The sequence below is a fragment of the Hyaena hyaena genome, unplaced genomic scaffold, assembly GCF_003009895.1.
Source record: "Hyaena hyaena isolate Hyena2069 unplaced genomic scaffold, ASM300989v1 scaffold_296, whole genome shotgun sequence".
NCBI lineage: Eukaryota > Metazoa > Chordata > Mammalia > Carnivora > Hyaenidae > Hyaena > Hyaena hyaena.
In genome coordinates this window covers 379,597-649,603 of record NW_024080931.1, presented here as the reverse complement: position 1 = coordinate 649,603, position 270,007 = coordinate 379,597, and the positions used below count along the sequence as shown (strand labels likewise).

General features: G+C 58.0%; 4 protein-coding genes across 12 annotated transcripts in view; 2 read left to right on the top strand and 2 right to left on the bottom strand.

Moving 5' to 3' along the window:
• Positions 1-3,006: 3,006 nt before the first annotated feature.
• Positions 3,007-15,258, bottom strand: ARRDC5 (arrestin domain containing 5). Its single transcript, XM_039247565.1, has 3 exons — positions 14,623-15,258; positions 12,947-13,152; positions 3,007-3,575 (listed from the first exon to the last, which is right to left on the bottom strand). The coding sequence occupies exons 1-3, from the start codon at positions 14,873-14,875 to the stop codon at positions 3,048-3,050; spliced, it is 987 nt and encodes a 328-aa protein (XP_039103496.1). The 5' UTR covers positions 14,876-15,258; the 3' UTR covers positions 3,007-3,047.
• Positions 15,225-50,725, top strand: UHRF1 (ubiquitin like with PHD and ring finger domains 1). Of its 3 annotated transcripts, none has more exons than XM_039247561.1 (17): positions 15,225-15,269; positions 18,835-19,001; positions 28,940-29,203; positions 29,947-30,107; positions 32,422-32,637; positions 37,671-37,771; positions 37,886-38,072; positions 38,566-38,689; positions 38,778-38,885; positions 39,157-39,261; positions 40,072-40,178; positions 43,695-43,857; positions 43,933-44,070; positions 45,578-45,728; positions 45,805-45,959; positions 47,988-48,092; positions 49,258-50,725. In XM_039247561.1, the coding sequence occupies exons 1-17, from the start codon at positions 15,242-15,244 to the stop codon at positions 49,402-49,404; spliced, it is 2,427 nt and encodes an 808-aa protein (XP_039103492.1). In that variant the 5' UTR covers positions 15,225-15,241; the 3' UTR covers positions 49,405-50,725. The 3 variants fall into 3 exon arrangements, with proteins under 3 accessions (XP_039103492.1, XP_039103494.1, XP_039103493.1); XM_039247563.1 differs by lacking the exon at positions 15,225-15,269 and adding an exon at positions 17,023-17,546; XM_039247562.1 differs by lacking the exon at positions 15,225-15,269 and adding an exon at positions 17,023-18,183.
• Positions 50,726-56,323: 5,598 nt separating this feature from the next.
• Positions 56,324-181,888, top strand: KDM4B (lysine demethylase 4B). 3 transcript variants are annotated; one of them, XM_039247594.1, is made up of 24 exons: positions 56,324-56,405; positions 92,155-92,251; positions 102,865-103,030; positions 107,180-107,355; positions 107,660-107,774; positions 110,229-110,422; positions 129,775-129,824; positions 133,810-133,913; positions 138,101-138,238; positions 152,305-152,501; positions 159,627-159,728; positions 160,093-160,295; positions 165,699-166,144; positions 166,369-166,489; positions 168,308-168,486; positions 170,170-170,392; positions 171,688-171,764; positions 172,031-172,086; positions 172,275-172,383; positions 177,329-177,514; positions 177,595-177,759; positions 178,087-178,206; positions 178,732-178,824; positions 179,782-181,888. In XM_039247594.1, the coding sequence occupies exons 3-24, from the start codon at positions 102,890-102,892 to the stop codon at positions 179,956-179,958; spliced, it is 3,372 nt and encodes a 1,123-aa protein (XP_039103525.1). In that variant the 5' UTR covers positions 56,324-56,405; positions 92,155-92,251; positions 102,865-102,889; the 3' UTR covers positions 179,959-181,888. The 3 variants fall into 3 exon arrangements, with proteins under 3 accessions (XP_039103525.1, XP_039103527.1, XP_039103526.1); XM_039247596.1 differs by lacking the exon at positions 159,627-159,728; XM_039247595.1 differs by lacking the exons at positions 165,699-166,144; positions 166,369-166,489; positions 168,308-168,486; ... (7 more) ...; positions 178,732-178,824; positions 179,782-181,888 and adding an exon at positions 163,419-163,597.
• A 41,512-nt stretch (positions 181,889-223,400) lies between these two features.
• The window catches only part of PTPRS (protein tyrosine phosphatase receptor type S), a 66,029-nt gene continuing 19,422 nt past the window's right edge, over positions 223,401-270,007 (bottom strand). The window contains exons 6-38 of one of the 5 annotated variants that reach the window (XM_039247556.1): positions 269,710-269,898; positions 267,986-267,994; positions 266,313-266,330; positions 263,859-263,969; positions 252,739-253,008; positions 250,889-251,470; positions 250,083-250,216; positions 249,705-249,849; positions 244,542-244,847; positions 243,196-243,389; positions 243,022-243,048; positions 240,164-240,281; positions 238,027-238,632; positions 237,477-237,574; positions 236,583-236,836; positions 235,884-235,977; positions 235,577-235,792; positions 234,964-235,121; positions 234,465-234,476; positions 234,165-234,277; positions 232,509-232,556; positions 231,381-231,478; positions 231,177-231,300; positions 230,490-230,665; positions 230,299-230,418; positions 228,857-229,011; positions 228,469-228,754; positions 228,126-228,304; positions 227,351-227,477; positions 227,136-227,261; positions 225,411-225,565; positions 225,089-225,224; positions 223,401-224,688 (exon numbers count right to left, since the gene is read on the bottom strand). In XM_039247556.1, coding sequence (XP_039103487.1) covers positions 224,620-224,688; positions 225,089-225,224; positions 225,411-225,565; positions 227,136-227,261; positions 227,351-227,477; positions 228,126-228,304; positions 228,469-228,754; positions 228,857-229,011; positions 230,299-230,418; positions 230,490-230,665; positions 231,177-231,300; positions 231,381-231,478; positions 232,509-232,556; positions 234,165-234,277; positions 234,465-234,476; positions 234,964-235,121; positions 235,577-235,792; positions 235,884-235,977; positions 236,583-236,836; positions 237,477-237,574; positions 238,027-238,632; positions 240,164-240,281; positions 243,022-243,048; positions 243,196-243,389; positions 244,542-244,847; positions 249,705-249,849; positions 250,083-250,216; positions 250,889-251,470; positions 252,739-253,008; positions 263,859-263,969; positions 266,313-266,330; positions 267,986-267,994; positions 269,710-269,898 — 5,453 coding nt within the window. In that variant the 3' untranslated portion in view covers positions 223,401-224,619. The remainder of the gene's footprint in view (positions 224,689-225,088; positions 225,225-225,410; positions 225,566-227,135; positions 227,262-227,350; positions 227,478-228,125; positions 228,305-228,468; positions 228,755-228,856; positions 229,012-230,298; positions 230,419-230,489; positions 230,666-231,176; positions 231,301-231,380; positions 231,479-232,508; positions 232,557-234,164; positions 234,278-234,464; positions 234,477-234,963; positions 235,122-235,576; positions 235,793-235,883; positions 235,978-236,582; positions 236,837-237,476; positions 237,575-238,026; positions 238,633-240,163; positions 240,282-243,021; positions 243,049-243,195; positions 243,390-244,541; positions 244,848-249,704; positions 249,850-250,082; positions 250,217-250,888; positions 251,471-252,738; positions 253,009-263,858; positions 263,970-266,312; positions 266,331-267,985; positions 267,995-269,709; positions 269,899-270,007) is intronic. The other 4 variants (XM_039247557.1, XM_039247559.1, XM_039247558.1 and 1 more) reach the window with 4 other exon arrangements.

Sequence of the window (270,007 nt, the reverse complement as noted above, 5' to 3'; positions counted from 1 at the left end):
GACTGTGCTGACAGCGTGGAGCCTGCCTCTGATTCTCTGTCCCCCCCTCTCTCCACCTCCCCCGCTTGTGCTCTCTCTCTCAAAAAATAAACATTAAAAGAAAAATAAGATTAGAGGCTCTCACCTGAGGGTGATTCTGCGCACCCAAGGGATACTTGGCAGTGTCTGGAGACATTTCTGTTATCACAGCTTGGGGCTGCTGGCATCTAGTGGGTAAACCCAGGAGATGCCGTTCGACACCCCACAAGGCACTGGAGTGTCCCCCGTAAGAACAACTGTGTGGCTCCGAATGTCAGTGTGCAGAGGTGGAGAAATCCTAGGGGAGACCAGTGGCTGCAATAAGCAAATTTCAATTCCAGTGGATGTTGTTTATTCAATAAAGTTTTATTCCTTCTGTTTGGAACAGTCAAGCTCAGATCTCAGTTTCCTGGGCTGCTCCCCTGCAAACACGCCTCTCCAAGCAGCTGGCAAAGGCGGGGACAGAGAGAGAACTCCTATGGCAGGGTTTTCAAGGATCTGGGGCCTGAAGGGACTTAACCGGATCGGCCACATGGCCATTGGCCATGATCATCTTACCTCCCATTGGCCAGGTCAATCATGTGGCCACACCTAACTGCAAGGGATACTGGGAAATGTAGTCCAGCCATGTGCCCGGGAGGAAGTAGGAAAGCATGATGCAAAATGAGCCAGTCCTTGGCCTGGTGTTGTTATTGTCCTCATGATTTCTGATGTTATTTGGACTTATTGTCTGCAGAAATGACCCCTGAAGGTGGTCCATATTTCAGGACCTTAGGAGGGTGAGAGGCACTGCCTGGTATGTCTGGAAGGCTTCCTGAAAGAGGAGGTATGGATGATGCGGCTTTGAAGAAAGCAGAAGGCAAACATCTGAGAAGCGGGAGAATAAGAACGGCATGGCCTCAGGGAAGTCACTCCTTCATTCCTTTTTTTTTTTAAATTTTTTAATGTTTTATTTATTTCTGAGAGAGAGAGAGACAGCATGAGGAGGGGAGGGCCAGAGAGAGAGAGGGAGACACAGAATCCAAAACAGGCTCCAGGCTCTGAGCTGTCAGCACAGAGCCCGACGCGGGGCTCGAACCCATGAACCGTGAGATCATGACCTGAGCCAAAATGGGACACTTAACCAACTGAGCCACCCAGGCGCCCTATTCACTCCTTCATTCCTGACCACACAGAGCCTTGGGGCCAGGGTGGGTGTCATGGGGACCCAACGGACCGAGGTGGCCTGGTTTGTGTCGAGAGTCTTCTAGCTGCTTGAGGAATCAGATTGCCAAATAAAATACAGGACGCCCAGCTAAACTGGAATATCAGATAAACAACACATGATTACTTTTTAAAGCCTAAGTATATCCCAAGTATGTTGTGGGATATACTTATGCTAAAATATGATCGTCTTTCTGGAATTCAGATTTAACAAGGCATCCTGGATGTTTATTCGCAGGGAGGCCAGAATGAAGGGGGCAAGGTCAGGTGTGGGTGGGTGACGCTCATGGGTGTGACATGGGCAGACGTGCAGGCCCTGTGTCTGGAGTACTTGGACTTCTACCCTGAGCGAGGCAGGGTAGCCCTGGGGCTGTGAGTGTGGGGGGACATGCCCGACGTGGGTAAGGGGCCCACAGACCCAACCCTGGGACTGGCAGCCACCCTCCCCCCCCATGGATTCCCCAGCCTAGGGTCTTTCCCTTCAGCAGTGCTGACATTTGGGGCCAGATCATTCTCTTTTTTAACGTTTTATTTAAATTTCCCTTAGTTAACAAACAGTGTAATGTGAGATTCAGGAGCACAAGATGGTGATTCCACACTTGGACACGTCACCCGGTGCTCGTCACGACAGGCACCCCTTTGTCCCCGTCACCTGTTTCACCCATCCCCCCCCACTTCCCCGGGTGACCAGCAGTGTGTTCTCTGTAGTTAAGGGTCTGTTGGGGCCATATCTTCTTGATTGTGGGGCCACCCCATCCACTGCAGGATGTTGAGCGCCATCCCTGACCCCCACCCCCTCAGTGCCAGGAGCGCTGGCAGTCCTGACAGCCATGAACGTGCCCAGACATCGCCCAGTGTCCCCTGCGGGCAGGGTCGCTCTGGGTGAGACTCCCCGGGTTCGGGGACTCCGTTGGCCCCTAGGAGACTCTGTGCCCCATACTCATCTGACCTTCTGAGGTCCTGGGATCGGGTGCATATTTACACACACGCATCAAGGGGCGCCTGGGCGGCTCAGTCGCTAAGTGTCCAACACTTGGTTTCAGCTCAGGTCGTGATCCGTGGTCGTGGGTTCCAGCCCCGCACTGGGCTCTGTGCTGACAGCACGGAGCCTGCTTGAGACTCTGTCTCCCCCTCTCTCTGCCCCTCCCCCTGCGCTGTCTCTCTCTCTCTCTCAAAAAGAATAAACAAACAAACATTTAAATACATCAAGTGGGAGGGAGAGAGGCAGTAACTCCCAAACCCTGGACGGCCACCCTGGGTTGCACGGCCTGGCCCATCGGGGTTTGTTCTGGTGTCTAGTGTGAGCTTGGGATCAAACTCAGTTTTCTGCCCAAACAACAAATACTAGGTCTCTCCCCCTTGGCACTGTGGACCGCTGGGGCCGGGCCATTCTCTGGGGCGAGGCCATCTGGGCATTGCAGGCCAGCGAACAGGTCCCTGGCCCCCACTCCCCCGTGCTCGGAGCACCCCCGGTCCCCTCCATGGGGACAGCCGGTCCCGCCGGACTCTGCCGCTGCATCCAGAGGCCCGAACCGCCCTGGAGGGGGAGCCCGGGCCCAGGCTCTGTAAGAGCCGTGCACGGAAATGGGTCTGGAGCGCTAGCGGGGCGGGGTGACTCGGAGGTCCTGTCTCCCCCCCCCACCCCACCCCCTGCAGCCTTCTCCTGGCCCGGGGGGGGGGGGGGAGAAAGCGATACCTAAGCAGCTGCGGTGCGAGAAGAAGGTTCCGGCTCGTGCCGCCCACACCCTGAAGCCCACGTGTCCGAGACAAAGAACAGGCTCCTCGTGGCGTCCAATAAAGCTTTTAATACCTAGAAGTCTGGGCACTCAAGGCTGGCAGTCCTGGCTGGCGGGTAGCGCTGCCCCCTCCCGCGGCTGGCAGCTGGCGGCGTCCACCAGGGCACTGGCGACGGTGATGGGGACCTTGGCCTTCACACAGGTCAGGGACCAGGGCAGGTGGACGGTGCCGACCAGCTCGTAGCGGGTGCTCATGAGCTCGCCGTTCCCCGTGCGGCTGCTCACGGACAGCACGAGCGGGAGCTTGAGGGTGCTCACGATGGTGGTGGTGTCGAAGGGCGTGATCTGGGTGTTGGCCTCCTGGCGGAGCAGCTCGCTGCTTTCCACCCGCCACCGCTGCTCCGCCTTGGGCGTGAAGCCCTCGTACCGCACATGGGTGTACAGGGCGAAGACGACCATCCTGAGGCACTTGCTGGTCCGGTTGTTGATCTGCGTGGTGAGGACGATCTTCTCCCCCGGCGCGAAGGTGTTCTTTTCCATCCGGATTTGGAGGGAGATGGTGCCCTGGCGGCAGCAGTTGTAGGAGACCTTCTTCTCGGCCTCCACGGACAGAGGGTTCTGGAAGGGGGGGATGGGCAGCTGTGAGGGGTCACGGCCACAGGGTGCACTCGCCTGCCTACCATTCCTCCTGCACACCTCCTGCAAGCCTGGAGCCGTGGCACTCCTAAGTAGGAGACTCCGATACAGGATCTGGAGCCTTGGGATTCGGCCGCCCAAAGCCCGGCATCCTCTCCCCGCTTACTTTCCTCAGTACCCCCTGCTTTTCTGAGCATCAGTTTCCTCATCTGTAAAAGAAGCCTTTGAAATCAACAAGACCCTGGCTTTACCTCTACCTCCATTGCTTACTTGCTGTGTGACCCTGGGGAAGTGGCTTGACTTCTCTGGGCCCTGGATTTCTTTCTTTCTTTTTAATGTTTGTTTATTTTTGAGAGACAGAGACAGAGCGTGAGCAGGGGAGGAGCACAGAGAGAGGGAGACACAGAATCTGAAGCAGAGGCTCCAGGCTCGGAGCTGTCAGCGCAGAGCCCGACACAGGGCTCAAACTCACAAACTGTGATTTTGTGACCTGAGCCGAAGTCAGATGCTTAAATGACTGAGCCACCCAGGCGCCCCTGGTCATCGGATTTCTAGAAGACAGGAAATGTCTTGCAGTCTAAGCCAGAGACCCAGGGTTTACCCAGGTAGTTCAGACTTCAGGAGAAGATGTTACGGGCTCTGAATCACGAGAAGGAAAACGGCGAGTTGAAATGCTGTAACGTGTTTAAATAAGTGCCTCAAAACGCAGACATTCTATCTACCGGTCAGCTCCTGGGCTGCAAATGAAGTCACACATACATTCTATTTAATGAGTGGCTTGGGTGATAGTCTACTTTTTTTTTTTTAATGTTTTATTTATTTCTAGGAAAGAGAGAGAGAGACAGCGTGAGCAGGGGAGGGTCAGAGAGAGAGGGAGTCACAGACTGAAACAGGCTCCAGGCTCCGAGCTGGCAGTCAGCACAGAGCCCGACGCGGGGCTCGAACCCACGAACCGTGAGATCATGACCTAAGCGAAAGTCGGACGCTTAACCGACTAAGCCACCCAGGTGCCCCGATAGTCTACTTTTTATTTGTGGATAATATTTTAAAGGATTCAGTGTGCTGTGGGGTGGGCTTAGAATAACTGCTCTCCACTTCCGCTGGCTTCCGGTATCTTCTTGCAGAGGAACTTGATACTTTTACGTGTGTGTGTGTTCCCTTCCAGCACACCAAAAAGAGGGAGAAAAAATAGTGTAAAAAATACTTCCCGGGACGCCTGGGTGGCTCTGTCGGTTAAGCGTCCGACTTCGGCTCAGGTCAGGATCTCGCGGTTTGTGGGTGCGGGCCCCGCGTCGGGCTCTGTGCTGACAGCTCAGAGCCTGGAGCCTGTTTCGGACTCTCTGTCTCCCTCTCTCTCTGCCCCTCCCCATCTTACGCTGTCTCTCTCTCAATCAGAAATAAATAAAACATTAAAAAATTAAAAAAATATATATTTCCCAACGCCCCCTCCACTCCCCATCAGTCACATCAGGTTGGTCACTGGGAGTTGGTCTGATGGTAGCATTTTCACCAGGGGGACTGGGGGGAGTTGGGAAACATCAGGCACCAAGGCTGCCCCGGCCCAGAGCCGGCGGCCAGCTGTCTCCTCACACCACCTCCGCATCCTCACAGCCCGCTCCATCGGCATTTACAGATTCTCCTGATGTGTCCCAGCTCTCGGCTCATTTAAGGAATAAAATATCAGGGGGCGCTTGGGGGCCTGTCAGTTGAGCACCTGACTCTTGATCTTGGCTCAGGTCACGATCTCACGGTTCGTGGGTTCGAGCCCCGTGTTGGGCTCTGCGCTGAGCATGGGGCCTGCTTGGGATTCTGTCTTTCTCTCTCTCCCTCTTCCCCTCTCTCCTGCTTGAGTATGCACTCTTCGTCTCTCAAAATAAGTTAATAAACTTAAAAAAAATAACAAAACATTAAAAATATATCAGCGTTACACAATCACGTGAATGTATTCAATACTAATGGTTAAGTGGCAATTTTTATGTATATTTGGCCACAATTTAAAATAAAACATAGGGGCGGCTGGGTGGCTCAGTTGGTTAAGTGTCTGACTCTTGATTTTGGCTCCGGTCATGATCTCGTGGTTTCCTGAGTTTGGGGGCCGTGTATCGGGCTCCACACCGACAGTGCGTAGCCTGCTTGGGATTCTCTCTCTCTGCCCCTCTCTCGTTGTGCGCTCTCTCTCTCTCTCAAGATGAATAAATAAGCCTAAATAAATAAAATAAAAAATAAAACCGAGATCTAGTTGAGGCCCCCACGAACCCCTCCCTAATGCCATCGCCCACCCCTGGTTCCCTTCATCCTGAAATGGGGGTTTATCATATCTGCAGATTAAAAAAAACAAACTCTTAAACATTATTAGGGAATACAACTCAGACAAGGAGACCCCACGAAGCAAATATATTCCTGTGAGTTATAAAGTCAACTCACTTGTAACCCCCATCCAAGAAGAAAGGATTTGCTAGTTTTCCCCGAAAGTCCCTCACACTTGCCCAGGCCCCGACCCTGTCTGCAAAGGCCGATACCCAGAATTTTACAGCAAATTTTGTTGTACCTACACGTTTGTGCTCTTATTACATACCCGGAGGGACCTACATTGTCTCAAGAAAATGTTTCTAAAGAATAGCCTAACAGGGCTCCTGCGTGGCTCAGTCGGTTAAGCGTCTGGGTCTAGGTTTTGGCTCAGGTCATGATCTCATGGTTTGTGAGTTCAAGCCCCACATCGGGCTCTGTGCTGTCAGCACAGAACCTGCTTGGGATTCTCTGCCTCCCTTTCTCTTGCTTGCTCGCTCTCTTTCTTTCTCTCTCTGTCAAATATAAATAAACATAAAAAAATGTAAAGAATAATAGAACAAGCACAAATATATCTTCTAACCAGCGGAAGAAAGGAAACGTTACTGATTTGACTGAAATTGGGTGGGTTCTAGATGCTTTGTCCCTTTTCTCTCCTCTGTTTATTTCCAGATTGGTGTTTGTCATTCTCATGTGAATTATTTTTATCTTAATTTAAAAAAATTTTTTTAATGTTTATTTTTGAGAGACAGAGCATGAGTAGGGGAGGGGCAGACAGAGGGAGACACAGAACCGGAAGCAGGCTCCAGGCTCTGAGCTGGCAGCACAGAGCCCGACGCGGGGCTCGAACCCACGAACCTTGAGATCCTGACCTGAGCTGCAGTCAGACACTCAACCGACTGAGCCCCCCAGGCGCCCCTACTTTACTTATTTTTTTAAGCAGGCTTCATACCCAGCACGGGGCTTGAACTCACGACCCTGAAATCAAGACCTGAGCTGAAATCAAGAGTCAGTAGCTCAACCAACTGAGCCGCCCAGGCGCCCCTCATGTCAACTTTTCTATTATTTAGAAGTGCATCTGCCGGTGGGAGAAGTAAACAATCCTTACATATTTTAATGCTTTAAATAAATCAAGCTGTCCGTGTTTTCCAGCCACTGGCTTGTCCAGCAGAGCACCCTGCACTTGAAGTGCGTTTGTGTCCACACACCTGTCGTTCGGGTTTGTTATCACCGGGCTGCTGAGTGTGTTGCAAAATAGTTTATGATTTCACGTAGCCCCCTCCAGAGGCTGGATCGTTACATCCTTTCTATGTGTTCGAGGCCACAAAAGTGTCAGAAGAAACAGTCCAAAGACGTTTGGTCCTGGACTCACACGGGAGGGTTGCTCTCCTCCACGAGCTGGCAAACTTTTTCGGTAAAGGAATCGATGACAAATATTTTAGGCTCTGTGGGCCACATATGGTATGTGTCACATATTTCTTCTTTTGTTTTTTAAACCACGACTCAGGGTTAGAACATAGGTTTTGGGGGGGGGGTGCTTGCTGGCTCTGTCGGAAGAGCGTGTCACTCTTTAAAAAAAGATTTTAATATTGTGGCCGAGAACACGATCTGTGCTTGCATCTACGTCTAGATCTGCAAATGAGAAATACTGTCATGAACTAAGGCTTTTCCATAACCCACGCCTGCTGGGACTTCCTGTTTTACTCTCTTCTACTTATTGTCTTCATTTAAAAATGTTCGTTGCAGGGGTGCCTGGGGGACTCAGTCGGTTGAGCGTCCGACTTGGGCTCAGGTCATGATCTTGTGGTTCATGGGTTCGAGCCCCGTGTCGGGCTCTGTGCTGACAGCTCAGAGCCTGGAGCCCGCTTTGGATTCTGTGTCTCTCTCTGTGCCTTCCCTGCTCATGCTCTGTCTCTCTCTGTCCCTCAAAAATAAATAAACGTTAAAAAAAAAAAAGAGTCCAGAAATTGCATTCAATTCCTCAATTCTTAATTTTTTTTAAATGTTTTTATTTATTTATAGAAGAGAGAGAGAGACAGCGTGAGCAGGGGAGGGTCAGAGAGAGAGGGAGTTACAGACTGAAACAGGCTCCAGGCTCTGAGCTGGCAGTCAGCACAGAGCCCGACGCGGGGCTCGAACCCACGAACCGCGAGATCATGACCTAAGTGAAAGTCGGACGCTTAACCGACTAAGCCACCCAGGCGCCCCTCAATTCCTCAATTCTTTAAAAAAATTAATTGCAACCCATCGACCAGATTTTCTTCATTTCCTATTCTTATTTTATTCTCTGTTCTGTTTTCTTATTCTATTTAAAACACACACACACACAATGTTTGCAACCCACGAAATTGACTTTTTTCTGATACTTTCCCCTTTGGCCTTATGTATTCTTTCATTTTATACAAATGAACTCGCATCCCCTTAAATTGATTTTCCAGCCTCGGGACCTGAGGTTTGAAAAACGCCGGTCCAGGTAGGACGCCTTTCTCTTTGGAGACCTAGGGCTGACCCCTGACCCCAGGTGACCTCACCTCTACCTTCAGCCTCTGACCCCCTGCCTCCCCCTCCCTCTCCTCCGGGCTATTTGCAGCCAGTTTTATTCTAAATCCCTCCAGTCTTATTCGAAAATTCCTCGCATGCGTTAGAACCCTGCGGGCCCGGTGGCAAGGAACCCGCTGCCCTAACTCAAGCCTGTAATTCTGGCCTGTAGCTGAGCGAGGGGCCAAGAAATACCAATGGTGGCTCAGTGGAGACTCCCACTCGAGGTCAGGCAGGGCGGCCGAAGCGTTCTGATTTCCAGTACTGTCGGAGGTACACCTCCAACATGGGATTTCCTGCATCTGGCGGTGTCTCAGAGCCCGGAATTCTTTAGGCATAGGTGAACCTCTGGTGGGGGGAGGGGGGGTTCATCCAACCAGTATTTATTCGCATCAGTTTGGTGCCAAATTCAAGGAAAACCCATAGCAGTTAAGACCAGCCTAGTCCCAGGGCGTCTGGCTGTCTGTCAGAGGAGCGCACAACTCTTGATCTCGGGATTATGGGTAGGAGCCTCAGGTTGGCTGTAGAGATTACTTAAAAAAAACCAAAAAAACCCAACAACTTAAAAAATATGGGGCACCTGGGTGGCTTAGTCGGTTAAGCGTCCGACTTTCTCTTAGGTCTTGATCTCGCGGTTCGTGGGTTCGAGCCCCGCGTCGGGCTCTGTGCTGACTGCCAGCTCGGAGCCTGGAGCCTGCTTCAGTCTGTGACTCCCTCTCTCTCTGACCCTCCTCTGCTCACGCTGTCTCTCTCTCTCTCCTAGAAATAAATAAAACATTAAAAAATAATAATAAAATAAAAAATAAATAAGACCGGCCCCGGCCCAGTCCCTGCCCTGCTGGGCACACTGAAAATGACCAGGTCATTTCTGATGAGGCTGCGGCGGGATGCAACATGGCGGGGGCAGGAGGGAAGGAGAGTTGGGGGGGGCGGGTCTCCCTCAGAGCCAGTGGTTAGGAAATGTCTCTGCGACAAGTTCCTTTTCCAAACGGTACTGACTCCTGGAGGAGGCAACAGGGCCTGTCTTTGAAGCTTCTCGAAGGTGCGAAGAGGGGAGAGGAGGTGAAGAGATCGGAGCCCTTGTGCTTGGCTAAAGGGAACGAGAAAATGTTGCAGCTGCTGCAGAAAAACAGGCTGGCGGTTCCTCCAGGGTTAAACAGACAGATCGTCTGACCCAGCAAGGCCCCTGCGGGGGGTGGGGTGGGGGTGGGGGTCTAGCCATGCAGACCTTTGCAGGCCCTGGAGACAACCCAAGTAGCCATCGCGCAGGAACGGATACACAGAATCTGGTCCATCCGTGCCCTGGACTATGATTCAGCCATAAAAAGGATACATCCGGACGGAGTTTGCACAAAGCGAGTGCCTGGGAGATACCAGAGTCGGTATCATATGATTCTGTTTTCATGCAACGTCCAGAACAGGCAAATCCATGGAGAGAGGAAGCGGATTCCGGGTGTCGGGGGTTGGGGGAGGGGGGGAGTTTGAGGGATGCAAGATTTCATCCTGGGGTGAATAGGATGTGCTAAAGTCGACAGAGGGGACGGCCACCTGGCTTTGAGAACACACTAAAAGCCATTGAACTGTGCGCTTGAAGTGGAAATGTCATAAAGTATGTGGAGTATATCTCTATAAAGCTGTTTATTTTTAAAAAGAGTGGAAGGGGGAAAACGTCTGCCCCCCCTCCCTCCCCAGCCCCCCTCCCAGGGGGGCAGGGGCTGTTTTGTCAGTTTCTCTGGTCTCCTTCCGGAGTTGTTAGTTACACCTGCAAGGAAGTATCTTTCTGGCTTCCACCACCACCAGCCTGCCGGGCGCTGGCTGTGCTCCGTGTTCTGAACTTTGCTGCGCTCTCTCCACCCAGTGACTTAGACGTCCTTATTCTTGGTTTCTCTTTAACTTCTCAGTAGAGTAATACCCTTGATGGCGCACTGCCACTTTCATTCTCTCAGCAATGAACATTCAGGCTGATTTCCTTTTTTTTTTTTTTTTTTGCCACCAAAAAACATTGCTGTAGGAGGTCTTGTCAGGCGTGAAAGAATATCAGTGGGAGACATTTCTAGAAGGGAAGTGGCTGGGGCAAAGGGCATGCTCACTTTCATTTGGATATATGCAGCTAAAGTGGCCTCTGTTGGGGTTGTGACAGTTGGTCAGGCTTCTGAGCAGAGATCTGAAGGAGGAGGAGGAGGGAGAGGAAAATGATACCATAGTGTTCCAGGCGGAAGGCACCCATGCAAAGGCCCTGGGGTAGGCCCAGGCCTAGAGTGTTGGTGGAACAGCCAGGAGGCCCATTTGGCTGGAGCAGAGAGAGCAAAGGGGAGGGAAGGCAGAGGGGAGGGCAGCTAGGGGATGGGGCAGGTCATGCAGGGCCTTCCGGGCAGCGGAGACGTCGGCCTTTACTCTGAATGAGATGGGACACGGCAAGGACTGTGGGCAGAGGAAGGTCATCACCTGACTTCTCTGGGTGCCCTGAGGACAGACTGGTTGGGGTCAAGAATCTGCCTCTACCCGGTTGAGCCCCATCCTTGCCCACTGCACCAGAGCGGTAACCTCTGCCCCTCATCTCCCAACTCCTGCCCTCACCCCTGCCCCCTATTTTCTGTCCTCCCCAAAGCAGCTAAAGGGAATGAAATGCTGACCTTCTGCCCACCAGGGCTCTCCCCTCCATCAGAGTAGAAGTGCAAGTACTTCCGAGGCAACCTTGTTTCCTCACTGCCCTTACCCTCTCCCTCCCTCCCCCTCATTCACGCTGCGTCAGCCCTGAGGCTCCCTTTCACTGTCCCTCCAACAAGCAAGGCACAGCCCTGCCCCAGGGCCTTTGCACGGCCGCTCCCTCTGCCTGGAACCCGCTACCCCAGATGTCCCCATGGCTTTTCCCCTCTCCTCTTTCAATTCTCTGCTCAAATGTCACGTCCTCAAAAAGGCCTCCCTTGACCAGTCTGGTAAAGAGAGTACTGAGTTGTCAAAAAACCCCACAAAAACAGTATTTTCATATCCTCAAAATGTACATGTAATAATGCTGCTATGATCTTGATTGTAGATCTTCCCACTTACTGGGCACTTCCTGGGTGTGTAGACTTTGAGCCGAGCACTTGGCGGCACCCATAGGCACCCATCGAGGGAAGTTTTTCCTTCTCATTATACAGATCAGGACAGTCCAGTCAAAGCTCTGGGAAGTAGTGGTGTGTGTGTGTGTGTGTGTGTGTGTGTGTGTGTGTGTGTGTGTGTGAATATTTATTTTTGAGAGAGAGAGAGAAGGAAAGAGAGCGAGCGAGTAGGGGAGGAGCAGAGAGGGAGAGAGAATCCCAAGCAGGCTCTGCTCTGTCAGCGCAGAGCCCCACGCGGGGCCTGAACTCACAAACACGGGAGACCATGACCTGCGCTGAAATCAAGAGTCAGGTGCTCAAATGACAGACAGACCCACCCGGGCGCCGCTGGGGGTGGTGTTAACTGCCCAAGGCCACGCGGCTGATGGGATATCTGTCAGCGAGATCGCAGGCTGGTCTGACCCAGCACCAACACTTCGCCCCAGCCCCTCCCTTGTGCCCCTGCATTCTGCAGGGAAGGGCAGAGAAGGGCCGTAGCCGCTCAGAGTAACACAGGGAGCAGGTGGGCAAGCGCGCCCTGAGCTCAGGCCTGATCATCCCGGGGCGGGTCCGCCCCTCCAAGCATCTACCCTTCCTGGGAGCCTCCAGAACCATGCAGATGAGCCTTGTCACACACACAATAATGCTGGAGATGGCACCCGTGACGAGATTCTTGGGGCTGTTCTCCAACCTGTGCCAGGCACCTTGGCAAATTCAGGATTCACATGAAACCGGAAGTTGGGGCGGGGGCTTTGGGATCTTTACCTGGATGTTGAAAGCTACAAGGCCAGCCACCTGAGCCCCCAATACTCTGATAACGGAGTCCCCAAGGGCAGTCACTTGGCCTAACGTCACCCCACACACCTTGACGTCTACCTCTGCACCAGGCCCTCCAGGAACCATCTAGAAAACCTCCTCTGCTTACCAAGACCAACATCGCATGGCCTTTCCCTTTCTGGGCCAGAGGCCACCCCCTTTCATGCCTCTTTGGGTGGCCACCATCTCTGTGTCTGATGGCTCCAAGACCCTGCAGAGTCACCGACTGTAGGCTTTTCTTTCACCCATGGGTCTTAGGGGCCTCTGCTTAGTTGTGACTTACTGCAAGGCCAAGGATGTCGGGGACCAGTCGCTCTCTGCAGGGGGCATCCAGGGCACCGTGGGGTATTGAACAGCAGCCCCCGCCCTACCCACTCGATACCAGCAGCTCCCCCGCCCCCCAGTGTGACAGCCACAAATGTCCCTAGACACCGGAACTGTCCTGGGTGAGAGTCACGGCCTTGGTTCCTGCCCTGGTTTCTGATTCACCTTTTGTGAACTCGGCCTGGGGAACCACCAGTGCCTCCCCCTCGTCCCTGCTGGGGGGCCACCTCTGTCCCCCGCCTTCCACCCCCGCCTGCCTCCAGCGAGCTGTGAGGATGAGTCCTGGCCCCGCTCCTCTCCCATCACTACCTGCAGCAGGTTTTCTTTGCAGAAATCTGAAGTCCCTTGAATCAACAAGTACATTCTCTTCTTTGCTAGAATGTGCTCCCGACCCACGCACGAGGCTTGCATGAAGTAGGAGACGTGGCCGATTTTGCTGGCGAAGGTGGAAGGAAGCCTGGGAGGTAAGTTGAAATGGAAGTCAAAGGTGTGGCTGCCTGCACTTAACCAATTATCTGAAAGCAAAACACACCAACACCATCAGAAGGTTCTAGAAACTTCTCTCCCTCCTCCCCCCCTTTAAATGTATTGTTTGGGCAAGGGCTTTGTGCTGGGCCTGGCCCACACATCCCTGAGCTAGGCTGAGCTCAGTGCGTTTAGGGATCTGCATGGTCCACAAGTCTTAGGCCTTGGCCTCGGCTGGGCTGGAGAAGGATGGCCAGGGTGGGTGATGCGGCTGGGGTGGCCACCCCGAGCTACCTACAGGGGTGTGCTCACCACTACTCTGGATCTGCGAAGTTGGAGGTCCAGCCCTCCGACACACAGTCATTCAATAAACGCATCTTAAGCCCCTACTGTGTGCCCCAGAGGCTGTTTTAGGTGGTATTTACAGCAGTGAGCAGGCTAGCAAATCTCCCTGCCCTCAGGGGGCTTGGCTCTCGGTGCACAGTATACAGTAGGTGCTCAACATTTGTTAGGGGCAACTCAGGACCAGGCAGAAACTCACACAGCCCCCATGTCTGCAACTTCCCCATTTTATTCTTTTTTTACCCCCATTAACCCAAAAGCCTCTGGACCGTGTTTACCTTATTCGCTGTTGCACCCCCAGTACCTGGTACGACGCTGTGCATAGATGTAACACTTATGATGCCCCTCCTGTATGCCCCATACTATTCTAAGCCCTTTGTATACCATTAAGTCACTAAGCCCTCAAAACAATCTTATGAGGCCAGACTTCCTGGTTCCCATTTTCCAGTTGGGTTAGCTGGGACACAGAGACGCCACACGGCTGCTGGCCAGTAAGGCCTGGCATGTGGCTCTTCCTCCCCTAGATCATTCTATTTTTTTTTTTTTTACTTTAAAAAATGTTTTAATATTTTTTGAGAGCGAGGCAGAGTATGAGCAGGGGAGGGGCAGAAAGAGAGGGAGACACAGAATCCAAAGCAGCTCCAGGCTCTGAGCTGTCAGCACAGAGCTGGACGCGTAAGGACGTGTAGCTCCGGGCAACTCAGCCTCCCCGATGTCCGTCCAGGCTTTGGATCTGAACCTCGTGGAGTCGGGGACCCGTTATTCTTTCCCTAGTGTGTCTTCCCCGCCCCTATCTCTTCCCCTGTGACCATGGGACTCCTTATCTTTGTCTCCTTGGATTTCAATGCGAGACAGAGATTTATCTGTAAAATTACAAGAAAGACATCTTACTGGCCTCCCAGAGTGGTCACTGGGCTCAGGATAGCATTTTCCAGGGCAACTACTTTGAAAGTTCCTTTCGAACATCTGGGTTCCGCTCAGCTCTTCATGTCTTGTTATTTTCGTGTTGTGAGTGTCTGGTGGTCATTGTCATACACAGCCTCTCCCTCCTGGGGAGGCACCAGGCCGCTGCCCCTTTCTGGTATCCCTGGGGGTTTGTGGGTCAACTACCAGATGTGTTCACCTTCCAGACCCAGATTCTTGTTACGGCCAGAGTTGGCTGCCGGCTTTGTCCTTACCCTCTATTGAGAATGTCTTTGTCTTGTGCACGTAGTCAGCCTTGTTGTTGCAAATAACATCTCTGCTGTAATCACGGGAAGCCCCGATCTCTTCGTTCCACTCCACGTAACCCCTGCCCACGAGCTCTACCTTCACCATGGGGTCCACCAGGGTGCTGTTCAGCGTTAGAACCACCTGGCCTTCTATGCTGGAGCCGGCCAGGTAGACTGCATCCTTGGGCAACACTAATTCGATCGACTTCACCACAGACATGGGGGGTTGGGGTGGTGGAGAAACATCCTCCCCCTACCCCCATGACACTGAGATTCCCGGGTCCTTTGCCGCAGTGAGGTCACCTGTCTGTGACATCAGCTAGCCAGGGTTCTGGGAAGGAGTCTCTAGCGGCCAGGAGCGGAGATGAGGCTGTTGTTTGGGGCTGTGACAGCCTGGGAATTCCAGAGTCCTCATGGTGACCTGATCACTTGTTCCTCGGAAATAACAAGCGAATAAGCGACAGCAGCCACAGACCCTAAGATTCCTGCCACACAGGACACACCTGTCATCAGGAGGTTAGAGGCTCCGGTGGGAAGAGTTCTCCCAACACTCTGGTAAGGCAGGCATCGTGGGCTCTACTTAGAGATGGAGAGGAATGAAGAAGAGCCCCAAGGTATTTTCTGCTCTCAGATGGCCCCCAAATGTGGTAGTTGCACTTCTCAGGGCTCGTTCGCTGGTTAGGCTCATACACTATCGTCGTCACTTTAATGGCTATTTATACAAGTCCATGTTAGAAAAAAATCATAGATACGGCCAGGGCATGAAATCTGGTGTGTCTTGATCAAAGGTGCTTGGAGTGTTGTGTGCTCCAGCTGAACGTGAACACCCATCTGCTCACACATCTGACATTTCCCTACACCCGTGTCCCCCCCATCAGATGGGAAAGCCCCTCCAGGGTGGGAGAACTCTGTCTCTGCAAGCTTTGTGCCCACCAATGTCAGCTCGGCTCCTGCCTGGTTCAGACAAGAGGGGTGTTGATAAAAGTTTGCAGAGTGACTTAATGACCTTCAAGAATATACGATTTTGCAAAAAGGAGACTGAGGCCTTCTGCCCCCTAACTGTTTTCTTGGTGCCCGATCTGCAGATGGGCTGATGCCTAGGTGGGAGGGCCCCTGGAGCACAAGAGGAAATATCCATTCTGCGGACTCTCACGGGCCTCATTCACGGTCATTGTTGCGTCTTGCTTTCTTTTACGTGACGTCTTCAGTAGACATGGCCGCCTTGCCTCCCTAAGTGGTTTGTAAGCTTCTGCTGGAGGTGCCTGGCTAAAAGCGAGGTGTTCCAGGATTCTGGCGGAGAGTCTGCCCCTTCCCTTTTCCAGCTGCTACAGACTTCCCATGTTGCTCTCCCTCCCCCGTCACTTCTCCGACTTGGCCCTTCCGCCACTCTCTTTCACTTATCAGGACCCTTGTGATGATTTTGGGCCAGCCTGCATAATCTAGGACAATCTCCCTCACCCAAAGATCTTTCATTTCATTTAATCTGCACAGTTCCTTTTGCCATGGAAGGTACCGTATTCACAGGCTCCGGAGAGTAGGATATGGATATCTTTGCGGGGGGCGGGGGGGGGGGGGACATTAGTCTGTCGGCCACCTGGAGAAACAGCAGCAGAAGGGACTCTGCTCACAGCCTTCCCGTGCTGCTCAAGAGACGAAGACCAAAGTCCTCTCGGTGGCCCTGGAGCTCTAGATGACACCTCTCTGACCTCATCCCCTCTGCCCAGCCACACTGGCCTCTTGGCTGCCCCCGCCATATCTAAGCCTTTTTCCGCCTCGGAGCTTGGCTGTCCCTCCTCAACCCATCTGTCCTTGGTTTCTATCTCAGATCCCGGCTCAAATGTCATCTGTTCAGAGAGGCCCACCTCTGGGTCTCAACCGGAATGTCCTCTCTGCCCACCCCCACATGCGTCTCCAGCTACTTACTGCCCCATGTTCGCTGCAAGTAGTTTCTGAAATGGTCTGCTTTATTTATTTATTTGTTGCCTGTCTCTCGGGGCAAGAATTTACCCTTTTGGAGATCACCAACGGGGACGGCCTTGCCCACTGTCGGGCCCCCCAGCTCTGAACACCGTGTCTGGGCGCTTTGTAGGTGCCCAGCATGGGTCACTGTGTGCCCGCCAAGACTGGCCAGAGCAGGCAGGGCGGAGGGGGCAGGGCAGTCCTGCCCGCCTGGACAGCTGGAGAAGGCGGGAAAACGAGGCGGGAAAACCCAGCAAACAAGCCCTGCGGGTGGGTAGGGTGGGGAGCTCTAGCAGGTCCTGACGCCAGGAAATAGAGCTTGGGGCGATCGGGCTGGCCACCGGGACGCGGGCGGTCTCGAGAGGGGCCCCCACATTCTATTGCAGTGTTTAAACCTTGATTCCGGCCTTCCTTGCCCTACTGTCAGTGCGTGCCCGTGCCCGGGGAGAGGGGCTGTGGGAAAGGAATTAAAAGGTCAGGGGATCTCTGCCCGGGGTCTCTCCGTAGGGCCCCTGAGGGACACGCACAGTTAGGGGGGCCCAGCTCCCGCCACTGGGCCGGGTTGCACACTGGGCGCGCCCAGCAGAGCGCGCAGGGCTGGGCGGGGCCGTGGCCGGCTGGGCGGAGTGGGGCTGGATAGAGGAGGGGGCGCCCCCCACCCCCTTTCTCGCTTCCCGCCACTGCAGCGGCCAATCACCAGGCAGGCGCCCGCCCCTGGCGCGGCCTCCCGCGGCCCCGCAACTCCCAAACGCCGAGTTTTCGCGGGAAAAAAAATCAGAGCGGCTGGCAACGCGGCGGGCAGGGGTGGCCGTCCAGGCGCTCCGGGTTACAGGCGGGTCGGCGCGGGGTCCGGGGCCACATACGCGTCTCCATCGCCATCCTCAGCCGGGCCAGGCGCGCAAGCAGGAGAGCGGAGCGGGGCGCCCGGAGAGGTGAGGCTTCGGGCGGATCGGGGTGCTATCCCGGGCCGGGGGCAAGGGCCCGGTGCACCGGGCGCGGAGACTTTGGAAAACTTTCCCGAGCGGCCCGGGGACGCGCGGCGAGCGCGGGCGCACGCATGCCCCGCGGCGTGGCTGTTCCGCACGCCGTCTCGGGCTCTGCCCCGGCCCCGCCGGCCCTCGGGAACCGTCCTTAGCAGCCCGGGCGCCGGCCGGGGAGAGGGGAACATCCCCAGAGCCCCGCGGGGGTCGCGCCCGCTGGGTGGGGGAGGGCCTGGTGAGCCGCAGGGGAGGATGTCAGGCTCCGCGCCTGCGCGCGGGGCGCCCCGCGATTCAATTGTCGCGCCCGAGCCCGATTTCGCGCGCCCTTAGTTCCCCGGGCGCGCCTGGGCCAATGGGGAGCGAGCGGGGCGGGGCAGCCGGGCGCGGCGGAGCCAATAAGAGAGGCGGCTCAAGTGAAGGGGGGCGGGACTTGGCGCGCGGGGCCCCTCGGCCGGTCCCGGCGGTGGGGGTGGGCGTGGGCTAGTTGGCGTGGCCCGAGCGGACGGGCGGGAGAATAAGAGGGGCCCGGAGTCCGTGGGTCGCGGTGCCGGGGACGCGAGACTGCCCGCGAGGCCGCGGTGGGGCCGAGGTGAGTCGCGCGGCGCGCGCGGGGGCGGCCGGGACGGGGCGGCCGGTTGCCATGGCCACCGCGGGGCCGGGCGCGGCGCGCGCGCACGGGGGTGGCGGGGGGGCCGCCGGGGTCGGGGGCTCGGGGGTCTGGGCGTGGGGGTCCTTCCCTTTGGGTCACACTTAGTTGAGTTGCTGGGACTTCCGAAGTTCCAACCCGCGCCGGACTTTTGGGTTTTCCCCTTAGCGTCAGTATTAATTCAGGGAATGAATGAATGAATGAATGAATGAATGAAGAAAGAAATTAATGAACGAACCTGGTCCCTCATCATTTGGCCGTGTCCTCCTTCCTCCTCTGGACACTATTGTCTTCCCTCTGTGAACGCGGAGTGGGTCGGAGTGCGTGGTCCGAGACGCCGATTGCCTTCCCCTAATTTCCTCTCGCTCCTCGCCCCTCCGCCCTTGCTGGTCATTAATGCATTAATTCCTTCACTTCCTCTGCCGGCCCCTGGCCAGCTGTGGCTAGTCCGGGGACTCGCGCGCCGGGAGGGCGTTCGAGGAGTTTCCTCGTGTCCTCAGGGTGGACAAAAGCCCGAGGTGACCTGAGAACGGCCCGGGCTGCTGGGGGCGGCAGCAGCAGAACTGACCTAGGGTCCCGCTCTCTCCCGCTCAGCACCAGCAGACACCATGTGGATCCAGGTTCGCACCATGGACGGCAAGGTGGCCCACACCGTGGACTCGCTGTCCAGGCTGACCAAGGTGGAGGAGCTGAGGAGGAAGATCCGGGAGCTGTTCCACGTGGAGCCCGGCCTGCAGAGGCTTTTCTACAGGGGCAAGCAGGTAAACCCGCCCCGCCGGCTGCCGCCTGCCCAGCACCTTTGTTCTTGGCTGGTCCAGGCGCCGTACACACTCTCTCCCCGCCCCTCGTCCGGTCCCGCTTCACGTCTCCACAGAAACCTCAGATGCCTGAGCCAGGAACAAAGGCTCCACTGGGCAGATCGACACACCGGGGCAGGAAGCTGGCACTCCGGTCCGTAGCACTGGGGCTTTAACTCTGCCTTCCCTGCTTTTTTGAAGCTCCCCTCCCAGTAATTCCTAGAGAAAAGAAGTTGGAGGTGGCCGGTGGAGGACGGATCAATTTCGAGGGACGAGCCTCGAGTCGTGGCTCAGACAGTAGGACTGAAGGGAGCAGGGTTTTCTTTGCAACCCGTGCTGCTGGCCCCACGGCCTGCACCATGTAGAGTCTGACCCCACAGAGCGGGTTTTCGGGAAATTTGGATCCGCTGGTTCAGAGTCCGGAGATAGGCTTGCTCGCCAGGAATTTCCGCCGCTCTGGGCCTGCCCCGCGGAGTGAGGTCGTGCTCTCCTCGGGTCTGCGGGCCCGGTTTTCCATCCCCTTTCTTCTCGCTCTCTCCCCGGGCCCCTGGTGGCGTTTAAAATGGCCACCCTTGCCTTCCCAGCTGCCCACACTTGGGACGCTTTCTCCAGGGGCAGCAGCCGGGGGGGGGGGGCAGGGGGGGTTTCCGTTCTTGTCGCGGTCTTGGGGGCGGTGGCGCAGTCTGTGAGTGGGGTTTCCCTGGGCGTGGGATAACCTAGCACGACAGAGTGTCCGTCCCATCTAGAGGGGCCTTCCGAGAGCTGGGTGCACGGTAGGGACAGCGGTGTAGCGACTGTACCGGATTAAAAAAAGTCTTCAGTTGGGTTGCGCGTGCCTGACTTTGTTGTTGCATTTGAACTGGGTTCTGCCGCCATCTGGTGTCTCGACTGAGAAATCAGCGCCGCGCCTGGCCCGAGGTTTTTGGGGGCTGGGAGGATCCAGGGTGCTTCGTGCGAAGTGAGACCTGATGATTAATTTCTTGGGCCTGTGGTGCCCTTGGGAGACCTTTCACCTCCTTCCTGTGACAGATAGGATGACTCGAACGTCTGGAGAATTGGAATTAACCGCCCTGCTTGGGTAGGGGAAGCCGGTCTGCGAACTCGGGATGTGACTGTTCAGTCGCCTTGCGCCTTCGCAAAAGGCAGGGCTGTGAGTAAGTTCTGCCGAGGCGCCAGCTTCCGCCGCCTCCGACGATTCATTTCCGTGGCATCCAGGCCGACTTTGATTAGCCATGCAGTCTCTTTGTTGAGCGGAGTTTCTGAGAAGCTCCCAAACAGGTCCCGGGGTAATTCAGAGGTGGGCCGGATCCAATCCTCTCAGGTTTGAAAAGCTGTGAGCTTCTCCCAGGTGCTGCCCGTTAACAGCCGATACGTTTCAAGCCTGCAGAAAAGTTGCGAGAGCCGTGAACACCTAAGCACCCAACCCCTAGGCCTTCCCACGGACGCCTTGTTTCCCCATTCGCGTCTGTGTTTGCGTCTCCGAATTCACGTTACTGAACCTTTCTCTGCCCCCCTTCCTTCTGTCCCCCAAGCCACTGTATCTTTTGGAATGCATTTCAAAGTAAGTTGCAGACACTAGTTCACGCTGCCTCTAAACACTTGAGCACGCCTGTCATTAACTAGAGTTCAAGATCGGTTTGTGTGTGGTTGGTTTTTCCTTTTTTTTTTTTTTAGGTAGCATTTGTTTATAGTGAGATAGGTGCACCTAAAGCAGACCCTTTGGAGTTCTGACAAACGTCTACGCCCACATAATCAACCCCCCATTTCCCTCCATTCGTAAGGTGAGATCCGATCCGTACGGAAGTCCTCACAACTCCTAAGTTGTGAAGCCTGATGCTAACGGGAGCAGCTGCGGGAGTTAGACACGTACGTTGTACCTTTAATCTTCAGGACGTCAGCGATGAGAGACGGGCCCCACACGGCAGCTTTGTGAGGGAACGTGTCGTCACTTCTGGCTTCCGGATAAGGAAGCCGGGCCTGGAGCGTGATGCAACTTCCCCAAGGATGCAGGGTGAGGCCCTGGCCCGGCTGCCGGCTGCCGGGAGGGGCTGAGGGCGGAGGACAGGGACAGAGGCTTATAACAGCACCTCTGTGAGTTAAGTCTTCAAACAGACCAGGCAAACAGGCGATAGAAAGCTGTGCAGTTTTCACTGGGGCCAAGAGCGCTGTTTTTACAGACTGTTCTAGAGTCCTCGCAGTCCTTCCTTTTTTTTTTTCTTTTTTTCTTTTTTTTTGCTCCTCCCTTTTAAAGAAACATGCAGTAGTCCCCGGTCTGGTCTGCAGTGAGGTTGATTGAGACGATAAAGCAGAAGCTAGCTGAGTCTCCAGGATATGGGAGGGTTTCGTGGCCGGCTTGTTTAGGCTGAATAGGTTGGCGGTTATGTCGCTTGATTGGCGGAAATGCAAGAAGGCGGAATGGGGGCAGGGACCCGTGCGGCAGGCCCAGCCTGGGCACGGGTGAGAAGCATCTGGCGCCTTTTTTTTTTTTTTTTTTGGCTGCCCATAAAAATAACAATGGCTGTCACTCGTGGTGACTTGAGTTCAGGTGCAGCCCTCTCTTCTTTACATAACCTTCCCAAGTTCCCTGCCCAGGTGGCTGCCGCTCTCCCTGCCAGCTCGCGGCCTGGTAAGAGTGCAGGGCGGTCATGGCCAGGCCCGGCCGGTTCGCGGTAAAGGTGCAGTGAATCAGACAGCTCTGGGTTTCTCCCTCGGCCTTGCTGATCCTGGGGGCCGGCTCCAGTCGCTGCCACTTGAGAAGTCCTAATTTAGTAGATAATTTACTTTAGGAAAACAGCTGAATGGGCCTCACTGGCCTCAAAAGGCGTGTTAAGGACAGTCTGAAGGATCGGTCCAGATGGTACCCTAGGAACGGCCTTGAGAGGGCCACTTGTGTCCTAGCATCCTCAAATTGGCTTTTCCTGAACGTTGTCCTGGATGTCCTGAAGGGCAGGACTCTGTGCGAGAGAGGGTCCCCTTTCTTCCCCCACAAGGGGGGAGGGGGGAGCTCTCAGCTGGAGGGCATTCCCTCTAAGCCAGGTCAGGAAACCCCTTATGTAAATATTTGTCTCCCTGAGGCCTGCCCTCTGAGCAGTGGACGCAGCCACAGATAGGATGCAAATGAAGGGGCGTGGCTCAGGACGAGCCCAATAAAACTTTATTTACAAAAAACAGGTGCAGGCCAGACTGTCACACCGGCTGTAGCCTGCCAGTTACACCCCATCCCGCTTCCACCCGGAGTCTGGGGTTCCTGTTAGGAACCGCACTGACATGGAATGTACTAGAACAGGTCCCCTAGGGCCCCGTGTTGCTGAGATTCTCGCCCGGGCAGGGGTGGGCAGGCTGTGGTCTCAGAGCCCCTTCAACGTTGCCTCCAGAGGCCTCGACCCCACAGAGCTACTGCTGATGAGCAGGGGTCGTGCGTAGCTTTGAGGTGCTGCTCTGCTCTGCCTTCCCTGCCCTGTGACCCGGGGAGGCCTGTTCCCCCTGCCGCATCTGGGCTCCAGCTTCACGCGTTTGCTTCTCTCCCGTCTCTGTCCTTGTGTCCTCCGTGTGTCCTCCGTGTCGGGTTGCTGCAGGGGGGGGAGGGGCCGGGGCTGCGCCCCCAGGAAGGACTGCGGAACCGCTAGTTTCCTGCTTCCTACCCCCTCCCAGCTTGCCCGCGGGCCCCGTCAGTGCTCCCTCTCCTCCTCCAGCTGCGGGCCCCCCCTTGCCACGAGGCTCAAGGCCCTTGTTAAGCCCCTCCTGGCGACCATCCCCTCCACCTCTTGCTGAAACCGCTGCTTTGAGCGGACTGGAGGGTCACTGGTCGTCAGGCCCTGGGGCGTGTGTTTCCTGCCCTTGTGCCTCTGGGCAGCACCCTGCACCCTGAAAAGTACACCTTGAAATGGTCACGAGGGGGCAGAGGGTGGGCAGCAGTGGTAGGCGTGGCCACTTTTTAATCCATTTCCAACAGGAGCCAACTGCTTAGAAGTCAAATCGAGTACATGTTTGTTTTGCTTTTACGCGGCAAGTGTGGCTGAAAACTCCACACGTCCAGAGAGCATCCTTGACTTGGATTAAAAAAGACAGCGACGCCTGGGTGGCTCTGCTGGGTGTCTGACTCTTCATGTTGGCTCAGGTCACACTCTCATGGTCTCGGGATTGAGTCCCGAGTTGGGCATGCAGAGCCTGCTTGAGATTCTCTCTCTCCCCCTCATCCTCTCTCTCCTGCTTGCTTTTGTTCTCTCTCCCTCTAAAAAAGGGACAGACAGACAGACATAAATACTGTGGGCAGTTTTGCCTTTAGACCTGAACTGTGGTACACGCCGTTATCTGCCCCAAACCACGCGTACATGTTCTAGTATAGGTAGTTCGGGAGATTTTTCAGTGCAAAGTTTGGTTCTACGAGATGTTAACTTCAAGTTTAATTTTAACGTTAGGACCGTTAACATGAGGTGCAGATCACCTGCCGTTCAGTTTTTGTACTTTTTATTCATGCCATTAGTCACTATTGGAATTTTAGGATCCTTTTTTTTAAGGTTTTATTTTTATTTATTTCTTAATGTCTATTTATTTTTGGGACAGAGACAGTGTGTGAGCAGGGGAGGAGGAGAGGGAGAGGGAGAGGGAGACACAGAATCTGAAGCAAGCTCCAGGCTCTGATCTGTCCGCACAGAGCCCAATGTGGGGCTAGAACTCCTGAACCGTGAGATCATGACCTGAGCCCAAGTCGGACGCTTAACTGACTGAGCCACCCAGGTGCCCCAGGATTTTATTTTATTTTATTTTATTTTATTTTATTTTATTTTATTTTTAATGTTTTATTTTTTATTTCTAGGAGAGAGAGAGAGAGAGACAGCATGAGCAGGGGAGGGCCAGAGAGAGAGGGAGTCACAGACTGAAACAGGCTCCAGGCTCTGAGCCGGCAGCCAGCACAGAGCCCGACGCGGGGCTCGAACCCACGAACCGCGAGATCGTGACCCAAGCGAAAGTCGGACGCTCAACCGACTAAGCCACCCAGGCGCCCCCCCAGGATTTTATTTTTAAGTAATGTCTACATCCGGTGCGGGGCTCAAACTCACAACCTTGAGATCAAGAGTCGCGTGCTTCACCCACTGAGCTGGTCAGAGGCTCTGGAATTTTAGGATCTTGAAAATGAATCCAAACGTGGAATGTTCCAGCCCCAGGTCTGGGCCCAGCCTTGCTGCCTCATGGTTCTTGAACAGAACATTTGTGCATGGCTCTGGGCAGGCAGGGTGGAGGGAGAGGGGCACACGACACCTACAGATGGTTGTGTAAGCTTCCTGCTGGCTGTGAGGGAGGCCCTGCTGGAACCTTCCAGAAGTGGCCTCAGGAAGCAGCCAGGCCAGCTTGTGAATTATGCGCTCGCAGTGCCCCCTCTGCGCAGCCTGATGCCCCCTCTCCCTCCCCCATTTCTGCCTCTGTCGGAGTCCTTGCCCCTGCTTGGAGCCTGGCTTCTCGATTGTGGACCCGAGGGGCCTGGGGCCGCTCGCCCTGGTTTCAGCTTCTCTGCCCCTGGCTCTGCGGCGTCCAGGTGCCTCGATTTTAGGGTTTATTTCCGGTCCTCTGAATCATCTTTGTTTCCCTTGATGAGCGTGGGAGCGCGTCTGTTGCTGCGTTTCCCCGTCGTGCAACCCGATAGCGCACCTTCGTGTGATAAAGCCACGTTTCTCCTGCAGATCGTGCTGCCGGGAACGTGCCATGAGGTCACTGTACGAGCCTCTCAGGCACATGTCATGGTCCCTCTAGCTCAGTGGTTCCCCTGGGGGGTGATTCTGCTCTTCTGGGGACATCTGGGGCTGTCAAAACTGGGAGGGCTCCTGGCTTTGAGTGGGTGTGGGTCAGGGATGCTGTTCAGCCCCCATGGTGCCCAGGATGCCCCTGGAGAGCGATGTCCGCCATGCCAAGGGGCATCTGCATCACCAAGGGGCTGGGCCCCAGAGCACAGGTGTCTGTTCCTCCTTTATAAGGCCTTTTGGGCTGCCTCCAACTGGTTTCCTTGTCCCCGTCACACCGGGGACACTTGTTTCTCTCCATCTTTTTACTTTGGTTTTTTTAAAATTTATTTTTATTTTTATTTATTTCTAGGAGAGAGAGAGAGAAAGACAGCATGAGCAGGGGAGGGTCAGAGAGAGAGAGGGAGATACAGACTCTGAAACAGGCTCCAGGCTCTGAGCTGGCAGTCAGCACAGAGCCCGATGCAGGGCTCGAACCCACGAACCGCGAGATCATGACCTAAGCGAAAGTCGGATGCCCAACCGACTAAGCCACCCAGGCGCCCCACTTTGATTTTCTTAAATGTTAATTTTTGGAGAGAGAAAATGACAGCGTGAGTGCCGGGGAGGGGCAGGAAGAGGGAGACAGAGGATCAGAAGCAGGCTCTGTGCAGATGCAGACATGCGGCTCGAACTCCTGAACCATGAGATCATGACTTGAGCCAAAGTCGGATGCTTTAAAAAAAATTTTTTTTTTAAATGTTTTTTACTTATTTCTGAGAGAGAGAGAGAGAGAGAGGGAGTGTGAGCAGGGGAGGGTCAGAGACAGAGGGAGACACAGAATCCAAAACAGTCTCCAGGCTCTGAGATAGCTGTCAGCACAGAGCCCGACATGAGGCTCAAACCCACAAACCATGGATGGGATCATGACCTGAGCCGAAGTTGGACACTTAACCGACTGAGCCACCCAGTCACCCCTGGACGCTTAAATTGAGCCTCCGCGATGCCCGTCTATCTTTTTAAATTAATGAACTTACTAGTTGTGAACTCCTATTTATTTAGTTTTGTTGTTTTTTTGAGAGATTGCCAGTTGGGGAGGGGCAGAGAGAGGGAGGGAGAGAATCCTGAGCAGTGTAGAGCCCAGCGCGAGGCTCCATCTCACGGTGGCCAGGTCATGTGCTGAATCTTCAGTTCTCTGCAGTATTAGGAGGGTTCAGAGGTTTCCCGTACACCCTGCCTCCCCCAACGCTGGCCCCCAGCTGTCACATCCCAGTTAGGGCGGCTCGTCTGTTACTTCAGTGCAGTTGACATTAGGTTTCCTTCCGGACATGCGTTCTGTGGGTTTGGACAAATGTCCCCACCACTGTGGATCAGAGGAGCCTCACTGCCCTGAGACTAAACTCCTCGGTGCCACGCCTGCTCAGTCCCTCCTCACCCAGCCCCTGCTGTCTCCATAGTTTTGCCTTTTCCGGAATGTCCCAGAGCTGGAATCACACAGTATGCACGTTTCTTGGACTCCTTTTTTCTCTTAAAAAAACAAAAAACAGAACAGCTTTACTAAGATGTAATTCACATACCACACAGCTCACCCGCTAAACTGCACAGCTCGGTGTTTTTTACTATATGCACAGGTTAGTGCATCCACCACTACAGTCCAGTGTAGAATATTCCATGACCCCAAACGGAAGCCCCATCCATGGGGTGCCGGGGTGGCTCACTCAGTTAAGGCTCGGACTTCGACCCAGGTCATGATTTCGCAGTTTGTGAGCCCGAGCCCTGTGTCGGGCTCTGTGCTGACAGCTCAGAGCCTGGAGCTGCTTGGGATTCTGGGTCTCCCCATCTGCGCCCCTGTGCTGCTTGTGCTCTCTCTTTCAAAAATAAATAACCTCAAAAAAAAAAAAAAGCCCCCCACCCTGCTAGTTGTTACTCCCTGCCCCCACCCTTCTCCCAGCCACCGGCCCCCATGAGCCCCTTTGCGTCTGTGGAGGAGCCTGTGCTGGACGTGTCACGCACGTGGACTCACACACGCGTGGCCTCTCGTGCCCGGTTCCCTCCCTGAGCGTCGTGTGTTCGGGGTCCGTCCGCGGGGCGGCGGGTGGGGGCTCCTCGCTCCTGCTTGTGGCCGAGGGACGTGCGCGCACCTGAGGTGCCTGTGCAGTGGACGCACCTGAGGGACCTGCGCGTGCGCGGTGGACGCACCTGAGGGACAGGAGCGTGTGTGACGGATACGTGGTGTGTATCCATTCTCCCCGTTGGTGGCCGTGGGGTTGTTTCCACCCTTGGGCTGCCGTGAGCCCTGGGGCTGTGCACATGCGTGCGTAGGTTGACTCTTCCTTCCCGTCCGTGTTCCTGGTGACCACTGTCCTGTGCTGGCCCTGTGATGGAGGGCAGACATCATGCCCCCCCGCCTTGGCCTCCCCGCAGTACTCTGGAGGCTCTACCTTCACGCCCGGTGAACAGGCTGAGGGACAGGGCTGCTGAAGCCCCTGGGCCGTCCTCAGATGCGTTTTTTTTTGGGGGGGGGGAGGTGATATTTCGTTAGCATCTTTGGGCTGTGGGTCTGTCACAGATGGTTTTGGACCCTGGGTCTTGAGTGTAACACGACCGTTGGCGGCAATCGGACCTTTGAACCACTAACTTCCGGTGAATTGGAAGGAAGGAAAGTTGGTTATTTGTGTATCTGTTGCCTTTTGTCTTCATTGTCTTTAGGACCCTGCCTCTGAACCGGGGAGTTCTGCCCTCAGGGGACTCAGGGGACCGTGGGCGGTGTCGTGGGCGGTGTCTAGGGACGTCTGTGGTTGACCAGGAGTGTGTGTGGTCAGGACTGCTGTTCCCCTGCGGTGCCCGGGACGCCCTGTGTGTCCGCATTGCAGACACCTGCCTTAGGGCGTCTGGAGAGGACGGGGTGGGGGGTGCGGGGCACTGAGGGTCATTGTTGGGGGCTGGCCGAGTGCCCCGGGACAGTTTGTAGTAAAAGATAACTCCATGGCCTTTTGAGCCACCAGGAGGCGGCTAGGAAGATAAACTTCACAGGCCCCTTGCCAGGACACGCCCGGGGTGGCCAACTTGGGTTTGCTGGTGGTGGAATTAGGAGAAAGCAGCTGGCGGAGGGGGCGGAGCCAGAGCCTTCAGAGAACCTGGTGAAGGTTGGGTGTGTGTCTCCTTGGGTTCATCTAGGACACGGCCTCCTCCTCGGCCCCGGTGACACTGGGGCTGGGTCCTTTCCTGTTGTGGGGGCTTCGCAGGCATTGCCCTGGTCGTGACAACCAAAGCGATCCCAGGTCTTGTCAAGTGTCATCCTGAGTGAGACCCGCTTGGTTAGCGGGTTCCATTGATCCCCGGGAGTCTCCTGTGTTCTGTAATGTTACGACTGGCTTAGGCGCTCGGGCGGTGCACACGTTTAAATATGCTCACTGAGTGGAGGGAGAGAGGGGGTGGCCGCCCTGGTCTGGAGCGTTGGACCCTGTGGGGGTTTACTCTGCTGTCAGGTGTGAGCAGGGACTGGACTCCATTTCCCCCCTTGAATAACTAGTGCACAGTTTCTCTGCCTTGACACGGTAGCCTGCTGAGCCAGGAGACCTCACCCAGTGTTCCCTGGAGGGCAGAATTCCCCTCAGTTTAGAACCAGTGATTAGGTAGTGCGTTTTTATTGTAATACAAGTTACGAAAGACAGAATGTTAAGAAAACTGCCCTGGGGCGCCTGGGTGGCTCAGTTGGTTAAGTGTCAACTCTTGATTTCAGCTCAGGTCACGATCTCCTGGTTCATGAGTTTGAGCCTCCAGTCGGGCTCTGTGTTGACAGCTCAGAGCCTGCTTGGGATTCTCTTTCTCTCCTGCTCTTTCTCTGTCTCTCACAGCAAAAAAAAAACATTCAGAAAAAAGAAACAAAACCGCCCCTGGCGAAACAAAACCCTCCCCTGCACAGGAGGGTTATGCAGCGTGTTCACAGAACATTCACTCTATCACGCAGGGAATATCCTTCGAGAAGGCGTGAGGGCCCCGAAGGAAGGGGTGACCACGTGCACCCCTGGGAGCTGAGGTCTTCCTGTCCCGTAATCTTCTCTAGATCCTGTCCTCTGCGGGGGCACATGTGGCACTTTGCTGTGGCGGAGTCCTGCCCAGGACCGAGGGTGAGGCGAGCGCTGAGTGACCGGCAGGCTGGTGACCCTTGCCTTGGTGTCTCTGCAGATGGAAGACGGCCACACCCTCTTTGACTATGACGTCCGCCTGAACGACACCATCCAGCTCCTGGTCCGCCAGAGCCTGGTGCTGCCCCCCAGCGGCAGCAAGGAGAAGGACTCCGAGCTGTCAGACACGGACTCGGGCTGCTGCCTGGGCCAGAGCGAGTCAGACAAGTCCTCCAACAGTGGTGAGGCGGCCTCGGAGGCGGACGGGAAGGCGGGCTTAGCGGATGAAGACGTGTGGGATGAGACGGAGTTGGGCCTGTACAAGGTGAGTCTCGCACAGAACGTTTGGGGCTGAGTGTGGGCCCTGCCTGGCCAGTCCCTTCGCCTTCGGGCCCCCAGTAGCCTGCCCCACGCCCCTGTGTCGTCCCTGGCTTCCCAGTAGCCCGACTGCGATCTCGGGGTGAGGGGGGCGGGCTGCACTCATTCCCTTGGCTGGGCCCCCTGGTCCTGCGGGGAAGATCGCCCGTGGGTGGGTTCCTGGAGCATCCCTGTAGGAACAGAACATTCCAGCATTCCCTTGTGATCCTTGCCAGCGAGTCTTGTGTCTGGGTTTGGCGGGGGGCTTCTGTGCCCTTCCCAGGGGCCGTAAAACCTCTGAATTCGCTGCCGCCCTGGAGATCAGGTAGCATTACATGAAGATGTGGGTTCCCAGTTTGTCTTGAAGGACCCTCCCCGGGCTGCAGAGCAGAGTGATTCTGTCCCCAGGGGACACTTGGTCACATTTGGGGGCGTCTGTGGCTGTCACCACTGTGGGTGCTCCTGGCGTGGGTGGGTGGGGGCCAAGGCTGCTGCTCCGTCCCCATCAGCACCCGGACGCCCCCACCCGGGGGGACGACCAGGCCCTGATGTCAGCAGGACCGTGGCCAGGAAAGCCCGTCCTGGGCGCTCGCGTTTGCATCTGGGTCCTGTGGCGTCGGGTGCCCGAGGACTCCAGCAGTCTGTGGTCGGTGTCCCTGATCGGACGTTCCTTCTCTGGGCTACACGAGAGTGTTTTGTCGCCCCCGGCAGGTCAATGAGTACGTGGACGCCCGGGACACCAACATGGGGGCGTGGTTCGAGGCGCAGGTCGTCCGGGTGACCAGGAAGGCGCCTTCTCAGGACGAGCCCTGCAGCTCCACGTCCAGCGCGGCGCTGGAAGAAGATGTCATTTATCACGTCAAATACGATGAGTGAGTGTCCCTAGGGGCAGCGAGGCCGGGGTGTTGGCTCCTTGTGTGGGGCCTGGAGTTTGGCACTGCCTCGGGGATGATGGTGGGGACGCGGGGACCTCCGTCTGCTCGCTATCAAACTGCACAGGAGGCCACCCCTCGAGGACCCACCAGGCTGGGCCCCCTCGGTCATCTAGTTGGAACTGAGCCCCACCCACCCCCACTTCCTGTTCTGTGTCCCACGTGTCCCCACCGCACAGAGCCTCTGAGTCTCTCGTCCCTCCCTTGGCGGAGCACACACCTAGTTCTTAGCGCTTCCTGCGCGCGGCCCGGTGGCCCGGTCTGTGCACGGAGAGGGCCTTGATGTGTTGAGTGGCCATCACCAGACTGTGCGGGCTGGGCGGCTAGAGCCCCACAGTTCTAGAGGCTGCAAGTCCAAGATCATGGTGCCGTCAGGCTCTTCTGGCGTGTGGACGGCCACCTTCCCACCATCCTCACGTGGCCGCCTTGTCCTCTGTGGGGCCGAGAGAGCAGCCCTTGTGGCTCCTCCTCCTCGAAGGACGCCAGGCCCCTCGAACCAGAGCCCCCCTCGATGACCCTGCTCAGCTCGCTAAAGGCCCCCCCCCACGTGCAGTCCCATTAGGGGTCAGGGCTTCGGCATGGGGACTTTGGGCGACATAGATCCGTCCATGACAGAGGACACGCGCGCCTCCCCACAGAGAGCTTATGTTCTGGGGTGGGGGCCGGGGGGCAGGGCCTCGTCTGGTTCCTGCCAGTTTGTGGCACATCCTAAACTTGGCTTTTCAGAAATTCTAGGAATAGTCGGATGAGGGAGTCCATCCCCACAGGCCCCAGCCTCTCGGGTGGGGTTAGCGGTGAACGGCGGCCTTTGGGCCAAGTCTGCAGCCCGGCCCGGCCTGGATTGTAAAGACAGCTTCCGGGGCGCCTGGGGGGCTCAGTTGGTTAAGCGTCCGACTTTGGCTCAGGTCATGATCGCAGGGTCCATGGGTTCGAGCCCTGTGTTGGCCTCTGTGCTGACAGCTCGGAGCCTGGAGCCTGCTTCAGATTCTGTGTCTCCTTCTCTCTCTGCCCCTCCCCTGCTCACGCTGCCTTTCTCTGTCTCTCAGAAATAAATAAAAAAGGAAAAAAAAAGCTTCCCCCGCACATCGGCGATGCCTGTTTGTTCCTGTACCACCTGTGGCTGTTTTCCTGGTCACGGGCGTTGAGTAGTTAGAAACCTGCCAGCTTCCAACGCTGAGAACGTTCACTGTCTGACCCTTGGGGGGAGAGTTCGGCAGCCCTTGCTCTCAAAGATTTACTGGAGAAAATGGGGCGCTAGGCACTGCGGGCAGGTGTAGATTTAGGGGTTCCCTTCAGCTGAGGCGCAGCCTTGTTGGTAGAACGATTCTCTCAGCCCAATTACTTTATGCTGAGCCTGCTAGAATATTCCTGCATATCTGGAATCATGAATCCTTTTTTTTTTTTCATGTTTTTTCTAATGTTTTATTTATTTCTGAGAGAGAGACGGCATGAGCAAGGGAGGGGCAGAGAGAGAGGGAGACACAATCCAAACCAGGCTCCACGCCCTGAGCTGTCTGATGGTGGGGCTCAAAACTACAAACAGTGAGATCATGACCTGACCTGAAGTTGGACGCTTAACCGACTGAGCCACCCAGGCACCCCTGGGAAGTTTATTTCATTTCCTTGGGAAATACCCCCCCAGTTTTATATTTATTTACCTTTTTATTTTTTTTAATGTTTTATTTAATTCTGAGAGAGAGAGAGAGAGAGAGACTGCATGAGTGGGGTGGGGCAGAGAAAGAGGGAGACACAGAATCTGAAACAAGCTCCAGGCTCTGAGGTGTCAGCACAGAGCCAGACGCGGGGCTCAAACTCCTGAACCATGAGATCATGACCGGAGCTGAAGTCAGACGCTTAACTGACTGAGCCACCCAGCCACTGCGTGTCATATTTCCATTTCTTAATAAGGACACCAGTCATTGCATTTAGGGTCCCCCCCCCCCCAGCATGACCTCCTCTTGACATGTTCAGAGACCCTGTTTCCAAGCGAGGTCCCCTTCCCAGGTGTCAGCAATTAGGGCTCCCCACGTGTTGTCCTGGGGACACACAGCTGAACCCACAGCACCTTCCATAATAGGGGCGGGTCTCTTATGGCTGTGGATTTTCCATACCAGTAACTGAGGGGACTTCACGGGCCCCGTGATCAAGGTGACCCAAACCCATGCTGGCACGGCCGTTTCTGCGTTGGCCTCTGTCTCCTGTCGGGCACGCAGTCGGGTGTCCCCGTGGATCTAAGGGCGGCGTTTCCTCCCAGCTACCCGGAGAACGGTGTGGTCCGCATGAGCTCCCGTGACGTCCGGGCCCGCGCCCGAACCATCCTCAAGTGGCATGAGCTAGAGGTCGGCCAGGTGGTCATGCTCAACTACAACCCCGACAATCCCAAGGAGCGTGGCTTCTGGTACGACGCGGAGATCCTGCGCAAGCGCGAGACGCGGACGGCGCGGGAGCTGTACGCCAACGTCAGGCTCGGGTGAGTGCCGCGCGGGGCCCCAGGACTGTGCGGCCAGAGCTGCCTTGGTGAGTCCCCACCTGGGGGGCCGTCTCCAAACCCCGGGCCCCGATGGTGGGGATTTCAAGGTACCTTTCTCTCTTTTTTGTGCGGTCTTGAATTTGGTCAATAGGTAATCATCTCAAGTGGGTCAGAACCTGAGAAGGACTGAAGGAATGTTCTCCCCTCATCCACTCCTTTCTGGAGACGTCTCTCCTCTGTTGCCTTCGGTGCATCGCAGCATAAACACGCATGACTGCAAAGCACACGGAGGGCGTACCCCCCACCTCCTGGCTCAGCAAACTGCAGTCCATAGACCAGATCCGGCCCCCGGCCTGTTTTGGCCAATAAAGTTTTATTGGTGGACAGTCATATCCATCTCTTTAGCGGTTATCTGTGACTGCTTTGGTGTCACAAGGGCAGAGTTGACTAGTTGGGAAAGAGACCGTGTGGGCTGTAAAACCCAAAATAGTTTCTGTCTGGCCCTGTGCAGGAAGTGTTTGCCAAGCCCTATTCTACCTTGCCTCTGTGGGCGTGTGTGTGCATGCGCGAAAATATATGTAACAGAAAATTTACTATCTGAACCATATTTAGACACACAGCTCAGCAGCATCAAACATACTCATGCTGTTGTGCAGCCATCCCCACCATCTGTCTCTAGAACTTTCCATTTTCCCAAACTGAGACTGTCCCCATGAAACGCTGCCCACTCCCTGCCCCACCCCTGGCTTCCCCCATCTACTTTTTTTTTTTTTTTTTTTTTTAAATATTTTTATATACTTCTAGGAGAGAGAGAGAGAGAGAGAGACAGCGTGAGCAGGGGAGGGTCAGAGAGAGAGGGAGTCACAGACTCTGAAACAGGCTCCAGGCTCTGAGCTGGCAGTCAGCACAGAGCCCGACGCGGGGCTCGAACCCACGAACCGCGAGATCATGACCTAAGCGAAAGTCGGACGCCCAACCGACTAAGCCACCCAGGTGCCCCTCCCCCATCTACTTTCTGTCTCTGTGGATAGGTTGCTTCTAGGGACCTCCTGTGAGTGGAGTCATGCAGGACGTGTCCTTTGGGGTCTGGCTTCTGTCACTGCGTGCGGTGTCTTCTGGGTCCATCCATGTTGTAGTCAGGATGTCCTTGTGGTTGTATAATATTCCATCATATGTATCGTGTATACATATACAAGTACTTGGGTAGCAGCAGCCTAAGGACAGGTACAGCTAGTGCCAAGGTCCTGGGGCAGAGGCATACCTGGTGCATTTGTGGTCTGGGCAGGAAGCAAGTATGGTGGAGTGGAGGGAAAGGAGGTGGGAGGAATCAAGACTCTGGGAGCCTCCAAGCAGTGCAGAGAGGTCTGGAGTTGCTATTCATTCGCTGTTGCGGGCAGTCATGGGCATATTAAAGCATAGGAGCCACACGATTAGACCTAGGATTAAGAATCCTAGGGGCGCCCAGGGGGCTCAGTCAGTTAAGCATCTGACTTTGGCTCAGGTTTTGATTTCACAATTTGTGAGTTCGAGTCCTGCATCAGGCTCTGTGCTGACAGCTCAGAGGCTGGAGCCTGCTTCGGATTGTGTCTGCCCCCCTCTCTATCTCTGACCCTCCCCTGCTTGCGCTGTCTCTCTCTCTCTCTCTCTCTCAAAGATAAATAAAACATAAAAAAATCTTTTTTAGAAGTATTGAGTTTCATTCCCAAGTGTGTGGAGACTTTGGAGCTATCCTTCTGTTTCTGATTTCTAACTGGACTTTATTATGGTCAGAGGACATTCTGTGTATGATTTTACTTCCAAATCTGTTGAGGTTGTTTTGTGGCCCCTGCTAGGGTCTAACTGGGTGAACATTCGGTGGTGCCTTGGGCCGAAGACAAAAGCGTACAGTGTTGGGCGCAGCGTCCCGCTTGAGGCCGTTGGAGCCTGTGCTGCTCCCTGCTCGTCTCTGCAGACTGTCTGTCTGTCTGGGTCCGGTGCTCCGGGGAGCCCGAGGGCCGCCCTCGCTGTGGCGTGTCTGCCCCCCCTGTGCAGTCAGAGGCTCTTGCCTGGTCACACAGCCCTTGGGCAGTGGTGTCCTCCTGGCCAGAGGTGTTTCCCTTGTGCTTTAAGTTCCGTCTGAGGCTCCCTGGCTCCGCGGAGCCGATGACGCAGCTGCTCGGCTTTTCCAAGTTAAGGTTTCCGTGCTTTGTCCTCTTCCTTTGACTTTCAGCCGACGTCATTGAACTTGAAGTGAGGTTCTCCCAAACGGGACACAGTGTGGCTTGTTTTTTAATCAACTTTGCCGTCGTGCCTCTTAATTGTCAGGTTGAGCCCGGTCTGAGTCCCGGTGATCACCGGTGCGCTGCGGCTTTGTGTCCTGTCTCCTCCGTTCCCGGGGCCACGGACGTGTCTCAGGATCCCGTGCGGCCCTGCGTGTGCTCTTATGAGTGTGCCGTGAATGGTCCCCCATGTTTCCCCTGGATTTTACCGCGAACGTGTGACGTATGGGGGGGTCACTTGGCCACTTGGGGCAAAGCGTAGAAAGCTGTCTTCACGTCTGTCCCTGCATCGTCCCCGAGAAGCAGATGGTGTCAGGATCTGCATTTCAGTCCTCCCCCCCCCCCCCCCCCCCCCCCCCCCCGTGACTGAGACGGCGTCGGAGGACAGGCCGCGTACGCGCCCACAGTTCCGCTCGCTCTTGCTGTTCTCTCTCCTCTGCTCCTGAGACGCCTTCCTGTGGGACTTCCTGCCCGTGCGAAGAGCCGCCTTCCCTGCCCTGTCAGGGCGCGTCTGCCAGCAGCGGGGTCTCCCCTTTCTTTCAGGTGGCCGTGCTGCCGCCCCCGCTCCCAAGGTGGCGCCGAGCGTCTAGCCCTCTCATCCATCGTGTCCTGTGGTTTATTTCCTTAAGTGACTCTTTCTGAGAGACTTGGGTGCAGCGGTATCAGCACAACGTGAAGATGAATCGTAATTCTTTTAAGTTTTTAATTTATTCATTTTAAGTAGTCTCTGTGCTACCTAATGCGGGGCTCGAGCCCACGACCCCGAGCTCGAGAGTCGCAGTCGCCCCGCTGGGGCCAGCCAGGCGCCCTGGGCCTGATTTCTTAGTCACCTGTTCAGTCATTGGCCTGTTTTCCCCTCGCAGCCGCCCGTTAGGCCGGGATCGATGGCGTGACGCGTGCAGGGGAGGCTGCTGCGTGGCGTCCGAGCCGCTGTTACTTTGCCGCCTCCGGGCCTTTCCTCTCCCTCCCGCTTCCCTCCCAGGCCCTCTGATGAGGAAGCAGCCGTGCTGGTCCCGCGGCTGGGGTTTTGCCTGCCGCACGGCACCGCGCCGCCTCCTACGCGCCCTCCCCCCGGGCGTCCTGTGAAGTGGCCGGGCGATCTGGGCTGTGGCTGTGGCCGCTTGTGCTGTCGAGCACTGAGACGTGGCTGGCACGTGCAGAGACGTGCGGGAGTGTGACATGCTGGGCGGCAGGACTTTGCTGGAGAGAACGTGCAGTAGCTCTCGCTACCAGGGCTCTAACGGTCTCGGGGGTTGAAATAACATTCGGTGCCTGTTGAGTTAGTCAAATGCATTCCCATCAATTCCATCCACTTACTATTTTTTTAATGTTTATTTTTGAGAGAGAGCGTGAGAGTGCATGAGTGGGGGAGGGACAGAAGGGGAGACACAGAATCTGAAGTGGCTCCAGGCTCTGAGCTGTCAGCACAGAGCCCGATGTGGGGCTTGAACTCACAAACTGTGAGATCATGACCTGAGCCGAAGTTGGATGCTCAACTGAGCCACAGAGGTGCCACTGGTCCTTTTTTTTTTTTTTTTTTAAAGCTTATTTATTATTTTGAGAGGAAGAGTGCAAGTGGGGGAGGGGCAGAGACAGAGGGAGAGAGAGAATCCCAAGCAGGCTCTTCAGTGTCAGCACAGAGCCCGATGTGGGGCTTGAACTCACAAACCAGTCTCCTGACCTGAGCCAGTCATGTGCTTAACCGACTGAGCCTCCCCAGGCGTCTCTGGTTCCATCTGTTTGTACTTTTTCAGAATGGTTCTCAGGAAACAGAGTTTCCCAGGTGGCCCGTGTTTGTGACCACATTCAGTTGCCATTGGATGTTTTTGATGTAGTTGTTAGATGGATTCCTGGGGGTCATTTTTTTTTTTTATGTCTCTTTATATTTTGAGCTTGGAGCCTGATGCAGGGCTCCATCTCATGACCTGAGCTGAAATCAAGAGTCAGATGCTTAGGGTCACGTGGATGGCTCAGTCGGTTTTGAATATGACTTCGGTTCAGGTCGTCATCTCGTGGCTTTGAGCTGTGTGTCGGACTCTGGTGACAGCTCGGAGCCTGGAGCTGCTTCGGATTCTGTGTCTGTCTCTCTCTTTGCCCCTCCCCTGCTTGTGCTCTGACTCTCTCAAACGTTAAAAAAAAAAAAAAAAAAAAAGTGTTGGAGGCTTAACTGACTGAGCCACCCGGTGCCCCTCACTGGGGTCACTTGAAGCTGTCGGAGTTCTTTTTTTTTTTTTTTTAATGTTTTATTTATTTCTAGGAGAGAGAGAGAGAGAGACAGCGTGAGGAGGGGAGGGTCAGAGAGAGAGGGAGTCACAGACTGAAACAGGCTCCAGGCTCCGAGCTGGCAGTCAGCACAGAGCCCGACGCGGGGCTCGAACCCACGATCCGCGAGATCATGACCCAAGAGAAAGTTGGACGCTTAACCGGCAAAGCCACCCAGGCGCCCCGAAGCTCTTGGAGTTCTTGTAGTTTGAGGCCTGGACACTGATGAGACTTGACCCGTGGGTGTTGTGTGTGGGGCCTAGTTGGATGGGCCTTCTGGCTGCAAGGTTAGGCGCTGTTCTCTCTGATGCAGCTGGTAACGAACCCCTGGTGTGTGGGTCGTTTTTGTCTGGTCTGATTCAGTAGGACTTGAACGGGGAGGAGGGGGCGGCCAGGGAGAATTGGAGTCAGAGGTGTTCATACGCTCGGAGAATGTGTTAGGTGGCGGGGTCCCCCCAAAGCCCCCCAGGCGGGTTGGCCCGCTGGAAGGTTCTAACGGCTTCTGCCTCACAGGGACGATTCCATCAATGACTGTCGGATCATCTTCGTGGACGAGGTGTTCAAGATCGAGCGCCCGGGCGAGGGGAGCCCCGTGGTGGAAAACCCGATGAGAAGTGAGTTCGGATCCTGCCCGTCCGGGTGCTCCCCGTCAGGTGTGGGGCGGGGGGGTGGCGGCGCCCGGCCCAGCTCCAGCCCTGGCGCTGAGCCCGCGCCGCCCCCCTGCGCAGGGAAGAGCGGGCCCTCCTGCAGGCACTGCAGGGACGACGAGAGCAAGGCCTGCCGCGTGTGCGCCTGCCACCTGTGCGGGGGCAAGCAGGACCCCGACAAGCAGCTCTTGTGCGACGAGTGCGACATGGCCTTCCACACCTACTGCCTGCGGCCGCCCCTCAGCAGCGTCCCCAAAGAGGACGAGTGGTGAGTGGGGGGGGGGGGGCCGGGGGGCTGGGCGGGTTCCGGGCCACACGCGTGTCCGTGTGGACAGGAGGGCGGTGACGGGCTTGGCTCGGTGCTGGGGAGCCTGACCTGTCACGGAGGTATAGCTGCAGGCCGCGTGGCTCTTGTCCCCACACGCGGCCCTCGTCAAGGTGGGGAAACCGAGTCTGCGGCAGCGAGCAGGTGCCGTCGCATTTCCCCGGTGTGTCCCGGGTCGCAGCTGGATTTACTCGCCTGGTGCGGAGGCTGCTCAGATTCCCGAGGAGAGGGACCGTGCAGCAGTGCGCCCTGTGGCGAGGGGGGTGTTCTCGTGCTGCGACGCCCAGTGGGGTCACTGGCCACACATGAGCTCGACTTCTCGTTTCGTGTTCAGGAAGTTAAGTTTAAATGGCATCCCCGCCCCCCCCGCCCGGTGCAGGACGGCAGGGAGTCGGGGGGCCGGCGTGGGCAGGGGGTGACGTCCCTGCCGTCACAGGTACTGCCCTGAGTGTCGCAACGACGCCAGCGAGGTGGTGCTGGCGGGGGAGAAGCTGAAAGAGAGCAAGAAGAAGGCGAAGATGGCGTCGGCCACGTCCTCCTCACAGCGGGACTGGGGCAAGGTGAGGCGGCCCCGTGCCCCGCACCCCTGCCGCCCTCCCCGCTCCACGGGCGCTCACACCGCTCTCCCCTCTGCTTCTGGACGCGCAGGGCATGGCATGCGTGGGCCGCACCAAGGAGTGCACCATCGTCCCGTCCAACCACTACGGCCCCATCCCGGGCATCCCCGTGGGCACCATGTGGAGGTTCCGAGTCCAGGTACCCCCACCTCCCAGGCTCTGGGGCTCGGCCGACGGGTTCTGTGCCCTCACAGGCCGCTGGGCGAGGGCCACCCCGAGGGCAGGTGCCAGGGCTGGGCTTCAGGCCAGACGCGGGGGGTGGGGGACAGGCTCTCACAGGGGTGAGGACGCCTTGGGCAGAAGAGCCCCGCCGCCGGCTTTGAGAGTGGGAGGGAGCGAGGGGTGCGGGTCAGGCGTCTCCACGGCAGCCAGGCCCAGAGATGCCGTTCATGTGTTGCTGGTGTTTGCAGGTCAGTGAGTCGGGGGTCCACCGGCCTCACGTGGCGGGCATCCACGGCCGGAGCAACGACGGGGCTTACTCGCTGGTCCTGGCGGGCGGATACGAGGACGACGTGGTGAGTGGGGGGGCGTGTTCCAGTTTCTTAAAAAAAAGTGCAGGAAGTGCACGTAAACTTGCCGTCGTCACCGTCTTCAGGTGCATGGCTCCGTGGCACCAAGCACGCTCTGTGCAGCCGCCCCCCCATCTGTCTCCAGAACCTTCCATGTCCCCAAACTGAGATTCTGTCCCCATGAGGCGCAGACTCCCCGACTCCCACCGTCTACTCTCTGTCTCTGTGGACGGGACGCCTCTGGGGACCCCCTGTGCTGGGGTCACACAGGACGTGTCCTGTGTCTGGTTCCTGTCACAGTGCACAGTGTCCTTTGGGTCCATCCACAGGGTGGCAGGTGGCAGGACGTCCCCCCTTCCCGAGGCCCGGTCACATCCGGCGTGCAGATGGACACACTGAATCCTTCGTCCGTCAGGGACGCTTGGGTTGTTTCCAGGTTCAGCTATTGTGAATCCTGCTGCTCTGAACGTGGCTGTGCTGACATCTCGAGACCCTGTTTTCAGTTCTCGGCGGGGGTGGACCCGGAAGTGGGCCTGCCCGGTTTTCTCTCGGGTGTAGACCTGATGAGGGACTGCCACATTGTGCGGTCATTTTGTTTATAAATTTTTGAGGAAGCTTCGTGCTATTTTCCACGTGGCTGCGCCAGTTTGCGTCCTTACTGGTTCCCCCCCGGCGTCCCGGTTTCTCCATGTCCTTGTCTGCGTGTGTCATTTTCTGTGTCCTTGGCCGCGGACATCCTGACAGGTGTGTGTGGGCTCGTTTTCGGTGGAGTCTCCTCCCCTGTGTGTGGAGGGCTCAGGCTGTCCTCTGTTTCAGGACCACGGGAATTCTTTCACGTACACGGGCAGTGGTGGTCGAGATCTTTCCGGCAACAAGCGGACCGCAGAACAGTCTTGTGACCAGAAGCTCACAAACACGAACAGGTTTGTGGAAGCGGCTTTTGTTTCTCTGCCAGCGTGCTTCTGCCTCATCCTCTGGCGGCTGCACGGGGCGGGGTTTGGTTCTGTTTTGGGGTGTCCTGGCGAGGAGGTTAGAGTCCCAGTAAGAGTGTGCCGGAGGGGCACCTGAGTGGCTCACTGGGTTAAGCCACCTTCAACCCAGGTCATGATCTCACAGTTCCGAGTTCAAGCCCCGCATTGGTCAGGCTCTCTGCTGTCAGTAACGAGCCTGCTTCGGATCCGGTCTCCCTTTCTCTCTATCTCCCTCTCCCCTCCCCTACAAGAGTGTGGTAGACTGTAGGGATGGCAAACACCGGCTTGTCCTTTCTGTTTGCTGAAGTCCTTCAGATGCGTTAAAGCGAAGTTTTTCCATCGAAGGCCACGTACTAGGTCTCTTTGGCTTTTTGAGCCCCACAGTCTCTGTTGTAACCATGCGATGCTACTCTCGTGGCACGAAAGCAGCCACAGGGCCCATGTAAGTGAATACGCATGCATGTATTTCAGTAAAACTTTATTTGCAAAACCAAGTAGCGGGCCAGAGATCGCTGACTCCAGACTGAAGGTTGGGGACTGACTTTGTCAGCACAAAAACATCATGAAACTGAAGAAAAAGAGATGTGATGGCCTATATGTTATAAATTGTATCAATAACACCCATACGGTAGAATGGAAAGGCAGAGGACTGTTTGGGGGAGAGGTCTGCTACACACGTGATACGTGATGGTTGTGTTTTAAGACATAAAGAGCTGTTTCAAACCAATGAGAAAAGCTACTAGGGACAGGCAAATGACCTAAATCATTCGCAAGAGAAAGGCAGATCCCTCATGACCATGAAAATGTACTCAGTGTTGTAATCAAAGAAATACAAATTGAAGCAATGGTAAGATCCTGTTAGTTTTCCTTGTAAAATTGGCCAAAACCTCTAAAACGTTGAGAAATGTCAAGACCTAGATGAGTATTCCACTGTTGGTAGAAATACAAATGGGGGGGGGGGCTGGGTGACTCGGTCCGTTTAAGCAGCTGACTTTGGCTTAGGTCTTGGTCTTGTGGTTCATGAGTTCGAGCCTCATATTGGGTACACTCGATTTGGGATTTTCTCTCCCTCTCCCTCTCTCCCCCACTTTTCCTCCCTCTTTCACTGCCCCTTGTGGGATTCTCTCTCTCTCTGTCTGCGCCTCACTCACTTGTACTCTGTCTCTCTCTCAAAAAAGAAAAATACAAATGGGTGCCGTCGTCCCAGAAAGTTCTTTACATATGGAGAGCCTTGAAAATGTTCTTTTTTGAGGTGCCTGGGGGCCTCAGTTGGTTTAGTGTCCGACTTGGGCTCAGGTCATGATCTCACGGTTTGTGGAGTCGAGTCTCGTCTCAGGCTCTGTGCTGACAGCTCAGAGCCTGGAGCCTGTTTCAGATTCTGTGTCTCCCCCTCTCTCTGCCCCTCCCCCGCTCATGCTCTTTCTCAAAAATAAAACCAAAAAACAAAAACCGTTCTCCTTTAAAAGGAAAAATGTTCTTGGGGCGCCTGGGTGGCTTAGTCTGTTAAGCGTCGACTTTCGCTTAGGTCATGATCTTGCGGTTCGTGGGTTCGAGCCCCGCGTCGGGCTCTGTGCTGACTGCCAGCTCAGAGCCTGGAGCCTGTTTCAGTCTGTGACTCCCTCTCTCTCTGACCCGCCCCTGCTCGCGCGGTCTCTCTCCCTCTCTCTCTCTCCTAGAAATAATAAATTAAAAAAAAAAATTTAAAAAAAAGTTCTTTCCCAGGACTCTAATTCTACTTTGAAAATGTGTTTGTAAGACACAAGAGCATGAAAATTTTACACATAGTGACCCACGTATGTTTTCAAGATTTTATTTTTAAAGTTTATTTTTATTTATCTTGAGAGAGAGAGAGCGCGAGTGAGCGTGTGTCAGTGGGGATGGGGAACAGAGAGGGGGAGACCATTCCAAGCAGGCTCGCCAGTGTCGGCACAGAGCCTGATGTGGGGCTTGAATTCACGATTGAATTCATGCAAGATCATGACCTAAGCTGAAATCAAGAGTCAACTTTTTTTTTAACGTTTTATTTATTTCTGAGAGAGAGAGAGAGCGCGTGAGCACGGGAGGGTCAGAGAGAGAGGGAGACACGGAATCTGAAGCAGCTTTAGGCTTCAAGCTGTCAGCACAGAGCCCGACGCGGGGCTCAGACCCACGAACCACGAGATGACCTGAGTGGAAGTCAGACGCTTAACTGACCGAGCCACCCTGGCTCCCCTATACGTAGTGACATTTATCAGACCAGTATCTAAAACTGCAAAATCGGGGGCGCCTGGGGGGCTCAGTCGGTTTAGCATCTGACTTCAGCTAAGTCATGATCTTGAGGTTCGTGTGTTCGAGTCCTGCGTCGGGCTCTGCGCTGGTGACGTGGAACCTGCTTGGGATTCTCCTTGTTCCTCCTCTGCTTGTGGGCATACACTTTCTCTCTCCTCTCTCTCTCTCTCTAATAAAGGAACCTCAGTAAATAGACAAAATTGCGGGATAAATAACTAAATTCCGAGAAGGGGGAGTGTGCTTTGCAAGCGGCTGCTTGTGTGGTGGAGCATCTGGGTGTGGGTGGGGCTGAGGCCCTTGCTCGGGAGAGGCGCCCACCGTGCCACCCGCCCTGAGCTCGCAGGCAGGGTGAGCGCTGGACACCCTTCTCTGCAGTTGTCCCGTGGGAAGCGCGTCTGTGCTGAGCCTGACCCCCGGTCAGCTTGTCCTGGGACTCCGTGCACCTTGCTGCATCGGCCCCACGGGCCCCGCCTGGGTTCGCACATCTCCCCGCGGTGCCTTCATGTCCTGCGGCTCCTGCCGTGAAACCCCGCGAACGGGGGTTTATTAAACAACAGGGATTTGTTCTTGTGTCTTTCTCGAGGCCAAACCCTGAAATCCAGGGGTCGGCAGGGCCGCGCTTCCTGTGAAGCCGGTGGGGGTTGTTCCCCCCCCCCCACCGGCGTCTTCCGGCTGCTGGTGGCCGCCGGTGGTCTCTTGTGTCCCGTGGCTCGCGGGTGTGACCCTCCAGCCTTTGCCTCCTTCACGTGGCCTTCTCCTCCGGGTGCTGTGCCTCCGTTACCCTTTCCTTTCCTTTTTAAAATAATTTTCTTAAAGCTTTCAAAATTTATTTTGAGAGAGACAGCAAGTGGGGGAGGGGCAGAGAGACCCGAGAGAGACAGAATCCCGAGTAGGCTCTGCACTGTCTGCCCAGAACCCGACCTGGGGTTCGAACTCCTGAACTGTGAGATCACGTGTGTGACCTGAGCCGAAACCAGGAGTCGGATACTCAACTGACTGAGCTCCCTAGGCGCCCCCCATTACCTTTTTTTCATGAGGACATTTTGGGCCACACTAGTCCACTCTGATCTGTGACCTTGACGCGTCTGCAGCACCCTCTTTCCAGAGGTCAGTCACAGGTCCTAGGGGGGAGAGAGTGAGCCTCTTTTTTGGGGGGACCCCACACGACCTGTCCCTCACGGGGCCGCGCTCTCCCCGCAGGGCGCTGGCCCTGAACTGCAGCGCCCCCATCAACGACCGCAAAGGGGCCGAGGCCAAGGACTGGCGGTCGGGGAAGCCTGTGCGGGTCGTGCGGAACGTTAAGGGCCGGAAGCACAGCAAATACGCCCCCGCCGAGGGCAACCGGTACGACGGCATCTACAAGGTGAGTGACCCTGTCCGGCCCCGTGCGGCCCCGTGCGGCCCCAGACGTGGCTGACCTTGACTGCGCTTCCCGCAGGTTGTGAGGTACTGGCCAGAGAAGGGGAAGTCCGGCTTCCTGGTGTGGCGCTACCTGCTGCGGAGGGATGACGCCGAGCCCGGGCCCTGGACGAAGGAGGGCAAGGACCGCATCAAGAAGCTGGGGCTGACCATGCAGGTGCGTCTTGCCGCCCCTACCCGTCGGCTGCCGCGTGGCTGCCTCAGCAAGCACTGTCCCGCGTGGGGCCTTGTCTCCTGGCCGGCCGCTGGGGAGGGGGCAGGGCCCGCCTCGGGGAGCTTGGGTGGCGCGGGCCCGGCCGGCTGGGCCTGCCTTCTCGGCCGGCAGCTCTCCCCGCTTTCTGCGATGATCTTAGATGACCTCTGGGCACCTGGCTGCACCTTGCGGACTCTTCGGTGGGTTTTGGGGGCGGGCAGGCTGTGTGTTCACGGTTGGAGGGCGGAGACCCACGCTTCCTCCTCAGAGCCGTGTGCGTGGAAGCTGGTCTCTTCCTTTTCACCGGGCTCCATGCGGCCTCCAAGCAAACCCACGCCGCGGCTGTGATGTAGGGGAGGAGGGCTCCCTCGGAGCACCCGCTCGCCTCCGCCTAGCAGCCCGGGCTCCCACCTCCGAGGGCTCACCCGGGGCGGGGCTCACCCGGGGCGGGGCGCGCCTCGGCTGCACGGTAGGGAAGGCCACGTGGGGCTATTTAAGGAACCCTAATTGCTCCTGAGATCAGAGAGCATCTCCCCTGGAGGGCGGTCAGCATAGAGTCGACTTTAGAACATGTTTGTACCTCGGAGAATTTCAGAGACTTAGAACCGGGGAGATGAACAGCCGGGGACGGAGCCCCCGCTCCCGGAGTGTTGGTGACTTAGTGTTCGCGTTGCTAAGGAAGCGCGACGGCCTCCCGCCAGAGCGCCGGGGAGTCCCATGGGCCTGGCAGTGTCGCGGGCATGGGCCTCTCACCCGGTAGTGCCTGTGGGACCGCAGGGGAGCCCCAGGCTGCTCTGAATGCGGTTGGCGAGTAAGGGCCTCAGGGCCATTTGGTTGTAAATGAAGTTCTCCGGGGGCCCAGTCGCGCCCGCCTGTTGCTCTCTGGGCTCAAGCTGCAGATCCCGCGGCCTGGCGCCTCACAGGAAGCGTTTGCCCCCCTCTCAGGGAAACCGTAAGGTCCCTGGGGGGCTCGGGTGGCTGATCGTCCGGCTTCTGCTCAGGTCTTCATCCCACGGGTCGTGGGTCAGCCTTGCGTCAGGACCTGTGCTGAGCCTGCTTCGGATCCTTTCTTGCTCTGTCCCTCCCCCGCTCGCTCGCTCGCTCGCTCGCTCGCTCACTCGCTCACATGCTCGGTCTCTCTCAGAAAGAAACCTTTAACAACAGTAGCGAGGGTGCTAAGTAGACGCTCTCACTTGCTGGATCTGCTGCGAGGCGCCCTCCGTGCCTCCCCCTGCTCCGCAGCTGCGCCCCCGTCAGGCGCACCTTGCGTCCGCAGCACTTTCATTCCTCGGGAGGTTTATTTGCCTGCGGCTCCCGGAGGCCGAGCCGCGGGGAGGAGTCTTGGAGGCCAGAGTGGGGCCCGGGGACGGGATGTCGACGGGGCGAGGTGGCCGAAGGGGCGCTGGCGGACGCAGCCGCCCCGGGCCCCCGGACTCTGCGCGTCTCACCGCCCCGCTTGGCCGCCTTGCAGTACCCGGAAGGCTACCTGGAGGCGCGGGCCAGGAGGGAGAAGGAGAAGGAGAACAGCAAGCGGGAGGCCGAGGCCGAGCACGGTGCTGACGAGGACGGGGACCTCACACCCCCCAGGAAGGGCAAGGGCAAGCGCAAGTGCAAGTCCGGAGGTGGGTGTCTCTGCGGGCGGCAGCCGCGTGCCCGCTCGGCCCTGTCCCCCTCACCCGCTCGGCCCTGTCCCCTCAGGCGGGAAGACGGGGGCTGGGTCCCCGCGAGGGACCCCTAAGAAAAGCAAGGTGGAGCCCTACAGCCTCACGGCCCAGCAGAGCAGCCTCATCAAGGAGGACGAGAGCAACGCTAAGCTGTGGAGCGAGATCCTGAAGTCGCTCAAAGACGGCCCGGTGAGTGGCCCCGCCCCCATCCCTGCTGATGTGGCGGATGGAGAGGGTTCCCCGTCGTCCCTGCGTTCGGGGCACGGCTCAGCGGCACCAAGCACGCTCCTCGCTGTGCAGCCGCCGCCGTGACCATCCATCTCCAGAACTTTCCACCTCTGCAGACAGAGACCGGGTCCCCACGAAACACGGACTCCCCGCCCTCGCCCCACCCCCGGCTCCCATCATCCACTCTCCGTCTCTGTGGACGGGACGCCTCTAGGGACCCCCTGTGAGTGGGGTCACGCGGGACGTGTCCTCTGTGTCCGGCTTCTGTCGCCGCGCAGTGTCCTCCAGATCTGTCCACGTGGTGGCAGGACGTCGTCCTTCCTGAGGTGGAGGTGGGGGGGCCGCCCCGGGTTGTCCGCTGCCCTGCACGTGGACGTGGCGGTGCCTCCGCTTCGGTGGCCCTGGCCGCCCCCAGCTTTCCTGCCTGGGGCGCCATCCTGCGCGCTGGACCGCTGCTCACGAGGGCGCCCTGCGCTCGGCCCGCTCAGCGGCCTCTGAAGCAGGCCTGCCTTTGCATCGTCCTGAGTGTGGTGAGTGGCACGGACTCGTCGCCGCCAGGGAGCCGCTCGGTGGCCTCGGACCACTGCCCACGCCTCACTCTGGAGCCTGGCAGGTACCGTCCGAGCCTGCCTGTGGACTCGGAGGTCCTTTTTTTTTTTTTTTTGAGTTTATTTATTTAAAAAAAAATTTTTTTTTAATGTTTTATTACTGAGAGAGAGAGACCGTGTGAGCAGGGGAGGGGCAGAGAGAGAGGGAGACACAGAATCCGAAGCAGCTCCAGGCTCTGAGGTGCCAGCACAGAGCCCGACACGGCTCGAATCCTTGAACTGTGAGATCATGACCTGAGCCTAAGTAAGACGCTTAACTGACTGAGCCACCCAGGCGCCACTAAAAAATTTTTTTCATAGTGTATCCATTTTTGAGACAGAGAGACAGAGTATGAGTGGGGGAGGGGGAGAGAGAGAGGGAGACACAGAATCAGAAGAGGATTCTAGGCTCCGAGCTTCAGCCCAGAGCCCGATGCGGGGCTCAAACCCACGAACCATGAGATCATGACCTGAGATGAAGTCGGACACTTAACCCACTGAGCCACCCAGGTGCCCCGAATTTGTTTGAGAGTGAGTGAGTGGGGGCAGAGAGCAAGGGAAGGAGAGCATCCCCAGCAGGCTCGACGGGTGGGTTCAAGTTAGATGCATAACCGGCTGAGCTGCCCAGGCTCTCTGGGTCCCAGCCATCCTGCCTTGAGGCCTTTGCCCTCATGGTTCCCTCAGCTTCAAGGACCTTCCCCACAGTGCTTGTGCACGGAACCCCTGGGGCAGCCGGGAACACGACCGCACAGCTGGAAGTCCAAACGACACGAATCTGTACAGCCAGGTGTGGGCCGGGCTGGCTCTTCTGGGGCCCAGGGCGGACCCATTTCCCAGGCCTCCCAGCATCTGGGGCGCCGCGTCTTTGGCTCCAGCACCCGGTCTCGGCCTCCGCCTCCCTCTCTCAGGGACCCTTGTGATGACATTGGGCCACCTGGATCACTCAGGATGGTGTCCAGTCTCCGGGTCCGTAACCCCATCTGCAAACGCCATCAGCCTCACGAGGTGACACGCACAAGTCCTAGGATTCACATGTGGCGCCCTGCGGGCCGTGACTCAGCTGGCCATGCGCCCTCCAAGTCCCCTTCCCCGTGGAGCCTTCCGGGCCGGCCCCTCCCCGGCTCTGCTGGGGCGTTCCTGCGCCTGCCTGGCCCATCTGGGTCCCCCCGCCCCTGGCCTCCGAGCTCTGTCGACGGAGGAGATGCATCCCCGCAGGGCCGCTGTCAAGCCCGCTCCGGACCCGCAGCTGGTGTGGCCTGGGCACAGCCCACCTCTCCGGGCCTCGGCTTCCTCGCGTGACGTGGGCGACCGCTGCCGCCGCCCCACGTGGGTACGCCTGTGGGGAGCTGCCGCTCTGGCACGGGCAGCAGTGGGGTCGGCTCACACGCTCTCCTTCCTCCAGTTTCAGAAGTTTCTTAGCAAAGTGGAGGAGACGTTCCAGTGCATTTGCTGCCAGGAGCTGGTGTTTCGTCCCATCACGACCGTGTGCCAGCATAACGTGTGCAAGGTGAGCGGGGCGGCTGTGGGCAGGGCGGGGGGGGTTACCGGTACCAGAGGGATGGTGTGCCCCCCTCCCCCTGCCGCCCCCTGCCGCACCCCCTGTCCCACCCCCAGCTCCCACCGTCTTCTCTCTCTCTCTGTGGACGGGCTGCCTCTAGGGACCCCCTGTGGGGTCACACAGGGCGTGTCCTCTATGTCTGGCTTCTGTGAATGATACAGGGGTCCATGACCAGATTTTTGAATGTGGAGCTGAATCTCGGTCATATTGAGCAGAAAGAACTGCCTTTCGCCCCTGGAGTCCAGGCCGTAGACTTTAGTGGACAGGATTCAGGAGTCTCACAACTCAGAAGAGGCCACGGCCTGCACGCGGCAGATGTGCCGTGGCACCAGCAGGCTGCCTCCGGTTGACGCGGCGCCCGGCTGTTTCTGAGGGCGGGTGGCTCTCCCCACTCGGCTTTCTGCTCCGGGGGCTGCTCTGCTGAGAATTGAGTTTGAAGCCGGAAGTCTGGCTGTGAGCCAGCGAGCCTGCCTTTCCCCCTGTCTTGCCCTCGGCTCCGGTTTGTGGGACATGCACTGTGTGCGGTGGTCCTGTGCTTGGTGCTGGTGGGGAGTGTCTAGTCTGTGTCACACGAGGACATTAGTAGATGATTCCTGGAGAGGGAAGGTGCCATGTGAAGACAGGTAGGGTGAGGGGCACCTGGGTGGCTCGGTTGAGCGTCTGGCTTTGGCTCAGCTCGTGATTTCCTGGTTGGTGAGTTTGAGCCCAGCATCCGGCTCCGTGCAGACGCTGCAGAGCCCGCTTCAGATTCTGTGTCCCCCTCTCTCTCTGCTCCCTCCTCCCCCTAAAAAAGGGTGGGGCCGCTTATGATACGCAAGGGTCATCCGGGAAGGGTCCTCCGAGGAGGTGACTTGAGCTGAGGCATGAGTGACGGGAGAGCCAGAGGGCAGGCCTGATTGGCAGCGCGACCTAAGTGCCAGGGCCTGGAGGCCAGGGTGAGCTCCGGGTCTTTGAGGGGCCCCAGGGCGGTCAGGCTGGAGGTAGAAAGTGAGACGCATGGTCAGGAGAGGCCTCTGGACGCTGTGAGAAGTAGGTAATTGATGCTCACTCTGTCGTCAGGGACGCGGGTGGCTGCCTGGGACAGTGCTGCTCACCCCCTCCCTCTGTCTTGCAGGACTGCCTGGACAGGTCCTTCAGGGCGCAGGTGTTCAGCTGCCCGGCCTGCCGCTATGACCTTGGCCGCAGCTACGCCATGCAGGTGAACCAGCCGCTGCAGGCCGTCCTCAACCAGCTCTTCCCCGGCTACGGCAGCGGCCGGTGATGCTCCGACGCTTCTCGCCAGTAGTTTTTTTTTCAAAGAAACGTGTCCCAGGGGTCTTTGTCCCCTCTGTTTTTAGTGGGCTTAACTTAAACAGGTAGTTTTTCCTCCACTCCCTAAAAAGCCTTGTCTTCCCGGTTTTATTTTTTTTTAACCTATGTGTTTTCCGGAGTTTGTATTACGGCTCGAAGAAAGAAGGAAAGAAAGTTGGACTTCTCAGTGTTGTATTTTGGTTTTAAAAAAATACAAAGCCTGCAGTTTATCAGCAAAAAAACAAACAAAAAAAGTTTTTCTTTCCGAAGATGGAATTCAAAACGCCTTGGCGTGAAGGCTGCTTGTGTTCCCGGCGCCAGGTTCCCAGAAGTTCCCGCCGCCGCCGAGCAAGAAGGCGCCCAGGCGCCCAGAACAATCTTTTTCAAGGTGCCTGAGTTTGGCCTCCGACGTTGAAAGCGAGTGCATCTCCCTGACCGCGGTGCCTGCTGGTGGCCCGGGTGTGGCCGGCCCTGCCGTCACCCACGGGGAAGGTGGCGAGAAGACGAAAAGTCCCCTCCGGCCCCAAAGCCACCCCCTAAGTTCGCTTTCTCACGGCAGCCCCGCGCGCTGAGCTTCCTCTCCCGGGGGTAAGCGGGCAGAAGCCGCTCGAAGCCGCCGCCTCTGGACCCTTCTGCGCAAGGCTGGGCGAGCGGCCGAGTGCGGCGTTTCGCGTGGCGCACCGCGGAAGCGAACGTTCGAAGCCATGTTCAAGTGCCTTTGGGTCTTGTCTTTTGTTGTAAACGTGGGCCCCCCTCGTAGCACTGACTTGTTGAGAATATGCCACCAGGTCCTGAAACTGTGGTTACCCTGCTCTTCCCGACACCGGCCGAGTGTGCGGGGCCAGTTTCACCCTTGTCCATCCTTCCCGCTGAATTTTCAACTCCCCGATTGAGAATTCTAAGAGGGAATTTTTTTTAAGTACTTTTTTCTGAATGAAATTTTTTTTGTAGTTATTGTATATGTACCAAGAAAGCTATAACTTAGGATTTGGTTGTGTTTCATGGTTTTGTTTTTTTTTTTTTCTTTTTTGTATTTTTTTGGGGAATGATTTGTTAATTTTTCTAACTTTACCAAAGTTTGCAGCTTTTACCTCAATAGAACAGGAATATTTTAAATCCCATATCTGCAGACAAACTGGAGTGGTATTGTTTTAAAAAGTCTTTCTTTTTTCCTTTTATTAGGTTGTTACTGTATTAGGAAGAAACAACAAAATCCTGTGTAGGCTTTTTCTAAGCAGTTCAATATTCTTTGTCCAAATTTTAGGTTCTCGGAATAAATGCCTTTTACAGATGTACGGGGTCGTGTCTTCTGTCGGCGAGGGGTTTTGCCATCTTCCTGCAGGGACGTCTTTGGGTCCCGGCATTTCATGTTCTCGTCTCGAGGCTCCGGGACACAGGCCTGGGAGGTGGTATCCTCTGTCCCCGGAGGAGAGGACACGCTTGATGCCAAGGCGTGTGACGTGGTTGGGCCCGGGATTTCACGGGGCCGCCAAGCCGAGGGGCCCAGTCCCGCCTTCCGGCTTGGCACCAGGGCTCGCTCCCCGCTCCCCGAGGTGAGTGGTTCTGTCCCCTTTTACACAGGAGGAAATGGACAGCCACCCTGTCCGTTAGGCGCGTGGCCTGAAGTCCCACGATCCTAGTGCGGTCTCTGCAGGCCTGGGGACATCTGGGTGCCAGGGGGCTACTGACGACCTGACAGCTCTCTGTCTCCAGTGGAAGTCAAGGTCAAGGACGGGGTGGATTCAATAGTTGACTTGCAGGGAAGGGCGCAGCTGAATTCTGCAGGGGGGGCCAGTTCCCATCGGCCTCCTCCCTGTCCCTTCTGTTGACGCAGGGAGAAGCGGGCAGATCTGACTTGCTCGCCGGGAAAATGTTCTGCCCCTTTTGGTCCTTGAAGTATGTCAGGTGTGCCCTTGAAATTGTGCCGGGTGGGGGTGGGGCAGAGAGTTGAAGGGGCAGGGCTGCCTCGTGGGGCGAGGAGAATGTTCTCAGTTTGCTGAGACTGCACCCCTCTGTGGATGCACCCAAGTCCTTTGAGTTGTACACTTCTTGAATGGGTCCTTTCCGTGGTGTATGAATCCACATCAGATGTCAAGTGTGAACATGCAGAGGAAATGGCACAGCCGGCCCCCGGCTGGCCCCACCCAGGGGCAGAGCACACGGAGGTGGGTTCACAGAGATTTGTGGCTTTCTGTGGACGCTTCTCTCATTTTAAAAGTTAAGGACAACATCTCTTAAAAAAACCACAAACCCCAGAAAAGTATGTCTGTGGAACCGCCGTGCAGAAGTGACCCCACGTGAGGCGCGTCCTCTCCTGGTTTCGTTTCTGCTGTTATGTAACCACCAGACTCCAATACACCTCCCGTCACCCTCACGTTCCCCTGTTGAGAGTGTACAGGTAACTCGTTTTTAGTGTGTTCGGAGTTGTGCGACCATTTCCTCTAGTTCCAGAACATTCTTCACCCTAAAAAAGAACCCCGTCCCCCACCCCTGGCATGAGCCCCACGAACCCCTTCCCATCCGTGGAGGAGCCTGTGCTGGATGTGTCACGCATGTGGACTCACACCCCGCGTGGCCTCGTGTCTGGTTCCCTCCCTGAGCACCGTGTGTTCTTGTCTTCACATGGGAACACATTCTGTCTCCTTTTTTTTTTTTTTTTTGTCTCCTTTTAAGGCTGAATAATATTCCACTATGTGGATTAGCCATCTTTTTGTTAAAAAAGAATTTTTTTTAAATGTTTTATTTCTGGGGCGCCTGGGTGGCTTAGTCGGTTAAGCGTCCGACTTTCGCTTAGGTCATGATCTCACGGTTCGTGGGTTCGAGCCCCGCGTCGGGCTCTGTGCTGACTGCCAGCTCAGAGCCTGGAGCCTGTTTCAGTCTGTGACTCCCTCTCTCTCTGACCCTCCCCTGCTCACACTGTCTCTCTCTCTCTCTTAAAAATAAAACATTAAAAAATGTTTTTAAATTAAAAAAAATGTTTTATTTCTTTCTGAGAGAAAGAGAGGCAGCGTGAGCAGAGGAAGGGCAGAGAGAGAGGGAGACACAGAATCTGAAACAGGCTCCAGGCTCTGAGCTATATGCACAGAGCTTGACACAGGGCTCAAACCCACGAACCATGATGTCATGACCTGAGCCAAAGTTGGACGCTTTACCAACTGAGCCCCCAGGTGCCCCTAGCCATCTTTTTAAATACACCTGCTTGACTTTATTGTGATTTTTTTTTCAAGTTATTTATTTATTTTGGGAGAAAGTTTATGTGCAAGTGGGAGGAGGGGCAGAGAGAATCTCAAGCAGGCTCTGCATGCTGTCAGTGCAAAGCCCGACTTGGGGCTCGAACCCATGAGTCATGAGATCATGGCCTAAGCTGAGATCAAGAGTCAGACGCTTAACTGATTGCCCCCACCTGGTCGACTTTTTTTTAATTTATTTTAATTTATTTTTATTTTTATTTCTAGGAGAGAGAGAGAGAGACAGCGTGAGCAGGGGAGGGTCAGAGAGAGAGGGAGACACAGACTCTGAAACAGGCTCCAGGCTCTGAGCCGGCAGTCAGCACAGAGCCCGACGCAGGGCTCGAACCCACGAACCGTGATATCATGATCCAAGCGAAAGTCAGACGCTTAACCGACTAAGCCACCCAGGCGCCCCTGGTCGACTTTTTTTTTTTAATAATTTTTTTCAGCTTATTTATTTTGAGAGAAAGAGAATCCCAAGCAGGCTCCAAGAGCCCGATGTGGGGCTCAAACCCATCAACCATGACCTGAGCTCAAGAAACCAAGAGTCTGATGCTTAACGTACTGAGCCACCCACATGCCCCTTGTTGGGTTTTTAACGTAAAGCTGGTACCTTCTTTTCTTCCACTCCAGGTTATAAAATCGGCTCATGATCCCTTTGGAACATTTGGAAACAATATATGGCAAAAAAAAAAAAAAAAAAAAAGTCTAAAGACCTAACCTGGCTCCCTGGGGGTTCACACATTCAGGTTTTATTTGTGCACCTCTGTGTCTCAGCACTTCTTGCTACTGAGGTATGAGATCATGTGGCTTGGCCAAGGATACAGCAAGGCGGGGCGTGCACATTTATGTATGATCTGAAGGCAGCGAGGACAGGGTTGCACATGCTCCCTTGTGCCGGCTTTCTGCTCACTTCCGTTCATTTATCGAGTTACCACTTTGTCTAGCACCTTAGTAAACAAACAGATGTGAGCGGTGGTCTGGTGTGTGCATATTTGCGCGTGTGTTCAAAAATGTGAAATCTACACGTACGTCTAGTGTCATGCATGCTTGGAGTGAAATGGTACATTAGGATTCCTCCTCTGAATGTACTTCGAAAAAGGAGTTGTTGGGGTGCCTGGGTGGCTCAGTCAGTTAAGCGTCCGACTTCGACTCACCGTTTTTGGGTTCGAGCCCCGCATCGGGCTCTGTGCTGACAGATCGGAACCTAGAGCCTGCTTCGGATTCTGTGTCTCCCTCTCTCTCTCTGCTCCTCCCCTGCTCATGCTCTGTTTCTCTCTCTTTCAAAAATAAACAGTAAAAAATTAAAAAAGTAGAAAGTCTAAAATCAAGGTGCTGGCCTGGCTGTGTAAAAAAAAAAAAAAAAAAAGCCTGGGTGGCTCCGTCTGACTCTTGGTTTTGGCTCAAGTCATGATCTTACGGTTCACGGGTTTGGGCCCCACGTGGTGCTCTGCGCTGCGGAGTCTGCTTGGGATTCTGTCTCTGTCTCTCAGGCTGAGGCTGGTGCAGAGCCCTGCCCCTGGCTTGTTCAAGAAGAGACGCCAGTGTGGCTCCCGGTACCAGCCTTTCAGGGGATGCACACCTGTCGGCAGAGACTTGGAGAAAACCCAGGTGATTTATCCCCATGTGAATTTGTCCATTTGAAAACTCTTGAGTGTTGCCTTCCCACTTTGCATAGGACATTTTTTAATTAAATGGCAACAATTATGCTTTTCTCCTGACATTTCATTATGCAAACCTTCAAACAGAAAAGTGGGATTGTATGGGGAGCCCTAGAATATTCCTCCCGTCTGGATTCTACAATTGTTCAGATGTTGACGTAATAGATGGCATAGAAAAAAGCCTCCCTACACAAAATAAGGAAGTTGACAACCTATTTAGGTCCTCTAATTTAAAATAAAATTTCAGAATCTGTGAAATCTGAACACCTGGAGTTTACTGGCTTAGAGGATAAACTTGGAAGAAGCGGAACAAAAGATCCGTGGGGGGCGGGAACCCCTCCATTATTGCACCTTGGATACACTTGTCACCACGATTAAATGCCCGTTTGTTTTTCCCACTGGAAAGGGAGTTCCTTGGGGCAGTTACTACTTCCCATCTTGAATGTTAAATTTTAACTACATGAGGAATGTAGGAGTATAGTCCCGTGAGAATTGAAAGCCTCCCGGAAGAGATTCACATCCTCACTGACGACTCTTTTCTGCCAGTGTGGATCTGTCCCTATCCAAAGATGTCCTTTTCTCCTTTTCAGGGCCACCTTTCTGTGTGCCTTGACCCAGATGCGTGATCTTAGAGAAACCACACGACCCTGGTCTCTGGGTTTGTGTCCGTAACATGGGTTTCTGGATACAGAATTCTGGACCATTCTGCAGCTTGCAAACCAATGTGTGTAGGAGATGGATCCAGGGCAGGGCGTGTGGACCACCTCCTGGTAAACTGCTACACAGTTCAAAGTCCCGCAGCGGCCGCAGCTCCGCCTTGGAAGTGGCTGCACCCCGGGCTGCAGCATGTAACCCCTGAAGGCATTGCGTGAAGTACCTGACCTCCCGGGGTCCAGCTTGGATAACATTTACAATGTTACCGGAAAGCCCTGCTGCTGACCTGCCCCCCACTACTGTCTACTACTCAAGTAGTAACAGCAAGGACAGTGGTAAGCCCACCCAGGAGAAGCCACTCGCTCAAACCCTCTGCGTGTCTGGCCCCACTCGATTCTTGCAACATCCCTGGGGGACGGGCAGGCAGTGGATGGAGCGGTTAGCATCCCTATCCACTTCACGGGGGAAACCGAGGCCCGGCGAGGTCCCTGTGAGGCGTGGGGGCCCGACTGAACTTCGAGAACCTTGATGTTAGGGACTGTCTTGTGTTAGGGAACTCGGGGGGAGCGCACCTAACTACCCCGAGGGCCTTGCAGGTCTGCAAAGGTTTGTTGATTGTGATGGAAAACAATTTGGCTTTTGGAGGCCAGAGGAGGGGTGCTTGCTGCCGGACTTTACATTTCAACAGTTCTTCTGCTTAAATGGATTGCACTGGAGCTGTTTCCCAGCTCCGGATTTAAAGGAGTGGGGAACTTCTGTGTCCAAGTTCCGGCCATGAGTCTCGAACCCCTTCCCCATACTTCCCCGGCCTGGTGCTGATGTTGTGCTGGGTCTCACGTACTCAGTTGCTGCCTGATAACCGGGGCGGGGCCCGGGCCCTGATTGGCATTCGCCTCAGCCAGTCCGCGCCTCGGGCTCACCCCGCAAGCCAATGCTCACTTGCCCCGGTGCGGTCGTTGGGCGGTCCCCGAGGCGTCCTTGTCAATCCGAGGCCCAGCCACCGTCGGGTTGGTGGCGGCTGCCTCGACTGGCGTGCGCCGTTGCCTATGAAAACGGAGCCGGTCAGCGGGCACGTGGGTGGGCGCTGCGTGTCCCGGCCGGCAAGCCAATGGGGAGGCGAGACCAGAGCCTGCGCCCGCCCAATCGAGGCGCGCGGGGGGCGGGTCGTGCGATGTTGATGGGCCCGGCGGAGGGGAGGGGCGGAGCTGTCAGCGCCAGCCAATGGGCGCGCGGGCGTGGGCTCGGGGACCAATGGCAGCCAGGGCGGAGCTGGCGCGCGGCCTCATAAGCCCCGCCCGGGGCGCTCGCGGAGGGCTCGGCTGCCAGCGACCGAGCGGGGCCCGGCCCGAGCGGGGCCTGGGGGTGCGACGCCGAGGGCGGGGGAGCGCGCGCCGCTGCTCCGGACCGGGCCGCGCGCGCCGCCTCAGGTGAGCCCGCGGGGAGGCGGCCGCCGCGTCCGAGCTCGGGCCCCGCCGCCGCCGCCGCCGCCGCCCCCGCGCCGCGCCCCGGGCTGCGGGCGGGCGCCCGGGACTCGAGGCCCAGGCCTCGGGCGCGGCCTGCTCGAGCCGCGGCCGCCGCGCTTTGTCCCGGCCCGCGAGGCGGTTGGGGGCGTTAACCGCCCGGCCCGTGGCGGGGGGGTGGGCGCCCGGCGGGGCCTCGGGCGGGGGCGGCTGCGGCCGGACAATGGCGGGCCCGGGGGCGGGGAGGCGGGGGCGTCCGGGCCGGGGCCGGGGGCGCGCGGGGGCTGGGCCGGGGCGTCCCTGCCGGCCCTGCACAAAAGATGACAGCGTGGGTGGCCCGGCCCGGCCCTGCCCGGCTGGGCCCCTCTTTATTATTCGCAACAATCCTGATAATTAAACAAAATGAGGAGAGAGGCACAGACGGAGAGCTCGCGAGCGCCGGCGATCCCAGGCCCCGGCCAGCGCCCGCCTGCGCGTCCGCCGCTCTGCGCGCCCCGCTGGGGCCGCCGGGGCGCTGCCCGGTGGCGGCCCCCGCGGAGGCCGCCGCTGCCCCCCGCCCCCGCCCCGGGGCAGCCCGCCGCGCCGTCGCGGCTTCCACGCTTGCCCCCGAAGAGAAGCGTGCAGTCGGGATTTTTTAAATTAAAAACCGTATCCACTTGGTATGCACCTCGCAGCTTGCGGACGCGTCCCCCTCAGGGCCTCCCCCTCCGAGCCGCGTCGCCACCCCGAAGACCCCCCCCCCTTCTCTGTAGAAATAGATTGTGGAGTCGCTCCCGCGGCGACCCCGTCGGGCCGTCCCATCTCGTCCCTTCCCGGTGGGAGCTGGGGCACGGATGCATTCTGAAAGGGACCTGCCCCGGGAATGTGCGAGGGCCTGGGTGTGTGCCCGGTGGGCGCGGTGACACCCGGTGCGTTGGTAGTTCGTGTCCACCTGGGCGCGGTGGAAGGCTTTACACGGGATTGTGGCACCCCCCCACTCCCACCCCCCGGGGGTGCGGGAGGCCTGGACCGGGCTTTGGTGTGTCCCAGCTGTTTGGTTGCGGGAGGACGCTTTTGTGTTCCTAATTCGGGCGCACCTGGGGAACTGTTTGCCGAGTTAGGAAACTAGGGAGAAGGTGGCCGTGTTCCATGGAATGCAGTGAGGCTGTAACATGTGCGGAGTGTGTTCTTTTCCGTGTGTTTCTGTCAATGGCATTTATTCAGCCAGTGCCCTTGGGTCCCATTGGGTGCTGGCTCTGTCTTGGGGTCCCAGGATGCTGGGCTGCATTTAAGGCTGGGGGCCCTGCCTCAACAGCGTTTACGGGGCTGTCTCCAGGCTGGAGAAAGCCGTGAAAACGGGTTCATTAGATCACTCTCTGGGCTTTTATCGCCGCCATCCGAGAGGTAATGACTCCCCTAATTCTCAAATAATAGCTTCCGTATGAGGCTCAGGAGGGTCTGTCAACTTGCTGGGCAGCCTTTTCTCGCCACCTCTGGGAGAGCCGACGGCCTCTCTCCTCTCTGCAGTTTGTTTTCTGGAACCTCAAGGACAGAGTGGGAACGTCTCGCACTCAACTTGTGATCATCTGAGTCGAGGGTTTCGGAAACTCGCTGGCCCTCTTTCCGTGTTTCTGATTGGATGCTTGGCCACCCCCCGGCGTTCCTCCGCTTGTGCTGGGGGCCCCGCTAGGCGGCCGGCCCTGCTCTGGGGGACGTCACCGCCCAGGTGTCGCGGCGGCTGCATGCGGGCGCTGTGTCCGTCCCCGCCCGTGCGCTGTGTGTGTAGTTGTTGGCTTGAAATAGATCTACGTGGGGGTCTCTGTACAGTTGGTTTCCTCGCGTTTTCTGATCTTTCCTCTTTGTGGGTGGGCTGCTAAGGAGACGTTGAGTACTGGAGTTGAAAGGTGCTGCTGATGGGTCACTTAGGACCCGCCCGCCTTTGTTGTAGTTTCCCTGGGTCCCCGGGGCCGTCCAGCAGGGAGCTCTCTGGACTCTGGGGTGGTCAGCACCCGTCCCCACCCCCACCACGCCCCTTTCCCCGACCCTGTCCACTCTGTCCTTCTGCATCTCGTTTCGAGCCTTCTCTGCTGGTTTCTCGCCCCTGCCCTCCAGCGCCCCGCCCCCTGCCCGCCAGCGCCCCGCCCCCTGCCCCGGAGGGGCCCTGCCATCTGTTCTGGGGTCTATCTGACACCGGGGACAGCGGGCAGGTTATGGAGAATTCCTAACTTCAGGGGGTCTTGGTGTTAGTGGGAGAAGGGACAGGTGGGTGTCCTGGGGGGTGCAGCCCGCCATCCGGGGGGCCTGGGGCAGGGAGCAGGCAGGACCAGGGGATGTGTGGTGTTGGGCTGAGAGGCTCTGGCTCATGACCCTTTCTGGGTGGCTTTCTTCCTGGGATCTGGAAGTGTGCGTGGGTCAGAGCCATGTGACCTGTCACTTGCTCGAGAACAAAGTAGGGGGGGAGGGGTGGAGAGCAAATGAACTTCTGGCAGAGGGCACGACCGGAGGGCCCCTCAAACCCTCTTGGTCAGCACCGTGCCTCTCCCGCAGCCCCCTGGGTCCTGGTTCTGCTCCAGAGACTTGCCCCAGGGCTGCTCGTGGGGGTGGGGCCTCAGTGCCCGGCTCCTGCCTGCCTGGCCCTGGGCCTCTGCTTCTGGTCAAGGATGCTGGGCAGCAGAGGAGAGTGACAGACCCGAACTCCCTCTGACCTGCTGTTGTTGGCAGTCTCTGGACTCCTGTCCCCACTGAGGCTTCCAAGTCTGAGCGACCTGCGTTCACATCCCTCCTCTGGAGCAAGTCACTTCCCTTCTGTGGGCCTTGCATTTCTCATCTGTAAAATGGGTACAGTGAGAGCCCCTCCTAGGTCATTGTGGGGGTCAGAGGGGATGAGGAGCACTGAATGCTTTGTGTGGCGCCAGGAGCCCTGAGCTGGACGCGCTCGCGGGGGCTCCCTCTCCCTGTCTGCCTTTGATCGGGTTGTTCTCCATGGATCTGTCCTGGGCACTGTAGGGGGCTGAGCAGCATCCCTGGCTCCACCCATTTGATGCAAGGAGCTGCCCCCAGTGTGACAACCACAGATGTCCCCTGGGGTACACAGTCACCCTGAGCGAGAGCCTGTCACTTAACCTTGAACCCTGCACAAGCCTGATACTTGGTTATGACCCTGATCTGCCTCAAGTTCCGGTTTCCTTTGTCCCCTCCTCTCTTCCGTCCTTGAGTAGGGAGGGGCTTGTGTTTGCAAAGGGTGCTTGGCCATCCTCAGCCTGGCCTTCCGGGTCCTTCCCAGCCTGTGACTTTCACTCCAGGAGAGGTGCCCACCCACAGACTCCCCCATGCCACCCTACAGGCAGGGTGCAGGGGTCTTCCAGGGACCCTCACCAGCGCCCCTGGGCGCCCCGCCCAGGCTTCCACCTCTCCTGCCCCCCACCCAGCCCCCCACTGTGCCCTTCCCTGGCATTCTGCTTAACAGTTCTCTCTGAGTTGACTTGAAGGTGACTCACTTCATTAATCTCGCCTCCTCCTGAACAGAAATGTCCCCAAAGTTGTGGGTCTGTTAATATGCTAGTTCAGATATACACTGAAATGGATTTCACGATGATGTTAGAAAGGTTTGTGTCACGTCATTAGTAAGGCGTGGGTGCCCTGGCAAATTGGTTTTGTTGTTGGCTGAATTGGTTTTTGAGGGTCTTGTTGGTTAGAGATGTATCCCTGCTGGACTGTCAGTTTTCACTGCTGCTCCTTCAGGGAGCTTCTGGAAGCTTTAAGAATGGTCTTCCTCTCCTCAGAACCCCCCGGTAGCTTCCTGTTGTTCCTGGAAAAGCTTTGAGACCCTTTCCCGTGGCCTCCCTGCTCTGTCCTCTGTGGTCTGTCTGTTCTCCCTGCCCTCCCCCTTCTCATCCCCCTCCTGTGCCTGCTTCCTCAGTTGTAACCAGCTTCCCTCCTGCTCTTCCCTGTCCTGCTTCAGGGCCTTTGCACTTGCTGTTCCCACACTGTTCTAGCCAGCTGGCTCCTTGTCATTCAGGTCTCTGCTCAGAGGCCATCCCTGACCACATGGCCAAAACTCACCCTTCCGACCACCCTCTCTCCCCATCCTGCCTTTTCATCTTTGCATTTAGCGCTACTGTAAATACGTATTAATCTATTGATATATTTATTGTCTCATTCAGGAGGGCAGAAGCTCCTGTGAAGGGTTGGAGAGTAGACAGTTTTTGCTTTACAGGCTAGTCTCTGTCCCAGCTACTCCTGTCTGCCACTGTAGCACGGAAATATGGAAATAATTTTTTTAATGTGTATTTATTTTTGAGAGAGAAAGTGACAGAGACAGAGCATGGGGTGGGGGGAGGAGCAGAGGGAGAGGGAGACACAGAATCCGAAGCAGCTCCAGGCTCTGAGCTGTCAGCACAGAGCCCACGCGGGGCCCAAACTCACCAACCGTGAGATCATGACCTGAGCCGAAGTCGGACGCTCAACCAGTTGACTGAGCCACCCAGGTGCCCCCAAAAGCATGGAAATAAATGAGTGTGCCCGTTTTCCAATAAAACTTTACTCATGACCACAGAATTGTGAATTTCATATACTCTTCTCACGCGATGAACTATTTTTCTTCTTTTGATTTTTTTTTTCCCCTCACCTAATCGTTCAGAAGTGTCAAAACCATTGTTAGCTCGGAGGCTGTATAGAAACAGGCTGCGAGCTGGGTTTGAGCCGTGGGCCGTGGCCTGGGAGCCCCTGCGCCAGGGTGTGAGGTCGGCACTTAGACGTGACCTCTGTTTCAGCCGCCGCGTGTCTCCCTGGCCCATGGTGGGTGCTCGGTTAATGCGCCTTTGTCGAATGAATGAATTTCCATCTTTCTTACATCAAAGCATTCAGAGTTGGACTCTATATTAAAAAAAGGGTCTTGGATTCTTTCAAGGGAAACCAGCGCTGCAGGACATACAGAAAATGTCGCGATCCCATCCACCAAAACAACCCTAGTGAAGGAAGGGAAAAAAGTAGCCGTGAACAGGGGCAAATACTTTGCTATTTGCGATGCCCAACCTCCTCGTGCTCCCCCCTTTTGGACTGTACCCCAGAAAATTGGGCAGAAATAGTCTCAACAGATTGGGAAGGAGTCTTCTTGGCCTGACGAGTGTGCTTGGGGCTGGCAGAGGCCGAGGCTTTAAAAGGAAGATGTGTGAGGCGCCTGGGTGACGCGGTTAAGTGTCTGACTTCGGCTCAGGTCATGATCTCGTGGTTTGTGGGTTCGAGCCCCGCATCGGGCTCTGTGCTGACAGCTAACTCAGAGCCTGGAGCCTGCTTCGGATTCTGTGTCTCCCTCTCTCTCTGCCTCTCCCCTGCTCACGCAGTCTCTGTCTCTCAAAAATGAATAAATGTTACAAGAAAAAAAAAAAAAGGAAGACACATTTCCCAATTGCTTTGTTTTGTAAGCATCCGGCCCGTCGTCCTCTTTACCCACGGCAGCACCCGCGTGGGAAGGGACGGCGGTGTCCTGGGCAGTGGTTTTGTGTTTTTGTTTTTATTTTTATTAAAACATTTTTTCATGTTTGTTTTTGAGAGAGAGGCAGAGCATGAGTGGAGGAGGGGCAGAGAGAGAGGGAGACAGAGAACTTGAAGCAGCTCCAGGCTCCGAGCTGTCCGCCCCTCTGTGGTGTTTGAACTCACGAACCATGAGTTCTTGACCTGAGTCGAAGTCGAACGCTTAACCGACTGAGCCACCTAGGTGCCCTATGTTTTTGTTTTTTTAAGTTTTTATTTATTTTTGAGAGACAGAGCACGAGTGGGGGGAGAGGCAGAGAGGGGGACAGAGGATCCGGAGCAGGCTCCATGCTGACAGCAGACAGCCCGACGCGGGGCTCGAACTGTGCGATCATGACCTCCGACAGAGTTAGCTGGGTGACCGACTGAGCCCCCCAGGCGCCCTGGGAGGTGGTTCTTATCGTCGCCCAGCTGCAGGGTCTCCACGGGGACACGCTTGAGGAGAGGCTTTCGTGGGTGTGAACACTGAGCCTTGCGGGGCTAGTGGACAACGAGGTGGCCGCCAGACGGCATGTGTCGGTGCAGGACTGTGCGTGGCTGTGGTTTTTCCTGCCTTTCCCCTCGGCCGTGGTGGCTGGGCCCGCAGAGTGGCTGTCGTGTGGTTCTGGACCCGAGGGCGTCTTCAGTGTCTCCGATTTGGGACCTTCCCCGACTGTTCCGACTCGTCTCGTCGGGAGGCTGCGCCGTCCAGCTGCAGTCCTGCCTTCTGTGCTTGATGGAGATAAACAGTCCGGGGAGGGTTCCTCAGAGCTTCTTGGCTTTCCCCAGGTGCTTGTCCTTCTTTTTCTTTTCTTTCTTTGCCTCTCCGTCGCTCCCTTCTTTGATTCCATCCCCTCTTTTCTTGCCCTGCCTCCGTGGTTCCCGTGAATGCGAGGGCACCGATGGGCAGGATGCATGAAGGTGGCTGTGCCTTTTAGCAGCAGTCGGGCGCAGAGCCGTCCCGCGGCCCCGGGCTGTGAGTCTAGGGGGTGGAGGCCCCACGTGTGTTTGCTCAGTGGACAGAGCGAGCAGCCAGAAAGCCCCCCACCCCCGTGGGTCCCCAGGTACAGATCAGAACAAGAACTAGCCGGGGACTTGGCTCCGGTTGCCGACATGTGATCACAGTTCCGTGTCTCAGTTGAGCCAGCACAGCGAGCGGCGAAGAGGGGGTCTCTAGGTGGGGGGGTCCAGACTTGCGCCCCAGTTGATGGCACCTTCTGGAGAGATCGCTCTGGGCTCTGGGGAGAGGGAAGGTGGAGGGAAGCGAATCGGGTTTGGAGGAGCTGGTGGGGTTTTGCGCAGGAGGGGCGGGGGCTGCAGCCACCAGCGGGCGCAGTGACGGCCTGACGACAGCGGTGGGCCCGGACCCCTGGCCCCTGAGCGGGGTGCAGATGGGCTGCACGCCCCAGGGTTTGGGGGCCTCCCAGATGGTGGCCTGGGACCCGGCTGGTGTGGCCTCCATGTGGGTCCCCCGAGCGAGTGGGGGGACCCTGGCCGGGCAGCCTGACAGGAAGGTTCCGTCATTTCGCCGCTGGCCCCTTCAAATCCCCACGGCCCCCGCCCGCCACCGTTTCTGCTAAAATCTCACCCGTCACATTGGCCCTCGGTGCCGTGGGCTTCCTCGCCCAGGCTGGTGGCTGCAGGGACCTGATTACCTTGGTCACGAGCTCACAGGATGCTCGTGTCTCCCGTGCGTGTGAGTAAAGCCCCTGGAATTTAAACTCTCGGTTCGCTGCGTTATTCCAGCTCCTCCTCCAAGGCTAGCTCAGCTGACCCCCTTCTGGAAAAGGGGGCGTCCTGTCCTTGCTCCTTTCCTGGGGGCCAGCGTGTGGGAGCCACGGCGCCAGCGTGGCCCAGCACCCCGCCCCCCTCCCAGGGCAGTGTCGTTCGTTGAGACGCGGGCCACTCCGCGCAGGGAGCAGCCCCGCGGGGCCCCGCGGGCGGGAGGACTAGTGCTGGGCGGGCGCGCGGCCGGGGCTTGCTGGCCCCGAAGAGAAGAGAGCTGCGGGTGCAGCCGGCCCCCCGCGGGGCGAAGCTGCAGAAGCGAGCGCCACGGAAGGCTTCTCACCCGCGGCTCCCGGCCTGCTGACCACATGGCTCGCGTTCACGGTCCTGGCCAGGCCGTGGGAGCCCTGGCTGCGCCCGGGGGCGTCTGGCGGCGTCCGTTGAGCGCGACAGTACTGTCAGCCCTGCTTGTCCTCGGCCGGCTGCTCGTGGCGGCCGGCTGAGCAGCGGCTCCTGCCCGTGGGGGTCGTGGCCCACGGTGGAGGGCAGAGGGGCCGGGGGGCTGGGGGAGCCGAGCTGCCAAGATGACAGGGAAACCAGGCCAGGGAAGCTCAGGCCAGGGGCAGCGTATGCCGGCCTGGGTGGCGGCCAGGGAGATGACAGAGTCACCACGTGAGCCGAGCCTTGTCTTCACGGGCAGTGCTGGCAGGCAGGGGAAGAGCGGCGTGGGGACCGTGGCCTGGGGGACCTGAAGGGGGTAGAGCCCTGGGAGGGGAGGCAGTGAAACCTGTCTCTCAGGTGTCTTTTTTTTTTTTTTTTAATTTTCTTAGTGTTTATTTGTGAGAGAGAGAGAGAGAGCAAGCGCAAGCATGGGGAAGGGTCAGAGAGAGGGGGAGACACAGAATCTGAAACAGGCTCCAGGCTCTGAGCTGTCAGCATAGAGCCCGACGCGGGGCTCGAACCCACGAGCTGTGAGATCTGACCTGAGCCGAAGTCAGACACTAACCGACCGAGCCCCCCAGGTCCTAACTCTTGTGTCTTTGCCCAGAAGTCCAAGGGGCTAAGAGACGGGGGTGGGGGCATCAGCTCTGCCCTCAAGGATCTTAGAGTCTTAAGACCAAAGCCATTCAGGTCACCAGGGAGGGCCCAGGACAGCCGCCCAGCGACTGGCTCTGGTGTGATGACCAGACCCCAAATTTTCTAGAGCAGCCCCTCCTAAAGTACTCCTGCCTTGTTGTGTGTTTTTTAAAATATGTAATAAATACACATATGTGAATTTTAAGTAAACTCTGCCCAACGTGGGGCTCGAACTCAGGACCCCAAGACCTAAGAGTTGCATGTTGTACCTGTTGAGCCAGCCAGGTGCCCCTTAAATATATTTTTACGGAGCTATTCACATACCATTAACATTTCCCCTTTTCAGTGGACAGTTCGTTGGCTTTTAGAACATTTATAGAGCCGTGTGTCCGTCACAACCATCAAATTCCAGAACGTTCTCATCAGCTCTAAAGGAAACTGTGCCTGTTACATAGTCACTCTCCCCACCTCCCAGCCCCCTGGGCAGCCACTAACCCCCTCCTGTCTGGATGCTCCCCTTCTGAACATTTTTCATAAATGGAATCACACAAAACGTGGCCTTTTGCGTCTGGTTCTCTCACTGAGCATCTATGTGGGGAAGCCTGGCCTGTGGGTTTGGGGATAGGTTTTGAAGATGAGAGAGTTCTAGTACATCAGGCGTGATAACCCGGTGCATCGGGAGGAGGTGCTCAGGCAGTTCGCGCGCACGGTTCCGGACCACAGTGTTCAGTGCTGAGTCCTCACCTGTCTGCCTTCCTCCTCCAGCCCAGGCTGGCCCAGGGGGTCCCCTGTGGGACCTTCTGGCGCAGAGCAGGGCCTCCCCAGGTCTGCGTGGAGCCGCGGGGCCCTGGCCCCACCACCCCGGCTTCTCCATATCCCATGTTCCGTAGGACCACCTCCTGGTCGGTGGGACTGGGACCTCCCTGCCTGGCGTCCACCATGGCCTGAGTCAGAACGGGGTGTTCTGATTCCTGCTGGCCTGTGTGGCCCTGCATAGTCCAGTGCCTGAGTGGGCCTGCTCCAAAGCTTCGTTTGTTTATTCTTTAAATGTTTATTTATTTATTTCTGAGAGACAGAGACAGAGCACAAGCTGGGGAGGGGCAGAGAGAGCGGGAGACAGAATCGGAAGCAGGCTCCAGGCTCTGAGCTGTCAGCACAGAGCCTGATGTGGGGCTCGGACCCACAACCTGCGAGATCATGATGTGAGCCCAAGTTGGACGCTTTACCGACTGAGCCCCCAGGCGCCCCCCGGCCAGTGGCTTTTCAAAGGGAGCTGCCTCCTGGGGCCGCTTCCCTTTCCTGGGCTGCCTGACCCCAGCCTTCCGGGCCAGTGAGTGTCTCTTAGACGGCAGTGACTGGGTTCGCGGTGTCCCCATAGCCCTCCCAGCGCCCCGGGGAGCCCACCAGCTCTGGAGTTGCAAGTAGGCCACGGCTCCTGCCCCATGTGGTGAGTGGCGCCCTCTCGCCGCCGGGGGATTCAGGACACAGCTGGGCTCTCCAGGGGGCGAGGCCCAGGAGGGCTGAGCCCCGCCTCCCCCTGCACGCTAGGCCGGCGCCCTCCCTGTGGGCACAGGACACGTGGCCGTGTGTGGGTGACTCCGTCCCTCTGGCGGAGGATATGGATGAGCCGGGGTGTCCCCAGTGCAGCGCACGTGGGAAGACACCCCACGGGTCCACGCGAATGTCTGGTGACACAGTTGGTCCCCTGCCTCGTGCTGTACACAGAAACTAACAAAATTAATGTGATTAATGTATTTTCATTGATCTTATCGTCCCCCAAATGTTAACGTTTCAACGTGTAATCGCAATCCAAACAGTCCCCGAGTTATTTTACGCTCCTTTGGTTTCTGTGTTGTTGGGACTGAGTCTCCCACGTGCTTTGTGTATTTCACACTCAGGCCGGTTCCTGGGGAGACCCCAGTCCCTGGGTGAGCCGAGCCAGCCGTGGGGGTGCCTGGCGCGTAGCGGAGACTGACCCCTTCCGCCCTCCTCCCGTTCCTGCCCACCTTCCCCGGCCATCAGAATTTCTGGAGCTTTCTGCCTCTAGCTGGAGAGACCAGACAGATCCAACACAGACCGGCTCTGGCCACTGAGTGGGGAGAGGGGAGGGCATTGGTCTTCTGCGGGCAGGGTGCCGCCAAGGGAGAGCCCTTGGGGGCGGGGGTTGCGGTCCCGGGGAGGTCCTGCGCCTTTCATGGAGGTAGGAATCAAGCCAGCATTTGGAGGAGGAGGCGGAGGAGGACGTCAGGACAGCCTGCCTCCGGAGGGCGGGGGCTGACCCCTGGAGGGCCCTGTTCTGGGGTGCTCGGGGGAAGTAGAAGAAGCTGAGGTCCCCAGCCTGCAGTGCTGGCCCTCACTCTGGGGTGTCGGGCTCTGGGGTCCCCATCCCGCCCGTGCACCTTGTGATGCTGTCCCTCATCTTTGACGGGAGTGTAGAGCCTCGTTCTAGCTGGGAAGGCTGACGAAGCCCGGATGAGTCCTGGAGCCTGAGCCCGGGGCAGTGCCTTTGTGGCAGGGATGCTGGCCGCGCCAGGGGGGCTGTGAACTTAGAGCTCAAGACGTTTCTGGGAAGGAGCTGCGGGAACTTGGGAATGCTTCTTGGGCCGTGGGAAAACCCGTGACACAGACTCGCTTACAAGTAGAGCTTGGAAATAGCATCCCCGAGCTGCAGCCGGTCTTAAACGGCCTGAGGTCTCCAGGCAGGATGGTGGAGGGGGGAGGATGGCTGGGGGCTTGTTCCCCACGCACCTGACCTCTACCTGTTTTAGGTCTGTGTCTTTCTCTCCAAAGTGGGGATGACCATGAAAGTCTCCGCCTCCAGGGAGCTGAGATGAACAGAGTCCATACATGAGAATCCGTTAAGGAAATAGTTCCCACCGGGGGCAACTGGCTCCCAGGGGACACTGGGTGGCACCTGGTGACATCCGTAGTCATCGTGAGTGGGGGTGCTTTTGGCATCCGGGATTCTGCTCGGTGTCCCATGGTGCCGAGGACGGCCCCAGACGTCCTGATTTCAGGCACACCCGGCACAGGGAGAGCCTGCAGGCGATCACAATGACAGATGTTGCCCAGGCTTCCGCTTCCGCCTTTCCTTGCTGTGAATCAAGGTGTTGAACAGCAGTTTCTTTTTTTAAATGTTTGTTTATTTTCGAGAGAGAGACAGAGGCAGATTGTGAGTGGGGGAGGGGCAGAGATAGGGGGAGACACAGAATCTGAAACAGGCTCCAGGCTCTGAGCTGTCAGCACAGAGCCCGACACAGGGCTTGAACCCACGAACCCTGAGATCATGACCTGAGCTGAAGTCGAACGCCTAACCGACTGAGCCACCCAGGTGCCCCTGGTACAGGGGTATCTAAAACCACTTTCCATTCCAGAATAGCCTGTGGTTTTTACACCTCTGTTCTGTATTTGTGCTGGGAAGGAAGTTAAGAAACAATCGAGGTTATTAGAAGGCACCTTGAAAATCAGTTTGTTCTTTCTCCCTCTGGAGCCTCTCTGTTTGAATGGGGCAGGTGGGAGGGCTTGGCCGGGGAGTCACAGACCAGGAAGCATGGGTGCTCTTCCCCGGGGAGGCTGGGCCCGAGGCAGCCAGGCCAGAACTCGGAGTCCTGTGGCCTTGTCCGCATGCCCTGTTGGGTTTTCTCCTCCAGTGAACTTGGGGTTTTATGAACTTGGAGCCGCTCAGGCCCGCAGGAGGGAGGCGGGGGGAGGCTCGGGGTGAGCCGGTGGGTTTTGCAGATGGGCTCTGAGTGTGAAAAGTTCTTGGCTAGATTTTTGTGGCCCTCGGCTGTCCTGGCCAGGCACCGGCGTCCTTGGTGCGGCCGCTGTGACACCGGGTACCAGGAGCTGCTGCCTCAGGGTTCCAAGCACCTGCTCCTAGAAGCCCCAGCTCTCCCTGTATTAATTAACTTGGCCTTTAGCCAAAAGAAGGTCTGGAAGCTTTGGGGTCAGCCGAGTCACAATGGCTGTTCCCCTAACAAGCCTCCTGGAGGGGCTCTTTATTTCCACCGCAGTGGACCCTCGCCGTATAAAAATCGGCCGCGCCAGTGACACAAAACCAAAACGGGAAAGGGCCTCTGTAGTTCCTGTGAGCGTGTGATGTGTGCGTTCAGTCAGCATGGACGTGGCCAGGGTCCCTCTGTGTGCTCCTGGGGTCCGGCGGTCGGCTTGGGGATTATAGGACGTTCTCCTCACCCTGAGGGCTGATGGAGTAGCTGGGGAGGCGGGGATCCTTGGTGGGGACCGGCCACGTGGCCCTGCGACCCACAGGCAGGGGCCCTGTCACACAGGCCGGTTGCTGGGAGGCCCGGAGCTCAGCGTGGTCAGGATGTGGGCCTAGGGCCTGGTCCCCAGCACCGGGGAGACGTGAGGTTGGAGGGTGCGCTCAGGGCATGGGGCTGCCCCAGGCCCTTGGTGCTGCTCGGGTGACCTGGGCCTGACAGAGCCCCGTACTCCCCTCGCCGGTGACGGCATCCACTCCGCCCCCCCCAGGCCAGATCTGTTTCTGAGAACTCAGACTGGGACTGCGGTAAACGGGGGGGCCCTGCCAGGGGTTCTCCAGAAACTGCCAGAACTCTCCGTTCTTTGCCTCCATGGGTCTGCATTCAGGATTCCCACCCTGGACGTGGAATAGCCCCCCAACATAGAAGACAGGCTCCCCGGCTGTGACTGGTCCCCCGAGGTGCACGCCGCCTTGCTGGCTGTCTGGTGAGGCTGGCCCGGGGCAGTGGTGACCGTGGGACCTGAGGAGGGGGAGGCTGGGCAGGGCTCTGGAGCTGCCCCCACGTAGTCCGGGCGGTCGGGAAGACCTCTCCAGGGGAGTTTTGGGGGGGATCGGCATCTTGTCCTCACAACTGGGTTTGAGTCTAGAGCCAGCAGCGAGAATGGGACCCCAGCTCCCAGACCTGCTCTGCCGCTGACCAGGGGTGAACAGCACAGCCTCTCTGGGCCGCGGCAGCCACACGTGCTCTCCTCCCGAGGTGACATCCATTAACAGGTGCTCGGGGGCGCCTGAGGGGCTCAGTCCGTTAAGCGTCCAACTCTTGGTTTCGGCTCAGGTCATGATCTCGCGGTCGTGGGTTCGAGGCCCGCATCGGGCTGTGTGCTGCTGGCGCAGGGCCTGCTTGCTATTCTCCTTCTGCCCTCTCCCTCTCTCTCCCCAGCTTGCTTTCTCGCTCTCAAAAATAAATAAATAATCATTAAAAAAAAAAAAAGTACTCAGCACAGGGACTCCTACCCCTGGCCCCCAAATATGAGCTGCGGTGTTTACGACCAGCAGACTCTAGCAGCCCCCACTTTGTAGAAGGAAGCAGAGGCTCAGCCTCTGGGAGCCGTCTCCAAGACATCTCCAAGCTTACCGTGCCAGGCGAGGGGCTGGGCAGCCAGGAGGGAACAAACGGCCCCTGCGTGCCAAAGTGAGGGAGCGATGTGACTGGGAAATACAGGCATGGAAAGGAATCCTCTCCCAGGAGGTGACACTTGGGCAGAGATCTGAATGACTGGAAGGTGCCAGCCCTGGGGACATCTGGAACAAGAAGTCCCAAGTGGAAGAACAAATAGTATGTGCAAAGGTCCTGAGGCGGAAATGAGCTTGGCATGTTTGAGGACTGGAAGGCATCCCGTGTAGCTGGGACATGATGAGCTGGCGGGACAGCAGTAAGCCCTGGGGTTCGCGGAGGCCCGAACGAGAGTCCTGTCACTTAGGCTGCAGCGAACCAGACGCCGTTCCAGGCAGCGAGAGGCCTGGGGAGGTGATGATGAAATCAGAGATCGGTGTGTTTTCAGAGACCCCTTTGGTGGCAGTCGGGGGTACAAGCTGGTGTGGGAGGGGGGCGGATCTCCAGCCGTCATCCAGGCCAGTCATGACAGTGGCTCAGAAGAAGGTGGTCTGGGCTGGCGGCATGGAGGACTGGTCTTGCGGGATGGTGTGTGTGGGAAAGAGGAACCAGGTTGACTCCCAGGTTGGAACAGCTCCGTTTCAAACCCGGCCTCCACCATCCCTCCCAGCTGTGTGACCTTGGGCATGTCACTCAACCTCTCTGGGCCTCCTCGTCCTTCTTGGTGAGAGGTGACGTAAGGGTAACTACCTGAGAGGATTGTTGTGGTTGGAAGTTGGTACATGGAGCTATTGGCCGGGGTCTCCACAGGGGGCCTGTCTCTGTTTGGATGCTGGGCCCCATGTGCACGGCTCTGGGGACACTTCTCGCTTCTCCCTGGACGGCCGGGCAAGGCGGGGCCATGTGATCTCGCCCTGTTGGTTGTATCAGCCAGGCTTCCTTTCCTTTCCTGTTCTCTTTTTCTTTGTTTTGGTTTATGTATTTGTTCGGAACGCGGAGGGGCAGAGAGAGAGAGGGAGAGAGGATCCCAAGCAGGCTCCATGCTGTCAGTGCAGGGCCCGATGCTAGGCCTGAACTCACAAACCGTGAGATCATGACCTCCAAAACCAAGAGCCGGATGCTTGACTTACCGAGCCCCCCAGGTGCCCCTGTTGACCCCCCTTTCAATTTTCTTTTAGAAAGAGTGGGGACCTTGGTGTAAGAGCAAGGACATGGGGCCTTCGAAACGGAGAAACGTCCTGCAGAAGGCACGTCTCCTAAGGCTTTGCAAAAATTCCCTCATCTCGAGCCGGTCAGGTTTCCGCTCTGGAATGAGGGTTTGTGGGCGGGGGGGCCAGTCCCCGCGGGACGCGTTGCCTTGGCTGGAGGAGAAATTCTATGGGAAGCGAGATGCTGGCGCCGGGCAGGCCTCATTTTAGAGACTGTGCGTCGCAGGCAGGTCTCAGATGCTGTTTGCACTGCTGTCATCATTCCAGGTGGCGCTTGGACTGTCCCCTGTCTCGTTAGGGTCTGTGTTGTGAAAGCACTCGGGCAGCCCTGGTCGCCTCTTGGGCTGTTGTTTCAAGGAGCACAGGAGACCAGAGGGCCTGCAGTCTTGATGGAAACGTTTGAGGGGGGGTCAGTCCGGGGGGAGAAGGTCCCCGTTGGTGGCCATTCTTGTGTTGCTTTCACTTATTCATTTCTTTAATGCTGTTTATTATGGAGAATTTGAGCGCATGCAGAGGTAGACGGAATAGGATGCAGAACCTGTATGTTCCTATCACCCAGCCCCAAAGATCAGTCCGTGTGACCGTCTACCTTTCTGTCCCCACATCCATGGTGACATGTCCCCTGTGTTATTTTTTTAAACTTATTTTTCAAGAATTGCAGACTTCCAAGAAGTTGCAAAAATAGTACAAAGAGGTCCCGTGTGCGCCTCCCCCGCCTCCCCCCCCCCCCCGTGGTGACATTTTACATAACCAGAGTCCATTGTCAAGACTAGGAAATTGACATTGGCACAATACGTTGGCGGCCTTACTGGGACTCCAGCAGTTGTGTCATGTGCTCACCTACTGGTGTGTCTTTGTGACGTCGTCTGCATAGGTTTCTGTAACCCCACTTCGCACTCAAGATTCACAGCTATTGCATCAACACAAATGAGCTTCCATGTACTTCCCCCTCGGGGTGACCCCCACACTCCTGCCCCCAGGTCCCTGCAACCATTGATCTGGTCTCTATAATCTACTTATTTTGAGGATGTACCTTTGGGGACTGGCTTCGTTCACTTCTAGTCCATCCATCCAAATTATTGCCCGTATCAGTCGCTCGTTGGTTTTTATTGCTCAGTAGCGTTGCATGCCCACATCATATTATAATCCTCTGTATTTCTATAAGGTGTATAGTAGGTAGTAGTAGTGTCTCATCTTTCATTCCTGATTTTAGCAATCTAAATCTTTCCTATCTTTTTTTCCTTGATCGGTCTACCTAGAGGTTTATTGGTTTCATTGATCTTTTCATGGAACCAACTTTTGCTTCAGTTGATTTTCTCTTGTTCTGTTAATTTCTGCTCTAGTCTTTATTATTTTCTTCTTACTGATTGCTTTGGATTTAGTTTGGTCTTTCTTCAGTGTCTTCAGGTAGAAGTTTAGATTATTGATTTGTGAGCTTTCTTCTTTTAATATAGACAGCTGTGAATTTCCCTCTAAGTACTGCTTCACTGCATCCTGTAAGTTTTGGTTTATTGTGACTTCATTTTCATTCACCTCAAAGTGTTTTCTAGTTTTGCTTGTGATTTCTTCTCTTACCCATTGGTTATTTAATAGTATGTTTTTTAGGGGCACCTAGGTGGTTCCGTCGATTAAGCATCGGACTTTGGCTCAGGTTGTAATCTTCAAGTCCATGAATTTGAGCTCTGTGTTGGGATCTGCGCTGACAGCTCAGAGACTGCTTAGGATTCTGTCTCCCTCTCTCTGCCCCTCCCCCATTTGTTCTCTCTCTCTCTCTCTCTCTCTCTCTCTCTCTCACTCACTCAAATAAATAAACTTAGGATGCCTGGGTGGCTCAGTCAAATATCCTACTTTGGCCCAGGTCATGATCTCACGGTTCGTGGGCTTGAGCCCCGGGCCCGGCTCTGTGCTGATAGCTCAGAGTCTGGAGCCTGCTTTGGATTCTGTGCCTCCCTTTCTCTGCCCCTCCCCTGCTCACAGTCTGTGTGTGTGTGTGTCTCTCTCTCTCAAAAATAAACATTAAAAAAATTTCTTTAAATAAATAGACTTAAAAGAGTATGTTTTTAAATTTCCACGTATTTGTCAATCCCCAAATTTCCTTCTGTTACTGATTTCTAATTTTTATTGTGGTCAGAGAACCTACTTTGTATGATTTGAAATTCTTGTTAATTTAATGAGGCTTGTTTTATAGCCTAACATATGGTCTGTCCTGGAGAATGATTCCTATGTACTGAGAAGAAAGTCTGTTTACTGCTCTTAGGTGGGGTTCTCTCCACGTCTGTTGGTTTGGAGTGTTACTCAAGGCTTCTCTTTCTTTGTTGTTTCTGCCGGGTTGTTTCATTCATTGTTGATAGTGGGGTATTGCTGTCTCCCACTGTTATTAATTGAATTGTCTATTTCTCCCCTTTTCTTCCATTAGTTTTCGCTTCATGTATTTTGGGACTTGTTAATAGGTGCATATAAGTTTGTAATTGTTACATCATTCTAAAATGTCCGTCTTTAACATTTTTGTCTTTTAAAGGCTATTTTGGGTGTTATTAGTGTAACCACTCCAGTTTTCTTATAGTTGCTATTTTATGTTCCATCCTTTTATTTGCAACCTACTTATATCTTTGAATCTAAAGAGCGTCTTTGATAGCATATAATTGGGTCTGGTTTTGTTTTTGTTTTTTTTCCAGTTTGACAATCTCTCTCTCTCTCTTAAGTTTTAAATTAAACCCCAGTTAGTTAACATGCAGTGTAATAATTAGTTTTAGGCTCAGAATTTAGTGATTCAACACTTCTGTATAGCACCCGGTGCTCATCACAATATTGCATTTCTTAATCCCCATCACCTCTTGAGCCCATCCCCCCTCCCCCCTCCCTTCTGTTGACCAGCAGTTCGTTCTCTATAGTTAAAAGTCTGTGTCTTGGTTTGCCTCTCTCTTTTTTTCCCCCTTTGCTCCTTAGTTGTGTTTCTTAATTCCACATAGGAGTGAAATGGGATGGTATTTGGCTTTCTCTGACTGACTTATTTCACTTAGCAAAAATCCACTCTCGCTCCAATGCTGTTGCAATGGCAAGATTTCATTATTTTTTATGACTGAATAATATTCCAGTGTACACCACCTCTGTATCCATTCATCAGTGGATAGATACTTGGGCTGTTTCCATAGTTCGGCTAGTGTAGCTAATGTTGCTATCAACATTGGGGTGCATGTGCCCCTTTGAATTAGCATTTTTGTATTCTTTGGATAAGTACCTAGTAGTTCAGTTGCTGGGTTGTAAGCAACTTTTTTAACTTTTTGAGGAACCTCTACACTGTTTTCCAGAGTGGTTGTGCCAGTTTGCGTTCCCACCAACAGTGCAAGGGAGTTCTCCTCTCTCCACATCCTCACCAGTACCTGTTGTTTCTTAGAGAGAGAGGGAGAGAGAGAGAGAGAGAGAGAGAGAGTTAAATGTTTATTTTTGAGAGAGAGAGGAGAGAGAGAGACAGAGTGCAAGAGAGGGGCAGAGAGAGAGAGGGAGGCACAGAATCCGAAGCAGGCTCCAGGCGCTGAGCTGTCAGCACAGAGGCTGATGTGGGGCTTGAACCCACAAACTGCGAGATTGTGACCTGAGCCGAAGTTGGAGGCTTAACTGACTGAGCTTCCCGGGCACCCCTCTTGTGTTTTTTATTTTAACCATTCTTCTGAGAGGTTTGAGGCGATACCTCATTGTAATTTCGATTTGCATTCCCCTGATGATGAGTGACGTTGAGCAATTTTTCAATTGTCCGTTAGCCATCTGGATGTCTTTCTTTGGCACAATGTCTGTTCCTGTCTTCTGCCCATTTTTTGGTTTGATTTCATTTTTGGGTGTTGAGTTTGATAAGTTCTTTATAGATTTTGGATACTAACCCTTTTTTAGAAGGTATTGGCAAATACCTTCTCCCATTCCTTCGGTTGCCTTTTAGTTCTGCTGATTGTTTCCTTAGCTGTGAGGAAAGTTTTTTTTTAATCTTGATGAGGCCCCAGTAGTTCATTTTTGCTTTTGTTTCCCTTGCCTCCGGAGACGTGTTGAGTAAGAAGTTGCTGCGGCCAAGGTCTAACAGGTTGTTGTCTATCTTCTCCATGGTTTTCTGTCTCACATTTAGGTCTTGTATCCATTTTGAATTTATTTTTGTGTCTGGTGTAAGGAATGGGTCCGGTTTCCTTTTTCTGCAGTTTGCTGTCCAGTTTTCACAGCACCATTTGTTGAAGAGACTTTTTCCATCAGATATTCTTTTCTGCTTTGTTGGAGATTAGTTTGACCATATGGTTGTGGGTCCATTTCTGGGTGTTCTATTCCATTGATCTCTGTTCTGTGTCTGTTTTCATGCCAGTACCATGCTGTTTTGATCACTGCCGCTTTGTACTATAACTTGACGTTCAGAATTGTGATGCCTTCAGCTTTGCTTTTCTTTTTCAAGATTGCTTTGGCTATTTGGAGCCTTTTGTGGTTCCATACAAATTTTAGGATTGTTTGTTCTAGCTATGTGAAGAACGCTGATGGTATTTTGATGAGGACTGCATAATGTGTAGATTGCTTTGGGCAGTATAGACATATCACCAGTATGTGTGCTTCCTATCCATGAGCATGGAATGTCTTTCCATTTTCTTTCATCTGTGCCTTATAGTTCTCAGGGTACAGAACTTTTACTTGTTTCGTTAGGTTTATTCCTACATTTCCTATGGTTCTGGTACAATTGTAAATGAAATTGATTCCTTAACTCTTGCTCCTGCTGCTTCGTCATTGGTGTATAGAAATGCATCAGATTTCTGTACGTTGATTTTGTATCCTGCGACCTTGCTGAATTCATGGATCAGTTCTAGCAGGTTTTTGGTGGAGTCTTTCAGGTTCCTGTAAAGTACCATGTTATCTGCAAATAGTGAAAGATTGACTTCTTTCTTGTTGATCTGGGTGCCTCTTATTTCTTTTTGTTGTCTGATCGCGGAGGCTAGGGCTTCCAGTGCTATGTTGAATAACAGTAATGAGAGTGGACATCCCTGCCTCATTCCTGACTGTATGACAGTCTCTGTTTTTTGGTTGCAACTGTCTAATACATCCACATTCATTCATCTATCTTTTTTAAAAACAATTTTTTTTTAAGTTTATTTATTTTGACACAGAGAGAGAAAGCATGAGCAGGGAAGGGACAGAAAGAGAGGGAGAGAGAGAGAATCCCAAGCAGGCTCCTTGCTATCAGCACAGAGCCTGACGTCGGGGTCAATCTCAAGAACCGTGACATGACCTGAGCCCAAATTGTCAGATGCTTAACTGAGCCACACAGGCATCCCCTCTATCTATTTTCAAAGTAGGCTCCCTGCCCAACATGGGACTTGAATTCACAACCCTGAAATTAAGAGTCCCACACTCTACTGACTGAGCCAGCCAGGCACCCCTAATCCATCCATGTTTCATGTCATTATTGAGGTAGTTGGATCTATGTCTGTTACTTTCCTTTTGTTTACTGTCTCGTCTTCAGTTCCTCTCCTTTACTGCCTTTTTTTTTTGCATGGAGTGAATATTTTCTAGTGTGGTATTTTAATGTCTTTAATGATTTTTCTCACTTTATTTAAAAAAAATTTTTTTTAATGTTTTATTTATTTCTAGGAGAGAGAGAGAGATAGCGTGAGCAGGGGAGGGTCAGAGAGAGAGGGAGTCACAGACTGAAACAGGCTCCATGCTCTGAGCTGGCAGTCAGCACAGAGCCCGACGCGGGGCTCGAACCCACGAACCGCGAGATCATGACCTAAGTGAAAGTCGGACGCTTAACCGACTAAGCCACCCAGGTGCCCCTCACTTTATTTTTTGAAGTATATTCCAGCGGTTGCTGTAGTTCTTCTCATGTATATCCGATCAGAATTTCCAGTGGGATTTGGAGCAAATCTATGCTGATTCCGTTTGCAACGAGCTTCCTTAGGATTAAGCTCCCTTGGTCAGTGAAAGAGCTTGGGGTTTTCAGGGGCGCTCGTGGGTCTGTCTGCCTGCTTGCGTCCGTTGTTGGCGCACTCCTCCTCAGCCTCGGTGAGGCGAGCGTGGCAAAGCCCTCGCAAAGCTGCCACACCGGAAAATATCTGCGAGGACCTGCCATCCCCGGCCTGGGCTTGGGAGGCGCCGACTCCATGTCACCACCCTCTCTGTGGTTTTGGCCTCTTCTCCCTCGCCCAGTCTAAGCTGACTGGTTTGTGGCTCTGATCCTGTCACAGGATTCCAAATCTGGGTCAGCGTGTCACGCCCACTTGCAGGCAGGCAGGTCTTTGGTTTAAGGTGTGCCTGGTAGTGAGCCCCGTGGCCGTGACCTGGTTGTGGCTGGACCCTTGTCGTGAGAGCCTCGGGGGGCAGCCTGTGTGGCAGGGACCCAGAGCAGACCACGTGGGTGGTCAGGGTGTTCCGATACATTCAGGTAAAGCTCCCAAACAGCAGGAAGTGGTGGTGGAGCTCTGGAGAGCTCTGATGTGTTCATTTTCCAGGGTGCTGTTTTTTTTTTTTAATGGCAGCTTTAGTGAGGAGGACTCTCAGGCCATTCGTTCACCTTCTCAGTGTGTAATTCAGAGGTGCCTGTCTGGCTCAGTCAGTTAAGTGGCTGACTAGGGCTCAGGTCACGATTTCTTCATTCATGAGTTCAAGCCCCGCGTTGGGCTCTGTGCTGACAGCTCGGAGCCTGGAGCTGCTTCGGATTCTGTGTCTCCCTCTCTCTCTCTGCCCCTCCCCCGCTCATGCTCAGTCTCTCTCTCCCCCCCGCCCCCGGAAAAATAAATGAACATTAAAATTTTAAAAAAAAGTGTACAATTCAGTGGTCATTAGTATGTTTACAGGGCGGTGCGATGATCACCACTGTGTAATTTCAGAATTTTTTTGTCATCCCAAAAGGAAACCCCATACCGTTTACGTGATCATCCCCGTGCCCCTCCCCCAGTCCCTGGCAACCCCTCATCTGCTTCCTCTGTGGAGGAGCCTGTGCTGGACGCGTCACGCACGTGGACTCACACCCCGTGTGGCCTCCCGTGTCTGGTTCCCTCCCTGAGCGTCGTGTGTTTAGGCTCCATCCGCGGGGCGGCGGGGGTGGGCGCCTCGTTCCTGCTCGTGGCCGAGGGACGTGCGCGTGCGCGGTGGACACGGTCCTCTGTGGATGTGCGCGTGCGCGGCGGACGCATCTGAGGGACGGGCGCGTGCGCGGCGGACGCCTGTGTTTCTCCATCCGTCTGTTGTCGGGCGTCTGGGTTGTTTCCACGGTTTGACCATTACGAGTAATGCCTGTAATGCATAGTATGAACACGCACGTACACGTGGTTGTGTGCACGCTGCTGCTTTCGTTTCTCTTGGGTAGGTACCCGGGGGCGGAATTGCTGATCCCATGCAAACTCCATGTTTGACCCTTGAAGACACTGCCAGATTGTTTTCCAAAGTGGTTTACAGTCCTACCAGCAGTGTGTGAAGGCTCCAGTTTGGCTAGGTGTTTTATGCTATTTTTATTATTTTTTAAAAATGTTTGTTTATGGGGAGCCTGGGTGGCTCAGTCGGTTAAGCCTCCGACTCTTGGTTTTGCCTCAGGACATGATCTCACAGTTTGTGGGTTCGGCCCGCGTCCGGCTTTACGCTGATGTTGCAGAGCCTGCTTGGGATTCTCTCTCTCCCTTCTTTCAACTACCCCCCCCCACGCTCTTTTTCAAAAAAAATAAACTTATAAAAAATTAAAAATAAATAAAAATTTACTTTTGAGAGAGAATGGGCGTGTGCAAGCAGGGGATGGGCAGAGAGAGAAGACAGAGGGTCTGAAGTGGGCTCTGCCCTGGCAGCACAGAGCCTGACGCGGGGCTTGAACTCCCAAGTCGTGAGATCATGGGCTGAGCCAAAGTCGGACACTTACCAGACGGAGCCCCCCAGGCACCCCAGGCTTGGTGTTTTAAGTGTGAATTAGGTGGAGTGGGTACTGTAATGCTTTCACTGATGGCTTTCTCCCAGGACGCGTCACCGCTTTCCAGGGACATTGGTTCTTGTCTCCCTGGATGGCCCAGCCCGTTGGGCTGCTTGGAGGGGCAGGGGCCTCTGGGTCCCAGGCACAGCTCTCCAGGTGGGCTCTGAGAACCCTTTGTTTTTCTAAAGGTCGGTGTAGGTATTCCCACTAAAGGCAGAAGGCTGTGTGTATTAGGAATTTCCCCAGATCCTACCACCCAGAGATAACTGTCCTTGATCTTGGCCCAGGCTCCCCTGGTCACTGCTGTGTGTGTGGTAGAGGTCCTTCTGTGTCATTGACCGTGTGCGCCTTCATTTTCATTGGGGCGCGTATGCTTTACTCCTGGGATTGTGAGTATTTTGTTCTCTTTAGGCATTGCAACAGTGAACATCCTCGCTGCTGACAGGAGCCCCTGTGAGCACAGATGCTTAGAGCGTGGACGCCTTTTTTTTTTTTTTTTTTTTAATTTTTAAATGCACAGAGCCCGATGCAGGGCTCGAACCCACGAACCATGAGATCATGACCTGAGCTGAAGTCGGACGCTTAACTGACTGAGCCACCCAGGCGCCCCACGTGGATGCCTTTTATATCTTCAAGTGGGTTGCTCACTTGTCCCTGGGAAGGTGGTCTAGGTTGACGCTCCCACGGTGGCTCGAGGCTCTCGTCATATGGGTGACAGCCCTTCAGTGTGACAGCCACAGATGTCCCCAGATGTCATGGGGGGGGCACAGGATTGCCTCCAGTTGAGAAAAGTGTTTTATAATAATAACCTCTCCTCTATTAGGGCTGTTACCACCTTTTGTATCACACTTTTTTTTTCTCAGCTTCCCATTTATCCTTCAGCTTTATTTTTGATGTGTTGGTACATAGAATGTCTTCAAGTTTATTGCCAGAATTCTTTTCCTTTAAAGTTCGTGGTCTTGTGACCTCCTTGGAGAGGTCTTCCCCCTCCCCCCCACCCCCCCTAAGATTATAAAAACACTGGCCAGCGTCTCCCTCCTTGGACTCCTGCGGAGTTCATGAAGACCTGCGGTCTAGACATTATGGGGCAGGACAGTGTGGGGACTTCCGTGTGTCGCCCCGCTGGCCCGCACGGCTCCCCTTTTGCTAGCTGTGTGGTCTCAAACCAGTCAGTCCACTATCCCGTGCCTCAGTTTCCGCATCCGTGAAATGGGCTGTGACGGCAGTGCCTGCTTCCCAGGGTCGCGGCTGATCAGACATGCCAGGCGTTTAGAGCCTCCCTGCGTGAGGGTTAGGTGTGCCCTCTTCGTCAGCCCCCCCCTCCCCCCCTCGTGCTGTTTGTCCCTAATCCCAACAGGGGCTCGAGGGAAGGCCGGGAGCAGACTCCAGAAGGGGAGGGTGGGGTTCAGGGAGGCCAGTGAACCCAGCCCAGGTTTGTGAGGGAGGAGCCGGGCCTCTCTGGGTACATAACCCGTGTCCCTGCGTATGGCCCAGCCCTGGCCTCTCCCGGTGCCCGTGCACGATCACAGGGCGCAATCACAGAGACACAGGAAGATGATTTTGTTAACGATTCTGTTTTAAGTGGTGAACGAGGGAGCGCCCAAGACCTGCGCACACAAATAAAGGCCGGACTGGGGTTCTCGTCCCCGGCAGGCCTCCCCGGCTGTGCAGGGAGCTTCCTCGGGGGTCCCCGCTGAGGCTGGCATCCACCCCTCTCCCTGCGTGGCTCCAGCCCCTCACCCGTGGCTGTGGGCCAGGGGGACAGGTGGCCTTTGCCCGTGCTGCTTCCCGGACGCTGTGGAGCTCAGTGGAGACATAGGTGGGCTGGCAGACCCTGTATTTGTCCCTGATGCTCCAAGCAGGTGCTGGCAGCCGCTTCCACGGCTCTCCCGGCCTCTAGGCTGCCTGTCCAAGCACTCCCACCTGCTTTTAGTTTTCCAGTCCGAGGGCTTCCTCTTTAATTGTTGCAGTAAAAGTCTTTAGAGGCAGAATTTCAGATGCCCAGCAAAGTTGCAAGAATAACACAAAGAATTCCTGAATGCATTTCACCCAGTTCCCTGAGAATGTTTTGTTCGTCTGCTCTATTCCTTCTCTCTCTCTCTCTCCCCCCCTCTGTCTCTCTCACTCTGCACTTCTCCTGAACTGTGTCAGAGAGATGCCCCTTTACCTGTAAATGCTTCCGTGATTAGTTCTTCCAGACAAGACAATCTGTCTTGCAGACAAACTGTCAGGATCAGGAAATTAATTCTCAGAATTACGAAGAGAGAATCCGGGACCACACACCGTATTCAGTTGTCAGACTGCTTTTGTTTCCTTTAACCTGGAACAGTTCCTGAGTGTGTTTGGAGTTCATGACTTTGACCTTTGGGAGAGGACAGGCTGGTTCTTCTGTAGGATGTCCCTCAACGTGGGCTTGTCTGATGCTTCCTCTCGGTTACATACTTTTGGCAGGAATATCCCAGTAGTGACCTTCTGTCCTCCTTAGTGCATTGTATCCGGAGGCCCCTGGGGCCAGTTTGCTCCGTGTCTGGTGATACTCACCTCCGTCACTTGGTTAAGAAGGCTCTAGAGCTAGCCTAGAGTTCCTGCTTCCCAATTTGCAGTCCGCAAATTCCGTGTGGGGAGATAGTGTCTGAGGCCACGTGGACACCGTGTTACGCGCCCGGCACCCACTGTTGGTTTTAGCGGCCGATGTTGATTCTGGCCAGAGGATGATTGCCTGATTCTGTCATCCCTTTTGGCATTTGTTAATTGGTTTTCCACTGTAAGGACCAGCTGTCTCTTCTTCCCCACTAGTTTATATCCATGTGGACTCGTGGACTCTTACCTGAATCAATGGGTTATGATCCAGCGCTACCATTATGTTTCTGGTTGCTCCAGAGGCCCCAAATGTATCTGGAGTTAGAGACCCAGCAAGGTGGCTCGTGGTGTCCTTTTGCATGACCTTACCATTCCGTGTGTGCCTCCCAATTTTGGGGATACAGTGGGGGTCCCAGGCCCATCCTGTACTCTTCCCTGCCCCTGCTCTGGGGTCGCCCACTTCTCCAGGGAGCCTTGTTCTTCTCGTGGACAAGGCCGGTTAGAAACCAAGATCTGGGTGTTCAGTGTGCTCATTGCCCATGGGGTGCCTTCGTGTCTGGGCCCCCCCATTGCCCAAAGCTGGAAATAATGACACAGGTGTGTATATTAGCATTCCTGTGTTACGTATGTATGTATCACACACACATACATGGACATGTCTGCTTCTGGCATACACATATGTCCTCGCTGGTGCCTGGGAGTTCGCGTTGATATTTCCAGTCCCAGTGCCCCCCCCACAGGCTCTTTGCTGTCTTCCGCCTTCTAACTCCCTCTCTGTCACCAAGAACCCGGCCTCATCATCAACAGTTAAAAGAAGCCTGCAGAGCAGAAGTTAATCATTTGTTGTATCTTTTATCTCCAAGGCATATGTTTTCAAAATTGTGGTTTTAAAAAAATGTTTGTTGGGGCGCCTGGGTGGCTTAGTCGGTTAAGCGTCCGACTTTCACTTAGGTCATGATCTCGCGGTTCGTGGGTTCGAGCCCCGCGTCGGGCTCTGTGCTGACTGCCAGCTCAGAGCCTGGAGCCTGTTTCAGAGTCTGTGACTCCCTCTCTCTCTGACCCTCCCCTGCTCACGCTGTCTCGCTCTCCTAGAAATAAATAAAACATTTTAAAAAATTAAAAAAAAATGTTAACTTTGAGAGGGAGAGGGAGAGCACGAGCGGGGGGAGGGTCAGAGAGAGAGGGAGAGAGAGAAAATCCCAAGCAGGCTGTGCACTGTCAGCACAGAGCCTGACACGGGGCTCGATCCCACAAACCTTGAGATCACGACCCGTGCTGAAATCAATAGCCAGATGCTTAACTGACCGAGCCACCCAGGCGCTCCCAAAATTGTGTGTAAAAGTGGCCTGTGTTCGTTCTTCCTTTTTTCTTTAATGTGGTCATATCCTTTACCTGAAATATTTGTTTTTGTATTTGTTGTAGATTTCCTCCCCGCCCCAACTCTTGTTGATATCATTCCTTCGTTCATCCGATAGGTGGGACATTAGCACCCTTCCACGTCAGAACTGTGCAGAAAGGTGTCCCGAGAGGAATGTCCTCACCCCTCCTTGCAGGGAATGACCTCAGTAGTCTTTGGCTTATCCTTTCACTGGTGCTCAAGAGAGCAGACCTGTATGTTGTCACCTGTCCCCACCTCTTTCACACTAAGTGTGGCATAGTGAACTTGAACGTCACTCTTCGCTGAAGGGTGTATCCTAGAAACCTCTTCACCTGGCTGTGGAGATGTCCTCTTCTGCACAGCTGCGTGGGGTCTGCTGTGGGACGCATATGGTTACTTCCACCTCTCCCGCATGTGGGCATTTCGGTTGTTTCCAGTATCTTACAGCTGTAAACGGCACGGTAGCAGAGGCCCTTGCATCCAGGGATTTTTGTATTCGTGGAAGAGTATCTTCAGCGTGGATTTCCAGCAGCGAGATTGCTGGGTCAGAAGTGAAGTGTGCGTGGGTTTCGTCAGCTTCTGCCCGGTTCCCTCCCCGGGGGTGGTATGGGTTTACTCCCATCGTCCCCGTGGGACGACAGGTCGGTCTGGTCCCCACAGGCTTACCAGCAGGGTGTGCTGTGTGGTTTTAATCAGTGTTTCTGGAATGAGGAATATTTAATATGTCAAAGACTATTTTTATATTTTTCCTGTGAACTGCCTGTTCATGCTTTTACCCCTTTAAAAAAAAAAAATGTAACGTTTGTTTATTTTTGAGAGAGAGAAAGAGACATAGTGTGAGTGGCGGAGGGATGGAGAGAGAGACTCAGAATCCAAAGCAGGCTCCAGGCTCTGAGCTGTCAGCACAGAACCTGACACGGGGCTCAAACTCATGAACCATGAGATCATGACCTGAGCTGCAGTCGGACTCTCAACCGACTGAGCCACCAAAGCGCCCTGCCCTTTGTGGTGTTTTTAAAAATATTTGCTCTGAGTTTCACCAGTTGCATTTTGACTTTTTATTTTATTATTTTAAATTCTTTTTAATGTTCGTTTATTTTAGAGAGAGAGACAGACAGAGTGTGAGCAAGGGAGTGGCAGAGAGAGAGGGAGACACAGACTCAAAAAAGGCTCCGGGCTCTGAGCCGTCAGCACAGAGCCCAACGTGGGGCTTCAGCTCACGAACGTGAGATCATGACCTGAGCCGACTTTGGACGCTCAGCTGACTGAGCCGCCCTGGTGCCCTGCATTTTGATGTTTTAATGATGTTTTTGTTTGTTTGTTTTTATTTGCCCTGAAGAAGTATGTGTATTTTGAAATAAGTTTTGATGTAGTCGAGTTAATGGATCTTTCTTTTTCTATTGAATCTGGATCTGGGCCCCTGATGGGGAAGCCTTTTCTCTGCTGAGTGGGAGGCGAGCCCCCATGTTTTCCTCCAGCCTCGTACGGTCACACGCTTCCCACGCACACATGGAGACCCCTCATCGGTTTGGACGCACACCCGTGCTCGTCCGCGGCGTGAAGTACGGGCCTGACTGTGTTTTCCTAAAGGGCTGCCCCGTTGACCCAGCACCGTTGCTGGAAGCCCATCCTTACCCAGTGCTTTGAGATGCTGCTCTCATCTCCCTCCCTCCCTCCCTGACCTGTGGCCCCTGGCCACCGGGGGAGGTCACCTTCAAGAAAGACACGTATGCGCCCACTCCTTCCTTCCCAGCATGTGAAATGTGTGCCGTGGGTCCCGCAGAACAGGGCAGATCACCTCCAGGCATCTCACAGCTTGTCGCTCCCGGCCGGAAGCTTCCCCGGTCCTGGCGCTCCCTCTGAAGTCTGTATTTAGCACCCCCCCAACCCCGCCAGGTGCTAATGTTTGGCTGCCTTTCGTGCTCCAGACCCTGCAGAGGACGGCCCTGTAGAGGAGTCTGGGTGGCGGGGAGGCGTGTGTCCCGAACATAAAAGCAGCTGGCTGGTCGGAGGTGGGTGTTTTCTAGAAAAGCCGTGTTGCCCCATTGCCCTTTGGGGGCCTCCTGCAGGGCCGCTCGGAGCATGAACTGGGGAGGGCGCCTCGCCACCCCGTGCATCCTCGGATGTGCCTGCTCTCCCTGAGGGAGCCTTTGCTTTTCCTTTTTTAAAGTTTATTTTGAGAGAGAGAGAGCGAGAGAGAGAACGCACGGGTGTGCGCATGGGAGAGGGGCAGAAAGTGGGAGAGAAGCCTCGAGCCTGACTTGGGGCTTGAATCCCGGACACTGAGATCATGACATGAGCCAAAATCATGAGTCAGATGCCTTTTTTTCTTTCTAAGTAAATACTGTTTTTTAAAAATGTTTATTTTTGAGAGAGAGAGAGAGAGAGAGCACAAGCAGGAAGGGGCAGAGAGAGGTGGGGACAGAGGATCTGAAGCAGGCTCAGCGTTGACAGCAGAAAGCCTAATGTGGGGCTCGAACCCACAAACCATGAGATTATGACCGGAGCTGAAGCTGACGCTCAAAACCGACTGAGCCACCAGGCGCCCCAGGCTGAGTGAGCCCATAGCTACTGCTGTTTGTGGCGAGTTTGGCATGTGCCAGAGCTCCTCTAATCGCCCTTGTCGGTTCCCTTTACTGCACAAGTAGGGCATTGACATGGTGAGCCCACTTCACAGATGAGGAAACTGAGGCCCTGTTAGGAACTTGCCCTGGGTCACGTGGCTGAGCTGGACCCAGGCCTCTGGAGCCTGCGCTTGTCCCCACGACCCCACAGTGCTCTCCAGGGAGAAAATTTGAGAAAACCTGACACTGTGAAGAGTGTCATCATTGCAGCGATTAAGGCTCTTCCATCCCAGGGCCGGGCCCCAGCTGCCCTGTTGCCACGTTCTCGGGGGTTTGGGCCTCCTTTTCCCTCCCCTGCTCCTCTCACGTGCCAGTGGGCACCTTCTCACGCCGGTGGGCCAGTTGTTTATCTTCTTTGGGGAAATGTCCATTCGGATCCTTCATCTCTTTGCAGATTAGGTTGTCTTTCTGTTGTCAAACCTTAAGCGTTCTTTATAGATTCCTGGGACAAGTCCCTTTTGAGATACAGGGTCTGCAGATGGTCTTCACCCATTCTGCGCTCGTCTTTACTTTCCTTGATGACGTCCTTTGAAGCACAAAGTCTCCTTTATCTTTTGTTGCTTGTGCTGTTGGTGTGGCATCTAGAAGCCATTGCCTAATCTGCAGCCACAAAGACTAATTCCGGTGTTGTCTTCTGTGAGCTGTAGAGAGTTAGCTCTTATGTTTAGATCTATGATCCATTTGGAGCTGAGTTTTGCACGTGGTGTGAGGTAGGGCTTCACCTTCATTCTTCCCCATGGGGATCCAGTCGTCTTAGTCCAGTTGTTGAAAAGACTGTTCTTTCCCCATCGAGTGGTCTTGGCAGCCTCCTTGAACACCAGCGGGCTTTCCACGTGTGGACTTCTTTCTGGGGGCTGCTGAGTGGCTCGGTTGGTTGAGCGTCAGACTCTTGACTCCCAGCGGCTCAGGTCGTGATCTCGCGGTTTGTGAGATCGAGCCCCCATCGGGCTTCATGCTGACCGCCCAGAGCCTGCTTTGGATCCTCTGTCCCGGCCCTCCCCGCCCCTCCCCTGCTCATGCGAGAGCTCTCTCTCTCTTTCTGAAAATAAACAATTAAAAACAAGTGTGGATTCATTTCTGGACGGTCCGCTCTCTTGTGTCGATGTCTGTGCCTGTCACTGTGCTGGTGCTGCGCTGCCTCGTTAGCTGTAAGTTTTGTCCTCCCCACTTGTATCTGCTGGGGGGTGGGCATTAAGGAAAATAATGGGGTTCTTACATTTCCGTATAGTCAGACCAGACCCCTCTTAGTCAGGATCCAGATGGCCCGGGGTGCCCACCACGTCCCCAACTGAGCCGTTGCGACTTCCACAGCTGGGTTCCAGGGTCCCCGAGGACATGGGGGCGTTGGTGAGGCGCTGTCAGCAAGAGGCTCTCCGGCCGGTATGGAAAGATTGGCGACATGGGTCACTCCTCTGTATCTTTCAAACACGAAGGGTCTGAAACTTGTGTTCAGCAGGCTGGGTCTTCAGCGGGTCCTGAAACCAGACTGCCGTGTGGTATCAGCTTGCTTTTTCTTTGCTTATCGGTATGGACCTTTTTTATAGCCGCTCTCCTCCTGCAGCTAAAACCTGCTGTGCAGCGAGCTTCAGAGGACAGAGGGGAAGATTGGCTTGCTTGCTTGCTTTCCTTCTTTCTTTTTTTTTTTTTTGAGTTTTTATTTTGAAATAATTTTAGCCCGATTGAAATGTTACAAAGGCAGTACGGAGAGTTCTCCAGGTACATTTCCGCCACCAGCATGGAACACAACTGCAGAATTACCCAAATGAAGCAGGCAGCACAGAGGAATAGTACGTACCGAACTGCAGCCTTCACCTGGATCCCCCAGCTGCCACATGCATGTCCCCTGTCTGCCCCAGAGCCCTCTCCGGGACCCTGCACTGCATTCAGCCATTGCCCTCCGTCTCCTCTGGGCTGGGACTCTTGGTCGTTCCGGATGTTGTGACCTCGGTGCTTTTGCAGAGCGCTGGCCGGGGACCTCACTGTACATTCCTCAACTTGCCTTCGTGCCCAGTGTTTTCCGGGCTTCGGACGCAGGTCACGCAGCTCGGGGATGGGCTGAGTTCCCTGGGCAGCCTGCTGCTGCATCTCCTTGCCGGTGACGTCAGCCTCCATCCTGTGGCCACGGCCGTGCTGCCCCGGAGTCTGCGCCAGAAAGTTGCTGTTTGTCCCTTCGGGACTTTGCGATTGTGCAAACACCTTGTTTCCCCTCAAACTGGTGCCTGTCCTTTGCAGCACCTGCGTGTGGCCCTTCCCTGCTGGGGGCGGCGGCTTGTACTATGACTCTCATGCGCTGACCTTGTATGAGTCTTATTGCTTCTCCATCTGTGAACTGGAATTCTTTTGTGGAAGAGGGCAGTCCCTTCCTCCTCACTTACGGTATGTTTTAAATTTTGCGCCAGTGAGGACTGGGGGGGTCGTTATTCCATCCTGTGCATTATAGTTCAGCACTGGAACTAGTTTGTTGCCCCAGTTGCCCTTGGCTTTGGCCATTGGGCTGCTCCTTGTCTGGGGTCCTGTGTCCTTCCTTCATGACCACACCCCCTGGGGAGGGCTGCCTTCCTGCCCGGTGCTCCGCTCACCTTGTGTATTTCCGGCTGCAGCCCTGCAAGGGAACACTTCTCCACGTTGGAGAAGGAGATTCAGAAACGGTGAGCTGGGTGCGTGCAGTGCCAGGGGCTGACGGGGCCTCTCCTGTCATAGACAGAGCTCGGAGATGTGAATCCCATCCCATGCGTGCCTGCGTGCGTGTCTGTGTTTATTTCCGTGTCCATCTGTGTGGATATATATGTTTTTCAGAAACATAGGAGTTCGTGCTGATCTGATGATAGTGTGCTCAGGCCGGTGGACCCTCTTGACGCTTTGGGGGACCTCCCTGCTTTATGAGGGGCACGTATAGCCCCTTTTGAGGGCCACCTGGGGCTTGTGGCCGAGGACGAGCAGGCAGAGTTGGGCGTTCAGCTCTCCTGGTCAGGTAGCCAGCTGAGTGAGCAGGTGAGGGCTCCCTCCCCGTCTGGCCTAGAGGCTGCCCAGCCAGCCCTCTGCCCCTCGAAGCCCGGGCCCAGCTCCAGGGCACGAGTAGGCAGTGTGGCGTGGGCCAGCCCTCCGAACCTTCCCCGAGGGTCAGCCCCGGAGCAGCTGATGGCTGGTAGGACCAGGGGACGTAGGGGCACCTTCCCCACCCTGGGGAAGCCAAGCCCGGGGGGGGGGGTTCCCCAGAGATGCCACCAGGTGGTGGCAGTTCCTAACCCCTGAGCCTTTAGGTGCCACTGGCTTTTCCCATTTCCTGCTTTTGCTGCCTCTGGGCCCCCCCTGCCTGCCCTTTGAGGAGGGGGTAGCTGCGTAAACCACTCCGCCTGCTGCTTTAGTGTCTGCGCCCGTGGTCGGCGGGTCAGAGTAACAAGCTCTTCCGACGGTCAGACTGTGCCTTTTAGGGATGTCGCGTCTGACGTCTCAGGTCGCTACTGCGGGCTCCTACCTTGTTGCAACCGGACTCCCCTCCTGGGTTCTATTCTTAGTGCCCCAGATTCCCCGGGACCCACAGGGAGGTCAGTGGCTGGGCTGGGCCAGCCTGGGCAGCGGGGAGCATCAAACCCAGCCTGCTTGGCAGGGGCCTTTCTGATTTGTTTCCCTTTTAAAAAATTACTTAGACTTTATTACTGTTTTTTAAAGCATTTCACATTTACAGAGAGACTGGGAGTGTTCCCCCCCACCCCACCCCCATTTCCCCACTGGGACCTCCCGTTAGGCTGGAACATTTGTAGCAGTTAATGAACCAATGTTGATACATTCTCAGTAAGCAGAGTCCACACTTGTTCAGCTCCAGGCCCCTTGACAGTTTCGAGGAGGCCAGACAGGGCTTTTCTAGAAGGCCCTTCCTTGGGTGCGTTGGGTGCTTTTCTCATCGTGAGACTGGGGTGATGGTTTTGGGGAGGAAGACCCCAGGGTGAGGTGCCCTCCTCCTGACAGCACCCCAGGGGTGCGGGCTGCCACCGTGGCCTGTCACCGCGGATGTTGGTCCTGGTCCCCTGGCTGAGGTGGGCTGTCCGGTGTCTCCACCGTAAGCTCACGCCCCTCCCGGGTTCCATGCTGTCCTTTCTGGGAGGCTGTCACTGGGCCTACCCACACTTCAGGGCCCTGAGGCCAGGCCCTGGCACGCTGGGACCTCCAGGGTGGCTGCTGGCCGGCTGTGGGAGGCCCGCGGCCCCTGATGGAGCAGTGGAGGTGGGTGGTCCCGGCCCCTTGTCCACTGCGGACACGGGTCAGGGTGGGTGGCGGCTGCTCTTTGGGCCGCAGGCCTGACCCCAGCCTCCCAGCTCAGGGATTGGCGCTCTTGTCCCCGTGGGGCACAGGGACAGTAGGATCCGTGGTGTCGGTGACCTGGCAGCGGTGGGTCTGCCAAGTTGAGAGCCAGAGGCCCTGGGTGGTCCCCCTGCCTGTCAGCCCACGTGCTGCTGGGGGTGGCCCATGCCCAGCATGGGAACAGCCTGTGCAGGGACAGTTACAAGCGCCGGGGGAGACATGTGATCCCCTCGATGCAGGAGCAAAAGCCAGAGGCCGGCAGCTCGCGGCTCGGTCACTGGAAGCGAAGAGATCTCTCAACGCCCCGGAGAGCTGGGAAATGCACACGGAAGCTGCCGCATGAGTCTCCTGTGCCGCCGTCACGGACCGCCGCTTAGTGACTGAAAACCACTCTGATGACCTCAGCTCTGGAGGCCGGGACCCCAGCACGGGTCTCTCCAGGCTGCCGTCGAGGTGTAGGCGGGACTGGCTCCTTCCAGAGGCTCAGGCGGGAGTCCCGTCTTTGCCTGTGCAGCTTCGAGAGGCGCCCCCTTCCACCTTCCCTCTGTGACAGCGTGACCTCTGCCTTTGTGGTCACCTTCTCTGACCCGTCCTGTGATGACACGGGACGATCCAGCATCATCGTCTCATAAAGGTCCTTAACCCATGGAGTCCCCTCTGCTGTGGCCTCAGGTTGTGGTGATGAGGGCGTGGACATCGGGAGGCTGTCGCTCTGCCGGCCACCGCTCCAGGGCGGGGTTCCAGAACGGTCGGACCCTTAGACCTGAGCCTTTGCCGCAGGCAGGTCTGCAGGCAGGGCTGTGGAGCGGGGAAGGCGTCAGCCACGCAGGCTGGAGAGGCCTCCGCCCAAAGAAGATGGGCACAGCCCGAGCTCCGGCAGTCCCACAGCTTGACCTTGTCTTTCAACCTGTGGGCCTGACCTGTGAAAAGACGGTGTGGTCTGTTTCATGGGGTCGTGCCCAGGAGTTTTAAAAACCACACAAAAATCAGAGAAACCACCAGTGTGCGTTGCATGTCGTGAGGGTGTTGGTGAAGCTTGTGCCCTTTGAAGAAAGTGGGCGGGACTGCAGTGAACGTAGTCCCGCTCCCCAGGGCCCAGCTGCCCTCGCGCAGGGGGCCAGGCCGGAGGGGACACTCAGGTCCTGGATGGACACATGCAGGCACAGAGGCAGGGGTGGGGGTGGGGGAGTCCAGTAGATCTTGTGCAGTCAGGAGCTCGGGTGTCTGGAGAGGTGGGCGTGGGCTGGGGGGAGCGTCCAGGGATGGTGACAGCCTGCATTGTCCAAGGTCCTGGGGCTACATGGAAGGTTGGAAGTCTTGTCCTGCGTCCATGCAACACGTGTAGGGGTGTCTCCCTGCACAGCGGTGCACTCGCTGCCTACGACCCTGCCCTCCGTGGGGTCTTGGCTCTGAACAGCCGCTGCTGTGCTCTCTGCCTGCTGAGGGTGTCATTCGTGTCACTGAAAAGACGTGTTGACCCCATGACTTTCCTCCCTGGAGGGGTGCCTTTCTGGCCATTGGGCTTTGGAGGATGCAGAACTTCTTATAAACCCTAAGGTTTCCAGAACCTTCTTTGGTTTAATTTGATTGTTTCATAGAGCCTCTCACTTCCCCAGCTACTGATTTTTAGGGGCTGAGCCTAAGACGGGCAGCCGTTGGGAGACTCTGGTGGGGAAAGTGCTGGTAGCTATGATTTAGTCTTCTTGCAAATTGGCAAGGATTCGGAAGTGTCTGAACAGGGGCGCCTGGGTGGCTCAGTCGGTTAAGCGTCTGACTTCAGCTCAGGTCATGATCTCATGGTTTGTGGGTTCAAGTCCCGCGTCGGGCTCTGTGCTGACAGCTCGGAGCCTGGAGCTGCTTCAGATTCTGTGTCTCCCTCTCTCTCTGACCCTCCCCTGCTCACACTGTCTCTTTCTCTCTCTCTCAAAAATAAATAAAACATTAAAAACTTTTTTTAAAAAGAAATGTCTGAACAAAGGGGCGTAGCCTTGGACCACGCACAGCTGTTGGGAGTAGAATCTGGAATTGAGATTTAAGCGATGCCACCCATTTAGTGAATCACGCTTTTATTTTGTGCATCATAGGAGCCATCAGCGTTGCCGGGACCTGACAGAACCCCCTGCCAGCTACTGGGCACCTGTCCTTGTGGCCTCTGCTATCCAGAACGACCGGGACTTTGAAGTAAGTGCTCGGGCTCCTGGGCCCAGGTGGCCCCAGGAGAGCAGGCACCGAAGGCCACCCCTCAAGCCTACACGCTGGGGGGAGAAGGCAGCTGCTGTTTGGTCCTGAGTCCAGGAGAGACCAGGGCCCACGAGCCTTCGCACAGAGGAGTCCAGAAGCTTCATGTTGGTTCTGGTGGCTGTTTCTTCTCTAGTCTGGGTGCCCGGGTTTGCGCTCTCGCCCTTGATCCGAGTGCCATGGTGCATTTCGAGGGACACGGGGTCACCCAGGGTGAGGTGCCCCGCTGGCATCATGTGGGTCAGGGGGGACACCTCCCCTGGGCTCCTCGAGGGGCACGTTCGCCCCAAGCCATGGCCTACCGGAAATGGTGACCAGTCACACCGGAGAAGCGGTGGGGGATCTCTGAAAATGGAGAATTATTTTAGAATACCTTCTTCTTCTTTTTTTTTTAAGTTCATTTATTTTTCAGAGAGAGGGAGAGAGGAGCAGGGGGTAGGTGAGAGAGAGAGGGCGGGGGGGGAGTCCCAAGCAGGCTCTGTGCCATCAGCATAGAGCCCAACATGGGGCTCAAACTCAACTGCAAGGCTGTGCCCTGAGCTGAACTAGAGTTGGGTGTCTGAGCCACCCAGGTGCCCCTTAAAATACCATTTTTAGAAAAAATGTTTATTTTGAGAGACAGTGCACACTTACCTGCTTGTGCGAGGTGGGGGGGGGGCAGAGACAGAGGGGGAGAGAGAGTATCCCTAGCAGACTCTGTACATGGGGCTCGATCACGTGAACCGTGAGATCATGAGCTGCGTCAAAATCAAAAGTCAGATGCCTAATGATGGAGCCACCAGGTGCCCCTTTAAAATACCTTTTGGGCTATTTTATACCTGCGTGGCTCTGTCACGTAAACGTCTGACTTCAGCTCAGGTCATGATCTTGCGGTTCGTGAGTTCAGGCCCCATGTCAAGCACTGTGCTCACAGCTCAGAGCCTGGAGCTGCTTCAGATTCCGTGTCTCCCTCTCTCTCTGACCATCCTATGCTTGTGCTCACGCTCTCTCAAAAATAAACATTAAAAAATAATACGATAAAATACCTTTAAAAGAACCACATTGCCCAGCTGCCCTGAGTGTTTACTCCACGCCTTCTGCTTCCTCCTGTACTTTTGTAATTAACTGGCAACAGAGGGTTTTAAAGAGGTGGCCTCAGATGGCGGGCCATGGCGATAGCTCATAAGAAGAGATCGAATAACCCAGTCACCTCCCGGCTCACATCTACAGAGTGGGGGTGACCAGCTGGGGGGTGGTGACCGGCGGTGGGGGAGGACAGCCCCGTGTGCTCCCCGGCCATCCCACGTTGGCTGTTCCTGGTGCCCCAAGAAAAGCTACCTCATGTTCAGTGTTGATCTCCAAGGCCACGTGGTTAATTGGGCCGAGCATGGGCTAGAACATGGCCTTTTGTGCTCTGTCACGATTCAGGATGAGTAGTGGAACTCAGGTGCCCCTGTAGGAGAGGTGAAGAAAAGGTTTGGTTTCTTAAAGGGTAGATGTCAGGCATCTGGGTGTGGGGTCAGCTAACTGGGCTGTGGACCTGTCTGGCCCGTGGCCTGTTTTTGTGAGTAAAGTTTTATTGGCACACAGCGTGCAGGGACATACAGCCTCAGTCCGCTTCCTCCTGACAGAGACCGTGTGACCTGCTGAGGTGAGAATGTTTGCTGTGTGATCCTGTACAGAAAAGGCATGTCGCCCTTGGTCTAGGTTAGTTGGTTGCTTGCTGGGGGCTGGACGGACCAGGCCCTGCTGGACAGGTTTGGAAACGGTCTGCTCCATGTCTCGGAAGGCATTGCTTTTACCCTTAAAGCTTGTGTTTTGTTGGAGGACGCCAGCTCTCTAAGACGTGGCCTTCTCTCTGTACCCAGCTCAGTGTGACAGGTTCTGTGTGCGTAGCTTGCCCCGTGCGGTTAGGTTAACCATTAGTGGTCCCTCATGCAGTCGTCCTGACCTGCCGTCTCCTTTCATCAGCCCATTTTATAGCTGACAAAACTGAGAGCCACGACTAAGAAGGTTCTCTGGTAGAGGGGGAGGCATGAACGAGACTCGTGGCTCCTTCTTCCAAAAGGTCTGGGGCGTTGAGGGGGATTAGAGTCCTTGAGACAAAGCAGACCTGTGGTCTGGCTGTCCCCAGCAGGCTGCCTTGGACTCTAAAAATCCATCCTTGGGGAGACAGAATTTACATACCACAATACTCACCCTTTAGAAGCGTACAATACACTGATTTTTATTTCAATTCTTTAATTTTATTATAGATTTTTAAATATTTATTTTTGAGAGAGAACACAAGCGGGAGAGCGGCAGAGAGAGGGGGAGGCTCAGAATCCAAGCTGTCAGCACAGAGCCAGTCGCTGGGCTTGAACCCATGAGACGTGAGATCATGACCTGTGTGCAAGTCGGACACTTAAGCGACTGAGCCGTCCAGGAGCCCCAATCCAGGGATTTTTAGTCTACCTGGAGAGCCATGCAACCATCTGATTCTAGGACATTTTATTTCCTCAGAAAGAAACCCATCCTGTACTATAAACCTGTACAGTAAGCAGTCACTTCCCCTCCCCCAGCCCCGGCCCCCACAACCCCCTTCCTGCCCGTGGAGGAGCCTGTTCTGGACGTGTCACGCACGTGGACTCACACATGTGTGGCCTCCCGTGTCTGGTTCCCTCCCTGAGTGTCGTGTGTTCTGGGTCCATTCGCGGGGCGGCGGGGGTGGGCGCCTCGTTCCTGCTCGCGGCCGAGGGACGTGCGCGTGCGCGGTGGACACACCTCGGGCGTGCGTGTGCGCGGTGGACATATAATGTGTTCAGGGTCCGTCGGCGGGGCAGCAGGTATGGGCGCCGCGCTCCTCGCGGCTGAGGGATGTGCATGTGCGCGGTGGTCGCACCTGAGGGACGTGCGCCTGCACGGTGGACTTGTTCATCTGCGGCCATGCGTGTGCACGGTGGACACGTCGTGTGTTCAGGGTCCGTCTACAGGATGGGCGCCTCGCCCCTGCTCACAGTTGATCCCATTCCCTGTGTGGCGGACACACCATGTGTAGCCGCTCATCAGTCGGTGGGCGTTTTGGTTCTTTCCACTTTGGGTGTATTATGAAACGATGCTGCTGTGAATGTTCACGTACAGGTTTCTGTGTGGACATAGGTTTTGTTTTTCTTGGGTGGACACGGGGCCTGGAGTTGCTGGGTCACGTGGTCCCAGCCCTTGCTTCACCTTTTGAGTTACGGCCAGACTGCATTCCACAGTGGCCGGGCCACTTCCCATCCCCCCGGCGTGGGCGAGGGCTTCTCTCTGGACAGTCCCTGCCCTTCCCGCATCAGCTAGCGCCAACGTGAACTTGCGGGCCAGGGTTGTTGGCGGGGAGGAGGGGGTGTCACATCCAGAAACCACTTCCACTTGCGTGGCCCCCACCTCTGGCTGTCCCCATGGATTCCTGCAGCTTAGGGCTCTTCCTGCCCTGTGGCCATGGCCACTGTCCACGTCTGTTTAGGTTCAGGGGAGAACAGGGCTTGCCGACCTCGGTTGATAGCCCAGCCCGTTTCCAATGTTCTAGAAACTGTGCTTCTGTCCTGGTGAACGTAGGCAGATGTGTTGGGCTCCTGGAGCTGTGCCGCGCGGCAGCAGCGTCCAGGTTGGAAGGACGCGGGGATGTTTCTTCTTTCTTTGCATGATGGGCTTTTCACAAGGCGCCTGACGTGGCCTGAATAGTGCTTCCCCGTGCCCACCGCCTACTCGTGGGAGCCTGGTGGGGGCGCCCCCACGTGGTGAGAGGGACTTTGCAGATGGGATCACCTGAAGGCCCCCCGAGGTGGGAGACGTCACTGGATTATCTGGGGCCCCGGTGTCAACACAAGGGTCTTTGTAAGATGGAGGCAGGGGAGCCGGAGGCAGAGATGTGGGCGACCCTGCACCATTGGCTGTGAGGGTGGAGGACAGGCCAGCAGCTTGTGGGGGCTGGGGGCTGGGGATGCGTTGCCTCTGGAGGCCAGGAAAGGCGGGGACTCCAGAACGAGAGAAAACGCAGCGCATGAAGTGCAATCAGCCCATAAAGTGCCATCGGGGACAGACTTTGGGCCTCCAGGACAATCAGATAATAAATTTACAGTGTTTTAAGCCGTTGCGTTTGTGATCATTTGTTACAGCAGCCATAGAAATGAATGCAGGCACAGGGTTATGGGTGGTTCTTCCTTTGGGCCTTGTGGCCTTTGTATGTGTTCCGGGGAAACGTGAGGCTAATTGTCCCTTTGCACCTCTTACTAGGCCGGCCGACCTCCTGTTGTCCTGCCTCTGGGAGACACCCTGCCTGCTCTGTCCCCTTCTGTTTCTGTGGCCATTTCCAGCCAGAGCATGAACTGCTCCCCGACCCGTTTGCCGTCACCCCCCATGGGGAGCTGTGCTTTGCAGGCAGGAGCCATGTCAAGGGGGGGCCACTGGCTGGGGGTCACTGGGGGTTTCGCCCAACGGCCAGACCTGGCACAGGGCGTGGCAGGAGCAGGTGGAGGTGAGGGGCTGGGGGAGAGAGGCCCCCTTGGGGCAGGGGATGGGCCGCACCGAGAAGGACTGGGTTCCCCAGGGAACTTTCAGACATCATGTTCATGGAGTCCCGGCTACTTCCCAAGACAAGAATAGTCAAGTATTTCTCAAGGTTAGATTTCCTAGCGGTTAATCTTCACTCAGAGGACTGACTTCCGGGCATGATAAATATCAGAACCTCATGGGGCGCCTGGGTGGCTCAGTTGGTTGAGCATCAGACTTTGGCTAGGGCCATGATCTCACAGTTTGTAGGTTTGAGCCCCACGACGGGCTCTGTGCTCACAGCTCAGAGCCTGGAGCCTGCTTTGGATTCTGTGTCTCCCTGTCTCTCTGTTCCTTCCCTGCTCATGCTCTCTCTGTCTCAAAAATAAACAAATGTTAAAAAAACTAGAAAAAAAATCGGAACCTCAAAGATGCAGATCTTCCCCATTCAGATTCTGGAAAACGTCTGCCATTGGGCTTCATCATCCATTAGGGTCAGTGTCTGAGCCCTTCAGTCAGAAGACCTCAGGCTGGCTCCTGGGCAGGGGCAATCATCTCCCCTCTGATTCTGGGTGACAGACAGGCAGGCAGACAGACAGAGTGTGCACTGGCTGAGGGACTGTCACCTGGCTGTGGGAGGCCCACCCCTCATGTGTTTCTCACCCATTCTGGGGGGGGGGGGCTCCTGGGGCTCAGTGCACCCCCTGTCAGGATCTGGGGGGCTTCTGCCCTGGGGTTGGATTCCAGACGTGGGGACAGCCTTCTGCTCCTGACCAGGTGCCTGATGGAGTTGGGGGGCAGGTGGGAGTACCGGGCAGTGTAGGGCCTGGGGTGGTGAAGGACTCTGCGGGGTTGGCCAGGGTCTCCCCCCACAGCTCATGAGTCCCTGCGCTTAAAGACCCCTAGGTGGGCTGCCAAACCTTCCTTTGGCCCAGGTGACCGTGACCCAGAGAATGCCCCACCCAAGCAGGCGGCCTGGGCAGCCCAGCCGGAACATCCCCCCTCTTGGTACACATCCCTGGGCTTGTTCCTCTTCCGGGTGTGGGAGGAGCTACCTCTGACCCCGCCCCAGACAGCCCCTCACTGCCCTGTGTGCTGTGATTGTTGGTCTCTGGCCCCCGGCCCCCGGGGAGGGCATCAGGCCAAGGCATGTGGGATCCTAGCAAATGACTTTAACAGCATTAATAACGTGACTGAGATGTAATTTACATACTTGTAATCCACCCACGGGAGCGCGTGTCTCCGCGATTGTCGCTGCACTCGGGTACCTGCCCTGGTGCGGAGCAAGGATAGAGTGCTTCCCCTCCTGTTGGAGGTCTGGCGGGTCGCAGCCAGGGAAGCCTCCAGAAGTCTCACGGCCGCCCTTCCTGTTAGAGGATAAACCAGTGGACAGCCCAGCCGGCTGAGCTCCAAGGTGTCGCCCCGTCTCTGCACAGGGGGTGGGGCCTGGCTCGGGTCTGGCTGGCGCCTCCTGCCCGCTGTGGCCGCAGGTCGGGCTGTGCCTGGATGGGCGGAGGTGACCGGGCTCCGGGGGCCTGTGTGTGAGGTAGCCTGTGTGTGAGGTAGGCGTGGCTCCCGCAGCCGAGGTGGGGGTGGGGGTCACAGGCATGAAAATCCGGACGAGCTTCTCTGGCTGCCGGAGCGGAAGGCCGTGAACCTGAGGACTTTCTTCTCTCCCTTCCTAGGAAGCCGCGGGTCGGAGTGAGTCTCACAGGCTAAGATCAGGGCCTTGGCAGGCGGCTCCTTCTGGAGACGTCAGGGCAGAGTGATTTTCTTTTCTTTTAAATTTATTTTAATTAGTTTATTTTTAAGGGAACTATTCTTTTTTCTTTAAATGAATATAACTTGTCAAATTGGTTTCTGTACAACACCCAGCGCTCATCCCAACAAGTGCCTTCCTCGGTGCCCATCCCCCACTTTTCCCTCCCCCCACACAACCCCCCCTCCCTCAGTTTGTTCTTTGTATTTAAGAGTCTCTTATGGTTTGCCTCCCTCCTTCTTTGTTTGCAACTATTTTTTTCCCCTTCCCTTCCCCCATGGTCTTCTGTTCAGTTTCTCAAGATCCACGATGAGTGAAAACATATGATATCTGTCCTTCTCTGCCTGACTTATTTTACTCAGCATAATACCTTCCAGTTCCATCCATATCGCTGCAAATGGCCAAATTCCATTCTTTCCCATTGCCAAGTAGTACTCCATCGTATATACAAACCACATCTCCTTGATCCATTCATCAGTTGATGGACATTTAGGCTCTTTCCGTAATTTGGCTATTGTTGACAGTGCTGCTATAAACTTTAATTTTTTTAAGTTTATTTATTTTTGAGAGAGAGAGAGCAAGCAGGGGAGAGGCAGAGACAGAATCGGAAGCAGGCTCCAGGCTCTGAGCTGTTAGCACAGAGCCTGATGCGGGGCTTGAACTCATGAACTGTGAGATCATGACCTGAGCCGAAGCCAGATGCTTAACCTGCTGAGTCCCCGAGGTGTGCCGAGAGGACTGCGTGCGTGCTCTCCCTGGCGCCGGCCCTTCTCGGTTCCGTGCCTTGTTCCAGCATCATCCCAGGTCAGGCTCCTTCATTCGTCTTATGTACAAAGTCCCTTTTGTGGGGCAAGGGGACACAATCCTGGGTCCCAGGGACGAGGACGTGGACGCCTGGGGGACATTCTGCTGCCCACCACACTCTTACCCAAGCCTCTCCCACCTGCTCCCCTCACCTCGTCTTGCTGGCGGGGCTGGTGGCCTTCCCTGCGCTTGCCTCCTCCTCCCTCACCCTTGCCTCTGCGCTTGCAAGGGACGTGCTGTTAGTGGTGGATGCGTTGTGTGTGCTGTTTCATCAGTCGATGGGCACTTGTGTTGTTTGGCTATTGTGACTAACCCTGCTATGAACACGGATATACACGTTTTTGTGCGGACACGTGTTTCCGTGTCCCTTGGGCGTATTTCTACGAGCAGAATTGCTGGGTCACCTGGTAAATTCTACGTGTAGCTTTTTGAGGACCTGCCGGACTTTTCCACGGTGGCCGCCCCATTTTGTGTCGCCACCAGCCACGTGTCAGGGTTCGGATTTCTCCACATTCTCACCGATATGTGTTATTGTCCGTCCTCTTTCTGATGGCCTCCCTGCTGACCAGGGGCTCCATGGGATTGTCAGCTATGTGTGCATTTTCATCGAAGAAACGTCTGTTTGAATCCTTTGCCCATTTTCTTACTGTCCGTGTCTTTTTATTATTAAATTGCTAGAGGGCCCGCTTTTCGGCATGGCACTGACTTGTAAAGAACGTACCGCTCTTTCTGGACTGTTCTGTAAGCTTCCTCAGGGTGGCCCTCTCCCCCCACCGTGTTTCCAGTAAACCAAAGGTTGGCCCAGGGCTGCTGTTTGGTGAAATTCCTTTTTCATTTCTTAAGTACGCACACGTAGCGTCTTTATTTGCCTTCTTTTGAAGAGCGTGTCAAGGGTATGGAGTGTGGAGATTATAGACCATTTTAATTTTCTTCTTTATATTTACCTACTCAAAACCTTCATTTCTAAAGGCACAAACAAGACAGAAAAAGAATCACACATAATCCACCGCTGAGCTGAATCGAGATGATGGCAGTGGTTGGGGCAAAGCGTGTCTGGCGGGCACGCCTGTGCGGGAAACCCACCTGCTGGCTTGTCGTCTGCTTTTCCCACCTCCTCGGTGGAGGCTCCTCTCTGCGTCGTGATTTCTGATGTGTGAGGGCACTCGTGTGGGCAGGGCCCGAGGCCGCCCCCCCTCCATCCAGGACAGGCTGGTCCCCTGGCGAGAAGGTGGACACCCGGCCTGGTGTCCCCTCCCACTGACGGAGTGGCTGGCGGTGGGGCCACAGTCCTTTGGAGGTGACACAGCTTGTGCTGAGGCGCTCCGAGGAGCCTGTGCGCCCCCCCTGCCCCCCCCGGGGCCACATGTGAGCCAGGCTGGGAGGAGGAGCCACCAGCCTGCCAGCAGTGGGAGCTGTTGGGTGTGGGGACCCAGGCCCTGCCACCTACCTGCACGTGGCCTGGGCACGTGATTTCCTCTGTGGCCTCGGCGAACGGTGAAAAACGAGTTTAGTGTGTGGAGCGGACAAATCCCCCACATCAGTCACAGACACCAGGGTGCTAATGTGCCTGCTGCTACCCAGCCTGGGCGCTTGGGCCCCGGGGCCACGGCCAGGGTGCTCATTCATAGCAGCTGGGTGGCCGGTGGGATCCTGGGGGCCCCCTGCGCTGTTCAGGGGGCATAGAGGGTCCTAGGGGCGGCAGGGCAGGGGGTGGGGAGCAGGGTGGGGGAGCGGAGGGTGGCAGACAGGTCGGGGCGGCCTGTGGGCCGAGGCAGATGAATGTCCTCGCGGCATCAGAGCTGGCGTCTCGTCTTGCCTGAGGTCCTTGCGCAGCTCCGTCCCTCCGATGGATCCTTCCCCACAAGAGGGTGCAGTCAGGGTCTTCCTCCAGGGCCATGAGCTCCCGCAGGACGGACAGACCCTGTCCTACTATTCCATTCCGCGGCAGGGGCCCTAAGTGTGCCCCGCATGGTGGCCTCTGGGCTGGCGGGGCGAGGGCAGGGGGTTGGGGGGGGGCTCGAGTCCCAGGCCTTGGCTGCGGGCGCAGGGGTGGGGTGGCGTGTTCGCAGTCCTGGGGTCAAGTCAGGGCTCTGGGGAGGCGGTCTCCTGGGCGGGCAGCCCCCTGTGGCCCGAGCCCTACAGCTGCTCTGGAGGGAGGCTGGTGACAACCCTCTCCCTTTATACAGCTGTGTTTTTCATGCTGGTTCCCTGTGACCCCACCCAGAGCTGCTGTCACATATTGTCACGGGCGTCTGTGGCCGCCCCTCAGGGAAGAGCTTTGGACCTTGCTGTGCACATGGGGCAGAGGGTCCTGTTGGGGTCCCAGCCCCGTGACCCACTCCCACGTGACAGGACCCTCAGGGGCCCAGAAGGGGTGAACCTGCCCAGCCGGTTCTGCCGGCTGCAGCAGAGATTCCTGGGCTAGTGCTGCCCTCTAGTGCCCGCCAAGGGGAGTGCCTCTGGGGAGGCCACCTCCCGTCAGGGTGACACGGAGCCCCCTTCCCGGACTGGTGGGCTTCTTGCCCTTCTTTGTCATCGCCCCCCCCTTCCCTGGGGGTTCAGGGGAGGCTGGGTCTGGCTACTTGTCTTCCAGGTTCTCAGGTCCATATGCACTTGGGTTCTGACCTTTTTCAAAGCTTGGAGGGAGGCTGGTCTTTCTCCCTCAACTTTGGAGAATTTTATCTGACAAGAGGGACCCTTCCCCAGAGTCTGTCACTGACCCCTCCCTGCTTGTGATGGGCCACTGACCGCCTCGCTGGGTCCCCTTAACTCCTGGAACAAGAGGGGCCCACTCCAGCCTGTGGCTTCCTCACTGGGAAGAGCCTAGTTCCCACCCTCCTTTCAGATGCCTGTAGCAAACTCCCCTCCTTCCAGAAACTTCCAGGCTGGGTTTTGCAACCGAGGGTAACTTGGAGCTTCTCTCACCTGGGGCAGCGGCCATTCTGGCCAGGATTCCCACCTTGGATGACCGGTTCATTCGTGGCCCCACTGATAGCCACCAGGCCAGTGCTGGACTGTTCCGTGCACTACTCACAGTGGAGCCCGCCCCTGGTAGAGATTCTCCTGCTTGCTCCCAGGTGCACACCATGAAAGACACGCCCACACAGTTCACACCATGAAAGACACCCCCCGCACACAGTCTCACCCACCTTCGAGGGCCGCCGGCCACGTGGGTATCAGCTCTGAAGTAGCTGCGTCGATATGAAGCTGATGCCGGTGATTAAAAAGTCCCTGATTAGGGAAGCTTTGCTTTCTCGGGGCCCTTGGTTTGAAATTCGTGCTCTGGCTGCCGGTATTGCGTTGGCTTTGAGAACTAGGGCGCCTCTGTTTTTAATTAGTTGAAGTCATTTTGATTTTTGGTGCCAGTGCGGAGGGATGAGTTCGTTCCCAGGCTCCTCTGGGCCGTGGCTTAGCTGTGCGGGCCCTGCCTTTGTCTTCCCGGGGCCGTGGTATTTTTAGCACGTTCGGAACGACTCGCTCACGCTCTCTTGTCCTTTCCTCGCAGGTCTGACCGTCTTTCAGCTGCAGCCATGGGGTCTGAGGACCACGGGGCCCAGAACCCGAGCTGTAAGATCATGACGTTCCGCCCCACCATGGAAGAATTCAAGGACTTCAATAAATATGTGGCCTACATCGAGTCCCAGGGAGCCCACCGGGCGGGCCTGGCCAAGGTGGGTGACGCCCTGCGCCTGGCGTGGCTTCTCACCAGCTTCGGCCCCGTGGGTGCCCTGGGGCCCAGGGCCCGGCGTGACCGTGTCCGGGGCGGCCGGCACCCGCTCGTGTGTAGCCGACCCCATTTTCAACAGACCTTCTGGAGCCCTTCCTGTGGCCCGGAGTCAGGACGGAGTTCCGCAGCCCTTGTCCCCGTGGGACCGGATGGTGGGGACCAGCCCCAGGGGCTGCGGCACACGGCCACGGGCGGGCAGCGAGAGCCGGGAAGGCTTGTGGGGAGACACGCGCCGGGGCACCGTGTCTCTTTCCACGACAGGCTGTGTGCGCGCATGCGTGAGAGCGACACGCGAGGATGTCCGTGTTGCTTCTTACTATAAAGACCGCAGTTTGGTTGTGTCCGGAGGAGGCTGTGCACCAGGCACAGCTCAGCCGCTAATTTGGAAGATTCGCAACTGGTCTTGAGTTCTGGCTGCTGCCTGCGTGACCGCCTCTCAGCTGACATGCCTGCCTCTCGGTCCTTGAAACCAAGAGGTCCGTCCACCTTCACTGCAAAGAGCCAGACAGGAAGTGTTTTCAGCTTTGTGGGCGGGGCGTCCCACCACCCCGCTGTCGCCTTGGCAACCTATACGCCAGTGGGCGTGGCCCTGTGCCAATAAAACTTTACTTGGGGACACCCAGGTGTGAAGGCCGTGGGATTTTCACCTGTCCCGAAATATTTTTCTTTTGCTATTTTTTCCATTTAAAAGTGAAAAATCGCAATAACGACAAAAAACCCCCAACCTTCTCGACTCTGGGCTGTGCCAAGGGCAGAAATAGGCCCAGGGTGTGGTTTGCTGGCCGCAGCGAGGAGAGGGCTGCCTCCCCTTCCTGCCCCCACCTGGTGTTGGGTGGCTTTGGTCCGAGTGTCAGTCCCTCTGTGGTGAGGGCCACGCCTTTGGTCCCAGCCTAAGGACACGCGGAGAGCATTGTGCCCGCTGCGTCTCCTTCCCGCCGCCTGCTTGACTTTGTTCATGGTGCACGAGGCAGCATGGGCACCGCGTTTCATCCACGTCGGGGACCCGAATCCTCACCGTCCTCTGTTACTTCCGCTTCTCCTTTTAACTTCCTTCAGCTGGAAACGCTGGGCTCTGGGCGCTTACAGGTTGGGGGGGCTTTCTGCCCAGCTGGCCACCCTCGGGACAGTTTCCTGCCTGCCCTGCCCTGGGGGCCCCGGGTGGTGGGCGTGGGCCTCCCTCGTCTTGTCCCCCGTCCTCGGCCTGCGTGTGCTTCCCTGGGACGCCGGCCCTTCTGTTTCTGGTTCAAGGTGACCCTCATGCTGGGAGGTGTGGCGAGTTGCCGTGAGGCCCCGGAGGCTGTTGTCCCTGCTCGTTCCTTCTGGCTCAGTGACTCGGGCTCTACTTTCCCGACCGGCCCTGGGCCTGACCGTTTCCCGAGCTTTCTTCCCGAGCTTTCTTCCTGAGCTTGCTGTGGTGTCCACGGGCTCCTTGTCCACGATGTGGATGGACCGTGTCCACACCTCTGCCTTCCTTTGCTCTAGACTTTGCAGCCTCTGTGTCTTCCCTCTGCACCCCGGCAGCCCTGCTTTAAGCTCTCCTACTAGTGCCTCCCCTCCGCGCCTCGGCACCCCTGCTTTAAGCTCCTACCAGTGTGATGGAAGGAACCCGTTCGGACCAGATGTGTTGTGGGGCAGGTGGTTCTAGGCCTGTTTTCCCTCTGCCTTCTGTTTCTCTGCTCCTTCTCAGCTTTTTTTTTTTTTAATGTTTTATTTATTTCTAGGAGAGAGAGAGACAGCGTGAGCAGGGGAGGGTCAGAGAGAGAGGGAGATACAGAATCTGAAACAGGCTCCAGGCTCTGAGCTGGCAGTCAGCACGGAGCCCGACGCGGGGCTCGAACCCACGAACCGCGAGATCATGACCTAAGCGAAAGTCGGACGCTTAGCCGACTAAGCCACCCAGGCGCCCCCTTTTCAGCTTCTTAAGTGAGATTTTGTTTGCTGCTCTCTCTGACTGGTCACCTACACGCACAGGGAGGTGAGGGCGGTGTGGGGCAGACCTGGGCACGTGCCGAGAGACCTTGGCCATGGCACAGTCGCACCCACCGCACGTGCACACTCGCCCCGTCCCCTGCCTGCCAGCAACCGCGTGCTGGGGCTTTGAGTCTTTTGGGCTCCTCCCTGCCACTCCATGAGGATGGGTGGAAACCGGGAAGTGTTTTAATGTTTATTTATTTTATTTTTGAGATAGAGACAGTGCTAGGGGTGGAGGGGCAGAGAGAGAGAGTGAAAGAGAGGATCCCAAGAAGGCTCCACGTTGCCAGCACAGAGCCCGATGCGGGGCTTGATCCCATGAACCGTGAGATCATGACCTGAGCTGAAGTCAGGAGTTGGACACTTAAGCGGTGGCCCGGTTGGCTGCTGGCCTCTTTGGAGAAGAACCTGGTGTCCTGCCGCCGGAGGGCGCTCTGCAGGTGCCACTGTCCCCTCACCCTGGTCTCACAGAGATTTGAGGGTGTCCAGCCTCAGGCCGGAGGGCCCGCTCCGTCAGGTGCCTTTCCCAGAACCCGCTTCCTGTGTGTCCAGGCCCGTGAGGCTTGTACGTGTGACCAGAGCATCCCTCTCTGGGCTTCCCAGGTCTTCCCCGGCAGTCAGAATTTGGGAGTGATTTACGGACCTGAGTGGGTGGACTTCCGGGTCCACCTGGCGAACACAGTCTGGACCAGATGCAGAGCCCTGTTCCCGCAGGAGAAAGTCCAGGCCTCCTTGTCAAGAGGGGACGTGACCCACATGGTTCATGAGCCACTCGGGCTCATGGCCTCGTCCCCGGACCTGCTCCTCCGGACCACAGGCTCTTTGTCTGCATTTGTGGCGTCTCCAGCCTCCCGCGTGTTAGTTATTAGTCACCGCCTGACTCTGTTGGTTTCTCACTTGAAATCTAAGAAAACCATTGACAGGCAGGCTGAGCCCGGGCACCCCGGGCACTTAGTGCAGCCCTGGCCACACAGTAGGGGGACGGGACGTCCCCGGCAAAAGCCTAGATTGAGCAGCCGTGTCCCCACTCAAGGAAAACCAGGGTGGCCAGCCTTGGCATGGCTGACCTTGAGGTGGGTCATTCCTCTGGGGGCGTCCTGGGCACCGCGGGGGCCTGAGCAGTACCCCGCATCCTCACCAGGAGATCGTGACAGCCACAGGTGTCCCCAGACATCGCCTGGTACCATGTGGGGGCAGGGTCGCCCCGGGTGGGACCCACTGACCTCCTTTAACAACTGCTGTTACTTACTTGTGGTCCGTCAGTAAATCCAGGAGTGCTCACAGGGGAGGTGCACCGTTCTGCTGTTAATAGGTGACCAGGGAATAAGTGTGTCCGTTGCCAAGCAAAGCATTTTCTAGCACCGATGTGCATGGGGGAGGCTGCAGGGATGGTGCATGAGCCGCAGTGCCTTCCAGAAGCTGTCTGCAAGCCTGGGCATCGGTGTGCTGTTCCTCCCTTCCTGGCCCTCAGCTGGGTGAGGTTCTGGCCTCCCCAGAGCTCTTGGCTGGTGCCCTGAACGCAGGTTGGTTTAGTTCCTTTCCCCAAAGCTGTTGGGTGGCCCACTGGGCGTCCCGGAAGATTTGTTGTTTGCAAACACCTGCCCAGAATGAGGCGAGACCTGCCTGTGCTATCCCCAGGGACCTTCATGGAAGTGCACCTGGCACCCAGGAGGGGACGCAGGAGGGGACCCAGGAAGGGACCCAGGAGGGGTCCGGAGAGGGACAAGGAGGCCTTGGCCCAGAGCTGCAGTCCGCGCCTTTCCTCAGAGGCCACTCTCCAAGGTCTTGTTCCCCCAGATTCGGGATTCGTGGCATTATCACCCTCTTGCCATTGGCGCCTCACCAGCTCTTCCGCGTCTTTGCACGTGGGACTTGTCGCCTTTCTCCAGGCTCCTTATCTCTTCCAGTGTCCTGGCCCTGGGGTCCTGTGCTGCGGGGGCGGGAGGCCAGAGCAGCTGGGGGGGGGGGGTGTTAGGGTTAGAGTACACAGAAGGTTCCAGGTGCCCCTGCTGTGTGTGGCCTGGACATGCCCCCAGGGAGCTGCTGCTGGTGTCCTAGGGGAGGGCCCTGTGTCCGGGGCCAAGTCCGGAGGCGCTGCTGACTTCTCCTCTTTGTCTCGCAGATCATCCCCCCGAAGGAGTGGAAGCCGAGGCAGACGTACGACGACATCGACGACGTGGTCATCCCGGCCCCCATCCAGCAGGTGGTGACGGGCCAGTCGGGCCTCTTCACGCAGTACAACATCCAGAAGAAGGCCATGACGGTCGGGGAGTACCGCCGCCTGGCCAACAGCGAGAAGTACGCACTGGGACCCGGACGGGCGGGTGGGGTCCTCGCCCCCTGCACTCTCCACTCCCAAGCACCCTGTCCCTCAAGGGCAGGGCGTGCTGCCTTCTCCTGCCTCAGCCCCCCCACAGCACAGGCCTCTTGTAATTGCAGAGGGGAGGGAGGAGAGGACCCTCAGAGCCGCTGCCACCGGCAGGTGGCTGATGGGGCGGGACAGCCCCTCCCCCATGCACTCAGCCTCCTCTCCCCCACCCCCCACCCCTGCCCTGTGTTCTCACGCCCCACGGCCACCTTGAGGGTGCTGCTTGTCCCGCAGGTACTGCACCCCGCGGCACCAGGACTTTGACGACCTAGAGCGCAAGTACTGGAAGAACCTCACCTTCGTGTCTCCCATCTACGGGGCTGACATCAGTGGCTCCCTGTACGATGACGTGAGTGCCGGCCCCCCCCCCAGAGGCTCTGGGGGGGTGGGGCACCCCGTTTCCTGGCGAACAGGGGAGGGAAAGGCGCTGGCAGGGGACTTTATCTTGAATCGTGGGTGCGAAGACGCCGCGGCAGGCTTGGGAGGGGGGAAGGGATCTGGGTGCTCCCTGTGTGCAGAACCTTCCTCCAGAACCAGCCCCTCCTGCCCGATGGGATGCCCTGTCCTTGCAGTGGGGTCTAAGCGGCCCTGTCACTCCGGGGCCGTCCAGAAAGGACACTGAACATCTCCCTTCCACCAGGCGCCTCCTAACCCCCAGTTCTTCTAGTGCTTTTCCTCTTGACTTCCTAGTGCTCCATCATCCAGGAAACCTGGAGATGTTCTAGCCCCTGCGTGGGTGGGGAGGGCCCTGGGGGCACCTGGGACAAAGGGAGGGGAGGCTCTCCTGGCCATGGCCTGTCCAGGGCTGTAGACCAGACCCTGGGGGAGCCGTGGTACAGAGGCCCCCAGAAGAGCTGCTTAGCGCAACGGGTTTGCGCAGGACCCACCCTTTTCCAGGGGACAGTTTATTAGTATTCACGGGACCTCCAGGAGCCCTGGGATGGCTCCACTGGGCTGATGCCCAGGCTCTGGAGCCCACCTGTCCCCGGGACCTGCCCTGCCACGGGGCTCTGCCCGCCGTGTCTGCCCCGCCCCAGATCGCCTCTCCAAAGGTCCCTTCTTCCCACACGCTTCATCTGCTCAGTGGTGCTCCCTGTGAGGGCAGCTGGGGGCTGGCGGCGCCTCCTGAGTCCTGGGCTTGGGTCCCAGCTGGCGCGGGTGGGAAGAAAGCCCCCTCCTGAGAAGGGTCAGGACCTTCCCGAACCCGTTAGGACAGGGGGTGACCTAGAGTCCCCAAAGGCGTTGGGAAGATGTGAGTGTCGCATGGGTCCCGGCAGTGTGCCCACCTTGGGGAGCCTGTCTGACCTGTGGCCCGCTGGCCTTCCAGCCCGGGGGGGCCTGCCCCTCCAAGCTGGGCGCCAGGGCTGCATAGGCTCCAACTGAGCTCACCCCCAGGAACCCAAGGGAGCTGCCCTCGTCTCGGGAGGTCAGGGACCGAGCTTGCTCCTTGCCATGGTCCCCCCTTCTTGGACCTCGATGTCCCACATCTAGTGGCTGGTCCTGTGGCCAGCGCGTCCTGGATGAGGAGATTGGGCCTCTCCCTGGGATACTGAGCTCATCCGCTTGGCCTTGACCCCAAAGCAATGGCAAGCTCGTGAGGCCACGTGGCCAGGCCTGAGGGCAAAGCTGGGTGCACCTGTGGGGGTGGGAGGGCAGCAGTGCAGGGTCCCAGAGGCCCTGTGGGCACACGCGCGTTAGAAAAAATGATTAGTTTTTACATTTATATCCAAGTTAGTTAGCATCTAGTGCCGTAGGTTTCAGGAGTAGGCCCGGTGATTCATCCCCCTACGTGTAGCACCCAGTGCTCCCGACAGGTGTCCCCAGTACCCCTCACCCATCTAGCCTCCCCCACAGCCCCTCCAGCAACCCTCAGTTCTCTGTATTTAAGAGTCTCTTATGTTTTGTTTTCCTCCCTGTTTTTTTATTATTTTTGCTTCTCTTCCCTTCCGTTCATCTGTTTCGTATCTTAAAGTCCACATGCGTGAAGTCATGGGATATGTTTTTTCCTGACTGGCTAATTTCACATAGTCACAAATGACAAGATTTCAATCTTTTTTATTGCCAAGTAGTACTCCTTTGTGTATATACCCATCTTCTTTACCCATTCATCCGTCGATGGACACGGCCTCTTTCCCTACCTTGGCTCTTGTTGATAGCGCTGCTGTAAACTTTGGGGTGCATGTGCCCCTTCAAACCAGTGCACCTGTATCCCTTGGGTAAATTCCTAGCAGTGCTATTGCTGGGTACTAGGGGAGTTCTAGTGTTCATTTTTTGAGGAACCTCCACACTGTTTTCCAGAGCGGCTGCACCAGTTTGCAGCCCAACCAATAGTGCAAAAACATTCCCCTTTTCTCCGCATCCTTGCCAACACCTACTGTTGCCTGTGTTGTTAATTTTAGCCATTCCGACAGGTGTGAGGTGGTCTTGCACTATGGTTTTGATTTGTGTTTCCCTGATGATGAGTGACATTGAGCATTTTTTCCTGTGTCTGTTCACAATTTGGGTGTCTGCTGTGGAAAAACGTCTGTTCCCAGCATGGCTTTTGCCTCCCGTGATTAACACCCAGCTCGGTGTGGACTCTGGAGAAAGTCCTGCCTGACCACCGGGGCCCCCAGTGGCCTTCAGACACTGGTGTGGGGGAGGCTCCAAGCTGGGCAAGTTTAGGGTTGACTGCTGGCTCTTGGGCCGTCTAGGGGGCTGCGCTGTAGCCTCCCTGGGCTCCCGCTGGTGGCCGGGGGCGGCCACGGCCCAGGGGAGGGGGGGCGCCGAGTGCATGCTCACCCGCGTGCTGGCCGCCCTGCAGGACGTGGCCCAGTGGAACATCGGGAGCCTGCGGACCATCCTGGACATGGTGGAGCGCGAGTGCGGCACCATCATCGAGGGTGTCAACACCCCCTACCTGTACTTCGGCATGTGGAAGACCACCTTCGCCTGGCACACGGAGGACATGGACCTGTACAGCATCAACTACCTGCACTTCGGGGAGCCCAAGTCCTGGTGAGCGGCCGCGGGGAGGGGCCACAGGGAGGGGCCACGCATCGGCTCTCCCAGGGGCACACGGCTGTGTGGGTGCCTTTGGGGTGGCCCCCCGGGGACATGGCTGGGCCTGTGGCTGGGCAGGCAGAGGCTGAAGGGTATCTGGCCCAGTTGGCTTGAGGGGCAGTCTCGGTTGGTGACAAGGGGATGCGCGTCCCCAGAAACGAGCTTCCTGCCCCCCCCGCCCCCCCCACCTGTGGGGGCGGCATCCATGATGTGTCTGCTGTGTGAGGCTCTTCTGGGGCCATGGACCTGGCAGGGTGGCTGTGAGCACTGAGCCCCCCCGCCCCCGCCCTGCGGCTCCAGGCCCCCTGCTGTCAGGGGTGTGGTTCCCCCCAGTGGCTTGCAGGGCTGGGCGGTCGCATGCACCCACAGCCCACCCTGTGAGCCACGGGCCCTGCAGGCTGGGCTGAACGTCCAGCGATCGGTGTCCCGGAGTCTCCCAGAGTCTCTTCTGCCGGCAGCAGGACAGCCAGAGCTGCCCTCTGTGCAAGGCTGTCTTTGTTCACTGTTGCTTCCGGCAGAGGCTTCGGAGCTGGGGCTTTACCTCTTCCTGCCCCTTCCCAGCTGTCTGAGAAGGTTCTGTTGTTCCCTTACAGTCATCAGCACAGCTTAGAGGGCACTGGGGGCAGGGCGGGGAGAGCAGGAGCCCCAGGAGCAGATCACGGCTCAGGAGCTCAGCCAAGTGTTTGTGTGTGGAGACCGCAGGGGCGGGTGGAGGGGTGCATAGCCTGGCTGGGGACCCTGGCCAAGGCGCCCTTTCCTGTGGTGTCCCAGCTGACAGCTGAGCCCTGAGCAGCTGAGCCTGCGCCCACAGGCATCGGGGGGAGGTCACCCCCGTTCCTTTAAGTCGACGGGACAGCCTGGAGCCCTTGGCCAGGCGGTGGAGCAGGCGCCCCGAGCAGAAGGCTCAGCGGGGGGGGGGGGGGGGGGGGGGGTTCCCATTCCAGGTGGCCGCTGCGTGGCCGCCCTCCCTGTCCTGACTTACGATGCAGACAGGGATCCAGCTCTGCTATCGGGCCGCGGGCTCCTGTTACGATGGGGGGGGGGGAGGGGAGGACGCGTCAGGGATGGATGTGCCCTGGGTTTGGTGTCAGGTTCCTGGGGCGGCTGTAACAGATGAGTACCAAGAACTTCACGCGACACATGTGCATTCTCTGACGCTTTTGGAGGTCAGGAGTCTGACCTCAGGTCCCATCGGGCTGCACTTAGGCACCCAGGCCTGGATGGGCTGGTTCCCTCCCCCAGGCTCCAGGGAGTCCCGCCGGACTCTTGCCTTGTCCGGCGTCAGTGGGCTGGCCCGCGGCCCCTCCTCCATCCTCACCACCAGCAGCGCGGGGTCCCTGCCTCCGACCCTCTGTCCCCCTCGTGTGACGACCTTATGGGGACGCTGGACCCCCGGACACCCAGGGTCACCCCCTCCCTCGGGGGCCTTGGCTCAGTCCCATCTGTCAAGTCCCTGTTCTGGTGAGGCACCATGCTCATGGTTCTGGTGATTTAAGATGTGGACATCTTTGGGGGCCCCGTCCTGCCGTCCACGGGCCCTCTGACCCATGCTGTGCGCTGCATCGTGTTACCTCGGGTATTTGCTGGGATCCTGTTATAATTCCACGGGCTCCTTGCTTTCAGTCCATTCGTCTCTGTGGCATTCTGTGGCTTTGCATCAGCTCCTGCTCGTTGCAGCCTCTATTCCGGAAGAGCCTGGAGAGGAGACGGATGGGGGGTGCTGTCCATTTCACAAAGGCCTGAATTTCACAGCCCGTGTGGCTCTGAGTGCGTTGGTGGAGGCATTTCCTGGTGGGCAGTTTCATCCCTGGGCCGCCCAGGGGGGTCCTGGGGAGGCTCAGTTACCTCATCTCCTCCCCTCCACCCCCGCCATGGAGGCCCCAGTCTAGGCCCATGGAGAGGGGCTAGGCTCTGCCCCCACGACTGCTTGTGGGGTGAGGTGCATGCACCCGTTCCTTCCCTGGGGCTCTGCCTGCTGCTCTGGGCAGCTGATGTGCTCCCTGGGGGCCATAGCAGGCTGAGCGCTCTCCAGACTCCACGTGCAGACCCCGGGCTGGGGCTGTGCGCACGTGTGCGTGTGTATGTTTGCATGTGAGTGTGAGGACATGTGAATCGTGTTTGTGAGTGCGCATATGCGTACATGACAGTATACATGTGTACCTGTGCTTACGTATTTGTGTGTGAAGGTATATGAGTGTGTGTCTGTGAGCATGGGTGTGTGTGTGCATGAGTTCCACGTGTGAGCGTGTACATAAGTGTGCAGCCGTGCGTCTGCGTTGTATGAGTCTGAGCGCCGCAGCCCCAGCTCACTGGCACCGATGGTTCCAGTTTGGGGATCTCAGTCCTGGCCCCGTGTGGCACCCCAAAGCGCCACTAGATGGCGCTCTCACCCTTCTGCACTGGCTGCCCCTCTTGGAGCCCATGGAAATTTCCCAGCTTCTTTCCTCCTTTTTTGGGGCTCCTGGCCCAGCAGCGATCCCCCAGAGGCTCCCTGGGAGCAGCGGCAGGAGGAGAGCGAACCCTGCGGGGTGGGCATCGGGAGTGCTCCGCCCCCTACAGACGTCTGGGCCTGGGATCTATGCCTAAAGGGATCGGACAGGGAGAAAAGCCACCTTTTCCTTAAAAGCCAGAACAAAACCAATAAAAGGAGCTACACGTGGGTCCTGGCATGAGCTGGTGGCCCTGCCTGAGGCTAGGGTGGCCTTGCCTGACTGGGGGGCGAAGCATGCAGTGGGCAGCAAGGGTCACAGGGAGGTTGGTTTGGGAAGTGCCTGTGGAGCCCAGGGAGATGGCGGGGGCTTCACGAGCTGTCGGTGGGTGGGCACTGGACTTGGGGGTAGCAGCCCCTGGCCGATGGGCGGCCAACATGCAGGACTGACTGACACCCGGCTCTTCACACTCGCTCCCCATCTCTAGTGGCTTGGGGTTCCCCAGGCCACAGCCCAGCACATCATCCTCTGCTGACCCCCCTCTGTTTCTACCCCTCTGCCATGACCCAGTCCCGAGAGCCCTGGGCAGCAGTCAGCAAGGCTGGCATTGGGCACAGCAGGAGTTCATCTCAGGGAAAGAATGTTCTGGAAGGCAGCTTGACCTTGGTCTTGGTTTCTGGTGCTGAAGGGGATTAGGATTGCACATGGAGGTCCCTCACACTGAGTATAGCCGGTGGATGTGCTCAAGGTGCAGCCGTGTATGATCTGGCTCCCGGGGCTTCGTGCCCCCGCCCTCTGCCAAGTTTCCTGCTTCCCCAGCCAGGGCAGCTCAGCTCAGCAACCGTGGTGGGCACCCTCCCCGCCCTCTCGCCGTCTCCCTGGGACTGGGTGGGGGCCCTGGATGTCGGCAGGGCACCCCCACACTTGTACTAGCTACATCTGACACTGGTGCACCTCCCCACCAGGTGTGGACCCCGTGAGGGCAGGGCCCTCCGTCTCCTCTGGGTGCCCAGCCCCCACCCAGAGCCCAGCACAGAGAGGGGTCTCAGTGCCTCTCCGGGGATCTCGGTGCTGGGGCCATGGTGGCCCCTTTCCGTCTCCGTGGGAGCTGGTCCTCCAGGCGAGATCCCTCTCGGCCTCCCCAGACACCGGCCCGTGGGGTCGGCGCAGTGCCTCTGGCCCCTGGGCTGGTGGTCACGCTGCTCGGTGGCCCCCAGGAGGGCAGTGCCCCTGCTCGGAGCCCGGGGATGCTGCCCCTGGCGTGTGAGCACCTGTCTCCCTGATTGAGCATGTGTGCGCACGTCAGCAGCAGCTTAATTGCAACCATTTCCGAGTATTTCAGTTTTTTTTTTTTTTTTTTTAAGTGTCGACTTACTCAGGTTTACGGTGTCTCATGAAGCCTTTCTGGGTCTGCTGCTACTTCAGTGGTGTGACTTGTGTGTCACTGTCGCACCAACAGCCTGCTGCCGATAAAAGTACGGAACTGCCTTAAAGGGCCAGCATTAGGTGGTGCTGTCAGGCCGCAAGGCTAAGAATATCTGAAGCGTTTGAGCACCTCAAAATCCCTTTCGAGATGGGGATTTAAAATAGACCCGGCGCTCGCAAGCCACCTCCTGCCTGGTGGCCCTGGGGCCTGCTCAGTCAGCGGTGAGGCCAGGAAGGGTGGGCATGGGCGTGCAGGGCAGTGCCCAGGGGGCTCGGTGTCCAGAGAGCGGGACCACCATCCCAGCCGGATGCCTGCCCTCGTGGCAGTGTAGCTGGAGGCAATGCCCTGGGGCCACTGCAGCAGACTCCCCCCCCCCCCCCCCCCCCCCCCCCCCCCGCCATTCAGAGCGATCTGGTCCCTGTGGGTCCTGAGCCTTGTGAGCTTGCAAGCAGGGAGCTGTGAGGTCCGTGGGTGACATGCCTGCCCAGCCCAGGGTCTGTCGCTCAGATGCAGGACTGCACACGGCACAGCGATTCTTAACTGTGTGGCCTCCCACTGCTCCCCTGCCCTCGCTCGCTCTCCTGTGGGGCAGGGGGCGGGAAGGGGCGGGGAGGGAGAGCAGGCGGCGGAGGGTATGACTCCCAGAGGTGTACTCGGGCCCCTGGGCTGGGACAGCCAGCGCTCCCCCCCAGTGTCTGGTCCCTGACCTTGGCCTCTGGGCCCTGAGCCGTGGTTCTGGAGCCACCCACACAGTCCCTCCCACCCTCCTGCTCCTCTTGGCTGGGGTTCTGTCTCTCGGGTCGTCCCCGTGCGCCATGGCGGGGGGAGGGGGGCACGTGTCCTCTGAGCCGCACACGGGCCCACATTCACCGTGTCTGCACACGTGCGGTGCACACACGCACATTCCCTCGTGCACACGTGTGCACACCCACACAGACTCCACGGGGGGGAGGGCCTCTCGGATCGTGCTCCCACAAAGGGCACAGCCCTGGGTGCAGTGAGTGGACCCTGCCAAGTAGAGTCAGCAGGGGTGAGGGCAGGGGTGGGGGTGGTACGAGAACTCACTTTTTCTCTGACCTTTAAGAAGCCTGAGTGAGCAGGGCCCCCGGGCGCACTGAGAATTTTTCCTTTTGAGCAGCTGCACCTAGTTTTCCTCTGGTGTTTTCCCCCAGGGGAGGGGCTGGGCAGCCTGCCTTTTGCTGCCAGGAAGCTTGACTCCCAGTGGGCGCAGCCGTGTCTGCCTGCACGCGTGTGCACGTGTGTGCGTTTGAGGTCATGTGCTCCCCGCACGAGGGGTACAAGGGGGAGGGGGATTGTCGGTGCAGGTGCCGGTCAGCTTCTGTAGTCCCTGCTCTCCGGCTGCAGCTTGGGAGAGAGGGTAGACGGGCGGTGAGCAGGGCCCCAGTGGGCAGGCCTGTGGCCCGGGAAGGTGGAGCAAGGCCTCTGGCTGTGGGCCCGCCTGGCCCCTCAGAGCCTCCCTGCAGGTCCCCGCAGGGCAGCATCAGCCCACCTCCCAGCTGCTCCTCCCGCCGGCATCTGTTACTCCCCCCCCACGAGCCTCCCTGCCTCCCTCGCGGCCGTCCCCAGGCCTGGCTGCAGGTGGCGCTGCTGGACCACAGTGCCTGGCCAGTGCTCGCTCTCTCTGCCTGGTCCCCAGGGAGGGGCCGGAAGTGGGGTTGGGGGGGATGATAGGGGGTGGGCAGCAGCCTTGGTGGTCAGGGGTGGGGAGCAGTGGTGCCTGGAGGTTAGAGACTTCGTCACTTCTGAGAGCCTGGTTCGGCGGGGACCCGGGTTCCCTGTTCCCTGACAGACGCAGGCACAGCCCCTCATTCCGCAGCAGGAGTCACGCCTCTCAGCCGCCTGGCAGGGAGGGCGCGGTGCTAGTGTGGACGGAAGTTGGTAGGAGCCTGACAGCTTCATAGATTGGTTTTAATGACCCTGCTTCCTGACACTGCATCCTGTCACCTGGACAAGATGCAGAAGTGAAATAGATGCTCTCCACCCTCACTCCCTCACCCTGGGCCAAACCCCCCACTTGGGCATGTGGGAACAGAGCCTCCAGGCAGCTCATCGTGACCCCTGTGTGACCCAGCAGGATCCCGGAAGGAAGGCAGCTCCTTCTACACCGAGTTAGCTCGCTGGGGAAGTGCCAGGCTCCTCTGTCCCCAGCCCCAGGCCCTGTGTGTGTGAAAGTGACAGAAACAGCAACAGAAGTGGGTTGAGAGCAGCAGGCTCCCCCAGGACAGATCTAGCAGGAGGCATCAGACCTGTTGATGAGAAGGTAATGGACGAGGTGGCGGGCGGGCTCCTATGCGTGAGTCCTCGTGCAGGGGTGTGGGGTGACTGCCCCCCACAGCTTGCTTACACCTGTTTGCAGGATGGCCTGGGCCTTACCCCCAACAGGCCCCTGGGGAAGTTTCCTGATGGGGCCCCTTCTGCCAGAACATGGCTGCCGTCCAAAGTGGCCAAACGAGGCCCCAAGAGCGCTGAGCGGGACCAGCTGAGGCCCTGCTTCCCGGCCCGTTGGTTCAGGGTCAGAGCCTCCGCTGCCCGTGGCTGGGCTTTGCTGTGGCGCTCGGCTTCCCCGTGCCTGGGGCAGGCAGAGAGAGCCTTCCAGAATCTCCTGTTTTGACGGTGACCATGGCCACAACAACAGCACCGATCGCCCTTTGTTCCGTGTATGGCTGACCGGTGGGCCCTCTGTGTCCTTCCACAGCCCTGCGTCCCAGGGACCCTCGAGTGGGCAGGTGTGTGTGCCTGTGCCCAGAAGGCCTGGAACCCACACTCCAGGAGGTCACTAAAGCCACCCCACTTACAGCCATGGGGGCCTCAGGCCCTGGCTCAGCGGCAGGATAAGTGGCTTCCCACTGTGGCCGGGGCCGGGAGGGCCCGAGCACGGGGAAGCTTGTGGGAATGGTGGCGTGTTAGGCCCTCCCACGTCCCCTCCCTGTTTTTAGAGACCCCTTGGCCCGATCCTTTATCAGAACCATGCTTTCGTCCTCATTGGGCGGGCAGGGAACCCGGAGCCCAGAGCTGATCTGTCATCAGAAAACTCGCTCCTGACACTGCAGACACCTTCACGTCTCAAACCGGGGCCTCAGGTGGCATCAGACTGTGACCAGGATTTTGCCTCGTTAACCACGGCGGGTCTGACTGGCAGTTCTGGAGAACTTTGCACGGCGTGATGCGGCGCGTTGCAAATTCCAGATCTTTCCGTTTGTCCCACCTATTCCCTCCAGCCTCACACGCCCTCCAGCCTAACGGCCCGGCAGCTCCTGACAGCGCGTCACATGAGCGCGGGTGCCGCGTGCCACACGGGTGGATCAGAGGGTGCGGGGGGCCTGGCGCGTTGTGGGGCGCTCTCCCAGGGGCTGCACCCGGCCTGCGGTGGGATCTGTGCCCATGGGGTGGCTCCTGGCAGCTCGCGTGCCAGCGGGGACGGGCACAGTTGGCGTCTGCTCAGGGAAAGCAAAGTGATTTTCACGTGGCGCGAGGCGGAGGAGGGTCAGCCTTCTGCTGAGGGAAAATCTCACCATATGCTCCCCTCCAGGAGCCAGGGGGACCAGGTGGGGGTTCTGCGGACAGCCTGCCACGAGCCCCTGGACAGCGGGCAGCGGGTGGGGGCGGCGGGGGCGCTGAGTCGGAGCTCACTCCCCAGGCAGACGCTCCACTGCCGGGCCCCTCCTCATGTTCCTGTTCCTTAGAAAAAGTCTTTGGTTTTTTAGAACTGGTTCAGCTTTATAGAGGCGCAGAGGAGACAGGCCCAGCGCCCCCCGCCCCCACCATTTCCCCAGGGGGACCCCCTGTTAGGCCGGAGCATTGGTCACAGTTCACGGACTGGGCTTGACACATTCTTCGGAAGTAAAGCCCACACTTGCGTCCCACGTGTCCCAGGCTCCCGCGTGACGTAGGGTCGGCCGTCTCCTTGGGCTCCTCTGGGCTGCGACGGTTTCGCGGACTTGTTTTTGAGGCCCCATGACAGTTTTGAGGACGCCCAGACAGGGCTTTTCTAGAAGGCCCTTCCTTGGGTGCGTTGGGTGCTTTTCTCATCGTGAGACTGGGGTGATGGGTTTGAAGAGGAAGACCCCAGGGTGAGGTGCCCTCCTCCTGACCGCACCCCAGGGGTGCGGGCTGCCACCGTGGCCTGTCACCGCGGATGTTGGTCCTGGCCCCCTGGCTGAGGTGGGCTGTCTGGTGTCTCCACCGTAAGCTCACGCCCCTCCCGGGTTCCGTGCTGTCCCAGTTAAAGGGCACTCTTGAAAGAAAGCGAGAAAGGAAGGAAGAGAGGAGGAAGGGAAGGAAAGGAATTTCCAGTATCAGAGGGAAGGGAAGAGTGAACGGAGCAGCCCCGTGCCCCATGCCCGCAGTGGTGGCCGCAAGCATCCTGCCCCCCCACCAGGGTTTCATCTCTCACTTCCCCCCTTCCCTCTCGTGAAAGGGGCTTTGGTTTCCTGTTGCTGCTCGGGTGGGCTCATGGCCTGCACTGACTTGCTCCGGGTTCTGTAGGTCAGAGCTGAGGCGTGGGCCAGCTGGGTCCTCGGTTCAGGGTCCCAGAGACTGGAGTCAAGGTGTCTCCAGGCTCTGGCGGTGGGGGGGGGGGGGCGGGGGCTCCACGTCCAGTCTCATTTAGGTCATTGGTAGAGTCAGATCCTCGCATTGGTGGGAGTGGGGTCCCACGTTCCTGCCGGCGGCCATCCAGAGGTCACTCAGGGCGCGCCATGTGTCCCCCGCCATCCCCATCTTCAAGGCTAGCATGGGACCCTCTCCCACAGGCACCCTTCAGGTCCCCGCGCCTTGTGAGGGCTCACCTGCTTAGGTCAGGCCCACCCAGGGTAATATCCCTATTTTAGGGTTTCCCGATGTGGGACCTTAATTAGAAGAGCAAAAACCTGGCACACTGGCACCAAGAGAGCAGCCAGGTAGATGCGAGCCGGAGCCGGGGCCGAGTGTCTTGGGCACGCGAGAGCCGTGTCTGCGGTAAAGAATTTGCTGTGGGATAGAAGGCAGTACAGGAGGGTATGCAAGATGTGGACGTGCCCCAAAGGTACACATTTACGTACCGTGTACTGACGACTGCGCGCTCTGCCCCGTGTGACCCCGACGGCATTGGGAAAGGAACCCACCTGCCCACCCGCCGCGGCCCCCCCCTTCGCAGCCCCCTCCCCACCCGTGCCGACTACTCCCCTCCGCGATGTCCTCCTCCCTACCTGCCGGGTCCTTCCCCTACACGTGTCTGTGGCCCCGGGCTGTGCGGCTGAGTACTGGCTGGATGTGAACTCCATACAGATGGACTGACTTGTACCTGGCGTTTGTGGTCAGAGTTTGTGAGGAAGACAGAAGATGCACGTGTTACAGGAAGCGGCAATTCATTCATTCTTATGGCTGGAGGGTTTTCTGCTGGGGGACTCTGCCTCCCAGTGTCCATGGAAGGGAAAGGGGGGGATAAGCAGTGGCTTCGCCACCACATGGGTGCTGATCACGAGTGGTTTTCAGGCTCATGTCCTCACGACGTGCCCACACAAACCATGCCACACAGGCGGTGTGGCCCCACCCCCCCAGAGCAGGGCCAGGCGGCGCGGTGGCCAGAAGCCCGCAGGACTGAGGGCTGAGGTCTGCAGGGAGAGACGGAGCCCAGCAGCCTGTGGAGGGAGCCCAGCTGGGGGGGGGGTGCAGAGGGCTGGCAGGTGAGGGACTCCCTCCATGCAGCCAAATCCCAGCAAGGTCCCTCTGGCCCAGAGGATGCAGCAGCTTTGGATGGAGGGGCTTCAGGCCAAAGGGTCAGCCCCCCGCGCCCCCCCCCCCCCACTGGGCGGCACCATCCTCTGCCTGCCACTAGAGGACACAGGCATCGCTGGCCTGTCACTCGCCCCCCTGGCTTGGTCTGGTGGGAGCAGATGGCCCTTCACTCACTTTGCAGTCCTTTGTTCGAGGCTGGTGCCGAGCATCGGCGGTGCTGCGGGAGGAGGATTTGTGCAGCGGGGCGGCCTGAGCTGTGCTCCCAGGCCGCGTGCCAGCTGTGCCCCCGCCATGCCCAGCACTCCTGGAGACTCTTGGTTCTTCTGTTCCAGACATCGCCGCAGGGCATGCGTCCCCACCCCCACCCTGAGAGCCTCCCACCTGCGGTGTTGGGTCCAGGAGCCTTTGACTCACCATTGGCGCCTGTGGCCGTGGGCGGGGACCCTTCCCCCCACCCCTTGCAGGGCCCACCGGCCTGGCCTGGAGACCTTTCCAGAGGAGCCATCAGAGGTTCGGGGTCTGGTTTCCAGGGCAAGTTTCTCCCGGGCTGGCGAGCTTGCTGTGGGCAGGTTTCAGCTCCTCTGAAGGGAGATTCCTGCAGATCTGTGAGCAGAGAGTCTTTGTCGACTTCGCTCAGAAATCTGCCTACGAATGTGCTCCCCCTTCACGGCGCAGCCGCAAGAGGTGGGGATCTCGGGGCCCCTATGTCCCGTCCTGCGGTCCCAGGGGCCCCACTGTCCCCAGGTGTGTATGATGGCGAATGCACGACGCCCAGGGCGTCGGAAACCATGTTAACAGACCCGCCTCCCCCCGTTGACACGTCCTGGGTCCCCAGCCACCCTCCCAGGCCCGACCCCACTTTTTGTCATGTCCTGGGCTCATGCGGGGACGGAGCCAGGGCAGCTGCTGTCAGCTGCAGACAACAAGGAGCTGCCGTCTCTCCGAGCTCTCGTTCCCGCACAGACCTGTCCTTCTTCCTTTGCTCCAAGCCACCGTGTGTGTGTGTGTGTGTGTGTGTGTGTGTGTGTGTTTGAACACCAGCGCGTTGGGGGTGCCCCCCCGGACATGCCTCCAGCTGGGGGAGTTGGGCCGTGGGTGTGGGTGTGACAAGGGGGAGACTGGGGTGCTCCGTGGCAGCCCCACATCCCACATATCCATCTCCCTTCTGGGCCGCGACCAGACGCGCCGTCCTCTGTGCCTGCCGTGAAGAGTGTCCCGAGGAGGGTCCCCCCACCGCCTTCAGACATGGACAATGAGACGCACATGCCTGAACATTTTCAGTCCCGTCACGCAACAGAAATACTTCCCGGGTCGACAGCAAACTGGGTTGGGATCCAACGCCTCCTAGCCAGCAGTTAACGGCAGGCTCCACACCACTGGCCTCATAACGTCTGGTCCTTAATTAATGTGGCCTGTCCTTGTGTGAGACGCCTGGAGCCCCAGTGCCCCTGGCCGCTGAGGGGTGGGCTGGGAGCAGCCTTTGTCTCCCACCAGTGGGCTGTTCCTCTCACGGGAGATGCCCCTCTTTCTCTGTTTACTTCCTGTGCGCATCTCCATAAAAACATCATCATTTGAGATCCTTGACGCTGCCGGTGCCAGACACCGAATTCCGTCGCCTGTTGTCCCGTAGAACGATCCATTAAAGATAAAACCACTGTGACTCAATGAGGCTCTTTCCTGGGAACGAGCCACCCTGGTCCTCTGCCGATCCTATCTCCCCAGCAAGTGTTTGTGCTGGGCGTGTAAAAGGGCTCCGGCGCCAGGACAAATGAGGGAGGCTGACTCTCGGCGAAAACAGGCTCCTTGGAAGTTAAGATGCGATTTCTCAATAGAAATTGGGCAGGCGTCCTTGTGCTGTCAGATAGTTCCGGCTGCTCGCGTGGGGAGGGGGTGTGTGGTCCAGGCTGAGCTCCTTGGGGCAGCAGAGACCAGCAGGGGCTGCAGGGAGCCCTGGGTCCGGAGCCCCCACTGGGGGCTGTACCTGCACAGGGACCAGAGGATGTGCAGGGTCTCTCCTGAGTGTCTGGGACAGGGTCCTAGTGCCCCTCCTTCCCTGGGCCGCCCTCTACAGTCAGTCTCCTCACCCGGGTAGACTGGGCTGGTAACAGCTCTTCCTCCCATGCTAGCGGGCACAGGGACCCCAAGCAGCTCGTCCCTACAGGCCCCTGACACCTCTTCCTTCCCGTTTTAAAGGCAAGTCTGTCTGCTGAGTGCTTTTTCTAACATCTTTAATTTCTCTAGACTGATGGGCGGGGGGCGCACCTGCCATCTGGTGTGACTATTATTTTAAATTAATTTATTTTGAGAGAGGAGGAGAGAGAGAACAAGCAGGGGAGGGGCAGAGATGGAGAGAGAGGATCCCAAGAAGGCTCCACACTGTTGACACAGAGCCCGACGTGGGGCTCGATCCCAGGAGCTGCAAGATCATGACCTGAGCCGAAATCTAGAGTTGGACCCTAAGCGACTGAGCAGCCCAGGTGTCCCCCGTGGTGTGACTGTCATTAACGCCTTTGTCACATTCCAGCTGTCACGCTAAGGCCGCCTTGCTCACGCCCAGTGTCGTGACCCCACCACACTTACGTCATGAAGTCAGTCGGCCCTGGTGCCTGATCACAATGTGGCCTCCTTACCTCATTGGCTGAAGGCCTAGCTCGCGGGCAAGGGAGCGTTCTGATGTGTGTGTGTGTGTGTGTGTGTGTGTGTGTGGCCCCCCTGAGCTGGACAGAGGCCATGAGCCGTGCCACTGGCCCACGGCGCCAGCTCCACAGAGATGCGCGTCCGCCCTCCTGGCTCAGACGCTGCGAGTCTGTCATTGGTGAGCTCACACCCGGGTTCACGTTCAGGCTCCTCCATGGTGAGGAGCTCCTACCTCTGGACCCACATGAGGGGCGGGGTCTGTCCCGGTGGGTCTGGCGTGCCGGGAACGTCTGTCCAGGGCAGAGGACGTCCGGCTGTCCCCACGCTGGTCGCTCATCCTGCTCCCGGATGGGACTGCTCCACTCGGTCTTTGTCAGCTTGCTCTCAGCTTTCCCGAGCAGAAGACTGTGCTGTTGGAGAGAAAAGAGTTGGTCTCTTCCCTCCTAGTTGTTACTGCCCTTATTATCGCTTTCCTGACCTGTGGCCTTGGCCGGCGTCTTCAGTAGGTGTTGATGCACGCTGTGATCACGGGCAGCTGGCCTTTCTGGAATGCCACTCTGGCCTCCTCATGACCTGTGACCGTGGGGAGGCCCCTCCTAGTCGGCTAAGAGCTTTAACACTGAACGACTCGATATTTTATGTAGACTGTTCTTTGTCGGACTGTCTTTGCAATCCTTGGGATCAAGGGTTGGTTGCATAATACAGTTCTGGGTCTGATTTTCTGATATTTTACTTAGGGCTTTGCAGCTGTGTAAGACAGACCTATCATTTTCCTGTGTGTCTTATTCCTGTGTTGGTGGCCACGTTTCCCATTCATTCCTTCATTTGGAAACATGCTAGATTCATAAGAGGAGTTCAGTAGCATCCGATCTTGTCTGCTTGGTAACCGTATGTGTAAGTGGGCACTGGCCCTTTAGTGTGAAAGTTTTGTGGGGTCTCAGTAAAGCTATCAGGGCCCGGTGCCTTTTCTAGAGGTGGCATCTGAAGGTTTCTGGGTCCTCTGAGAGGGCTCATGCTACCCTGTTGGGTGCTTTGGTTCAGTGCATCTCTGGTACTGAGCCCAGAAACAGGGCAGGGACTGGGAGTCCCCACTCCCATGTCCACAGGGCTGGGGCATTGTGGGTAGCTTTACTGAGGCATAGCTTCCATACCACACATGACATGCCGGACGCAGAAGTTGCCTGTTGTGCTCGGACATTTCAGGAAATCAGGCTGACGTGGTTGTCTCCCTGGTCCTCAGATGCAGGGTGACCACCGTGACTGAGCTCCTCAGGGCCCTCCTGCTCCGCTTACCAGCTCAGAGGCAGTGCCCCCTCGGCTGGGAGGCTTGTGGGGACGCCCATTCTGTGACCAGGTCATTCTGCTCGGCCTGCCCAGACCTGAGGCAGCGTGCTGGAACCATCCAGCCAATGCGTGGCTAGAGAGGGCGCGGGCTCTGGGCTGGGATGGGCGGGCCTTTGGTTTCAAGGACAGTGGTAACGATGCCCTTTCCACACACCCGGCACGTGAGGCCCTGGTGGGGCTGCTGGCTTTTGGAACCGCCGTGCGTGGCCTCCTGGGCTCGTGCGGGCGGCTTGCTCGTGCCATGTGGCCTCCACCTTGACACACGGTCTCCGCACTTAAAGTGGCCCCTGCCTTCTTGTCCCTGTTTCCGTAATTATGGTGTGTTAAACGGCCGGGAGCCCGTCTCCGCAGGCCCTGTGCACACACTGTGAAATTAACTTCCTCGCCCTCCGACGTGTGGCAGGCCGAGCTGACATTTCCAGGGCCTCCTGGCTGGCCCCCTGACTTTGGCACACGTCCCTCAACAGGAAGGCCCTCCTCATCGCGGCACCCGACTGCCAGGAGCCTCGTGCCGTGGAGGCTGTCAGGCTGGGCGCTCGTCATCCAGGAGTCTCAGGGGAAAAGGAAGTCAGCGTCACTGTGTCCTGTGTCCCGACTCCCACGCCAGACGGGTGCGGGCAGCACAGGGGCCCCAGCAGGTGCTGACGGGCCTGCAGGGAAGGGCGGTTGGGACTTGAGAGCCTTGGGCCCCAAATGAGTCTTTTATCCTCGAAGGAGAGCATGCTGGGAGTTACCATGGAAACACTGCCCTCCTGCCAAGGGTCCTCCTGCCCTCCCCCCCGCCCCCCCCCCACCTGTAACGGATCCCACAGCCCAGGGCAGCCAGTGCCTTCGAGGACATGAGGCGTGGCTAGGGGCCGGTGCAGCCCCCCGGCTCCGTGTGGTGGTGGGGTCACTTCCACCGGAGTCTCACATTCCTCATCCTGAGAATTCGCCCCTAGGTTTTCCTGCTGATGGAAGAGGCAGCAGGCCTCTCTGGCGTCACCCGGTGGGGGCCCTGGAGAGGCCAGGTGGTGGCCAGCCCCCCCCACACACGCTGCCACCTTTCTGTGACTGTCCTCGGGCAGTGACACTGGATCCTGGGGCTGTCGGGGTCTGGGGGGCGCCAGGTGCTGCGGCACATGCACCCCAGCGCCCTGGTCCAAGGCACTGTGCTGCCCACACAGGCAGGCGGCCCTGGCGCTCGCTCCTCTGGCCGCAGGGGCCCCTGCGGCCCAAAGCCCTGCGGCTCGTCCCTGTCGTAACTGACGGTTCCTGAGCAGGTACCTGCTCTTCAAGACGGTCTGTGCTCCTCTCTGTGACACGCTCATTTAATTTTTAACTCACAAGGCATTTGCTTATTTATTTTCATTGTTCTTGATAATAATTCTAAGCCATTAGAGGGGAAAATTATATTCAAAAATGCTGTTTCACACTTTATTTGTTTGATGATTTAGAGCGATAGAAAATAGCACATTTGCTGGCTTTTATAGTCTGATAATTATTCACATCCATCAACCCATTCCAGGGGAATAAACAAAACACCAAGAAAATGACACTATTAATAGCATCCTCCGCGGCCGACAGGAAGACTTTCCCGGGCCGGTGAGTCAGTAAAATGGAAGCGGCCTGTCCCGGGGCCGGCCTGCCCGCGGAGCTCGCATTTCCTTTTAATGACCCCACGCGGGCTGGCCCCTGAGAGCCTCTGCCCATCCCGGCACCTGCGACCTGGCCCGTGTCGCCTGGCCTCGGCGGGGCTGCCCTCTGGCCTCACCGGGAAAGCAAGAGTGCTGACGTGCGGTGCCCGCCCCGGCCCGCGGGCTGTGCGGCCGGTGCTCCTGATGCCCCCGAGCGCCAGGCTATGGGCCCTGGACGTGACTGCTCATTGCCCCGGACGCGGCTGGTGGGCAGGTGGGTTTCAGGCTTGCCTCGTGGGGCGGCCGTGATTGGCGGGGGTGCTCTCTCCTCAAGTGCCTCAGAGTGTAAATGAAGGACCGGGAGACACGGGGGAGACTGGGGGCACCCGCCTTCCCAGAGCGGCCCCTCCTGTCCCCCTTCGACCCGGGCTTCGCTTCCTTCTGGAACACGCCGTCGGGATGTCGGGCTGGCCGCTCACTGCGTGCGTGAAGCGTGCTCCTTCCGTTTGGTCGGTCGTTTGAACCGTGAAGCGGCTGGACGGTAATGGTCTTTCAGCCACTGCGCGTCACATGTCTTCCCTCTGCCCCCGGGGTCCCGGGGCCCTTGTCTCTCCCTTTGCCCCCTGGATGCCTCATTCCTACTCCAGAAGTGGTTCCTTTTCTTGCCGGAGCCCCTGACGTTTGCAGACCTCCGGCTCTCTGTAAAGGGTGGCGGGCGAACGATGCCCGGACTGGTGTCTCTCGGCCTCCTCGACAGTTCTGCAGCATTAAACCCGGCGTCACGGAGCCTGTCGAGTGCTGCCACGGCCCCTGCAGGGTCACCTGGCGTGGTTGTCAGGGACGCGGCTCCGACAGCGCCTCCTGCTCTGCGGCTCTCTGGTTTAGTGTTGTTCTGGAGCGCTCTGTGGAGAAGGTTCAGAAGCAGAGAGAACAGGTAGAGGGGGGAGGGCTGGGGAAACAGATGAAGATACCCAGCAGGACACTGGAGAAAGTTCCAGAATCCTGCCTGGCCAGGTGCAGGACTCACCATGAGCCCAGGGCAGTTGCCAGACTGTCACAGGCCGGGGCGGGGGCTGCACCCAAGGGCACCTGAGCAGCCCCTTGCGGGCTGCCTCTTTCTGCCTTCCCCAGGGGCTTCCCCGGCCCCCCAACCCCCCATGTCTGGTTCTGCTCTCTAAGGCCCCCAGTCAGCTCACCCCCTCCCGACTCACTAGGTTCTGGAGATTTCTCTGTCCCCTTCTTTGATCCCACCTTCTCCAGATTCTTCCACCACGACTTGTGAGCTGGGCCTTGTGCCCTCTGGGCCCCCTGCGCTGCTGGCCACCCTGAATGGACTGGACCCGGGGAGGCCGTCTGTCTGAGGAAACCGTGCGGGAACGATTTGCCCCTGGGTGACCGGGGCTGCCATGTCCAAAGACCGGCCCCCGGGCTTGCAGGCAGGCAGAGCAGATTGCTTTCAGCCGTGGTGTTTGACCTTGGGATGGGGACGGAGGTCGTGGGGAGTGAGACAAATTGCCCCCATGTTGGTGACCAATAAAACCAACTCTGTTTTATGGCCCCGAGAACTCACTCACTAATGGGCAGACAGCTGCTCCTGCCTCGGGGGTTAGCAGGTGAGCATGCGCAGCCCAGATAGCTGCCCCCCCACCCCCATCCTCCCTGAGCCAGGCTGAGGGGCAGGGCCGCCCCCACTCCCACCAGGCAGTGTGCCGCCGACTGCAGCCAGGATGAGGGTAACACAGCTCTGCTCTGGGGGCCCTGTGGGGTCCAGGGGACTTTGCCCTGGGAGCACATGACTGTCCCTGTTGGGAGGCTGGGTCTGAGGGAACAGCCCACAGTGCTGGGGTTTCTCCCGGCCGTCAGAAAGCCCCAGCGTATTTTATTTTATTTTATTTTATTTTATTTTATTTATTTATTTTTTTAATGTTTTTTTGTTTTTGTTTTTGTTTCTAGGAGAGAGAGAGAGAGAGAGAGAGAGAGACAGCATGAGCAGGGGAGGGTCAGAGAGAGAGGGAGTCATAGACTCTGAAAGAGGCTCCAGGCTCTGAGCTGGCAGTCAGCACAGAGCCCGATGCGGGGCTCGAACCCACGAACTGCGAGATCATGACCTGAGTGAAAGCCGGACGCTTAACCGACTAAGCCACCCGGGCGCCCCAGCCCCAGCGTATTTTAATAGACGGGCACACAGCACTTGCTCAGAGCCGTGTGTTGTAAAGCACCTGCACCCCAGTTCTGCTCATCTCACCCCAAAATCTGAAGTTTGCATCTTATCAAGCCCCCAGGGGAAGGTCTGGGGTTGGGCGCAGGGCTGGCACTGGGGCTGTCAGCACCTGAGGCTGTCGTGTGTTGTTCCCAGCCATGGGCGAGCAGCCCTCTCTTGGCCACTGGAGTCCAGAAGTCCCTGCGGCTGTCGGCTTCCCGTCCTCCAGTCCTTCCTAATCCCTCCAGGGGCTGTGCTCCTCCGTGCTCCGCAGCGTTGTGCAGCCTGTGCCTTCCGATAACAGAGCACCACGTTCCAACGTATTAAACTTTTAACATCCACCAGATTCAATTAATCTTATCTTTACAACTCCCAATTACAGGCGGTAATTAAGTGAAAGCAGCATTGTAGACTGGGGATATTGCATTAATCATCACAGGCTTGGAGTCATAAATTAGTTCTCCTGTCGTCCGGCCGGTTCCCAGAAGGGCTGGAATGCTTCTTTTCCTTGTTTGGGGGGACGTTCATCCCACAAAGGTGCTTTGGATTGGGATTAACTTTTATCATCTTTATGTAAGTGATAAAAGGCTGTTTGAAGAAGAGTCACCTCCTCTTTGTCCAGACAGCAGAAAATTCTCCGGCAGCAACAGAAATGCAGGTGCGGTGCCGTCTCTGCCAGGGCCCTGTGCTGTGCCCAGAAATTAATTATTTTTATCCTGTTAGATTAGGGATAGCCATTATCTCCTACTCCTGCCCCTTTTATTTTGTTAAAAAGCAATAATAAACCTCTGATCGGAGTGGACTTAACCAGCCACGGAGTCCAGGCCGGCTTCCGTGTCCCCTGTTCCCGTCCTGCATCGCCTGCTGTGAGGAAGGGCGGCTGGCGAGCCACGCCATGCGCCCCCGCGTCCGCCTCGTTCTAGAACGTGAAGTGTGCCCGCACAGCGTCTCTCCCCTCGGCACTGCGGACACGGGGCGGCCCCTGGGCGCCCCCACACCCCATGCCAGGAGACGCTCCACAGTGACAACCACAGATGTCCCCGGACGTGGCCCCGGGACGTGCCCGGGCGAGCACCACTGCCCTGGGGTTTCTCCGGGACAGGACTCATGCTGCAGGAGCTACTGCTCCAGGCCCTCCTCCGCAGGACAGACGGCCGGCCGGCCGCACCCAGCGCTCTGGGCATCGAGGACCCATGCCCCGGCTCCGCCTGCCTTTGGCTTGGATGCGAAGCTTTACATCCTGCCGCGAGTCCCCCTCAGGGCGGCCAGGGTGCTGGGTCAACTGGGGCGGGCTCCTCGGCACCGCCCCTCTGCCCCATCCTGGCACACTCCATGCCAGGAAGGAGTCCCCAGTGCCCCCCTCCCCCACACCCGCTTCCGCACCCGGCATTAGTGATGTCGCTCTCACGTCATCTGTTTGCACACTTTCACCTTACATCTTTCTTATTTATGACAGAGCCTCAGCAATCTTTCACATGTAGAGCGTGTAAAACTCAAACTCACGAAGTGGTGACAAGTGGAGTGTTCCTCATTCCTGAAGCTTCTTCCCCTGTTGGCTCCTGGTCCCGGGGCTGGAGGAGCGGGAGGCACGGAGGCCACAGGGAGGCTGGGGGCCTTCCTCCTCTCCCCTGGGGCCCCTCCCCCACTTGCTCTCTCTGGTTTGCTTTCTGAGCCTCACTGAGGCTTTAGTGGCTCTGAGCTGGGAACGTTTCCAGTGCTGGTGTGGGGCGCCGCCGTCTCAGCCAGTGGAGGCCCTGCCCTCCCTCCCCACCCCTCCTTGCTTCCAAATGGGCCCCTCACCCTTCTCACCGCGCCCAGTTTTGCTCCATCTCCCTGAGGCCCTGGCTGTAGCCCCGGGTCCCCTGAAATGTGTGGTGGCCGCAGGACCTCGCCTCTAACGTGCCTCCCTTCTCTCGCAGGTACGCCATCCCGCCGGAGCACGGCAAGCGCCTGGAGCGGCTGGCCATCGGTAGGTGTCTGCGCTGGGACCTGGGCCGGGGCGGGGGGAGGGGGCACAGCCTTAGCATCCTGGGCCTCCCCCCCTACCTTGCATGAGTCTCCACCTGTGGGGGGGGCCGTGCTGTAAGACGTCACCGACTGATTTTCCATTCCCTTTCCCTCTGTGATCACAGGCCCCCTCTGGGGTTTGTCACTTGGCAAGTGACGCACAGATGCCATTGCCTGAAACACTCTTTTTCCCAGTTTGTTAGCACGGAGCTGCAGGCGGCCGTGACTGCAGGCTCCCTCCCTGCCCAGTACCATGTCGTGCTCTCCAGGCCTTCGAGTCTGTGTTTAGGTTAGAAAATGAGACATCCAGGCAGGAGCCCCTCCCCCGCAGTGACCACGAGCCTCACTGCCTGCATATGCCTGGCCTGGGCCTGAGGGGCCTCCTGAGCAGACGAGATTTGTCATAGAGGGTCCCCAGCTGTGTCCAGAGAGGGGGTACTGACCCCTCGGGGTAAAGGCGGGCCCCTCAGGACATAGGATCCTTGGAGACAAGGGTGGCGCTGAGGCCCCTGGCCAGTGTGACCAGGGCTTCCGCACTGCTCCCTGTCACGGCGCCCCGCTCTCTGCTCGGACGTCAGGTGCCCCTAAATGCCAACGAGGACGTTAACAGACCCTGTTGGCCCAAAGCGTGGGGCCCTTGGTGGCAGGCGGCACCCGGTAGTCGGGGCGGGTGGGGCGATGGCCCTGTTGTACAGGAGTCCCTGGGACAGTACAGGGCCGTCCCTCCCGGTGGCTGTGGCAGGCAGCGGGGGGAATCTTCCAGAAGCCATCACGCAGCATTGGCGCAGCTCCCCTGACTCCCTGCTGCACCCTTTGTCCCCTCTTCTCCCCTCCTTCCCAGAGGGCCCACCACCCGCCTCCCCTGCCCCCTTTGACTTTGGAGCTGGAAATGGCGGCTCTCTCTGAAAACTGGGCCTCCCGTCCTGGCTGCACGCGGACTCGCACGTCTGTTCAGGAAATGCCTGTTCCCCCCAAGGGCAAGGGCAGAGGGAGGCTCTCCTGGGGGTGAGGCGGCCCCGCGGCGGGGGGTGTGGTCAGACCCGCTGTCAGGAGCATGCCCCTCACCCCAGAAACGCCAGTCACCGTCCCAGCAAAGAGCCAGTTCTCTTTCTTCTTAACATCTCAAGTGACACCCATTTGAAATGCTTTCCTTGCGTACCGTCTCGAACATAAATTTAAAACACAAACACTAATTGTAAAATACAAGTCAGAAAAGACCTTCCTTGCCATTTTCTTTCCTGTCACTTTTGTGACAAATCACTGTGGAACCAGTGGCTCCAAGCAGCACCAGTCTCTCGGCTTTGATGTGAGCCTGGAGTTGCTCTGAAAGAGCCCTGATCCGCCCACAGACTCGCTCCATCATGCTCGGGCTCAGGGGTCTGACCCGGGGCTCAGGCGTGGGCTGCCCGGGCTCCGGCAGGCGTCCCCACCTGTTCCCGCCTCAGGCGCAGCAGCCTGTGCCCCTCTCCGTGGTCACATGGTCTCCCCTCTGCGCCCCCCCCCGCCTGTGGAGACCCTGTGGTGACATGGGGTCACCCCCCTATCCTGGGCTCCTGCACTTAGTACCTTCTGCGGAGCTCCTGCCACACTGAAGGCAGCAGTCGCCGGTACTGGGGAGCAGGACGTGGACATCTCAGGGGGCCACGGATGGGCCTCCCACGCCTACACAGCCATGGAGTGGCCCACATGGGCAGCTTCCGGTGCCCACAGCGCTGGCATCGCCCGGCCTGGTTTCCCTGGGGTTTGCGGTTAGCCGTGCCCAGCGCCTCCTTCCTCTCTGTGCCTTTTCTGCTAGAAAAGTTCTGGGCAATCTGAGCGCCACCCAGAAAAGCTGGAAACGGGACCCTGTGGGGCCGGCTCCCCACGCCCTTCCCAGGGCTGGGGCCCTGGTGCCCGGGGACCTGGCCTGGCTCCCATTCTCGGGGCCTTCAGGGGGCCGGGTCGGGCCGGAAGCTGGGGGGCCAGTGGGAGCCCCCCTTCCCCCCGCCCCGGTGTTGCTTTGTGCCCAGTGTGGACTCAGGAAGTTTCTACTGTCTGCCCTGGGGGCATGGCTCTGCACCTCCCGCTGCGCCCCTCACTGAGGCCTGCGCCCCCCTCCTTGGGGGGAGGACGGGAGAGGTTTTAGGGCACGTGAGTCACTGCCCTCCTCGGTGTCTCTTTCCAACTTTTCTGGGGGCATGCGTCACAGACTCCCGTTACTGAGATGGATGGAATGAGTTTGCGATGAATATGGAAAATGAATAGCCGAGCTCCAAATGGGCTCGATGGGAGAGTCGTGGAGCCCACGGAGAGAGCATTAATGTGTTGGCGCGTTATTGGTGCTAATCACTTAAAATGTGCGCCTTTATTAGAGCTTTAATGAGAGCCACTTAAACTGTGCATTAAAAAGAGGAACTGCAGAGAGGCCGCGGGCCGGGCGGCAGGGGCCATAACTCTAATTGAAACGCTTTTAGCACAGAGGAAAGTTGCTGGATTCAGTAAGCCCTCGCACTTTCCAGAACCTGGCAGCCTGTCCTTGCTGGTGGGCGCCCCGCCCCCCACCCCCGACACTGTGACACTGTCACTTGAAGTCCTCCTCTGCTCCAGCAGGTGGGGGGGTGGGGCCCGAGCGCGGGCTTACTGCACACGTTGAGCGTGCACGTGAGTGCCCCCTCCCGAGCTGGCGGCCCGTGGGGACTTGCATGGGGACTTGCGCTCCCTGGAGGCTGGGGGCCCAAGGTCTGGGTCGCTCCCGCTCCCGGAAGGGTCCTTGAGTGGGCCGGGTGTGCCTGAGGGTCAGTCCTGGAGGGAGCAGGACCTCAGGAGCCCCCGCGGCTGCTGTGACCCGTCCTGCTTGTCACTGAGTCGGCGCCATCTCTCGATCATGGTTTGGGTGAGAAGCCTGCGCCTCTGCGGGCAATCCCGGGGCCAGCTTTTCTTTAACTGCTGGGCCTACACGTCCTTGATTTGAGCTTCAGCCAACAAGTGATTTGGAAACGTCCCCGAAGTGTGTCAGTTAAACACAACTCCTAAGCAGGCAGAACTGACGGTCTGACTTCTGCACATTGACAAACATCACTTTATGGGTTTTTTTTGTTTTTTTATTTTGAGAGCGGGTGGAGGGACAGACAGAGAGAGGGAGAGAGAGAATCCCCAGCAGGCTTTACGCTGTCAGCGCAGAGCCTGACACAGGGCTTGAACTCATAAACCCTGAGATCATGGCCTAAGCTGAAACCAAGGGTCAGATGGTTAACGGCAGAGCTGCCAGGCGCCCCTGCGAGCATCGTTTTAAACGCTGATTGGTGTTCCCTGAGATAGTGTCCCCCGACAGGAGCTCAGACCACCTCGCGGTCATGGACGCTCAGGGTGGAGACATGGCCACAGGCCCGGTCAGGTTTCTCAGCCCTTTTCCCGCCAGACTGAGGGCTTCCGGGGGTCCATCGACAGCTGGAGCCTGCGTCCCCTTGCCTGCTGCGAGGACCGTGTGTGCAAAGAGCCCAGGAAGAGCCCGTGCCCGCACTGGGGCCCTTCTTCCCCTTTGTCGTAGATCCCATTGTGTGTGGGGGGCGCTGCTCATGTGACTTCAGGCGGTGAGCACCCCTGCTATGTTGTCCCCGGGCTGCACCATCGTGCTGGCTGAGCGACTGTGCCACTGCGATGCGGTGGGTTTTATTTGAGAGGGGCCACTGGGAGGGGAGGTCTGCACAGCAGCGCCCTTGCCCACACTCCACCTGTGACTCGGAGGGCACGCGCTATCACACAGCTGGCCCGTCCCCGGCTCCGGGCTCCCTGACTGGGGGTCCGAGGGGCTGCTGTCATGTCCACCAGCAGCTTCGCGACAGGGTCCTGTGCGTTTCGTTCCCTCGGAGCCCGGGCCAGTGTACTCCGTGCCTGACAGGTACGCACCGCCCAGAGAGAGGCCTCCCCAGCGCCGCCCGTCAGGCCGACGCCCCTCTTCTCTGCTGCAGGGTTCTTCCCCGGGAGCTCCCAGGGCTGCGACGCCTTCCTGCGGCACAAGATGACCCTCATCTCGCCCATCATACTCAAGAAGTACGGGATCCCGTTCAGCCGGGTACGTAGGTGCTGCTGGGGAAACTGACTTCTCACTCCTTGAGAAGGTTCTAGAACACTGGCAAGCTGGGGGTTGGCAGGGGGCTGGGCAGTCAGCTTCCAGCTCTGCTGTGGTTCTGGGTGAGGATGGGAAGAGAAGGGAGTCAAGTGGGGTCTTGCCCTTACCTCCCAGCCCCAGTCCTATGGCCAGTGTGGCCGGTGGCTGCCAGCAGGGCCCTTCAGGGTCAGCACAGCAGGGGAGGGGCGGCTCCTGCCCACTTCCCAGGAAGCCCCTGGAGAACCGGGCAGGCCTCTAGGCGCCCCCAACGCCCCCAGCTTTGCCCCTATGTCTGGGCCTGACAAGCCCTTTGAGAGAAGTACCTGTTTAGAGATGAACTGTCTGGCTCCTCAGCAGCACGAAGACTGTGAACTCATTCAATTTACTGCTTCAGAGGCTGCCTCGCAGGCTGTGTGAATGAGGCCTGGTGCTGGGAAATCTGGGTGGCGGGGACTCTGCAGGGGAGGAGTGGGGGGAGTCTGCCCTAAGGTGGGGCGCAGCAGTTGTGAGCCCTGTGCCTGGGACTGCCTAGCCCCACCTCCCCGAGAGGGACATGCCTGGAACCTTCCTGGGAGGCCTGAGCAGACTCTGGGCTGGGTACCCAGTGCCGGCCTGGGGAGGAGGAGCCTCCTGGGAACCTGGGTCCTCAAGGTCTCCCTCCAAGAGCGACTGTCAGGCACCTGAGCAAGTTGTGCCATCAGATCCTCACGCCGCATTCTGGCCCCGGGTGTCAGCGACTCCGAAATTGCTTCTGACATTTCAGTCAAACCGCCCGCGGCCTCAGTGCTCAGATCAGGGGTTCGCTCTTCCCATCGGGCTCGCCCATCAGACAGCGGGTGCTCTGCTGTGAGAGACACAGTCTTGCCATGCCTCCCCCTTCTCCCCTCCCCGTTTGCACACCGCTGGCCACCAGGAGCCTTGCGGACAGACACGGCGCTGCTCGCAGAGTGAGAAGTACGTGTTTTCCATGCTTTGTGGGAAACATTCTCCCGGTGCTCCTGGAGAGATGCCAGTTGGAGGGGTCGGCTGGTGGGCACCCTCTTGTCCCTTGCGTCACTGTCCGTGTGGGCACTGGCCTACTGGCCCAGGGCGTCTGCCGACCCTCAGAGGCTGGCTCCCCTCCCCCCTGGTCCAGCCCCGCCTGCTGTCCACAGGCCTGCAGGGAGCGGCGTCGGGCTCCAGATGAATGCTTATCAGGGTCCTCATCTGAATTCCTGGCAGCCCTGGGGGGAATGACTCCCACACGCCACTTATAAATCTTCGTAATGGTATTTACTTCTAGAAGAAAAAGCAGATCAATGGCAGAGCTTTTTAATAATTAAAAGCATGTATTTCTGTAATCTGCCATGGACTTCCTCGTTTATTCCACGAGAGCTCGAGGAAACAGCTGAACTTGCGCTTTCTCCGTGACTGGCGCTTGTGGCTGCCGTTCCCTTCCCTGCTTCCTGCCGTGCTGTTGCTTTCTCCTTTACTGTCGGATGAGGTTGATGGCTGTGACGGAGGACAGACACTGTGAGCTGGAGACAAGCCACTGAGATGTGGAGCTCGGTGACGGGAACACAATCTATTTGCCATCCTCCCTGGGTGCGCATCTGCCCTGGGCCGTGGGCTCCGGAGGGGTCGGTGGGGAGAGCAGGGTTCTGAAGTCTGCCTGGGGCACCTCCCCACATGGGGACCCTGCAGAGAGCCCCCTACCCCCACACCTGCAGGCCTGGTGGAGGGAGGGATGGAGGGGAGCAGGTGTAGGCTTGGAGGAAGAGTGAGATGGCTCTGTCCAAGGTCAGCTCAAAAAAAACGATAAAATCAGTAATCAGTATTTAAAAAAAAAATCTCTAAATTTTATCTGCAACCCATTTCACGAGGTCCTGTGGCAGGAAGCAGCCCAGAAAATCCTGGCTGTGGATGTTGGGAGGGGGGTTGCTGGGGCCTTGGGGACCCTGGGTGTTCTCTCTCCGCTCCCACCTCCCGCCATGCGTGCGTTTCATCCCCCACATGCCTGTCACTTGGACAGGAATTTAAAAATATAACTTAATGCATACTGACTTCCCTTGATTGGTGCAATTCATTACTTGAAAAGAAAAATATCTTCGTGTCTTAAGGACTGGCTTTTCTCCAGGCTGTGTCGGTTTTGATTGATTTTTGACTCTGTGGTCGGCTTCTGGAAGTCTTCTGCCCCCCATCTCCTGCTCCACCCCCACCCCCTCAGGGTTTGACTTCTTATGGGCTACTTAAATGAACCCAGCAATTTCTACTTCTCTCTCTGGAGGAATAAATAAAGATCAGCAAGCTCGAGAACTTCTCCGAAGCTACAGTAGAGAAGTGAACAGCTGGGTAAGTAGGGGCAGAAGGACCCGGACGCACCTGTAGACCTTGGAGAGGAGGCGGAAACCACTGGGAGGTACCGTAGCCCACCTGCAGGGACGGTGGAAAACCCACACTCACACCGCTGCTGCTGCAGAAGGGCCCCGGGCCTGGGAACCTTTACCTCCTGCCGCTGCCTGGAGACTCTGCGGAAGCGCAAGCTCGCGCCCATGGAAGCCGGGAGCACAGCGCCCCCTGTGGCCGGACTCGCCAGAGCAGGAACAGCCCAGCGTCCGCCATCAGCAGAACCGATGGGCAAACAGCGGTGCATCCACACGGAGGGGTGCCCTTGAGGAGCGAGAAGGGATAAGGGACCTCGAAGACACAGTGAGGACAGAGTCGGACACAGGAGCACAGCCTGAGCGAAGCCGCTGAATGAAACCCTAGAAAGAAGTGTAGCCCTCAGTGACGGTGGCCCATGTCCCAGGTTGGGGATTGTGGGTGGCAGGGGCCTCCCGGCGGGTCCATTCCTGTTTGGGGCGCCAGTTACTCAGAGCTCCAGACGGCCCCTCCCTCGCTGCCAGCCTCAGCGTCCACATCCGTGCAGTGGGCCAGCAGCCCTGCCCGTCGCGCTCTGGGACTTGTCCTCCTTCCTGTGCATCACTCGTCCTTTGGGGCATGTGCCGATGGGCTCAGTGCCCCCCCGCAATGTGGAGTGAGGCAGGGGTGCGGCTGCAGCCCCCACCTTTTCCTCCAGGCCTGGGCTCGGAGGCTCCAGAATCCTGTCTGGGCTCACGTGGGCCCTCTCCCTCATCAGGTACCCCCAGCTCCTTGGTTTGGGGATCTGTTTCAGAGGTCGGATCAGACCATTTGAATAGTCTAGAAACATCAGCTCATTTGACAGAGTTCCGACCATGACATTGTGGCCTTATAACACACTTATAACGTGTTATAATGTGTTTCTCCGGCCTCTTTGACCTCACTTGGAAGGATCCACTTCCCAGGATATGAGGGATGGACCCTGTTCTTACGAGGGCCGGAGGACTCGGGTCATTTTCCAGGAATGTTTTTCTGCGAGCGGCTGGAGGTCTTTCCTCCCAAGGGCAAGAAAGACCCTGTACTTGTTCAGTGCTCTGCACGTCCTCACCGGCCCCCGTGCTGCATCGGAACGTCTCACAGTGGATGGCAGATGGGACACGGCCACCTGCCTCCAGACCGGGAGGCCCTTCCATCCCTGCAGCTGAGAGCACCCAGAGGCATAGCAGCCTGTGTTGTCTAGAGAGTTGTAAAGACTCTTTACTTTGAGGGAGAGAGTGAGTGGGGGCGGGGTGGAGAGCGAGGATCCCAAGCAGGCTCCATGCTTTCAGCACAGAGCCTGATCCAGGGCTCAATTCCATGAACCTTGAGAACATGACCTGAGCTGAAACCAAGAGTCGGACACTCAACCAACTGAGCCACCCAAGCGCCCACCCCACAAAAAACAGAGTGTCTGTCACCTTGGGGCTCCGCCTGGGCCCTGGTGAGCGGCGGGCTACAGCAGAGCTCTCCTGGTCACGGCCATGCCTGCCGTGTAAACCATGTGGGGAATCGGCTGGAGCCCGGGCAGTTAGGCTGCTTCCAGCGGGCAGAACCCCACTCACTCCTGAAGTCGGGGCTCCCTGGCACTCGTTGGGAAGTCCTGGCTCCGTGCCCCTGAGGTACTTGGCGGTGGCTCCTGGTGGCCTTTGCCACCAGCCCAGCCTGGGCCAGCGTGGCTTCTGGGAGGTGAGCCGAGCAGTAAATGCCATCCCTCACTTGGCCTCGCCCCTCAGCTCTGGGCTCCACGCTCACCTGTCCCTTTCCCTCATCAGATTACACAGGAAGCCGGCGAGTTCATGATCACGTTCCCCTATGGCTACCATGCTGGGTTCAATCACGGGTTCAACTGTGCGGAGTCCACCAACTTCGCCACCCTGCGGTGGATTGACTACGGCAAGGTGGCCAGCCAGGTGAGCATCCGCAAGGCCGCGACAGGGTCCGCGCGGTCGGCCCCGCTTAGCCCGCTCCCACGGACCAGGGCCGGGGCAGCCTCCATTTATATAGTGTGTCCCGGCCTCTCCATCTGGATGTGTTTCTGGAACAATCAGGGAGGAGGCCTGGGGCAGGTGGGTGGGTGCGTGGCAGCCTGGAGCCAGGACCTGGGGCCCAGGGCTCTCCCTCCTGGCAGACTCTACTGTTGGGGCCTGAGGGCTTCCTGGTGGCCCGGCCTCTCCGTGGAGGTCACTGAAGCCTGGGAGTCTCCTCGCAGGGATTTCCTGCTCTGCTCTAAGAGAGCTGATCACTGGCTGACAGATTTGACATCTGAACTGAGTTCTCGTTCTCAAATGCCCTTGGCTTCACACAGACCCATCTGTGTGGTTTCGATTGACTGCTCGAAGAGTGGCAGATTCCCTGGGGCTGCTGGGCACAGGGTGGGCTCGGGTCTGCCTCCCTCCCCCATGAGCTCCCTCTGCTCCATCTAGGGGCCCCGGGGACGGGACACACACGGGGCTTGTGAACTGCAGACCCCCTAGTTAGTGGCAGGGCAGGCAGCCCAGAGGGGCTGTAGGTGGGCTCACGGCTGCTCCACCCAAGGGCCTTCCTCCCAGGCCTGCCATCGACGCCGAGGCCCGAGGCCCCTGTTCCGCCCTCTGCAGGAGACTCTGCACTTCTCCCCTCGGGCTGGACTCGGCTCTGGCCCAGGGTCTCGGCCCCTCCGCCTCTGTCTGCTGTAGACGGGCCGGTCACTCATGGCGGCTCCCTAGCGCAGGGGTGCCCGGCACAGGAGAGCCCCCTCCAGCGGGGCTCGTGCAGCATGAAAATGGGGTACATCCCACCAGCTCCCAAGTTGGAGCCTGGGGGTTCCCGCAAGGAATCGTGTGGCGGCAAGTTCCAAGTCGGGGCCCTGGACCAGGGCAGACGGTGCGTCTCCCACCAGATCCAGAAGTGGTGACCCAGTGGTGACCAGTGCGCGGCCACTGCTGTGTGTTGGCGTCGTGGCTGTGACCTGTGAGGGTGACATGCACGCCGTCCGAGGCTCTGAGGAACCAAGAACATGAAATAGGGCACAAATACTTGGTTCATGCTGGTTATGTAGATGATGTTTTTAGATAGATTGGGTTAAACAAAATATCACCTGTTTCCTTTTACCGTTTGAATGTGGAGACCAGAAAAACAAAGATCACGTAGTTCTTCTGGCGGCAGCTCGGGTCTGGACGACTTGGCTAACCTTTGCTCTTCTAACTACCCCTGTCTCTGGCTCCACGGTGTGAGTGCAGTTTAGAACCGGACGCGGCTTTGTAGGAAGGAGTCTGGAAAGGCCCTTTGGGGTTGAAGTCGAGATTTTTACCGATGAGGGAGGGGGTCTCTGGCAGAGACCGTGGTCCTCGCTGTGTGAGCACCGGGACTCTTTCTCCTGATGTAAAGGAGCGATCAAACTCCCGTGTGGGCGTATGGATTTGCACTGGAGAATTCCCGGGGTCCGGCTGCAGTGTGAGTCGCAATTGAGTTGTAAGATCTGGGCCAGATGGCAGGCTTGTCCCGGCGGCGCTGTCAGAGCTGGGGCTGCGGTGAGGCCGGCAGAGGCCGCCCAGATATTAAAAGCAATTTCGGGTTCAGCCACGCATTCACAAGCAAGTGACATTTGGGAGGTGCTGCCGTAGACGGGCCTCCGCGCTTACATCGCCAGGCGGTGTAGCGTGAAATTACTGAGCCAGTGGCGCGCAGTGCTCTGCACGGGCCAGGTTTCTGGCGGGTGGCTGGGTCCCCCAAGCCGGGCTCCCTTGCGGGGCCACCCCAGCCACCTGGCCCCGGGCCAGGAAGGCCAGGGGTCCCACCAGGAGGTGTCAGGCTCTGTGGTCCTAGACGTCCGCTCTCGGGCTTCCTGAAAGGGGAGTGGGGTGGCAGCTTTGGCCTCTTGCAAGCTTTGCGGCCCCATCAGGAGTCCAGTCCAGGCAGGAGAGGCGGCCGGGCGTACAGGTGACCGCTGACATGTGTCTGAGGCGGGACCTGGAGGTGCAGGGAGAGTGTTCAGGCCAGAATGGTCTCCGGGACTTGCTCGTCCTTGGCCACGCTTTAGGCAATGGAGAGTGGGGTTGGGGGAGGAGGACCCAAGGATCATCTAAGCAAGGGCCTCCCCCGCCTGACTGTGCTGCCCACCCCCGTCTCTGCCTGGCCCCGTTCCTGCCAACACCTTCCTCAGGCCCCAGGGAGGAGCGTTCCCACTTCCCAGATTCTAGAGACTTCTCACTTGGTTCTCAGCTTCTTCCTCCTATCTCCTGCTGCCTCCGTGCTGGCACCTGAGAAGCCCAGCTCTTGCACTTGGCTGGCCGCTGAATTTCAGGTATCCACGTGCTTTCTCCTTCTAGAGCAGGGGTCAGCAAAGCAGGGCCCACAGGGAACATTTGGTGGGCTGTTTTTGTGTGTTCTGCCACCTGAGAAGGGTTTTTAAAGTTTTAAAGAGTTGCACAAAAAAGACATCACAAGGAGAATATGCAACACACTTTAATGAGACTCAGAACTCCTGTTTATGAATAAAGTTTTATTGGCACGCAGCCACGCCCATTCATTGACACACTGCCTCTGGCTGCTTTGGCCCGCAACAGTGCCAGCACCGTGGCCTTGGAGCCAAGGTCTGCTCTCTGGCCTGTGAGGCTGGCAGTACTGGCAGTGCTTACCCTGTAGCCTCCTTACCCCCTTGTCCCCTCCCCCCCGAAGGTCGAGCTGCCCTGGGTTCACCGGCAAGTCAACGTGGTATTTTGGTGTTTGCTGTCCTCAGTGGTCTTCCTTCCTGAGCCACGTTGCTGGCACTGAGCTTCACCAGCCACCAGCGTGCAGGAGGAGCCTGGACCCTCCCAGGCCCGCGCTGTGGGGGGGTGGGCGGGAAGACACTGCCTGTCCTCTGTCCCTGAGTCTTGCCACCGTGCATGGATCACACAGCCCGTCACAGAGGCGCAGCAGATGTGACCCCTCACTTCCCTGGCTTCTGGTCGCGTGGGTGTAGGACTGGGCCTCCTCTGGGCCAGAGCAGAGAGGGAGATTGCCCCCCCGCCCCCACCAGTGCACTGCCAGCCAAAATGGCCAGGCTTCCGTGTAATTAAGGAGAACACAGCTGGGGGCCAGGGTGAGCAGAGACCCCTGAGTCCCTAAGGGTCAGGGCTGGGACTCCCTGAGGCAGAGGCAGGGACTGCAGGGACAGGGTGGAGGGGACTTCCTGCTGGCTCCACCCCCCAGCAAGGGGGAAAGATGGGCCCCGCACTTTGAGTGACAGATGGAGAACCCACTGTGTGGATGCGCAGGACTGGGGCGGGGTGGCCCAAACGTTGCTAGGTGTTAGCTCCACGCAGCGGGATTTGGGTCCCTTAAAAACTCTCTCAAAATGTTGCTGCGTTTTTCTTTTACAACTTTTTTGTACAAACAAGTGTAGTTTTTCAGAGGCGGGAGGGGCGGCCTCGCCTTTCCCAGGTGCCTCCCCCTACGTGGCCTGCAGCCCCTGGAGGGAAAGGCTGTGTTCCTGGCGGTTCTGGTCATTTGTCTTATATGATGGGAATCAGCCAAACCGGCCAAGAGGCCAGAACGGGGTCACTCAGTCGAGCCCCAGCGTCCCTTCTCCCCCGCCAGGCCTGAAGCAAAGGGAGTGTAGAATGTCACGGGCAGACAGCGTCCTGAGGCCTGCTGTGCCTAGGAGGGGCCCCTCCTCCTCCTGCAGGGACCCGCCCCCACCCCTCCTGGGTCACACGTGCTGCTGCTTTTGCTGCTTTTGCTGCGAGCCCTGCCTTTCCTTGGCGACCCCCCCCTCCCCGGGAGGTAGCGCTGTGTCCCCCTTTCCTCTGCTCTCTCCTCCATCTGTCTCCTCCGTCTCCATCTCCAGCTTTACCGATGGCACCGCCCTGCCTCCGGCTGATCTCCTCCGAGGGCCAGAGAGGTGAAGTGACTTTGCCAAGGTCACGGCAGCAAGAGGGCTGAGCCCAGAGCACTGGTGCCTTTCCTTCCTGTCTCCCTCCCACCTGGGGGCGTGCACCCGCCGCCCTCAGGCGTCCCTGCAGGCTGGTGGCCTCCTCCTCTTGGCTGGCCTCCAGGGCTCAGCTGGGGTGGCCTCGTTGCCTCCTGAGGCCTGTGCTCCATTTCTAGGAGCAGAATTCCCTGGGCACTTGCTCAGCCGGGCAGGCTTTGTAGGGGAGATCAGAGGGATGCAGCAGCTTCACTCGGAGAAGATAAATGTGCCCGCACCGCCCCTCCTGGGTCTGAACTCGAATTAGTCCTACAGGGCTGCACGCCGAGTTGGATTAGCTCCACCGGCTGCTCCCTCAGTGGGCGGCCCTGGGCGGAGCCAACAAGGGGCTCTCCCCCCCATTGAGGTTGTGCAGACCACCTCTCCTTCCCCTCCTTCAGATGAAACAGAGTGAGACAGATTCAAAACCCGGTTCGAATGGCCAGGAGGAGCCTGGGTGCACTGACCTGAGTTTCCAGCAGCTCTCGGGAGGCCGCCCCCCCACCTCCAGAGGAATCTATGGGAGGGGGGCTTCTGTGGCATGTGGAAGAGGGGAGAGGGCCCCCAGGAGCACCCTGCCTGCAGAGTGAGGGACTCCTTCTGAAACCCCAGCCTAGAACACGTTCGTCTTCGTTACCGTAAACCGGGAACCGCCTCATTTAGGTCGGTGCCTCCTGTTTTGGTGAGGATGCCGCCTGCCGCAGCGATTATCCAGAAGCCCGAGGGGCCGGGGCAGGAGGCAGGGGTGAGGGGTGAGGGTGGAGACATGGGGAAGGGGGCTGCAGTGGGGCAGTCCGGGCTGGAGGTGGGCCGGGCACCTGCCCTTTTGCGCCTTGGTGACCCTGTGATTTGTGGCGCTGGCCAGGCAGGTGCGCGGGGCTCGCAGGAAACTGCCCTGGGAAATGTGTGTTCCCCTCGCTCCTTCCCGGAGCTTCCTGTCACCCTCTCCTTTTCCCTGTGCAGATGTTTTGGGGGTTACAGTCGTACAGGAGCTGAGGATGGCCCCCAGGCCTCTCAGTCTTGTTTGAGATTCAGCTGCACGTGGCATCCTCCTCTGTGGCCTCTGTCAGTGTGGTGCCTGTGCTCTTGGGAAGCGCCTGGCACGGAGCACCCAGTTTATCGGTCTTACCATGCTGGAATGGGAGACGGGGGGCCCAGGCTGCAGAGAGGAAGGCTGTCCGGGCCGTCCCAGGAGGCAGAGGTCACATAGGTGGGCCCTGGAGACGACAGTGACAGTCGGTGAGGGTTTCTTTATAGAGAAGGGAGGAGGTGTGTCGCTGGAGGCCTGACCTCTGGGGCTGAGTTGTGCTGGGTCCAAGGTCAGCAACCGTGCCAGCCTGGCTGGCTGTGGGGTCCGTAGGAGGCAGCCTCGCCCGAGAACCGAGGGGAGCCCCAGGAGCCATGCACCTAATTGTTCTGTTTATGAAGCGCTTCCGAGAACTTCCAGCGGATTTCCTAATGAACTGGTTTGTTATGTCTCTCACTGCAGCGCTGGTAATTACATCGGAACCGGGGGGCCACGGTGTCTGTGAGCCGTCACGAGCAGATGGGGGCTCCGAGACTGCGTTTCTGCCTGTCGTTGGGCGTTTAACGCTTTGTGGGCCCGAGTGCTCTGGAAGGAGCGTGCTCGTCGGTTGCCTGGCCAGGTGAAGGGTGGCGTGTGGGTTTGGACACATGGCTCTGCGGGGACAGGGAGCCCTCGCTGGCCTGGCCTCACTGCGGGCTTGGCTGCTTCTGAGGGTGCCCGTCCTCGTGCGCGCTGGAGGTGGCCGGGCAGGCCACAGTTGGCCTGTGGCCCGTGGCTGCCCACCTGCCCGCTGGGCCTGGCGCAACCCTGCGTGTCCCCCCCAGTTCCTGGCGGCCCGGGTGCTGGCGCCAGTGCCTCAGCGGGAAGCACGGGGCCCCTGGGTACGCACGCTATCTGCGTAGATGATTTCACTGGACCACATGTTTAATAATTTCCTCTTTAGGCCGGCGCTGCGTCTTCTCCATCCCATTTTGCTCTTTTACATGAGCAGACTCTGATTTAGTCTCTTCAATGTTTTAAAAAGAGATGGCCGCTGATTAAAGCTCGGTGCTATTTAAATTGGGGGAAAGGCAGCTATTAACAAGTCTCTGCGGCTCCAGGCAGCCTGGCCTCGTACTGTCTAGTGTGTTCCCGGTCTAGTGTGTTCCTGTCATTCCCAGGGCCGCCCGTGTGTCCCGGGGCCACCCCGGGCAGACCACCCACTGCTGGGACCCCCAGCAAGGGGTGCCTCTTCTCATTGCTGTGGGTCCTGCCTGACACCTCCACCTTGGCTGTGACCAGCCGTCGGGCTCAGGTGTCTCTGTGCCCCATGGGGCCCAGCACAGATCAGAGCATGAGCGGCCAGTCAGGAATGCCAGGAGCAAATGGGGCCTGGGGCAGCTGGGGTCGTGACAGTGGTCTCCGTGGAGGCCACCGGCCCTGTTGGCCTGGAGCGGGACCCTCGGGTCCAAATGTGCCCCCCCCAGGCCCTCCCCCACCTGACTTCCAGCAGCATAAATAATCTTCCCCTCAGCAGGGAGGTCCTTGGGGGACCCCGGCTCCTGCTGGCTGCGTGCCCTGGTAGCACAGGGGGGAGGGGCAGGCCGGGAACAGCCCGAAACCTTCTGTGGGGGGAGGCCCAGGAGGGGAGGGCTGAGCATTTGGTTGGTTTAAATCAGAATCTGCATCTTAAAGACTGTGGACTTGTACCCACATGGGGTAGAGAGAGCCGGAAGAGTAGGATCGAGTCTCATCTTCTGGAAACATACCTTAGTATATGGCAGGTTCTTTTTTTTTTTTTTTAAAGAGCTAATTTTGTTTTTATTTTTGTTTTTTTAGTGTTTACTTATTTTTGAGAGAGACAGAGAGACCGAGCACAAGCAGGGGAGGGTCAGAGAGAGAGGGAGACACAGAATCTGAAGCAGCTCCAGGCTCTGAGCTGTCAGCACAGAGCCCGATGTGGGGCTCAAACCCACGAACCGTGAGATCATGACCTGAACTAAAGTCGGATGCTCAACCGACTGCGCCCCCAGGCGCCCCTGTATATGGGGGCTTCTTAAGTACAGAGAAGACTGGAAAGAACCTAGACGCCTACACATGTGAGGAGCCACCCAGGCGCTGGGATGCCATCCGCCCACGGGAGAGGGGAGGCGGCTCCTCACGTGTCAGTTGGGGCGTTCCCCAAAAACGGACACCAGGGGGAAGGCAGGTGTGAACAGTGATCGTGGGCTGTCCTCTGTCTGAAAAGAAAAGTGCATCTGTGTTGTGTTGGTACATGGAGAACATTCTGAAAGGGGGCATAGGAGAGTGGGTGCAACAGGTGCTCTGGGTGGGACGTGGGGGAAGGGAACAGGTGTCCTGCACTCCCCTGGCCTTCGCGGGTCTGCACCCCATGAAGTGCTAGCAGTCGCAGTCCCCAAAGTCTCCTCTGAGCTGTCTGTGTTCAGAAGGTGAGCGGCTGCTAGCGAGATGGTGCCTCGCTCTCCTCTGGTGGGGCCCACCCTGCTGCACATGGCACATCCTGGCCCCCAGATCGTGGGTGCTCAGGGCCCCTGCGCCCGTTGGGAGCTGTCAGGCACATGGAGTTTTGTGCGTTCGCTCCCCCTGGAGCCCCAGGAGCAGCTTGGGGAGGTCGCGTCTGAAGTCCCACCCATGGAGACCTGTGGAGCGTGGCCCAGGCTTTGAGACAGAGGGGGTGCTGACCCCGGGGCCCCGCCAGCGAGAGCGGGGTGTGTGGCCTTGAGCTCAGCGAGGGCAGGCCGTGGAGGTGTTGGGGGGGCCACCAGTGGGTTGGCACAGGGGAGAGCCCTCCTTTTGCCCACAGTGTTCAAGGCCTGTCTCGCTTCTAGCGGTGTTTTAATACTTTACGAAAGACAGCGGTTTGCGTGTTTTCGGTCGTTCCGCGTGTAGTTGGTTTGGGGGTTCCTCCGGAGGTGGGAACCAGGAGCCAGGCTGATGGCTCGGGTGCAGAGAACCGTCTCAGTGTCACGGGGAGAGGGGCTGGAGGACTAGGAAGGGGTCTGGTTTTATGATCAGAAACGCACTGATGTTGGCTGACCTGCCTGCCCCAGGCTGGAGGCTTTGCCCGCATCATCTCATCTAACACCCCTGCAGCGTGCCCTCAGAAGGGTTTGTCACAGTGATATTCTGTCCCCTCCCCGGCTCTGTAGCGAGGAGGACACAGGGTGCACTTCTGGGCCCGGGCTGATGCTTTCCGCACAGCCAGCGAGAGTTGCACGGGAGCCCCGGATCTGCTGGGACAGACTCGGTGCCCCCCGCTGGCTGTGTGCTCCGCTGTGGTCAGGGGCCTTTCAGACTCCTACCAGAAGGTTGAGTGTATTTTGCTTTCCAGCCCAGAGAGGGAGGGAAGGAGGGCTGGAGTCAAGGTTGTGGAGCTCGGTTGTCATCCGAGTCTCGTGTTGGTGGTGGTTTGGGGGGTCCCTGCTGCCAGGGGCCTCTGAGCCTGTCCCCTGTCCCCCACGGCCCACACAGCCTGAGCCAAGGGCTGCTGGGCCCCGAGGGCCACCCACTCTGAGCCTGACTATCTGCCAGTTTCCATGCGTTCACACTCCAGAGAGAAGCCCGTCTGTCTCCGCTCGCGGCCCCTGCTCATAAGCAGGCCGACCTCCTCCCTGTCCTGCTCTCTCATCTTCCTCAGGCTCAGCGGCAGGTCCCTGGAGAGCTGACATGTCAGGCCTCCCTCTGGGGTGACGGCCTCCCTGCTCCCAGGTTGGTGCTCACATTGGGCCCAGGACCCCCAAGCCCCCATAGTCGTAACTCTCGTCATTTGTCGTCTGGGGGGGTGACAAGAGCGCTTCATGTTGAGCCTCTGGCTGGTGCTCTCAAGATGCCCGGCCTCTTGCGCGGCTCTGTGACAGGAGCGGTCCCCTGGGGGGTGACAGAGGCCTGTGCTGCTGTGACCGCAGGCTGGGGGGGGGGGGGCGCTCTGTGGAGAGAGCAGCCGGGGCCCTGGTGGGGTTCTGGCCTGGAGGCTTCTGCTGCCACAGCCTTCCTGCCTTCGCCCTCTCCTGTCCCCCCCCCCTCGCCTCCCCCACCAGTGTTCTCGGGGACCCTGGTGAGATGTCCCTGAGACTCAGGCCCCAGGTGGGTGCAGAGGCATTGAGGCCTGCCCCCCACCCCTCCAACCCAGGGTGCTTATCTGGTCAAAGCCAGCAATTACCGGAGGGGCTGGACGAGGGGAGGGCCCTGTGTGTGCCTGTCCCCTCGCGCCTGTTCACCCCCATTACAGCGAGAGCCGCTGCCGGGCAGGGACCAGCGTGCAGGGACCCTCACAGCTTAGTCTCTGCAGCTCCGAGCGCGCAGTAGTCCACGTCCGGGGACCCGACTCTTTCTGAGCTGCGGGCCCAAAACCATTTTGCTCTGGGTTTTGACGCCTTCAACTGCAGATTCGAATCTCGGTGTCTTTCTTCTTCTTCTTCTCCTTCTTTTTTTTTTAATGTTTTATTTATTTCTGAGAGAGAAAGACAGCATGAGCAAGGGAGGGGCAGAGAGAGAGGGAGACACAGCAGCTCCAGGCTCTGAGCTGTCAGCATAGAGCCTGACGCAGGATTTGAACCCACAGACTGTGAGATCATGATCTGAGCCAAAGTCAGGCGCCCAACCGACAGCCCCCCAGGCACCCTGGTGCCTTTCTTTTTAAACATCTAAAGCCTTCAGAAATTAAAGGCCCACAAAGCACACGTCCGCTGTGGGTCTGCTGTTCTGAAGGCCCAGGTCAGCCCTGGGGTGATGGGGGTCCCCCAGGGAAGCCAGTCTCGCAACATGGGCCTCATCTGAGGTCTGTCCCTCAGCTGCGCACGCGGGACATTTCTGCTGTTAGGTGATTCAGGAGCAAAATCCGCCACCACAGACGGGAGGAGAAAGACACCCCCCACCCCCCCACCCCCGCTCTTTGCCTCTCGTTTTCTCCCGGTCAGGAGCTGATGTCCTTGCTAGGAGGGGACTCAGAGCCCCTGGACAGCACGGGGAGGGTCCATCAGGCCCCCAGACCCCAGTGTGGGTGAAATGCACCTCCCGGGCCCTGGCAGGTGTGTTTTCACGGTCATTGGCCAGTCCGGGCTGCACGTGTGGAAGGCAGGGGGCCCGGAGGCGACAGAGCCTGGGTGCTCTTGGCCGGATTCTGGGAGCGGGTGGTAGGCAGTGTGTGGCCCACTCTCCTCACTGTGAAAACCAGGACTGTAGGAAGCCTTCGCGGGGACATCTGTGTGGGTCACCTCAAGCTGTTGTAACACAACACCACAGACTCGGCAGGGGTGGCGGTCAGTTAACAATGGGGAACGTGTTCCCCACACTTGTGGAGACTGGATGCCTGGGCCCAGGGAGCCCGCAGGGCAGGGCTCCGGTGAGAGCCATGCGGCAGTCTGTTGACAGCTGCCTTCTGGTGGGGCCCTTGCATGGAGCAGGTGGGGAAGGGATGGGGCGGGGAGGAGGGGATTTCGTGTCACTGTAATTACCCACTCATGTCCCCACCTCCACATGCAGGCTTATTGGGGGTTAGAGCTTCACCACAGGAATTTGGGGTGGGAGACACAACTCTGTCCATAGCACTGTGCCCCATACGTCAAGGGACGGCAGACTTTGTGTAAAGGACCCGATCGTGAACTGCAGGCCACGCGGTCTCTGTGGGATGTTCCCACCCTGCTGTCGGAGCGCCCACGCGGCTGTGGCCCGAGCACTGTGCAGGCCGTCGGGCCCCTCTCCGTACGAGGCGTCATCAGGGAACCCCGTTCCCACCAGGTGTCCACCTGCCCCAGCCCACGCCATGCGTCTTCGTTGCCAGCAGGCCGATGGAGGGTGTGAGAGAGAGGGTGGAAGCCACAGGAGCCTGGGAAGGGGGCGAGGGCCACAGCCCGTGCTGAACAGGTCCCCATGCTGTGGACCAGAGGCCGACCCCAAGGCAGGCAGGCAGGCAGGCATGTCCGGGGTGGGGCCCGCAGGTGATGCAGCTGTCTGGGGACAGACCGTTGGGTCGAGGCTGGCAGAGGGGGGACCCCGCCCCGCAATGAGCCTCTCTCCCCAGTGCCCTGCCTCTTGCCTTTGCTTTCTCCTCGGTTCCCAGAAGGCCCCTCTTGGCATGAATGGAATCACCAGCCACCTGCCTTGGCCGATCTGGGCAGGACACGGGCCACTTAGCGCCGCAGTGACCCAGCCTCGCTCCGTGCAGAGCCCCTCCACACTTGGTGCTGGTGGCTGAGGGCTGTATGCCCTGACGGTGGTACCGGGGACCCTGGGGTGGGCTCGGGCCTCTAGGGGCCCCTCAAACCCCCCAATCCACGCCCCATTTCTCATCAGACGCTGATGACATGGCCAGCTCTCTTGAGAGCACACGCTCTGTCTCCGGCGCCGACGGGGGGCCTCTCACTTGGGGTGCTAATGTGAGAGCAGCAGGGACTGTCAGCTTGAGGGACTCCAGCAGATCCTTGACAGCGCGTGTCCCAGAAGGCTTGGGGGTGGGGTGGGGGCCAGAGGGGGAGGAGGAAGACAAACAGAGCCATTTGCTGCGGGCCGCCCTCCCCGGGCCCTGCTCGGAGGCCGTCCTGAAGCTCTTGCCCCGGGCCCTCTCCCACGTCACCCCTGCAGCACAGAGCCTCTGCACGTGCTCCCGGCCACAGACGAACAGCGCTGCCTGAAGGTCCCAGGAGGGCTGCTGGGGGGCTGGCGCCTTCACCCCGGGAAACTGCTTGTGAGGAAGAGCTGGGGTGTGTTTGCAGGCCTTAGCAGCCGCGTCTCCCCGTGTGGTGGGCTGATGGGAGCCGTGGGTTCATGGCTGCCCCATTGTGGGGTGACGTGGCCGTGTCCTAAATCCCCATGGCTGTCGCTCCCCCCTGTGTCCCGCTGCTTGTTCCCTGGATGCCCATGTGCCCTGGTCCCTGCCTCTGCCAGTGACATGCCCACGGCAGCTAGCACCTGCAGAGAATGAGTGCGGCTGCGTGGGCCGGGCTCCAGGCCACCGGGCAGTGCTCCGTGGAGCACATCTGTGTGTCCCCCTCCGTGGGGCACACAGGTGCTTTTTGTAATTACTTAAGGAAAAGCAATTGCAAAGCCACTCGATACAAATCCCTTAAGCCGCCGTCGATGGTGACTCTGGGGAGGCCGCTGGCGGGCCAGGAATCTGAAACGCGGGCACCATCTGTGCTCCCGCCACTCCGAAGCCAGATTACACCACCAGCCCTTCTCTCCTGCACAGTTTTTCATTAAATGAATTGCATTTGCTGGGAATCGCCTGTCCATAAATATTCCCTCCTGCGCAGCGTGGTGAGGTTATTGCTGTCCCCAAGTCAGTCCCGGATCCGGGAGGAGTCAGGGTGGGGGCTGGGGCAGCAGGAAATTCCTCTGGGCGCTTCCCGAAGTCCCTCCTGCAGCCGCAGGGCACCCACCTCGATCCTCAACCCTCACCGCTTCTGGAGCAGATCCAGGAAGCTTGCAAGGGAGGGTGCACAGTACCCGGATTCAGTTATATCTTCTTCTCGCTGTGAAAGTGGCAGTGATGGCAATACTGTTGTAAAGGGTGAGACGTGAGGTTAACATGGAAATAGTTTTAAGCTTCAGCTTTGGAAATGGGCTTCTCCTAAGCCTGTCTGCCTGGGAGGCAGAAAGAGGGGCCGCGGGAGTTCCGAGCAGAACTTCAGAGTCCGAGTGACAGGGGCTGTAGTGCAGGTGTCCCTGGGCACATATGTCCCCCAAGGGTGGCTGCCCTGCGGCCTCCCGTCAGGGCTTTCAGCACAGGCGTGTCCCAGGTGTGTGTCCCCATGAGGGGGCAAGACCATGTCCGCTTTAGACAGATGCAGGTGCAGCACCCTGGGGTCACGCCCGCCCCCTGGGGCCCCCTAGGCCGCCTGCTCCAGGGCCTAACTCTGTGATGCTTCTGAGCCCCAGCAGCAGAGCCGAGAGGCTGTGGCAGAGACTGTAGCCCGCAGAGCTGAAACTACTCCCTGCCGGGCCCTCGGTGGACAGTCTGCCGGGCCAGCCCTAGACCAGCGTCCCCTCCGTCTCCCTCCCTTTTTGCAGTAGGGTGATTTCCCAGCCCCGTCTTGGTCTTATCCCACAGGTAAGTAGGAGACCGGGGCTGCCTGCGCCCCTCCTGCTGACAGAGGAAGGTCATTGGCTCAACGGCCAGAGCTCGGCTTCCAGAACCCGTAGCTGGCTTTTCTGGTCAATGGCTCCCTGGGGTGTTATGTGTCCCGGGGACACCTGGCTGCCTGCTGTGCGGTGCCCAGCCCTGGGGGTTATGCTGTGACATGGAGGAGGAGGGCCCCCGGGAGCAGGTGGCACGTGGGAGTCGTTCAGGCGGGTCTAGACAGCACAGGAAAGGCAAGAGAGGCGCCGTTTCAGCCTCTGCCTTCGCCACACTCGTTTGCCCCGTGCCCGAAGCTCCCAGACACAAAGGACCCTCCGGTCCCCACAGCCCTCGTCCAGCCCTCCCGGCACACCGTGCCAACCCTGCTCCACCAGCCACTGTGTCTGAGTTCTCGCCACCCCGGGGCCAGCCGCTGAGCCTCCGGTCCTGGCTTCCTCTGCCCAGACCCCCGAGGCAGAGACTGGGCCAGGCCTGTGTGCATCCTTGGGCGCCGCTCTGGGTTTCCTTTTTCTCTCTGAGCCTTTTGGGACCTACGGCTCTCCCCTCTTCCCAACCTGTGGGGTCACTGGTGTTGGGAGGCACACTCCCCTTGCGTTCTTACCCACTTGGGGACACGTGTGTCCCACATGAGGGGGATTTGGGTTAGAGCCAACCCAGCCGCAGGAACGCGGACCCCTGTGGCCTCGGGCTCCTGAGCTGTGTCTCTACGCCCTGCTGATGTCCGGGGCCCCCACAGATGCTCTGCTCTCCTCTCCCCTCCCTGGGCCGTGTGTTGGGCAGTGGCCGTGACCCCACAGAGGCGGGCCTGGGCCTTACACCTGGGACAGAAAGGTCCCATTTCCTGTTTGGAGGTAGCAGTTCCACCTGGGCTAGGCTCACCCCGCCTTTGTTCAGCTTGCTGGCCAGGAGCTCAGCCGATCTCCCCTGCCCCCCTCCCCCACAGTGCACGTGCCGGAAGGACATGGTCAAGATCTCCATGGACGTCTTTGTGCGCATCCTGCAGCCCGAGCGGTACGAGCTGTGGAAGCAAGGCAAAGACCTCACCGTGCTCGACCACACTCGGCCCACGGCCCTGAGCAGCCCGGAGCTGAGCACCTGGAGCGCCTCTCGGGCCTCGCTCAAGGCCAAGCTCCTGCGCAGGTGAGTCACCAGTAGACGAGCCGCTGCGCCCTGCCCAGCCCTGGTGGCGACCGTAAGTGACTCTCGCTCTCACTCTGCACCCGGCTGGCAGCTGCAGGCTGTCCCTGACCACTCTCCTCCCTCCTTCTCATCTTCTTCTTCCTTCCCCTTCCTCCCTCTCTACCCCGTCCCCCCTCCTCCCCTCCCTCTGCTCTCCCCCCCATCCACCCCCTTCCCCCTCTTCCCTTCCTCTCTCCTCTCCCCTCCTCCCACTCCTCTCTCCTCTTTTCTTCTTCCCATCTCCCCCTCCCCTCCCCCTCCCCTCCCCCTCCTCTCCTTTCCCTTCCTCCTCCTGCTTCATCTTCAAGTGTGCTTCCCAGGCCTCCACTTCCCCGAACATGGACCATGGGCCTTGGGGCAGGTGGCGTGTGTGTCACAGGGATCCCGGTTCCCTCCCACCCCCGTTCACCAGCTCCTGCGAGGCCCGCCCTGGGGCCCTGGGGCTACACGCTTTCCTCTCTGGGAGGATGACCCTGGGCGCGAGAGCCCTGTGTCCGTGTGTCGGCGCCGCTCTGGCCCCTCCGTGGGGACCTGTGGTGGCCCGTGTCGTGCCAGGGCCCGCGTGACCTTCTCACCTCTGTGGACGTTCATTTGGCACAAACATGCTGCTTGGAGCCGCGGTCACAGTTCCCCCCGGGACGTCCTTTGCACCCCTCTTGGGCTCGGAGGCCTCTATCCACAGTGTGGACCCTTCCAGGACTGCGTAGGCGCCGCCTTACCGCATGCCCGGTGTCGGGTGGGAGAGGACAGGGCACAGCGCCAGCGCCCTACTGGTGTGTCACCAAGGCTGTAGGGACGTGGGTGGCAGGTCTGGGCTGAGGAGGGAGTCGGCGTGCCAGGAACGAGAGACAGCCGGCCGCGGTGCCCAGAACGTCAGTCTGTTTGCTTCTCGTGGGAGCGCCAGGCTTTCCGGGCCTGAGTGCTCACGGATGCTGTTCTGCTGATTACTTCTTGGTGCCCAGGGACCAGTCAGCAAGTGCTCACGGGGCCCTGGCCGTGAGCCGGGCCCTTGCAGTGACAGGCCCACGGTCTCTCAGAGCCACCTGACTCCTCGTAAGCCGCCGCACACGGTAGACACTCGATAAACAAGCGAGCATGGCCTGTCCCTGTGAAATGTCCGTGATGGATGCTGAAATTGGAATTTCGTGTCATTTTCACCTGCCACAAAGTATTGCTGTCCTCTTAGCTTCCTGAACCGTCCAGAACCACCCTCCCCACGCTCAGCTGCCCCAGACCAGGCGGCAGGTGGACCTGCGCCTCCAGTGAGGCCTTTCCGGTGCAGCACTTGGTCACTTTGGGCTTGAACTTGGCCCCGCTGGCAACTCCCTGGGGCCTGGCCACTGACGGCTTGGGAGTCTGGGCCACGCCCTTCCTTTGGGAGCCCCGTTGCTGGCACTCCCACACCCTGTGGGGACATCCTTGCAACTATTTCTGGGAACAGCCATCCTGGCCGAGTGGCCGGGCCGGTCCAGAACCTGCCCCCGACCTGCTGTCCTTATTTGTACGTGTCCCATCTGTGAATCCACAAACCTTGGGCAGCCTCAGCCGCCCTGCATGTTCTCCTACCCTGGGCCCCCTCTCTCTGAGAATGTTCCGGCAGCTCCAGATAGCCCTTGTGAAGGTGAGTCTCTTTTTTTCTGATTTCTTTTGTCATCTGTCCTTTTGATTTTCCGCTCTCCCGCACGTGCTCTCTCCCTCGCTCTCTGTCTCTTTCTCTGTCTCTCTGTCTCTCTGTCTCTGTCTCTCTCTCTGTCTCTCTCTCTCTCTCTCTCTCTCTCTCTCTCTCTCTCTCTCTCTCTCGTGTGTTCTTTGCCGAGTGCACCTTCTTGCTGAGGCCAGTCTGCAGCTGATCCAAAGGCTTGTCCCCCAGGCCAGACGTGCGTTTGCATAATGGCTGATTGATTGTGGCTCAGGCTAATTGGTCAACAGAGTGGATTGCCAATAAACAGACACCACCGCCAGAAACAGAGTGGCATTGGAGGCTATTGGAAGAGCCTGCCTGGGACAAGGGGCCACAGCCTGCCAGCCCAGAACCTTCTGTGCCAGGCTGGCCCCCATGTCAGCCCCCGTGTCGTCCACACACTGTTCATTTCTGGAACGTTCCTGCCTCACGCCTCCCTCCCTTGCTGCCGACTAGGGGGGCTGTGTTCCTCCTGCAGGGAGACTGACTAACAAATTCGTCGTGATCCAAGGAATACAATTTCCTTCAAAGCCTTTAAATACGTAAAACACAGCTGATTCCCTTCTTTTTCTTCAAAGTCACGGGCTAGGGGGGCCGTTCTCCGAAAAGGCTGCCTGGGGGCCCGAGTTCAGTGCCACGCAGAGTCCCGCATGACTCTCTCCTGGCCACGTGGTGCCCTGCCCCGACCGCTGTCCCTCCCCTGAGCCTCGGGTGGGGCGGCGCCCCCAGAGCGCCCTTGGCTTGGGCAGAGGGTCAGGAGGGATGCCAGCTCTGTCCCCTTAGCACTGGGGACCCTGGGGCTGGGTCACTCTGGGCAGGCACAGGCTCAGGTTAAGGAGTAGCCCCGACCCCCACTTCAAGTGCCAGTAGCACCCCCAGTTGTGATGACCATAGATGCCCCCAGACACTGGCGCCCCCGCCCAGGGGAGAGGCACTAGGGGGCTCCTCACCTCCCCGCCTCTTCCTCCATGCGGTGGGTGCCCGCGCGGCCTCTCCTCCTCCCCCGACCTGCAGCAGCAGCTCGTGGTCCTTGCTCCACCGAGCCCCCAACCCCCAGGGGTTTGGCCTTCCTTCAGTGCCAACACCGTACCCAGCTGTCACCTCCCAGCAGAAGGCGGGTGTCGGCCTCCCCCAGAGAGTGATGTGCGCCCTTCTCATTGCCTTCCTGTGGGGGATCTTCCACACCGAGATCTGCTCCGGCAAATTGACCCCCTGACAGACGTCACAAACATCACCTCCCTGCCCCCTGCTGGAGGGCCCCCACCCCCCCCAGTGTCTCCACTCTCCCTCCTCCTGTTCCAAACGAGTGGCCCCTCTGCGGGCGCACCTGTCCGTTCCTCCCGGCCCCTCGTTACGTCCGGCAAGCGTTTCAAGAGACGCTGTGCACCAGCCATGTGTCCCAGCGGGCGTGCAACCTGCCAGCCGCACGCGCGTCTTGCACACACGGACAGTGGCACGCCTCCTTGTGGGGACCCGGAGGTGTACAGTACAGCCTCTGCCTGCTCCTGCTGACCTTGACCCCCAGCCATCCACCCGGACCCCTCTCCACCCACACCCACCACCTTTGGGCACCATGGAGACCCGGAGCCAAGGTCCAGCTTCCCAGCTCTCTGATGCCTGTTGGCCTGTGGGCGGCCCATCTCCCCTCACCCCTGCGCCTGATGCCCCGACCAGGCTGGGCAGCACCATGTCTCTGACTTGCCCCCACCAGGCCCTGCCCTGCCGAGCCCTTCCCCACAGACACACCTGCTGGCTGCTCACGAACTGGCCCCGTGGCCCACTGCGTTCCCTGGATTGTTCTTCCCCAGAGTGCCGCTGCCTTCTCTTCAAGGTGAAGTCCTTTAAACGCCGTGGGCCTGCCTGCCTCTGGGGCTATGGAGTGCTGGAGGGGAAAGGGGGGAGCGCGTCTGGGGGCCAGGCGGCCGGGAGAAGGACCTGGGGCACAGGGCTCGGGGGACCTTGATGCAGCCCTGAGTGTCCCCTGTGGAAGCAGAGACCCTGGGCAGCGGCCGGTCCTGCGAGAGCTGGCGCCTTGAGTGCTCTGGGCCCCTCTGTCGACCAGACCACAGCCTGCTGCATGGGTGGGAGTCCCAGAGGAGTCCCCATGCTGCCTCCTGCCATCCGAGGTCCTGAGACGCCTGCTTCCGTGTTGAAAGTCTTAGTGTAGGTGTGTGGACTCGGTCCTGGTATTCGCTTCATAGGCACCCAAGGCAGGGACCACCCCCGTCAGGCCTGGGCGGTCAGTGCATGCTCTCCACCCGCTCCTGAAACTCCACGGATGAGCCCGGGGGGCGACAGAACAGTGCAGGGAGGGCGGCTGCTAAGACTTGGGCGTGCCGTGGTGGCACAGCCTGGAAAGGCCGCAGAGAGATGCAGGGCGCTTGAGGGGCAGGGGGCCGAGCATGAGGCGCCGCAGGGCTCAGGGTGAAATTCAGCAGAAGACGGGGAGTGAGGCAGCCTCTGCAGCGCGAGAGAGAAGAGCCGTGAGCCTCCAGCCGCCTGATCCCTCCAGGCTGGGGTCGCCTTGAGGTCCCAGAGCCGGGAGGTCGGAGAGCAGAGGCTCCTGGAGCAGCTCCGGCCTCTCCAGGATCTCTGGGAAGAGAGGAGGACGTTGTCTGGGGCCCAGGCACGGTGTCAGCGATTTAAACGTCTGGTGCAGAGGACGAGGGTGACCCACGCTCTGCACACATCACTGTGCGGCCTCGCAGCTCTGGGATTAAAGAGAAGATGCCAGAAGCTTCTGCACGGAACAGCTAGGTCGACATAAAGGATGAGAGAGCCAGGAGACATCGGGCTTCCCATCCATAATACTGTGGGCCAGCCCCGAAGGAACAAGGCCTTCAAAACTCAGACGGGAAATAAATTTCAACTGAAGCATGTACCTCCGCGGCGCCCAGGGGGCTCAGTCCGCTGAGTGACTGACTCTTGACGTTGGTTCAAGTCACAGTCTCACAGATCGTGGTGTCCAGCCCCCCCGTTGGGCTCTGCACCACTTGGGATTTTCTCTCTCCCTCCCCCCCTCTGCCCCTCTCCTACTCATGTGCTTTCTCAAAAAAAAAAAAAAAAAAAAAATAGTATGTATCTAGTGAAATTACCAACTAAACATGCAAGGGGATAAAGATCTTTCTGGACCTCCAAAGCCTCAGGCGTCGCTCCCATTCTGAGGGCGCTCCCAGAGGACGTTCTGCAACTAAACAAGGGCACCGACAAAGATAGAGCGGAGGGCCCTGGATCCCACCCAGGCAGGTCCAAGGGGGCTCAAGGGGACGGGCCGCCGGCCATCATCGAGTGTGGGGACAGCCCGCGTAGGAGGCCACACTGGGAGCCTGGAGATCACCTGGATGGCCAAGCGTCTGAGACGGGGGCCGATGCCCGGCACCGGGAGGGGCTCACGAGGAGGACGCAGGCGGCTCCGTCGCTCGTGGATGGACCAGATCTATAGTCAGGAAAACGGAAACGAGGCACTTCGCCATGTGGCACCTGGTGGCGGGATGGCCACACTCCGCGTGTCTGTCCCCACAGCCATAGGGGAGACGTGGAGAAGTCCACACGAGCAGGAACAAGTAGCAGCGGGGAAGGAGGCTCACCTGGAGGTCTGGCCCGGGGGACACCGGGGTGGCCAGACTGCATGACCAGGAGGTGGGTGGTGGCCGCCGCCTCCTGTGACCCCGACCAGCTGACCACCATTCTTCCAGCTTCCGTTTCACGAAACAGATCTTTCCTTGCGTGCTGACCTTCCGCTCGCTTTTCCTACTCTGCAGTAGGGGCCGCCTTCTGCCTCTGTCCGCCGGCCGATGCTGCCCATCCTGGGGTCTCCACAGGAGCAAAGGCCCAGTGGTGCTTGGGGGCTGGCGCTGGGGCTGGAGGCGCCCAGAGCCCTGAGCCCTGCTCCCAGGGGGCCCAGGAAGGTTTAGGCTCCTCGGAAGACAGGACCACACCCCCACCCCCACCCCTGTCAACCCTGGGGGCAGCGGCATCAGGAAGGGCCTCCATTTCTGAGGGCAGGGCGGGTAGGAGGGGGGCCAAGGAGCCGGGCAGCTGCAGGAAGCCAAGGCCAGGTGAGTTCAGCCAGGGGGTGCCCTCCTGCTGGTTGCTGCTGGGGCCAGCACGGGGCCCCCCTGGGGGCTCCCTGCCCTGCAGCCCCCGCTCCCCCCTGGTGGCAGCAGGTGACAGAGCCAGCTGGGCCACACATCTGTCCTGGGACTTGTTTGGGGGGGGAGCCCCTCCCAGAGTCCCCCACGTGTAGGCCCCAGGGGCTCTGTGGCGGTAGAGTGCGTTCTCCCCCTGGCCCCCGCGCCCCCTCCTGCCTGGTCCCTTGCCCACGTGTCCTCCTGCCCACCCCACCCTGCACCCCCGCAGCGACCCGTGCACGCCATGATGTGTGTGACACCATGCCTGCGCCCATGATGCTCCCTCCCCCGGAATGCTCCCCTGCTTCCTGCCCCCGGTCATCAGAAGGCTCCTGCGCCAGCATCACTGGGGCCTGTCAGCCCGGCGTGGCCTGGGACCCTGAGCGAGGCAGCCCCGCAGTGGGAAGGCCCAGGGCAGTCAGCGTCAGGGGTCAGTCAGGAGAGGGCCCGCCAGCCATCAGGCACCCGTGTCCGGGGACTGCAGGACTCTGGTGGTCACCCCCTGGGTGGGACGTGGGGTCCTGGCTCTTGGAGCCCTCAAGGCCTCCCCGGGTCCCCACCCAGCCCCAGTCAAGTAGCCCTGCTTTGCTCGGTGACTTCTTGATCCTTGGAGGTGTGACTGCTGCAGGGACCCCATAGGGCTCTGTGTCCAAACCGACCTCCTGGGGGCCGCGCCAAGAGCCCCTGGGGGGAGGGGAGCTGCAGCCAGCACCTCCCCTTGGCATCGCTGACACTGAGGGGGAAGAAAGGCTATGAAGAAAGGTTATGAGGCCTTGAGCCTGAGACCCCGTAGGGGCGTGCCCTCAACAGCTGCAGGATGCTTGTGACTGGCCCAAGGCGGCTTCTCCACACCCCAGCCTCCTCCTCAGCTCCTGGGTGCGGCACACACCCTGGTGTCAGCCCCAAAGCCACTTCTTCCCTCCTTGGAAAGTCCCCCCCTGAGCCGGACAGGGAGGCCCTGGGCACTGATCGGCAGGCCCACCCACCACGGTCTCGTTCTTTTTTGCCTTTATGACCGATTCTCTCTGGTTTGCACTGAGAAGCCGTAGCTAAGCCTCAGGTGACGGCTCATTTGGGGCCAAGCGCTGCCCCCAGACTGTGGTGGCCTTGAGGCTGGCTGCCGGCAGGCGAGCCGCGGCCTCTGCAGCTCCTTTGAGTGAGGGCCACAGAGCATGGGGACGGGACGCCCAGGTGCCCGAGGCCAGGCCCGCAGATGAGGCGTCTGGGGAGTCAGCGCAGGCGCTGGAGAAAAACTCCCTGACGTTTACATTCTAGACAAATTAGTCTGAAAGAAAACAGACACTGGAGAAAGACCGAGGAGGACAGGAAGGCCAGTCTAGACAGGAAGAAAGAGCAGACCAGGAGGCCGGGGCCGCCGTAAGTGCACCTTGTCCCTGTGTGCAGGCATCTCCACCGTCACCCTGCCTCCCCCCACCTCCCAGCGGCTCTGCCCAGCCCCACCATCCCACCTCCCGGTCATCACCCGCTCTGCCCCATGTGGTCCCCAGGCCTCTCCCTTCCCCCTCCCCAGCCCCCCCATCCCACCTCCCGGTCATCAGCACCCGCTCTGCCCCACACGGCCCCCGGGCCTGTCCCCCTCCCCTGTCCCCACGCCAGCCCTGCTGGCCCTGTGACTGTGGGATGCTGTCCAGGGCTCCGTTCTGCCGGCTGGGTGGTGGGGCGCACAGATAGGGCTTCTCCCTGTCATTTGGCCTCCTGCCTGATGACTGTCCCTCTCCAGGTCCCACCGGAAACGGAGCCAGCCCAAGAAGCCCAAGCCGGAAGACCCCAAGTCCCCCGGGGAGGGGGCTGCCGGGGCCGCCCTCCTGGAGGAGGCTGGTGGCTTGAAGGAGGAGACCTCACAGGAGGCTGACCCCGAGGAGGAGGAGGAGGAGGAGACCCAGCCAATGCCACCCCAGGGCCGGGAGGCTGAGGCCACAGAAGGTCAGTCGTGGCTGGGGGTCTCCTTGCTGAGCCTCAGCTGGTGGAAAAGCTAGTGTTCACTGTGCCCGCGGAGTCCCTGCTCTTTAAGGGTCCAGTTCAGCTGCTCCCTTGTGGCGGGTGGGGGGAGGGAATCTCCAGCCTCCGTTAGATTCATGAAGGCCCCGCCTCTCACCCCTGCACCGCCCGATACTGTCTCCACGGGCATCAGCTTTCAGCGTACACGGGCAGGGAGACATAGGCGCTCAGCCCATAATGGGTATTCCCTGTCCCTTATGTGGGAGAGAGGGTAGCTTGCGGTTTGCGGCCACGCACACGTGGGTGTGCGCAGCGGGGACAGACCCTCTTCTGTCTGGTGGGCTTCAGACGTCAGGGTGAACTGCGGACTGGGGGCCCCCCCGGAAACATGCCCCACATACCATCCAAAGCCCTTGCAGTGTGGGATAGTGATCTGTGAGCGCTCCAAAGATCCCCCGCTCGGTGGCATGTCCCACTCAAATGTCACGGGGCACATACGCTACGTCCCGTTAAATTCAAGTTCAGAGAACATGCCAAGCCAGATGGTGCATCATTCACAGAGAGCGTGAGCCTCGCCCACTGCAGCTGCTGTAACCAAGCACTCCGGAGGCCAAGTTCAAGGTGTGGGCAGAGCTGGCTCCTTCTGAGGCTGAGGGAGAGTCTGTCCCGGGCCCCTCCCCTTGGCTTGTGGCCGCTGCCTTCTTGTCCTCCTGGCCACTCCAAGGGGCTCCCTGCCGGCGGGCGATGGGCCCTCTAGGCCCTGCACCCCCATCACGCAGCCTCAGGGACCTAACAAACGCTCACGAGTGAATACAAGTCCCCTGCGATGTAGGAGGGTGGGGGGGACCTGGGCTGTGGTGGGTAAATAAAGACCTCTCTGACAGGGCCCTGGGGTTTGCATTTGACCCTGGAGGGCCGGGATCTGTAGGGAAAGTGAGAAGGGAGCAAGACATGCAGCCATTTTGGGGTTCTGGCCCGAAGAGTGGGGAGCCTGGGGGGTGTCCCTGGTGGTGCTGGAGCAGCGAGTGATCTGCCCCCGGGCTGTGGTCGCGCTCTGCAAGGGCTGTTGGTGGAGCTGGATGGGGGCGGGCGCAGGGACAGAAGTACTCAGGCACCTGTAACTTGAGATGGTTTACCCCGCTGCTTAGCTGGGGGGGGGAGGGGCGGGAAGAATGACTCTTTTTTGTTAATTTGATTAATTTTAGATGTGTTTTTCCCCAAACACAGTGACTATGTAAAAACCGCCTCCCACCCACTCCCACCCCCACCCCCAGGCCCTCACTGGCTCTCGGCCGCTCCTGCTGGGTCCCATCCTGGTGACACCGGGGGCCTGGCCTCCCTGAGTCTCAAGATTCCAAGAGCTGGCGCATCAAGACCCCTTTCCCAGGGAGCCTCCGGCTCTTCTCTGGCCTCCTGCGGGGAGACGGCTGCTGTCTAGAGCAGCCCCCCCCCATCCTGTCCCCAGGAGGAGCTGGCCTTCCAGCATCTGCTGCCCCTCCCTGTCCTCTTCCCCAGCCCCGATCTGGGACCCCACCAGCTTCCCAGGGCACGTGGACCCCAGGAAGAGCCAGGCGGGCGGTGTCTGTTCACCGTCCCCCGCCCCCTGATTCCAGACACCATCCGTGCCCCAGGCCAGGGACGGGAGGAAGGGGTGGGGGCAGCGGCCACCGCAGCCAAGAGCCCTGTGCTTCTGTCAGTGAAGTCCTGTGAGCGTCCCCCCCAGCCCTCGGGGTGGAAGAGAACTCTGAATGCGTTGAATAAACAAGTGCTCACAGTCGGGGGTGATGGCAAAGGCTTGTCAAACGAGTGGAAGATTTTAAAATGCTTTCCGGGCTTCCTTTAACATTAGCTTAATGTCCCTCAGAGCTGTAAGTGCCAACGACCACATTGTGGGCAAGCAGTGGGGCGTTCTGTTTGGGGGTTGCGGAGGGAGAGCACTGAACACCGTGGCTCTCCACAGCGTCCTGGGACCTGGGGGGCAGGGCGGAGGGCAGGAGAGGAGGCCCCCAGGCAGGAGGGAAGAAGCCTCCTTAGGGCCTGGGGCGGGGGGGGGGGGGGGGGGGGGGGGGAGGCCAGGACCCTGTGGTGCCTGGACACGGACACACACACACACACACCCCACCCCACCCCGACCTGGGGGTCTTGAGCAGGAGATAAGGAGGCAGTGGGTATCTCTGCCCTGGTTTGCCGGCCGTCAGGGGTTCCCGCCTCCTGGAGGGTCGTGACCATCTCAGGAGCTCGCCCCCTGTGCCTGTGCCTGTACCGCCCTGTCTTCTCACAGCGGGGGGACCTGACCATGTGCAACTGGAGTCAGGGCAGGCCTGTTTCAGAGGTGCTGAGTGTTACACTTGGACACATGTGTCCTCCACCCAGGACACCCGCCCCCAGCACGGTCCGGCCAGGCGTCGGTACCACCATATGGCCTGGGCTCTGGGGACCAGGACCAGCTCTCTCGGGCTGGGGGGGGGGGGCGGTCTCCCTAAAGCAGGCAGCAGCTTCGGAGCCCCGCCCTGGTGGTTCCTCACCCCCCCCTTCCATGGGCAGCGGCCCCGCAGACGCTGAGCACAAGGGCCCAGACCTGCCTGGCACACTGGCGGCTCCCGCTTGGTGAACATCGGTGCCACGGTGAGCTCCCCAGCCGGGTGGGCCTTCTGGGCCGTGACTTACCCTACCCTCCAAACGGTGCTGGAGCCTCCTCAGCTCGGGGACGGTCCCTGCCATTCTCAAGGGAGGGGCGAGGCTCACATGCCGAGGAGATAACCTGGTGGGGACCCTCGGCCCTGTCTGTGTGACTGTCCCCTGCTCATGCCAGCGCTCCCTCAGGCCCAGGCAGGTCAGGGGCTTGACAGGGTCCCAAGGGGGAGGCCTGTGGCCGTCCCCCAGGCGAAGACAGAGCCCTGAGTCCCCAGGTGTCCTTCCTGGCCACTGGCTTGTCCCCTACCAGTCCCCTGGGTGTGTCCCCCGTGGGTATCCTCCAGCCTGCAAGATGGGAGGAGGCCTGGCACCTTCTTTTCTGACAGCAGGGCCTCTTGCTTGACAGCAAGCAGGCAGTCAGTCGGTCCCAGTGTCCTCCGGCCAGAGAGGGCTCAGCAGGTCTCCACTCAACAGGTTCGCGCTGTCAGGGCAGGAGGATCGCGGAGGCCCCTTAGAGAACAAAGCCGTGTACTGGGAAGTGCCTTTTCCACAGATAGGGCAGCCTCGTTGTCCTTGAGACGGCAGGGCCGCGAGCAGCCGTGACGCACCTCGCCGCTCGCCCCTGGGGCCCTGGGTCATCCCCTGCCACGTCTCCCCCTCCAGGTGTGTCTCTGCCCACCACGTCTCCTCCACTGTCTTCCCACTGCCACCGTGTCCCTCCCTGCGCCCCCTCCACGGCTTCCCCACACCCCTCCCTGCGCCGTCATTCTGCAGCCACATCTCTCCCCCTACGCCCCTCCCCGCCGCATCTCTTGCCCACCTCCAGTCTCTTCCCTCCCATGCGGTCTCCCCACCACATCTCTCAGCACCCCCAGGCACATCTTTCCCATCTCACGGGCGACGTTTCGTTGCCACCCGACCCCGCATCTGTAGGGGAGAATGGGTCTTGTCTGTGGAGCGGAACATCTGTTATGTGCTTTCCTCAGCCAGATGGCCATTCCCGAGGCTCAGGCTGGAGGGGATCCTGGGGAGCAGTCAGGGCAACCACAGGTGGGGGGAGTTCCGTGGGTCCCTGGAGTGCTCAGGACCTCGGGTGTGGGCCATCCCAGCAGCCGGGGCTGAGCTGCAGCATGCAGATGGGGGGGGTGGGGGCAGGGCCGCCCCAGAGGCCACAGGGTCTGGGGGGCCGGTTGATAGTAGGGCTCCCTCCTGGCGCCTGGGACCGGCTGTCTGCTGGAACAGGGCACCCATGTTTGCCAGCTTCTTGGGTCCGCGCAGGTCAAGGGTGACGTGAAACACCCTCCCCTCGGGAGCCTTTCCTCTTTCAAGGTCAACTGCATTTGCTTGTCATCTCTGGCTGAGGGGAGGGGCTTTCACAGCACGAGGTGACACATGGCTGCCCCGTCGCACACCGGGACACTGCACTCTGTGCCTTGGCAGTGGCTTAGTTGGGGAGGGGGCCTGGCCCTCAGTTTCCCCCATTTTCCCTGGGGGCCGGTTCAGGGAGACGGGGACCGTAGGCACCTATGGCCTCATGAGTACCCTCAGCAGGACAACCGCTGCCTCCCGGGCTCCCCAGGCAGACCAGGCTGGCCCTCCTCATGTAACGTCTGACCAAGGGACCCAGGACATGCATTCTCCGGTGGGGCGGACAAGGCCCGAGGGTTCTGGGGCTCGCTGTGCTGTGGGCTCTGTCCCCGGGGGCCACTGGGCTGCTTGTCCTCGAGGGCAAGGGTCCCTGATGCCTCGCCCTGAGCACAGCAGTCCTCACGGAGGTCACCCCCCACTGAGTTCCCTGTGGCTGCTGCAACAGCAACCACAGACTCATGTGTATGTTCCAACACCAGGAGGGCAGCACCCCCCCTGGGCCGCACGGGGCTGAAACGGCGTGGGCAGGGCTGGCCTCTGCACGGGGCTCAGGGCAGAACTTGTCCCCTGCCTTTGCCTGTTTCTGGAGGCATTGCGTCGCTGGCCCGGGGCCCCTCCTCCATCGCCAAAGCCAGCAGGGCAGCGCCTCTTTGACCCTTCTTGTGCGGGTGCCCCTCCCTCCGGCCGCAGCTGGGAAAGACCCTGGGCTTCTAAGGGTCCGGTTGGAACCCTCCCCTGCCCTGTGTCCTTAGCCCCTGCAGGGCCTCTTAACCACGCAGGCAGGCTCCTCACGCAGCCTGGAGCTGGGACACGGGCATCTCTGGGGGCCGCGATTCCACCAGACCTATGTCATCCATTCAGTTTGACCTGATGTGCTGGCCTGGCCTGCGTCCCGCCTTGCCACCTGTGGGGACTTGAGGGCGTCCCTCCAGGCCCAGCGGGCTCTCCGGTTCTGCTCAAGCAACCACTTTTCTTGGTTTGCTGTTGGCGGTTTCGCAGATGCATGCGTTCTGTGTGGAAATTGACAAAACCCAGCACCGCCTTGCGTCCGCCCCACTCCTTAAGAAGGACGTTTGGAGCAGTTCTTCCCCACACCCTCCACCCCTGGCCCGAACCTCAATGCGCTCTTCCTTCTGCTTTCTCCCTGCCAATTCCAGGAGACACCTGGACACCTGCCAGCACAGGGAGGGCCGGGCCGTGGCCGCCCCAAGGCTCAGGCATGGTGACCGGGTGGCAATTTGAACTCGCTGGAAGCTGGTATTCTTTTGGGGAAACTCAGGGGCCCTCACCCACCCCCAGCCATGTCCCTCCTGGGCTGGGGGGCTCGCAGGATGGTGTGTGGCTGCCGGCCTCAGCACCAACCTGTCTTTCCCTTTCTCCCCACAGAAGACGGAAGGGGCAAGCTGCGGCCAGCCAAGGCCAGGAGCGACAGGAAGAAGAAGAGCTATGGCCCCCTGCACCCGCACCACACCCTCCTGCCCCAGCTGCCTCCCCCACCCACTCAGTTCCCCGCCGAGGAGGCACCCAGGCTGCCGCCCCTGGAGTCCCCGGTGCTTGCCCCAGGCCCCGCCCTGGCCGACGGGACGCCCCCACCGCCACCTCTCAACGTCGTGCCCCCCGAGGCGCCTGGCCAGGAGCCAGAGGTGAAGCCGCGCCCCATCATCCCCATGCTATATGTGGTGCCGCGGCCCAGCACGCTGTGTGACAAGGGCCGCGTGTCCTGCCAGCAGGCCTTTGAGCACTTTGCCCAGAGGGGCCCCACCTGGAAGGAACAGGCGGCCCCCATGGAGCTGACGGGTCCCGAGGAGGAAGGCGGAGCCAGAGAGGTGCAGGTAGGGGCGTGTCCGCCCAGGGCCCTGGGGCTCCCACCTCCCCAGCGCCCCCACCACAGCCCTGCTCTCCCGAACCAGTCCCCTCGGTCCAGCACAGAGATCACAGGAGCTCCCTGCCTGCGGCCTTGACCCCACATCTAGGGCCCGGGGCCTGCTGGGGGGCGGGTCTCCACTGGGGGCCTCAGAGCCACGCCCCCCCAGATGCTGCGTGCTCTGCCTTTCAGGCACCGTCCACGTTTTCCAAATTGAAGATGGAGATCAAGAAGAGCAGGCGGCACCCCCTGGGCAAGCCGCCCACCCGCTCCCCGCTGACCGTGGTCAAGCAGGAGGCCTCTAGTGACGAGGGTGAGCCAGGGCACCTGTTCCCCGGTGGCCATGCCCGGGCCTCCCTCTGCTGCCCATGCCACCACCACCAGCCAGGCCCTCAGAGCCCCGCCCCTGCACAGAACATCAGATGGAGGCTCTGTTCCTCCCGCAGTGCCCCCCACAGTCAGCCTAGGGCCGCCCCACTCCTTCATTTCCCACCTTGGGGAGCGCCGAGCTCGGAGCATGCTTTGCAGCTGCTACCAGGCTGAAAGGCACAACATGGTCCTTCGGAGCTCCAGACGCGGATGCCGCTTAATTTTTCTTTGACTGTTTCCCCGTCTGTAAAATGAGGCCTGCCAGCCCTGTGAGGTGCCCAGAGCCCATGCCTTTGAAGCGTGCTGCGTGGTGCTGAGCCCGCGGCGGGTGCTGGGACTGCCGAGGCTGGGTGCTTGCCGACGTGGCAGGTTTTACCTGTGGTTTTCCCCTCCGCACACCTGCTCTTGTGAGAGCCCAGCAGGTGCTGTTCCTGCCGGAAGCCCCTTCCCCCAGGCCGGGGCAGGCTGCCCGCAGCTCCCATGGCCCCCGGGTGGGCAAGGACCATGCCCTCTGCTCTCGCGGGCTCAGGGCCCGCTCAGATGCCTGGTACAGCCCAGGCTTCCGAACATTGACAGATCAGGCTGCAAGCGAGCCAGGGGGAGGTGCATACTTAGGCCCCGGTGTGCCGGCCGCACCCCCCTCGCCTCCCTGGCCCCAAGTTGGGGGTTGAGAAATGACTCCGTGTTAAGTGATCACGGGGCTGTGTGGGCCTGGCTCTGGGACGCCTGTCCCTGTGCGCTGCCCTGACATGCAGGGGGCGCTGTCCCCAGAGCCGCACCGAGACCTGACCTGTGGCTGGGCCGCCATAGGAAGGTTGGAGTAAACCTGGGGAGCTGAGAGCCTCAGGCAGAGATTCTGCTAAACCAGGTTTTCATCCTCGGCTTCAGCCTCTCGTGTAAGATGCACGTGGAGTTTGTAACACTCATCCGGATGGCTCCTTCCATTTCCCATCCGACCAGAGGGCCGGGGGAGAGGAAGCGCCCCGATCACAGGGCCAGAGCCCCCAAGAGCAAGAGGGGCTCAGAGGAGGGCCAGACGTGGCGTTGCAGGCGGAAAGACTGTAGTGTCACCTCTCCAGAAAGTGCCTGCAAGGCCTCCCCCACCCCTACTCTGCCGGGGCCCCAGAGCCCAGCGTTCATCTTTGGTGCCAGAAGGGAGGCCAGCAGCTCTCATCACCGCAGGGTGCCTGGGCCTGCCTGGGGTCTCCGTGTCCTTGGGCAGAGCAGCCTTGACCCTCCAGTCAGGCCCAGCCCCCCTCTCTAGGGCTGTAGATGATCCATCTCCAGGGGTCTGCGTTGACCTCCTCCTCACTCTCATGAGTCCCCTGGCCCGGGCCCCCAGGCTCCTGTCCGCGTTCTCTTCCCACCATGCCTTGCTGGCCCAGCTGTGGTGAAGGTTGGGGCCTCAGCAGTGAGCGCCTGCTCCACGGGGTGGGCCCCTGCACAGCTCCGAGGCTCAGCCCCGTGTCCTCAGGAACCACAGCAGTGGGATATCGGGGGATTGGGGCGCGGCTGGCTGCTGACCGAGGCCAGCAAAGAGCAGCCTCGACAGGTGACAGGCGAGGTGGGAGGGACGGCCGTCTGCGGCCTTCATCTCGGTCGTGACACGGAGTCAGCAGAGCGTGGGAGTGACACTGCCCCTGCTCGGTCACCCCCGTGCTCTCCGCAGTAAAGTGCCCGCTGGCTGGGGACGGGTTTCTCTGGGCCTCCAGCCATGCCCAGGTTTCTCTCCGTCCCCTCCCGCCCTCCTGTTTTCCTCTAGAAGCCTTCCCTTTCTCCGGGGAGGAGGACATGAGTGACCCCGAGGCCTTGAGGTCTTTGCTCTCCCTGCAGTGGAAGAACAAGGCTGCCAGCTTCCAGGCTGAGAGGAAGTTCAACGCAGCGGCCGCCCTGACCGAGCCCTACTGCGCCATCTGCACCCTCTTCTACCCTTACACCCAGGTGAGGGGGCTCCGGGGGCGGGGGGGGAGTGGAGACCAACGGGCTGTTTACTTCGGGATCAGTGCGGCTCCTGGCTGGCGGGCGGGTGGCCTGGGGGGCACCGGACAGCCGCAGAGTGGCCGGCAGAAGCCGTTGGCATTTGGGGCCGTGTGATGCCGAAGGCTCCCCCGGAAGGGCTGCAGGGGGAGGGGGGAGAACCTGGTCTCTGAGCTTTAGCAGGAAGTGACTTCCCTATGGGCATAGAAACGGCCAGCGGAGGGGGCGGGGGAGGGGCCGGCAGAGGGAGCGCGCAGGTGCTGTCTGCAGGTGGCCGTCTTCAGCTGATCCTCAGGGCCCGCACGGGTCTCTGAGCTGAGAGGCCAGAGCCCGGGCAGGAGCCGGGACAGCCACAGTGACGTGCCCCCCACCCCCGGTCTCCCCATGAGGCCCCCAAGGCTTTCCTCTGCTTTCATATCTGCCCCATGCCCTGCGAGCTGCTCTGCACTGACCCCCGGGGTCTTGCCCACTGCCCGCCCCCCTGCCTTGCCCGACAGATTTCTGTTCATCCCCAAGTCCGCTGAGCTGTCTCCTCTGTCCCAAGCCCTCCCACACCTGCTGTTCCTCCCCGGGCTCGCCCACCTCGCCTCTGCTCTTGCTCCCACTCTGTGTTCAGCAGCCCCTGGACTGTGAGTCCCGGCAGGACGGGACCTGGTCTGAGTTGACCTTGGGTCCCTGGCTCCCAGCCTAGCACCCAGTGCTTCTCTTGAGTCAGCCGGGCCACGCCGAGGTCCAGGCCCCGGGGCTCAAGGGCTCTGCGGGTCCGAGCTGCCTGGGGCACCGTCTCAACAAAGATTCAGTGTTTGCAGACAAACAGGGACACAACGCAGACGACCTCTCTGGCCCGTCCCTCTTAGTGCCGCAGGTTGTCAGGCTGCTGGGAACTCCTTCAGTCCAGTGGCTAATGTTCCCTGCACCCCCAGTTTCCGTCAGGGCCCTTGTAGACGGGGCCCAGGGCTAGCTTATCTCACAAGGTTGAGAAAAGCCTTTGCCAGGCAGGGTGCCTCCAGCGGGCCCTCCCCTCCTGGGTGTCGTCCTGCTGCTCCTGGGATGGGCCGGCATGCCACAGCCAGGACGTTTTCATCACAGTCCATTCACGGGCTAGCATCTGGGGTACTGCCTTTATGGGACATAGGTCAGAAGTGGGGAGAGTGCCCCATAGAGGTTCACAGTCACTGTCCTTGTGGGACAGACAGAGCAGGCATGAAGGGCCGGCGGCCGCTGGTCTTGCAGGCAGGCAGGGCTCCAGAGCATGTATGCACAGAAATCTGAATGTTCCTGGCAGCAGGAATGGCACATGCAAAGGCCCTGGGGCAGGATGTTGTTGGAGGCAGAGCCAGGAGGCTGATATGGTTGGAGTAGAGCAGTGGAGGGGCAGTTCCGGGGTGGAGGGAGACGAGGGGGGAGGGGCAGGTGGTGTCACGTGACCCTGAGTTGGGAGGTGGTTCAGTGGGGGCAGGACTGGGTCTAACTGAGGAGGATCTCTTGAGGCCTCTGGGATCAGTGATGAGGGCTGGGCGGCTGGGACAGGGCAGCTGCAGAGGGACAGTGAGAAGCAGCCCACGAGGTATTTGGAGGACGAGTCTGCGAGGCGCGGGGCGGGTGCGGGGCGGGGCCCCCACTGAAGGCAGCAGCCTCCTCTTACAGGCTCTACAGACCGAGAAGGAGGCTCCCCAGGCCTCCCTTGGGGAGGGTCCCTCGGTGGCCCCCCCATCCAAAAGTGGCCAGAAGACACGGCCACTGATCCCCGAGATGTGCTTCACGTCGGGCGGTGAGAACACAGAGCCCCTCCCGGCCAATTCCTACATCGGCGACGACGGGACCAGCCTGCTGATCGCCTGTGCCAAGTGCTGCCTGCAGGTCCATGCCAGTGAGTCCTGGGCCCGCCGGTGCCCGGTGGGGGGACAGCTGTGACATCTGTGGCTTTGCCCCGCCTTGGCTCTGCGGATTCAGCAGGCCCCTTCCCTCTGGGCTGCCGTCTTGGGGTTTTCACAGGACCTGGAGTCGTGGGGTGGCCTCCCCCCTGGCTAGCTCGGACCTTTCCACTGAGACCTGAGATCTAGAGATGGTCCAGGGATCAGATCTGTCCCTGCCATCGGTGACCCCCCCACCCACCTTTCTCCCACGTCAGGAGTAGAGCTCCCAGCAAGGGAAGGAAGCTTTCCTGAGCTGTTTCATTTCAGGGGCTGCCCTGCAGAGGAAGGCAGCCGCGATCTCTGTCCAGCTTCTGTCCCGGCAGAGTCCTGCCCAGAGCTCATTTTGTCACCTGGCCAGGAGCCTGTTTGCCCTGCCTTGCTGGGCCCAAGTGCGAGAGGTGCCCCGAGCAGGCAGGCTCCTGGGGGCTGGGAGTGCAGGTCCAGGCTGAGTCCACCCTCTGGAGGGGCCTGTGTCTCACTTCGAGAGACAAACCTGGGAGGCAGAAGGCCCAGCATAACCCCTTGAGCCCCCTCTCCCTCCAGGAGTCAGGACCTCCCCCAGGGCACAGAGCAGGGGATCTGGCTTCAGAGCCTCTGTGGGCACACAGGAGACCACAGTTCTGTGGCCCTGCTTTCTCCCAATGGCCTGTGAGCCCGATCCCAGCTGCCCGAGGGCCCCTGTAGTATTGCCTGAGGGTGACCCGGGGGTGGGACAGAGCCCTGGCTCTGGGGCGTGACCTCTTGACCCACCTCCACCCTCCTCCATGCCATCTGCCCATTTCTAAACCAGGGCTAAGGTCCCAAGAAAACCATCTGGAATAACCCAGAGCCTCCCAACTTCTGCTTTGCTAAGTAGCGATCAGGCCTGAACACAGGGCCCGGCGCTGCTGTCTGGACTCCAGTGTCCAGGAGGCCCACCTTGCATTGTACACGCCTGCCTGGTCACTTCCCCCGCTTCCCAGCCTCCCCTGGCCCGCAGAGCCTGGGCAGGGCCTTTTAGACAAGACTGGAGACAGCAAGGGACGCCCTTGGCTGAGCAGCCCCAGCAGGGGGGCCTCCCTCTCCTTCCCCCCACTCTACTCAAGCTCCAAACAAGCCATTTCCAGACCACCCCGCTGTGCGCAGTGGCCTGGATTCAGGGAAGCGGGCGGGGAGAGCAGTTGCCCTAAATGCTGCTGCCCAGTTCCAGAAGGCCCCATCACCTGCCACGTGCATCCTGGCGACAGATGCCGCCCCCCCTGTCTTGCAGGTTGCTACGGCATCCGCCCTGAGCTGGTCAATGAGGGCTGGACGTGTTCCCGCTGCACGGCCCACGCCTGGACCGCGGTAACTCGCCCCTGCAGTTGGGCGGTGCTCTGGAAGCCATCGAGGCCTGTGGGGTCCCCGGGGGTGGGACCCAGCCTCCCCCCCCACAGTCCCAGGTGACCTTGGGCCAGTGGCCTCCCCTGCCTGGGTGTCCTCACCTGGCTGTGAGGGGGTGGAGCCTGATGCGCTCCTGGAAATGTGGGGACTGAGGGCAGAGCTGGGGCCAGGCCCCAGGGTAGGGCGGTGGCAGCCCCACCTCCTCACCACTGCTGGTCTGGTTCCCGCAGGAGTGCTGTCTTTGTAACCTCCGGGGCGGAGCCCTGCAGATGACCACCGACCGCAGGTGGGTGGTAAGGGCTTCTCCTGCAGGGAGGGGGGCAGGGGGGCGGGGGGGGCGGGACCAGGAGGACCCAGCGCACCAGGCTGCCATGGCCACGCGGGGCGCAGGGGTGCATAGTGGTGATGCCAGCCGCTGTGAGGCAGCCCCAGGGGCGGGGCACCCTGAGCCCTGACCCCAGCCTCCCCGCGCAGGTGGATCCACGTGATCTGTGCCATCGCAGTCCCTGAAGTGCGTTTCCTGAACGTGATGGAGCGCCACCCCGTGGACATCAGCGGGATCCCCGAGCAGCGGTGGAAGCTGGTACGTCCAGCGGGGTCTGGGCCATGGGCGCAGTGTGGCCAGACTTGTTCCTTCTTTTTTTTCATTCTAATTTAACGTGTATTTATTTATTTTTAATGTTTATTTATTTTTGAGAAAGAGAGAGGGAGTCTGGGGGAGGGGCAGAGAGAGAGGAGGACAGAGGATCTGAAGCAGGCTCTGCGCTGACAGCACAGAGCCCCAGGCGGGGTTCGAACTCAGAAACCGCGAGATCATGGCGAGATCATGACCTGAGCTGAAGTTGGACGCTTAACCGACTGAGCCCCCCAGGCGCCCCATCAAACCTACTCCTTTTTTTTTTTTTTTTTTTTTAATATTTTTATTTATTTCTAGGAGAGAGAGAGAGACAGCGTGAGCAGGGGAGGGTCAGAAAGAGAGGGAGTCACAGACTCTGAAATAGGCCCCAGGCTCTGAGCTGACAGTCAGCACAGAGCCTGACGCGGGGCTCGAACCCACAAACTGCGAGATCATGACCTAAACGAAAGTCAAAGTCGGACGCTTAACCGACTAAGCCACCCAGGCGCCCCAAACCTACTCCTTCTTAAAGGCGCAGCCGGCTCCTGGCTTGCGCGTCTCTGTGCAGAGATGTCCTTTGCAGGATCCGGCAGCGCGTGCGCTTGCTGCCGTCCTGCGAAGGGGGCGCCGCACACCGCCCTGGTCTCCCGTGACCCCTTACTCGGGGTCTACACTCCTGACAGACCGCTCAGGGCTGACTGCGGCGCGCCTTGTGCGGTGGAGCGTCCGGCCCGCTTGTCCTGCGTGACCAGACTTCACACGCTGAGCGCCCACGCCCCTCCCCCAACCCTGCCCCGCCCCCACTGCCCTGCCTCCCAGAGTTGGCGAGTGGGGTCATGCTGCACGCGTCCTGGGTCTGGTGTCTGTCACTGAGCACAGTGTCCTCCAGGTCTGTGTGGCTGCAGATGGCAGGTTTTGCCTCTTTCCGTGACTGAGTGGCATCCAGTTGCACCACCACATCTGCCTCTGTCCTCTGTTGATGGGCACCTGGGCTGTTTCTGGGCCACGGCCACGGCCCTGAACACAGGGTTGCAGATACCTCTCTGAGATTGTTTTCATTGCCTTTGGGTACATACTCCTGTAGTGGAATTTACTGGATCGTAAGGTGACTTTTTTTTTTTTAAGGAAACTTGTGGTTTATTTTAATTTTTTTTTTATTGTTTTATTTGAGAGACAGAGACAACGTGAGCAGGGGTGGGTCAGAGAGAGAGGGAGACACAGAATCTGAAACAGGCTCCAGGCTCTGAGCTGTCAGCAGAGCCCAATGTGGAGCTCGAACCCACGAACCGTGAGATCATGACCTGAGCCGAAGTTGGACACTTAACCAACTGAGCCACCCAGGCACCCCCTTTTTTTTTTTTTAATATTTTAAGTAATGTCTACACCCAGCGTGGGGCTCAAACACAACCACGCGGCACCGTGAGTCGGATGCTCTACTGACTGAGGTGGCCGGCCGCCCTTGGCGGTTCTGTGTGTTTCTGTTTGGTTTTTTTTAGTTACATTTTTTTATGTTTTTTTTTTTTTTATGTTTTATTTATTTCTAGGAGAGAGAGAGAGAGAGCATGAGCAGGGGAGGGTCAGAGAGAGAGGGAGTCACAGACCGAAACAGGCTCCAGGCTCTGAGCTGGCAGTCAGCACAGAGCCCGACGCGGGGCTCGAACCCACGAACCACGAGATCATGACCTAAGCGAAAGTCGGACGCCCAACCGACTAGGCCACCCAGGCGCCCCAATTTTTATGTTTATTTTTGAGAGAAAGAGAGAGTGCGGGAGGGGCAGAGAGGGAGAGAGAAAGGGAGACACAGAATCCGAAGCAGCTCCAGGCTCCGAGCCATCAGCACAGAGCCCGACACGGGGCTCAAACCCACGAACTGTGAGACCATGACCTGAGCCAACGTCAGAGGCTTAACAGACTGAGCCGCCCAGGTGCCCCTATTTTTAATTTTTCGAGGAACCTCTGTACTGTTTCCCATAACAGCCGCATCAGTTTGCATTCCCACCAGCAGCACCCGAGGGCTCCCTTTCCCCTGATTGTAGGAGCCAGTATAGAGGGGGAGCCATTGTGAGCTGGTGGCTTGTGGTTTGGGTTTGCATTTCCCTGACGACAAGTGGGTGGAGCACCTCTTCGCCTCCCTGTTGGCCGTCGGGATGTCCGCTTTGGAAAGATACCTATTTGGGTCCTTCACTCATTTTTTTTTTTTTTTAATGTTTTATTTATTTCTAGGAGAGAGAGAGACAGCGTGAGCAGGGGAGGGTCAGAGAGAGAGGGAGTCACAGACTGAAACAGGCTCCAGGCTCCGAGCTGGCAGTCAGCACAGAGCCCGACGCGGGGCTCGAACCCACAAACCGCAAGATCATGACCTAAGCGAAAGTCGGACGCTTAACCGACTAAGCCACCCAGGCGCCCCTGTCCTTCACTCATTTTTAAATCACGTTGCTTTTTTGCTCCCAAGTTGTAAGCATCCCATAACTGGCCCCTCTTAATGCGCGCTGCGCTTTCCCAGCATGGAGCGCGCCGTCCTCAGGTGGACTGTGGCCTCCTCCGCGCACTGATGAGGACGGTCACCCCTGGGGGAGCCCGTGGGGCAGTGGGCAGACTGCAGGGAGCAGGATGAGGCGCTGGCCGGTGGCCTGCGCTGTGACTCTGGACGGATTGCCGACTTCCACCTGCCAGTGGGGCTGCCCGGGGCCTCCTGTGTGTGAGCAGCACCGGTCGGTGCCTGACCGTGTACACGCTCCGGCACTCGGCTTGTCGCAGGCGGGAGTTCCCGGGCAGCCTCGCAGGATCGCGCGCGTAGCCGCAAGCTGTTTGCTTCTCCAGGCGGGCAGGTGGGGCAGGAGGCAGGGAAATCGGGCTTCGGGCCGTGGTGCGCAGAGCCCACAGACGGGCCGCCGGCAGGGTTGAGGGGCCGCAGGAGGGAGCCCGTGGGGGCGACCTCGGTCACTAGCGGGGGGCGGTCGCGCCAGCACCCCTCCTCCAGGTCCGGACAGGTGGTTAGGAAAGGGCCGCGGCCGCACGTGACTCCTCCAGGAAGGCGCGCGTAAAAGGCTTCATTATTCAGGGCAAGTGATGGCGAGGTGCTCGCGGTGCTCGGCGCCCTGATAGCTCCTCCCCCCCAGACGCCTTCTGCATCATCTTGACATTTCCAGCTTGCAGCCTCTTCATTACCAGTGCTTGTAGCCATGAATTAAAAATCCTTCTACACGACGCTCACTTGTACTGCCTAATGGAGCTTCGCGAGGAAGCCGGCAGTTAACTCCTGCGTGTCCAGCCACACGCCCGCCTTCCAGGGCCAGGAGGCCCGCCTGTGCTGGCCACAGGCTCAGGGACGGTCGCTCCTGGTCATCGGCCCATCGGTCTGTCCCTGTGACTACCTGGCCTCTGGCCCTGGGTGCCGGGGTTGTCCTGGTAGTGGGGGCGGCCCCGTCCATACGGTGGCCTGAGCCCAGATTACCTCCCTAGCTGGGCCAGCCAGATTTGTGCCCATGCTCAGCCCCGTCACCAGGCTGGGATGGTCCCTGGAGGGGCTTCCAGGTCTGGTGAGGACTCCAGGCTTGTGATCAGGCTGGGGCCGGAGGGGGGGCGGTTGTGGCCGGGTCGTGGCCGGTGGGGGACAGGCGGTTTGAGGCAGCTCCGCCCTCTTGTTGCCCCCGGCTTGGGGGAAGGGACTGACGTCAGGTTGGCGCTGGAGGGAGGGTGGGCCTTTGCCAAAGCAGGTCCGTGGGTGGGGTGAGGGCCAGGCTGAGCACAGAGGACTTGGTTGGGACGGGGGAGTGGGGTGGGGGTTGTCTGCAGGTGGGAGCTGCCTCCTCGGCCAGCATCACACCCATCACACCTGTCGGCGACCCCCGCTGCCCCAGACCACAGCTCTGCAGGGGCGTCCTCTGCCCTCCCTGCACCCCTCCTTACAGCCGCCACCCAGGGAGACCCAGTTGCTGCAGGAGCTCAGAATAAGGGCCCGCCCCCCATGGGCTGAACCAGGTAGCGCTGTGCCTGCCCAGCTGCTGGGTCCTCCTGGGCCTCGACCGGGACCGGCTCTGCGGAGGAGGCCCAGCCCGCCTGTGGTTGTGCATCCAGCTCCGCAGGCTGGAGGGGATTAGGTATTGACAGTTTAATAATGAGATCTCATTGCCATCGATCGGCGCCCCTGCAGCGCCCTGTGCCGCGCTGCTTATCTGGCCTTTGAACACGGTTTACAGAGCGATAAAGGCTGCTTAGTAAATGCAGGAAGTGCTCAGTGACGGCTCTGCAGGCAGGGAGGGGGCAGCTCCACGTGCCTTATATTCAAAATTAAGATAAAATTCACATTTTAAAGTGTACATTAAAGTGTACAGTTGAGTGACTTTAAGTATATGCATGGATTGGGGCGGTCATCACCATGATCTAGTTCCAGAACATTCTACCTCCCCAAAAAGAAATCCAGCCCCCGTCAGCTGTCACCACCCCCACCCAGCCCCCGCCCCCATGAGCCCCTTCCCGGCCATGGAGAAGCCTGTTCTGGATGTTTCGCACACGTGCACTCACACCCCATGTGGCCCCTCGCATCTGGTTCCCTCCCCGAGCCTCCCATGTTCAGGGTAAGTCCACGGGGCGGCGGGTGTGTGGGCTCCTCGCTCCCGCTGGCGGCTGTGATATTTGGCTCTTCAGTGTCTGTACTAGGCAGCTATGTAGAGAGAGTCGGTGGAGAAAAATCCAGAAGTGCTTCTGGAGGCAGCCACTGGCTGGTTCTCTCCACCACGGTCAGCACCCCCGGCCGTGCGCAGCTCTGCGGGCTTTTCCCACAAAGCCTCCACCAACAGACGCCCACCCCTGTCGCTGCTGAGTTCCTGCCCCGGGTCTCACTCCCAGGAAGTAGTCTTGGGGGCCCCGGAAGGGACTCCTAGCCCTGTTTCCTCTGCCCGTGACCCCCCAGAAATGCGTGTACTGCCGGAAACGGATGAAGAAGGTGTCGGGAGCCTGCATCCAGTGCTCCTGCGAGCACTGCTCCACCTCCTTCCACGTGACCTGCGCCCACGCTGCCGGGGTCCTCATGGAGCCTGACGACTGGCCCTACGTTGTCTCCATTACCTGCTTCAAGCACAAGTCAGGGGGCCACACCGTGAGTGCCCTGCCCGCCCCCCGCCCGGCCCACCGCTGGCCACCTGCGCGCTGACGCGCCCCTGTCTCTGCTGCCCCCAGGTCCAGTTCCTGAGGGCCGTGTCCTTAGGCCAGATGGTCATCACCAAGAACCGCAACGGGCTCTACTACCGGTGCCGGGTCATCGGCACCAGCACGCAAACCTTCTACGAAGTGAACTTTGACGATGGGTCCTACAGTGACAACCTGTACCCGGAGAGCATCACTGTGCGTGGGGCGGGGCTGTCAGCATGAAAGGGTGGGCTGGGGTGGGGGTGGGGGGTTTGCCCCTGCGGTGCTGCCCCCTGGGGCCCCTGCAGGAAGGCGCCTCAGGTTGTGCAGAAGCAGACCAGGAAGCAGTCAGTTCTAGGTGAGCCAGCAGCAAGCCCTTGCCTGGACAGTTAAAGCCCAGAACGTCACTCCCCTCCTTTGCGCAAACACCTAGCACAGGGGCAGATGACAGTGTGTGAGGGGGGACATGGGGGGGTGCCCTGAAACCCAGCTGAGGCCAAGGGCACCAGTGGTCTCACTTCCTGCCACCTTCTTCCCCTGCAGAGTAGGGACTGTGTCCGGCTCGGACCCCCGCCTGAGGGGGAGTTTGTTGAGCTGCGGTGGGCGGATGGCAACATGTACAAGGCCAGGTTCATTTCCTCCGTGACGAGCCACGTCTATCAGGTGAGCCAGCACCTGCTCCAAGGGCGGAGGGACGGAGGCACCGTGGGCCATGGCCAGCTGCCCGCTGGGGACCTAAACCGTCAGGGCTTCTTAGATCTTTAACCCGGAGGGGTCACCAGTTGTCCCATACTTTCCCCACCGAGGTGCCTGATTCCGTGTGTGGTGCAAATACAGCAGGAAAATGTACTCTTTGAAGCATTTTCGGCGACCCGTTCTGTGCCCCGGCTTTTCTTTTAATCCCATTGGTTGTCCGTTTCTTCCCACGATTGTGGAAGGGAAACTACTTAGTAGCCTGAAATCTTAGAAGAAAATCGCCCACAGTCCAGCCACCAAAGTGGACGGCCGCTCGTCCTGGGCTGCTTTGCTTTCTCTCTTGTCTGCCAGCACCCAGATCTCTCTGTGGCCACCACACACCCCTCCTCTGGCTGCTCGCACTTGATCAGGGCGGGGGGGGGTGGGGAGCAGGGAGGCCACCAGGGCAGGGCTGGCCGGCGGTGCCACCCCTGAAAACCAGGCCCTTTGCAGGTGGAGTTTGAGGACGGGTCGCAGCTGACGGTGAAGCGTGGGGACATCTTCACCCTGGACGAGGCTCTCCCCAAGAGGGTCCGGTCGCGACTGGTAAGTGCCAGAGCAGGTGGGGGCACTGCCCCTGGCGGCCCTTAGTGGGCCTCGGGGAAGCAGCCTGTCTGAATGGCCTTGACCTCCCCCTCATCCTTGCTCCTGGGAGGGAGCCTGGGGAGCGACGGGAAGGGCGGTCACAGGGCTGAACAGCCCAGCCAGGAGGAAGCGAATCCGCAGGAGCAGGAGCCGGGCCCCCGGCCCTTGTGCTCCGCGTGGCCACCCGTACACAAAACGAGCCCCGACGCTTTTCCGAGGCTCGTCCCTTTTCAGAGGGAACAGTGAGTCCCAGAGGCGAGGAACGGTGACGCCCCTTCGCGCCTGGGACTTTTGCGGTTGCCGGTTCTCCCGGGTTTACCGTAAAGGCAGTTTTGAGGCACAGGCAGCTGTGGCGGCCAGTGAATGACCTCAGAGTAAGAGCCGGTGTGGGGCGCACGGCTGACCTGACCCCGGGCCCTCTCCGGGAAGCACAGGGGCCCTCGGCCGGGCTCTGGGTACCCACTCCCCCAACCATGACTGGGGGGCCTGGACGGCTCACACACAGGCTGGGGGGCTCCTGCAGAGGCCGCCCTTGGCGACTGGTGTCCCTCTTGGAAAGTCACTGGCTGAGGAACAGTAGCCGGGGGCCAAGGGCGCGTGGGCCACAGTGGGCATGTGCTCCAGCTGGGTGTCTGCGCAAGCCCCGGGGGCGGGGGGGCTGCTGTGACGAGGCATCTGGGGTGCTGAGGCTTAAGTGTGGGCTCCAATTTGGTGGCTGAGGACAGCAGCCTCCAGATCACAGACACCTCCCTTCTGGTGGCAGGGGACAGATGGGGAGCTCCGTGTGGGGCCTCTGTGCTCAAGGGCACCAATCCCATTTACAAGGGCCCCTCCTAATTCGGTCACGCTCCCCCCAGATGGACGGATTTGGGCCCCCCCCCACCGCCCCACTAACCCCTGCCCTCTCGTCTCCCGCAGTCGCTCAGCACGGGGGCACCTCAGGAGAACATCTTCTCTGGAGAGGAGGTGAAGGCCGCCAAGCGCCCGCGGGTGGGCACCCCGCGCGCCCCCGAGGACTCAGGGCGGAACCCGGACTACCTGGCGTTCATGGAGAGCCTCCTGCAGGCGCAGTGCGGGCCTGGGGCCTCCTTCTAGGACAGCCGCGCCGACGACCCCGCGGCCCAGCAAGGCAGGCGGCGGCCAGCCCTGGCGTTTGCTTGCTGTGAAGTCCTGTCTTCGCCGCCCCCCCCTCCCCCAGAGGCTACCTCTGCGAGGCCGCCCCGCTCTGCGGCGACAGGAGCCAGCAGGCCACCGGCGCGTGGCCCAGGACTCAGGGAGCAGGGTCACGCGGGCTCTGGGGCGCCGGCCGAGGACCCGCGCCACCCCCACTCCTCGGATTCGTAAACCACGTAAGCTCTTCTTCTCGAAAAGGTGCTACTGCTTTGCCCGCCTCCCCAGCAGCCTTGGAGATTGTGACTTGTGTACATACATCACCTTTGTGAGGCTCTTTCTAGAAATACCTATTGTTTAAAAAAAAAAATACGAGGAAAAAACGGAAAACAAAGAAAAGGAAAAAAAAATCCCTAAAGTTGTTTTCTAGATTTGTGGCTTTAAAAACAAAACAAAACACAAACGTTCTTTTTCTCAGAACCAAGATCCGCTGAGGGAGATAAAAGCATCTCGGTTTTTTGTTGGTTTGTTTGTCGTTGTTTTAAAACCTTGCTAGTGTACGCGAGCGGCCGGGCAGGGTGCTGGGGACAGCGCGACAGGCGTCCGCCGGCCCCTCCTCTCCCGGACTCAGCGGAGGTCTGGGCGGCTGGCCCCGCCTCCGAGCCGCTGGCCCCGCCTCCGGGCCGCTGGCCCCGCCCTCTGGGCGGCTGGCCCCGCCTCCTGGGCCGCGGACAGGAGGCGGCGGCAGCTCCCTTGGGGGGCGACCACCCGCTGCCGGGGTCCAGGAGCCCACTCGGGTCCGCGCACGCCTTCACGAAATAAACACTCTCCTGGTTTGCGCCATCTTCTGCTTCCTCCCCTCGTGACCGCACGGCCGTTGGGGCCTCCAGTGTTTGAAAAAGGCTCTGTGTCCCCAGAGTGTCCCCGGCGCCGGCCAGGCCTCCCGCGGCCCTCCCGGCGTGTGCGTGGCCGGGCGTCTGTTCTCTGGCAAGCGTGGGGGACATCCTTGGCTGTCTGGGGAGGGAGGACATGGAGCCGGCCACCCCCTCCCCCTCTCCCCCACCCCCACCCCCCCGTGGCTCAAGCCCGGCTGTGCCCCGTGTCCCCAAGCTCTGGCCGGCCACTGCCCCACCTGCGCGGGGGCGCCTGCCTTGGACCCCGAGGGGCCAGTGACATCCGTGTCCTGCTTAAGAAGCATGGATTTGTGTGTGGGGGACACTGCTGTCAGCACGGGGAACCCGGGATTTGCGAGGCGCTCTTGTGAGGGACTCCGGACCCTCACCCACCTGCCGCAGGGAGCCTTGCCCGCCGCGGCGGCCCCTGCCGTCCTGCCCGGAATCGCCCGTAGAATCTGCTCGTGTAAAAAGTTGAACAGTGTTCTGATTGCCAGGCCGGAGAGATCTCTATAAGGAGAACAGAAAGAATGTAAATGAGCCAGGAACCTTTCATTTCTTCGGTGGGGGCGGGGGGGGGGGCAGGTGCCCTGGAGCAGGGGCAGGGGCGGGAGGTGCGAGGGGAGTCAGCCGGGTTGTGGGGGTCCCCTCTGCATGCGGCAGCCCCGCCCGGGCGCGGGCACTGTGTTCATATGTAGTTTGCAAATGCTATTTATATTGTAAAGAGAGGAGAAGAAGCGGGCTGGCCCTCGGGGCGGGGCGAGGGGGGTGGGCCAGACCCAGGCAGGGTTGGCCTGGGCCTGGGCCTGGGGTGACGCGCAGATACGCCAAGGCTCCGCGTAGGGGAAACGCACACTTCCCCACAAAGGCATACCCGTGTCTCTGTACAAAAACGGAAAACAAAAAATCCCACCCACCCTGATTTTTCTCCCACCCAAGATTAAGGATGCGCTGTATTTTTGCCTAATCCCCCGCCTCTAGGTTCATAATGAATTAAAGGCTCGTGAGCACTGCGAAATACAGCTCCCCGGCGTGGCGGTGTCTTCATTTCGGGGTGGGGGCTGGGGCGGGCCCCCAGGAGGGCGGGGTGCGGCCTGGCCCCTCCCTCCTGCTCCCGGCTCTGGCTCCGGGTGGAGGGCGGCCTTCCCAGTCCACGACCGTCCATCCCTTCCTTGAAGCCACCGGGCTCCGCTCACAGGCAGGCTGGTGGTGCCCCCGAAAGACAACTCTCGGGTCGCCGGGGAGGCTCAGTCAGTTAAGCGTCGGACTTTTGATCTCCACTCAGGTCACAGTCTCACAGTTCATGAGACCGAGTCCCACATCGGGCTCTGTGCTGACAGCGCGGAGCCTGCTTGGGATTCTCTCTCCCCCTCTCTCTGCTCCTGACCCACTCACCCCTCTTTCTCTCTCATAAACAAATAAGTTTAAAGAAAGGTTAAAAAACATTCTGTCTTTGACCCCCTGTTTGCCTGGGGCCAACAGCCACCTTCTGGCGCTGCCCTCGTCAGCACCACCCAGTTCCAGTGACGTCAGAGCCAAGGAGCTGCCAGACTGTGGGGTCGCCCAGGCCCGGCATGAGGCTGGGCCCCCAGGCTTTGCGAATGTGCCACGAATCCAGCAAGCCCTGGGGGTGTGGCACCAATGCAGCAGGTCTGATCCCACCCTCGCAGACCTAAGAAGACTGGGCGTGGCAGCTGGTAAGTGGTTCATGTGGCTCGTGGGGGGCGGGGTAGAAAGAGCAGGATGGGGAAAGAGGGTCCTGTTCCCTCGGGGACTCTTGAAGGAGATGCTGCAGTGCCAGCGGGCACGGTCTGTGCAAAGGCCCTGGGGCACGAGCAGGCCTGGTACATTGGAGGATCAGTGAGGGGGGGCCGTGTGGCAGAGTGAGGTGTGGGGGGTCTGGGACATGAGGACAGGGAGGGGACGGGTCAGGTGGTGCATGGCCTTGTGGGCAGTGGGGCCTTGGGGCTTTTACCCCAGGGAGGTGGGAGCCCGGGAGGGCTATGGGCAGAGGAGGCGTGACCTGACTCTGGTGCTCACGAGCACCCTCTGGTGACCGCTGCGGGGAGGACGGACTGGGGCAGGAGCTTGGGACCTGGGTGGAGGGGACTCCCTGAGCACCCAGAGAGGTGGTTTGGCCACAGACGAGGATGAGGCAGGCCGGGGCTGGGGGGGGGGGGGGGCGGAGGGGGGAGGCCAGCTTAGACTTGCAGGGAGCCCCACGGCTGGGTACATGGACCTGGAGGCTGGGGGGGGCCCGGCGGTGGGGCGGGGGCTTGGGAGAGACCGGCGTGCAGGTGACGTATTTACGGGACAGTTGAGACGGGACCTGGGACTGGACCCCGGGAGCCGGGGCCGGACTGGGGACGAGCAGCCAGGCGTGGGGGGATCCGGTTTGTCCTCCCCGCACAGGGCGCCCTCGCCAGGCGGTGGCACCTGCTGCGGCGATTTCCTTTGGCAAAGTCGTTGCCGCTGCAGCCTTCGCCCCACTCCTCAGGCCCTCCCTTTCGGGGAGCCCCTGCACCCCATGTCCTCTCAACAGCTCCAGGGCTCTGTTCCCCCGCCCGTTACAGGGGAGGAGGGGCCGCAGACCCAGGCTGTCTGGCTGCAGAGGGTCCACCGCTCGGGGGCGCGGCCATGGCCGTGGGCCGATGGGGGCGCCTGGTGCCCTGGGGGTGCTGGCCCTGGAGCGAAGCCGGAGGAGAAGGGAAAGCCAGCTGCTGGTTCTCTGGAGCTTAGGGCTCAGGAATGCGGGGCGGCGGGGGGCACAAACACAGCTTTGACTCACACTCTCAAGGACCAGAACAGGCAGGCAGAGGGTCAGCTGGTGGTCACAGAGATCTCTCAGAGCAGATGTGGGGAGGTGACTTTTCTAGCATCTGCGCCCTCAGGGGGCGCCTGGGGGGCTCAGTCGGTTGAGCGTCGGACTTTGGCTCAGGTCATGATCTTGTGGTTCGAGAGTTCGAGCCCTGGTTCGGGCTCTGTGCTGACAGCTCGGGGCCTGGAGCCTGCTGGGGATTCTACCTCTCCCTCTCCCGCCCTCTCTCTCTCTCTGTCTCTCCCCCACTTGTGCTCGCTCACTCTCTCTGTCTCCCTTAAAATAAAGTTTAAAAATAAAAAATAAGGGCGCCTGGGTGGCTCAGTCGGTTGTCTGACTTGGGCTCAGGTCATGATCTCACAGTTCGTAGGTTTGAGCCTTGCATCGGGCTCTGTGCTGACAGCTCAGAGCCTGGAGCCTGTTTCGGATTCTGTGTCTCCTTCTCTCTCTGCCTCTCCCCTGTTCACGCTGCCTTTCTCGCTCTCTCTCAGAAATAAATAAAACTTTAAAAAATAAAAATTTTAAAAATTAAAAAATTAAAAACATAAGAATTAGTACTTAAAAAAAGAAACACAAAACCCATGGTATGCATGGGAAATAGGGTATTTAGGAGTGATTTCTGTGGCACTGCCATCTCCGTGGCCCTGACTGGCCTCTGGACAGTGACTGCTCCGTTGTCCCCAAACAGCGTTGGCCGGTGGCCATCAGCCTGGCTTTAGGGCCCACCTGCAGACCCTTAACTACATCTGCAGGGACATTTTGTCCAAATAAGGTCAGAGGCACCGGAAGTCGGGCATGGGTGAATGTGCTGGGGGCCCAGTCAAGCCGCTCCAGCGCCACCCCCCCAACAGACCGAATGACCCCTGCCTGGTCCTGTGACTGTCCCCCTACCTGACTACGGGCCCCATGCATGTAAGGACGTGGTCTCGGTGCCCTCGCCAGCCGCCATGCTGGACCCAGGGCCTGACAGGTGGATCTTTGGGTCCCCGTGTTGGTGGACGGGCTCCAGGGAGCGTCGGAGGCGGGTTCCCTGCAGGGGCGGGGCGGAAAGGGTCTCAAGAAGTGGGGGATGGGAGCAAGTAACAGAGTGCGGGGCAGCCTCTCCGGGCACACCCTTCAGAAGAGCTGGGACCTTCCTGTCACCCCCGGTGTCACATGCTCCAAGTGGGGGCAGGACGGGGTGGGAATCCCAAAATGGAAAACCGCACGAAGCCACAGCCAGGCCGCGGATGGTGTTTTGTAACTAGTGCTTCGACGGGACACTGCGAGGCCCAAACCAAAATTACCTACATACCAACCCCTCACGCTAGTTAGAAAAAGCCGTGTCCCCACAGCCTAGCCGTCCTGGAGCTATTTTGTGTAAATACGGAGGGTTGAACAAATGGGCAAATTTTTAAAAAAAACTTTTTTTGAGAGAGAGAGAGACGGCGCACAGTGGGGGAGGGCTAGAGAGAAGGGGAGGGAGAATCCCAAGCAGGCTCCCCTCCATCGGCACAGAGCCCGACCCGGGGCTCGAACTCACAAACGGTGAGATCATGACCTGAGCCGAGATGAAGAGTCAGTCACTTCACGGATGGAGCCACCAGGTGCCCTGGCAGATGGGTGACAAGGGCCAGGTTTCTCTGTCAGAGGAAGAAATCACAAATGAGCAGGGCGGGGGGCTTCCAGAATGGACTTGTCCTCGGCTGGACCCAGCAGGGTCAGAACAAATTCCTGGTGTTAGTGCCTGCAGAGACTGCGGGTATGGACAGACGGACACAGACGTGACCGGAGGTGTGTACCCGCGTGGGTGCGGTGGCGCCCCTGGCCCTGAACACACCCGCTACCAGGACTCGGGCTTCTAAACACCGTCCCCTTGCTGAAATCATTAACTCCGTCCGGAGCGGGGAAAACACGACTGACGTGGGCGGAAAGCAAGGAGATCATCAGAAAAGGGTAGAGACGTGTGCAAAGGACGCGTTACCCAGACCGAAGCCGCTCCCAGTGGCCGAGGCCAGATCGGCGGACTCAGGGAGACGCTGGACTGTAACCACAGAATAAACGAAATCCACAAACTCCTATAAATAGTTGAATGAATGAATAAATGGGGGAGGGGAGAAGGGCGCACGCTCCCTACGGATGGAGTCGAGTTCCTGAGCGGAGGAGGGGAGAGAGGAAAGGCGTTTGCGCTCAGCTCTCGGTGCTTACACGCAGTCGGCAAACATTCTGGCTGCGTTCCAGCAGCTTTGGCCACGCTGGGAAAGAAGACGGGGGGTGGGGGGTGGAGGGGACCCACCTTCCTGCCCAGCCCCCCAGGAGCTCACAGCCTCTCAGGGGAGGCAGACGCGACATAGAACCAAATTATGCAGTAAGTTAAAAGACCGCAAATGCTCTATGAAGACAAGAATGAAAGAGGGACAGTGGTCGGGGCCTGGGGGGTGAGTTGATACAGGGTATTCGGGGTCTTGCTGACAATGTGACGTTTGAGCAAAGACCCAAAGGAAGTGAGAGGTTGAGTCGACGGTACACCTAGTGGATGTGAGCTCCACGTGGAGAGCGCTGCCAGTGCAAAGGCCCTGGGGCAGCACGAGGCCTGGCATGTTGGGCAGACATTGAGGAAGCCCGTGTAGCTGCAGCAGGGTGAACAAGAACGACAATAAGTGGATTAAATATTTATGAAACGCCTACTGGATACCATGACTTAAGAAAAATGAAGCCAGGGAAAGGGATAGGTGATGAGGAGGAGCTATTTTGGCTACAAAGTCAAGGTAGGCTTCCCTGAGGAGGTGACATTTCAGTAAAGAGCAGCAGGAGGTGAGAGAGTTGAACTAGGTGGAGACCCGAAGGAAAGGTGTTCCTGGCAAGATGAACAGCACATGCAAAAGTCCTGGGGCAGCATCGGATCTGGAGTGTTGGAAGAACACCAGGGAGGCCCATTGGGGCTGGAGCAGATTGGGCGAGGGGGGACGGGGGACGGGAGGGATGAGGACAGGGCGGGCGGAGCCTTGGAGGCCTCAGGGAGGACTTGGGCTTTGTTTTTCCCTCTAGGATATGTATATTTCAAAGTTTATTTTCTTATTTTGAGAGAGGGGCAGAGAGGAAGGGGGGGGGAGACAGAGAATCCCAAGGAGGCTCCAGCCATCAGCACAGAGCCCAACGCAAGCCTCGAACTCACGAACCGTGAGATCATGACCTGGGCCAAAGTCAAGAGTTGGATGCTTAACGGACGGAGCCACCCAGGATCTGGGCCTCCACCCCCGGGACCTGGGAGCCCTGGAGGGCTGGGGGCGGGGGCGGGGCGGGGCCTGACTCGGGCGCTCGCGGGCGCCCTCTGGCGGCCGCTGCGGGGAGGACGGACTGTGGGGGCGAGGGCGGGAGCCTGGGGGCAGGAAGGCGGGACCCCCAGCAGGAGATGATGGGGGGGACCAGGCGGAAGCGGAGAGGTGACCTTTGTTGGGGGGCCGTCAGGGTGGAGCAGGGGAGCGAATGCCTGGTCGGAGGGGTCTCCACGTTTTCGTACAGAATTCCCCGGTTCTTTGGTGAAAAGCAGAGATGGACTGTCCCCTTTCGGTGGACACCACGGTCGTCTCCAGTTTTTCCCAGCCAGGGGCCATCTACGGGCAAGGCTGGCATTCGGTCGCGGCTGTGCCAGGCTCTAGAACACCTGCCTTTAAGAAGGGGGGGGGGGCCTGGGTGGCTCAGTTGGTTAAGCGGCCGACTTTGGCTCAGGTCATGATCTCACTGTTCGTGGGTTCGAGCCCCGCATCGGGCTCTGTGCTGACAGCTCGGAGCCTGGAGCCTGTTTCGGATTCTGTGTCTCCCTCTCTCTCTGCCCCTCCCCTGCTCACACTCTGTGTCTCTAGCTCGTCTCTCTCTCTCTCAAAATAAATAAAACATTAAAAGAAATTTTAAAGAAAAGAAAAGCTGGGTGGGGAGTGCCCGCTGGACACATCTGTCAAATTACGTTTAATCCCTTCAGCCAGGGGACGTCCTCATAGCCGTGTGCCCGTGGGATGCGGGAGGAGGCCACCTCCCAGCCCTCCCCGCGGGCGCCGGGACCCACCCGGCGATCTCTGTCGGCTGGATGGGTGAAAAGTGGCCTCTGACCGTGGCTTCCACGTTCCTTCCCCTCCTAATGAGTCAGGCCGAGCGCCCTTCCGCATGATTAAAAGCTTTATGTCAGAACTGTCTTCAAATGTATTATTTTAAACACTCCCCAGTGACTGTTCCCGCCGGTGAGAGGGTCGATCTGGTATTGGATCTCCGTCCACGCTGTGTCCATCCCGCTGAGCGTCACTCGCCGCGCCCTGGGTCGGGGGCCGCACCCAGGGCCACTCACCTCTCATCTGATTCTGTGAAATTAGAAAACCCAAGCCCGTCATTAGCGTGCACTGAGAGTGGTGCCAAGTGGCCGGTGCTGGACACAGCGCCACCCAGGACCCGGGAAGTGCAGCCGAACACCTGCTCCTTGCCCCCCACCCCCTGCAGGCTGGACTGGGACCTCCCCCCAGGACACCCCAACTGGTCCCACCGACGCTTGGTTCTGCTGAGCACTTGGACACTATCTTACTTTACTTTTTATTTTTTTAATGTTTATTTTTGAGAGAGAGCACTAGCCAGAGAGGGGCAGACAGAGAATATCAAGCAGGCTCCACGCTGTGAGCACAGAGCCCAACGTGGGGCTCAAACTCAGGAACCATCAGATCATGCCCTGAGCCGAAGGACACTGGACTCTTTTAAAATATATTCCCTGGGGCGCCCGAGGGGCTCAGTGGTTAAGTGTCTGACTTCGACTGAGGTCATGATCTCACGGTTCGTGGGTTCGAGCCCCACGTCAGGCTCTGTGCTGACTGCCAGCTCCTGGAGCTGCTTCGGATTCTGTGTCTCCCTCTTTCTCTGACCCTCCCCTACTCACGCTCTGTCAAAAATAAACGTTTAATTTTTTTAATGTTTTATTTATTTCTGAGAGAGAGACACACACACAGAGTGTAAGCAGGGGAGGGTCAGAGAGAGAGGGAGACACAGAATCCAAAGACGCTCCAGGCTCTGAGCTGGCAGTCAGCACAGAGCCCGACTCGGGGCTCGAACCCATGAACCGTGTGATCATGACCTGAGCTGAAGTCCGGCTCTTAACCGGACTGAGCCACCCAGGCGCCCCTAAAATATTTTTTTAATAAAAAGACAATAGGGGCGCCTGGGTGGCTTAGTCGGTTAAGCGTCCGACTTTCGCTTAGGTCATGATCTCGCGGTTCGTGGGTTCGAGCCCCGCGTCGGGCTCTGTGCTGACTGCCAGCTCAGAGCCTGGAGCCTGTTTCAGTCTGTGACTCCCTCTCTCTCTGACCCTCCCCTGCTCACGCTGTCTCTCTCTCTCTGTCTCCTAGAAATAAATAAACATTAAAAAAAAAAAAAGAATAAAATACATGCCCTGACGACCACCCACCTGTGCCCCAACCAGAAAAGAAAATCCTCGTGTGTCAGGGAGCGTCGGACGGCTGGTGACGGATCCGCTTTTCCAACAGCTCAGTGTCCTAAGGAGCCCCCGACTTGTTCCGTGCTGGGGGTGTCGGCCCCAAAGCGATGGCCCCGGGCCGCCCCACGAGCCCCCTCCGACCAGCAGCCGCGCGCGTGGCAGGCGCTTCCGTTGCCACAAAGAGACATTCCCTCCGAAGTCGTCTTCCAGACAGGCCGGCGGGCGTCGATCCTTCGGCGGGCAAAGCGCGGGGTCTCGTCACCGCCGCCCCACTTGTCGCTCGGCAGACGAGTGTGACGGGGCCACGGCCATCAGACCCGCCATCTCCTTCCCCGCTGTGTCCCCAGGAGGACGAAATCGCCGGCCCGGCTGTTCTCGACGCAGCAGGCAGCGCGGGACTTGTCGCCGACGAGCGCCCCCTCCTGGCTGTCACCTGAAGGCGCTGCTCACACTCACGGCTAATTTCCAGGTCGCGGTATTTACCGTCCGAGCGTTTGCACATCTTTTACGTCTCAGTGAACCACTTTTGAGCCACTGATTGCTGTTTTTGTTTCTTAAGCTTACGTGTAACACACAGAAACGTACATGTAAGGGAGTGAGGGTGAATTTCAACAGCTGGAACACCTGTGCGATCAGCCCCTGGATCAAGAAGTGGACTCACCCACGCTCCCTAGGAAGCCCCCTGCATGGCCCTCCAGGTCACTGTACCCCAAGGGGGGCCACGTCCCATCCCTATTCATCACCCCAGATTCACTTTGCCTGTTTTGGATTTATATAGATATGGAATCATGCGGGGTATTATTCTCTCTGTGTCTGGCTTCTTCTACTCAAAATTGCATCTGTGAGATTCATTCATTTTGTCTCTATCTGTATGCAGTGTTTCCTTTTTAATTTTGCATAAAAATCTGCACGTTTCCAAAGTGCTAGCGTATGAATAAACCAGGGCGCATCTCTCCATCCTGGCATCTGGGTTGTTTCTATTTGGGGCATCGCGAATAGTGCTGAGGACCATCTCCATCAGGTGCAAGCGGGTGCAGCCCCAGGAAGGGCACAGCTGGGGCGCACCCTTCTTGCGTTTTTGTAAGTGAGGGTAACAGCATGATGCAGAACTACCCATGAGAAAGGCTACTCCAGGGACCGGGAGGGACAAGAAGCCAAAAAAAGCAATAAAAGGTATTTGCTGGCATGTAGCAGCCAATGATGCCATTGAGGCACAGGCATAGTCTTTGAGGGACAATCTCACGAGATTCTTGGAAAATGTGAGATAGACCCTGCGTTTCAATTTTGTGAACTATAGGCAAAGTCGTGCTGTCGCATCTTCCTTGGAAGCAATCCACCGACCCAGAGCCCACACTCGGAGTAACATGGCTTCTAAGTCCTAACTCCTCAGCTGGGCACGGCCACTAGGGTGCATCAGGCCCCGATCTGAATGTTCCTTCTCCAAGGAGGATTCTCCTGACCCTGGGCCAGAATTAAGCCCTTCCTCTCTGTGTTCTCACTCCAGCTTTGGACAGATGGTCGTTGTGGTCGTTGTGCCTCACCCCCTGGTAAGACATCGCAGAGGGCAGCTCGGGGCCTGAGCTGCAGTCAGTGTTACACGTGCATTAGGTGAGCGATTGACAATCACTCTTTTTTTTTTTTTTTAATGTTTTAGTTATTTCTAGGAGAGAGAGAGAGAGAGAGAGAGAGACAGAGAGTGAGCAGGGGAGGGTCAGAGAGAGATAGGGAGTCACAGACCGAAACAGGCTCCAGGCTCTGAGCTGGCAGTCAGCACAGAGCCTGACTCGGGGCTCGAACCCACGAACCGTGAGACCATGACCCAAGCGAAAGTTGAACGCTTAACCGACTAAGCCACCCAGGCGCCCCTCAACAATCACTCTTTGACGCCATACCATTTGGCAGGGTCCCTGATGTGGCTTCTCTTCCGTGATCTTTGCAACAACCTTACGAGCATATTTTCATTTCATATAGACGAGGATGTGGAAGCACAGAGAGGTGAAGTCACTTGCCCAAGGCCACACAGCAAGCAAGTGGCCAACCTGGGATTTGAATCCGGAGACCTGGGGCCAGAGCCCACATTTTTGGCCCCTTCGGCTGCGGTACAAGTTGTAACCTGATGACAGTTGCAAGAGGTGGGGGAGGGGGTCTCCCTCATTCCGTTAGGGCTGCTATGATGCAATACCACAGGCCAGGCGGCTTATAAACAGCACATGTGTTTCTCACAGTTCCGGAGGCTGGAAGTCCAAGATCAAGGCATGTGGCAGGTCCAAGATCAAGGTTCTGCGTCTGGCGAGAGCTGCTTCCTGATCCATAGTCACCTGCCTCTCGCTGTGTCCTCGGGGAGCAGCAGGGCTTTGGGACCCCCCCGGGGGTCTCTTTTATAAAAGCATCGACCCCATTCGTGGGGGCAATACCCTCATGACCTAGTCGCCCCCGAAGCTTCCTCCTTCCCACCCCATCACCTTTCGGAGGAAAGACACCAATGTTCCGTCCACAGCAGAGATCTGTGGTTTGTGCACCCGTGAAGTCCCTGGTTTGTAGCTGTTTTCATAAACCTCCTTTTACACTTAACCTTACGCCATGCACGTTTTCCGTATCATTAAGTATTCATGCCCCACACTGTAATATCAGTCTAATATTACACATGTTTTTATTTAGCCATAATTGACATTCCATTAACATATCTGAGGTTATAAAGCTCCACAGGCTTGGCAGATACATACCCCTGAGTAACTGCACCTGAAACAGACCACGATATTTTCCCCCCTTCGGGGCACCTGGGAGGCTCAGTTAGTTAAGTGTCCAACTTTTGGTTTCGGCTCGGGTCATGATCTCACGGTCTGTGGGTTCGAGCCCCACATTGGGCTCTGTGCTGGAGGCACGGAGCCTGCTTAGGATTCTCTCTCCCTCTCTCTCTGCCCTTCCTCCACTCCCACTGTCCCAACGTAAATAAATAAACTTAAAAGAAAATATTTTCCTCCTTCCAGAATATCCCCTCAGTTCTAGAACTTTCTGTAAATGGAACCATGCAGAACACCGGCATCTGTGTCTGGTTTCCTTCCCTCAGCTCCATGCATTTGAGATTCACCCATGCTGCAGTGTGCGGCCGAAGCCCATTCCTGTTGCATGGCCACATGGCATTCCGCCGCGTGGCTGGGCCACGGTCCACGTGGAACGTTCACTGGCACGGGTCCATCGCATTTGGGCAGCTGCGTGTGAAGCGTCTGTGAACTCACGCACGCCTGCGCGTTCTTGTGGACGTTTTAGAATTTGCCCCTGGGATTCGCTCTCACGGAAACTTCTCCCGCTTGGGGGCGCTCAAGGTGGCTTCCAGCATGGGGCGCTTCTAAAGAATGTTGCAGGGACGGTCCTTGCACCTGACCGTAGAGCAGAGAAGGACGATGCCCGGGGGCGGGGGGCCAGGGTCGCTAATGGCCACCAGGGTGCCCGGAGGCGCATAAGTAACGGGAGGGCCAGTGGCTCACGGAGGGGCTGGTGTCCTACTGGAAGAGCACTGGGGAGCCCTGGGGGGTGCTGGGCGGAGAGAGGGCAGCAGACCCCGTGGATCTCCTGACGGGCCACCGTGGGGAGAACGGCCTCGGGCCACTCTTGAACCCTGGCCTCGTCCCGAGTCCGCGCCGTTGACACCAGGGCCATGACCATCTGATAACAGAATCTGTTCGGAACAGCTGCCTGGTGACAAGTATAATAAAGTGTATTAATGAGGCCATTATTACTCCCTAATTAAAAGCTAATAACTAAGAGTTAATTGCCTTTAAAAGATGAAGCAAGGCTGGGCTGGGATTTATCTCTGTTTGCCTTTGCGTGCCTGGATGGGCTGATATTTAGGAACTAATTAATGGAATCAAATCTTAAGAAAACTAATAATGTCCTCACGCCGTTTGGGCGGTGAATTAAAAGGTGCCTGCGGTGTGTCTGAGTGTCCTCCTCTCCAGGAGTCCTGTGGCCTCGGCTCCTGCCCTGGGGAGACTGGGAGCTTGGCAAGGGCGAGGCGGGCATCTGGGGGCGTCTGCCGGCCCTTGGCCGGTGGGGGGCCGCGTGTCCCCGCGTCAGGCTGCCCAGAGCTGCCCGGCCGGGCCTCTCATCTGCTTCCGCTGCTATTTCTATTTACTGTTACCTTTTGTGTTGAACTAGCTGAAGACCCCCAAGAAACTGCAAAAAACATAGTACAGAGAACCTCTCCCCCAGTAATTGCATTTTACGCAGACATCGTGCCTCATGGAAACCAGGAAATCGGCACAATACGGTCAACTCCGGCACAAGCCTCTCGGAGACTTCACCAGGCACTTTCTCTGTAAAGATTTTTAAAATCCATATATATACATTTTTGTTAAATTTGGGGATATAAGACACATATCGGCAAGTTCAGCCTTTTAAAATGTACAATCCAGTGGCTTTTATTGTATTCACAAGGTTGTGTAATCACCACCTCTAGATCCAGAACATTCCATCACCCCAAAGAGAAGCCCCACCCCCTCCCCAGCCCCCCCGCCCCCACGAGCTCCCCTCCCGTCGGTGCGGGAGCCTATTCCGGACGTTTCACACACGTGGACTCACACGTGTGGCCTCTCGTGTCTGGTTGCCTCCGCGGGGTGGCGGGTGTGGGCGCCTCGCTGCTGTGCGTGTACAAGTTTCCCTTGGGATCTGTATCCATTTTTCACTGTGGCTTCTTTAATTGCGGGAGTAAAATGTGAACAAGCCACTGAGCACCGCCTGATCCGGGTCCCAGCGGAGAACCGTGCAGCGCCCCACCCCCACCCGGCCACACAGCCTGACCACACCTGGGAGGCGGCCGCCCACCTTCCCACCTCTGGCCGCCCAACTCAGGGGCAGGGCCCCGCCCCCCAGCGCCGGCCCGCGGTGGCCACGCCCCCAGCGCCGCCCCGCGGTGGCCCCGCCCCAGCACCGCCCCGCGGTGGCCACGCCCCCAGCACCGCCCCGCGGTGGCCACGCCCCCCAGCGCCCTCACAGAGATGAACTCTCGGTTCTAGTTAAATTTGGCTGCGTTTCTTGTTTGTTTCTTGTTGGCTTTTCTAGAACCCCCCCAGAGAATTACCTCCTTCTTTTTAGTTTCCTTTAGCTCTTAGGAACTACGTTATAACTTAAATTACAAAACAGCGCCTTTCTCTGTATAGACACAGCCCCGGGATGCCACCACCGCAGGCCCCTCCAAGCTTGGTCCCTGCCTGTCTCTGGGCGGCCTGGAGACTAATACTTCCACCCTTCTGAAAAATGGGGTGGGGTGGGCGGTCACTTCGTGGCTCAGTGATAAGCGGCCGACTTCAGTTCAGGTCATGGTCTCCTGGTTCATGGGTTCAAACCCCGCATGGGGCTCTGCTGACAGCTCAGAGCCTGGAGCCTGCTTGGGATTCTGTGTCTCCCTCTCTCTCTGCCCCTCCCCTGCTCACACTGTCTTTCTTTGTCTCCCCAAAATAGATAAACATTAAAACAATTAAAATTTTTTTTTAATTTTGTTATTTATTGTTATTATTTAAAATATTTATTTATTTTTGAGAGAGAGAGGGAGACACAGAATCCGAAGCAGGCTGCAGGCTGTGAGCCGTCAGCACAGAGCCCGACCCAGGGCCGAAACTCACGGACCTTAAGATCATGACCTGAGCTGAAGTCAGACGCTTAGCCCACTGAGCCACCCAGGTGCCCTACATTTTATTTATTTTAGAGGAGAGAATGAGAGCACGAGCAGGGAAGGAGCACAGAGAGAGAGAGAGAGAAAGAATCCCAAGCAGGCTCCATACTCAGCTCAGAGCCCAACATTGGGTTTGATCCCATAACCCTGGGACTCGGATTTGAGGTGAAATCAAGAGCCAGAAGATGCTCAATTAGCTGAGCCACCGAGGTGCCTCTTCTACATTTTTAAAGATTTTTTTAAACCAAAAGAAGACTAATATCTCACCCACACAATTATATGAAATTCAGATATCTGTGCCATAAACAAAAGTTTCATGTGGACACAGCCACGCCCATTCATTTCCATATTGTCCGAGGCTGTGTTCACGTGACAGTGACCAGCTGAGCAATTGTGACAGGGACCTTCTGGCCCATGAAACCTGCAGTATTTCTACTCTGCCCCTTTACAGAAAATGTTTGTGCCCCTGCTGTACAAGGCCTGACCAGCAGGATCCCCTTCCCGACCTGAAGGCTCAGACGGGGTTCCCAAGGGAGCCCCTCTTCCTTGGCTCATTAGACTCAAACTTTGGGTCATTTAACTCTACACTAGATATTTAAGGGTGTCCCCTGTGCCCTTCCTGGGCTGGTGGACACTGGGGCCTTGGGCTTGGCTTTTACGGAGCCCCCCAGCCCAGGAGGAGATACAAACACAACCACACACCCCTCGTCCAATGGGGTTGGAGCTGGGGTGCCCAGGGGACTGGAGTGGGGCCGCCAGAACGCCGCCTGGAGGAAGCCGGTGCTGGAGCCGGGCTTTGGAGGACGAGAAAAAGTTGTCTGGGGAGAAACGTCAACAGGGACAGAGGCACCGCGATGCAAGGCTGGGCTTGGACCTCAGAGCCGAGGCCAGCAGGGGGGCAGCGGGACCTGGAACCGCAGTTTGAGAGGATGCCCGGCCGCAGAGAGTGACAGGGGGCCGTCTCAGTCACAGAGCTGACAGACCCCTCAGCTGCTCAATCACCTTCCGGGGCTCCCCGCTGCCCGCAGGATGAAGTTCAAACTACTGTAAGCTCTGCTTACAAAGGCTGTTGGCATCGGTCCCCGCAGCCCTTTGCCCCTTGATTTTCTGCCTTTAGTCCATCTGCGCTTCCAGTAACTACAGGTGAGGAGGCACCATTGTCACTTGTCTGTGGCTTCCCGGCTGTTCTTGGCTGTTTTGCGTATTTTGATGTCTTGGGTCTCGGTGAGCGTAGGCTCCTTTATCCTGTTCTTTTGCAAAATTACTATAGGTTTTGCCTTTGTGGTTACCGTGAGGCATCCATAAAGTACCCTAAAATTAGAACACCCTATTTTTTTTTAGAGAGAGAATGCAAGTGGGGAGAGGGGCAGAGGGAGAGAGAGAGAGAGGGAGAGAGAATCCCAAGCAGGCTCCACTCTGTCAGTGCAGAGCATGATGTGGGGCTGGATCCCACAACCCCAAGATCATAACCTGAGCTGAAATCAAGAGTAGGACACTCAACCGGCAGAGCCACCCAGGCACCCACATCAGCTTCTCTTAGAGAACCACCTTGCTGTGATCGCGGTCCTAAACTTGACCCATCTACTCCTCCTCCGTCTCACGTTGTAGATAATTGGTACCACAATGCACGTGTTTCTTTTTTTAAAATTTTTTTAATGTTTTTTATTTATTTCTAGGAGAGAGAGAGAGACAGCGTGAGCAGGGGAGGGTCAGAGAGAGAGGGGGTCACAGACTGAAACAGGCTCCAGGCTCTGAGCTGGCAGTCAGCACAGAGCCCGACGCAGGGCTCGAACCCACGAACCGTGAGATCATGACCTAAGCAAAAGTCGGATGCTTAACCGACTAAGCCACCCAGGTGCCCCTGCACGTGTTTCTTATATGGTTCTATTGTGCCTCCACTACCGGGTCCCTGCATTATGGTTATTTTTACAACATTTGTTGTGTAACTTTTACCCCCCCACACACCCCACCCCCTGGGGGGTCCAGCTGACCAGCGCCCTTTCACTTCCACCCCAACAGCCCCCAGGACAGCTCTGCTTAGGCAGGTCTGACGGGACGACTCTCACGGCTTGTGTTTGTTCCAAAAGTCTTTCCTTCATTGCTGATGACCAGCTTTATCAGGTATCGAATTCTAGGTTGATGCGTTTTTTCCTTGCAATATATTTTTTCCAAATGTTTCTTTTTTAATACTTATTTATTTGAGGGGTGGAGGAGCAGAGAGAGAGAGAGAGAGGGAAACACAGAATCTGAGGGAGGCTCCAAGCTCTGAGCTGTCAGCGCAGAGCCTGACGCGGGGCTCGAACCCGCAAACCATGAGATCAGGACCTGAGCTGCAGTCGGACGCTTAACCGACTGAGCCACCCAGGGTCCCTTTCCTGCAGTACTTTGAACGGGCCGCCCGTTCCCTCCTGGCCGGAGGGGTTGCAGCCGAGCCACCTGTGGTCTGATGGGGACTCTCTTGCACGTGGCCCGTCCCTTTCCTGCTCTCAGGGTCCACCTTGGGGGGAAGTCACTGCCCGGGCTCCGGGTCGGTGCTGCTGGCGAAGGGGATCTGCGGCCGAGGCTCGCGGTGGGCACCGCCCTGCTCAGGCTTCCCCTTCAGGTGGGACTGGGGGCGGGGCCGGGCTGCCCCGCGGGGAGGGGCCGCCTGCCCACGCAGCCCCCCAGCTGTTCCGGGTCAGCCTCCCTGGTCAGGTGGCGCCGGCACCACCCACAGCGGCCCGCAGGCCTGCACTTGGGCTCCCGAACGGACGCCGCCACCGTCTGACTCCACCTCGACCAAGTTGCTGGTTGGGACCCCCACTGGGTCTGGCAGGTGGGAGCAGGTAGGAGCTCGGTCTGCGAGCACAAAGCCACGGAGGGTGCGCCCCCCTCTCCCTCCCCCGACATGAGCTTGCTGCCAGGGGTCAAGCCCCAAATACTCCCCTGCACACCCCATGGTGCGGGACCAGGGTGGGAGTTCCCAAGAGGTGATTCGCAACAACGCTGGGGGAGCGGGTGCCCCCTCCCTGCACTTCCTGCCCCCCCCACCCCGGCCCCTGCCTAGCAACTGAGGGTTCAGGAGGGACCCCTGGGGTGGAGCTGCGGCAGCGCCAGCATGGGGGAGGGGCGGGGCGGTCTCCTGTGCCTCTGTGCTTCGGCCTCCCCCATGCGTTTTAGGATTTTCTCGGTGCCGTCGTGTCCCTGAAACACTGTTACTTGCTGTCCTCCTGAGGGAACCGAGTCAGCCATGGCCCCTGTCACCTTCTTGGTGACTCCACTTCCTGATTCGCTTTTTTTTTTTTAATTTATTTGTTTTGGGGGAGAGAGAGAGAGACAGCGTGAGCAGGGAAGGGGCAGAGAGAGAAGGGGAGAGAGAATCCCAAGCCGACTCTGCGCTGTCAACACAGAGCCCGACACGGGGCTCGAACCCGTGAACCGTGAGATCCTGCCCTGAGCCGAAGCCAAGAGTCGGACGCTTAACCGACCGAGCCGCCAGGTGCCCCTGATTCTCCGCTTTTATCCTCCAGGCAAGACGGCTTGCAGGTTCCCGGCCCCCCTCCTCCGGGCCTGGTGTTCTGGTCTCTCTGCCCACGGACGCCAGGGCCCCGGGCCCTCAGTTTGGATGTCCCTCGCTCCCTGACCGCGCTGTCGTGTGCGCATCTCCTGCTGGGCCGGCTGCCCAGGGCAGCTGTGTCGGTGCCCGGCTACCGTCGGTGTGTGTGTGTTTGAGGGCGCCTGGGTCTCCACTCACGAGGAGAGAGAGGGAGGTGTGATTGTAGACGCGGGCAGAGTCCAGCAAGGGGGCAGGACGCGAGGATGGGCCCTGGCCACGCCCCCCAGACAGGACTGGCCGGAATCGGCCACACCCCCTGGCAGGACTGGGCAGAATAGGCCACGCCCCCAGGCAGGACTGGCTGGAATCGGCCACACCCCCAGGCAGGACTGGTCGGAATCGGCCACACCCCCAGGCAGGACTGGTCGGAATAGGCCACGCCCCCAGACAGGACTGGCCGGAATCGGCCATACCCCCTGGCAGGACTGGGCGGAATAGGCCACGCCCCCAGGCAGGACTGGGTGGAATCAGGCTGGGGGTGGGGGTGGGGAGGAGTAGTCCGCGCTCATCTGGATCCCTGAACGCGCGTCCAGCACTTGCTCGGTTACACCGCACCCCTGCGCCGCTTGGGCACTTGCCAGGGCCCCCACTGTGGCAAGAACAACTGGCAAGTGCTGGATTGTGCTTCCGTTCATCTCGTTGTTGGCAAGGCTAATTGTTTCAGCAGAGCTCCAACCAGGGTCGTGGGCAGCGAACGAGGTTCCCAGCTCCCGGCCGGGCGACGAAGTTCACCGGCGGCGCCCAATCTCTGCGGGGAGAGCAGGCAGAGCTCTGTCCGCGGAGGCGCCCGGGGCCAGCTCGTTCTTCGTGCTCTGGTCCTGCAGGAAAATCATCGATCTCGGCCCAAGTCTTTGCTGGCCGGGGAGGTTTGTCGTATCTAAGACCACAGACTTCAGCCTAGCTTTTTTTTTTTTTTTTTTGGAAATGATTCTAGAATTCTAGGAAGTTGCAAAGGCGGTACAAAGCACCTGGGGGCGTCACTCCGTTTCTTCCCAAGGTTTAACACTTACCTAAGGGTTAGCAGAGTATCCAGCAGGAAATTGGCGTCGCTACAATGTGTCCATTTCTGTGCAATTTCACGACAGAAGCAGAATCTTGAAACCCAGATACAGAACTGTATCTCTTTTGGTCCCTGCCTTCCCTGCAGCCGCTGACTTCTCCACCTCTGTAATTTGCTTCTTTCAAGACTGGAGTATAAAGGGAATGGTATTATTTGGCTCGAAGTCATGCCCTTGCGATTCAGCTGAGGGGTGTGCGTCTCCGTGGTTTGTTTCTTTTCGTTACTGAGCAATATTCCACGGCGCACAGTTTAACTATTCGCCACCTGCAGCTTTTGCCTGTTGTGAGTAAAGCTGCTAGAGACGTCAGGTCCAGGTTTTTGCACGGACATAAGTTTTCCTTTCCCTGGGATAAATGCCCAGGAGTGCAATTGGTGGATCGTATGGTAAGCGTTCAGTGTTTTTAAGAAACTGTCAAGCTGTTTCCCAGAGGGGCCATAGCATTTTCCGTTCCCACCAGCAAAGTGTGAGATTGGGGTTTCTCTGTATTCAGAGCATCTTTTACCTCCTTTCAGGCTTGTTGTGGAAGCCTCACCTCCCTGTCTCTTGGGGTGGGGGCTTCTTGGGCCTCCTTGGAAGAGGAGAAAATGTGGGCTTGCGATTCTGTTAGGAGATTGCCTTTGACTTCTTTCTCCCTGGAGTGTGCAATGTATGGAACATTTGCACCCCCCCCCATTCCTATATTGGAGTCCTGCCCCCCAGTGGACTGGTATTTGGCAGTGAGCCCTTTGGGAGGTAGGTGGGTTTGGATGAGGTCCAGGGGCTGGGATTAGTGCCCTTGTCAGGAGATTAGGGGACTGAAGAGAGCTCATGTGAACACAGTGCAAGGTGGCCCCACCTGCAAAGCGGAGGAGACCCCTCACCCAACCCGATCGCACCAGGACCCTGATCTCGAAATTCCAGCCTCCAGAACCGTTGGAAAGAAACTTTTGTTGTTAAGCCACCCCGTCAACGCCATTTGGTTGTGGAGTCGGAGCCAATGACGACAGGCTGAGAAGCTCCCAGCGCCAGCCCCTCCCAACCGTTCGGGGCCCAGGATGCCACCCGAGTCAGGCGCCAGAATTCGAAGCGATCGCTGGAAGGTTCGATGAGCTTTATCCTAATGCCCAAACCCTGCTCTTGGCTTTCTTCCATCCTGTGGTCCGCACAGTTTATTTACGATGGCAACTCTGTGAGTCCTTATAATAAACATGCACACGGCCAAGTGTTTGTGGCAGTTCGGGCATGGTTTTGGCTTCCAAAATCACACGCTAGGCTGACGCCTACCCCCTCCGCCGTTTGATTCTGCAGCACAAAGAGTCACAGGAGCATTTCTGGGGGAAAAAAATAATAATTCGGTTCGTTTCTCCAGGAGTCTCTTAATCCATTGCTAATCAGATCGTTCTCTTTAGGCTTTTGGACTTTTTATTTTGGGATAATTGTGGGCTTCCAGGAAGCTGCAAAAATAGTACACAGAGCCCCCTGGAGCCTCCCCCCAGCGGTGACTCCTTCCGTGGGGCCTTCCCGGTGTCCAGAACTGCTCTCTCCCTGCTTTGGTCCCATTGCGCTAACCCCACCCCCCTCCTGTCCTCGGAAAACCTCAGAAACCCCCTCCAAAACTTTGGAAAACCTGTGCTCTCAGCCTCTAGGCTTTTGTCATCGTGCGAATGTCGTGTACGCGAAGTCAGACCACATACGACCCCCTGAGGTACCCTGTCCCCACCCCGCTGGGTGCTGCTGTGTGTATGGGGGGTTTCCTCCTCGTGACGGCTGAGTAATATTCCAGGGTCTGCTCTGCCAGTGCGTCAGCTATTCAGTCATCAAAGGACATGTGGCTTCTAGTATTTTGCTGGTATGAAGAGAGCCGTTAGGAAGATCTGCGTACGCTTTTTTGCGCGAACATATGTTTTCCTTCCTCAGGGATAAATGCCCAGAAATGGATTTGTTGGGTGCTGCGGAGGCTACGTGGTTAGTGTCAAAAGAAACTGCTGATCGGTCTCCCTGAGTGGCTCTAGCATTCGATGTCCCTGCCAGCAACGCAGGAGAGATCAGTTTCTCCACATCTGCTCCGGCATTTGGGGTGCGGACGCCTTTTTGTTTTTGTTCTTCTAATAAATGCAAAACGCTGTGTCGTTTGCCTTTCCCCGGTGGCCAGTGACGTGGCACATCCCTCCAGTGGTTGTTGGCCATGAGGTCGTTCTCTTGTTACAAAGAAAAAACAAAAAAACAAAAAACAAAACTGAGGCCCCACGTGGGGCGCCTGGCTGGCTCAGTCGGGGGAGCGTGCGGCTCTTGGTTTTGGGGATGTGAGTTCGAGCCTCACGTTGGGTGTGAAGCCTAAACAAGTAAATGAATTGAGGCTTCCCATACAGTAACGAGTGTAAGTTTTCAATAATCTCAATATACATTTACCTGCGCATAGAGCATTGGGACCACCACAAGGCATGGCCAGCCCCCAGAAGCTTCTCTCGTGTCCCCTCCTTTTTGCCTTCTGGCGGCAACTGGTGAGGTGATGGGGTTTGCAGTGTGTGCAGGATAAGCCCCACCCCCACCCCAAAGATGCCTACGTCTAACCCCTGAAAGCCGGCTGGGAATGTGCTAGGTGACATAGCAAAGTGCAGTTCGGTCCGTACAAGAATGAAGGTAGCCAGTGAGCTGACATTAGCAGAGCCTGATTATCGTGGATTCGCTAGGCAGGCTCAGGGTAAGCACCAGCGTTCTTAAAAGTGGAAGAAGTGGGCAGAGAGAGAGACAGAGAGATGTGATTTGAGAGGCGCTCCATCCATGCCTGCAGGCTTTAAAGATGCAGGAAGGGACCACAGGCTAAGAAACTTCTAGAACCTGGAGGTGGGGAGGATGGATTGTCCCTTGCAGCCTCCAGGGGGAACGAGAGCCGAAGACACCTGCATCTTCGCCTGTGAGAGCCATGTGACCAGGGCTGAGCTCCAGAACCGTAAGAGAAGAACTCTGGGCTGTTTAAAGCCACTCCGTTTTCAGGAGTGGCAGCAGGAAGGAGCTGCTAACCCAGTGCTAGAGATGAGTAAGTTCTAGAGATGAGTACGTTCCGTTCCTGCAGTTTGTATCGGCGCCGCCAACACTGTGACAATTTGCATCACTCCTTCTACAGGACATGTTTTTGAAATGCATCCCTGCTCTATGAATAATTCATTCCATTTAATTGATGGTATCCATTTTATGGAGGGACCCGTCAGGTTCATATTTCTTCCCTGGACAACTGGGTTGTTTCCACTGTGGGGCTATGAAATAAGGCAATGGTAAATGTTGGTACATAGTTTCCTGTGCTGATTTCTGTTGGGTAAATACCTATGAGCAGAATGTATGAGTTGTGAATAAGCACATGGTCAGTTTCATACCTCCCTCCACCAAAAAACAAAAAAACCAAAAAACAGTTTCCGGGAGCTCCATTGGTTAAGTGTCCGACTTTGGCTCAGGTCATGATCTCACAGTTCGTGAGTTCGAGCCCCTCGTCGGCCTCTGTGCTGACATCTCGGAGCCTGGAGCTGCTTCCGATTCTGTGTCTCCCTCTCTTCTCTCTCTGCCCCTGCCCCACTTGCATGCTGTCTCTGTCTCTCAAAAATAAACAAAAACATTTTTAAAAATTTTTTAATGTTTATTTATTTTTGAGAGAGAAAGAGAAACAGAGCGTGTGCAGGGGAGGGGCAGAGAGAGGGAGACACAGAATTCGAAGCAGGATCCAGGCTCCGAGCTGTCAGCCCAGAGCCCGATGTGGGGCTCAAACCCACAGACTCTGCACTGTGAGATCATGACCTGAGCCGAAGTCAGACGCTTAACTGACTGAGCCACCCAGGCGCCCCCAAAAACATTTTTTTTAATTTTTTTTTTATGTTTTATTTATTTCTAGGAGAGAGAGAGAGAGACAGTGTGAGCAGGGGAGGGTCAGAGAGAGAGGGAGTCACAGACTGAAACAGGCTCCAAGCTCTGAGCTGGCAGTCAGCACAGAGCCCGACGCGGGGCTCGAACCCACGAACCGCGAGATCATGGCCTAATCGAAAGTCGGACGCTTAGCCGACTAAGCCACCCAGGCGCCCCTAAAACATTTTTAAAAGTTAAAAAACCCGCCACTTTCCACAGTGGCTTTACCACATTTTGCATCCCTAGTAGCATGATCTGTGCGTTTCTATTGCCCTGCGTCCTCCCTAAACACCTGACACCAGTCTTCCTAAAGTTCAGGTGTTCTAAAGCCACGTGTGGCGATTCAAGTTCAAATTCATTCAAATGAAGTAAAACTTAAAACCCAGGTCTTCATGCCAGTCACACCCACGTGGCCTACAGCCGCGTGCGGTTGGCGGCTACTGCATCACACGCACAGGCGGAGAGCGTTTCCATCCGTCGTCGCAGAAAGTTCCATCAGACCGTGTGCTTTTATGGTTGTGGCTTTAATTTCCATTTCTCAGTATCATCTTGTAAATCCCCTTTTCTTACAAATTATATTTATTTATTTACTTATTTTTAATTTTTTTAAAAAAGGTTTTTACTTGTTTTTTTGAGAGACAGAGACAGAGCATGAGCAGGGGAGAGGCAGAGAGAGAGGGAGACACAGAATCCGAAGCAGCCTCCAGGCTCTGAGCTGTCAGCACAAGAGCCCAACATGGGGCTCGAACTCATGGACCGTGAGATCATGACCTGAACAGAAGTAGGACATTTAATCAACTGAGCCCCCAGGCGTCCCAGATGGATCTTTTAAGATAAAAATCTCATCACTTGTCTCAGTTGCTAGTCTGTCAGCTTCGGGAGGGTAAGGAACTTGCTCAGATTTAATCACTGTTGAATGTTGAGTGCTAGGTATACAGTAGGTGCTCAATAGATGATTGTCAAATGGGCTTACTGCTGTTACAGCAGAGATTACGGCAGGCCCACCCAGAAGCCACTCTCCCTCTCTTGTTTAGTCACAGAATCCTGGTTTTATGTGGGGTACCAATGCATCTTTTAATTACACGTAAAGACTACATTTCCCAGCCTCCTTTGCAACTTGATCTTGTGATTACATCCTGGCCAATGAAATCCTAGCAGAGGTTTCCTGTGGGATTTCTAGGGAGGGTTTTTTTTTTTTTTTTAATTTTTTCATTAAGAGGCTGATTCAGATGGAAACTGCATCATTTTGTCCCTCCCCGCCCTTCTCCTTCCTGCTCCTGGAATGCAGGCCAGATGGCTGGGGCTCTGGCAGCCACTTTGGATTCTGCAGACAGGTAGACAGAGAAGTAGCAGCCTGGGACCCTGGTGGCTATGAATGTGCTAACCAGAATTGCTCATCTTCAGAGATACCCTGTTTGTCTTGTTTGAGCCACTATTTATCCTGGCTGAGGCCCCCAGAAGGAGACCTTGAAACAAGGATTTGAGGACAAGTAGTTAATGTGGGAGGCGATTCCAGGAAGCCCTGGGAGGGGGTGCAGGGGTGAGACAGGAAAGGAAGGGAGTCAGTGCATGCTGCATTCATGGCCAGGTGACGCCTGTGAGTGAATGAGGCTCCAGTCCCACGGGGGCCCCTGGAGACCATGTGGTGCACAACCTGAGCACCCCCACCCAAAACGCATCTTTGTGAGCAAGGGGTGAGTAAGAGGTGAACTTTGGGGGGTGCCCATGTGTCTCCAGCGCCCCTGGCTCCCCCCCCTCCCCCCCGCGGGGCTGACCTCGCCTCAGCAGCCAGAGCAGATCTCATGAGCAGAGAGATGGGGATTTCCGAGCTTGAGTGTGTGGCTGCGGCGTGAACTGTATCTGCTGACTTCCGGGGCCGCCCCTGCTCTGAGGACTGGCTCCTCCGTGTGCGTCTCCAAGTCCTGCATCCCTTGCCTTCACCTCTTGGACCTGGGTCCACACTACACTCCCCGCCTCCCCTGCCCCGAATTCCTCCAATGCACCAAGCCCCCTTCCTCCTGCAGGCCTTTCCCCAGGCTGCCCCCCCTTTTCCTGCGGCACCTTCCATCCCTCCTACTCCTGGCCAACTTCTACTCATCTGTTGGGTCTCAGCTTACATGACACCTCCTCCAGGAAGGCCTCCCTCAAGCTCCAGCTTGAGTTCCCTGTTCCACATTTCCACACCTTCTCGTGCTTGCCTTTGGGGGGAATTCTAGCAGGCATATCGTACAATTACTTCTAGATGATTGAGGGTTTGTCTCATGTGCCTGCTCCCCAAAGGTGCCTCGCTGTACCTGGGGTCCTCAGCCCGGGACAGGGCATACAGTAGGTGCTCAGTATTTACTAGGAAACTCGTGTCTGTCGGGGGGAGGATGTGTGATCCGAGCCTCCTGGCCTCCTTTCCTGCTGCCACCACGGTCCCTCTGGGGGCCCCTTGGCCCTTCACTCCAGAACTCCCTTAATTGAAAGCAAACGTTCCCTCCAGAAGTCTGCCATATCTGTGTTCATCTTCTGTGTGGGCTAATTTTATTAAAGTTCCCCAAAGAGAGAATTGTAAATTCATTAGCGCGCATCTTGGACCAGACCCTCCTGTACGCCGGGCAGAAAAAGATTAGAAGTCAGCTGGGCCCGGTGATAATGAAACAGAAGACGCTCAAACATAATTCTTAATTAAACTGTAATGAGATAAGAAATTGTCGCCGGCTTGTGGGCCTGGTCCGAGGCCTCCGTGTTCTCGGCCTAACGCTGTGATTTATGATTCTCTTCCCTCATTGACGTGATTAGTTTTTCTCCCCTCTTAAAAGAATCCGAAACATTTAGATTGTGTGCGCGTGCGTTTGTGTGTGTGTTTGAAGACGAAGGGGTGTAGGGGGCCTGGGCCCCCAGCCAGGATGTCGCAGCCAGGATGTCGCATTCCCTGGAGCCGGAGCCTGGCACTCACTGTACACGCTGCCACAATGACCGGGGTGATCAAAACCACAGCTATGTGACGGGCCCTTTGTATGCCCCTGACACCTGGTCGACTGCTGTATCAGCCAGTTGTTGGCGTGTAACAAATGATACCCAAACTTGCCAGCTTGAGGAAACAACACTTATCACGCTGTTTCTGTAGGCCCCGGGCTCTGGTGCAGCTTGGGTGGGTCCCCGGCTCGAGGGTCTCGCAGGCTCTCAGGAGGATTTGGCATGGGGCTGAGGCCTCATCCGAAGACTCAAGTGGGAAAGAGTCTGGCTCAAGTGCACAGCCAGGGCTGTTGGCAGGATTCAGTCCTCACGGGCTGTGGGCCCGAGGGCCTTTGTTCCTCACTGGTTGTCGGCTGGGGGCCGCCCTCTGCTCCTTCCCACGTGACCAAGACAGAAATCCCAGATGCTTCCGACCTAATCTCAGAAATCACACATCATCATTTTTGCCTCATTCTGTCTTTTCAGAGCTGGTGGGTCCGCCCATCACGTAAGGTGTGACCGTCAGGCGGCAGAGATCCTCAGGTGGGATATCAGAAGCCACCTGGCCGTGCTCTATTTGTTCTCTGTGCCCATATCATTCACTGCTGGGCCCTTACGCCTGGCACAGTGCCTGGAACATACAAGGCGCTCAATAAAGAGTCTGTCAGGGCACCTCAGTCGGTTGACTGACTTTAGCTCAGGCCATGATCTCACAGTTCGTGGGCTCGAGCCCTATGTGGGGTTCTGTGCTGACAGCTCAGAGCCTGGAGCCTGCTTCCGATTCTGTGTCTCTCTGTCTCTTTGCCTCTTCCCGGTTCGTGCTCTGACTCTGCCTCAAAAATAAATAAACATTCAAAAAAAAAAAAAAGTCAATTCAGTGAGTGGTCATCAGGCTTCCGGATTTATTCATTCATTCTTTTGTGAATCCAACAAATATTTACTAAGCAACTACTGTGTGCTGGTCTGGAGAGCTGTCACCTGGCAGTTACCGAGAGAGACCAGGGGCGCCTGGGTGGCTCTGTCGATTGAGCATCTGATTCTTGATCTCTGCTCAGGTCTTGAGTTCAAGTCCTGCATTGGGCTCTGTGCTAAGGATGGATCCTGCTTGGAATTCTGTCTCTCCCTCTTTTGCATTCTCTTTCTAAGTTAAAAAGATAAGTTTTCACTGAAAGAATTTACTAGCGTCAGCTCAGCACGTTGAAGTATACAACTCCATGGTTTGCAGTATATCCAGGGCCGTGCAACCATCACCAGTATTTCCAGAACATTCCATCACCCCAAAAAGAAACCCCATCCCCATCGATGGTCGCCCCTCCCTGGCCCCCACGAGCCCCCTTCCGGTCTATGGAGGAGCCTGTCCTGGACGCGTCACGCACGTGGACTCACACACGTGTGGCCTCTCGTGTCTGGTTCCCTCCATGAGCGTCGTGTGTTCGGGGTCCGTTCGCGGGGCGGCGGGTGGGGGCGCCTCGCTCCTGCTCGCGGCCGAGGGACATGCGCGTGCGCGGTGGATGCACCTGAGGGACGTGCGCGATGGACGCACCTGAGGGACGTGCGCGTGCGCGGTGGATGCACCTGAGAGGCGTGCGCGTGCCTGGTGGACACGGTCCTCTGTGGACTTGCGCGTGCGCAGTGGACACGTCGTACGGTCAGGTCAGACCGCGGGGCGGCGGGTGTGGGCACGTCGCTCCTGCTCGTGGCCGAATCGTGTTCCGGCGTGTGGCTGGGCCTCATTTTGTATGCATGTGGCCTGGATGCACATTTGGTTCCCCACCTTGGCTGCCGCAACCAGGGGCTGGGCACACCTGGGCCCAAGCGACGGTGCAAACCTGCGCTCCATCCTCCGGGGCGCACACCTGGGCGCGGGGCCCGTGACAGTCCCGCGTTCCCGCAGGGCCCTGGTTGGAGGAAGTCACTGTGGAGGCAGCCGCCAGCAGGTTGCTAACAGCGATGGGCCCTGAGATGGGATGTGGCTTCGAGGCGCCCCAGGCTCAGCGGCCCAGGGTCCCGGGTGGGGGCTCCCGGGGCGGAAGGGAGAGGGTTAAGCCGATCCAGTCATCCCAGAACCGGGAGCCGTCGGGGGCGGGGGGGCAGGACAGACAGCAAAGCTGGCTTATTCAGGATGCGCATTCACCCGGAGCCCCTTTCTAAAAGGGCCGGAGGGGGGGGGCGGCCGTGCCTGCGCCGGGAACAAAGCTCCGAGAGCAGCGGCCTCCTGCCGGCCTTTGTCGGTCCGGCCGCCTCGCTCTCCGCTCTCCGTCTGGGGGGCTGCGGGGCCGGCAGCCTCCTCCGCCTGGAGCCCTGGGGCTGCAGCCGCCCATTGTCTGCCCTCATTGAAATGCAAAGAAAAAATTAGAATTCACCCGCTTCCTTTCCCCTTTCTTCTGGATTTTAATGAATTCAGCACTTACAGGCTGAGCAGGGGGAAGGGGAAAAAAAGGCTTTTGAGGTTTTTTAAAAAAGAACAATTTTCGCTTCAAGGCCAGTCCTCACTGTTCATCATCATTCAGCAGGACTGTCCCCCAGCGCTGGGCTGTCCGGGGAGCTCCCGCCGTCTGCCACGCTCTCCGTCGCCTCACTTATTTTGATTCACTGGGAGACTTTATAGAAGCACAGAGAGTCACCTGTGTCCAAGACAGAGCCTCGGGAAAATCAGTATTGTGGGAGGATGTATTTGCAAAAGACACGTCTGATGAAGGGCTGTTCCCCGACACACAGATAACTCTGACCACTTAACCGTAAGCTCACATCAGACTCAACGGCGAAAAGCTAGAAGCTTTTCCTGTAAGATCAGGAGCCGGACAGGGATGTCCACTCCTGCATCTCCATTCCACATCATCCCGGAAGCCAGAGCCAGAGCAGTTAGGCAAGAAAACGAGAGAAAAGGCGTCTGAATGGGAAAGAAGGAAGAAAAGCTGTGCAGACAGCGTGATGGTGTGTACAGAAAGCCCGAGAGCCTACCCCCAACCTGTTAGAACACAAATGAATTCAGCAAAGTTGCAGGATGAGAAATCAGCATACAGAGAGCGGTTGTGTTTCTATACGCTAACGATGAAGGCTATACTCAAAAAGGAAATGAAGAAAGTATCCCGTTTACAATAGCATCGGAAAGAATAAAATAGAGGCACAGATGTAGCTGAGCGGGTGAAACGTATGAGCCCTGAAACTAGAAAGTCCTGATAAAAGACACTGAAGACGCAAATAAACGGAAAGCTGTTCTGTGCCCGGGGACTGTTGGCCTGTCTGTTAACCCAAAGTGATCTCAAGATTCAGTGCCGTCTCTAGAGTGCCGATGGCTTTTTTTTTTTTTTTTTTTTTTGCAGAGATAGAAAAAACAGAATCTTCAGATCCGTACGGAACCACACAAGACCCTGAATAACCAAAGGAATCTTGAACAAGAAGATCAAGCCTGGAGGCGTCACCCTTGCTGATTTAAAGCATATCTCAGAGCTGCAGGGATCGGAAGAGCACGGCACCGGCAGAGAAACAGACACATGCGTCAGCGGAACAGAGAGAGCCCGGAAATCAGCCACGCTTCTGTGGTCCGCGGAGCTTCGACAGGAGCGTTAAGCACACACAGCGGGGAAATGAGTGTGTCTTCCGTAAATGGTGGTGGGAAAACTGGTCGGCCCTGCACAGACCAGTGACATTGGACCCTTATCTCACCCCATACGCAGAAATCAACTCAAAATGGATTAAAGATGTAAGCGCAAACACCTGAAATTGTCAACGACTAGAAGGAAACAGGGAAAAAGCTTCGTGACATTTGGCCTGGCAATGTTGTTGTTTTTTTTTTTTCCTTTTCCCAACATGACGCCCAAAACACAGACAACAAAAGGAAAAAGAAGCAGACGCGATCACATCAAACTAGGAAACCAGCAACAGAGTGAAGTAATAACATATGGAATAGAGGAAAATACTTGCAAACAATAACATCCGGTGAGGTGCTCATCTCCAAAATATATGAGGGACTGCTACAACCCAGTAGCAAAAAAACCATAATAGCCCAATTCTATTTATTTACTTTCTAATTTTTTTTAAAGGTTTACTCATTTTTCAGAGATAGAGCGTGAGCGGGGGAGGGGCAGAGAGAGGGAGACACTGAATTTGAAGCAGGCTCCAGGCTCTGAGCTGTCAGCACAGAGCCCGACGCGGGGCTCGAACCCACAAACCACGAGATCGTGATCTGAGCTGAAGTTCCATGCTTCATTGACTGAGCCCCCCAGGCGCCCCTCAAATTGAGGATCTCAAAGACATAGCTGTGTCCCTGTGTTCACTGCAGCGTTATTCACAATAGCCAAGCTATGGACACAACCTAGGTGTCACGGATGGGGGGATGGATAAAGATATATACACACGTACACACGTACACACACACCCAGTGTGGGGCTTGAACTCACGAACTGCGAGATCATGACCTGATCTGAAGTTAGACGCTCAACTGGCTGAGCCCCCCCAGGCACCCCAAGTTCCTACAATATTATAATATTCCCTGTACTACATTCTTCATCCCTACGACTTATTTTATAACTGGGAGTTTGTACCCCTTGACCCCCATTACCCATCTCACCCCCCCACCTCCCCTCTGACAACCACCAGTTTGTTCTCTGTACTTGTGGGTGTTTCTGGGGTTTGTTGGTTCATTTGTTGTATGAGATTCCACATATAACTGAAATTGCGGTACTTGTTTTTCGCTGACTTATTTTACTTAGCATAATGCACTCTCGGTCCATCTGTCCTGTCACAAATGGCAAGATCCTATTTTTTTTTATGTTTATTTTTGAGAGAAATCGCAAGCAGGGGAGGGGCAGAGAGGGGAACAGAGGATCTGATGCAGGCTCCGCGCAGACAGCAGAGAGCCTGTTGCGGGGCTCAAACTCACAAACCGTAAGATCATGACCTGAGCTGAAGTCGGATGCTTAACTGACTGAGCCCCCCGGGTGCCCTGAGGACTATTCCACTGCACACACCTACATGTCTTCTTTGCTCCCTCATCCCTCGATGGACATTTAGTTGCTTTCGTATCTTGGCTTCTGTAAATATCCTGCAATGGACAGAAGGGTGCTTATACCTCAAGTTTTTTAAAAGCTGGAAGGAGGTTAGCGAGGGGCAGGGTGGTTAAGTGTCAGCCGGCTGAGTCCTTCTGCCTGGACCCAAACGGAAGAATTAAGAGAATTAAAACAGAACCTCCTCATTTTCTTCCTTTTTTTTTTTTTTTTCCAAATGTTTATTTATTTTGAGAGAGCATGAGCAGGAGAGGGGCAGAGAGAGAGAGAGGGAGAAAGAGAGAGAGAACCCAAAGCAGGCTCCAAGTGCTGTCAGCACAGAGCCTGATGTGGGGCGCGAACCCATGAACTGCGAGATCGCGACCCGAGCTGAAGTCAGGGGTCAGATGCTCAACCGACTGAGCCACCCAGGCGCCCCTCTGGGAAGCCTTTCCAACACCTTCCCAGCTATGTGCCCGTGGCCCATAGAGATTTCATTTGTGGGCGTGTTTCCCCCACTTGGCAACACAGCCACGAAGGCCAGGCGCGGGGGTGGTGATGGTACGTCTTCTTCACTCTTGACTCTCCGGCCCCTGACACCAAGTCTCCTTCGATATTGTGAGCACTCTAGTGCCAGGAGGCCCAGGGTCCAGTCCTGGCTCTGCCCTCTTCTGGCTGTGTGATCTTCCGCAAGTTACTTAGCCTCTCTGTGCCTCTGTTTTCTCATCTGCAGAATGGGGGTGATGACGGTAGCTTATCAGAGCGGTGGGAAATAGTACAATTGACACTCAATAAATGGGAGTCGCCTTTGGTGACAGTGACGGGGCCCCGGGGAGATGGGACAGTTGGCAAGATTTCGCGGCGTCTTTGTTCTTCTGGGCTGCGAAGTCTCTAGCAGCCGGTAATGGAGGAAAGGCTTTCCTTTCTTTCTTTCTGAGTTGTTTGTAGCCACATAATCACCATACAAATGCATTTTCCAACATAAAACCGGAGATCTCACTGCAAAAACCAACGTCCGGGGCTTTCATCCAGCCTCGGTCTTGCCCTCTGCTCGGGCTGTGTTGCAGCCTTTCCGTGCTAAGCGCCAATGACTTTGTCACGTGGGTCCCTATGTGGCGGGTGGGTCATCGGGACCATGTGGGCCGGGACTCATTTCCCTGGCTTCATATCCGGGGCCGCAGAACAGGGCGCCCATGGTGGGGGGGGGGGTAGGGGCTCGCGGCTTGGGCGCGGCTTGCTCTCCAGGTGGAACCAGTTCACCAGGTAGAAGCTAATGGCATGTTTCTAACCTCATCTGGGGGGGTCCCTGTGTACCACTCACCCTGAATCCTGCGGATCCGAACCGTCGGGAGCCCCCCCAGCTCTGGGGGAGGGGGCAGGGACTCCACCGCCCCGTGGGAGGCGCATCAAAGAGCGTGTGGTCCTGCGTGGAAACGGCCACACCTCAGCACAGGTGTGCGAAAGTGTGTCCGTGTTGCGGCCCAATCTCATTTTCCTGTGGATCTAAAATCATATATGTCCTCGAGGAAAGATCTAGTGTCTTCTTTTTAGTGTGGATACTTTTTTTTTATGTTTATGTTGAGAGCGAGGGAGAGTGAGAGGGGGCGCACACACGAGGGAGGGAGGGGCAGAGAGAGAATCCCACACTCAGCAGGGAGCCCGACCTGGGGCTCCATCCTGTGAGATCATGACCTGAGCCAAAGTCAAGAGTCAGACACTCAACTGAACTGAGACACCCAGGCACCCTGGATGTGGATACATTTATAATCCTTATTATTTTCTTTTTTCTTATTATGTCAAAAATATATGTGACAAAACCTGTACCATTCTTTTTTTTTAATTTTTTAACGTTAATTTATTTTTGAGAGACAGAGCGAGCCTGAGCAGGGAGGGGCAGAGAGAGAGGGAGACACAGAATCGGAAGCAGGCTCCAGGCTCCGAGCTGTCAGCACAGAGCCCCATGTGGGGCTTGAACTCACAGACCACGAGATCATGACCTAAGCCGAAGTCAGACGCTTAACCGATGGAGCCACCCAGGTGCCCCAAACTTTTAAATGGACACTTATATGGTCAGTTAATCTACAACAAAGGAGACACAAGCCTACCGTGGGAAAAAGACAGTCCTTCAACAAATGCATTTGGGAAAACCAGGCCACTTTCTTATCCCATACACAAAAATAAACTCAAAGTGGGTTAAAGGCTTGCTTGTAATACCTGAAACCACCAAACTCCTTGAAGAAAATATAGGTACTAAGCTCTCTGACACGGATCTTGACAATATTTTTCTGGATCTTTCTCCTCAGGCAAGCGCAACAAAAGCAAAAACAGTTAAGACTCCATTAAAGTAAAAACTTCTGCACAGCAAAAGAAACCACGGACAGAATGGAAAGGCGGCCAAGTTCATGGGAGAAGATACTTGTACATAATATATAGGATAAGGGGTTGATATGCATAATATATAAAGAACTCCTACAACTGAACAATAACAAAACCAAACAACCCTATTAAAAAATGGGCAGAAGACATGAATCGGCACTTTTCCAGAGAGCACATCCAGATGGGCAACAACACATGAAAGATGGTCAACAACGGTCATCAGGGAAATACAAACCCAAACCACAAAACTGCCTCACATCTGTCAGAGTGGCTAAAATCAACAATACAAGAAACAACAGGCGTTGGTGTGGTTGTGGAGAAAGGGGAATCTCATGCATTGCTGGTGGCAATGTAAAATGGTACAGCCTCCATAAACAGCAGTGGGGGGGTTCCGAAAATTAAAAATAGACCTAGCCTATGATCCAGGAATCCCATTTCTCAGTGTTTATCTGAGGAAAACAAAAACACTAATTCAAAAAGATACATTTACGCCTGTGGTTGCTACGGCATTATTTACAATAGCCAAGATAGGGAAGCAGCCTAAGTGTCCAGAGAGAAGGAGTGGGTAAAGCAGGTGCGGCGTGTCTACTCGTATGGCTCTGACTCAGCCATAAAAGGGAGTGAAGCTTTGACATTTTGACAACATGGATGGAACAAGAGGGTGTTCTGCTAAATGAAACAGGTCAGAGAAAGACAAATACTATGTGATGTCACTCGTACGGGGACTCAAAAAAAAAAAAAAGACTCAGAACAACTCGTAGATGTCAGGGGGTAGATAACTGGGGGCGATGGGTGAAATAGTTGAGGGGGGTCAAGAGATACAGACTTCCATGGGGCGCCTGGGTGGCTTAGTCGGTTAAGCATCCGACTTTCACTTAGGTCATGATCTCACGGTTCGTGGGTTTGAGCCCCGCATCAGGCTCTGTGCTGACAGCCAGCTCAGAGCCTGGACCCTGTTTCAGAGTCTGTGACTCCCTCTCTCTCTGACCCTCCCCTGCTCACCCTGTCTCTCTCTCTCTCTCCTAGAAATAAATAAAAAAAAAAAAAAAAAAAAAAGAGGTACAGACTTCCAGTTGTACAATAAATAAGTCATGGGGGTATAATGTACAGCACAGGGAATAAAGTCAAGAGTACTGTAGTGACTTTACAAGGTGGTAGATGGTATTTAGACCTATTATGGAGATTATTTCATAAAGTATATAAATATTGAATCACTATCCTGTATATCTGAAGCTAATTTCATATTGTAAGTGAATTATAATTCAATAAAAATTATAACTACATATTTTGGAATAGTTTACACTCCGAAGTAAATTGCTAAAATAGTAGAGAGTCCAAGGGGATGCCTGGGTGGCTCAGTCGGTTAAGCGTCGGACTTCGGCTCAGGTCATGATCTCATGGTTCGTGGGTTCGAGCCCTACGTTGGGCTCTGTGCTGACAGCTCAGAGCCTGGAGCCTGCTTCAGATTCTGTGTCTCCCTCTATCTCTCGCCTGCTTACACTGTGTGTGTCTCTCTCTGTCAAAATAAACATTTAAAAAAATTAAATAAATAAAATACTGGAGAGTTCCTGCATGTTCTTTGTTCAACCTCTACCCGTGGCGCGGTACATTGGTGAAACCAGGAAATTAACATTGATACAATGCCAGCAACTAATCAACAGATTACAAAAATTCTTTAAACTTAAACCGTTTACTTATTGTTGAGAGCCAAAGAGAGTGAGCAGGGGAGGGGTGGAGAGAGAGGAGACAGAGGATCCAAAGCAGGCTCTGCACTGACATCAGAGAGCCAGACGCAGGGATTGAACTCATGAACCGTGAGATCGTGACCCGAGCTGAAGTTGGACGCTTGGCTGACTGAGCCACCCATGCTCCCCCAGACTTCATTCAAATGTAAGCAGTCTGCCTCTCATGTCCTGTTTCTGGTCCAGAATCCAATCCAGAACTACAAGATGCATTTTGCCATCATGCTTCCCGTTTCCTCTGGTCTGTGAGAGAGTCTCATTTCTTTTTTTTTAATGTTTTTTATTTATTTCTGAGGAGAGAGAGAGGCAGCGTGAGCAGGGGAGGGTCAGAGAGAGTGGGAGACACAGAATCTGAAACAGGCTCCAGGCTCTGAGCTGTCAGCACAGAGCCTGACGTGGGGCTCGAACCCATGAACCGTGAGATCATGACCTGAGCCGAAGTTGGACGCTTAACTGACTGAGCCCTCCAGGCGCCCCAGATTCTCATTTCTTGATCTTTCACGGTCTTGACACTGTGAAGGCTACTGGTTGGTTGGTCGGTAGAAAGTCCCTCACCTCGAGCCTGCCTGGTGTTTACTCATGATTAGACTGAGGTGGTGCCTTTGAGGACAAGAATATCACGGAAGCGATCCTGTGTTCTCAGTGCAGCGAACCAGGCAGTGTGTGATGGTGATATGTCCGGTCGCTGAGGGTGTTGACTTTGATCACTTGGTTAAGGTCTTGTTGGACAGGCTCTTACTTTTCCCCTTGTAATTAAAAAGCATCTTGTGTGAAGATAGGCAGATATGCTGTCTTATTTCCGTTTTTTTCACCCACTAACTTTATTATTATTTTCTTTTTTTTTTTTTATTTTTTTTATTTATTTCTAGGAGAGAGAGAGAGAGAGAGACAGCGTGAGCAGGGGAGGGTCAGAGAGAGAGGGAGTCACAGACTGAAACAGGCTCCAGGCTCCGAGCTGGCAGTCAGCACAGAGCCTGACGCGGGGCCCGAACCCACGAACTGCGAGATCATGACCTAAGCGAAAGTCGGACGCTTGACTAAGCCACCCAGGCGCCCCTATTATTTTCATTATTAAAATCCTCTCTTGCTTCCTTCTTTTCTGAAGCATCCATCTCATGGGTAACTTATGCAAGGCAATTCCTAGTAATACAAAACAATGACCTAAAAAAAAAAATCCCTTTTTTCAAACAAGTACTTGCAAACTAAAGGGAAGAGCCTAACTGGTTATGCACAAAGGATAGAAAAAAACCAGTGAACTCTGCGTAGAGAGAGTAAGAGTCAGATTCAAATGCCAAGTGTGGGAGTGTGGCGGACTTCCCTTTTATGTGGAAAATTACTTTCCTTCTGGCCTGTGAATATGTGATCATAAAGTCCTAAATACGACTGTGCTGAGCAGCTGATAAGAAAGTGCATCCAAGCTCTCTGTGGCTGGAAGTGTCCCCAGGTGAGCTGCACCAACTTCAGAGATAAGCCAGTGACTTTTTTAAAAAGTTTATTTATTTTGAAGGAGAACACAAGTAGAGGAGGAACAGAGATAGAGGAGAGAATCCCAAGCAGGCTCTGTGCTGTCAGCACAAAGCCCAGCGTGGGGCTTGATCCCACCAACTGTGAGATTACCACCTGAGCCCAAATCGAGAGTTGGACGCTCAACGGAATGAGCCACCCAAGTCCCCTGCCAGTGACTTTTTAGGTTGGCTTTATGATTGGTATTTTCTTGGATTTCCTTATTCCTTCCCCTACAGCTTGAGATGGTTCTCATGAGTTGGCTAGGTAGGCAATCATATCTTTGGGAATATTGAAAACCTTATCTTTTGGGGCGCCTGGGTGGCTCAGTCAGATAAGCGTCTGACTTCGGCTCAGGTCAGATCTCACGGTTCGTGGGTTCGAGCCCCACATCAGGCTCTGTGCAGCCAGCTCAGAGCCTGGAGCCTGCTTCGGATTCTGTGTCTCCCTCTCTCTCTGCCCCTCCCTCACTCATGCTCTGTCTCAAAAAGTAAATAAACTATAAAAAAAAAATTTTAAAAACACTTTGAAAAAAAACCTTATTTTTCTTTTTCACCCTTGTACCTCATTTCTTGTTCCTGTCATATTGCATTGGTCGGGGTTGCTAGTATTATGAGAAATAATTGTCATGATAATGGATAGTCCTTGTCTCATTTCTGAATACAATGGGCACATTTCTAAATTAGGGATCAACAAATTATGACCTGTGGGCCCAAAGCAGCCCTCCAGCCATTTTTGTAAATAGCATTTTATTGGAACATGGCCATGGCATCCATTTTGTCCGACAGCTTGAGTACCATGGCAGCCCACCCCCCACTTTTGCATAACTAGGAATTGCCCAGTTGACTCGTTGCAACAGAGTCCTTCTAGTCTGTAAAGTCTACGAAATTTATATGTGGTTCTTCAATGAAAAATATTTGCCAGGTTGGCTGAAATTCCAAAATTTCAACATTATTGAATTAATGTCTCAAGTTAGAGAAGTTTATTTTTTAAAATCTGATGCTATTAAAATTTTTTTTTACATTTATTTGAGAGAGTGAGACAGAGCATGAGCAGGGGAGGGGCAAAGAGAGAAGGAGACACAGAATCTGAAGGGGCTCCAGGCTCTGAGCAAATGTTCAGCACAGAGCCCAACGTGGGGCTTGAACCCATGAACCCTGAGATCATGACCTGAGCTGAAGCCAGACGCTTAACTGACTGAGCCCCCCAGGCGCCCCTGATGCTATTTGAAAAATCTGATGCCATTTCTCCCCTTTCCTATGGATAGATTTATTATTTTATAATTTCTGATACAGAAGTGGTATAATAGCATATCCTTAACACCTAACTTAAAAAACAAAACACTACACGTAGTTGAGTGTACCTACATACCCTTTGCTGAATGCATTCCCCTTCCTCTTGCCTAACGGAGCAATTATCCTGAATTTGTTTAAAATTCATTTTTAGTTTTTAAAGAGAGAGTGAGAGCAGGGGAGAGGGCAGAAGGAGACTGAGAGAATCTTAAGTAGGCTGCACATTCAGCACGGAGCCCAACGCGGGGGCTTGATCCCGTGACCCTGGGATCGTGACCTGAGCCCAAATCAAGAAATGGATGCTCAGCTGACTGAACCACCCAGGCGCCCCTCCCTCACTTTGTTTATAGATGACTTTTTCTAAGAGTTTCCTACTTGTAGCTCTTACATTTAGGTCTCTGAACCATTTTGAGTTAAGGTTTGGCTATGGTGTGAGGTAGGGGTCCAATTTCATTCTTTTGCTTGTGTATTTCCTGTTGTCCCAGCACCATTTGTCAAGGACTGTTCATTGTTCATGGAATGGTCTGGACACCCTTGTCAAAGATCAGTTGGTCATAGATGTATATGGGTTTTCTGGATTCTTGATTGCATTCCATTGATTTATAGGTCTGTCTTTATGGCAGTATCACCGTATTTTGCTTAGTGTAAGTTTTGAAATCAGGAAATGCGAGTCTTCCAACTTTATGGTTCTATCTCAAGATTGTTTTGTCTGTTCTATTCCATTCTTTGTCAAGATTTTTCTTTGTCTATCCTTTGGAATTCCAGAAGGAATTGAGAACTGAGGTTGCTGTTTCTGCAAAAAAGATCTTTGGGATTTTTTTATAGGGACTGTATTGAATCGGCAGATTGTTCTGGGTAGTGTTGCCGTGTAGATGAGATTTTATATGTTTGCTGGCATGTGCTGATCTCGACTTATATTTGTTTTATGTGTGTTAAAATGTTCCACGTTCAAAAAAGTTAATAAATAGAATCATTCCATGTTGGGGAGAGACTGGGTGGCTCAGTTAAGCATCTGACTTTGGCTTAGGTCACAATCTCTTGGTTCAGGAGTTCAAGCCCTGCATCAGGCTCTCTGCTGTCAGTGCAGAGTCTGCTGTGGATCCTGTCTGGCTCGCTCTCTGCCCCTCCCCCACTCGCACACATTCTCTTTTAAAAATAAACATGTAAAATTAAAAAAAAAAGTTCCATGTTAATGTAACGAAATACTTGTGGCCTACTTCTTTTGCTCAGACTGAAAAAAATTGTTTACTGTTAATTTATTTTTGAGAGACAGAGTGTGAGCGGGGGAGGGTCAGAGAGAGAGGGAGACACAGAATCCGAAGCAGTTCCAGCCTCTGAGCTGTCAGCACAGAGCCTGACGCGGGGCTCGAACTCAGGAGCCGTGAGACCATGACCTGAGCCGAAATCAAGAGTTGGACACTTAACTGACTCAGCCACCCAGGCGCCCCTGGTTTGAGTAGAATTTCTAACATTAAGCCACTCTTGCATTCTCTACCTCCTTCCCTAATGAGTCATAACTGTCTTATTCTTTTTTTTTTTTTAATTCTTAGACACTTAACTGACTAAGCCACCCAGGCGCCCCATAACTGTCTTATTCTTATTAACGGAGATACTAGATTTGCTGGTATTTTCTTAAGCCTTTTTTGCCTCTGGGCATATAAGTGGGATGTTCCTATTGTTTTTATTTGTTTGTTTGTTTTTTAATATTTACTTATTTTTGAGGGAGAGAGTGTGAGCGGGGGAGGGGCAGAGACAGGTCGAATGCCCCCAGGTACACCGACTTCCTTGGGTGTTCTTGTAACTTGCAGGCTTTCTTTTTTATAAGCTATGACGTAGTTTATAAAAGATGCAAGTCATCTCTTCCTTGAGGATTTGGATCTCTGACCGTCATTTCAGGGTTTTCGAACATGATTCACTTCTTTATGGTTTGATTTGGATATTTATTAGTTTCCTTCCATTTTGTCATTTCATGCACTTAATGGCATAAGGCCGTGCATACACGGTCTATGCTTATCCTTTAAAAATGTCTCCCCTGTAAAGGCAGCTGGGACCTCACCACTCCTCATGTTTCTCTGCCAAACATCTGCCTTTTATGGGTGTTTCCAAAGAGCCACAAAATAGTGTTATTTTGTCTCTCCTGCCGATGTAGTTCCCCATTTATTAGTTTCTGATTTTTTTAGTATTTTCCCTAGATTCTCCTTGGGTTTGTTCTCTTTTTGTAGATGACCAAGGTGAAATCTGAGCTGGTTCATTTTCAGTTCTTTTCCTCACACGCTTATATCAAGGTTACATTATTTCCCTCCGAATACATCTTTGCTTATTTCATTTGCATTCAGAGACCTCCCTCCACCCCATAAATGCACTTAAGACTTGGAGGTAATCACCGAGTACATTTTGGGTTTTTATCTGCAACGGTCTCGTCATCTAGCCCTGAATGTCTTGTCGTTTACGTGTGATTTATCTTTAACTCCTATTTAACCCTTCTGACTACGTGGACTTGAGGAATTGCGTGTCCACGTGCATTTCCAGTTTTATTGCGTCGTGGGAAGTAAGAGAAGTCAGAACGTGGAGCTCGTCTCTCCCCTCACACGGTCTGGTTTCGTGGTGGCTCTCAGTGCTGGGCAGAAGGTACCTTCTCCCTCTGTCGGGTATGATGTCCCGCACGAACCGAGTCGATCCCGTTGGCTGCTGTGCTCCTGGTCTCTAAGATCCTTCCTGTTTCGCCAGCTTGGTCTTTCCTTTGCCGACTTAGGTTCCATCTCCTGCACGGCTGTGGTTTGATCGATTTCTTCTCATGGGTGTTTCTGCTTGAAACAGTTCAACGTGATGTTGTTTAGGACAAAGTGTGTACCTCGGGGCTTCACGCCCCCTGGGGCACTAGACCGCTGTGGTCCCTGACGAGTCCTGGGTCAGGGGCTCTGTTCTAGGCTCTGTCCCTTCCAGCCTGGGGGTGAGGTTGGCCAGGGGCAGGTGGAACGCAGATGCCTTGAATGCCCTCACGAGGGCTTTGGGAAAGGGGCAGATTCAGGTCCACGTGCAGGCTCCACCGCTGTTATTTCTGTGATCTTGGCTAAGAGACCCGACCTGCTTGAGCCTCAGTCTCCCCTTCCATTCACCGGTGCATTATGGGAAGGATTAAATGACGCTGTATGAGCAGAGTGTACAGTAAGTGCTCAATGAATGGGGCTGACATCATGGCATCCTGCTGTGGGGCTAGGGTGACGGGAGATGTCTCAGTGATCGTGTCTGTGGGCTGGGGCGATTCCTTAGGGTCCTCAGTTTCCACAAAGCCTTCAAAGAAGTCCTGCCACCACCAATAAGCATGAGCATCTCAATGGCCGAACTCCAGAGCTGAAGGTCACACAGGTTAAGTTTCAAGGCAGACCCTTTTTAGATACCTCTGCCTCAATGGCTCAGGAGACCAAAGGAGGGAAATAAAAAGCTTCCTTACAGGGGTGGGTTTTGAGGGCCAGATCCTCTGGGCTGAGGAGTTTTGGCAAAGTCCTTGATGATCGGAGAAGACCAGGCTTGGGTTACACTCTGACTTTTCTGTCCCTTTTTGTCCTAAAGTCTAAGAAGCTCCCTTCCCCCTACTTGTCAGAGCTCAGGAACTCTGACGTGGCCCTGCACGCTTCTTCCGAATCTTTCCTTCTTCACTGTCTGGCCTCCCCCACACCCCCATCCCACAGCGGGACAAGGGAGCCCTCCCACACACCAGCTCACTGCCCCCCGCCAGGTCCCCTGATGCAGTTCACGATTAGGGGGGGAAAGAAGTCTCCATCTGTAGTTAATTTCCACCTTTCTCTTTACTCTTTTTTCTTGATGGTACTTACCTATGATTTATCTAACTTCTGGGGTTTCTAAAGCTTTTCGTTTGGTTAATGCAAAACAGTAACCTCGTACGGCACCTGGGTGGCTCAGTGGGTTAAGCCTCCGACTTCAGCTCAGGTCATGACACCACGGTTTGTGGGTTCGAGCCCCGCGTCGGGCTCTGTGCTGACAGCTCAGAGCCTGGAGCTGCTTCGGATTCTGTGTCTCCCTCTCTCTCTGCCCCTCCCCTGCTCATGCTCTCTCTCTCTCAAGAAATAAACAACCCCTCAAAACTGTCCAAAGTTAAATCTCTTAGCTTTCTTTTTTACTAGTTATTTGAATCAAAAGCTTGGTTCATGTCTTAAGCTGATTTTCAGAATTCCTCGTTTTCAACATGTTTGAGGGTGTACATGTTCCTCTGGGATCCGTGTCTGACAGGCTACACGGTGTAACGAACTATCCCAATTGCTGTTTCAAAAGCTTTGTGAGTTCTATGTTGATTCCTTCGTTAACCTGTGCCTTACTTACAAACGCACTTAAAAATTTTTTTACTGTAAGCCCTTCTCCGGGGAGGCTAACTTCATTAGAGAAGCCACCGCTTGAGGCCAAGTTCTGGTTATATACTACTACTTGTTTCTTGGGATTTGGGAAGACCTCCGCCGTTGATCTACGTGTTCCGTGTGTGTTTGAGAATTCAGGGGGGTGGGGGATACAGGATTTGATAAATCTGTTCAGCTAAGCCCATCTACCTTCCTTACTTTCTGACGGGTGGCTTTACCCTTTCCTAGGCTGGGCCCCTGCCCTAAGAGGCCCAGTCTTGCCTCTGGAGCTTCTCTGTGCCCAGGGGAGGGATCGTTCATGCCGTATCTGGCACCTTTGCCAGAGGAGGAAGGCTCAGGCTCAGGGTGTGGACAGAGTGGCTCGCCCGCCACCCTCCCCTCACTGCGTGGCCTACAGCGTGCGGAGAACAGTGGCTCCAAGCCTGTGCTTCCCTCCACGATGCCGCTCCATCCGTGGCGCCTCCGGGGAAGGCGGCGTGGCAGGTGCTGGGCGGCTACGCGGGAGACTGACCAGGGCACGAATCCCAGCTCTGCTTCAAACCCACCGTGTGACTTCCAGAGGGCGCCTGCCCCTCTGAGCCTGTTTCCTCATCTGTGAACTGAGCTGACGACTCCCACGGCAGACGTTCAGCATCATTATCGCGGAGACTGGGAGGCGGCCCCACCCCTCTGGTTCTGGGCGCCACTCCCAGCATGGGCCCTCAGACACTGTGTGACGTTGGACTAGCAACACTACCTCTCTGGGCCACGTTCCTCAGCAGACTGTTTACACGACGGACGGAGGACACGCCAGCTGTCCGGGCAGACGCGTGCCCCAAGGACGAGACGGGATGGATGGGCTTAGGACAAAGACGCCACCACCGGCCGGGGTCAGACGATCTTCCTTTAATACAAAGTCGATATATCTACATACGCAGAGGTGGGAAAACCACCCGGCTGCTTCCGCTTGAATAAACAGTGTTGAAAGCGACGGCAGATCCACTCTTATACAAAGAGAAAAACTCACTTTCTCAGAGGTGGGGGGGGGGGGTCCCAGTCTTCTGCTTCTGTCCCCAAACTGCCCCGTAGTCCCAGAGGGAAAGGGTCCCTGATCCTCACAGAACATGGCCTCTCTCTACCGGAAGAAGCGGGACCCCTGTTTTGTCCAGTAACCCCCCAACAAGGGCGGGAGCTGGGGGGGCTCAGGCGGCAGGGTGGGGGGGGGTCACTGCCCTCTCCTCGGAAGCAGCCCCCACCCCAATGGGTTTGAACCTGACGCTGGTGGGCCGGAGCCCCCTCTGTCCCACCCTTACAACGGTCCTTGATATGTTTCAGAATTAAAAAAAAAAAAAAAGCAAAAAAGGGAAAAAACCAGGAGCAAAAGGGCCCCCTGTTCTGAGGCGAGGCCCACCTTCCAGACCGCAGGAGAAGGAAGCCAGGCGGCACCCGCCACCCCAACCAGGGCTGGGGGACCGACCCCGCTTGCGGGCCTGGGAACACAGCCGTCGCTCAAGAACGTTCTCTATGGTGAAAAAATAGACTGTCTGTGAACGGAACAGGAATACGCAAAGTTCTTCTTTTTAAGTTTGTCGACTGGTAAGTTTTTTGTTTCTTCTTTAAAAAAAAAGAAAAAAAAATACACTATTTAAAAAAAGAAATGTCACTGGATACAGTTACACTGAGTTGGAAAAGAAAGCTGAATCCTGCACCCCCTGCCCAGCGGGGTCCCCCGCTCGCCAGGCTGCAGGGCAGGAGGGCTCCCCGGGGGAGGGGGAGAGGACCGGGGGCTCGAGCTCACGGTCCAGCCCGCCTCCGGTTCCGGGGAGAACCCCTGTTTGCTCACCGCCCCTCCCACCCCCCCACCCAGGAATCTCGGTTCGGAATTGGAAGGAAATGAGGAATGTGACAAGTAGCCGGAGGCGGTGGCCGGCGAGGCCGCTGGGCACCGCGCGGGTGGGGGGCCGCCCGGTTCCTGGAGGCCGTGCGGGAAACGTGGCCGCTGCCCGCTCCTGCCCTGGCCGCCGGGGGTCCAGGCCTCCAGGGGCCCACCCGGCGGGGGCAGAGGCGTCCGGGCCGGCGGCGTGGGGCCGGCGGCGACCATGGCGTTAGGTTGCATAGTGGTCAAAGCTTCCGAGGTACTCCAGCGCCGCCTGGTAGCAGAACTGGTATTCGTCCTGCGGGCGGGACGGAGCCGCGGCTCGGTCGGTGCCTCCGCACCCCTGCGGCCTCCCAGGGCCCGCCCTCGCCCTCGGGAGCAAGGCTGGCGCCCCGCTCCGGCAGGCACCGGCGAGGCTCTGTCCCGGGCACGCCCTCCCTCGTGCCCTGCAAACAGCGCCCTCAGGGCTGGGAGTCCCGTCTCCCCAGCCGTGGGAGGTCCCTTCCAGCTCCGCGCCTCGCCTTCCCCATCTGGGGAGCAGGGACGTGGGGGTCCGTGGCCCGTGTCAGGGTGCTGGCTGAGCCCCAAACGCTCTGGGACTCTGGGAGCCGGGGCGGCCGCTGCTCTGCCCCCTTGCCCGGCTCTGGGTCGCGGTCTCCCCTGCCCCCATCTCCCGGAACGGGGCCCCAGGCCCTCACCTCCGTCTGCACCATGGCCGGCCTCTGGGTGCGCAGCATCTTCACCGTCTGGAAGACGTCCACCACGCCCTCGTACCGCATGCGCTCCAGCACGATGCTCAGCGTGATGAACACGCCGGTCCTGCCCACGCCGGCGCTGGGGGGCGGGCACAGCCGGTGAGGGGGCGGGGCCGGCGCGCCCAAGAACCCCACTGGCCATCCAGTCGCCTTGGGGACAACAGCCGCCCCAGCTCAAGTACCTGGGTGGGGCTCGAGGCTGTGTTTGCCAGGCCTCGGTTTCCCCAGCCGGGCAATGGGCACGGGGGCCCGAGGGACGGCTCACCTGCAGTGGACAGAGATGGGGCCGTCCTGGCCGAACTGTTCCTTGGTCTTGTGCACTTGGCCGATGAAGTCGATGAAGCCCTCCCCTGACTTTGGCACGCCCTGCTCCGGCCAGTCCGTGAACTGGAACTGCCGCACAGTCCGGGACTGGCCGTCCTGCAACAGAGGAGAGGAGGTCCCGTCCCGTCGGGCCGCGCAGGTCAGCAGAGGCCCCGGCTGGGTTCCTGCCCCGGCCAGCCTCCGACCCCGTCTCCCGGCACCAGCCAACGCCACCCGCAGCCTTCCCCGTCCTTGGCTCCCTTGCCTGCCACCTGCCCGGAGGACTCGTCTGTCAGCATCTACCGGTACCGTGTCTCACTGAGCTGTGCCCCCAGCCCCTCATCCAGCAATGCCGCCAGCCGCCGCCTCATCCGCCAGCCTCCCCATCTAGTGCGCCCATCTTACAAGCCACTGCCCCTCGGTCCACATCTCCGAGCCCGCCCACCACGGCCAGAGCCCTCCACCACCACCATTCACCGCCACCCCGCAGTGCGCCCAGCAGCTGGGAACCTTCTCCACCTCCGCGCTCCTCAGTCTATCCGGAGCGCCAGCCTTCCATCCTCCACCACCCAGGGCGCCATCTTCCGATGGCAACTCCTCCCTGCGCCGCCCCCCCACGCTCCGCCCATTGACCAAATGGCCCCGTTCTCCCCAATTCATCCTAGTAACGCTTCACCCCTCGCTCTCGAAAGGCGCGATCTTCCACTGGTGTTCTCCATTCTCTGCTGGCTACGTCTTCCCCGGCACGGCCTCTCCAGCCCGAGGGGGTGCCACCCAACCCCGAGGGCGGGGTTCCCACCTTCCTGTTTTGTTGCACCATCGACGGCACTAATAGCATTGGTCAGTGAACGTGTATCATTCTCTGCCACCAAAGTCATTTCCCACTGACTCCACCCCCCAGAGGCCACCCCCTTGCCCTTCTCTAACAGGAGCTCCTCTTCCTCCATCGTGGCTTACCCGCCCCCCCCGCCCCGCTGACCTGGAGTAGCAGGCTCTGCGGGCACTCTCAACCATCTGTCGCCACACTCTCTCCAACCCGACGCCACCCACACCCACCACCCTCGGCACACCCAGCGGAACCACCCACTGATTCTCCAGAGGCACCGCCTCGCATCCCCCCAGCGCCACGACCGACCACACAGCGTTCATCAGGCTTCGCCAGTCCCCTCTCCCGACACTAACTGCTGGATGCTCCGTCTCCCACCTGCCAGTGTCAGGCTCCATCAGCTGCCAGCAGACCCCTGCCCCCTCTCCACGGAGTCCTCCCCAGCCAACACCGCCGCCCCACCGTTCACCACCCACCGCCCAGCACCCTCGGTCAAATCTCCCCCACCCTGCTTTTGGCGCTGCGACACCGAGCTCCACAGACTGCTGCTCCCCGGGGACCCGCCGCTCGCTCCCTCTCACACGGTCCCCTTGGGCCTTGTTCCCTAGTGAGCAGTGCTGCACGCGCCCCACTGTGGGACCAGCACAGGGGACACCGCGCTCTCTTCCACCCATCCGACGGTGGGAGCGACCGGTCGGCTCGACAGCCCCCGCTCCCTCCTCCCAATCCGCCATGCTTACTCCTGCCCCCGGGCCTTTGCTTCTACCCTCAACTAGGGAAGCCGCCTCCACCTCACGACGATGTGCTGAGCAGTGTCAGGCCTGGGGCTCCAGGACCTGCCAGCCATCCCTCCCCACTCACCCGGGCGTCCGTGACCTTGAACTCCCGCAGGATATACTGAGGCATGTTGTATTCCGCCATCGGATCCACTACAAAGTACTGGTAGCGGGCGGAGCGCTCGGCAGGCCAGTACTGGTGACATTTTTCCTGCCGAGAAGGCAAGGCACCGCTGTGGTCAGCTCAGCCCCACCTCTGCTCCCGGGCCCCGCCCCTCGCCCCGTCCCGCCCCGGCTCACCCTGCCCATCTCCCGCAGTTTGGTCAGCATCACCACGATGGTGGAGTTGTTCTCCCACAGCGCGCGCCAGAAATCCTCTGTGGTCTCTGCCAGCGGCCCCTGCGTCGCGATGTAGGCCTTCTGCTGCCTGCGGTGGGGGGGGCACGTGAGATGCCGGCCCAGGCCTGAGGCCACATCTGCCACGCCTCCGCAGGAGCCACGGTCCACTGCACCGTCTCCCCATAACCCCAGTTTGCACACGGGGAAACCACCAGCCTCAGAGAAGTTCCAGGACCTCGAGGAGGCTGCAGGGCAGCTGCTGACCTCCCCTGCCCTCCTCCTCCCCCATCTTCTCAGGTGCGAGGAGCTCCTTCTGGGTGTCTGCAAAGGCTGTTTTCTCTCACCCTCCCGCCTTCGCACAGGTGGGGACTTCTCCTGCAACCCCGCCCCTCTTAGCCAGGGTCTCTCAACCTTAGCACTGACACCTGGGGCTGGATCATCCCCAGGACAAGCAGTGCGAGGGGTCAGCGTCCCTGTGGCCTCCACCCACTCCCGTCACAACAGACAGACGGGACCAGGCACTGCTGAGTTTTCCCTCAGTGGCACAACTGCCCAGATTGAAAGCCGGTGATGTGAAAGGACAGAGGGGACCCTGTTGTGGACAGCAGCCATCAGTTAAATACACAGGTAAAGGTCCCCTCCACCTCGGCTGTGACTGCATGAGGCCGGCCGGGTGTCCACCTGCTTCTCCCACGTGAGGCTGGGGCCCCTTGGGGGCAGGGCAGAGGCGAGGTACCTGTAGCCATCAATGAAGCTGGCGTTGATGTAGTCGGACCCCTCGACGCCACGGATCGGCTGCAGACAGACCCGTGTGCTCTCATAGGGCATGATGTTTACCAGGCGGTTCTTGAACTTGTTACAAGGCAGATTGGCGCTGATGAAGCGGGAGGTGTGGGCTTTGGAGTTGGCCAGACGCTGTGGGGACGGGAGGCCCGGGGTCAGCAGCAGGACGGGCTCCGGCCCCCAGGGCGGGGGCAGGGCTGAGTATCTCTCCAGTCGGGGCGTGAAAGGTGGAGCGGTGGCAGCCCTGACCTCAGCCCCCGGCCGCCCCCCCGCCCCTGCCAGGGCCTCCTCCCAACCTTGAACTCGAGTTCCATGCCGGTGACGTGCTCGCCGGGCTCCACCTGGGCCAGCTTCTGGATGTAGGCGTAGAGGCTGCGGGCGGGCACCTCCGTGTTGCCGCAGCCCACGGCCTCCAGCAGGGCCTCGTGGATGAAGCTGTACTGGTCCTCCGTCTGCACCATGTAGTTGCGCTGGGATCGCATGAGCGTCACGTGGCCGTACACGTCCACCGTCTTCTCTGGCTTGATCCGCTCCAGCATGGCGTCGATGACGATGAAGCAGCCTGTGCGGCCCACGCCGGCACTGTGGGGACACGCGGCGAGGTCAGGGACCCCCCGAGGGAGAGCGGGGTACCTGCGGTACACCACGATGGGGCCCCCAGGGGGACGGCCTGGGGCGGGGTACCTGCAGTGCACCACGACGGGGCCGGCATCTGGCGGATTGCAGGTCTTCACTCTCCGCAGGAAGGCCAGGAACGGCGTCGGGTACTCCGGCACCCCGTGGTCCGGCCACGCCGTGAACTGGAACTGGCGGACCTCCCGTTTCTCGCTGGAGCCGTTCTGGGGACCACAGGGACACTGCCTGTCACCGCAGCCCCTGACACACGAGCACAGGAGGCCGCCTCCAGGCCCTGACTGTCTCCCCAAACCCACCCCTTGGGTCTCGGCGGTTCCATCCGGAACTCAGGAGGCGTGCTGGACTCTGTGCCCTGCCCACATCCAACACAGGAGCCCCAACAGGTGGCTCTGCCTCCAACTACCCCAAAACCACGGGCTTATCACTCCCTGCTCCAGGCCTCACCGCCCTGGTCTGTCCTCCCCGGAGCAGCCGCCGGAGGGCACCTGTGAGCACCTGAATCAGGTCTGCCCTCCTCTGCCCACCACCCTCCAGGCCTCCCATCCACCTTGGGGTGAAAGACCAAGTTCTCCCCAAGGCTCTGTACTCTCTGCCCCCTCCCTGCGGTCCCCTCCTCGGCCACTCTGCTATAGCCATCCAGGCTTTCTCACTGTTTCTTCATCACACCAGACATGGTCCTGCCCCAGGACCTTTGCACACAGGCCGAGCCTCTGCCACGAAGGCTGTTTTCCCAGATCTCGTGGCTCCCTTCCTCACCATCTCCAGGTCCCGACAGATAACTTATTTTTCTCCTTCTACATGTAAGATTTCTTCTCTTTTACACATCTACTGTCAATGCCTTATCAGCTTGACTTAAGCTCTGAAAGAGCAAGGCATTTTGTCTGTCTTGGTCCTTGCTGTGTCTCCAACCCAAATCAAGGCCTGACATACCACGTGTGCTTTATTTTGACAGAGGACCCAGCTGGAGTCCGGGGAATGCTGGGGTGCCAGTAGCACCTCCTCTCCCCATAATAATAATTAAAAATGTACTCCCAACTAAGAACTGACATAGAAGGATACATGGAACCATGTAATTGACAGTAGCCATCAGTTAAATGCGTGTCGAAAGAGTCCCTCTGCCCAGCAGCCATCGGTTAAATGCATGTTGAAAGATTCCCTCTGCCCCAGCCTGAATGCCCAGGGTAGCAGGGATTTTCTAGCTTAGTTTTCCACCTGTCACAGCCCTAGGCTGCATGAGGCCAGAGGGCAAGGGGGCAGGGAGGCCTGGGACGTAAACGATGGTGAGGGCACAGCGGGCTCTGCTGGTCTTGTCCTCCTGGTGTGGCTGGAGAGGGGAGGTGCCCTCATCTGAGCCTACGAGACCACGCGGTCAGCCTGGGCCGACATGCCTGGTCTTGTGTGGCCGATGGGGAGCTCCCAGGGCAGAAGCTGGGGCCTGTCTTCCTGCTCTGCCCCCGTCACCACTCCCCCAGCCCCCGCCTGGGTCCTACCTTGTGCAACGAGAACGTCCGAACGCAGAACGTGGCCAGCTCGATGGTGTCCAGCAGCGTGACCTGGATGAAGCCGTAGGTCTCCGTGCCCCTGTTGGGCCAGTACTGATCACACTTGATCTGCGGAAGAGAATGGAGGTGAGCGTGGGCTGGGTGGCCAGGGGCTGAGGGGCTGCAGGGCCCAGGCTCACCCGTGATTTCTCCTCCAGGCGCGTCATCATGACGATGGTGGCTGAGCGCTGTTCCCACACCATTCGCCAGAAGTCTCCGAAGGTCTCAGGCAGCGGCCCCTGCGTGGCGATGTATGCGTTCTGCCGCCGGTAGCCGTCCACGTAGTTGGCGTTGATGTAATCGCTACCCACAATGCCTATGCCCGGGAGGAAACCAGCGATCAACAGGGGTGCTGCTCTCTCCTACCCTGGTTCTATCTGGCCTGCCACTTCCTGGAAGTCCTCCTAGCCTCCCCAGGCTGTCTCCAAAGAAACCACAGAGCATGAATTTTGCGGTTTCTCCACCTCAGCGCTACAGCTGTTGGGGGCCAGACCCTTCTCTGTGGTGGGGTTGTGCCGTGCGTTGCAGGGTCTGAGCAGCATCTCTGGTCCACCCTCCAGATGCCCCCATCTCCCTCTCCCTCTGAACGCCAATATTGCAGAATGTTTCCTGGGCATTGAGAACTGACGGAGAAGGACACATGGAAACATACTATGGACAGCAGCCATCAGTTAACTATGTATCTAAAAATTCCCAGTGGCTTCTGGCTGGAGCCCTGACCAGAATCAGGCCTCCGCTTCCCCATCCGTGTCCCGGCTCATCCACACTGGCCCTGCACCGTGGCTCTCTGCCGAGTGGGGCTGGGCAGGACAGGGCCGGGCCGCTACCTTCGATGGGCTGGAGGATGACGCGGGAGTGGTCGTACGCAATGACGTTGGCGTAGCGGTTCTTGGGCTTGTTTACTTCCAGGTTGGAATGTTCCCAGGTGAACTGCTGGCCAGGATCAATGGACTGCAGGGGAAGGTGAGGAGGGGCTCATCAGGGGGGGTGTTGGGGGGCCGGGGTCGGGGCAGGAGGCGGGGGCGGCTCACCTCGTACTCCTGGGAGAGCTTGAGGCTGTCGTTGGCCTTGAGGCGTTCAGTGTGTTCTGCCATGTCCGCGATGGGGATCGGGGGGTGGCTGAGCATGCCTGGGGGGGAGCAGACCCCGCTGTGCGGGCTGGTCACTTGCGAGCCAGCCTGGGGACCTGGGGGCGGGGGGGGGAGCTCTACAGTGTGAGTCTGCGATGGACCAGCCGTGGTTAGAGGGAGGGGTAGGGGAGGTGTGGGGCCAGGAGCCCAGGCCTCAGGTCCGTCTGCAGGCGAGTGTTCGAGAGGCAGCTGGAGCGGTCCGACAACCCCGGCTGATGATGTCCACCCGTCTCGCCCCAACCCGGCTGGGGAAGGGGCGCCCTGGGGAGCTCAAGCTCCTAGAGCCTCATGGCAAGAAGCGGGCAAGTGACACAGAATGGAGAAGCAGACGCGGCTGGCGGGGCCTTTGGAAGCACTGCCTCCCCCTCCCCCCGGGGCAGGGGCCAGAGACTCCCCTTTCTGCCCCTCTGGGACCAGAGGGGCTACAAGGTCATCTGCCGGGTAGAGCTGGGGAACTGGGGAGGGGCGGTGTGTGTGTGCTCGGGGGTCCCTATCTGTCTGTGCACCTGCTTGGAGCAGGTGCAGCGAGCCCCTGACGTCTGAGAGCTCATTTCCTCATCTGGTATGTGGAATGGTGACCCCTCAGCGGGGGGCTGCTGCAGGCGGTGGGGTGGGGGCCTGGCTCTTTCTCCCCACTGTCTGTGTCTGCAAGAGCCCTCTCCTCTCCCGGGGCCCGGCGGGCTGAGCTACAGGCCAGCAGAGGCAAACGACTGCCAGGCCGGCCAGTATATGCTGCTGCCCCCAGCCCCGGGCACTCCCCTCAAGCCCTGATCTAAGGAGTGAGGGCTCTTTGCCCAGTGGGTCCCCTGGCAGTCACGCAGGAGGACCCCTCCCCCCCTCCCCCCCACACACGCGGTCACAACCAGTGGACCTAAGGGCCCAATAGACCAGACCCCCAACTCCCTCAAGAAGCCAGCGCAGGACAGGTGGACAGAGATTGGAGGCAGGATGGAGAACCAAAGAGGAAAACAAAGGGGGGTTGGGGGGTGCGCGAAAGGAAGCTGAGAACAGAGAGACACAGGAACTAACTTTCAAAGTGAAACCCCGGCTCCCTGAGGGGGCTGCTGAGGCCTGAATCTGCAGAAACAGCAAACAATAAATAAATGAAAACACGCAGGGGCCCCGCCCCCCACCCTTCGCTGGATGCACGCACCATGGCCAGCCAACAGACGAAAGGGCAGAGCAAACTTAAACCACGAGGGACGCACGCTGCCCAGCCCCCAACCCGAGAACGCACAGTAGCTGCTGCATAGCCCCTCCAACCGGACGTCACCCAGTCCTGGCTCTTGGCCGTAATTTCGGGAAGATCCTGGAACCCTAGGCTCTTTGGTCAAGGTGTCCCCCCACACCAACCTGGCCTTGGTGCCCCGTTAGGGTCAGCAGACACTTTAGATGAGCAGCAGGATGGCGAGGGAGGGACTTGGGGGCAGGGGAAGGATATATGGGCCCATGCCATGAGCTTTAAGAACAGCAAGTGTCAGCTGAATACGTGTGTTAAAAATTAACATCTGGAGAGAAATAGAAGAACTGATGTAACCCAGTCCAAAGACCGAAAATGAAGGTAGTACGTTAGGGGTGCCATACGAGACCCTTCATGATCCCATATGGTGGACTGCAGCCATAAATTACACTTCATCTTAGTCAAAAGGCTGAGAAGTGACTGCAGCCATCAGTTAAATGTAAACAGTTAAAATCCTCATTTGGACAAGAACAGAACTGACATGACACAGCCCAACAGCAGGAAGGAGAAAGAGTATATGAAGAACAGCATGTGAGGCCAGGCAGGAGCCCTTGAGGAGGACTGCAGCCATCAGTAAAACACAGATGTTTAAAACTTCCCATTTGGATGGAAACAGTTAATATGAGACAGAAGGTAGACAGGAAGTAGAGACCGGTTGCAGGTAGATGGAAGATGTCATGCTATGAGCCCAGGAAAAGGACAGCAGCCATTGGTTAAATTAAAAACTCCGGCAGCTATCAGTTAACTTTTAAAACTCCAGCAGCCATCAGTTAAACTGTAAAGTCCTTATTTGGTTAGAAGCAGCTGGCATGAGCCCAGGAAGAGGGAAAAGATGAGGGAGAATGTGGGTCACAGTACATGAAGGTGATCAAGGACGAGAGCCTGGTTTGTTCAATCCTGCCCCGAGGCACGGCAGGCGACGTTAGCTCCCTGCTATGAGTCTATGGGGAACTTTCAGGAGGTGGGGGAGCATGAGCCTCTCTGGCCACAGACCGGAGCCATGCAGGGCAGCAGGGAGGCACCGTGTCTGTATCTCACCACGTGGCATCCCACAGAAAAGGCCAAGAAAAAACCCGAATGCCCACCCGAGTGGCCTGGAGACTGGAAGTGGGGACAGAAGCATGGCTGTTTCTGCCGCAAGAAATGAGGGGGTTTTGGTTTGGATTTTTTTGAGATGTTCTTTCTGCTCGCAGAGACAACCCCAACCACCAATTAAATGCAGCTTTTTTTTTTTTTTTTTTTTTAAAGCCTCACTTGGTTGTAACCAGAACCCATCTGCGGAATTTTCCACGCTCAAATCCCCATGGGAATTTGGGCGTCCGGCACTTCACGGCACCAGACAGCTCGGCAGGGGCGGAGGAGGGTCCGCCCGCGTGGCTGCTTCCTCTCCCGCCACGCTACCTCCCCTGGCGGTGTGGCTCCCGGCACCTGCGGAAGGCACGTACCTGGCGTCTGGAAGTTAATGCGTCTCATTTCCACGGGGTCCTTGGGGTGGTGGGGGGCGAGGTCGGCGTTGTTGAGGAGGCATTTGGTGCGGGGCTCGGAGTCCTTGCGTTTGCTTTGAGGGAGAAGCAGAGGAGCCCGTGAGTGCCCAGGGACGCACACGTACCCATGTGAACGCAGGCGCCACGGACGGGCGACCCAGCCTGGGGGCCCCCGGGGCCCCACACAGACGTGCGCGCAGCCTGCCGGTACAGCCGAGGGCGCCCCCTGCCCCGGGGCCGCACGACGCGGCCAGTTCTCACCTGTCGGGTTTGCTGCTCCGGAAGCAGATGCAGGTGACGAGGGGAAAAAGAAGACAGGTAAGGACATGCTGGCCTAAAAGGGCCCCAGCTCTGGGATGGGGGGGCGGCTTTCCTAGCCCCTCCGAGCCTCGGTCTCCTCTGGAAAATGGGGCCGATCCCTCCTGCTCGGGTCCTGAGCGTCTCAGCCTTCCCTTTCCAGCTGAGACGTGTCCAGTATGGCCACTAGGCTTCCTGCCCTCGTTAAACCGGACAGAGGCGGCCTCCTCCCCGAGCCACGCTGCTGAGTGGGGTGTGCAGCTCAAGAGGGATCGGCTCACTAGCCTGGTTTGAACCCCTGCCCTGCCAGTCCCCAGGCTGTGTGACTTTGATCAACTGGCTTAACCTCTCTGGGCCTGAGTCTTTTTATTTTTTAAACTGTGAGAGACCTGGACCTTCCCAACCCTCCTTCCTTTTCCAGGAAGCCCTCCCTCCTGCCAAGCGGGGAGTGCAAGGGGCTCACTTCTTGTAGAGCAAGATGGCGATAACAATGCAGATGATGAACACCACGGCCAGCACGGGCCCGATCACCCAGATGAGCCCCTCCTCGCCGTCCACGATGGGCTGGGGGTCCGGGTTGTCCAGCTGGAAGGGATCTGAGAAGGGGCTGGCCGCAAACGTCTGCAGGGACAGGCCGGGGGGCCCCCCTCAGTGCCTGTCCTACTCACCGCAGCCAGGGGCCTCTTGTTCAAACACAGACCTCTATCCCTCCCTTACTCTAAACCCTCCTATGGTTCCCGAGGACCCTGACCCCGGGGGCCTCCAGGCCTGGCCCTTGCCAATCTCTGCGATCTTCCCATTCCCCCTTTGCTTCAGCCACTCTGTGCACCCCTAGACCTTTGCATACGCAAATCCTGAAGATACCCTTTCTTTGCTGAACTTCTACACAGCCTCCAAAGCCCCAATTCTAAAGTCCCTTCCTCTAAAAAGCCTTCCCCTTGGGACGCCCCCAGCTTCCAGGCCCTCCCTCTGCCCAGCCCGGATCACAGACAGCCGGCGGGGGGGGGCGGGGGGGCGGGTGTCGGGCTCCGAGGCTGCTCTGGGCCCGGCTCACGCGGCCGCCGCCTGGGACTCACGGGCTCGCTCTTCTGCAGCACCGCAAGCACGAAGAGCACGTATCGGTGACCGGGCTCCAAGCCCCTGTTGTCAAAGCCCCCGTACTGCTTCTGGTCGCCCGGGTGGAAGGTGGACGGCAGCATGGAGAAGCGAGCTGCGATGTAGGGGCGGGGCGCCTCCAGCTGGCGCGAGTGCCGCAGGCTGCGCCTCTGCAGCCGGGAGATGTCCTGGATGAGCTGCGGGAACAGAGGTGCGGGCTGCTCAGAGCCTGGCGGGCAGCGATGGGGCTTCCGAGGGTCAGGACGGGCCTGGGCCCCGGGCGCTCACCTCCTCCAGATCCATGTCTTCCGGGCTGCCCATGGGGGCCAAGAACTGGCCACCGCGAGACTTCCGCAGCGGCACCATCACAATGAAGTAGTTCCTGTTGGGAGAAGGGTCGGGGGCGTGTCCAAGGAATGCTTTTGTCGGGGGCGGGGGGGTGCCCCCTGCTCTCTGAATCTTCCCTCCTGCTGCTCCCCTGTAGCCCCAGCCATGTAGACTAGGTCCCGATTCAAGCCTCCAGGCTTGTGAAGAGGTTGTTCCTTCTGCCTAGAAAGCCTGCTCCAGTTACGTTTCTTGAACTCCTACACGTGCTTCAAAGCGCTAACTTCCACGCCCACAACAGCCTTGCGGTCCTTAATTCTCTGCTTCCCAGCAGTCGCCCTGTCCCCACTGTGAACCCTCCGCCCTGGAGGCTGTCACTAACCCACTCTGGGTTTGAAAGTTGTTTCCAGATCTATCTCCCCACCGGTCTGGGAAACCAGACCCACAAGAAGGTCAGGCACGCGTGGATACGAGGGCTGTTGGGGAAGACACGCGGCCACGTTTAGGGACGGCGCCCGTGACAGGGGCCAACGTGACTCGTGTTTTATAGACACGTGGGGAAACCAAAGCACAGAGAGGTCAACTGGCTGGCCTTGGTCACAGAGCTGGCTAACGGGGGGCTGTGAGGAATCCTGGGGGGCAGTGGGGCGGTTTGGATCGTACTGGACAGGCACGGGGCTCTGGCCGTCAGGCAGATACACCATGATGAAGCCATCAGAGTCGGGCTTGGGGGCCACGCTGGGCTTGGCGCTGAGCAGGTTGAAGGCGGTCCAGGCGGTGACGGTCTGCTGGAGGCCCCCCAGGCTGCTGCCTCGGTTGGTCAGCACGAAGTTGTAGAAGGTGTTGGGCTTGAGGTGCGTGATGAGCTTCTTGGTGGTGCGGCCATCCACGTCCAGCGTAAGCCCGTTGTACTGGATCTGTGGGCCAAGGCTGGCTCAGCAGGGGCCTGGGGTGAGCCCCTGGCCCTGACTGAGCCCCTGGCCCTGACTGAGCCTTGAGCCCAGGAAAAGCCTAAATCCTGGCCCGAGACAGACCCTCAATCCCAACTGAGTCCCAGCTCTGACTGGGTCCCAATCCAGACTGACCCTTAATCCCAGAGGAAGCCCTAATCCTGGATGGGGCCTCCGTCCCAACTGACTCCCAACTCTGACAGAGACCTAATCCCAATCCTGACTGAGCCTGGATCCCAGGCTAAATCTCCATGCTAGACAGATCCTGAATCCCCACCGAGCCCTGACCCCAGACTGAGCCTCAGTCCTAGCTGAGTCCTAATCCTTGTTAACCCCTGACCTCAGACTGAGCCCTAATCCCAGACTGAGCCTCAATCCCAGGTTAAGTCTTGACTACAGATGGAGTATCAATGCCAGCGGGGCCCTGATCCCAAGATGAGCGCTGACTCTGAGCCTTGATCCCTGCGCCTGCTTGATCCCACTGGGCCCCGAGTCCAGCCGAACCCCAGCCCTGGTCCAGACTGCACGTCAAGACCGAGTCCCAACCGTGGCCAAGCCCCACCCCCAGCCTGGGCCTCCTGGTCCCGGTGGGGCGGGGGGGGGGAACCTTGTAAGGTGTGGGGGAGTTATAGTTGTCAGGAAACTCCCAGCTGAGCAGGACCGACGTCTTCATGATCATCTTCACCTTGAAGTTCTTGGGCGAGACTGTGCCAGGCAGCGGCCAAGGGGGAGAGAGCAGAAGAGAGGCCCGGTGAGTGCTGGGGGGCGGGGGAGGCGGGGCAAGGGGTGGGGCGGGGCGGCCCAGGCGCTCCCTGCCATCCAGTGTGCCTGTGCCCGTGGCCTTCCTGCCTGGCCCTGCCTGGCCCTGTCCCAAGTCCCTGCCGGGGTGGGGAGGGGGGAGAGACGGCGCGGCTGCAGAGAGAAGAAGGAGCGGAGGGGGAAGGGGAGGGGGAGCGGGGGGGGGTCGGTGGGGGCGGCGGTGCCACCGAGGTACGTCCCACCTTTGCCAACGCCGGAGCCTCGGGGTCCGGACTCGCCTGAGCGTCCGCGAGGAAGCAGAAAAGTGACCACTTACCTGGGCGGGGGGAGAGGGAGGGGGCTGGGGTGGGGGGCACGAAGCCCGGCCCGGCTCTGGTGCGGGGTCGCCGCGCGCCTACCTTGGTCCCGCAGGAACGTCCGGTAGCGGACGGGGGGGCTGTAGGGGCCGGGGCCCTGGCGCGTGTGGGCCCGAACTTGGAGGTCATAGGCCGTGTCGGGCTTGAGGCCCTGCAGCGAGAGCACGTTCTCGGCGCCCGGCTCGGCCGCTGCCGGCAGCTCGGTCTCTCGGGCGGGACCCAGGGCTCCGGCCTCCCGCACGGCCACCGTGTACTTGACGATGGCCCCGTTGCGCTCGGCGGGCACGGGCGGCAGCCAGCGGAGCAGGACAGTGCCGGCCGAGGCGTTGCCGGCCGCCTCCAGGATCTGCGGGTGGCCGCGGGGGGCGTCCTCGGCGATGCTCAGGACCTCGGCCGCCTCCTCGCCCAGGCCTCCTCGGCTGCGGGCCGCCAGCCGGAACACGTACGTGGCCCCCTTGTGCACGCCCGGCGCCGCGTAGTGGTCCTCGGTGGGCGGGAACTCCAGCGTGGCCAGGGGCGAGTCCTCACGGCCGAACTGCAGGCGGTAGCCCAGCACCTGGCCCTCCGCGGTGCCGGCCGGGGGCTCCCAGTGAGCCAGCAGGCTGCCCTCGGGGGTCTGCTGCACCGACAGGGCGGGGCGGCCCAGCACTGCGGGGACACGGGGCGAGCGTCAGGGCCACGGGGGGACGGGGGCTGCAGGGTGTTAAAGGGAGGCGCGAGAAGGGCCTCCCTCGGAAGTGAAGGCTCGAGGGAGTCGAGGGTGGCAGGTGTCCTGGGGGGGGGGGGAATGGTGTTAATGGCAAGGGAGACAGCCTGTGCAAAGGCCCTGAGGTGGCACTGTGCTGGGCGAGTGGAAGGAAGGGCAAAGAAGCCAGGGGGCTCAGAGAACCTGATACCGGAAAACACCCACAGTTGGCAGAACAGGCCCTCAGACAAATGTTTCTGTCTTCTTTCAGTTAATAAGTCACTCATCACACGCCTCACCGATTGGCCCCTTGCCGGCATGTGATGAATACTTTGGGACACAGGAATGTCCACAGCCCTGTCCCTGCCCTGTGGTTCTCACAACCCGGGTTGTCAGTGACACGCAAAGGTCCTGATAAGTCCTGCAGTACAGACGCCCTACAAATAAAACCAGCCTTGAGGTGCCTGGGCAGCTCAGTAGGTTAAGCATCTGACTCTTGGTTTCAGCTCAGGTCATGATCTCACTGTTTGCGGGTTTGAGTCCCAAGTCAGGCTCCCGCAGCTGGCACCAGGGAGCCTGCTTTCGATTCTCTCTCTCTCCCTCTGCGACTTGCACGGTCTCTGTCTCTCTCAAAATCAATTAAATTTTAAAAATCTTCCATGAAACTGGTCTTCTTCCCTGCAGGACTTATCAGGACCTTTTGTGAGCTGTACTCTGAGGACCTTTTGTGAACTGTACTCTGAGCAGTCACAGCATACTCAGTGGGCTTCCTAATGCCATGTCCCTGAGAGAAGAGGAAGAGATCAGAGGCGGCTGCTTGGAGGAGGTAACGAGGTGCATGACATAGAAGAATATAGAGACGAGGCAGACGGAGGAAACGGCACGGGCAAGGGGTGGCAGAAGCGTGGGGGGCGCTGTGTGGGCAGAGGGCGGGGCTCTGGGGAAGGGGCGGGTGCCAGATGTGCGGTGGAGGCCTCGGGCCTGTCATTCCTGAAGCACAAGCAACGTGCCCTCCACCCCACGCCTGTGCCTGGGTGGTGCCCTCCCCTCACGAGGCTGCCTCTCCCTCCTCAGTCTTGCGCGGGGAGGGGGGGACCAGGGGGGGACACTGAGGCAGGGCCGGGAGGAGAGGCTTCACGGTGCAGTGGGGCAGATACGGTACCTCTCACCCACCACCTACCGGTGAGTACAGCTGTGACGGGGGAGGCACGGGGTGCCGGGGGTGCCCGGGGAGGGGGGCACTGGGCCGAGGCTGTGGCATATGGGGGGCGGGGCAGGCTTCCTGAGGGGGCGGGACAGGGCAGAGACCAAGGACGGGGAGACAGCCGGCCCGGGGAAGGGTATCCCGGCAGAAGGAACAGCCCTGGAAAGCCCTCCCGGGCGGGGTCCTCCCGTGGGCCCCCCACCCCTTCGCTGTGTGCCCCCCTGCCCGGGGCACGGGTTCAGAACGGGGCGGGGCGGTCTGGGGCTGGGGGGCCGCGCAGCGGTCCTTACCTGCTCCCTTGGTCACCACCACCTTGGGTTTGCTGCGAGCGCCGTCACCTTTCATGGTGTAGGCGGCCACCGTGATGGAGTAGGCCGTCTCCGGCTGCAGGTTGGTGATGACCATCTCCTGCGGGCGGGGACCGCGGGGTCAGCGCCCCCATCGGGGCGGAGAACAGCCCGGCCCCCCCCACCCCCCACTTCCCCAGGCCGGGGTCGAGCAAGGCAGGGGTGGGGCCCGGCCCGCGGGCAGAGGCGTGCATCCGAGCGCATGCGCAGGCCCCGACGCGTCGCACGTCCGTGCTGAATATCCACGCAGCCTGACGCCCCATCGTCTTCCAGCTGGCCCCGCACAGTCGCCCCGGGGCGCGCACCCTCGCCCCCGTCCGTCCTCCCCGCGGCGGCCACCCGAGGGCGCCGGTGAGCAGCTGAGTCAGGTCCCGCCCTCCTCCCCCTTCGCTGGGTCACTAGCTGCTCTCCCCGCCTCCCCCTCGCTCACTCCGTTCGGGCCGGGCCCCGGTTCCAGCACAGGAGGCCCCATCCCGCCCCGGAGCCTCTGGGGCGGCTGCGCCCCCACCGGCGTGATGGGAATTCCTCCCACCGGGTCAGCGGTTCAATCTCCAGGAACCCCGCAAGCCAGTGCTCAGCTCGGCCGCGATCAGGCCGCAAACGACACAAACGTAATCCTAAATATTAAGAGCAACGGCGATAAATACTCAAAATCTCTCGGTTACTTGACTACGTTTTTACTATTACGGGGCCCTGGTGCTCGTCCCGTCCCTTGGACCCGGGGCAGAGGCTGCAGGGTGGCTGGACAGCCCCCATCTCACGGGAGCCTGAACCGGGCACGGTGGGAGCATTTACATCACAGAAATGGGGAGAAGCTACAAGTCGGGACCGTCTACCCCCGCCCCCCACAACCCGGAGAGCTGATCAGCAAACCTTTATACCGTCTATACTCCGCCCCAGCCAGACTTGTAACTGCACGCATACAGTTGACCCTTGGACAACGCAGGGAGGAGGGCGCTGAACCCCACCCCCACCCCCACCCCATGCAGCCGAAAATCTGCATATAACTTTTGACTCCCCCAAAACTCAACTACTATTACCTCCTTTGACCAGAAGAAGGCTTATGGATAATATACTCAGCTAAGACATCTTGTATTTTTTTAAAATCTTTTTTAAAAAATTTATTTTGAGAGACAGAATACAAGTTGGGGCGGGGGGGGCAGAAAGAGGGAAAGAGAGAGTCCCAAGAAGGCTCTACGCTGATGGCACAGAGCCTGACGTGGGGCTCGAACCCACAACTGAGATCATGACCTGAGCTGAAACCAAGAGTTGGATGCTTAACTGACTGAGCCCCCGGGAGCCCCAATGTATCTTATGTGTTATATGTACTATACGTGGTATGTATTTTTTAATGCTTATTTTTGAGAGAGAGAGGGAGACACAGAATCCGAAGCAGGCTCAGACTCTGAGCTGTGAGCACAGAGCCCGACACCGGGCTCAGACTTGCAGACCGTGAGATCCTGACCGGACCTGAAGTTGGACACTTAACCTACCGAGCCCCCAGGCGCCCCGTATCCTACGTTCTTAAAATAAAACAATTAAAAGAGAGAGAAAGGAAAGCTAAGAAACAGAAAATACATTTACAGCCCTATACCGTGTTTATAAAATATTTTTAAAAACCCAAAAAACCAAAATCTGCAAAAAACTGAACCTCCACAGTTCAAACCCGTGTTGACAAGGGTCAAGTGTATTAACTGCCCTCTCCTGCACCGGACTGTGACCCCGGGGGACGGGCTCAGGTCATCTCGGTCCCCTGGCTACATGGGGTTCATACAGCAGGTGTTCAGTAAACGGCTGCTCGTCGGGCCACCGTCAGAGCCCTCCAACCTGCACGTGTCTCCGCGTGCACCCTCACCCGGTCGCACGTGTGCCCACGTCCCCCTCACCCGGTCGCACGTGTGCCCACGTCCCCCTCACCCGGTCGCACGTGTGCCCACGCCCCCACATGCACACCCACAAACGCCGTCCAGCATGCCGGGAGCTGCGGGGTGGCCCCGGGGCAGGGATGCACGAGGAGAGGGTCTCCCGCTCCTGAGCCTCATGTCCAGCCCTTCCCAGGGTCTTGGTGGGAGGTGCTGAGCCAGATGCCGGGTGGGACCCCCCCCCCCACTTCCCTGGGGGGTGGGACTGGTGTCGACTGAACATCAGGCTGGGCGCTCTCTGAAGAGCCCGGGCCTCCGTGCTAGGGCAGAAGGGCAGACTGAGGAGAGGAAGCGCAGCAACGCCAGGCGGCCCAAGGCTCCCGGAAAGCCTGGAGGGGGGGGTGGGCAGGGCACCGCAGGCCTCCCGTCCCGCCCTGGGCCCCACTGACCCTCTGGCCACTCCAGGGCCACTTGGGCCAGAGAGAGAAACCTCGAGGTCAGAGAAGGCTGGGCAGGCTGGCAAAAGGGCCGGGCGGGGTTGGAAAGAGGCCCCAGGGGTTTGGATCCACCAGGCCTGGGTCCAACAGGGGAAGCGGTGGGGAGCAGGGGTACGTCGGGGATGCAGGAACGGCTTGAGCCACAGGGAGCAGGGCTGGGGCTGGACGGGCAGGGCCACAGCGCGAGGCCGATAGAGGCTGAAGGTGTATAACCTGTGGGTCAGGTCCTCTGCCCTGCATCTGGGACCCCACGGGGCTCCTATGCCCATTTGCTTGACTTCAAAACTGAGGCTGGAAATTCCAAGAGATAACTAGTAGGCATCTGGGGCCCAGGGGCGAAGACCCTCTTACCAGGGACGTGCAGGGAAGGGTGGGGATGGGGTCACATCACTGCACGGCCCGCGGGAGAACACTGCAAAGGCCGAGCAGGGGTGCTACTTACATATTCGGCTGTGTCATCCGTCTCCCACTAAGCGTGGGAGGAGGCGGCAGGGGAGAGAGGAGTAGGTGAGCAGGTGGCCGAAAGAGAGAGAGAGAGAAGCGGCGAGAAGGGCAGGAACGGACGCAGGGTCTGGGCCCCGCCCACCCTGGCCCCGCCCACCGGAGCCCCGCCCACCTGGGCATCGGCCAGCATGACGTCCTTGATGCGCGGCGGCCCGCGGGCCTCGGCGCCCTCCATGCGTACGTAGTGGACCTGGTAGCCGCGGATCTGGCCGTGCTGCCGGCCGGGCGCGGGCGAGCGCCACAGCACGCGGATGGCCGTGGCGTTGAGCGCCTCCGCCTCCACCTTCCGCGGCGGCGCGCTGGGCACTGGCGGGGGCAGGGGAGGGGCGGGCGGGGCCGTTACTGGGGCGCCCGGCCCTGCCCCGGGCAGCACCAATGCCCGATGCCGGGGTGCCAAGTGGCTGCCGGTTCACCACCAGCCCGGAGGCCATGCCTCCTTCACGGCTCCCACAGGGGAGGGGGCCCGGTGGCTGCCCCGCTTACGGATGGGCAGCGGAGGCGCCCCAGAGCCTAAGCCACCTGCTGAGGGCCACGTGACCTGAGTGGCCCGGGCTTCACCCACAGTCTCTTCCATCCTGACAGCGTCCCTTGGAGGCAGGACTCTTATTCCCATTTTACAGATGTAGCAACTGGGGCCTTGATTACAGGGTTAGGTAAGAGGCAAAGCTGGGACGGCACCCAGGGGCAGCCAGCCCCACAGAGGAGGGCCCTCCCCATCCTGCCACACCCCAAGGTCTGGGGCTCATTTCTTCCCCACTCTGCAGACCTAAGTGGGGGGGGGCTGCGGACCCAACCTTTCAGGCTGGGGCTCTGCCGGATTCCTGACACCAAGGAGCTGCAGTCTTATCAGAGCAGCTGCTGGCTTCACACATCCCTCCCGGGGCCCAGCTGCCTCCAGGCCGGAGCCTTGCCTCACTGGGCAGCCGCCAACCTTCTAGCTAGAAATCTGCCATGGCAGGAACGTTTAGGCCACGGAAGTCGGCCGTGGCTACACGTCGGTCTCCGTGCCCCAGAAGCCGGCTGTTAACACCACCACCAGCACCCACAGCCCTACCTCCTTGCCCGACGGATGGCTTAGACCAAGGACGCTGCATATCCCATCTTATCCCAAGGATCTAAAAGCTACGTTTCTAGGGTCAAGGACCATAATAAGGTTGCTGTAAGTGCCACGGGCTGTTCGCAGCACTGTGTCCAGGTTTTTCTGCCACTGGACCCAAATACGGGGCCGCCACACTGACTGGGCCCAAATACAGGGCCGCCATACTGCCCGGCCGGTCTGGGGCCGAGAAGTCCAGGGTCAAGGAGCCCGGGGGTCCTTGGGGAGGCTGCTTGCTTCATGCCTCCCCCTAACATTGCAGCTTCTGCCTTCCGACCACCAGGCAGCCCAGCTTCGCAGTGACCGAAGGCGCCCAGGCGGAGGGGGCAGGCGGGGCCCGCGGGGCCGGGGCCGGTGCTTACCGTCCTCGTCGGTGCGGACGACCACGGGCGAGCTCTCGGGCCCTGGTCCCACCTCTGTGTGAGCGACAGCCGTGATGCGATACTCCGTCCACTTGTCCAGCGCCTCCAGCAGGATCTGAGTGGCGGTCGGGGGAATGCCGTTCACCTCCTTGGGTTGCGGATCCTCCGAGCCCAGCGGTCGGTAGCGGATGCTATAGCTCACCAGGGCCCCGTTGTGCGTTTCCGGCGGCGGTGGGCGCCAACTTACCAAAATGGCCGTGGAGCGCGTGCTGACACATTTAACGTCTTGAGGGGGGGCTGACGGTTCTATTGGGGGGGGGAAGAACGTGGGGGCGGGGAGGGGAGGCGGGATGGGCGGGGAGGGGGGCGGGGAAACAAAAGATGGGGAAGAGAAAAATAAAACAGAAGATGATAACAAACAAAACAGAACCAAACCAAAGAGAAATCGAACCCAAAAGAAGTGGGTGTCAACCAAGGGTGAGATGGACGGGTGGGGTGGGGCCGGGAGGGCTGGCCAAGAACGCTGCGCTGCGAGCTGCACCTGCCCGACATGGAGGGCCTGGGGGTGGGCAGCCACGGTCCCCAGGGAGGTGTGTGTGTGTGCGGAACAGCAACATAAGCCCCAAGCCCGAGGCACCTATCATATACTAGGTGGGTACCAGGGGCATCACAGAGTAACAGTGAAGGCACTTATAGAGCACCTACTGTATGCCACACATGGCACCAAGGATAGGAGGGCACTAAAATACTTCTTTAATAACACGTACTATGTGCCAGGCACAGCGCAGGGACAGAGCAACAATAAATATGAGTTTGCTGCACTGATACCAGGTGCCAGGGCCATGCCTGGCAACAGCAGTAAAAGCCCCATGTTATCAGCACCTACTGTGTGCAAGGCATAGCGCTGAGCTGTATGGGATAACAGGCAATACGTATATTTACTGCACACCTACTGTGTGCCAGGGGAATAGCACTGCCAGTGTAAAAGCAGTACAAGTCCCACTTATCGGGCACCTACTGTATGCTAGGCAGTGTTAAGTGCTTCATAGGTTTGGGGCTCCTGGGGGTGCTCATTTGGGGCTCGGTTAGGAATCCGACTCTTGACTTTGGCTCAGGTCATGATCTCACAGTTTGTAGGTTTGAGCCCCACATCAGGGTCTGTGCTGACAGCGCAGAGCCTGCTTGGGATTCTCTTTCCACCCCCCTGCGCCTCCTTCTATCTCTCAAAACAAATAATTAAAAAAATTTTTTTTCTAAGAGCTTCACAGGCTAACGTACTGAAGACCTGTTTCAACCAGGGCCCCAGAGGCCACCCAAGGGCTTATGTCAACAAGGACCACCCTCTCGGCCTCACTTGAAGACAAAACGTGTGCATCTTGAGCACCTACTGTTTGCCGGTCAGCACGTGGAGGGCTCTGGAGAGTAGTAACACGAGCGCCTGTTAGCTGGACACACCTCATGTTGGCGCCGGCTCCAGGCTTTACAGCCCAAATTAGGCAACTACTGGTGCCGAGGTCTTCATGCATCATAGCTCTTCTGTGTGGAGCCCCTACTATGTGCCTAGCACCACACTAAGTCCATTACAGACAAACAGCAAGTCTTATTTATTGGGCACCTACTATGGGCATCGTAACCGCCCTCTAAAGATGACAATAGTATGTGGCACCTACTACGTGCCAGGCACTGGGCTAGGCTTTAGCAGATAATAGTACTAGTCCCCACAGGATGAGCACCTACTATGTGCCAGGCACTGGGCTGGGGGCTTTAGCAGATAACGGTACTAGTCCCCACAGGATGAGCACCTACTACGTGCCAGGCACTGGGCTGGGGGCTTTCCTGAAAACACAGCCTCAGTTCCCAGCTACTCAACACCTACAGTGTGTAAAGCACTGCACTCCGGGCCTTGTAGAACATTAAGAGTTCTCACTTATTAAGCACCTACTGCGTGCCAAGTGTGTGCTAAGGGCCTTATACATAAATGGGAGTTTTTCCTTCTCAAGCACCTACTATGTGCACACAGTGTCCAAGGTTCTGTGGTGCTTCACGTTCTGAGCAAAGCGGGTGTACCCCAAACCACGCCAGGTCCTGTCACACTGACGATGGCTCCTATCTGAGCACCTACTATGTGCCTAGAGCCAGGCCAACCTCTTTAAAGGCCACTTATTGAGCACTTACTGTATACGAGGCATTCTGCCAGGGATTTCATGGAACTACGATCACGGCCCCACGCTTGGGGTCCTACTGTGTGTGTGACACCAGGGTAAGCCTATTGCAAATGGCTAAAAGCTTCCCTTTGGAGAGTGCCAGTTAAGGGCCTCGTGCCACGCCAATCCACGTTTCAAGTTAAAAGAGCATTTATGAAGCACCTACTGTGTGCCAGGCAGTGCGCTAAGGGCTTTGCTAAATAGCAGGGACAGTCCCCACATGTTAAGCACCTACTGTGCGTGTTAAGGGCTTGTCTGGAGAAACAGGAAGTCCCCATCTGAGGTGGGTCTACTGGGAGACAGGCTCATGGTCTGTGCATCTTCTGGACACCACACACCCTAGGCCCTTTACACCCAAAATGTGTCCCCCTGATCATCCATTCAATTCTCAAGACACCACAAGTGGCGGGAACCAGCCCCCTCCAGCCTCAGGCCATGTTCCGGGGGGGTAGGGGAGGGGGTGGAATCCTCAGTGTCAAAGGCCACCTGCCTGCTTTTCTAGAATCACAGGTTGTGCACCCCCCGAGTGCCACACCCCACCTACCCTGCGGACTTTTCACAGATCACCTCTCACTTTACGGATGGGGCAACTGAGGCCCGGAAACAGCAAGCTGCCTTCCCAAGGGCATGTGGTAAGAGCCGGTATTTAAACCTGGGCTCTGCTGTTGTCCAGGGATTGTTCTTGACTTAAAGAAGGGGATTCGGACCTCGGCACATGTCCTTATCCATACGGGCCAGCTGAGGACGGCTGGAGCCACCCTGCCTCAATTGCTCGTGACTCCAGAATTCTCCTTGCCTACACGGAGGCCCAGAGAGGTCACTGGCTCTGCTTCATGGCAAGGCATGTAGAGCCTACCATCACGGCGGCCCCATTTCTTCCCTGAGCACGTGTTCAGAGGGTACTGGTGACGTGCATACCGCATGCCAGGGCCACCCAGAGGTGGGACATGTCCTCAAAGACATCAGGCTACCAGACAGCCTGGACGCTGGCTAACTTCAACTAGGCTGACCCTCCGGTCTCCCTTAAAGTGAAATCCCGGAGTTCCTTCCTCTGATATCGGACACTTGGGGCCCTCCCCCCATTTCTTGACCAGCCACCCCAACCAAAAGTGCCTGGGGGAATCAGGCAGGGGTGGGAAAACCAACCAAGGAATGTGCCAGAAGGAATGGATTCGCTGAGAAAGGGGGAGGAAAAATAAAACCAAAATCATAATAAAATAAGAAACAACGGTGATGGCGATGATGATGAGAAAAACCATAATAAAAGAAAGAAAGACGCCTTCCAGAAAACTCCCAGTCTGGTTACCTACCTTCCACTCTTCAACCGCTAACTTATAAGACTTTCTTACGAGGGAGGGAGTGGCGGAGTGCTGACCTACAAGGCCAGACCGAGCTCTGGGTGGGTCTCCGGACGCAGCGGGCCCAAGCCCTGCCCCGGCCCCCAGTGTGGGCACGCTGTGGTTCCGGACTGGCGCCGACGAGGCGGAAAGGTGAGACGGTGTGGGGAGACCCACGGCTGAGTGGTCTGGCCTCCACCTACCCTTGAGTTCAGCCTAAGAAGCCCGCAGTCCCCGGGGGTGGGGGGGGTACGCCTGGCCCTGAGTCTTGCTGTCAGTTCTCTCGGGCCCCACCCGTCTTGGCCGAGAAGCGGGGAGTCCCTTCTCTCCCACTCCCTGTCCTGGGCCGCCCCAGAGGCTCGCGTGGCTGGGCCAAAGCCGCTTTCCTGACGACCAGAGGCCGCCTCCTTCACAATCCGGCCCAACCTGCGTGACATCCTGGGGGGGGGGCAGGGGTGACAGTCCCACAGACGGGCTTGGGGGGTGGGGAGTTCCAGATTCGCCATTTCTGGGCACAGAAATGGCCCTTGGCCATGGGGGCTGAGTGTGGGCCGTGGGCCACGTGCAGCGCAGAGCTGCTGGGGGCCGCGGGCACAGGCTGGGGGCACGCAGGGTGGGCCGTCTTTGTGAACCTGCTTGAGACCAGCGCGTACTCACCTTGGTGGCACCTGGGCCGGTCCCTCACGTGGCCGCCCCGCCACAGGACACCCTCACTGATCGCCTCACGCACACACACGCCCAGACGGCTGGGAGCTGCAGAGCGCTCGGCCCGGCTCGGGGTGGGGAGTGGTGGGGAGGAGGGAAGGGGGCTGGGGGGGCAGGGGTGCCGCGTCTCCAAGGCCCGTGTCTGCAGCGGCTCAGACACCCAGGCCCACGCCGCTGTCCCCCGCGACTGACCCGTGACCCCCTGTTCAAACTTGGCGGTTTGGACATGGAGGCTGCTTCCGGAACAGGGCCTGGGGCGGAGCGCTGAGACTGACTGAGAAGGGGGAGGGGAGGGGGGAGGGCCACGGCAGCGGAGGCCACGGTGGGCTAGGCTGAGCACGGAGGAAGGGCAGGGGGAGGAGGGGAGGCAGGGAGACGGCAGGGTCAGGGGCCTGTGGAGGCCCTGAGCTCAGAGCAGGCCAGGAGGGGCAGCGAGGACCACAGTGTGGCCCCGAGCCAGCTGTCGGCTGCACTGTTCTGGCCAAAGGATGACTTGTCCGTGACCGCGAGGCAGGGTGGGCACAGCAAAGAGCCACGGGAACAGAAAAACCTGTCTGGGGCCTGCCCACCCCTCCCCTCCTGCTCTGGCCCTTGGCAGTGGGGGGCCCTGCCTGGGGGGCAGGGCCATGTGCGCACGGCGCTCTCCGGGAACGCTGGGGTGCGGGTGGCACGGCCGCTCACAGCCCCCCCGAACGCCTGTGTCCGGGGCCCAGGTGCGGGAGCGGGTGCAGCGGACGGCGGCCCCCGACCTCGGGGCGAACCTCGGCCGCCCCAGGGCTCCAGGCCCAGGGAGCCGGACCCAGTGGGAACCCCCAGCGCCTCGCGGGTGCGCACGTGCGAGGCCGGGCGCCCCCCACCCGCTGCGGCGGCTGGGCCGGGGCCCCCCGCGGGGAAGGGCGGCTCTGCGAGACACCTACTGGACTGCAGTGTGCGCTGGCGCACCGCGGCCGTGAAGGCGCCCAGACCCTGCGGGGAGCGCGCCGCCAGGCGGAAGGCGTACTCCGTGTTGGGTTTGAGGTCATCCACCACGAATGCTGTGGCCGGGTCGAAGGTCCTCCCCACCTGGGGGCGCGTGGCGGGCGGAGACACAGAGACAGAGACATCAGCGAGTCAGAGAGAAGAGCAGAAAGCAGGGCAGAGGGAAGGAGAGGGAGGGACAGGGACGCAGGAGAGATGGAGAAGTAGCCCGCCACGCAGGCAGGCGGGCCGAGAGCAGGGGAGAGAGACACCGAGTCAGCGAGACCCGAGGGCGCCCTGCCCACCCCTCGCGTGCGCCTGCGCCGGGTGCCCAGTACCTCTCTGCCGTGGTCGCCTTCCCGGAACAGGAGCTCGTACTTGATGATGCTCTCCTGCCGTGGGGGGCTCCACGAGAGCCCGATGCTCGTCTCCGACTTGGCCTCGGCCCTGAAGTTCATGGGCTGGCCGGGCACTGCGTGGGGGGAGGGGGGGAGAAGTAGCGGAGAAGTTGGGGGGGGGTGTGGCTGGGAAGGGTCCACTCCACAGGGTCCCCAACCCGCCGGGCGTGTCCCCAGGCTCCCAAGAAGAGCCCCATGACGCTCAGCACCGCCCTGAAGGCAAGGCTGCTCGATCCTGTTCCAGATGCTTCTGGAATGTTCTCCGCTGTTCTTAGTTCTCTTATTTTCCCAGGAGCCCCCTGACAATATCAATTTCCCCACCCTCTCTGTTTCCAGTGGAAAAAAACACTCGGGGGGGGGCACCCTCGTTTTCAAATCACACCACTGTTCTCTCTACCTCCCCAACAGTAAATGACAGAAATTGAGACGACATCTCGAAGCGCGGACCCTCGTCCCGTGTCCGCTCTGCGGCGGCAGCCGCTGGGTCTTTTTGGGACTTGAGGTTCTGAAGCCCGAGCCCGCGAGGAAAAGACGGGAACCCGGCGGGCCCCGGACGCCCCACCCCCACCCCGCCCGGCGGCCGCGGCCTTTGGGCGGATGATGGGAACCCGGTGAGGAGCGCAGCTCGCCGCCCACTGGACGGGCCGGAGGTCCCGGCGCAGCCCCGCGGGCGCCCCCTTGCGGCTTCCGCGCGCGCCGCCCCCACCCGCGTCCCCGCAGAAGCCACGCCTCCCCCGGCACCTCACCTCCCTGCTGCGTCTTGACCTGGATGGGGTCCGAGAGCGGCCCGTCGCCCACGGAGGTGAAGGCCAGCACGCGCACCGTGTACGTCTCGTCCTCCAGCAGGCTGCCCACCGTGGTCAGCAGGCTGTCGTCCACGTTGTGCTTCTGCCAGTTGCCCACGGGGTGCTCGGGCTCCATGGTGTAGTAGACGCGGTAGCCGCGGATCAGGCCGTTGGGCTCCACCGGCTCCTCCCACTGGATGATCATGGTGGTGGCGCTGAGCATGCGGGCCTGCACGTTCCGCGGCGCGCTGGCCGGCGCCTGCTCGCCCGTGCGCGTCACCACCGACTCGCTGGGGGGCCCCTGGCCGATGGAGTTCACGGCCGACACCCAGATCTCGTACTCGGAGTTGGGGCTCAGGCCCCCGATGCTGTAGCGCGTGGTGGTGATGTCCTCCTTGATCTGGTACGGCCCGTCCTGGCTCTTGGATTTATACTCGATGACGTAGTAGGACACCGGGTCTGGGTTGCCGGAGTCCCACGTGATGGTGATGCTGGTGGCTGTGTTCTCGGTCACCACGGGCGTCCCCGGGGCTTTGGGGAGAGCTGGGGGGAGGGCGGGGGAGGCCGGTCACACACGCCGGCTGCGGGGACTTGGCTTCCTCAGCAATGACCGCAGGCATCTCCTGGTCTACGGCAGCGTGGAGGACCGGCAGCTATTCTTACCAGTAAAGTTTTATTGGACTACGGCCACCCCTACGTATGGCAAAGGACTCCTTTCGCACTACAGGGGCAGAGCCCAAGGGCCGAAGCAGAGACCAGACGGCCCAGAAAGCTGAAAATACAGACTTAAAGCAAAAAATTTGCTCTTTGTAAAAACATTTACTGGTGCAATTGTTGGTGCCCTGTGTGTGCGGTTAACTCTGCTCAGCCACACCATCTGTTCCCATGGCACACTTACTGTTCCTTGTACCGGGAATGCTCCAGCCCCAGAGGGCCACACGGCCAGCTCCTTCTCATGCCTGAAAGCTTTCCGCACCGCCCCGGCTATAGGGACCCGGCCCGGTTCTTAGCGGGTACCAGAGCTTTCTTCACAAGTGTGCTCCTGGCACCCAGAGAATTGTCACTCTGCCTCCCACTTGCCCCAAGGTCTTACACCACACAGGCCCCAGGAGAAGTTCATTCCCTCAGCACAACAGCCAACAAGCCAGCTGAGATGGGCGGTTCCCGTGGCCTGAGGACAGGGCTTGGCAGACTCCGCACAGTAACCATTTCCAGCTCTGCACGCTGGCTGGTCTGTGGGGACCACTCAGCTCTGCTCCTGTAGCCGGAAAGCGGCTGCAGACGAGGCATGGATGAATGGGTGTGGTGATGTGCCAATAAAACTTTATTTATAAAAACAAGTGGAGGGCCAGATTCGGCCTGCGGGCTGTAGTCTGGTAGCCCCTGTTCTGAAGCTAGGAAAATATCTGGGGGCGCCTTCCTCGGACTCTCACCACAAACTTGCCATCTCGGGAGACCCAGTGGCCCCCTGTCCCAGCTCCTCCTCTCTGAGCCTGCACAGGCTGTTCACTTTCCTTGGAACCGTTCTCTACCTTCCTCTGGCTCGTTCCCGTTCAACTTTTAATCTTTCTCTGACGTAACTTTTCTGGAAGGTGAGACCCTTAACTCGGGGCGGGGGGTCCGAACAAGGTCCCCGTCATCTGCCTGTACATGTCACACATTGGACTCTCTGCTCGTAGATATCTATGCACAAAACAAGCGCCCCCTTCCCAGCCACGAGTGCCCAAACCCGGAACGGGAACACAGAGGTTTCCCTGTGCCCGGGGTCCAGGGAACACCCGCCTTCCCGCGCCCCCACGGGCCCCGCTTACATTTCACCGTGATCTGGGCCACGGCCTCGATGACGCCCAGGCTGGACATGGCCACGCAGGTGTAGTTGGCGGAGTCCTTGACGTCTGTGAGTTCCAGCACGTTCCGCCCCACGGGCATGTCATCTTCGGGCGTCAGGTCCTCGGCCCCCTGCATCCACTTGACGTACGGCATGGGCGAGCCCACGGCCACGCAGGTGATGTTCACGTTGCCGCCTGGCATGATCTCGTGGCTCATGGGCAAGATGGAGAATCGCGGAGCCACGCGGCGGACTGGGGGTGGGCAGCGGGCGGGAGGAGGGAGAGATGCGCAGGGTGGGTGGTGAGGAGACGGGATGCGAGGTGGGGGGAAGAAAGAAAAGCAGGAAGAAAGAAAGAAAGGAAGGAAGGAAGGAAAGAAAGAAAAAAAGAAAAAAAAAGCGGAAAACAATTTAAATATAAACAGGGCTGTTCCCTTCCCCCCAGCAGAAATTTTTTTTTTCTTCCAAATGAAAAGAAACTAAAAAAAAAATCAAATTAAAAAAGCAAATTCCAACACAAAGAAACCAAAACTTCAAAGGAAGGTACTCCACAAACAATATAGAGAGAGATACCGATATATAATAAGAGACATGAAGCGCTATTCCATAGCAACAGGTTTCAGTGACCAGAGCCACTGGTCACAGCACAGTTACGGACACAAAAATTTATCAGCTGTTTCTCATCTTTGCTGACAGATGTGGCTTCGGGGAGCAGCCCCTCCGCCCGCTCTCCCAAGCGGGGAGCTTTGGAAGCTTCTGGCTGCAGGTACGGGGGTGGGGGGAGGGGCTCTGGGGACGCTGGGCAGCGGGGAGGTCACGGAGACCGGCGGCGCCAGGAGGCAGAGGGGGCCAAGACCTTGGCCCCCCACCCTCGTCCCCTCTGGTGACTCAGGGGCCCTGCCCACTTCCCTGGGGGGGCCCTCAAGGAAAAGATGAGAAACTCTAATGAAATTTTTGTGGTTTTGGGGTATAGAAACCCTTCTAAAAGCTTCTGTCGGATCTGACAAGTTTCCATTGATAGATGCAGCTCTCAGAGTCACAAACGGCATGCAAAATAGGCTGGTTGAGAGGAGAGGGAGAAAGAGAGAGGGAGAGAGAGGAAAAGGGAGAGGGAGAGAGAGAAGGAGAGAGAGAGAGAGGGAGAGGGAAAGAGGCAGAAGGGACAGACAGACAGGTGATGCGAGGAAGAAGCCTGCTTTCGGGGGCCATCGGTGCACATCCGTGGGTGCCAGAGACGAGAGAGGAGGCATGGGAGAGACAGAAGAGGAAGAAAGGCCCAGAGAGGGGGGGCCCACTTCAATGCTGCATATTAATTCTAGCGGATGTGACCCAATGTGACATGTCACATTGTCACATCACGGCCCTGGCAGAATAATAAATAGGATATTAATAACAATAATAATAATAATAAAACGAGGGAACGAGCTTGAATGTAGAGAGGACAGGGGCGCGTTCTGTGCGTTTCTCGCGGGAAAGCAGGTGCGGCCTTCTGTCCCCATGTCACAGACCCTGAAGGCGGCAGGAAGCATTTCGGGGGCTCCATTTTCGGAAGTTGGGCAGGTTTTGGGGTTGGGGTGGGGCAGGGGGCGGGGCCGGCCGCTCGCGGGGACCTGGACTTCTAGAAAGGCGTAGCTGCTCCACAGAAGACCCGTAACTGGCTGCCAGGGGGAAGGACTTGGGCAGATCGCTCGAGCCAGGAAGAGGTTGTCCGCGGCTAAAAACTCTCGGGACCTCAAGCCACACGGGTGGGTCCCCAGCCTCGGGTGGGTCGGGGAGTCTTGTCTCAAACTAGAGAGATGACAGACTGGAGGCTCAAGGGGCCAGCGGGTGACTTCTGACACCCCGCCCTGCCTGATTCACCTGCCACTGGCGGAGGGTGGCTGTCGGGGGCCTGACTCGCCCTAACAGAGGGAGGGGCTCCAGGGCACCAGTTCCCGCTCTTCCAGCCCCGGGTTCCGAGCTGGAAATCCCAACCCCTGCTCCCTGAACCCAGATGGAGGCAGAGAGGAGAGGGGAGCGCCGTGGGGGGCGGGGTGGGGGGCAGCAGGGCGAAGCAGCGGCACCCTTCAGAAAAGGAAGCCCCACGAAACGTCCAGTGTCACGTTGGAGACAGGATGGAGGAAGAAGAAGTATCGCTGGAGGGAGGGGTGGGGTGCGGGGGCGGGGGGACAGAGGGGCCATGCAGACGGACCGGGGGAGGGGCGGGCCGCGGAGATGGGGGGCGGCGTTCCGGCAGGGCTGGTGGAGGGTGGGGGGCGTCGGGGGAGAATGGGGCCTGGCCAGCCAGCGGGCGCGGTCCCGGCCAGCCGCCGGCATCCACAGCGAGGCGCGAGTGGGATGCCCGACGCTGCGTTGTCATGGAAACAGAACATGATGGGGGATGAGCGTGGGGGAGCTAATTAATCAAGGACAGAAAACGGCATCGACGTCCAAAACAAAACCAGGAGAAACAAATGAAAAAACAAAGCGGATAAAAGGAAAAAAAAAACCTCAAAAGAAAAAACCTAAAAACCAAACCAAAAACCCAACTGAACCAAAAAAAGAAAAAAAAAAAAACAAACCACCCTCCGAAAGGAAACAAAACACCCCAAAGCAAGAAAGAAAAAAAACCAAAAACAAAACAAAACCAAAAAAAAAACATGGAATGAGTGTGGGGCTGAAAATCGGGGTCTGAAAGGGAGGAGGGCTGTGGCTTCCCCAGGGAGGTGCCCCGGCCCCCGGCAGAACACAGGGTCTGGCCTGCCCACCCGACACCCAGGAGCCGCGGCCGAGGCTTCGAGGCCGCCACGGAGTGAGATCCTCGCAAAGACCCTTCGGGGCAAACCAACCCAGCCCCGCTTCTCGGGACACCACGGCCCCGGTCAGGGCTCGACCAGCAGCCCTGATCACAGACTCACTGATCACACAGCCAGGCAATCCATCCCTCACGACCTCAGAATCTCCCAGAAAACCTCTCCAGGCAGAGGTGGGAGAGCCGATGGAGCTGAATAAGCCGTGTGGCCTTGGGCAGGTCCCTCATCCTCCCAGAGCCTCAGTTTCTCCGTCTATGGAATGGAGGTAATTGGGGACATGCCGAGGAGGTCGTTAAGTTGACGAAGGCATGCCCCAGCACATAGAAGGTGCTCAGCCTGGGCGAGGGGCCTGTGAAGGTCCCTTCTGGCCTTCCAGGATGGGGGGTGGGGGAAGATCAACTAGATTCTCAACCTCAAGAAGGTTTGGGATGAATTGGTTAAAAAGGGAACAGAATTTCTACTGAATCCCCATCTCATTTTATCTCTTCCAACTCTGTGGTAGGCAGACAGCTTTACAGCCCACTCTGTGGACGAGGGGGTGGAGGCTCAGCAAGTGGCAAGGTTAGCTGGAAGACACAGAGGGACTGGCGGGACCAGAGCTCCAAGCCAGGTATACCTGGTCTCTGCCTCTCAGGTAAAGCGAGTCTTCTCTCACCATCCTAAGTAGTAAGAATTAATGCCAGGTGTCCCTTCTTGGCACCTGGCTCTTTCAAATCATGTGTCTTTACCTTCCGGGGACAGCAAAGAGGGCAAAAGTACCTCGTCACCTATATATTCCAATCAAGTGAACAGTAACCAGTGACCACCAGTTGAATACTATCCAGCAGTCATCATGATAAACGTCCAGAAGCCATTAGTGGGACGTCCATACTGAAAGGGATTACTGGAAACATCAAAGGGAGCAAGAGGTGGCTTTACGATTTAAAGGTTAAATATGAGCCACGTTTATTTCTGTATAAGGCTCAATATCTTGCCCCAAAGACCCCATTCACATCTGACCTCATCTTAAACTATCTCCCCTTGGCGAGATTTGGAAGGTACCTCTAACTTTTCTCAGAGGCAAGGACAAAGCATATATCTTGAAAACATAAAACACCTGCTGTATGAGGTTTTTAATTATAAATCAGCTAAATGCAGAAGGGCGTTGATCAACAATAGTGACTTTCGTGGTCACGATCCCGAACATGGCCGGCAGCCATCAGTTAAATGGATCTGCCAATGTGCTACAAAGGCTGACGGCTAAGCAGCTTTGCCTACTTGCTTTCTCATCCACTGCATCTGCCTCTGGGGGTGCGCCGTGTAGGAAGAGGGCTGGTTTGCCACGAGTTCGGGGAGGACCCTGCCCACTGGCACGAGATGGCTCAGAACCCCCGGGGGGGGGGGGGTCTCAGGAGGCCTCTGGGCAACCTCCCAGCCAGCAAGGGTGGCATGGCTGACGCTGTGTTCTGCCCAGTTTGGTGCTGACACCCACCCGCGACATCTCTCCACCCCTGGCTGCAAGCTTGAGGTGCGGGTTAGAAAGTAACGTGGGCAGAGCCCACAGGACGGGGTGGCCCCGCGGGACCCCCGCCCCCAATTACCGACCTGAATGGAGGGTCCAGGAAGGTTATAAGGGGACCACACCAGCCTTGGTCCTCAGCACGCTCCAGCTGGTTCTCGTTTCCAGCTCTTCTCGCCACCGAGTAGCCGGGGGTCCCAGCGGGGGGGACCCGCATGGGTGAGGGGGTCAGGAGGGTGGGCGGTGGGGGGTGGCGGGTTGGGGGGGGTGGGTCGCTTCAAACCCCGATTCACATGGAAAAACAACTCAAAAACCGTCAAAGCAACCGGGAGACGACCCCTCCCCCAGGCAGGAAGAGGCAGAAAACTCAAAAACCAAAAAGGGGGGGGGCGGGAGTTCAGGGGAGAAGGGGGGAGGGGGGAGGGAAAACTCAAAAGTGAGGTGATCTGGTTGAAGCACTAGGTAGGGAACTCGACAGTGTCAGACATCTCAACGATTCGGCAAGCCGCAGCTCCAAGGGGGGGTGGGGGGAGGGGGGAGCTCTGCCTGGCATTTTGGGGTAGGAGAAGCTTCTGGACGGCTCCTCCAGACTCCAAAATGAGGATGCGGGTGGGGAGGGTGGGGGAGAGATGCCAAGGAGTTTCGCAGCCTCCACGGGTTTACTAAAGCTTAGATTACACCTGTCCGGGGAAGGGAGGGGGTCCGAGTCTAATTCCCAAGCCGGTTTCTCAGCCCCTTCCGTGGCACCCCAGCCTGTGGCCCAGGGAGCGGGGGTGCTGCCCCGTGGCCTGCCTTGGGCATCTTCCTGCTCTACGCGCTTGGCACAATCCTGCCTCCTCCCTCCCACCACCAGCTCCCTCTGCCATGAAGACAGCGTGCAAGGCCCAGAGGGACCTGGCTGGACCTCGGCCCACGGGCTGCCCAGCGGCCTCGGCAAGTTGTTATGCACTTTTAGCTGCAAGTTTTTGCTGTACTGTCGATGTTGATCTTTTTTCCTTTTTTTAGTACCCTCTCTCCCCCGCTTTTGTCTTGTTTTGTTTTTTTTCTTTTTGGTTCTAGTAGAAAATGGGATGACATCTCGCCAATTGGATGACTTCCTTGCCACCCCTCGCTGCGGCCGGCAGAGACGGAGGGCTTTCCAGACGACAAGGTGTAATCTAATATTCCCCTCACTCCATCCCCCCCTCCCCCCCCGTCAAAACAGAGGAAACAGCGATGCAAAGGGTATGAGGCAGGCAGCAGGCGAGAGGTTCGAGAGCTCAGTGTTCCTGCGGAACGCCCCCTCCTTGCCGCCCGCCCAACCCAAACAGAGGAAAGTCGGCCTCCCCCACCCTGGCACCCCCTCTCCCCTTGGGATGAGGGTGGGATGAGAAGGGCTGGGTCCTGTCGGGGGCAGGGGAGGGGGGAGGCATGGCCAGGGGTGATCAGCAGGAACTGGGGAGCTCAACACACCCCAGTGGGAATCTTCCTGGCAATATGGGAAGTTCAGGGAGCCTCCAGATCGATATCTGTATCTATTCCTCTTTCAGGGGGGCTGGGGGGAAGATCCAGGAGGTCAGGAAAACACCTAGGGGTCACATCCACCAATCACACGGCTTGGGTGCTAGAAATGGAACGTTAAAAACAATTTGTCCCATAAAATTCCATGCTATGGTTTCATCCTGGAAAGGCTTGGGGAGCGGATCACAGAACACGGGAAATCGGGGCAATCCAGAACCCCCACTGGCACTGGGCATCGAGTCCTAGTTTCTGAGCTCAGTGTTCAAGACCTGTCATTAAATGATCCCAGCCCCATCTGACGTCCTCTCCAACCCTAAAGGTATCCTAAGCCCCTGGAGGGTGAGCCGATCTTCCCCAACCCCACGAAGCTCTCACAGCACCAGGGGGTGGCACACCATTTAACTGGGTCCTGTGCACCACGGGGTCAATGAATCTATGTTGCTGGACCAAGTGCTAAAGACACCACCTTAGCCGCTAAGCGATCCCTTAAAGCCCGATGTTAAAGAGACAAACGAGAAAATTAACAGCCAGCGAGAACGTCTCTGATCACCTTCCCACCTCGTCAAAAGCCTCAGCTGCAGCTTTCCCCGGGGTGGGGAGGGGGGTAGGTTCTGGCTGGCTGTATTAAAAAAAAAAGGGGGGGGGCTTGGTCTGGATTTAGGTCTTTGTAGGTCAGAGATCCATTTCAAGAGAAGGGCATGGTCTGACTATCGCATCCCTGTAACCACCCAGGGTCAGCAGAAGCCGCAGTGAACGAAGGGAATTAGGTTGGGGGGGGGTACTGAATCCTTGCGGCTAGCTCTGCGCTGGCAACAATGTAACAGCTTGTAGCTTTCAGGGCAAAGCGTGCCAGGCGGCCCAACCCTTCTGTGGGCTGGTGCTTCTCCACAAGGGTAGCTTAGCTCCCAAGTGGGGCGGCCCCCGAAGGCCCTGGGAGAGTGACGGGGGCGAGATGAAAGACATGGCGCTAGGCGGGCTACTGATCTCACGGGAACTGGGTTAGAACCGGGAGAGAATGAAATCGTGGGATGGGTTCAGAAAGGCACGGGTGAAAAATGAGATCTGAGCACATGAACTGGGTCCTGCCCTGCAATTCTTTTCAAAGCACTTTACCCTGGCCGCCTTCGCCACACAGTGGATCTGTGAAGTACTCAGTGGGGCAAGTGGGGTCCCCAAGGAAGGGAAGTGACCTGCTCAGATCGTCCGCTCGAACCCTTTAGCTCTACAGCCATCCCACTAGTGATTTATGTGCCTCGCACGACACAGGACACTTGAGCATTTAATTAGCTCAATGGACTCCTCCTAGTTCAGATCAATGGGATCCCAAGCGATCAGGCTGAGTAGCCCGAGGTCACACAGTCAGGGAGGGGCAGAGGCAGGCTTTGAATCTGGGTTGGCCAGAGCCCAAGACCCTCAGCCACCCGTTGGTTTGAATTCACTGGAACCCAGCTTTGGTGGAGGGGCTGGGAGACCCTCTCCTCTATTTTTTGAGCTCCCCTAAGGGTCGGCCTGGCAGCGTTTGCACTGGGTCAACAAGGAGACAGGAGACCTGAATCTCCTCTCACTGCATCTGACGTCCTCTGGCCAACTTGGCCGTGAACTTCACAGTAAGTGGGAGTTTGGGGAAGGGAGGGGAGGGACAAGAGAGGAAAAAATGGTGACCCCCAACAGGCTGGCCTCTTCTCTCAACTACCACTTACACTGCTGGGCAGGCAGCGGTCGGGGGGGGACTAGAAATCTAAATGAATTTATTTGGGGTTGGAGTAGTATTCTCAAGGGCTTGCCTTTCTCTGGGGAGGGAGAAGAAGGAAGCGTGTATCTCTGAAGGTTTGCAGGAGTGAGAGAGACACTGGGGGAGGCAGAGACAGAGAGAAAGAGAGAGCGAGAAAGAGAGAGAGGGAGAGGGAGAGGCAGGCAGTGGGAGAGCAGGGGAGGCAGAGGTGGGGGGAGAGGCTATATCCAAAGTTCCCCTGGGATTCTCCAGAATTCCACAGTTCTGATGCTTGGGTGCTCAGAAAGTGACCATGCTGTGTTGCTGGACATGAAGTCTGTGACTGGGCCCAGAGCCTAGGGGAGTGGAGGAAGCAGCCAACACTGCCTGAGAGGCGGAGGCATAGCACCGAAGGGCAGGACAACTGGCTAAGTATTTCTACCAAAGTCGCTACGTTCTCTGATGGGCAGTTTTGTATTTGTGCCCAGCCAGGATGCGAATGTCACCAAACCGGCTGCCATCCTGAGCACTGCCTATGTGCCAAGCACGTGTCATTTTGGGAGAACAATCCAATTTAAGGCAACCACTTCTCACACGTGGCCTGTTAACATCCTGAACAAGATCTCAAAGTGCTGGTGGCCCATTTAGCTGCGCTTCAAATGCCTGTCTTCCGGGTCATCTGGGAGAGGGGGAAGGTGGTCTCATGCTGAGGCAGAGAGATGGGAACGTGCCTGCTTGAGCCCCCTTCCAACATGGCTGCAGTGTGGGGCTGAGGGCGCCAGCTCTGGGTAAAAGGGGGCTGTCCAGCGAGGCCAGGCAAATTGGGCCGCTCTCCCCTCACCTCCCCCCCCCATCTGTCTGTTATGCCACTTCCCTTGTGCCCCTTGAGCCCGGGCGGTCACTTTCTGCCCCAGCATCCCAGCTGTGGGACCCCTACTGCCCTCCCGGCTGGTAGCTGGGACAGGAACACTGGCTTTGAAATCACAATGCATTTGGAGAACAACCACAGAACAGCTCAGCCCAAGAAAACCGAAACCAAATAGCACGGAAACACGAGACAGAACCAAAGACGAAACGCTCTGGGGGTAAGAAGGGGACGGGCTGAACGGGGATGGAAGGGGGAAAAAAAAACGAACGGATCGGTTTTTTCCCCCCCAAGAACAGAACAAAACCAAAATAATAGTAATAATACTGAAATTCAAAGGAAAGAAAGAAAATACGAAAAAAACCAAAGGAGAAGAAAAGAAACAGAACGGGAGACGAAAAACACTCCAACAGAAGGCGCTGGGAATTCACCAAACCAAACCGACAAGAGTGGCATGCAGAGAAATTTTTACATTCTCCCAGCATGCATCAGGCCCGTTACCATGACGACGAGGAGTGCAAAAAACTTAGCAACAACATTACCAACGGATGCATAGAGGCGACCACAATGCAAGCATCGCATGTGTGCGGCCGGCCCTAGGCCGGGCTGGGCGCGGCTGAGATTTTCGTGTCTTTCTGGGTTTTTGCTCTCGCTTGGCGGTTTTGTTTTGTTCGCTTTGCGCTTACGATTCGTATTCCGTCTTTTTTTTTCTCTGTGTGCGTGTCGGTGTGTGTGCGCGTGTGCGTGCGTGTCCGTGTGCATCTCGTGTGTGTGCGTGTCACTTTCAGAATGTAAAAATGTGGGTAAAGAAAGTAAAAAAGAAAAAAACACACCAACCTTCTCGAAGCTCTGAGGGATGTAAAGGGGGTTTGATGCAGAACACAATGACATGGGAAGAAGAGAAAAAATAGGGGAGATACAGAGAGTAAAAAGAGGACTTCCCAAGGCTAAAAGCTGCAATCGTTTGTTGTTTTTTCTTTAAACCAAAAAAAAAAAATTAAAATTAAAAAATAAAAAAGAACAGCAATGACCTTTTTTCTTTTCTTGCCACATAAAAACTACATTTGTTCTCCACGATTTTTTTTCTTTTCTTTTCTTTTTTTTTTATTTCAATTCTGGAGCGTCTGAGGCCCAGGCAAAGATCGGGAGGCTGGACCCCCAAAAGATAAGAGGCTTGAGCTGGGGACCCACCTCCGGGGGAGCTGAGGACACGGGGGTCCCCCTCCCTCGTCTCACCCTCACTAGAAGCCCCCCCTCCCCGCCCCATAATGCTGTCCACGCTCTCCTCGAACCCGCTGCCAGACGTACAAACCCCGTTCCCAGGTGTTGGCAGAGAAATAATAAGCAGGTCAGATGGAGACCAGTCGGTTGGAGTCGTGGATGCGCTATAACTCACCGGAGGTGCCGCGGCAGTGGCCTGGGGTGCCCCCTCCCCGCCCTCGCTCCCCCGGCCCCGTGCCCACCCCCCATGCGGCCGCCTCCTCAGAGACAAGATGTAAAACCCAGGGTGCAGAACCGAGGAGCTGCTTGGGGGTCAGTGGGGGGGGGGGGGGGCTGTGCTTGGTGGGGACCAAGGGGGGAGGGGGTGGGGGGAGGGAGGAGCAGCCCAGCCTCCCGGCTCGAGGACGGTGGGGGCTTGGTGCCTCCAAAGGGGGAAACTGAGGCCGGGAGGAGCGTGGATGCGGCCACGCCTGCAGAGCCCATGGGCAGCCCCGGGGCTTGAACGGGGCCCTGAGTGCCGGCAGAAGCGGCTGTTTCTACCAGGAAATCAGATCAGAAACAGCCACCGGGAGGCGGGAAAGGGCGAAGGGCAAACGGTGGAGGAAGCAGATTAAAATTTCTGAAAGAACGGAAGAGAACCAACGCGGGGGGCATAAGAGGGGTGGACGACCAAGGCCCCTGGGGACAGGGGGACCCCCCCCCCTCCCCGGCGCCTCTGAGGGGACACCAAGGGACCCAGGAGGAAGTCCGGGCTGACGCTCCCCAGGGCCTCCTGGGGCGGGCGTGCCGTGCCTGCCGCGGCCTGACGGGGGCGCCGAGCCCCAGGCCTACGTGCCTGCCGCGGCCGTGGCCGTGGCCGTGGCCTCACTGGGGCAGAAAGGAGGTCTTCCCTGGGGTAGCTAGGAGACAAAGAGCACCGGGCTCTGGGACGGACGCCCGAAGGTGCAGGGGCCGGCGGGGGGGGGGGGGGGGGACCTCAAAGACCCCTCCCCGGCTCTCGGCTGGAGGGCGCTGGGGGGAGGGGCGGGGTGTGAAGCAGGGGGAGGGGGGGCGGGGGCTACGGGAGGCCACGGAGCCTGGAGAAGCAAAGCAAGCACACAGCAAAGGGCAGGCACGACACACCACAGAAGCCGACTGGGGGGGAGGCGGGCAGGCGGGCGGGGGGCGGGGCAGAGGCCTGCAGGCTCCCCGGCCCTGTGGGCCCAAGACTGACCCCCCCGGCCCCGCCCCCTTCCCTCCTGCCTCTCCACCAAGCCCTGCAGCCCACGGGGTGTCCGTCACAGGCACGGGGGTGGGGGCGTTGGCTGCCCCCCGTTTGAGCGGTAAGGAAACTGAGGCCCAGAGAGGGATGCCCCCCTCACCCGAAGTCCTGCCGTGAGCAGGGGGTGCGGGGGGGAGAGGCCCTCCTGCTCGGGTCTGCAGGGAACAGGGGAGCCCGGAGGCTGCCAGCCCAGGGAGGGAAGGGGGGCAGGAGAGGACGGGTCCCTGCCTTTGACCTGGATGCGGCGTTCCCTACCTCGCACGTAGAGGTTGGCGGGCGACGAGTAACGCACGCCGGCACTGTTGGTGGCCACGCACTCGTATTTGCCTTGGTCCGTCTCCTCACTGCTCTCGATCTGCAGGGCCCCTGTGGGGGGAGGGGAGAAAGACTGGCCAGTCAGGGGCGGTCTGGGCACAGGCCGGGCCGCCTGCCCCAGAGCCCTGTGCGGCCTGTCTCTTGCTCTGTCTGGGCCAGAGAGGCAGACACAAGAGAGGAGTTAGCCTAGGAGCCGGAGCGGGGCTACTCGTCTCCACCCACCCGAGGCCTAGACCGACACCGGCTGCAGCACCCGCGCTCGGCTGCAAACCTTCCACCCTGGCTGGGAAAGCAGGTGGACGCGGGGCTGGTGCTTCCTCAACGACTGCCAGGTTTACCTACGAAGCTAGGGAGTTCTGAGCCGTGGAGGTATGTTTGCAAAAGTGAGTGATGCTCTCCACGCAGGGGTGGGGGGGAGGGGGGACCGAACTGGCATTCATAACCCACAGCAGTCGTCTGAAAGACCCCGGGGCCTAAGGGGCGATCGCAGGAAAAGTGCAAGTTCAGGAAGCTGGTGGTGCTCTGCTGGTTTAAGCAGTGCCCATGAGTAAATGAACACGGGCCTAGGTTCCTCAGGTGTGTTTGAAACGACAGGTCTCGGAGCCTGCGGTGCCTGTGCAGAGAGACAAGGCTGTATTTCTTTAACTGAACCTTAGGACTGGGTCACCTCTCACATCAGCTAAGGCAAAGGATGTGGAGACTAATATACATCAAGTGTGTTTGAAATCAACAGCCTGGATCAAAAGCCTTCTCTACCTGAAACTAATTGAAAACGAGCTTGAATGTCCCCCGTGGATTCCCCTCAATAAATCTAAGCAAGCTGAATTCACCCACCGGTTTTAAAATCACAGGCCTGGGTCCAGCAGCCTGGCGAGTAATGAAATGAACTTCCTCAAGGATGTTTGCAGTTACGGTCCTAGACCCAAGTCCACTGTACCGGTGGGTTAATGGGGAAACTTGCCAAGTGTTTGAAATCAAGAGGCCCCCGTGAAAAACCTAATGCCCGCACATCGAGGCCGAAAACGCCACACGTGTGTTTGAAAAATCACACGACTCACAGGATCAAAGAATTTGTTGGTTGTGAGTGAATAAAAGTTTCAAGAGGCCAGTTTTCTCAAGTGTCCTGAACATCACAGGCCGTGAAGGGCCGTGATGCCTAGGAGTGTAGGAAATAAGGCTGATTTCCCCTACGTTTGAAATCACAGGCCCAGATCAAGATACGTAACTCCCCATCAATGTACTAAAAGGAACGAAACTTCTCAAGGATGTACGAAAGCAGGGACCTCGACCAAACACTGCGGTGCCCATGAGTCAATCAGAAGGAGGCTAATGTCTCCCCGAGGAGATCTGAAAACACAAGTCTGGGCCGAATCCTCATTTTCACGAGGAAATGAAGCTGAGCAAACACCTTTAAGTACGTAGAAAATCGCAGGCCTCCATAAACTACCCGAATGCCCGGGAGTCAGTAAAAACTAGGCAGAGGTTTCCACAAGTATGTCTGAAATCAAAGGCCTGGGTCAAAGGTTTTGTTTTCATAACTGAATGACACAGGGTGGACATCTCCACGAATGCCTGAATCACGGGTCTGGACCCAAACGCTTATTGGCCACGAGTGAATTAAAGGCAAATGAATTATCTCCAAGGGTGTCTGAATCCCAGGCATCAGCGTCCTTGGCACCAAGAGCCCAAAAATCCAGTCCAAGCTCCCAGGAGACCCCTCTACCCAGTTTTGTTCACGGTTTTCGCAAGGAAATGAGGAGCGCCCACAAATGAGGCCCCCGGATTTTTTGGGGGGCTATGGATACAGAATCTTCTCCCATTTCACACTTCCTACTTTTCCCCAGCTTCAGGGCTCTGGGGAGGCAGGCAGGCATGAAATACTGTGGAAGCCCAGAGAGGGCAGGGAGCCTGTCCCAGGTCACACAGCATTTCATGGCAAAGTCAGGACTAGATGTTGAGTCTTCCCTAGGGCTCTGACCCAGGCCTATTCTAGGCCATTCTAGTCAGCACTTGGGGGAGGGGGGGTGGCCTTTGAGACTGCCTCTTCCTCTGCTCCCTTGGGTGGGACCCTCTGTTCAGAAGGAGCTGTGGAGTCAGAAGGCCCCCTCTGCGTGCTCATTTTAGAGAAGGGAAGACTGAGGCTGGAGACGAGGTCTGCGTACGGAGCAGTGATCACAAACTGAGGGGCGTGGGAGGCACGGCCCCTTCCCTTGGAGCCAGGTGGCCACACTCGGCCCCACAGCCACACACAGCGACACAGACACGGAGACTGAACAGACACTGGGCGGGGCAGCAGGGGGTCGACGTGTGGAAGGGGCCTGGGTGTACGCAGCCCCCCCGTGGAGCCTGGGGGGGGCAGTGAGAGTGTGAGTGGGTGGGTAAAGAGCCTCTTACCTCGGATCGGAGTGCTTTCTGTAAGGGAAGCAGAGAGAGTCAGGTGAATTTCAGAAGGCAGTCCTGGGGGGCCGGGGGGCCACAAGCCAGGCCTGTCCACTCTGTCCCCGGAGGGTGGGGGAGGGGCTGAGCCAGCCCTGAGCCTATGGACCCTGAAGGCCTTGCCGAGGAAGTCAAGGCCAGGCTCCTAGGAGCAGAGCAGGATCTGGGGGCTTGTGAGTCAGGAAGGCTTCCTATAGGAGGTGGAAATCTCCCGGAGAGGGAGAGACTGAGTCTAGAAACCTCTCTAGACTGGCTGGAGTCCCTGCGGCCCAGGGAGGTCTGCGGCCTGGCCTGGGCCTGTTGGCTGCCTTCCTTCTGGGCTGAGGGAGGGAGGTCACGGATCTGCCTTCCTTCTTTCCTTCTCAGGAGGGACGGGGAGGAGGGGAGGAGGGGAGGAGGGGAGGAGGGGAGGAGGGGAGGAGGGGAGGAGGGGAGGGTACTTGGGAATCTTGTTAGAGACATGGGGGAGGGGTTAGTGCCCCAGGGCTGGGCATTAATAAAGCAAAGGGAAGGCATTTCAGACAGGCCGAGTAACGGGACAGGGGAGTGCAGTGAAAGGGGATCGAGGGCAGAGCGAGGGCCCTACTGCCTCCTGAGCTTCCAGAAGGAAAAGAGGAAAGAGCCATCTACACGTTTACCTGGGCGCCGGGGGCAGGTGCGACTTGGGGGGACACACACACAGAAAGGCGGGCCCGGGCTGGAGTTTTAAGCCCTCAGCTCATCTTCCTGGGAGAGATCTGGTGGCCCTCCGCTGTCGCTGGTAACCCCAGGAAGGAGGGGGCCCCGGGCGAGGGCAGAGCGGCTCCCAGGAGCGAGCGCCAGCCCCTGCCACGTGCCGCAGGCACGCGGGCGGAGGGACACACTGGCCAACCGAAGCCCAGAGGGACCAGGGAATCATCAGAGGCGGGAGCCGGGGGTGCGGGGTGCTCTGAACCCGGCTCTCCCAGGCCTCTATTCTTACAAAATCCTCAACCCAAGGCCCCTTTCCCCTTCTCCTGCTTACCTGGGAGCAGACGGGAATTAGCCTCGGGCTGGTGGGAACCCAGGCGCCAGAACATGGGACGTCCCAGGAGGGCACCACAGCCCACGGCCCCCCCCCCGCATGTGGGAAGGAAAGGACAGACCTCACGGGCATTAGAAGGAGGTTCTGCTCCGGACCGCGAGGAAGGGGAGGAACTTTCCCGGGCCAGCCTCAGTGATTCCCACGGCCGGTGCCGGGGACTCGGGCCGCATGCTGGGAGAGGCAGTGCCTGGCGCCAGCCTGTGACCCAGCCCCACACCTGTCATTCCATCAGTGCCGGGCGGGGTCAAGGCCGGGGGACTGCGGGGCGCTAGGATCCCCTTAATTTCCCCTGAGCCTCTGCTCTGGGGTCTGAACTGCCCCTTGGGGCCTCGTGGGTTGTTGTTTTTTTTCCTCTTTTCCTTTTGGGCTCCCCTCTCTGCGGCCCCCTGGTGCCTGACCGGGGAGGGCTGGGCGGCCGGTGGGGCACGGATGGGGGGGGTCGTTAGTACACATGCCACGTGGCGCGTCACAGTTACTGTCACGGTGGCTGTTAGTCTGGGGGAGGGGACGGGGGGGCGGGACGAAGAGGGGGCGTTAGTGGTTGACGTGGTGAAGCGACAGGACTTACCAAAGGTTTCTGAACGTTTACAACAGAGGGACAAGAAAAGAGAACAGGAATGTTAACGGGCGCCGGCAGAAGCCTGTGTCCTCTCCGGGGGCGGGGCGGAAGGGGAGGTCGGGCCGACAATCAGACTTGTCAGGATCGATAAAGCAGCTTCAGTTCGCTGAGCACCTAGTACGTGCCAGCCAGGCACTCACCACAGTGCTGGGCAGGAGGCGACCCCAAGACCCAGAGAAAATGACCTGATCTCAGGATGCAGCGCCATCGACCCAGGTGCCTGGGGCCCTGGGGTCCGTGATCTTCGTGAGGTCACTACTACCCCGGGGGGCGGGGGACGCAAGGCCGGGAGGGGGAGGGGGAAGGGCCTCGGTGCCCCAGAGGGGGAGGAGATCCTGGGCTTGACGACTGGCCCCTCCTGGGTCGTTGCAGGGACGGGGGGGGGGGGGGGGGGGGGGGGGGACGCACACCGGCCTCGAGAAGCAGGGCAGATGGAGCCCGGGGAGGGGCAGGGGGAGGCCGGGCAGGGAGCGGAGCGGTGAGAACAGCCAGGAGGCCTTCAGGCAGGGGTGGCTCCAGGGCGGGCTCCCCAGAGGAAGGGGGCGAGGAAGCCACAAGAGGCTTGCCCCAACGCGTGTACACGGCGGGCCGCAACACTGTGAGTGCAGGCGCGGGCACAGCCCTGCCGCGTGCCCGTGCCCGGGGGGTGGGTGGGGGCGTGGCCGGAGGAGGGGGCACGCCCACGCAAGGCGGGCAGTGACCTTGCTCTGGAAGCGGGTCAGGCCCGGGCCGGGAGCCCAGACACGCATGCGTAGATGCGCCCTGAAGCGGTGGGACAACGGACACAACACACACACAGCACCCCCCAGACAGACAGACTCACAGACGGGGCACACGGGGGCTATGCCGAGACACAAGCGTGGAACTACCCTGCCAAGGCCTTGGGCTCTGGCCCAGCCAGGGCCTGGACTACAGGCGGGACCGCCTGTCTGTGTCTCATCACCTCCTTCCTGCTTCAGTCCTGGAGACACTCTTTCCCTGTAGCTCTCTGTGGCTCCCCATTACCTTACCTGTCTAAGGCTTCCTACCCCCTCTGGAGAGACTCACTGCTTCAGCATTGGAAGTACTCACTGGCCTTTGCCTTAGACATCTCCCCTCTCTACTCTGGCCTGTCTGGACCCCATTCCATCCTCCCTGGACGCGGCTACTCCTTCAGCAGAGAGAGCACTCTCTCTCCAACACCTTCCATGTGTCATCATTATCTTGATTCTCTGTGCCCTGTTACATGCCCAGGGTCAGGCACTGATGATGGCCATCCTCATCACTCTCCACGGCTCCCCGTCACCTCTGCCTATCCGAACCGCACTGCGTCCCCCCTGCTGGGGCACTGCAGACACCCGCCACCCTCTGTGGCTCATCAGGACTGCACTGCTTGGGGACTGGAGACCCTCCGCCCCTGTGGTCTCTCTAGCTCCCCATCACTACACGTCTCAGGGTCCATTTTAACCCCACTCAGGCACGGACAAACTCCCCTCCTACCATCCTCCATAGCTCCCCACTAGCCCTGGCTGCCCACCCCCATGGGCTCAGCTCTGAAGACACTCTCCCCACGCCGATGCCATCCCCTCCGCCTTTCTGTCTCCCATTAGTCCCCAGGGCTTGGGCCCCGGAGATGCTGCCCTCCCCCTACCGCCCTCTGTGGCTCCCGCGTCCTCCCAGCCCCCTGTGCTCACCTGACCGCAGCTGCTTTATGCGGCCGTTGCTGGCACTGGGGTCCACGGGCAGGAAGTCCTTGAACCAAGTGATCTCAGGGTCGGGGTTCCCGCTGGCAGCACAGAGCATCGTAGCCGTCCGCGTCCGCTCCACCACCTTCAGCTGGGGGCCCATGTCGATGTTGGGGAAACCAGGGGGGAGCTGGTCCTCTGAGGGTGGAGACAGGGGAAGAACAGGGCGGGGGCCCAATTGCCGCACGGCCAGCCCTCCAGGTGGACCCCGGCCCCGGCAGGATCTCAGCCCGGCCCCTGGCTGGCC

Coding starts and splice junctions, on each gene's coding strand:
- ARRDC5 (XM_039247565.1), bottom strand. CDS start 14,875: ATGTCTGTGGTGAAGTCGATCGAATTAGTGTTGCCCAAGGATGCAGTC. Junction 13,153..14,622: donor AAAGACATTCTCAATAGAGG/GTAAGGACAAAG, acceptor TTTTGCTTTCAG/ATAATTGGTTAAGTGCAGGC. Junction 3,576..12,946: donor GCAAAGAAAACCTGCTGCAG/GTAGTGATGGGA, acceptor CCCCCCTTCCAG/AACCCTCTGTCCGTGGAGGC.
- UHRF1 (XM_039247561.1), top strand. CDS start 15,242: ATGGAGAGGAATGAAGAAGAGCCCCAAG. Junction 43,858..43,932: donor GGTACGACGGCATCTACAAG/GTGAGTGACCCT, acceptor CGCTTCCCGCAG/GTTGTGAGGTACTGGCCAGA. Junction 44,071..45,577: donor AGCTGGGGCTGACCATGCAG/GTGCGTCTTGCC, acceptor GCCGCCTTGCAG/TACCCGGAAGGCTACCTGGA.
- KDM4B (XM_039247594.1), top strand. CDS start 102,890: ATGGGGTCTGAGGACCACGGGGCCCAGAACCCGAGCTGTAAGATCATG. Junction 107,775..110,228: donor GTGGCTCCCTGTACGATGAC/GTGAGTGCCGGC, acceptor GCCGCCCTGCAG/GACGTGGCCCAGTGGAACAT. Junction 172,384..177,328: donor CCGAGCAGCGGTGGAAGCTG/GTACGTCCAGCG, acceptor GTGACCCCCCAG/AAATGCGTGTACTGCCGGAA.